This window comes from Bubalus bubalis, chromosome 2, assembly GCF_019923935.1.
Source record: "Bubalus bubalis isolate 160015118507 breed Murrah chromosome 2, NDDB_SH_1, whole genome shotgun sequence".
Taxonomy (NCBI): domain Eukaryota; kingdom Metazoa; phylum Chordata; class Mammalia; order Artiodactyla; family Bovidae; genus Bubalus; species Bubalus bubalis.
The window spans coordinates 23,162,682-23,444,366 of NC_059158.1; the positions used below are offsets into that span (position 1 = coordinate 23,162,682).

General features: G+C 40.7%; 19 protein-coding genes, 1 long non-coding RNA gene, 1 other non-coding gene and 11 pseudogenes across 21 annotated transcripts; 27 read left to right on the forward strand and 5 right to left on the reverse strand.

The window, feature by feature from the left end:
- The first annotated feature begins 2,877 nt into the window (after positions 1-2,877).
- On the forward strand, positions 2,878-3,804 carry LOC112578295 (olfactory receptor 12D2-like). The gene has a single exon (XM_025262485.3). It carries the CDS (start codon positions 2,878-2,880, stop codon positions 3,802-3,804), a length of 927 nt encoding a protein of 308 aa, XP_025118270.3.
- A 14,723-nt stretch (positions 3,805-18,527) lies between these two features.
- On the forward strand, positions 18,528-19,553 carry LOC102415443 (olfactory receptor 1361-like). Its single transcript, XM_025263484.3, has one exon. It carries the CDS (start codon positions 18,528-18,530, stop codon positions 19,551-19,553), a length of 1,026 nt encoding a protein of 341 aa, XP_025119269.3.
- A 5,475-nt stretch (positions 19,554-25,028) lies between these two features.
- Positions 25,029-25,973, forward strand: LOC102414109 (annotated as a pseudogene).
- A 6,542-nt stretch (positions 25,974-32,515) lies between these two features.
- Positions 32,516-33,571, forward strand: LOC102413781 (annotated as a pseudogene).
- A 4,359-nt stretch (positions 33,572-37,930) lies between these two features.
- LOC112578326 lies at positions 37,931-38,855 on the forward strand (annotated as a pseudogene).
- A 5,207-nt stretch (positions 38,856-44,062) lies between these two features.
- Positions 44,063-45,626, forward strand: LOC112578717 (olfactory receptor 12D2-like). Its single transcript, XM_025263494.3, has one exon. It carries the CDS (start codon positions 44,673-44,675, stop codon positions 45,624-45,626), a length of 954 nt encoding a protein of 317 aa, XP_025119279.3. The 5' UTR covers positions 44,063-44,672.
- A 7,131-nt stretch (positions 45,627-52,757) lies between these two features.
- LOC123328381 lies at positions 52,758-54,170 on the reverse strand. The gene is made up of 2 exons (XR_006543152.2): positions 54,044-54,170; positions 52,758-53,720 (listed from the first exon to the last, which is right to left on the reverse strand). It is a non-coding gene; the product is annotated as an uncharacterized LOC123328381 (long non-coding RNA).
- A 131-nt stretch (positions 54,171-54,301) lies between these two features.
- On the forward strand, positions 54,302-55,255 carry LOC102415118 (olfactory receptor 12D2-like). Its single transcript, XM_044925560.2, has one exon. It carries the CDS (start codon positions 54,302-54,304, stop codon positions 55,253-55,255), a length of 954 nt encoding a protein of 317 aa, XP_044781495.2.
- Positions 55,256-76,087: 20,832 nt separating this feature from the next.
- Positions 76,088-77,538, forward strand: LOC112578342 (olfactory receptor 12D2-like). Its single transcript, XM_025262486.3, has one exon. The coding sequence runs from the start codon at positions 76,612-76,614 to the stop codon at positions 77,536-77,538; it is 927 nt and encodes a 308-aa protein (XP_025118271.3). The 5' UTR covers positions 76,088-76,611.
- A 10,661-nt stretch (positions 77,539-88,199) lies between these two features.
- LOC102392621 lies at positions 88,200-89,087 on the forward strand (annotated as a pseudogene).
- Positions 89,088-94,244: 5,157 nt separating this feature from the next.
- On the forward strand, positions 94,245-95,198 carry LOC102401733 (olfactory receptor 12D2-like). The gene has a single exon (XM_025262487.3). The coding sequence runs from the start codon at positions 94,245-94,247 to the stop codon at positions 95,196-95,198; it is 954 nt and encodes a 317-aa protein (XP_025118272.3).
- An 8,056-nt stretch (positions 95,199-103,254) lies between these two features.
- On the forward strand, positions 103,255-104,180 carry LOC102413469 (annotated as a pseudogene).
- Positions 104,181-107,973: 3,793 nt separating this feature from the next.
- On the forward strand, positions 107,974-108,915 carry LOC102408179 (olfactory receptor 12D2-like). The gene has a single exon (XM_025262488.3). The coding sequence runs from the start codon at positions 107,974-107,976 to the stop codon at positions 108,913-108,915; it is 942 nt and encodes a 313-aa protein (XP_025118273.3).
- Positions 108,916-114,672: 5,757 nt separating this feature from the next.
- On the forward strand, positions 114,673-115,775 carry LOC112578721 (olfactory receptor 12D2-like). The gene has a single exon (XM_025263532.3). It carries the CDS (start codon positions 114,822-114,824, stop codon positions 115,773-115,775), a length of 954 nt encoding a protein of 317 aa, XP_025119317.3. The 5' UTR covers positions 114,673-114,821.
- A 131-nt stretch (positions 115,776-115,906) lies between these two features.
- Positions 115,907-120,421, forward strand: LOC123464669 (annotated as a pseudogene).
- Positions 120,422-122,351: 1,930 nt separating this feature from the next.
- LOC112578722 lies at positions 122,352-123,444 on the forward strand (annotated as a pseudogene).
- A 3,067-nt stretch (positions 123,445-126,511) lies between these two features.
- Positions 126,512-139,902, forward strand: LOC102416235 (annotated as a pseudogene).
- A 3,588-nt stretch (positions 139,903-143,490) lies between these two features.
- On the forward strand, positions 143,491-144,714 carry LOC112578377 (annotated as a pseudogene).
- A 7,304-nt stretch (positions 144,715-152,018) lies between these two features.
- Positions 152,019-152,972, forward strand: LOC102412143 (olfactory receptor 12D2-like). The gene has a single exon (XM_044925590.2). The coding sequence runs from the start codon at positions 152,019-152,021 to the stop codon at positions 152,970-152,972; it is 954 nt and encodes a 317-aa protein (XP_044781525.2).
- A 1,923-nt stretch (positions 152,973-154,895) lies between these two features.
- On the forward strand, positions 154,896-156,742 carry LOC123328030 (annotated as a pseudogene).
- A 2,635-nt stretch (positions 156,743-159,377) lies between these two features.
- On the forward strand, positions 159,378-160,331 carry LOC112578378 (olfactory receptor 12D2-like). Its single transcript, XM_025262511.3, has one exon. It carries the CDS (start codon positions 159,378-159,380, stop codon positions 160,329-160,331), a length of 954 nt encoding a protein of 317 aa, XP_025118296.3.
- A 9,759-nt stretch (positions 160,332-170,090) lies between these two features.
- Positions 170,091-171,647, forward strand: LOC102411825 (olfactory receptor 1361-like). Its single transcript, XM_044925636.2, has one exon. The coding sequence runs from the start codon at positions 170,294-170,296 to the stop codon at positions 171,221-171,223; it is 930 nt and encodes a 309-aa protein (XP_044781571.2). The 5' UTR covers positions 170,091-170,293; the 3' UTR covers positions 171,224-171,647.
- Positions 171,648-176,273: 4,626 nt separating this feature from the next.
- LOC102407851 (olfactory receptor 11A1-like) lies at positions 176,274-177,332 on the reverse strand. Its single transcript, XM_006056106.4, has one exon. The coding sequence runs from the start codon at positions 177,288-177,290 to the stop codon at positions 176,274-176,276; it is 1,017 nt and encodes a 338-aa protein (XP_006056168.4). The 5' UTR covers positions 177,291-177,332.
- Positions 177,333-188,644: 11,312 nt separating this feature from the next.
- LOC102411154 (olfactory receptor 6N2-like) lies at positions 188,645-189,604 on the forward strand. The gene has a single exon (XM_045162048.1). The coding sequence runs from the start codon at positions 188,645-188,647 to the stop codon at positions 189,602-189,604; it is 960 nt and encodes a 319-aa protein (XP_045017983.1).
- A 4,378-nt stretch (positions 189,605-193,982) lies between these two features.
- LOC102410815 (olfactory receptor 10C1) lies at positions 193,983-195,229 on the forward strand. Its single transcript, XM_025262563.3, has one exon. It carries the CDS (start codon positions 193,983-193,985, stop codon positions 194,919-194,921), a length of 939 nt encoding a protein of 312 aa, XP_025118348.3. The 3' UTR covers positions 194,922-195,229.
- Positions 195,230-217,215: 21,986 nt separating this feature from the next.
- Positions 217,216-221,528, forward strand: LOC112578731 (putative olfactory receptor 2I1). Its single transcript, XM_025263620.3, has 2 exons — positions 217,216-217,306; positions 220,481-221,528. The coding sequence occupies exons 1-2, from the start codon at positions 217,216-217,218 to the stop codon at positions 221,476-221,478; spliced, it is 1,089 nt and encodes a 362-aa protein (XP_025119405.3). The 3' UTR covers positions 221,479-221,528.
- A 1,105-nt stretch (positions 221,529-222,633) lies between these two features.
- On the reverse strand, positions 222,634-225,086 carry LOC102416563 (ubiquitin D). Its single transcript, XM_006061645.4, has 2 exons — positions 224,935-225,086; positions 222,634-223,656 (listed from the first exon to the last, which is right to left on the reverse strand). Exons 1-2 carry the CDS (start codon positions 224,950-224,952, stop codon positions 223,186-223,188), a joined length of 489 nt encoding a protein of 162 aa, XP_006061707.2. The 5' UTR covers positions 224,953-225,086; the 3' UTR covers positions 222,634-223,185.
- LOC102415818 (olfactory receptor 2H1) lies at positions 224,918-240,712 on the forward strand. The gene is given in 4 exon segments (XM_044928318.2): positions 224,918-225,051; positions 235,135-235,235; positions 238,722-239,100; positions 239,102-240,712. Coding segments are annotated over 2 exon segments (936 nt in total). The 5' UTR covers positions 224,918-225,051; positions 235,135-235,235; positions 238,722-238,993; the 3' UTR covers positions 239,931-240,712.
- Positions 240,713-249,503: 8,791 nt separating this feature from the next.
- LOC112583053 lies at positions 249,504-249,609 on the reverse strand. Its single transcript, XR_003107416.2, has one exon. It is a non-coding gene; the product is annotated as a U6 spliceosomal RNA (small nuclear RNA).
- Positions 249,610-250,060: 451 nt separating this feature from the next.
- Positions 250,061-254,556, forward strand: LOC102415474 (olfactory receptor 2H1-like). The gene is given in 1 exon segment (XM_044928322.2): positions 250,061-254,556. A coding segment is annotated over 1 exon segment (954 nt). The 5' UTR covers positions 250,061-252,686; the 3' UTR covers positions 253,641-254,556.
- A 9,472-nt stretch (positions 254,557-264,028) lies between these two features.
- LOC102391768 (ubiquitin D) lies at positions 264,029-267,294 on the forward strand. The gene is made up of 3 exons (XM_006061654.4): positions 264,029-264,059; positions 264,879-265,099; positions 266,365-267,294. Exons 1-3 carry the CDS (start codon positions 264,029-264,031, stop codon positions 266,833-266,835), a joined length of 723 nt encoding a protein of 240 aa, XP_006061716.4. The 3' UTR covers positions 266,836-267,294.
- A 1,381-nt stretch (positions 267,295-268,675) lies between these two features.
- Positions 268,676-278,552, reverse strand: LOC102392107 (annotated as a pseudogene).
- Positions 278,553-281,685: the final 3,133 nt, after the last annotated feature.

Consider the following 281,685-nt stretch of genomic DNA (forward strand, 5'->3'; position numbering starts at 1 on the left):
TCCTTTGACAACCACCCAGAAGCATCCAGCTATCCTGGGAGAGTCAAAGATAAAGAACTAGATCAAGGAACCAGCCATAGAAATAAATACTTCCTGCAGGAAGCCCTCTAGCATTTTTGGCATCACTTTAAAGATGTAGAGGGGAAAAAAAAAAGATGTGGAGATTGTCAAGGAAGGACAGAAATACAAATATATGGACTCAGAACAATAATTTACACAATGAGTATACAATAATTCTTATTGATTTGTATTCTATTCATAGCATATCCTAGAACAAGAAATTATTAATGTGATGAATATGTAATAAGTTTCGGCAAAGCAAGAAAAATAAACTGCAGTAGAAAGATACATAAAGTACATGGCATTCATAACTGTAATTAGAAAACTTTTATAGATGTTAGATCACATACAGGTATTCCTTCAATGAATCAGATTTTTTACCTAAAGGATATAGAAAGAAGTGAAGATACACATTGGAGAGACGAGCCTCATTCTCGCAGAGAGAAATATGAGCTCAGGGGGCCCAAAATTAAAGAAAATATTTTAGTGTTGATGCCAACAGTGAAGAATCTGATTTAGAAGAAACAAAAACAATACTACTTCTCCATATTCCTCTTTTTTGTTGTTGTTTTCCATAGAACCACAGTAATAAATGAGCAAAATATTTAAAAGGTATTGAAATACAGATATCTTTCTGTATGGATCAATGGGATATCACTGGCCCTCATTCTTTAACTGTCATTGCTCAATTTCCTTCCATTTCATAGTTTTTGAAGGAAAGTGCCCAAGATAAGAAAGTGCATCCATACCTCTGGTCCCAGGAAATAAAAGGTAATTTAAGAAAACACAAAGTCATTGTGAATTGTCTCAAACTGTTTGTGGTTCTAAAACTAAGAAAGAAACACAGTAAACAAAGAAAATAGGAACAACAACAAAAATGGAACTCAAGATATGAATTCCCCGAGGAGAATTCTCTTATATTGCAAGGAAAGAAAGGTAACATGTTAATTTTTATAATAATCTTCACCAGGGGACACCCTCTCTTAGGGGTGATATGTTTAAAGATCTGTGGATCATAAAAACAGGCAGAATTTCAGCAAGAAGAGGTTTAAGAAGATGAAGAGCTTATACTGTAATCCATCATGTCAAATATGTTTCTACTCTTTATTTTTCAAGTATTTTTATACCATTTACTTTTCAGGAGTGTCAACCTGATAAGCCTTCTTAACTGTGAATTTGAACACTCAACCAGGTAGGAAAATGAACTAGGAGACAAGCTGAAGAGTTGTCCATATTATCTGTCTTCTTGCCTGTAGTAAATTTACAAGCCAAGCATTTAGACCTGTTTCTTATCTTATAATGAACCTTGTGTTTGTAGATTATGAAGGTTCTTTACTGCCTACAATTTTATTGCCATATCTCTAGATATTCTCAAAAGTAGATATGTAATCTCTAAACATTTTTGATGCAGTGAAATAAATCATTTAGTACAGAAAGTTTCATTGCCACTTTTTTAATGTTAGGAAAAGGTTTTTTCTCCAAATGAATTTTTGATACAATTTTGTTTTGTGTAGAGAACCAAAACTAATATCTGGCATGACAATTATATCTTAAGCAGGAGTGACAGAGTTTAACAATTTACAAAATATACTTGGTTATTAAGGAAAATTAATAATAATTATTAATTTCCCTGATGCTGGGAAAGATTGAAGGTGGGAGGAGAAGGGGATGACAGAGGATGAGATAGTTGGATGGCATCACCAACTCAATGGACATGAGTTTGAGTAAACTTTGGGAGTTGGTGATGGACAGGGAGGCCTGGCATGCTGCAGTCCATGGGGTGGCAAAGAGTCAGACACGAATGAGTAACTGAACTGGACTGATTAAGGAAAATTACTCTGAATCCCTTGAAGCCAGTCTTTCATAAAGATGTAATAAAAGTTAGATAATTTCTCAAATATTTATCTAGTTATAAAGGCTAGAATCCCACAGGATCCCTAGAAATGTCCCCTAATTCACTTTTCTATTTCAGTCACTTAAAATCTTTTGTCTCTCCTCTCAGGTATTTTCCAAACTTCAGATGATTTCCTTTCTATAGGGAGCACTTTAATGTTTGCATCTCTATTCAGATTCTTATAGCTCTTATTACCCTTTCATTGTCTTTTTCCTGAAGTGAAACCCTTCAGGTGCTTTCCTACTAAGTCAAGAGACAGCAGGGGGGAGTGCTTAAAAGTTTCCCCTCTGTTAGAGCTGACTTGGGATGATAAAAGGGAAGTTGTATCAGAATGTAGAAGTTCACAGCCAGATAAGATGGTAGGCTGGCAACATGCTCTGAATCTCTGGGTGAAGGAAAAAATAATGGTAAACCTAATGAAGAAAAAAAGTGGTTAGGAAACAGTCCATTACCAACATGTAACCTTAAAATTTATGAAGTTAATGGTCCAAATATTGTACAATTTCTGGTGCTGTAAATGTTTAAAATAACAATGCTCTCCCTCAGAATATGGTGTCTAGGTAGGAAAATCCTCAGCAGGAGGCCTTTGGTTCTGATGAAAGTGAAAGTGGCTCAGTCATGTCCGGCTCTTTGAATTCTCCTGGCCAGAATACTGGAGTGGATAGCTGTTCTCTTCTCCAGGGAATCTTCCCAACCCAGGGATCAAACCCAGGTCTCCCACATTGCAGGTGGATTCCTTACAAACTGAGCCACCAGGGAAGCCCAAGAATACTGGAGTGGGTAGCCTATCCCTTCCCCAGGGAATCTTCCCAACCCAGGGATCAAACCCAGGTCTCCTGCATTGCAGGTGGATTCTTTACACACTGAGCCACCAGGGAGGCCCACAGGAGATAGCATTTCATTATTGTTTTGTCTTTTAAGTGATGCTGAATCAAACCTCCGTCACTGAATTTTTCCTCCTGGGAGTGACAGACATCCAAGTACTGCAGCTGGTTCTCTTCGTGGTTTTCCTTACAATTTACTTGCTCAGTTTGGCTGGAAATGGAGCCATCCTGATAGTTGTCATCTCTGATCCAAGACTCCATTCTCCTATGTATTTTTTCCTGGGCAACCTGTCATGTCTAGATATCTGCTACTCCACGGTGACTCTGCCAAAGATGCTGGAGAACTTCCTCTCTACACACAAAGCAATTTCTTTCTTGGGATGCATAAGCCAGCTTCATTTCTTCCACTTTCTGGGTAGTACAGAGGCCATGCTGGTGCCCATGATGGCCTTTGACTGCTTTGTGGCTATCTGCAAACCACTTCGTTACACTCTTATCATGAGTCATCAGGTCTGTACCCAGATGGCTGTCACTATCTGGATCATTGGGTTTTTCCATGCCTTGCTGCACTCAGTAATGACATCTCACTTAAACTTCTGTGATTCCAACCACATCCATCACTTCTTCTGTGTTGTTAAGCCATTGCTCAAGCTGGCTTGTGGGAACACTGAGCTCAACCAGTGGCTGCTCAATAATGTCACGGGGACTTTTGCCATAGGCTCATTCTTTCTAACCCTTCTCTCCTATTTCTACATTATTATTTATCTGTTCTTCAAGACCCACTCTTGCAGCATGCTCCATAAAGCACTGTCCACTTGTGCCTCTCACTTCATGGTGGTTGTTCTTTTATTTGGTCCTGTTTTTTTCATTTACATCCGTCCTGCCTCGGGTAGCTCTGTGGACCAGGAACGGATCATTGCCATTATGTACAGTGTGGTCACTCCCGTACTAAATCCACTGATCTATACTTTGAGGAACAAGGAAGTGAAGGAGGCATTGAGGAGGGTGATCAGAAGGAAACTCTGACTTGAAGAAGTCTATGATACCTTCTGAAGCATAAACAAGCAATGAGACAGTTGAGATGTGAAATTATATTGCTTATTAAATTGTTTATCAAATATATAAATACATATACATAGATAGATATAAATACATATGTATGTGTGTACATGCTAAATCACTTCTGTCAGGTCTGACTCTGTGACCCTTTGGACTGTAGACCTCCAGGCTCCTCTGTCCATGGGATCTTCCAGGCAAGAATACTGGAGTGGATTGCCATTTCCTCCTCCAGAGGATCTTCCAGACCCACAAACTTCCAGACCCACGTCTCTTACATCTCTTGCATTGCCAGGGGGATTCTTTACCACCAGCGTCACCTGGGAAGCCCATCTATACATGAGGACCTGGAAAAGGCTTGTTTAGTGTTCAACAATGCATTCTTAGGTAATAGAAATGAAATGTGAACAAATGAAGCATCAGCCATGGAACTCTAATGCTGAATTTGTTTTTGAGATACCAGTGATAAAATAGATTTGCTATATGTCTCAACAAACTCTTCTCTGGATTTAGTTATAGAAATTTGCCTCTATTGCCCATGTAACATGTACAGTTTTTTAGCCTGTCTAAATCACCCCTCCAGGTTAGCACATTTTAATGTGAGAAGTAAAATTATTATGCTTTCAGATTTTGAGAATTTTAATTTAGGACATAATTACTCAGAAAATTAAATGTTAACTCACCATTTAACATACTATTTAAGGCAAATTTTTAAGAGGTACATCATGATTTCTTGTTATCCAAGCAGGGAGGCAAAATAATAAATAAAATTATATTGTAATCATGAATGAACAGAAAATAACCAGTAATTTTTTTTCTTTTTTTTTTTTAATTTTTAAAATTTTACATAATTGTATTAGTTTTGCCAAATATCAAAATGAATCCACCACAGGTATACATGTGTTCCCCATCCTGAACCCTCCTCCCTCCTCCCTCCCCATACCAGCCCTCTGGGTCGTCCCAGTGCACCAACCCCAAGCATCCAGTATCGTGCATCGAACCTGGACTGGCAACTCGTTTCATACATGACATTTTACATGTTTCAATGCCATTCTCCCAAATCTTCCCACCCTCTCCCTCTCCCACAGAGTCCATAAGACTGTTCTTCAAACAATTTCAATGTTTTTAGAACTCAGTGGTCAAACTCTCAGTTACTATGAAGTGTTATTAAAAATGGAGGCAGCTTGAAAAGACATCTCAAGAATATCTTCTATCTTATTTGTGGTTTATTTATTTTTCTCAACTTCTGGTCATGGAAAATGTTGATTTATAGAATTTTTTCTAATCTTTTGTTTTTCTTTTATATTCTACCCTTATTTCAACAAACTGTAAAGCAGTGTGACATGATGTAATATAAGAGAAATATTAAGAATAAATAAATTATTACATTCTTTCACTTCTGTGTTCTTAGTCTTATACTTAGTGGCTTTAACTGGTAACATTTTCATTATCACTGCAACTTCCATGGATGGTAGTCTCTGTTTACCTGTATATTTCTTCCTGAAACATCTCTCCTTCTTGGAACTATGTTATATTTCTGTGACTGGACCAAGGTTCATCTGCAACTTGACTCTGCACAGTAGCAATATTCCCCTCTGGGAATTCATTTGCAGTGTTGTGCTTTCACTCTCTGTGGTTCTGCTGAGATGGCCATACTCACAGTGATGCCTTATGATCGCTGTGTGGCCATCTGTCTGTCTTCCTCTGCGCTCTGAAATCATCATGAACGTCAACATCTGTACTCAAGAAATTTTAGCCATTTGGATCAGTGGGGTCATCTTTGAAGTTATGCATACATCTGGTACTTTCTCCATCACTTCTATGGTCCCAATATCATTTACAAACTCTTCTGTGATAACTCCCAGCTTCTAAAACTCTCTTGTTCCAATGAGTATGTCAGTAAGCTTGGGGTTACTGGCTTTCTGTCCTTGATGGCATTTCTTTGCTTCATTTCCATTTGATTCACCCACTCTCTCTCTCTCACACACAGACACACACACACACACACACATTCTCTGCTGTGTTGAGGATCCCATCTGCTGAGGGCAGAGCAAAGGCCTTTTCCACCTGCCCCCTCCACCAGCTATCATCATATTGTTTGTCTCTACTGGTGTCTTTTGAGTTTCTTTTTTTTAATAAATTTATTTCTTTTAATTGGAGGTTAATTACTTTACAATATTGTATTGAGTTTCTAAAGCCACATATTGACTCTTCAACTGCATTAGACTTTACTTGAAAGTGAAAGTCGCTCAGTCATGTCTGACTCTTTGTGACCCCATGGACTAATGCAGTCATTGGAGTTCTCTAGGCCTGAAAACTGGAGTGAATAGGCTTTCCTTCTACAGGGGATCATCCCAATCCAACGATTGAACCCAGATCTCCCACATAGCAGGCAGATTCTTTGCCATCTGAGCCACAAGGGAAACCCAAGAATATTGGAGTGAGTAGCCTATCCCTTCTCCAGCGGATCGTCCTGACTCAGGAATTGAACCATTCTCCTTCATTGCAGGCAAATTCTTTACCAACTGAGCTATGAGAGAAGCCTACTATTTTTATATTGTTTTTTTATAATATTTTGCTTCCAACACTTAATCTGATGATCTAAAGCCTGAGAAACAAAGCCATGAAGGCACCTCTAATAAAGCTTTCAAGAAAAGAAAAGCCTAGCTCTTTTGCTGAGTCACATCTATTCATTCCTCACTGAGAAACAAATCAAAATATATTGGAAAAATATGGCAGAGTCAATCACGAACTTAAAGCTTAAGCATAACTCATTATAAGGAAAGTCATACCAATGGACTATCTCTGAGCAATAATAACATATACATAGAGTTATCTAAAAACTGTTCTTGTAAATGCAGTAAATTTAAATCTCACTGTACAATGCCAAGTATGGTAAAATATAAATTTTTTTAACTGTGAAGACTCGAACTTAATTATCCTTTCTGACTGTTTTCTTTTTTTTCTCTCTCTCTTTCTCTCTCTTTTGGTTTTTCTGTTTAATTTTTTTATTTTCACTTTGACTCATACTTTATCTCAGGTTATCATTATCTCCTGTGCTTTCTTTGCTTGGTACACATCTGTCTTTTCCTTCACTTTTAATTTTTCCAGGTCCATTTGCTTTAGTCAAGACTCTTATTAAATAATATATAGACAGACTTTGGTTCTGTTTCAGCTCAAGGGTCCCTCTTCAGTAATAAGGCAATGCCTTCAAAATTTCTGTACCACATTTTGTCTAATTTTTATTCCATTGTTTACCATGCTTCCAATCTCTTATGCTCTTATTGTTGTCTTTGTCATAAGACAAAGACATGCCAACCCCACGTCCAAGGAGCCATGGCTGTGCAGGCTCAGGAGGGCCTAAAGGAGCTATCCCACGTTGACGGTCAGGAAGGGCGGCAGTGAGGAGATACCCCTCGTCCAAGGTAAGGAGCAATGGCTGCACTTTGCTGGAGCAGCCGTTGAATAGATACCCCACGTCCAAGGTAAGAGAAACCCAAGTAAGACGATAGGTGTTGCAAGAGGGCATCAGAGGGCAAACACACTGAAACCATACTCACAGAAAACTAGTCAATCTAATCACACTAGGACCACAGCCTTGTCTAACTCAGTGAAACTAAGCCATGCCCGTGGGGCAACCCAAGATCGGTGGGTCATGGTGGAGAGATCTGACAGAATGTGGTCCACTGGAGAAGGGAATGGCAAACCACTTCAGTATTCTTGACTTGAGAACCCCATGAACAGTATGAAAAGGCAAAATGATAGGATACTGAAAGAGAAACTCCGCAGGTCAGTAGGTGCCCATTATGCTACTGGAGATCAGTGGAGAAATAACTCCAAAAAGAATGAAGAGATGGAGCCAAAGCAAAAAGAATACCCAGCTGTGGATGTGACTGGTGATAGAAGCAAGGTCCGATGCTGTAAAGAGCAATATTGCATAGGAACCTGAAATGTCAGGTCCATGAATCAAGGCAAATTGGAAGTGGTCAAATAAGAGATGGCAAGAATGAATGTCAACATTCTAGGAATCAATGAACTAAAATGGACTGGAATGGGTGAATTTAACTCAGATGACCATTATATCTACTACTGTGGGCAGGAATCCCTCAGAAGAAATGGAGTAGCCATCATGGTCAACAAAGGAGTCCGAAATGCAGTACTTGGATGCAATCTCAAAAATGACAGAATGATCTCTGTTTGTTTCCAAGGCAAACCATTCAATATCACAGTAATCCAAGTCTATGCCCCAACCAGTAATGCTGAAGAAGCTGAAGTTGAACGGTTCTGTGAAGACCTACAAGACCTTTTAGAACTAACACCCCAAAAAGATGTCCTTTTCATTATAGGGGACTGGACTGCAAAAGTAGGAAGTCAAGAAACACCTGGAGTAACAGGCAAATTTGGCCTTGGAATACGGAATGAAGCAGGGCAAAGACTAATAGAGTTTTGCCAAGAAAATGCACTTGTCATAACAAACACCCTCTTCCAACAACACAAGAGAAGACTCGACACATGGACATCACCAGATGGTCAACACCGAAATCAGACTGATTATATTCTTTGCAGCCAAAGATGGAGAAGCTCTATACAGTCAGCAAAAACAAGACTAGAAGCTGACTGTGGCTCAGACCATGAACTCCTTTTGCCAAATTCAGACTTAAATTGAAGAAAGTAGGGAAAACCACTAGACCATTCAGGTATGACCTAAATCAAATCTCTTATGATTATACAGTGGAAGTGAGAAATAGATTTAAGGGCCTAGATCTGATAGATAGAGTGCCTGATGAACTATGGACAAAGGTTCGTGACATTGTACAAAAGCAAAATGGCTGTCTGGGGAGGCCTTACAAATAGCTGTGAAAAGAAGAGAAGTGAACAGCAAAGGAGAAAAGGAAAGATATAAACATCTGAATGCAGAGTTCCAAAGAATACCAAGAAGAGATAAGAAAGACTTCTTCAGTGATCAATGCAAAGAAATAGAGGAAAACAACAGTATGGGAAAGACTAGAGATCTCTTCAAGTAAATCAGAGATACCAAAGGAACATTTCATGCAAAGATGGGCTCGATAAAGGACAGAAATGGTATGGACCTAACAGAAGCAGAAGATATGAAGAAGAGGTGGCAAGAATACACAGAAGAACTGTACAAAAAAGATCTTCACAACCCAGATAATCACGATGGTGTGATCACTGACCTAGAGCCAGACATCCTGGAATGTGAAGTCGAGTGGGCCTTAGAAAGCATCACTACAAACAAAGCTAGTGGAGGTGATGGAATTCCAGTTGAGCTATTCCAAATCCTGAAAGATGATGCTGTGAAAGTGCTGCACTCAATATGCCAGCAAATTTGGAAAACTCAGCAGTGGCCACAAGACTGGAAAAGGTCAGTTTTCATTCCAATCCCAAAGAAAGGCAATGCCAAAGAATGCTCAAACTACTGCACAATTGCACTCATCTCACACTCTAGTAAAGTAAAGCTCAAAATTCTCCAAGCCAGGCTTCAGCAATATGTGAACCGTGAACTTCCTGATGTTCAAGTTGGTTTTAGAAAAGGCAGAGGAACCAGAGATCAAATTGCCAACATCCTCTGGATCATGGAAAAAGCAAGCAAGTTCCAGAAAAACATCTATTTCTGCTTTGTTGACTATGCCAAAGCCTTTAACTATGTGGATCACAATAAACTGTGGAAAATTCTGAAAGAGATGGGAATACCAGACCACCTGATCTGCCTCTTGAGAAATTTGTATGCGGGTCAGGAAGCAACAGTTAAAACTGGACATGTAACAACAGACTGGTTTCAGATAGGAAAAGGAGTATGTCAAGGCTGTATATTGTCACCCTGCTTATTTAACTTATTATCAGAGTACATCATGAGAAACGCTGGACTGGAAGAAACACAAGCTGGAATCAAGATTTCCGGGAGAAATATCAATAAACTCAGATGTGCAGATGACACCACCCTTATGGCAGAAAGTGAAGAGGAACTAAAAAGCCTCTTGATGAAAGTTAAATAGGAGAGTGAAAAAGTTGGCTTAAAGTTCAGTATTCAGAAAACGAAGATCATGGCATCTGGTCCCATCACTTCATGGGAAATAGATGGGGAAACAGTGGAAACAGTGTCAGACTTTATTTTTCTGGGCTCCAAAATCACTACAGATGGTGACTGCAGCCATGAAATTAAAAGACTCTTACTCCTTTGAAGGAAAGTTATGACCAACCTAGATAGCATATTCAAAAGCAGAGACATTACTTTGCCAACAAAGGTTCATCTAGTCAAGGCTATGGTTTTTCCTGTGGTCATGTATGGATGTGAGAGTTGGACTGTGAAGAAGGCTGAGTGCCGAAGAATTGATGCTTTTGAACTGTGGTGTTGGAGATGACTCTTGACAGTCCCTTGGACTGCAAGGAGATGCAACCAGTCCATTCTGAAGGAGATCAGCCCTGGGCTTTCTTTGGAAGGAATGATGCTAAAGCTGAAACTCCAGTACTTTGGCCATCTCATGCAAAGAGCTGACTCATTGGAAAAGACTCTGATGCTGGGAGGGATTGGGGGCAAGAGGAGAAGGGGACGACAGAGGATGAAATGGCTGGATGGCATTACTGACTCGATGGACGTGAGTCGGGGTGAACTCCGGGATTTGGTGATGGACAGGGAGGCCTGGCATGCTGCGATTCATGAGGTTGCAAAGAGTTGGACACGACTGAGCGACTGATCTGATCTGATCTGATTGTCATATGTCATTCATCTTTGTCATATTTTATCTTTGTCATATGTTCTTTTTCTTTGAGGACAGTGATTGTAAGGGCATCTGTACATTGCTTTCTGGCTCATTTCTGTCAAAGAAAAGAACAACTCTTTCTTTTTTCTGAGTTACAATCAAGTCTGGGAATATTATATAGTACGTAAGCACTTAAGAGAACCACCTGGCCCTCAATGTTTTCTGCCTGTTTAAGGCTCCACCTAATGTTCTGTTCATCTGACAGGGCTTCGGTTGGTAGCACACATGGTCACCAGGGACAAGCCTGGTTTTGTCATTTGTGTTGCATCCTTGTCTTTCATGTGAGTGACAAGTTGAAAAAATACAAACAATACATGACTCATAAAATGCTTATAGGAATAAATACAAACACAATTAAACTAATATGTTTTTAAAAGGCACATTTGAAAAATAAGCAAAAAAAAAAATCATGTCAATATAATATACAGTGACCACAATGTAAAAGAATGGATGATATAAGCAGCAGATGAATGCAAGAAAGGGCAGAAGAAGCTAGCTGACAGATCCAAGAATTTCTTACAGAATGAGAAAAAAAAATTTTTTTAAGCATGAAAAAGAGCTTAGTTTTCATAAAAGATACAAAAAAATATTCAAATCTGTCTAATAATGGTTCCAGAAAGATCTACTTTCCATGCAACTGATGGAATGTGTGACAGCAATATTCAGAGAAATAACTTTAAAGGCTTTTTTCCCAGAATTCATAGAAATGTAGATTATCAGGTTTGAGAAGCACAACAAAAACTGGCAAGTATAAGTAAAATGAATATAAATGTAGTTATATCATTCTGAACCTACAAAATAATGAAAACAGAAAATTTAAAACTCTTAAAGCAGAAAAACTGTTTTAAAAATACCAATATTATATCCTAGAAGCTTTATTATTTTACCTTTTCTATTTAGTTCCATAATCCATTGGAAAACAATTTTTGTGATGGCATAAGGCGGATGTCATTGTTCACTTTTCTCATTGATATCCAATTAACTACTATAATTAATTGGAAACAAACTTTCTCCCCCAAAGAATTGCAGTTGGTGCCTTTGTAAAAAGTTTAGCTATTGTATACGTATGGGAGTCTCTCATCTGTTCAATTGATTTATGTATTTATGCTTATTCTATTAAGCTCTATTAGTTATTGCAGCTATACAGTTTTTTATATTAAGTCTGTAAGTTTTCTTACTCTGCTCCTTCAGATCTTATGGTCTGCTCCAAGTCTTTTGCTTATCCATATGTTTTAGAAACAAGCTTTTAATTAAAAAAAAAAAAAATATGTTGACTGAAGTACATTGAATCCATAGATCAAACTGAACAATCTTCTTTAAAAGTTCGCATCTTCTAATTTATATAAACAGGGTAATTTATGAACAGGGTATTTTTCCGCACTTCTTTAGGTTTTTAAAAATTCTGTCAGAAATGGTGTATAATTTTGAACATAGTAGTTTCAGACATCTTTTATTTGATTTATCTCTATGTATTTGATGATATTTTAAGTTGTGATTTTAAAATTTTAATTGTCTAATTTTTGTGATCATATATAGAAATACAGTAGATTTTTGTATATTAACCTTTTATTCATTGATCTTCCCGATATACATATACTTTCTAATAGATCTTTATGCTATGCTATGCTATGCTAAGTCACTTCAGTCGTGTCCGACTCTGTGTGACCCCATAGATGGCAGCCCACCAGGCTCCCCTGTCCCTGGGATTCTCCAGGCAAGAACACTGGAATGGGCTGCCATTTCCTTCTCCAATGCATGAAAGTGAAAAGTGAAAGTGAAGTCGCCTAGTTGTGTCTGACTTTTAACGACCCCATGGACTCAGCCTACCAGGCTCCTCTGTCCATGGGATTTTCCAGGCAAGAGTACTGGAGTGGGGTGCCATTGCCTTCTCCAAATAGATCTTTATAGATTCTTTTAAATTTCTATTATATATTGTTATCTGTGAATAAAGAGCTTTATTTCTTAATGTCCAAAATTTAAAACTTTCATTTCTTTTCCTTGCTATTGGGCAGGCTAGGGTCAGATTAGGATCTAATTCTGCTAAAACGCTTCAGTCGTGTTCGACTCTGTGCGACCCCATAGTCGGCAGCCCACCAGGCTCCACCGTCCCTGGGATTCTCCAGGCAAGAACACTGGAGTGGGTTGCCATTTCCTTCTCAAATGCATGAAAGTAAAAAGTGAAAGTGAAGTCGCTCAGTCATGTCTGACTCTTAGTGACCCCATGGACTGCAGCCTACCAGGCTCCTCTGTCCATGAGATTTTCCAGGCAAGAGTATTGGAGTGGGGTGCCATTGTCTTCTCCAAGGATCTAATTATGGTTCAGCTATTCCTAACAATGTAATCATGAGCAAATGGCTTATTTTTTCTGAAACTTTTGTTTTCTCTGTAACACATGGATGTGATACTTACCTTGAGAAACAATTGAAATGATGTTTGTGATGTGTTGCATGGATCTTTGCAAAGATCTACTATTTTGCCCCATAAATAGTAGATTCTAGTGGAAAAAATATAGTCAAATTCTGAATACTCTAATATTGTAATGGTTATTAAGTCACTTTAATACTAAAAGATAGAAGTATCTCAAATTACTATAGACCAGTGATGTCACCAAGATGGCAACATAGATTGTTCCCAACTTTGCTCCCTCTCACAAAAAGAACAACTAACAAGTATTCATGGATAAGACATCACTGAGAAAATTATGGACCACAGAATTGAGGCCAAAGCACCACAGAGACCAAGACAAACTGCATTAGAAGGGTAAGAGAAATGGCTACCTGCTGACTGCACTGACTTTCCCCCAGGTCAGGGGAGAATCACGCTGAGAGCCTAGGTTTGAGCAACCCTGAGAAAGAACAACAAAGCTGGACATATTACTCTCCCCGATTTCAAATATTACAAACCTACAGTAGTCAAAGCAATATGATAGTGGCATAAAAATGGATGCATAGATCAATGAAACCAAAGAGAGTATCCAGAAATTAGGGATTAAGTTCTAGACAATTAGATGTGGAAAATTTTCTCCAGGAAAATAGCATGATCACCAAAACTAATGCAGCTCCAACAGTTGACCTTGAGGATAAAAATCACATGCTAAGGACAGAGAGAGTTTTACTCTATAATGACCCACCACATCCTCACCAGACTACCTACCTGGACTTAATTTACATTAGAGAAAAATGAACTTCTACTTGTTTATAACTCCATATTAATAGTCTTTAATGGCTGAATGTGATTCCTTTATGAACTCAAGAAATGATATACCACAAACCTTGTTATTAAAATGGTAAATATCAGACTAGAAACAAGGAAAAGTTAAGAGGTTGGGATGTTCTCATTTAGGTAGATTTAAAATTGAGATGCTTGTCAGATATCCAAAGGTAGATGACATATGCACAGTCTTAATATTTCAGTCTATCAATCTATTTCTACAAAAGACAGAAAAAGGATTGCTCAAAATATATATATATATGCACATATATATATAAATATTAAGGGTTATGAAATGCTATGGTCATATGTTCACCTCTTCAAAACAATCTGACTTAAAGAAGCAGAGCAGTAACCAGAGAGAAACTGTGAGTTTTAGATAATCGTTCTGATTTTACTTCCAAGTTATTCTTAATAACAGATCTCTGTTAATTATTGACTTTATTCCTCAGCACCATTTATACCCAACTTTTTCTATGGAAAATTCAAGATTTGCCATTAATGAGTAACTCTGGGAACAGTCTCCAAGGACAAGAAAGATTCCTAATGCTAACCTACCTTTTCTAATCCCAAGAGACATGAATATTGTTAATACTCAGCTCCTGAGCTACATCTTTGCTAGCTATGAACATCACCTCACCAATGTAGGCAAAGGATTCTGGGATCTCTGGACTATCCCACTTGCTTAATAAAAGCACTGGATAGCATACATATTCAAATGATAGAATACATAGATCAGTCAACTCATGGGTTGAAGATTATGAACGCTGGTAGGTAAGTGTGGAAGGTAGCATTTGACAAATAGAGGAACAGGCTCAGACTTCAGAGTGGAACATAGTGGATGAAAGTTCTGTGCTTGAAGTCTACATGTGTATCTGTTTCTAAATCCGTATGTAAATCAGTTGAGCTGTAAGAAATGTCTTAGACAGTAAAACTTTTGACAGACATTCATAAGGACATATCTAATAGGAAGTTAAATATACAAGTCTAGAGTTTAGAAAAGAAGATGGATTTGAAGATATAATTGAAAAGTTATCTAGTTATGACAGAAATAGACTCACAAACTTAGAGAACAAACTTACGGTTGCTGGAGGGGAGGGATAGTTAGAGAGTTTGGGATGGACCTGTACACACTCCTGTATTTAAAATGGATAATTGACAAGGACCTATTGTATAGCACATAGAACTCTGCTCAATGTTATGTGGCAGCCTAGATGGGAGAGAAGTTTGGGAGAGAATGAATACATGTACATGTATGACCCTCTTCAGTCAGGCTATTGCTCTTAACATACCATTGAAATCACTCTCATCAATGTCAAAGTTCAATTTCGTCCTTAACTTACTTGATGTCTCAACAAGACTTATCCCAGCTGACTTCTCTTACTTCAGATACTCTTTTTTGCTGGCTTTCAGGACATCCTGACAGTCTCCTAGGTATGTAGTGATCTCACTGATGGCTCCTTAGTCTCCTTGTCTGACTCCGCCTTTCTCTTATTATTCATTTTTGGACCTCTTCTTTTATTTCTAGTTTCAGGCTTCAAATATCTATAAACAGATAACTTTTTAACTTTTAATTTTGTTTTAGGGTATAGCCAATTAACAATGTTTGTGATAGTTTCAGGTGAACAGCTTGACAGAAGACGGTTTATAAAAAGCATGGAAGGTAAAATAACAAATTTGGAGAGTAATGGACAATGCATGATGGAGACAAGTATCTTTTTGAAGGATCTGTCATAAAGAGTGGAGAAGTGGAGGAGTAGCTGAGGAAGGCTGAGGGGAAACAGGATATGAGGGTATTGTCCATCTGAGGCTGAGATTTTAGACAGTTAGGACTTCACAATTTTAGATAGTTAGGACCTCGTATATTTTCGATGCTGAAATATGATTCTGATAACCTCAGTTTTCAACCACTCCTGGTCTATCTGTGATCCAACACGAATGATTATTTTTCAAGTGAATTATCAGGAGGTGGATATAAAAGCAGAAAGGTTATTCAAGCAAAAGTATCAGGAAGATTCAACCTGGGAAAGGATGTAAAAATATGAGAGGTATGGTCAGAGACAACATGCACTCAACTTCTAGACTGTTGGTTTAAAGAAATTTTTTTAAAAATATATGATTCTACTCTCAGTGTATTTATAAATAATTGATACAAGCAAATCTGTATGTCATAAACATTAGAAAACATCTTAAGATAATATTCAATTAAGGACTAGATTGGAGAAGGCAATGGCACCCCACTCCAGTACTCTTGCCTGGAAAATCCCATGGACACAGGGGCCTGGTAGGCTGCAGTCCATGGGGTCACTAAGAGTCAGACATGACTGAGCGACTTCACTTTCCCTTTTCACTTTCATGCATTGGAGGAGGAAATGGCAACGCACTCCAGTGTTCTTGCCTGGAGAATCCCAGGGACAGTGGAGCCTGGTGGGCTGCCATCTGTGGGGTCGCACAGAGTTGGACACGACTGAAGCAACTTAGCAGCAGCAGCAGCAAGGACTACATTATCCTGTGTATATATCAGTGTGTGAAAGCATAAGTGAGAATATTCATGGAGTTATGACATGATCAGCTCAAGGAGAAAGGAGACTAAATAGTGATAAAAAGTAGAAATTCATGTTTATTGGAAAGTGGGTACAAGGATAGAAATTATCAATAACCAGACACAGATAGGTAGAAGTGACGCATTTTGTGTGCATGCTCGTTTGCTCAGTCTTGTCCTACTCTTTGTGACCCCATGGACTGTATAGCCTTCCAGGCTCCTCTATCCATGGAATTTTCCAGGCAAGAATACCAGAGCGAGTTGCCATTTCCTTCTCCAGGTGATCTTTCCAACCCAGCGATGGAACCAGCATCTCTTATGTCTCCTGCATTGGCAGGTGGGTTCTTTACCATTAGTACCACCTGAGAAGTGATGCATTAGAATATAAGATATTAGAGATATTTAAGCAAGGGAGTATCAGGCCAAAACCATAAAGCTGTACGTTTTCTGGAATCAATAAAGCCGGTAAAGCTGCTGATTAAGTAACTGGGAGCAAGTTGTTGAAGGTACAAAGATGGTAACTGTGGAAAAGATGAGAAAAAGACAAAAATGAGGATCATTTTGTAGTTTAAAAAAGAAGTGTTATACTACTAATATAGATTTTAGAGATGAAGTAAAAAGATGAATCAGTGATTCCAGTCTTATTAAGAGAATATTTGGAGGAAAAAACTTTTATTCATAAAATGTTGAAATGGAAGGAAGAACATTTCAGCACTTGGGAGGAAAGTTTATGATCCTCTCCTGTACTCACTATCAATTAATTAATTTATTATTCATCTTGTGACAAATATACTTTATGGATGCCTACACTGGGGACACAAGGGAGAAGAAAAACAGACACACTATTTGCCTTAATGCACTTTATGGCCCCCGTGAGGGAGTCCAACACTAACTGCTGCTAAACTGCTAAGTCGCTTCAGTCGTGTCCAACTCTGTGTGACCCCAGAGACGGCAGCCCACCAGGCACCCCCGTCCCTGAGATTCTTCAGGCAAGAACACTGGAATGGGTTGCCATTTCCTTCTCTAATGCATGAAAGTGAAAAGTGAAATTGAAGTTGCTTAGTCGTGTCCGACTCTTCGCGACCCCATGGACTGCAGCCTACCAGGCTCCTCCGTCCATGGGATTTTCCAGGCAAGAGTACTGGAGTGGGGTGCCATTGCCTTCTCCAAACAGTAACTAAATATCTTAAATAAATATTTTAACAAAATAAATATGAACAACATTGTTCGTATGACACCTATAGCAATTCTATGTAGGTGCTACGTGTGGTAGCATTTGAAAAGTAGGTTTGACTTAATCAAAGAGGCAAGGGAAATCTTTCCTAAGAAAGTCACTAATTGATCTGAGACTGTGAAAGGATGAACAGGAGTTGACTCAGAATGAAGCAAAGGGAAATAGTGCACAGGAAGAAATGCAAGGCAGCCAGAGTGGCTAGCAAGCAGAGAATGAGGGGACTGTAGTGTAAGATGAAGCTGCTGAGACATCATGAGGTCAAGACAGATTGAGCTTTGTTAGATAGGTGGGGATTTTTGTTCCTTCACAAGCCCAATGGTTCTCTGGACATCTGTTTTTAAGCAAATAACAGACATGATCAGAGTTTCTTTTTTGAAAAGATCACTCTGGTGGCAGTGTGGAGAATATATTGAATGAGGCAAGAGTGGGACTATTCAAGCAGCTCATAAGTTAGCAGGACTCTAGTCATTAACAATAACTTAAACTAGAGTAGTGACTGTGTAGATGGGTAGGAGCGTTCACCAAGCTCGCATGATGTGCCAAGCACTAAGCTAAGTACTGAGATGCAGTCTTTGCCTTAGTAGGCTCATGTTCTTGTAATAAAAACTGATTCATAAACAAGTACCTATGCCATCCAATAATAGGAAGACTAAGAGAACTCTTTCACCCTTAAAAAACTCCAGGAAGCTCCTGGTGTTCTTTTCATTCCGTCATCTTTGTGCCTCCTCATTTAGATTATCCTTCAGAAAGTGCAAATTCTGTCTCTCTCATTGCTGATTGAGTTTCATTTCTTCATTCCTCATATTTGTGGTATAAGGAAACCAACTGAAAAGAGAACTATCGAGGTTAGCTACAATACACTTCAGCAGCTAACTGTAGTGAATCCTCTTCATGCTGATTCTTTTCTTGTAGCCCATCAAGACCTGAAATGAACTGCAGTAAGAACACTGACTTTGTCCTCTCGGGACTGTCCAATGACCCAGACAAACCACAGCTCCTCTTTGGTCTCTTCCTGGCCCTCTACTTGCTGAGTCTCTTAGGAAACTTGCTACTGCTACTGGCTATTGGCGCTGACATCCACCTCCACACCCCCATGTACTTCATCCTCAGCCAGCTCTCCCTGGTCAACCTCTGCTTCACTACCACCACAGCCCCCAAAATGCTGGAGACTTTGTGGACCAGTAATGGACTGATCTCCTTCTCTGAGTGCCTGGCCCAGTTATATTTCTTCACAGATTTTGCTGATATGGACAACCTGCTTTTGACTGCCATGGCTATCAACCGCTTCGCTGCCATCCGCCATCCCCTGCACTATGCACTCCTAATGACTCCTTGCAGATGTGCACTACTGCTGGGTGGGTCATGGGGAGTCGCGCACTCTATCTCTCTTGTTCATGCCCTGTTGCTATCTCAGCTCTCATTCTATAGTAATCAAGAAATTCCCCACTTTTTCTGTGATTTTGGACCACTCTTAAGGTTTTCCTGCTCTGATACCCACCTCAAAGAGGACATGATGATGGTTCTGACAGGACTCTTAGGAATCAGCCCCCTCCTCTGCATCATAAGCTCCTATGCCCATATTTTCCTTGCTGTAGCTCGGATCCCATCAGCACAGGGCAAAAAGAAAGCCCTGGCCACATGCAGCTCCCACCTCTCCATGGTCATCCTCTTCTACAGCTTGGTCTTTGCCACCTACCTGAGGTCCCTGTCAGCTTCTCATGCCTCTGGGGAGCTGGGTGAGGCTATCACGTATGCCCTGGTCACCCCCACTCTCAATCCTTTCATTTATAGTCTAAGAAATAAGGAAGTGAAGAGATCCCTGAAAAGGATTCTGGGAATAGAGAGTTCATGGCAAGAAACAAGTGTTTTGGGGGGAAAAAAAATCACACTCTTCACCACTACACTGATAAAGCGAGCAGTTAACACCAAGGCTTTCACATGTCACACAGCATGATATGGTATATTGGATATAACACTACACAGAAATTTGGAGAACTAGCTTCTAGGTCCCACTCTAGGTGCAAGCTTGTATATGTATTCCAGCTATAGGTATATATATTATTTATTATCTATATTATTATCTCAAAACCTTATATCAGTAATATGTCAAAGGAGTATAATATACATTATAATATATAATTAAGTATATTAGCAATAGCAATATATATAATATTCTTAAGAGTTGATTGGATGAGCTGCTCTTTAAGTTGCCTTGTAAAGATAATATTATTGAGACGTGATCATCTATTCCCGTCATTACCAACATTTTGATCACTATTGCCATTTCTATCACCAGTTTAATAATGAAGATCATCACCATCAGCTTTAGTCAATATCATCCTTTTGTCATCAGAGTCACCTTACAAATTACCATCTTCAGTTCTCTCCCCATCAGTAACACCATCATAAGTAAGAGAATAGAAACTGGTCCTATGCACTTTTCCCCCCTTAATGCCTTATTTTTCAGAATGTTGTATTAATTTGTGTTTTTGTGCTATCTTGATAATTGTGGGGCATATCATCATGGCATGGTGAATAAAAATGTCTTTATAAATTTGAAAGCATAATAAATATTTGCCCTGGGAATACAAGACTACATCATTTATACAGCACAATATGGGCTCCCTAGGTGGTGCAGTAGTAAAGAATATGCCTGCACAGTATATACACAATGTCTAAGATTTTCCTTAAAATTTTCCAGGAAAAAAAAAAAAGGAATGGTAGATATAAGCACAATATTGGCAAAGCATTGATATCAAAGCTGGGTGATAGGTACATAGGGGTCTATTACACTACCAACTCTACTTCTCTGAATGTTTGACATTTTCTACAATAAAAAGTTAAAATGACAATCCCAAGCTCCCCATCTATTCCTTCCCCTTATTTCCCCCTCTGATAACCATAAATTCATTCTCTAAGTCTGTGAGTTTCTTTCTGTTTTGTAAATAAGTTCATTCACATCTTTTTTAGGCTGTATGAGATATTATGTGATATTTGTCTTTGCTGACTTACTTCACTCAGTTTGATAATCTCCAGATCCATCCATTTTGCTGCAAATGGCATTATTTCTTTATTTGGAATGGCTGGGTAATATTCCATTGAATGTATGTCCCACTTCACCTTTATCCATTCATCAGTCAATGGACAGATGGGATTGACATGTACACACCTCTATATTTAAAATAGATAACCAACAAAGACCTACAGTACAAAGATAAAAATAAAGCAAAAAGTTAAAATGAATACGTGAAGTGCATTCAGCTTTAAATATTTTTAAAATATCCATATACTTAGACATTGCAGTCAAACCACAAAAAACACATTAAAGTAAATTCTGGAAATAAACAATGCTTGTGAAAGAATCAGATCAGATCAGATCAGTCGCTCAGTCATGTCCGACACTTTGCGACCCCATGAATCACAGCACGCCAGGCCTCCCTGTCCATCACCAGCTCCCGGAGTTCACCCAGACTCACGTCCATCGAGTCAGTGATGCCATCCAACCATCTCATCCTCTGTCATCCCCTTCTCCTCCTGCCCCCAATCCCTCCCAGCATCAGAGTCTTTTCCAGTGTCAACTCTTTGCATGAGGTGGCCAAAGTACTGGAGTTTCAGCTTTAGCATCATTCCTTCCAAAGAAAGCCCAGGGCTGATCTCCTTCAGAAAGGACTGGTTGGATCTCCTTGCAGTCCAAGGGACTGTCAAGAGTCTTCTCCAACACCACAGTTCAAAAGCATCAATTCTTCGGCGCTCAGCCTTCTTCACAGTCCAACTCTCACATCCATACATGACCACAGGAAAAACCATAGCCTTGACTAGATGGACCTTTGTTGGCAAAGTAATGTCTCTGCTTGTGAATATGCTATCTAGGTTGGTCATAACTTTCCTTCCAAGGAGTAAGTGTATTTTAATTTCATGGCTGCAGTCACCATCTACAGTGATTTTGAAGCCCAGAAAAATAAAGTCTGACACTGTTTCCACTGTTTCCCCATCTATTTCCCATGAAGTGGTGGGACCAGATGCCATGATCTTCATTTTTTGAATATTGAGCTTTAAGCCAACTTTTTCACTCTCCACTTTAACTTTCATCAAGAGTCTTTTTAGTTCCTCTTCACTTTCTGCCATAAGGGTGGTGTCATCTGCATATCTGAGGAAGAATATTTCATATTCTGTGAAAGAATGGAATACAACTAATAGAATACAACAGTGAAAGAATGGAATACAACTAAAAATTCCCAAGAACAAAAGAATATTTAAGAGTGTCATGTTTAGCCATATTATAAAGTGCAAAAGAATAAAACATTGAATTGGCCACAAAGTTCATTCAGTTTTTTCCACCAAACCAGTATATATTTGTTGATCTTGAAAAAGAATTGTCCTAACAGTTTTCACTGGAAAATCTGATTATAAACTTAATGATCCAACTTCTGTTATTTTTACATATGCATAGAATGCAATTCTGATGTCATAAAACAATGCTATAAATAAACAGTATTTCTAGGTTTCTTTTAGGGATACTATTTGTGTTTGTTTTTTATATAAAATATTCATGACCTATTTGATAGAGAAATAATAGAATTTAAAATAAAAAAATTTAACCTAACACTTAAAAATTGCCATACTTGCCTCACTTTTAGAGGAACCATAGAAAGATTAGAGGGGAACAAGAGAATAGACAATGATATATTTTTCAAACATTCTTGGAAGACTTCTCAGTGGAGACATCTGCACTCCCAAAAGAAAATATCAACACCCTCCTTTGTAAGTCAAGTGTGTCAGTTTCCTTATGAGAGCTGCCTCCTCAGTGCTTAATGAGCCAACTTGCTCCCAAGAGGGTAGATCAGAGGATTGAAGATGGTGGTGACCATCAGATAGAGCAGGGTAATAACCTGAATGGGGATGAGCAGAGACTGTAATGTAAAAGACCATGAGAATTTCACAGCATGTGAACGCTATAGCTAGGTAGGAGGACCATGTGGGTGAGCCTTTCTCTTGCTGACCACAGCAAGAACTGCCAATACGATCACCACAATCCAGGCATAAGACATCAGAATCAGTCCAAGAGGAATAGTGAGATAACCACACAATGAATGAATGAATTTTGTCACCTAGACCACTCACTCTGGGATCTGAGCAGGCCAGTCTTAACAAAGGCATGAAGTCACAGTAAAATTGGCTAATGTGATTGGGCCACTGGACCTCTGCTGGGCCATCAGGGCCACAACCAATCCATCTACCATGAAGCCAAAGAGCCAGGCTATGCTCACCAGCCCCAAGTACCAACTGGGAGTGAGTGGCAGCGAGGGTAACAATTATTCAGTAGTGATTATATTCCTTGACCACCAATCAGGAGAATCCAGTTGTGCCTAGAGAGCCAAAGATAAAGAACTGGGTCAAGGAACCAGTCATAGAGATGAATGCCTTCTGCAGGAAGTCCTCCAGCACTTTTGGCATCACTTTAAACATATAGAAGAAAGGAAGAAAATACAAATACATAGACTCAGAAACATCACTTACACAATGAGCACATAATAATTGCTATTCACTTGTATTATATTCATAGCGAATACTAGAACAAGAAATTATTGTGATGAATATACAGTGAACTTCTGCATAGCAAAAAAAAACAACGATAGTGGTTTGCAATAGAAAGATGGACAAAGGACATGGCATTTGCAATTGGAATTAAAGCTTGGATAGATGTCAGAACACATATAGATATCCTTTGGATAAGGCAGATAAAATATTTTTACCTAAAGGGTATAGCAAGAAGTAAAGATACACAATGAGAGACCAGCTTCATTCTCCTAGAGGGAAATGTGAGCTTGGGAATTCCAAAATTAAAGGAAATAATTTAGTGTTAATACCAGATTGAAAAGAAACAAAGCATTACTATTTTCCCTATTCCTCTATTTTCCATAGAGCCACAGTAATAAATGAGGGGCATATTTAAAGATAATCATCTTTCTGTATGGATTAAAGAAATATGACTGATCCTCATGCCTTAAATGTCATAGCCCAATTTCCTTCCATTTTATAGTTTTTCCAAGGAAGTTCCCAAGATGAGAAAGTGTATCCATACCTCTGTCCCAGGAAATGAAAAATAATTTAAGAAAACTTGAGGCCACTGAGAATTGTACTGCCTGTGGTTCTGAAACTAACAAAGAAACAGGAAAGAAAAGAGGAAAAATGAAAAAAGAAATGGAACTCAAGATAAGAGTTACCCAAGGAGAATTCACTTATGTTGCAGGTATAGAAAGGTATCTTGTTTATTCTTACAATACTCCTCTCAAACCCAGGGGACACCCTCTCTCAGAGTTTATATATCTAAAGAACCATGGATCATAAACAAAAGGAAGAATTTCAGAAAGAAGAGGTTTTGGAATATGAAGAACTTATCCTATAATCCCAATATGAACTATCACTTGAAACATTTTTCTACTCTTTATTTTTCATAGTTTTCTACTGTATATTTTTCAGAAGTATAAACCTGATCAATTTTCTTAACTATAAATTTGAACACTGAATCAGGTAAGAGAATGAAACAGGCTTTAAGTTGCCCATATTCTCTGATTTCTTGTTAGTGTTAAATTTACATACTGAGGACTTAGAGTTGGTTTCCTGTTTAATGATGGACATTGTATTTGTGGATTATGAAGGCTCTCTACTGCCTTAATTTTAGTGCCATACCTCTAGACTTTCATCAAAGTAAATGAGTAATCTCTAAAGATGCAGTGAAATAAAGTATTTAGTACAGAAAGTCTGATTGCTGTTTTCTTTAAACCGTAGGAAAAGATTTTTTCCCCAAAATGAACTTTTGATACAATTTTGTTTTGTGGGTAGAGAACCAAAAATAACATTTGGCATATCATGTGTATCTTAAGCAGGAGTGATACGTTTAACAATATACAAAATACACATGGTTATTAAGGAAAGCTACTCTGAATTCCTTGGTGCCAGCCTTCAGTAAACGTGTAATAAAGGTTAGATAATTACTCCAAATATTCTCTAGCTATAAAGGTGAATGTCCCATGGGATCCCTGGAAATGTTGCCTAGTTAATTCACTTTTTTATTGAGGTCACATCAAATTTTTTTCTTCTCCACTCACGGGTTTCCCAAATTTTGTGTATGTGCTCAGTTATGTCCAACTTTTTGCAACCCCATAGACAGTAGCCCTCTAGACACCCCCTGTTCACAGAATTTTCCAGGCAAGAATACTGGAGAGAGTTGCCATTTCCTCCTCCAGGGGATCTTCCTGACCCAGGAGTTGAATCCATGTCTCTTGCATTTATAGGTTGCTTTCGTTACCACTGAGCCACCAGGTAAACCCTAAAACAACAATGCTCTCCCTCAAAATATTATTGTCTAGATGGGAAATCCTCAGCTGTAGGACTCTGGTTCCCATGAGAGATATCATTTCATATCTTATTTTGTCTTTTCTTTCAAGTGATGCTGAATCAAACCTCAGTCACTGAATTTCTCCCCCTAGGAGTGACAGACGTTCAAGTACTGCAGCCTGTTCTCTTCGTGATTTTCCTTGCAATTTACATTGTCAATGTGGCTGGGAATGGAGTCATCATGATGGTTGTCATCTCTGATCCAAGACTCCATTCTCCTATGTATTTTTTCCTTGGAAACCTGTCATGTCTAGATATCTGATACTCCATGGTGACTCTGCCAAAGATGCTGGAGAACTTCCTGTCTACCCACAAAACAATTTCTTTCTTGGGCTGCATAAGCCAGTTTCATTTCTTCCACTTCCTGGGCAGCACAGAGGCCATGTTGTTGGCTGTGATGGCCTTTGACCGCTTTGTGGCTATCTGCAAACCACTTCGTTACACTCTTATCATGAATCATCAGGTCTGTACCCAGATGGCTGTCACTATCTGGATCATTGGGTTTTTCCATGCCCTGCTGCACTCAGTAATGACCTCTCACTTAAACTTCTGTGGTTCCAACCATATCCATCACTTCTGTGATGTTAAGCCATTGCTGGAGTTGGCCTGTGGAAACACTGACCTCAATGAATGGCTACTTCATTCTGTGACAGGGACCATTGCCATGGGCCCATTCTCTCTAACCCTTCTTTCCTATTTCTATATTATTATCTATCTTTTTTTCAAGACCCGTTCTTGCAGCATGCTCCATAAAGCACTGTCCCCGTGTGCCTCCCACTTCATGGTAGTTGCTCTTTTCTATGCTCCTGTTGTTTTCACTTACATTCATCCTGCCTAGGGTAGCTCCGTGGACCAGGAACGGATCATTGCCATTATGTACAGTGTGATCACTCCTGTACTAAATCCACTGATCTATACTTTGAGGAACAAGGAAGTAGAGGGGGCTTTGAGGAGGGTGATCAGAAGGAGACTCTGACCCTAAGAAATCGAGAGAATTCTTCCAAGGCACCAGTAAAAAGCCTATGAGAATGTTGAGATGTGAAATTATACTGCTTTTCTAATTGTTTAACTCTTTGTGAAACAGAAGGCATTATATAAAGAAAAAATAAATAGGAAAGTCCAGTCTAGTTGTGTTAACAGTGTGTGACTAGGTTAATGTAACGGAAACCTGAACAAATAGGACATTATCCACAAAATCTTTTTTTTTTTTTGGCTGTGCTGAGTCTTCATTGCTGTGGCAGCCTTTTCTCTGGTTTCAGCGAGTGGGGGCTTCTCTCAGGTCACAGTGCTCACAGTGTTGTGTGTTCTTGAATAAAATCAGATACATAAATTTGCCTCAAATATGCATATGTTGTATAGATGGATAATACTAAGCCATGTTAATCTGCTGTTTTATTTTAAGAATTTGAGTGTAGGGCTATGGTTACTCAACTAGAAAAATAAATGTCAACTCATATATGAGTTAAGGGAAATTTTTAAGCAGTATATCATGATTTCTTTTTCTTCAAGCAAGGAAGAAAGTAAGTAATTAAAACAAATAATGCTTTGAGTACAAATTAACAGAGATAAATTGTGAACTCTGACTCCAAATATGCTTTATAATTCAAATGGAAAACCTGTCAAAGATTACCATAAAATATTGCTAAAAATGGAGGCAGTGTGAAAAAAAATCTCAGGAATATCTTTCTTGCTCACGGATATGTTATTTTCCCCTCAATTTCTCATCACAGAAAATTGAGCTTCAAAATTCTTCCATATTATTTGTTTTGTTTTTGATTTCTATACTTATTTTCTCAGATTGTAATGTGATAGAATATGATATAATACCAGTGAAATATGAAGACTTCATCAAGTTTATTTTCCTTACCTATCATCAAATTTATACTAAGTGAAAGCTATCAAATAGTAATTTAGTTCAGTTCAGAAACTCAGTCATATCCAACTCTTTGCGACCCCATGGACTGCAGCACGCTAGGCTTCCCTGTCCATCACCAACTCCCAAAGTTTGCTCAAACTCATGTCCATCGAGTCAGTGATGCCACCCAACAATCTAATCCTCTGTCATCCCCTTCTCCCCCTGCCCTCATTCTTTCTGAGCTTCAGGGTCTCTTCCAATGAGTCGGTTCTTTGCATCAGGTGGCCAAAGTATTGGACTTTCAGCTTCAGCATCAGTCCTTCCAATGAACATTCAGGACTGATTTCCTTTAGGACTGGTTGGATCTCCTTGCAGCCCAAGGGACTCTCAAGAGTCTTCTCCAACACCACAGTTCAAAAGCATCAATTCTTCAGTGCTCAGCTTTCTTTGCTGAAGTATTTTTGGAGCTAATAGACAAGAATTACTATGTTCCTCACTTTCTATGTTCCATGAAGTGTCACTGGACCTGAAACCATAATGGATACCCGCATTTACAACTATCTGAAGATATAGGGTTCCCTGGTGTCCAGTGGTTAGCATTCTGCACTTTTGCTGCCAAGGGCCTAGGTTCAACCCCTTGTTGAGGAACTAATATCCCACAAGCCAGACAGTACAACTAATAAATAAATAAATAAGACTGCTAAATAAATAATAGAGATACAGACTAAAAAGTTATAAAAGAATATTTTGAGTTCATAAACAGACTATTCAAATTGTTTACATCCACTTTTGTAAAGCAAAGAATTTGGTTCTAACCTAGCTCACATGGTTTTTCCATCTTCCTACTCTACCTTCTTTGGTCTCTTATTCCAGTTGTGTTTATAAAAGAATGTGTGAAGAGAAGGCATTTTATACCCTGAACTATCTCAGACTAGAATTTCTATTGATCAGAGTTTTTTATGTAATCCAACATACATGGATATTGTCACCCTGCTTATGCAACTTATTTGCAGAGTACATCATGTGAAATGCTGGGCTGGATGAAGCATAAGCTGGAATCAAGATTTCTGGGAGAAATATCAATAACCTCAGATGCGTATATGACACCACCCTTATAGCAGAAAGCAAAGAAGAACTAAAGAGCATCTTGATGAAAGTGAAAGAGGAGAGTGAGAAACTTGGCTTAAAACTCAACATTCATAAAACTAAGATTGTGGCATCCAGTCCCATTGCTTCATGGCAAATAGATGGCGAAACAATGGAAATAGTAAAAGATTTTATTTTGAGGGCCTCCAAAATCAGGGCAGATGGTGACTGCATCCATGAAATTAAAAGACATTAGCTTCTTGGAAGAAAAGCTGTTACCAACCTAGGCAGCACATTAAAAATCAGAGACATTACTTTGCCAACAAAGGTCCATCTAGTCAAAGCTATGGTTTTTCCACTAGTCATGTATGGATGTGAGAGTTGGACTATAAAGAAAGATCTTAGTTCCTCAACAAGGGGTTGAACCTAGGCCCTTGGCAGTGAAAGTGCAGAATGCTAACCACTGGACACCAGGGAATCATATATCTTTAAATAGTTGGAAATGCTGGTATCCACATGTTTTCAGGTCCAGAAAGTTGAGTGCAGAAGAACTGATGCTTTTAAACTGTGGTGTTGGAGAAGATCCTTGAGACTCCTGTGACTGCAGGAAGATCGAGCCTATTAATTCTAAAGGAAATCAGTCCTGAATATTCATTGGAAGGACTGATGCTGAAGCTGAGAGTCCAATACTTTGGCCACCTCATGCGAAGAACTCACTCATTGGAAAAGACCCTGATGCTGGGAAAGATTGAAGTCAGGAAGAGAAGGGGACAACAGAGGATGAAATGGTTGGATGGCATCACCGACTGGATGGACATGAATTTAAGTAAGCTTCAGGAGTTGGTGATGGACAGGGAAGATTGGCATGCTGCAGTGCATGGGGTTGCAAAGAGTCAGACATGATGGAGCAACTGAACTGACTGACTGAACATACACGGAGGCTGCAAATTATAGAAGAGCACACGGTTACCTATTGCTGCATGACACATTATAACACAGATGGTTAAACACTTATTTAATTAATTAAATTGCATTCTTCAGTGATTCAGAAATTGGTAAGAGCACAGCAGACAAGCACTCTCAACTGAGATGACTTTATCAACAGATGTATGAAACAATTTGTTAAATTTCAGTATATTTGTATGACAAAAGTTCTTAGAAAAATAAAAACAAAAAGACACATATAACATGTTATGGCTGTATGTTAGTCTTTTCTTTTATAAGGAGAGTCTATTCTTATATAAGGAGAGAGGGCAGTGACTAGACAAAATTGTGAGTTTTAAGTCATCTTTCTAATTCCACATCCAAATCAATGTTAGACTTCTGTTTAATTGCTGATTTCATTCCTCAACCCTATCTATAGGAAATTTTCTCAACAGAAAATTCCTCCAGGTTTTTTTCTAATGAGTAACTTTGGGAACTGTCTCTAAGGCCAAAATGATTTCTTCTGCTGCCAAAATCTTTCTGAACCCAAAAGAGGTAAATATTGATAATGCTCAGCTTCTAAACTACATTATCTTTGCCTGGTCTCATCAGTGTATGCCAAGGCCCTGGATTCTTTGTTCTTTCCCATCAACTCATCAATATCATTGGATAGAATGAATATTTCTAAGGTCACCATTTATAGAGATTAGGGAATCCAGAAGCAGGAGTTGAAGACGTCATTTGGCAAATGGAGTAATGGGATCAGCCTTCCAAGTGGACCATAGAGAGTTCAAGTTCTGCACTTGATGGACTGCATAATGTTTTGTGTATCTGTTTCCAATGCAGTACATAAATCAAGCCATCTGTAAGAAAGTATATTAAATCGTTAAATTACTACTGTAGAACCGTCTAGTTGGAAGTTAAATATGTAAGTCTAGAGTTAGTAAAATAAGTTGAAATTAAAGATATAATTGGAGAATTATTTGTTTATAGATATAAAAAGCCCAGAACTAGAAGACAGAGAAGAGGAGACAGCCAGAAGTGCATAATAAGGAAGAAGAGCAGTAACCAGCCAAGAAGACTGGAAAGGATCTACATGGTGGGTCTCCTGAATGCAGATTTGTTTTTAATTAGAATATAATTGCTTTACAGTGTGTTTTAATTAGAATATAATTGCTTTACAATGGACTTCCCTGGTGGCTCAGAGGGTAAAGCGTCTGCCTGCAATGCAGCAGACCCGGGTTCAATCCCTGGGTATGGAAGATTCCATGGAGAAGGAAATAGCAACCCACTCCAGTATTCTTGCCTGGAGAATCTGATGGATGGAGGAGCCTGGTAGGCTACAGTCCACGGGGTCACAGAGTCAGATATGACTAGGCAACTTCACTTTCACTTTCTTTCCCAATGTTGAGTTGGTTTATGCTGTACTGAAATGTGAATAAGCTATATGTATGCACATATCCCCTCAAAATTTGTTCAGATGCTGATGCTATGGATGCCAATGGCATCCATGGCATTTTAGTTACTAGAGATTAGTTTGGATATTAGTTACTAGAGAGTAGAAACAGTGAAGAATGTTAAGCTGCTGATGAAACATGAAACTAACTGGAAGTGAGTTGATTAGAGAAAGCTCAAAAAGGATAACAATTTAAAAAGTGAGAAAGGGTCTGAAATGAAGGGCATTTTATAGGAAATAAAATTTCCAGCCATTGGTCTAAAGTTGATGGATGAAAGAATTAGATGGATCAATGTTTCCAACCCATGTTGCTACGACTATATTTTGTTGGTAAAAAGTTTTATTCTTAAAATGGAAGAGGACTTTTGGAGGAATATAACGTATCGTCCTCTCCTGCCTTCACTTTTCATTAACCAATTTATTCATTTTTGGACAAATACTGTATTTAGCATTCCAAGCACTAGAGATACACAGGAGAGGAAAACTTTGTTAGGGAGACCAACATCAACTAAATAACTTAAATATTTAAACAAAATAAATGTGATTACATCCTCCATATTACAACTTCAACAATTGACCCAGAGCCTAGAAAGGAAAGGTTGTCTTTGTCAAAGAGGCCATGGAAGACTTTCCTAAGAAAGTCACCAATAGAGCCAAGGTTAGAAGGATGAGCAAGAGCTGACTCAGAGTGATGAGAAGGAACGTGGTCCATACAAGGCAATGCAGTGTAGAGAGTATTGCTGGGAGCAGATGATAATGGACTGTGGTGTGAGATGAAGCTGGTGACATGAAGCTCAAAAACCAAATGAGCTTTATCAGACATGGTAGGGTTTTTCATATATAAGTGATATTATATGATATTTATCTCTTTCGGATTTACATCACTTTTGTTGCTGTTTAGTCACTCAGTCGTGTCTGACTCTTTGCAACCCCATGAACTGCAGCATGCCAGGCTTCCCTGTCCTTCACTATCTCTCAAAGTCCACTCATACTTATGTCCATTGAGTCGGTGATGCCATCCAACCATCTCATCCTTACTTCACCTAGTATGATAATATATGTAAGTTTATATAACACATCTTCTTTATCCATTCATCTGTCCATGGACTTTTAGGTTGTGTCTATGTTTTGGCTATTGTAAATTGTGCTGCTGCTATGAACATAGGGGTGTATGTATCTTTTTGAATCATAGTTTTGTCTGAGTATATGCCCAGGAGTGGAAATGCTGAATCATATATGCTATAGCAGCTCTACTTTTAGTTTTTTGAGAGACCTTCATATGGTTTTTCATAGTGGTTATACCAGCTTACGTTCCCATCTACAATGTAGGACAATTCTCTTTTCCCCATACCCTCCTCAGAATTTGTTATTTGTAGACTTTTTAATGATGGTCATTCTGACCAGTGTGAGGTGATACCTCATTATAGTTTTGATTTGCATTCTTCTAATAATTATAGTAGTTTCAGGTGTATAGCATAATAATTCAGTATTTTTACAGATTATGCTTCATTAAAAGTTATTACAGGATAATGGCTGTAATTCTTTGTGCTACACAATATATCCTTGTTGCTTATCTATTTTATTTTCTTCATTTTCTTTTTTAAGCTTTTTATTTTATATTGGACTATAGCCAATTAACAATGTTGTAATAGTTTTAGGTGGACAGTAAACAGACTCACTTGTGTCCATTCTCCCCCAAACTCTCATCCCATCCAGGCTGCCACATATTATTGAGCAGAGTTCCACGGGTAGAGACCAATTTTAAAATAAAGAAGTGACATGATGAGATTTTTTTTTTAAGGATCCCACTGACCACAGTATGGAGAACATATTCGATGGGGCAAGATCCGTGTTAAAATAGTTAGGAGGATAACAGTTCTCCAGCCAGTCACAAACCTTGAACTAGAATAGTCACTGTGAGTGTGGGTGGGAGTATTTATTGAGCCCCTTCTATGTGCCAGACACTGAGCTAAGTACTGAAACATCACTTCTGCCTTGAAAGACTCATGATCTTGAGAAGAAAACAGATTCACAAGCAAGTAGTTAAACACCAATCACACAAAATTTTATTAAGAAAACTCGTTTATGCTTTCATAACTCCAGGACATCTCTGTGGTTTCTTTCATTCTCTTACCTTGATGTCTCCTTAATTTGACTATCTTTTGTGAGATACAACCCTTGTCCTCCCCATTGCTATTTTAGTTGTTTATCCATTCCTCACATTGGTGGTATAAGGAAAAACCATTGCCAAGAGGAAGGAACCAGGGTTCTAGCAAACTGTAGTGAACCCTCTTCATGCTGATTCTTTTCTTGTAGCCCATCAAGACCTGAAATGAACTGCAGTAAGAACACTGACTTTGTCCTCTCAGGACTATCCAGTGACCCAGACAAACCACAGCTTCTCTTTGGTCTCTTCCTGGCCCTCTACTTGCTGAGTCTCTTAGGAAACTCACTACTGCTGCTGGCTATTGGCGCTGACATCCACCTCCACACCCCCATGTACTTTCTCAGCCAGCTCTTCCTGGTCAACCTTTGCTTCACTACCACCACAGCCCCCAAAATGCTGGAGACTTTGTGAACCAGCAACGGATCGATCTTCTCTCAGTGTCTGGCCCAATTAAATTTCTTTGCAGTTTTTGCTGATATGGACAATCTGCTTTGGATGGCCACAGCTATCAGCTATTACACTGCCATCTGCCATCCCCTGCCCTATGCACTCCTAATGACTCCTTGCAGATGTGCACTGCTGCTGGGTGGGTCATGGGGAGTGGCCCACTCTATTTCTCTTGTCAATGCCCTGTTGCTATCCCAGTTCTCATTCTATAGTAATCAAGAAATTCCCCACTTTTTCTGTGATTTTGGACCACTGTTTAGACTTTCCTGCTCTAATACCCACCTCAATGACACCTGACGATGGTTCTGACAGGACTCTTAGGAATCAGCCCTCTCCTCTGCATCATAAGCTCCTATGCCCGTATTTTCCTTGCTGTAGCTTGGGTTCCATCAGCACAGGGGAAAAAGAAAGCCCTGGCTGCATGCAGCTCCCACCTCTCCATGGTCATCCTCTTCTACAACTCAGTCTTTGCCACCTACCTGAAGTCCCTGTCAGCTTCTCATGCCTCTGGGGAGCTGGGTGCTGCTGTCATGTATGCCCTGGTCACCCCACTCTCAATCCTTTCATTTATAGTCTAAGAAGTAGGAAGTGAAGAGATCCCTGAAAAGGGTTCTGGGCATAGAGAGTGCATGGCATTAGGAATAATTCCAAGAAACAAGTGTTTTGGGGGAAAAAAATTACACTTTTCACCACCACACTGATAAAGTGAGAGGGTATTGCACAGTATAGATATGCTATAGCATCAGATCAGATCAGATCAGTCGCTCAGTCGTGTCCGACTCTTTGTGACCCCATGAACCTCAGCACACCAGGCCTCCCTGTCCATCACCAACTCCCGGAGTTCACTGAGACTCACGTCCATCGAGTCAATGATGCCATCCAGCCAAAGAACACTAAATAGAAACTAGGAGAACTAGTTGTTAGAACCCACTTTAACTGCTACCTCTAGGTTTATATATTATATATTATCTATATTATTATATCAAAATATATCAGTACTATGTCAAAGTGAAATTGTTAGTCACTCAGTTGTGTCCAACTCTTTGTGACCCCATGGACTGTAGCCCATCAGGCTCCATTTGTCCATGGAATTCTCCAGGCAAGAATACTGGAGTGAGTTGTCATTCCCTTCTCCAGAGGATCTTCCTGACCCAAGGATCGAATCTGGGTCTCCTGCATATGCAGGCAGTCTGATCCACTAGGGAAGCCCACTTCAGGTTGTCATGGTTTAGCCACTAAGTCCTGCAGGACTGTTGTAACCCCATGGACTGTAGCCCTCTAGGATCCTATGTCTATGGTATCCTCCAGGAAAGAATAATAGAGTGGGTTGCCATTTCCTTCTCATATATATATATATATATATATGAATACCATAAATATTATATTATAATATATATAATGAGGTATATTAGCTAAAAATAATATCCTTAAGAGTGGATTGGATGAGCTGTTCTTTAAAGTTGACTTATAAAACTAATAGTATTGAAACTTAGTCATCTGTTCTCATCATTACCAGCATTTTGACCATCATTTCCACGGCTATCACTGGTTTAATAATGAAGATTCTCACCATCAGCTTTACTATAGTCAGTATCATTTTTTTGTCATTAGCATCACATTACAAATTACCATCTTCAGCTCTTTCCCCATCAATACTGCCAGTACCATCACCATGAATAAGAGACTGGAAACTGGTTCTGTGCATTTTTTCATTTTTAATGCCTCATTTTTCAGAATCTTCCACTTCTTTGTGTTTTTGTGCTATGCTGATAATTGTGGGAAGTATCGTAATGGCATGGTGGATATGTTTTATAAAAATGTCCTCATAAATTTGAGAGTATAATAAATATTTACATTGGAAATAAATGATTGCATAGTTTATATAACACAATACATACACAATGTCTAAAACTTTCTTTAAATTATTCCAGAAAAAAAGGAATGCTAGATATTTGGCACAGTATTGGCAAAATGTTGATGTCAAGGCAGGATGATAGCTACAGGAGGGTTTTTACACCACTGTCTGTATTTTTCTGAATGTTTAAAATTTTCTACATTAAACGTTAAAATGAAAAAGTAAAGTGTGTTCAATTTTAAATAATTTTTAAAATATCAATGTCTTTAGGCACAGCAATCAATCCATAAAGAATGTATCAAGGTAAATTCTGAATATAAATAATACTTTTATAGAAAAAAAATTGAATACAACTAAAAATTCCCAATGATAAATGTTTATTTATTTGTAATTCTCCAGACCAGACTGTTGGAATGGGTAGCCTTTCCCTTCTCCAGGGTATCTTCCCAACCCAAGGATCAAACCCAGGTCTCCCACATTGCAGGTGGATTCTTTACCAGCTGAAGACACTAATTTAAGAAAGCATTACAATATCAAACAACAATGCAAAAACCACAATTACTTTTGCACCAAAGATACAGCAGGGCCTCCCCAATGGCCCAGCAGGTAAGGAAACTGCCTGCAATGCAGGAAAGGCAGATTTGAGCCCTAGGTCGGGAAGACCCCTGGAGGAGGGCATGACAACCCCCCCAGTGTTCTTGCTGGGAAAATCCCATGGACAGAGGAGACTAATGAGTCCATTGGGGCCTAAAGGGCCAGACATGACTTGAGCAACTGAACACAAATGAAACAGCAAGAAGCGAAGATACTTTGGAGAGACAAGTCTCATTCTCCTAGAGAGAAATATGAATTTTGGGGATTCCAAAATTAAAGAAACTATTTTAACATTATTATTAACTGTGAAGAGTCAGATTTAGAAAGAACAAAAGCAATACTACTTCTTCCTCTTTCTTTTTTTTGTTTTCCATAGAATCACAGTAAAAAATTAGTGGAATATTTAAAAGATAATCATCTTTCTGTATGGATCCATGGGATATGACTGGCCCTCATTCCTTAACTGTCATTGCCCAATTTCCTAGCATTTTATACAAAGCTTTTCCAGGGAAGTCCCCAAGATGACAAAGTATATCCATCTCTCTGTCCCAGGAAAGGAAAGGTAATTTAAGAATTCCTGAGGCTCTTGAAACTGTACTGTCTATGGTTCTGAAACTGAGAAAGAAACATAATAAGGAAAAAAAATAGGACCAATGAAAAAAATGGGACTCAAGATAGGCATCCTCCAAGGAGAATTTTCTTGTATTGCAAGTATAGAAAGGTAACTTGTTTATTCTTTCAATAATCCTCCCAAACCCCAGGGACACTCTCTCACAGGGTTTGTGTATCTAAAGATCTGTGCATCATGAAAGACAGGCAAAATTTTAGAAAGAAGAGGTTTCGGCAGATGAAGATCTTATACTGTAATTCCAATATAAGCTATCATGTCAAATACTTTTCTACTCTATTCATTTAAAATTTTTTCTACTATTTACTTTTCAGGAATGTCAACCTGAGAAGCCTTCTTAACTGTGGATTTGAACAGTCAATCATGTAGGAGAATGAACCAGGAGACAGGCTGGAGAGTTGCCCATCTTCTCTGTCTTCCTGCCTGTATTAAATTTACATGCCAAGGATTTAGAGCTGAATTCCTATCTTATGATGGATATTGTGTTTGTGGATTATGAAGACTTTTTACCAGCTACATTTTTATTGCTATATCTCTAGATATTTTTCAAAGTAAATATATAGTTAATAAATATTCAGGATGCAGTGAAATAAATATTTAGTACAGAAAGTCTGATTGCTCTTTTCTGTAAATGTTAGGGAAAAGTTTTTTACCCCAAGTGAATTTTTGATACAATTTTGTTTTGTAAGTAGAGAACCAAAAGCAATGCTTGGCATATGTGTATCATAAGTAAGAATGATTAAGTTTGCTGTTGCTGCTAAGTCACTTCAGTCGTGTCCGACTCTGTGCGACCCCATAGACAGCCCACCAGGTTCCCCCATCCCTGGGATTCTCCAGGCAAGAACACTGGAGTGGGTTGCTATTTCCTTCTCCAAGGCATGAAAGTGAAAAGGGAAAGTGAAGTCTCTCAGTCTTGTCCGACTCTTAGCGACCCCATGGACCGCAGCCTACCAGGCCCCTCCATCCATGGGATTTTCCAGGCAAGAGTGCTGGAGTGGGGTGCAATCACCTTTTCCAATTAAGTTTAACCATATGCAATATATACATGGCTATCAAGGAAAGTTACTCTTAATTCCTTAATGTTAATGTATTAACATTAAATAATTTCTCAAAATTCTCACTACATTTAAAGGTGATAATCTCATGGGATATCTAGAAATGTTCCCTACTAAATTCACTTTTTTATTCTAGTCACCTCATATCTTTGTCTTCTCCTTTCATGAGTTTCCCAAATATTGAATGATTCCTTTTAATAGCAAGCACTCTAATGTTTACATCTCCATTCAGAGTGCTTTAAATCTCTTATTATTCCCTCACTGTCAATTTTTCTTAGGTTTAAAACCCTACAAATGATTTTGTACTAAGTCAAGAGACAGTAGTGTGGTGGAGAGCTTAATAATTTACCCTCTGTTAGATTTTAGGATGATAAAAGACAAGTCTTTATCAGAAAAGATGGTAGGCTGGCAATTTGCTCTAAATCCCTAGAAAAAAGAAAAGATTTTCACTTGAAAAGATTTATACATAAGACTGTTCTATACATCAGTGTCTCTTTTGCTGTCTCGTATACCTGTGGTGGATTCATTTTGATGTTTGGCAAAACTAATACAATTATGTAAAGTTTAAAAAATAAAATTAAATTAAAAATAAATAAATAAAATAAAAGATTTATACATATATATTTGAAAAGATATGTCAAATAAAAAACAAAAGTGCTTGAGTAACAGTCCATAAATGGCATATAATGTTAATATTTAATAATCTAGTGGTCCAAATATTCTATAATCTGTGCTGCTCAGACTATTTAAAACACCACTGCTCTACCTCAAAATACTATTGTCTAGATGGGAAATCCTCAGCTGGGGGACACTGGTTCCCATCAGAAAAAGCATGCCAGATGTTATTTTCTCTTTTCTTTCAAGTGATGCTGAATCAAACATCAGTCAATGAATTTCTCCTCCTGCCAGTGACAGACATCCAAGTACTGCAGCCTGTTCTCTTTGTGGTTTTCGTTGCAACTTACATTGTCAGCTTGGCTGGAAATGGAGCCATCCTGATGGTTGCTTCTCTGATTCAAGACTGCATTCTCCTATGTATTTTTTCCTGGGAAACCTGTCATGTCTGGATATCTGCTACTCCACAGTGACTCTGCCAAAGATGCTGGGAAACTTCCTGTTTACCCACAAAACAATTTCTTTCTTAGGATGCATTAGCCAGCTTCATTTCTTCCACTTCCTGGGCAGCACAGAGTCCATGTTGCTGGCCGTGATGGGCTTTGACTGCTTTGTGGCTATCTGCAAACCACTTCATTATACTCTTATCATGAATCATCAAGTCTGTATCCAGATGGCTGTCACTGTCTGGATCATTGGTTTTTTCCATGCCCTGCTGCACTCAGTATTGACCTCTCACTTAAACTTCTGTGGTTCCAACCATATCCATCACATCTTTTGTGATGTTAAGCCATTGCTGGAGTTGGCCTGTGGGACCATTGAGCTCAATGAGTGGCTGCTCAATACAGTCACAGGCACCATTGCTATGGGCTCATTCTTTCTAATATTCCTGTCCTATTTATATTTATTATATATCTTTTCTTCAAGACCCATTCTTGCAGCATGCTTCATAAAGCACTGTCTACTTGTACCTCCCACTTCTTGGTAGTTGTTCTTTTCTTTGTCCCTGTTGTTTTTGTTTACATTCGTCCTGCCTCAAGTAGCTCCATGGATCAGGATCAGATCATTGCCATTATGTACAGTGTGGTCACTCCTGTGCTCAATCCACTGATCTATACTTTGACGAACAAGGAAGTAAAAGGGGCCTTGAGGAGGGTGATGTGAAGGAGGCTCTGACTTGAAGATATCTGAAGAATTCTTCAGAGACATAAATAAATAGGTAATGAGAAACTGGAGATGGCGAGTTTATACTGCTTCTCAAATTGTTTACTCTTTGTAAAACAGAGTGCATGTGTGCTAAGTTGCTTCAGTTGTGTCTGACTCTTTGCGACCCTTGGACTGTAGCTTATCGGGCTCCTTTGTCAATGGGATTCTCCAGGCAAGAATACTGGAGTGGGTTGCCATTTCCTCCTCCACGGGGTCTTCCAGACTCAGGGATTGAACTCACATCTCTTATGTCTCCTGCATTAGCAGGTGGTTCTTACCACTAGTCCCACATGAGAAGCCTATGAAACAGAAGGAATAGTATAAAGAAAAAATAAATGAAAAAGCCCAGTAAGTTGCATTAAACAGTGCATTCCTAGGTAATAAAAGGGAAATTTGAACAAATGTACACTCTTCATGGAATTTGAAAGTTGAATTTGTTTGGGAGATATTGGTTGACACAACTGATCTGTCATGTTTGTGCTCTTAAATAAAATCCAGTACAGAAATTTGCCTCAGTTACTCATACACTGTATAGCTGGAAAGTGCTTAGGCCAGTTTATCTGTGTGTTTCCTGCAAGTTAAATATTATAATGTGAACAATAAAATTATTATGCCATTATACTTTACGGATTTGAATTTAGGATCATGGGCACAAACGGAAAAGTAAATATTAACTCACACATGAGTGAAAGGACATTTTTAATCAGTATGTCATGATTTCATTTTCTCTAAGTGGGGAGGCAAGTAATTAAAACAAATATTGCTGTCAGTTATAGTTAACAGAGGTAAAGTAACCAATGGTTTATCCAGAGTTTTGTGAACTCTGACTGCAAAGATGTATTAAAAGTCAACTGACAACCTGTCAAAGATTACTGTAAAATATTGGTAAAAGTATAGTCAGTTTGAAAAAAATCTCAGGAATACATTTTTAGCTTTTAGCATGTTATTTTCCCCTCAATTTTGGGTCATGAATATTGAGTTTCAAAACTTTCCCTATCATTTATTTTGTTCTTTGATTTCTATATGTATTTTCACAGATTGTAATGTGGTATACTATGATGTAATTCCAGTGAAATATAAAGAATTCATCAAAAATTTTGTCTTCTTTCCTTACCTGTCACTAAGCTATACTAAGTGAAAGTTATTAAATAGTCATTGCTGAAGTATGTTTGGAGGCTAATAGACAAGAATTACTATGTTCCTCACTTTCTAAGTTTCTAGGTGTGCCACTGAATCTGAAACCATGGTGGGTGCCAATGCTTACAACTATTTAGAGATGCAGAATCCCTGGTGTCCAGTGTTTAGGACTCCATATTTTCCCTGCCGAAGGCACAGTTTCAATTCCTGGTTGGGAAACTAAGATCCCACAAAATAGGTAACACAGTCAATAAATAAAAAATAGGAATAATAAATAAATAAAATAGAGATACAGACAGATAAGACAAGACTATAAAAGGATATTTTGAGGTCATGGATGGACTGCTCGCTTTTGTAAACCCAAGAAATTTGGTTCTAACCTTACTCACATGGTTCTTCCATCTTCCACCTCTACCTTCTTTGGTCTCTTGATTCCAATTTTGTTTATAAAGGAATGTGTGTGGGAGAAGGCATCTTACATCCTGCACTGTCTCAGACAGAATTTCTATTGAACAGAATTTTTGACATAATCCAAGCTTCGTAGAGGCTGGAAACTGTAGAGGAGCACATGGTTACCTATTGCTCTATGACACACTGTCACCCTAAACATAGATGGTTAAACACCTATTTAATTAAACTGCATTATTCGGTGATTCAGAAATTGGGGAAAGTGCAACAGAAAAGCACTGACTCTATTTAATGTTTCAGGACTCAACTGAGATGACTTTATCAACAGATGAATGAAATAATTTGTTAAACTTCAGTGTATTTGTATGACAAATGTTCTCAGAACAATAAAAATTAAAAGACACATATAATGTGTTATGACTGTATGGCAGTCTCTTCCAAATATTCTTATATAAGGAGGCACGGCAGTGACCAAACAGATATTGTGAGTTTTAAGTAATCTTTCTGATTTTATGTCCAAATCAGTGTTAGACTTCTGTTTATTGATTTTATTCCTCAGCCCTATCTATAGGAAATTTTCTCAAGAAAAAAATTCCTCCAGGTTTTTCTCTAATGAGTAACTCTGGGAACTGATCTCTAAGGCCAAAATGACTTCTTCCTCAAAATCCTTCTGGTCACAAGCGAGATAAAGCTTGATAATGCCCAGCTTCTAAACTACATTATTTTTACCTGGTCTCATCAGTGTATTCCAAGGCCCTGGCTCCTTTGCTCTTTCCATCTACTCACCAGTATCATTGGATAGAATGGAGAATTCCAAGGTCATTGTTTATAGAGATTGGAGTAGCAAGAGGCAAGCGTTGACGATGTCATTTGACAAATGGAGTAATAGGATCAGGTTTCAAAGTGGACTATAGAGTTCAAGTTCTGCACTTGGTGGACTGCATAAGGTTGACAGTCTATTTGATTTGTGTATCTGTTTCCAATGTAGTATGTAAATCAAGCCAGCTGAAAGAAAATATCTTAATGGTTAAGTCAGCTACTGTAGAACTGCCTAGTTGGAAGTTAAATATATAAGCCAGAGCTAGGAAAATAAGTTGAAATTAGAAGTATAACTTGAGAGTTATCTGTTTATAGATATATAAAGCACAGAACTAGAAGACAGAGAAGAGGAGATGCACAAAAGTGGATAATAAGGAGGAAGAGCAGTAACCAGCCAAGGAGACTGGAAAAGAGTCACCATGGTGGCTCTCCTGAATGCAGTTTTTTTTATTATTGGAGTATAATTGCTTTACAATGTTGTATTAGTTTCTGCTGTACAGCCACATGAATCAGCTATATGTATACACTTATCTTTTCAAAATGTGTTTCAAATGCTGATGGCATGGATGCTCATGGCATGGGCATTAAGAGAGGGTAGAGACAGTGAGCCTGTTAAGCCACTGATGAAATTAACAATTAAGAAATTATTAATGTGATGAATGTATTATGAACTTCTGCAAAAATGAAACACAATTGAAAGGTGGACAAAGTACATTGCATTTGTAATGGCAATTATAAAGCTTGGATAAATGTTGGATTGCATATAGATATTCCTTGGATAAAGCAGATGCAATACTACTACTAAAGCAGAGAGCAAGAAATGAAGAAGACACACATTGGCGATATCAGCCTCATTCTCCTAGGGAGAAGTGTGAGGTCTGGGATACCAAAATCAAAGAAAATTTTGAGTGTTAATACCAACAGTAGGAGAGTCCTGGTGTTCCAGTGCTTAAGAATCTGCCTGCCAATGCAGGGGACACAGGTTAGATTACTGGTCCGGGAAGATCTTATATGCTGCTAAGCAGCTAATCCCATGAGCCACAACTCTTGATCCCAAGCTGTAGAGCCTGCGAACCACAACTACTGAAGCCCGCATCCTCTAGAGTCCATGCTCTGCAACCCGAGAAGCCACCACAATGAGAAGCCCGTGCACCACAACGAGGGAGTAGCCTGGGCTCACCACAGCGGTTAAGACCGTGCACAGCAGTGAAGACTCAGTGCGGCCAAAAATAAACAAATCAAATTTTTTTAAAAAACACCAACAGTGACGTGTCAGACTCAGAAGGAACAAAAGCAATACTGCTTCTCCTCATTCCTCTCTTTTGTATTCCATAGAACCACAGTAATAATTGAGTAGAATACCTAAACGATAATCATCTTTCTGTGCAGATCAATAGGATGTGACTGGTGCTCATTCCTTAACTGTCATGGCCCAATTTCCTTCCATTTTATATAGAATTCTCCCAGAGCAGTCCCCAAGATGAGAAAGTGTATCCATACCTCTGTCCCAGGAAGTGAAAGATAATTTTAGAGAGTGCAATACTAAGTGAAGTAAGTCAGAGAAGGAGAAATATCATATGACATCCTTTGTATGTGGACTCGCAAAGAAATGATACAAATGAACTTACTTGTGGGACAGAAAAAGACTCACAAACTTAGAAAATGAACTTACGGGTGCCAGGGGAAGGGATAGTTAGGGACTTTGGTATGGTTGTGTACACACTGCTATATTTAAAATGTATAACCAACAAGAACCTATTGCATGGCACATGGAACTCTCTCAGTGTTATGTGCTGGCCAGGATGTGAGGGGAATTTGGAGAGAAGAATGGATACATGTATGTATCCATACATGTATGTATGACCTGTGTCCCTTCACTCTTCATGTGAAACTACCACAACATTGTTAATTGGCTATTCTCCAATTAAAAATAGAAAGTTTAAAGTTTGATGGAAAAAAAGAAAACGTAGGCCATTGAGACCTATACTGTCTGTGATTCTTAAACTCAGAAAGAAGTACAGTAAGGAAAGAAAGTAGGAATGATGGAAAAAAACAAAAATGGAACTTAAGATAAGAGTTCCCCAAGGAGAATTCTCTCATACTGCAGGTATAGAAAGATCCTCCCAAACCCCAGGGATATTCTCTCTCAGGGTTTGTCTGAAGATCTGTGGAACATAAAAGATAGGCAGAATTTCAGAAAGAAGAGGTTTTGGAAGATGAAGAGCTTATATACTTGGTCCCAATATAAGTTGTCACTTCAAATATATTTTTACTCTTTATTTTTCTTAATGTTTTTCTATTATTTACTTCACAGGAGTGTCAACCTGGTAAGCTCTCTTAGCGGTGAATTTGAACACTCAAACAGGTAGGAAAATGAGCCAGGAGACAGGCTGGGGAGTTGCACTTATTGCCTACCTTCTTGCTAGTATTAAAGTTGAATGCCCAGGATTTAGGGCTAGTTTCCTGTCTTATGATGAACTCCCCATTGTGTTTGTGGATTATGAAGGCTCTTTACTGCCTACATTTTTATTGCCTTTCTCTAAGTGTTTTCCAGAGTAAATATGTGATCTTTAAATATTCAGGATGCAGTGAAATAAATCATTTGGTACATAAAGTCTGATTACTATTATCTTTAGATGTTAAGAAATGGTTCTGTTACCCAAGGATTTTTGAAGCAATTTTGTTTTGAGGGTAGAGAACCAAAAATTATGTTTGGCATATCATGCATCTCTTAAGCAGGAGTGATAAATTTAATAATATAAAAACATACATGATTATCAAGGAAACCTGGAAGCCAGCCTTCAATAAAGGTGAAATAATGGTTAGATATTTACTCAAAACTTTTTCTAGCTATAAGGGTGAGAATCCCATGGGATTGCTAGAAATGTTCCCTACTGAATTCACTTTTTAATTCTAGTCACATCAACTCTTTTTCTTCTCCTTTCAAGGATTTCCCAAACTTAAAATGTTTCCTTTTTATAGAAAGCATTCCATGGTTTGCATCTCTATCTCAATTTCCTTAGAGCTCTTACTGTTCTCTCTTTGTTAATTTCTCTTAAGTAAATCAAATGAGTTCTTACTTTGTTAAGAAAAAGCAGCGTAGTGGACTATTTAAAAATTTACTCTCTGTTAGATCTTAGGGTGATAAAACACAAGTGTTATTAGAGAAGACGGTAGGCTGGCAACATGCTCTGAATCCCTGGAAGAAAGAAAAATATTGATAAATCTAATTTTTAAAAAGTGTTTGAGTAACAGTCCACAAACACCATGTAACTTCAATATTTAATAATCTAGTGGTCCAAACATTGTACAACCTGTGATGCTGGGACTATTTAAATAGCAATGCTCTCTCTCAAAATATTATTGTCTGGGTGAGAAAATTCTCAGCAGGAGGACTCCGGTTCCCATCAGAGATCACATTCCATGTTATTTTGTCTTTTCTTTCAAGTGATGCTGAATCAAACATCAGTCACTGAATTTCTCCTCCTGCCAGTGACAGACATCCAAGTACTACAGCCTGTTCTCTTTGTGGTTTTCCTTGCAATTTACATTGTCAATGTGGCTGGGAATGGAGCCATCCTGATGGTTGTCACCTCTGATCCAAGACTCCATTCTCCTATGTATTTTTTCCTGGGAAACCTGGCATGTATAGATATCTGCTTCTCCACAGTGAGTCTGCCAAAGATGCTGGAGAACTTCCTCTCTACACACAAAGCAATTTCTTTCTTGGGCTGCATAAGCCAGCTTCATTTCTTCCACTTCATGGGCAGCACAGAGGCCATGTTGCTGGCCGTGATGGGTTTTGACCGCTTTGTGGCTATCTGCAAACCACTTCATTATACTCTTATCATGAATCATCAAGTCTGTATCCAGAAGGCTGTCACTGTCTGGATCATTGGTTTTTTCCATGCCCTGCTGCACTCAGTAATGACCTCTCGCTTAAACTTCTGTGATTCCAACCAGATTAATCACTTCTTCTGTGATGTTAAGCCATTGCTCAAGTTGGCCTGTGGCAACACTGAGCTCAACTGGTGGCTGGTCAATAATGTCACAGGCACCATTGCCACGGGTGCATGCTTTCTAACATTCCTGTCCTATTTCTATATTATTATCTATCTTTTCTTCAAGACCCATTCTTGCAGAATGCTTCGTAAAGCACTGTCTACGTGTGCCTCCCACTTCGTGGTAGTTGTTCTTTTCCACGTCCCTGGTGTATTTGTTTACATTCATCCTGCCTCCAGTAGCTCCATGGACCAGGATCAGATCAGTGCCCTTATGTACAATGGGGTCACTCCTGTGCTAAATCCACTGATCTATACTTTGCGGAACAAGGAAGTAAAGAGGGCCTTGAGGAGGGTGATTTCAAGAAGTCAATGACTTGAAGAAGTCTAGAGAACTTTTCTCAGGCATAAATCAACAGGCAATGAGAAATGAGATATGGAATTATACTGCTTGCCAGAGTGTTTACTATCTGTGAAACAAAAGGAACTGTCTAAAAGAATAATAAATGGAAAAGTCCAGTAAGTCATGTTAAACAATGAATTCCTATATAATATAAGGAAAACTTGAATAAATGGGATACTGATCATTGAATTTGATTGTTGAATTTGTTTTGGAGATATCAGTTGATAAAAATGATTTGTTATCTATTTTTTGTGTTCTTGAATAAAATCAGAGACAGAAATTTGCCTCAATTACTCATACGTTGTATAGTTGGATAGTACTTAAGTATGTTTACCTATGTGTTCCCTGCAAGTTAACATATCATAATGTGAATAATACAATTATACTGTTTCAGGGACTTCTCTGGTGGCCCAGTGGTTAAGACTCCAAGCTTCCAGTGCAGAACATACAGGTTCAGTCCCTAGTCAGGAAACTAAGATCCCACATGTTGCATGGCACAGCCAAAAAATAAAATAATTTTTAAAAATTATTACACTTTAAACTGTTTTCTTAAACTGCTACACTTTAAGGATTTTAATTTAGGGCCATGGACTCCACAAGAAAGTAAATGTAAACTCACATATGAGTTAAAGGACATTTTTAAGCAGTAGGTCATGATGTCTTTTTCTCTAAGCAGAGAGGCAAGTAATTAAAATAAACAGTAGTCTGAGTTCTAATTAATACAGGTAGTGTAACTAGTGGTTTAGCTAAAGAGTTTTGTGAACTCTGACTCCAAAGATATTTCATAATTCAATTGAATAACCTGTTAAAGATTACTGTAAAATATTGTTCAAAGTGGAGTCAGCTTGAAAAAAATCTCAGGAATATATTTCTAGTTCATTATTATGATATTTTCCCCTCAATTTCTGGTCATGGAAAATTGAGTTTCAAAATTCTTCCTTTTTATTTAGCTTTTTGATTTCTATACTTATTTTCACAGACTGTAACATGAATATATCATGGTATAATATATCATTGGTAATAGCAATGAAATATGCTGCTGCTGCTGCTAAGTCCCTTCAGTTGTGTCCAACTCTGTGCGACCCCATAGACAGTAGCCCACCAGGCTCCCCCATCCCTAGGATTCTCCAGACAAGAACACTGGAGTGGGTTGCCATTTCCTTCTCCAGTGCATAAAAGTGAAAAGGGAAAGTGAAGTTGCTCAGTCGTGTCCAACTTTTAGCCACCCCAAGGACTGGAGCCTACCAGTCTCCGCCATCCATGGGATTTTCCAGGCAAGAGTACTGGAGTGGGTTGCCATTGCCTCCTCAGATGAAATATGTAGAATTCATAAAAATTTTTTGTCTTGTTTTTCTTATCTGTCACCAAACTTATACCAAGTAAAAACTATTAAATAGTCATTGCAGAAGTATTTTTGGAGCTAATTGACAAGAATTACTATGTTCCTCAGTTTCCAAGTTCCTAGAAATGCCACTGGACCTGAAAGCATGGTGGGGGCCAGCACTGAAAACTATTTAGAGATACAGAATGCTGAGGCAGTTCAGTGGTGGAGAGTCTGCACTTTCACTCTCGAGGGTCCGGGTTCAATCCCTGGTTAGGAACCTAAGATACCACAAAGCCAGGCAGCACAGCCAAAAATAAATACATTAAATAGAGATATAGACAAATAAGACTGTAAAAGAATATTTTGAGCTGATAGACTATTCAAATTGTTTACATTCACTTTTGTAAATCCAAAGAATTTGGTTCTGATCTTACTCACATGATTCTTCTATCTTCCAACTCTACCTTCTTTGGCCTCTTAATTTCAGTTTTGTTAATAAAAGACTGTATGTGGGGGCAAGATATCTTACACTCTGGACTGTCTCAGAAGTTCTGTTGAACAAAATTTTTGACATAATCCAACCTACATGGAGGCTGTAAACTATAGAGGAGCACATGATTACCTATAGCTGCATGATACACTGTCACCCTAAACACAGAAGGTTAAACACTTATTTAATTAAACCGCATTATTTTCTGATCCAGAAATTGGGAAGAGTACAGCAGGGAAGCACTGACTCTGTTTAATGACGTTACAGGTCTCAACTGAGATGACTTTATTTATAGATGTAGGAAAATAATTTGAGGAACTGTGATATATTTTCATGACAGAAATTCTCAGAACAATAAAAATAAAAGGACATGTACAGCAGTCTATGCCTGTATGTCAGTCTCTTCCAACTATTCTTACTTAAGGAGACAGGGCAGTAATGAGGCAAAAATTGTGAAGTTTTAAGTAATCTTTCTAATTTTATTTCCAAATCAATATCCAGCTTCTACTTAATTGTTGATTTTATTCCTCAACCCTATCTATAGGAAATTTTCTCAAGAAAAAAGTTGTCCAGGTTTTTCTCTAATGAGTAACTGTGGGAACAATTGAGATCTAGTTTCTTAGCAAGTTTAATTACTTTTATCTTTTTTAAATTGAATTATGGTTTATTTACAATATTATCCTACTATCAAGTGTACAGCATAGTCAATCATTATTTTTACAGATCATGCTCCATTAAAAGTTATTACAGGATAATCACTATTATTCTATCTGCTACACAATGTATCCTGGTTGCTTATCTCTTTTCTTTTTTAATGGATAAGCAACATGGTACATTGTGTAGCACAGAGAATTATATTATTATATTACCTTTCCTTTTTCTTTTTATTTATTTTCATTAGGCTTCCCTCATAGCTCAGTTTGTAAAGAATGCGCCTGCAGTGCAGGAGACCCTGGTTTTACCCCTGGGTTGGGAAGATGTGCTGGAGAAGGCATAGGCTACCCACTCCAATATTCTCAGGCTTCACTTGTGGCTCAGCTGGTAAACAATCTGCCCACAATGTGGGAGACCAGGGTTCAATCTCTGGGTTGGGGAAGATCCCTGGAGAAGGGAAAGGCTACCCACTCCAGTATTCTGGCCTGGAGAATTCCATGGACTATATAGTCCGTGACTGAGCAACTTTCACTTTTATTTTTTATTTTTTACATGTATACCTGTGGCCGATTAATGTTGATATATGGCAAAAATCTCAAATATTGTAAAGTAATATCCTCCAATTAAAATAAATTAATTTAAAACTAATATAAAATATTCTATAGTCAAAAAAATTAAAAAGGCCAAAAGTCCTGAGACTTCCCTGGACGTCCAGTAGTTAAGACTCCATGTTCCCAGTGCAGGGGTCACAAGTTTGATCCCTGGTCAGGGAACTAAGATCCTGCATGCCACTCAGCATAGCCACTAATAAATAAATAAACAGAAAAATTAAGTTTTTTTTTTTTAAAGAACAAAAGTCCTTTCTTTCTTTCTTTCTTTCTTTCTTTCTTTTTTTTTTTTTTTTTTTGACATTTGAATGCACCTTTTATTATTGTGGAGGTTGGCTAGCATTTTCATTAAATCAGGTTAATTTTCGTTTTGGAAGTCAGGAAAATTGATCTGTTCATTCTGAATTAAAGAATCTTGGAAATAATTTGACAGTCAACCATCATTTCATAAAACTGAAATAAAATGTCAAGAGGAAACTCTTTTTTTTTTTGGCACTTCCATTTTTAATCTTTTGAGAAATATTCATAATGTTTTCCATAGTGTCTATACCAATTCACATTCCCTAAGCTAGTGAACATAGATTCTCTTTTCTCCATATCCTTACCAACAGTCATTATCTCTAGTCTCTTTAGCCATTCTTTTTTTTTTTTTTTGATTGACCACATGTTTTAATTTTATTTTATTTTTTAACTTTACAATATTGTATTGGTTTGCCATATATCAAAATGAATCTACCACAGGTATACATGTGTTCCCCATCCTGAACCCTCCTCCCTCCTCCCTCCCCATACCATCCCTCTGGGTCATCCCAGTGCACCAGCCCCAAGCATCCAGTATCGTGCATCGAACCTGGACTGGCGACTCGTTTCGTATAGCATATTATACATGTTTCAATGCCATTCTCCCAAATCATCCCACCCTCTCCCTCTCCCACAGAGTCCAAAAGACTGTTCTATACAACTACAGCTCAACCAGAAAAATAAATGACCCAATCAAAAAATGGGCCAAAGAACTAAATAGACATTTCTCCAAAGAAGACATACAGATGGCTAACAAACATATGAAAAGATGCTCAACATCACTCATTATCAGAGAAATGCAAATCAAAACCACTATGAGGTACCATTTCACACCAGTCAGAATGGCTGCGATCCAAAAGTCTACAAGCAATAAATGCTGGAGAGGGTGTGGAGAAAAGGGAACCCTCTTACACTGTTGGTGGGAATGCAAACTAGTACAGCCATTATGGAGAATAGTATGGAGATTCCTTAAAAAACTGGAAATAGAACTGCCTTATGACCCAGCAATCCCACTGCTGGGCACACACTGAGGAAACCAGAATTGAAAAAGACACGTGTACCCCGATGTTTATCACAGCACTGTTTATAATAGCCAGGACATGGAAGCAACCTAGATGTCCATCAGCAGATGAATGGATAAGAAAGCTGTGGTACATATACACAATGGAGTATTACTCAGCCATTAAAAAGAATACATTTGAATCAGTTCTAATGAGGTGGATGAAACTGGAGCCTATTATACAGAGTGAAGTAAGCCAGAAAGAAAAACACCAATACAGTATACTAATGCATATATATGGAATTTAGAAAGATGGTAACAATAACCCTATGTACGAGACAGGAAAAGAGACACTGATGTATAGAACAGTCTTATGGACTCTGTGGGAGAGGGAGAGGGTGGGAAGATTTGGGAGAATGGCATTGAAACATGTAAAATATCATGTATGAAACGAGTTGCCAGTCCAGGTTCGATGCACGATACTGGATGCTTGGGGCTGGTGCACTGGGATGACCCAGAGGGCTGGTATGGGGAGGGAGGAGGGAGGAAGGTTCAGGATGGGGAACACGTGTATACCTGTGGCGGATTCATTTTGATATTTGGCAAAACTAATACAATTATGTAAAGTTTAAAAATAAAATAAAATTTAAAAAATAAAAAATAAATAAAACTTTCCATAATAAAAAAATAATAATAAAATAAAATTAAATTAAATTAAAAAAAAAAGAAAGCCATGCTACATATACACAATGGACTATTACTCAGCCATTAAAACGAATACATTTGAATCAGTTCTAATGAGGTGGATGAAATTGGAGCCTATTATACAGAGTGAAGTAAGCCAGAAAGAAAAACACCAATACAGTATACTAACGCATATATATGGAATTTAGAAAGATGGTAACAATAACCATGTATACGAGACAGCAAAAGAGACACTTTTATTTTTTTTAAGTTTTATTTTTATTGGAGTATAGCCGATTAACAATGTTACGTAGGTTTCAAGTAGACAGCAAAGGGACTCAGCCATACCTATATCTGTATTCATTCTTCCCCGAACTGTCCTCCCATTCAGGCTACCACGTAACACTGAGCAGCAATCCATGTGGTAGAGATCAATCTCTCTCTCTGTCTGGCCCAATTATATTTCTTTGCAGTTTGCTGATATGGACAACCTGCTTTTGACTGCCGTGGCTATCGACCACAATGCTGCCATCTGCCATCCTCTGCACTATACACTCCTAATGACTCCTTGCAGATGTGGGCTGCTGGTGGGTGGGTCATGGGGAGTGGCCCACTCCGACTCTTTGACCCAAACCTTGGTGCTAACCTATCATTCTATACTAATCTAGAGATGCCTCATTTTTTGTGTTATTTTAAACCTCTCTTAAGGCTTTTCTGCTCTGATGCCCACCTCAATGACAACCTAATGATGGTTCTGACAGGACTCTGAGGAATCAGCCCTCTCTTCTGCATCATAAGCTCTTATGCCCATATATTCCTTGCTGTAGCTTGGGTGCCATCAGCACAGGGGAAAAAGAAAGCCCTGGCCACATGCACCTCCCACCTCTCCATGGTCATCCTCTTCTATAGCTCGCTCTTTGTACCGACCTGAAGTCCCCATGCCACTGGGGAGAGGAAGAAATGAAGCTGGCTTATGCATCTGAAGAAGGAAATTGCTTTGCGAGTAGAGACGGAGTCTTCCAGCAATTTTGGCATCCCTTTAAAGATGTAGAGATTGTCAAGGAAGGACAGAAATACAAACATGTGAAATCAGAACAATAACTTAAACAATGAGCACACAATAATTATTTATCTGTATTATATTCATGGCATACTATAACAAGCAATTATTGTGATGAATATATAATGAACTGCAATGCAACATAAATGAACTGTGATAGATGGACAAAGTACATGGCATTTACAATAATTAGAATGCTTGGATCCATGTCACATTGCATATAGGTATTCCTTGGATGAAGCAGAAAGAATATTGTTACCTAAAGGGTACAGCAATAAGTGAAGATACACATTGGAGAGACCAGCCTCAGTCTCTTAGAGATAAATGTGAGCTTTGGGGATCCCAAAATTAAAGAAAATATTTAAATGTTACTACCAGCGGTGAATAGTCAGATTTAGAAGGCACAAAAGCAATACTACTTCTTCCTAGTCCTCTTTTTTGTTTTCCATAGAATCACTGGAATAAATGAGTATAATATTTTAATGATAATCAATTTTATGTATGGATCAATGGGATCTGACTGGCCCTCATTCCTTAACTGTCATTGCCTGATATCCTTCCATTTTTCCATGGAAGCCCTCAACATGAGAAAGTGTATCCAAATCTCTGTCCCAGGAAATGAAAGGTAATTAACAAAATCCTGAGGCCCTTGAGAACCGTACTGTCTGTGGTTATGAAGCTAAGAAACAAACAGAGTAAGGAAGGAAAATAAAGAAAAAAATGGAACTCAAGATCGAAATTCCCCAAGGAGAATTCCCTTATATTGCAGGTATAGAAAGGTAACTAGTTTATTCTTTCAATAATCCTCCCAAACCCCAGGGACACTCTCTCTCAGGCTTTGAATATCTCAAGATCTGTGGATCATAAAAGACAGGCAGAATTTCAGAAAGAAGAGATTTCAGAAGATGAAGAGCTTATGCTGTAATTCCAGTATAAACTATCACATCAAATATTTTTCTACTCTTTATTTTTCAAAAATTTTTCTACTATTTACTTTTCAGAAGTGTCAATCTGATAAGCCTTCTTAGCTATGAATTTGAACACTCAATCAGGTAGGAGAATGAACCTGGAGACAGGCTGGGGAGTTGCCCATATCCTCTGTCTTCTTGTCTGTATTAAATATACAAGTCAAGGATTTAGACCTGTTTCTTATCTTACCATGAACCTTGTCTTTGTGGATTATGAAGACTCTTTGTTGCCTACATTTTTATTGCCATATCTCTAGATAGTCTCCAAAGTAAATATGTAATTGATAAATATTCAAGATGCAGTGAAATAAATAATTGGTACAGAAAATCTCATTGTTATTTTCTTTAAATGTTAGGGAAAGATTTTGCCCCCAAGGGAATTTTTTTTATATAATTTTCTTTTGCAAGCAGAGAATCAAAAACGATGTTTGACATATGTGTATCTTGATCAGGAGTGATAAAGTTTAACAGTATACAAAATATACATGGCTATCTAGGAAGGCTACTCTGAATTCCTGAAGCCATCTTTACAAAAAAGATGTGCAGCGTCCAGCATAGCAGGTGAGAAAGACCTGAAACCCGGGGGTGGGGGGGGGTGCACATAATGAAAAAACAGATGCATATATTTGGCAAGCGGGGAGTCAGGGGGCCCTCCTGCTCTCCATGGCAGGAAGACAAGATGGCTCCTTTCAGCCCTCACTTTTATTGGCAGAAGTCACATGAGATCATTAGGAAATAGCTATACTGGGGAGTCTGATCAGCGCACCATCAAGAGGAAGTAAAATTAAGGCTCTGCTGTTATCAGGAACATCTTGCTTGGTTTCCATGAGGATGGACACAGGGGCAGCCAGTGAAGCCGAGCAGAGAGCACGGCCAGCTCCACATATGTCCGTCGGGCATGCTTACTAGGACAATCTCGGGGGCGCGGTTTGCCGCACCCTCCTGCCATGGGGCAGGTTCTGATCTCTGCCCTGCCAGGCTGCAACTAAGATGTAATAAAGGTTAGATAATTTCTCAAAATTTTCTCTAGCTACAAAAGTGATCATCCCTGGGGATCTCTGGAAATGTTCCCTAGTTGATTCACTTTTTTATTGTAGTCAAATCAAATCTTTCTCCTTTCATAGATTTCCCAAACTTTGAATGATTCCTTTTTATAGGAAGTGTTCCAATGTCTGCATCTCGATTCAGATTTCCTTATAGCTCTTATTATTCTCTCACTGTCTATTTTTCTTAAGTAAAACCTTCAGATGGTTTCTTCCTAGGTCAAGAGATAGCACTGTGGTGGAGTGCTTAAAATTTTACCTGCTTTTGGAGTTGATTTAGGATGATAAAAGGCAAGTTGTATCAGAGAAGATGATAGTCTGGCTAAAGAAAGTCTGGCATTTTTCTTTCCTGGAAGTAAGAAAAATATTAATGATAAATCTAATTCTTAAAATGTTTGAGTAACAGTCCATAACCAACACGTGACCTTATTTAAATAGCAATTCCTCAAAATATTATTGTCTAGATAGGAAAATCCTCAGCTGTGGGACTCTGTTCCCATCAGAGATTGCATTCCCTATGTTATTTTGTCTTTTATTTCAAGTGATGCTGAATCAAACCTCAGTCACTGAATTTCTCCTCCTGGGAGTGACAGACATCCAAGTACTGCAGCCTGTTCTCTTCGTGATTTTCCTTGCAACTTACATTGCCAATGTGGCTGGGAATGCAGCCATCCTCATGGTTGTCACCTCTGATCCAAGACTCCATTCTCCTATGTATTTTTTCCTGGGAAACCTGTCATGTCTAGATATCTGCTACTCCACGGTGACTCTGCCAAAGATGCTGGAGAACTTCCTCTCTACACACAAAGCAATTTCTTTCTTGGGATGCATAAGCCAGCTTCATTTCTTCCACTTCCTGGGCAGCACAGAGGTCATGTTGCTGGCTGTGATGGGTTTTGACCGCTTTGTGGCTATCTGCAAACCACTTCGTTACACTGTTATCATGAATCATCAGGTCTGTACCCAGATGGCTGTCACTGTCTGGATCATTGGGTTTTTCCATGCCCTACTGCACTCAGTAATGACATCTCGTTTAAACTTCTGTGGTTCCAACCACATCCATCACTTCTTCTGCGATGTTAAGCCATTGCTCAAGCTGGCCTGTGGGAACACTGAGCTCAATGAGTGGCTACTTCATACTGTCACAGAGACCATTGCCATGGGCTCATTCTTTCTAATTCTTCTCTCCTATTTCTACATTATTATCTATCTTTTCTTCAAGACTCATTCTTGCAGCATGCTTCGTAAAGCACTGTCTACTTGTGCCTCCCACTTCATGTTGGTTGTTCTTTTATTTGGTCCTGTTTTTTTCATTTACATTCGTCCTGCCTCGGGTAGCTCCATGGACCAGGACCGGACTGTTGCCATTATGTACAGTGTGGTCACTCCTGTACTAAACCCACTGATCTATACTCTGAGGAACAAGGAAGTAAAGGGGGCCTTGAAAAGGGTGATCAGAAGGAGGCCCTGACTTGAGGAAGTCTAGCGAACTCTTAGATGTATAAATAAACAAGCAATGAGACAGTTGAGATGTTAAATGATACTGCTACTCAAAATCTCTTGCCATATATATTACTTTGCCAGCAAAGGTCCGTCTAGTCAAAGCTATGGTTTTTCCAGTAGTCAAAAATGGATGTGAGAGTTGGACCATAAAGAAAGCTGAGCACTGAAGAACTGATGCTTTTGAACTGTGGTGTTGGAGAAGACTCTTGAGGGCCCCTTGGACTGCAAGGACATCAAACTAGTCAATCCTAAAGGAATATTCATTGAATATTTATTGTAAGGACCAATGCTGAAGCTGAAACTCCAATACTTTGGCCACTTGATGCGAAGAACTGTTGGAAAAGACCTTGATGCTGGGAAAGATTGAAGGCAGGAGGAAAAGGGGATGACAGAGAATGAGATGGTTGGATAGCATCACTGACTCGATGGACATGAGTTTGAGCAAGCCTTAGGAGTTGGTGATGGACAGGGAAGCCTGGCCTATTGCAGTCCATAGGGTCACAAAGAGTTGGATACTACTGAGCTACTGAACTGAACTGATACATGCATAAAACAGAGGGAATAATATAAAGGAAAAATAACTGGGAAAGTCTAGCCTAGGGCTCAACAATACATTCTTAGGTAATAGAAAGGAAATTTGAGCAAATGGCATACTAGCCATGGAAGTCTAATGCTGAATTTGTTTTTGAGATGTTAGTTGATAAAATTGATTTGTTATATATTGTAATAAGCTCTTCTCTGAATTTAGTTATAGAAATATGTCTCTATTGCCCATGTAGTGTGCAGATAGGCTGTTTTAAAGCCTATCTGCGTGATCCCTCCATATTGGCACATTTTAATGTGAGAAGTAAAATTATAACACTTTCAAACTTTGAAGATTTTAATTTAGGAGCATAATAACTCAGTTAGAAAATTAAATGTTAATTCACATGATTGATTGGGAATTTTAAGAGGTAGTCATGATTTCTTGTTATCCAAGCAAAGAAGCAAAATAGTAATGAAAGAAAATGACATTGTAATCATGAATTACAATGAAACTGAAATTCCAATACTTTGGCCACCTGATGCCAAGAGCTGACTCATTTGAAAAGACCCTGATCCTGGGAAAGATTGAAGGTGGGAGGAGAAGGGGATGACAGAGGATGAGATGGTTGGATGGCATCACCAACTCAATGGACATCAGTTTGGGTAAATTCCGGGAGTTGGTGGTGAACAGGGAGGCCTGGCATGCTGCAGTCCATGGGTTTGCAAAGAGTTGGACAGGACAGAGTGACTGAACTGAACTGAATCATGAATTAACATAAAACAAACAATGGTTCATCTAAGGAGTTTGGGAACCACTATTTTCAGAGATTTTGGGGAGTCATTGGCCAAACTGTCAAGGATTACTGTGAAATGTTCTTTAAAATGGAGGCAGGTTGAAAAAGCATCTCAAGAATATCTTTTCCTTATTTGTGGCTTATTTTTTCACTCAACTTCTTGTCATGGAAAATGTTGATTTATAGAATTTCCCCCCTTTTTTGTTTTGTTTTCCTACTCTATTTCAACAAACTGTAATGCAATGTAATATGATGTAATACAGGAGAAATAGTAAGAATAAATAAAATGAGTTTTCTTTCCCTTGTACTCATGTTCAGTCACAACTCTTTGCTACTCCACGGACTGTAGGCCACCAGGCTCCTCTGTCCATGGGATTTTCCAGGCAAGAACACTGGAGTGGGTTTCCATTCCTCCTCTTTCTTCCCCTTACTTGGCAACTTTATACTAAGTAAAAGCAATGAGGCCATAATTTCTGAGATGTTTCTGCAGCTAATAGTAAAGACGCAGTATGTTTCTTGGTGTCTCAGTATCTAGGAGTGGCTGTTGGCCCAAGGATAGGGTATCAGCGTTTATAACTATTCAGATACACACATGGGGCCTCCCAGGTGGTTCAGTGGGTAAACACCCTGCCTGCAATGCAGGAGATGCCAGAGACTTGGGATCAATTCCTGGGTCAGGAAGATGCCCCCAGAGGAGGGCACAGCAACCCACTCCAGAATTGTTGCCTGGAGAATCCCATGGACAGAGGAGCTTGGCAGGCTCTAGTCCATAGGTTGCAAAAAGTCATACATGACTGAAATGACTAAGCATAGATATACACATAGGAAAGAACTATGAAAGTTAATTTGAACTGTTGGATTGACCATTCAAAGCTCCTGCTTTTACTTTTGCATACCCAAATAACTTGGTTCTGATCTCGTGCTTGTACTACTTCTATCTTCCTGCTCAGTTTTCTTTAACCCATCAATTCAGGTCTTTAGATGAGAGAAGGCATTTGTGGATAAGGTATATTCCAACTTGAACTATCCCAGACTAGCTTTTCGGTCAGTTGTAATTTGTTCTATAATCCAATCTGAATGGACGTTATGAACTACAGAAGAACAATAGAGCTCTGATTTTAAATTGCTGCATAAAACACAAGGAACTAAAGAGCCTTTTGAAGAAAGTGAAAGAAGAGAGTGAAAAAGTTGGCTCAAAACTCAACATTCAAAAAACTAAGATCATGGCATCTAGTTCCCCCAGCATGGCAAATAGATGGGGAAACAATGGAAACAGTGAGACACTTTATTTTGGGGAACTCCAAAATCATTGCAGATGGTGACTGCACCCATGAAGTTAAAAGACCTTTGCTCCTTGGAAGATCAGCTATGACCAACCTAGATAGCATATGAAAAAGCAGAGACATTATTCTGCCAACAAAGGTCTGTCTAGTCAAAGCTATGGTTTTTCCAGTAGTCATGTATGGATGTGAGAGTTGGGCCATGAAGAAAGCTGGGGGCCAAAGAATTGATACTTTTGAACTGCGGTGTTGGAGAAGACTCTTGAGAGTCCCTTGGACTGCAAGGAGATTCAACCAGTCAGTCCTAAAGGAAATCAGTCCTGAATATTCACTGGAAGGACTGATGCTAAAGCTGAAGCTCCAATACTTTGGCCACCTGATGCAAAGAACTGACTCACTGGAAAAGACCCTGATGCTGGGAAAGATTGAAGGCAGGAGGAGAAGGGGCTAACAGAGGATGAGATGGTTGGATGACATCACTGATTCAATGGATATGAGTTTGAGTAGGCTCTGGGAGTTGGTGATGGACAGGGAAGCCTGGCATGTTGCAGTCCATGGGATAGCAAAGATTCAGACATGACCTAGCAACTGAACTGACTGATAACACAATAGTACTCAAAATTTTACTGATTTAAAACCACTATTTTCATTAAATTGCATTATTCCATGGGCCAGAAAACAGCACGAGTTGACTCTGCTAAAGAAAGTCTGGGTCCTCTTGGTTAAGTTAACTTGAACAGTTGTTCATGGAATAACTAGGACCTGATAAAATTTTTCGCTGTGTTTCTCTCTCCAGTTTCTCTTTGTAACAGTTGGACATAGAATGGCTGGGAACTGATGAAATCTTTCCCTTTTTATTCTCTCCTCCTCCACTTTCTCCTTGTGACTACCCTGTACTTCCTCAGCAGGGATAATGCAGGAACTCAGAGGGCCAACAGACTAGGCAAAAGCTGTTAGTCATAGAAAGAAAAACCCCATAACCAGAATTAACATCATTTCTATCATATTTAATTAGTTTAAGAAGTTACAGACCAACCTCATATTTCTTCATAGAGAGAGGAAATAAATCCTACCTTTCAAGGGAAAGAGTGTCAAAGAATTGTGGCCATCAGTCCCATCTCTAACTGTTGCAGAAACCAGTACTCAAGAAACCAAGCACCACACTTGGAGAGTTGGAGAACTCAGGTTTATTTCACCGGTGGGCCCAGAGGAGCTAACTCTCCAAGCTCTGAGCCCCAATCAAAGCGGTTACAGAGTTTTTTATACACGACAGGCATGATTAAGTGGGTTTGTGGGTTTGCAGGGGCTAAAGCAATTGCAAAGAGCAGGACAAGGGTGAGTGAGATAAACTCCTATTCCTAGTATTGTGAGTCCCACTTTCTGAGACCTAAGTGATCTAGACTGCAAGGAGCAAGCTGGGTTACAGAGGCAGAAGGAGAAGAAAGTTATGTAAATTTTAACTTTTCCTCTTCATAACTACAAATAGCTTTCATAGTCCTCATATACAAAGTACACTTACTCCCTCTCCTAGTTCTAAAATGTATAACATTACAACATCAGTTCAAAGTCTTTCCATCAAATCAAGGTACAAATGGGGCTTCTTGTGTAGATCCTTCAAGTATGATTTCTTGTAGTCTGAAGAATTTAGAATCTGCCCACCACAAACTCAACAAATAATGATACAATAGATATAGAATGACCAAAACAGAAAACTTTTATTGTAAAAGGGGAAAATGGGAGGCACATAACAGCAACAGGACTTCCCTGGGGGCTCAGACGATAAAGCATCTGTCTACACTGCGGGAGACCTGGGTTCGATCCCTGGGTCGGGAAGATTCCCTGGAGAAGGAAATGGCAACCCACTCCAGTACTCTTGCCTAGAAAATCCCATGGATGGAGGAGCTTGGTACAGGCTACTGTCCATGGGGTCGCAAAGAGTCGGGCATGACTGAGCGACTTCACTTTAACAGCAACATAGCAGTAGTAAACTCCAAGAGGGGGCATTTTTCTAAATTTGCCCCTAAAGCCCAATATGATGAAATTGAAAATGATGACACCGATGAAATTCTTTTTAAAAATATTTTATGGCCTTACAATTATTATTAAGGTATACTCAATTAGACAAATGCCATATTCACAAAGCTCTTTGATACAAGCTTTTCTCTGAGTTGGGCTGAGGGTCAGGGTACTTTGGAACAATATTGTTAAGATTTCTAGGAGCATTTTTGTCTGATTGAAAGTCTATAAGTCATGTCCTTAAGATTCTTAGAGATTTTCTTTTCTAGCATAGAGCGTCTTGGAGACCTGACCTTAAGTCTTTTAGAATCTAATCTAGGTTTCCTCTTTATTTTACTGAGGTCCCAAAAAAGGATCTTACAGCCACATCCTTGAGATCTCTAACCAAAGGCCACATTTTATTCCCAGCATCTTAGAATTTGATCTTTGCCTCAACATCATTTTTACTTTAATAACCTTCTACCATGTAGAGTATCTACGACTTACAGTTAAACTTTTGAGTCTGAACTGTCCTGGCTTCTTTAATTTTCCTCTAAATTCTGCTTGAAAGCTGAATGGTTTGGTTTTTAGCTCATCTCATTCCTTATGTATTTTATAATAGTCAACTAAAAGAAATTGTTTGGAACTTTCACAATTCTTCCTGGTAGTCTCCTCAGCAAGATATATGGGCTCAGGGTGACGTCAGCATCATGGCTGTATGGCTCCCTTTGCCACTCCCCTTCCATCTAAAACCAGTAAAACAGCCATAACTCAACAAAGTTGCTTCTGCCAATCACCCCACGATGCCAGAGAATTCCACATATCTGTGCATATAAGTGTTTGGACTAGAACGTATAGAAAAGGCACAACCAGGAGCAGAGGAGGAGCGGGGATTATAATTCCCAACCTCCAAGGACAGCAGCTGAACCTACGGTCCCAGAAAACAGAGTATCTTCAGGGGAGGCAGCACACGACTCCAGCCTCCGAGCCTCAGCAGTCCCCATGGCCACAGGCAACCAAGTGGCAGAGACAGTGAGGCCTGGGACCCCATCCCGCTAGTTGTGGAGACACTCCAACTCCAGGCAGCTTCCACCCACAGCAGCAATGCCCATGAACCCAACAACCCTGGGCAATATGGGGACCCTCCCAACCCTGGCTCTCCAGCCACCTCCACCCTTTTCCTGTGGTGGCTGGAGCCTGCAACACAGGAGGCCCTGGGTGCAGTGGATGTGCCGGCCATTCCAGTGCCCTAGGTGGCAATGCCAGTGACGCCAGATGGGCAAGGCACTAACAACCCCGGAGGCACAAGCAGTGACAGCAGGAGTACTGGATGACACCTTGACAGAGGTGCTAGAGGGAGCAAAGTGCCAATTCTCAAATGTAACCAGAGGTAGCTCGGGTAAGAGAAACCAAAAACTTATGCAGCAGTGCTACCACTAGGAACCAAAGATAAGACCTCTCCTTTCCAACTTTTGAGTCTTCAGAATCAAATTAAAAAATAAAAAGTTTTACCTACAGAAGAAAGTGAAAGTTGCACAGTCGTGTATGCAGTAGTGCCACCTACAAGGAACTGTCATGCGAGTGTACATTCTTCAGCTCTTTGTCTCGTCACAACAAAGATTTGGAGTGACGGACATTAAAGCTCCCTCTGCGTGTCACACCTCTCAGGTCTTGGATAGACCGTGTAATAGCTCTCAGGTCTCGAATGGACCATGTTATAGCTCTTAGACAAATCAGTGTTATAGCTTTATTTTATTTAGAAGATAGCAGGGAAATCCATCTTCAAGGCGTGAGGGCAAGTCGATCCAAAGACACGAGGAGAAGAGCACCCCAGCGCATGGGAGAGAGAGAGAGAGAGAGAGCTAGCTTTGTCTCCTCTATATGTTTATCTCTCCCTGGGCCTGTCCTATGTAAATTGGGCCAGGCAGGAGTGTTGTTTGTTTTACCTGAGGTCCTCACTCTGGTCCTCAGACCTTCTTTTGTTCTATTTTCGCAGGCTTTTCCCTTCCTTGTCTTTTAGCCACCGCCATTTTGGACCCCTTTTCCCTATTCTACCTACCTAACATTCCCCCCTCAAGAGATGGGAGGCCCAATTCTTGGAAATAGGGGCATCGAGGTCTTTCTGGCTACTTCCTGCTGAACTGGGATGGAGAGGGGTACTGGGCCTCCCCCTCTTGTTAGTCTCAAGCCTCAGAGTCCTTATAGCGGTGTCCAAGGGTGTGTGATATTTTTATATCTTTGTTGAACTGGCACTGCATGTTGTAGCTGGTTGACCTGGGCAGAGACAAAACAGGTTAGACAATTGACAGTATATGGAATAATCATAAGCATCATCAATATAGCATAACAAGGACTAATAGGGGCATTAGTCAATTTTAAATTCACACGGCCAGGATGGCTCAAGCCCCTCTTTGTTCAGGGATAAGAAAATCTATCTCCTGTCTGTTTTGGAGTACAGTCTCTGTCAAGCTGTGTTGGCTCTTTAGAGTTATCCTGAGAAATTTTATCCCCAGAAACCAGATTTTAGGGGTGTTCATTAGAATGGCACTCATTTGTAGTCTTGAATAGGTATCTGAGATCTCCCAGGGGCTCACAGGTATATTGAGTGTCCTCTTCTGTTTTTTTTCCACGGCTTGACGCATGAGTAGTGAATCCGGGAGTCATGTCTTGGTACCTTGACTGCTGTCGGGGTAGAAAGTATTACAGGGTGGGGGCCCTTCCATGTGGGCTGGAGTTGAGCCTTTGGGGACCCATCTTTCCAGACTTTAATTAGGACTCGAGTTCCTAGAGCATATAGTGGTGACTCTTTAGAATCTTTTGGGTCCTGGTTCATACCCCACAAATATATATCCTGTTGGAATTGCCCAATGGCCATGATTTAAGACTGGAGGGTCTGAACCTCTGGAGCTAGGAAGAGGTCATTGACTTAAACAAAAGGTCTCCCATATAGCATCTCATAAGGACTAAGACCAACATGTTCCTTAGGGGCAATGCAGGTGCAGAGGAGAGCTATTGGTAAAGCCTCCTTCCATCCCAGGGAGGTCTTCTGGGTTATCTTTTTTATCGCTGATTTTAAGAATTGATTGGCTCTTTTTACTTTTCCTGAAGATTGAGGCCTCCAGGAACAATGGAGATAATAAGTAATGCCCGATGCTTTTGAGACCCCTTGGGTGACCTTAGAAGTAAATGATGTCCCATTGTCACTTTGTAATGACCTGGGCAGACCAAATCTTGGAATGATTTCATGGAGCAGTTTTTTTTTTTAACCACCTCCTCAGCCTTCTCAGTCCAGGTGGGAAAGCCTTCAATCCATCCTGTGAATGTATCTATCATGACTAATAGGTATTTATACCCTTGAGAAACTGGCATCTGGGTGAAGTCCATCTGCCAGTTCTCTCGTGGGTAGGCCCCACATCGTTGGACGGGCTGGGCCAGCTGGGGTCTTCGAGCTCCTTGGGAGTTGTTTAATTGGCAAGTGGGACAAGAGGAGACCACCTGTCTTATAGTTGTTTGGAAGCCTGTTCCTCTGAAGGACCTTTCTAGTAATCTTTGGAGGGCTTTTCTCTTTGGAGTGATCTTTGGAGTAATCTTTTCTCCTAAATGAGTAGTGACATATAAGGAGCTAACCAACTTCCATTGGAGGTTCCCAGGCAGAAAAGGGAGTCCCTCCTTTTGGAACCACCCCATATGATCTTGAAAGCCCTCACTCTTAGCTTTAAGAGTCTCACCTTCAGTATATGAAGGAGTTTCTGGCAAATTAGTCTGTGGAACTAAAGTGGCAATCCCTATTAGGTCATGGTTATATAATGCTGCTCTCCTAGCTGCCTGATCAGCTGCTTGGTTCCCTCGTGCCACTTCCGTGTTCCCTTTTTGGTGTCTTTTACAGTGGAAGACTGAAACCTCAGTGGGCAGATGGACTGCCTCCAAGAGTCAAAGAATCTGATCACCATATTTGATTGGGGACCCTCGGGTGGTCAAGTGGCCCCTTTTTTTCCAAATAGCCACATGTGTATATAGCACCAGAAAGGCATACTTGGAATCAGTGTAAATGGCTATTCTTTTCCCTTTTCCCAGCTCTAAAGCTCGAGTCAGGGCTATGAGCTCAGCTAATTGGGCTGAAGTACCTGGTGGCAGAGGCTTAGCCTCTATGGTCTCAAAATTGGAGACTACTGCATACCCAGCTCTTCTTTTTCCATCCAAGACAAAGCTGCTTCCATCAGTATACCAGATTTCCTCAGGATTGGTCAGAGGATCTTGTGACAATCCCTCTCCAGGTTTTGTCCAAGGTTTCCAGGCAAGACTGAAAGGGGAGAGAGCCCTCGGAGGTAGGGAGGAGGGTGGCTGGGTTAAGAACCTCACAAGGGGATATAGTGAGGCCTGGATTTTCTATCAGCATTACTTGATACCTGAGGATTCTTTGAAGACATCCATAAATGGCCTCTCCCATTTAGGAGTTGTGATGGTGTGATCACTGACCTAGAGCCAGACATCCTGGAATGTGAAGTCAAGTGGGCCTTAGAAAGCATCACTACGAACAAAGCTAGTGGAGGTGTTGAATTCCAGTTGAGCTATTCCAAATACTGAAAGATGATGCTGTGAAAGTGCTGCACTCAATATACCAGCAAATTTGGAGAACTCAGCAGTGGCCACAGGACTGGGAAAGGTCAGTTTTCATTCCAATCCCAAAGAAAGGCAATGCCAAAGAATGCTCAAACTTCTGCATAATTGCATTCATCTCACACGCTAGTAAAGTAATGTTCAAATTTCTCCAAGCCAGGCTTCAGCAATATGTGAACCGTGAACTTCCTGATGTTCAAGCTGCTTTTAGAAAAGGCAGAGGAAACAGCGTTCAAATTGCCAACATCCGCTGGATCATGGAAAAAGCAAGAGAGTTCCAGAAAAACAACTATTTCTGCTTTATTGACTATGCCAAAGCCTTTGACTGTGTCGATCACAATAAACTGTGGAGAATTCTGAAAGAGATGGGAATACCAGACCACCTGACCTGCCTCTTGAGAAACCTGTATGCAGGTCAGGAAGCAACAGTTAGAACTGGACATGGAACAACAGGCTGGCTCCAAATAGGAAAAGGAGTTCGTCAAGGCTGTATATTGTCACCTTGTTTATTTAACTTCTATGCAGAGTTCATCATGAGAAACGCTGGACTGGAAGAAACACAAGCTGGAATCAAGACTGCCAGGAGAAATATCAATAACCTCAGATATGCAGATGACACCACCCTTATGGCAGAAAATGAAGAGGAACTCAAAAGCCTCTTGATGAAAGTGAAAGTGGAGAGTGAAAAAGTTGGCTTAAAGCTCAACATTCAGAAAACAATGATCATGGCATCAGGTCCCATCACTTCATAGGAAATAGATGGGGAAACAGTGGAAACAGTGGCAGACTTTGTTTTTCTGGGCTCCAAAATCACTGCAGATGGTGACCGCAGCCATGAAATTAAAAGACACTTACTCCTTGGAAGGAAAGTTATGACCAACCTAGATAGCATATTCAAAAGCAGAGACATTATTTTGCCAACAAAGGTTCGTCTAGTCAAGGCTATGGTTTTTCCTGTGGTTGTGTATGGATGTGAGAGTTGGACTGTGAAGAAGGCTGAGCACCGAAGAATTGATGCTTTTGAACTGTGTGTTGGAGAAGACTCTTGAGAGTCCCTTGGACTGCAAGGAGATCCAACCAGTCCATTCTGAAGGAGATCAGCCCTGGATTTCTTTGGAAGGAATAATGCTAAAGCTGAAACTCCAGTACTTTGGCCACCTCATGCGAAGAGTTGACTCATTGGAAAAGACTCTGATGCTGGGAGGGATTGGGGGCAGGAGGAGAAGGGGACGAGAGAGGATGAGATGGCTGGATGGCATCACTGACTCGATGGACATGAGTCTCAGTGAACTCCAGGAGTTGGTGATGGACAGGGAGGCCTGACGTGCTGCGATTCATGGGTCACAAAGAGTCGGACACGACTGAGTGACTGATCTGATCTGATCTGATCTTACTTGGTGGCTGGTAAAAATAGTGTGCCCCCAAAGGAGAGTTTTAAAGCGTCTTCTATCATGATTGCCATAGCTGCAAGATTTCGAAGGCGGGGGGCCAACCTCGGGTAGTTGGATCGAGCCTCTTGGATAAGTAAGCTATAGGCTAGGGCTCAGATCTCAACCTTTGAGTTAACACTCCCAAGGATATTTTCTCTTTCATGGCTTTTCCTGTAGCACCCAAAATGATACAGGTTTGAGAGAAGGCTCCAGAGTAGGAGATCAAGACAAAGTAGGTAGCCCCTGTGTCAACCAAGAAATTCTCGGACCTACCTGCCACATCCAGTTGCACCTTTGGCTCCAGCCCCATGATGGTTATCTGTGACAGGCGGGCTGACTGGAGCAGCCCGCTTCAATCCTCTTGAACCATCGTAAGGGTAGGCTTGGTGCTTGACCTTGAGGCTCTTGGGTCTCGAGGGCAGAGTGTCGCCCAGTGTCCCAGTTGATGGCATTTGTGGCAAGCCGTTCAAGGAGACTTGTCACGGTTTGGACACACTTTGGCCCAATGCCCCACCTGTCTACAGATCAGGCATTTGTCTTTTGCCTTGTCCTTCAAGGACTCGGGGTTTGCCATAGGGCTTTTTTGGAGGGCGGCCAGCATCTGGGCATGTCTTGTCTCTTTCTCTCCCTCTCCTGGGCCTTGGCCTCCTTCTCCTGTTCTCTGTTATAAAAGGTATTGGTGGCTGTCTGGACCATCTCATCTAAAGAGGCACCAGGGTCCTGCTGTTGTAGCTGTTGTAACTTAATTTTAATATCTGATGCACATTGGGACAGGAATTTGTCTTTTAAAATTACCTGTCTCTCGTAAGAGTCTAAGTCCAGATTGGTAAACTTTTGGAGTGCTTCTTTTAGCCTTTCCAGAAAGGCAATGGGGTTCTCATTGGGCTGCTGAGTTATTGCTGAGACTGGGCACAGTCTCACAGATAATAGGCTTTTTTGTTTTTATGGGTGGACTTCCTTAGGGGTGAGTCTTTCTGAACCTTATCTTACCCAGAACTGTTGCATCCTGAGCCAGGTGTCCCTGGGTCAGGGTGCAGATCCCCAGGCAGGCTGAGGCGTGACAGCCTCCTATAGATCGAATCCCCAGGCAGGTCGAGGCATGACGGCCTCCCGAGAACTGGGTCCCTGGGCAGGTTGAGGCATGTTGACCTCCTGGGACCCCTGGGGCTGGCGGATCCCCGAGCAGGTTGAGGTGTGACAACCTTTCAAGGACCAGATTCCTAGGCAGGTCAAGGCGTGATGACCTCCTGGGACTCCCGGACTGGAGTTTGGGCATCCTCAAGGTCTCCAGTGTGACCAGTGCTGGGTAGAATTAAGGGGTTTGTAACTCATTGCTAGTTTTCCCACCATGGACGGGAATATTGGGGGCAGAAGAAGGGGACGACAGAGGAAGAGATGGCTGGATGGCATCCCTGACTCGATGGACGTGAGTCTGAGTGAACTCTGGGAGTTGGTGATGGACAGGGAGGCCTGGCCTGCTGCGATTCATGGGGTCGCAAAGAGTCGGACATGACTGAGCGACTGAACTGAACTGAACTGAAGCTCATCTAACCTAGTACTGTTATAACCTGAAAGCCAGGTGTCCCCGGGTCAGGGTGCAGATCTCCAGGCAGGCTGAGGCGTGACAGCCTCCTAGAGATTGAATCCCTGGGCAGGTCGAGGCGTGAGAGCCTCCTGAGAATTGGGTCCCTGGGCAGGTCGAGGCATGACGACCTCCTGGGACCCCTGGGACTAGCGGATCCTCAAGCAGGTGAGGCGTGACAACCTTTTGAGGACCAGATCCCTAAGCAGGTCAAGGCGTGATGACCTCCTGGGACCCCCGGGCTGGAGTTGGGCATCCCCAAGGTCTCTAGTGTGACCAGTACTGGGTAGGATTAAGGGGTTTGATATTATAGGGTATTTCCCTCCCAAGGCCAGCTATTTTCTTGTTGTCTCTCCAGAAGATTGTAGAGGCAACCTTGTGGGTCTGGATGGGGCTCAGGAAAAGAGCATGAAACAGGAGGGAAGGGGGCAGAGCACAACCTTTCAAAGAATGACATAGCACAAGAGAATAAAGTAAACAAATTAAAATCAATTGGGTCCAAGATGACAAGTCAAATTCAAGTAAACCTTAATCCCCAATCTATAAGCCAACAGACACACCCAGAGGTGGCAGGACAGCTCCAAGACACTGTCAAAAGATGGAGGAGTGCGTGGTTCCCCAATGGCTGGGATGATCCTCTCACTCATTAGCATATGAATTCACCCCGCTTGCAAAACCTAGCCAGGCCACATTCCATGGCCAGTACCCTGTAGAGTGGGCACTTCTCTCTGAATCTTAACAAGTCAGCCTCTTATCTATCACTTTGACTCTCAATGAATTTTTGCAATAAGACCTCAGAGCCTGATCTTTATTACTGGGCATCCTGGGTTTTGGTCGGGCTCAAGTCCTGACCCAGAAAGAGAGCTGAAGAACAGGAGGAAAAAGCAATGGCAAAAACATGCCAAGGAATCCCCTTCATAGCTCGCTGGAAAATTTGCTAAATATCTGACCGGTACTCAGTTTCATTGGTCTGATCCTTGGCAGAGAGAAGAGAAAGGACAGAAGAACCCCCACACACTTGAGTAACAGCTACTGGGTAGGGCTCAGCGGATAGTGCCTTTGGGACCTGCTGAGGAGTAGGCTCTCCAGAGTCCCTCAGTTGTGCCCCCTGCCGCCCGCCTGTTTGCGGGAGGTTCGAGGAAACTAGAAATGAGAGATTGTAAAGGAATTAAGATTTCGTTAGGCATGTCCCTCCAGCCATAAGAGCGAGGACCTTACCTTAACTGGAGGTCTTCTGGAATCTGAGACTGGGCCACGTGAGCTTTCTGCTGAGTTCATTTTTCGCTGTCCCGGTTTCCAGCACGATGGGCCTTCCCCTGCCCTGGGTTTCTTTGCCTTCCTCTTCTAGCAGGGGAGCTTCGCTGAGTTGGGCTCCTGCTGTGCCTGGCCTCTTCCGCGTGGAGGTTGTTTCAGCCAGGTTAAACCTGAGTCACGGCACCATAGATGTCACGCGAGTGTATGTTCCTCAGCTCTTTGTCTCATCACAACAAAGATTTGGAGTGACGGCCATTAAAGCCCCCTCTGCGTGTCACAGCTCTCAGGTCTTGGATAGACCGTGTTATAGCTCTCAGGTCTCAAATGGACCATGTTATAGCTCTTAGACAAATCAGTGTTACAGCTCAGTGTTTCAGCTCTATTTTATTTAGAAGATAGCAGGAAAATACATCTTCAAGGCCAGAGGGCACGTCAATCTAAAGACACAAGGAGAAGAGCGTCCCAGCGCGTGGGACAGAGAGAGAGAGAGAAAGAGCCAGCTTTGGCTCCTCTATTTATATGTAAATAAAAGAGGGCCTGTCCTATGTAAATTGGGCCAACAGAAGCTGAAGAATTGATGTTTTTGAACTGTGGTGTTGGAGAAGACTCTTGACAGTCCCTTGGACTGCAAGGAGATCCAACCAGTCCATTCTGAAGGAGATCAGCCCTGGGATTTCTTTGGAAGGAATGATGCTAAAGCTGAAACTCCAGTACTTTGGCCACCTCATGTGAAGAGTTGACTCATTGGAAAAGACTCTGATGCTTGGAGGGATTGGGGGCAGGAGGAGAAGGGGACGACAGAGGATGAGATCGCTGGATGGCATCACGGACTCGATGGACGTGAGTCTGAGTGAACTCTGGGAGTTGGTGATGGACAGGGAGGCTTGGCGTGCTGCGATTCATGGGGTGGCAAAGAGTCGGACATGACTGAATGACTGAACTGAACTGAACTGAGCAGAACGAAAAGAAAGCCCTCTAATTTCTAACTTGTTGACTCTTCAGAATCAAGTTAAAAAATAAAAAGTCTTACCTACAGAAGAAAGTGAGGTTGCACAGTTGTGTCAGAATCTTTAAAGTTGCCCAGTCATGTCCAAGTCTTAGCAACCACCATGGACTATACAGTCGATGGAATTCTCTACGTTAGAATACTGAAATGGATAGCCTTTTCCTTCTCCAGAGGATCTTCCTGGCCCAGAAATCAACTCGGGGTCTCCTGCATTGCACGCAGATTCTTTACCAACTGAGCCATGAGGGAAGACCACCTATAGAAGAAAGCTGTTTGCAACTACACATGCACTAAAAGGAACAACTCATCGAACACCATTATGGACCACTGTAACACATTACCACAAAAGAAAATGACAGTTCTCCAGAAATCAGACTTAAAATATAATGTCCTCTAACAGATAAAGAATTTTAAATAGCTGCCATAAAAAAAAAAAAAAACTGCAGCCAAAGTCACATGCAGTGAAGAACTTTAGAAATATCCTTTTAATATATGAAAGAAAAATAAAGGTTTTCCACTACTGCATCCCTGCTACTGTAATAGATCTCAGCCAATGTAATTAAATAATAAAATAAATAGTAAATAGAAGAAGAGGAAGGGAAGAGACAAAAATCTTAAATAATGCAGAGTATATTATTTTTGACATTATAAAAACTATAAATTTATCCAAAATGAGTTGAAAACTTCCGTTCACACAAAAACCTGCGCATGGATGCTCATAGAAGCTTTATTTATAACTGCTGAAATTTAGACGTAAACAGGATGTTCTTCAACAGGTGAATAGATACTGGTGCATCCATACACATGCATGGACGCTCAGCCTCAGTTGTGTCCAACTCTTTGTGACCCTATGGACTGTAGCCCACCAGGCTCCTCTGTCCTTGGAATTTTCCAGGCAAGGAGACTGTAACAGGTTGCCATTTCTTCTTCCAGGGGAACGTCCCAACCCAGAGACTGAATCCACATCTCCTGCCTTTCTTGCACTGGCAGGCAGATTCTATACTAACTGTGCCACCTGGGAAGCCATATCCATACAATGGATAGGTTAAAAAAAAAAAAAAAAAAAGCACAGCTATCAAGCCACAAAAAGACATGAAGTCATCTTAAAGGCATATTAATAAGTGAAAGAAGATTCCAAGTACATGGCATTCTGGAAAAGGCAAAACTGAAGACAATAAAAAGATCAGTGGTTGCCAGGAGTCTGGGGAGGGAGAGATAAAGAGATCTAACTCGGGATTTTTAGGGCAGGAAAACCATTCTGTGTGACACTGTAACTGTGGATACCTGACATTATGCATTCGTCCAAACCCATAGAATGTACAACACAAAAAATGAAACACGATGTAAACGGTGGGCTAGAGAAGGAAATGGCAACCCACTCCAGTGTACTTGTCTGGGAAATTCTATGGACAAAGGAGCCTGGCCGGCTACGGTCCATGGGGTCGCAAGAGTCAGACACAACTTCACGAATAAACCACCACCACCACATGGGCTTAATCAGGAATGATGTGCCAGTGTTGATTCATTGATTGTAACAAAGGTATTACTCTGTAGAGATGTTGGTAGTGAGGAGGCTGTGTGGGAAACGAAGAGGGATTATGTAGGAACTATGTATTTTCTGCTCAATTCTTCTGTGAAACTAAAAGTGCTCTGAAAGTCTGTTAATTTAAAACAGCAACAATAAAATCGATGTAAATAAGAAGCAAATTTAAAATGAATTTGAAGCTTAAGTAATGCTGCCTAATACAAAACCAACATATACAAATCAAATATTCAGCTACAGCAACAATGATTATATAGAAAAGTTAGTAGGATATGAAATATAACTAAAAATAGAAATGAATTCACCTTTTAAAAATGAACAAAACTTACAAAAAAAATTTCTATCCAAAGATTTTAAATTAAAACGAATAAAAGTAGCAATATATCACATTTAAATATGAGATAATTAAATACTGTAACAGATCATTTGTACAAAAAAACACAAAAACAAATGAATCCAATATACTTTAAAGAAAATTCCACAATCAGTTCAAAGGGAGTAATGAAGGAGACCACACAATTAATGAATAATGTTGCCACCTAGACCACTCACTCTAGAGTCTGAGCAGGTCAGTTCACTTCAGTTCAGTTCAGTCGCTCAGTCATGTCAGACTCTTTGCAACCCCATGGACTGCAGCACGCCAGGCCTCCCTGTCCATCACCAACTCCTGGAGTTTACTCAAACTCATGTCCATGAGTCAGTGATGCCATCCAACCATCTCATCCTCTGTTGTCCCCTTCTCCTCCTGCCTTCAATCTTTCCCAGCATCAGGGTCTTTTCCAATGAGTCAGTTTTTCACATCAGGTGGCCAAAGTGTTGGAGCGTCAGCTTCAGCATCAGTCCTTACAATGAATATTCAGGTCTGATTTCCTTTAGGATGGACTGATTGGATCTCCTTGCAGTCCAAGGAACTCTCAAGAGTCTTCTCCAACACCACAGTTCAAAAGCATCAATTCTTCAGCACTCAGCTTTCTTTATAGTCCAATTCTCGCATCCATACATGGCTACTGGAAAAAATATAGCTCTGACTAGACAGACCTTTGTTGGCAAAGTAATGCCTCTGCTTTTTAATATGCTATCTAAGTTGGTCATAACTTTTCTTCCAAGGAGCAAGAGTATTTTAATTTCATGGCTGCAATCACCATCTGCAGTGATTTTGGAGCCCCCAAAATTAAATCTCTCACTGTTTCCATTGTTTCTCCAACTATTTACCATGAAGTGATGGGACCAGATGCCATGATCTTCGTTTTCTAAATGTTGAGCTTTAAGCCAACTTTTTCACTCTCCTCTTTCCCTTTCATCAAGAGGCACTTCAGCTCTTCTTCACTTTCTGCCATAAGGGTGGTGTCATCTGCATATCTGAGGTTATTGATATTTCTCCTGGAAATCTTGATTCCAGCTGGTGCTTCTTCCGGCGGCCCAGCATTTCTCATGATGTACTCTGAATATAAGTTAAATAAGCAGGGTGACAATATACAACCTTAACATATTATTTTCCCTATTTGGAACCAGTCTGTTGTTCCATGTTCAGTTCTAACTGTTGCTTCCTGATCTGCGTACAGATTTCTCAAAAGGCAGGTCAGGTAGTCTAGTATTCCCAACTCTTTCAGAATTTCCACAGTTTATTGTGGTTCACACAGTCAAAGGCTTTGGCATAGTCAATAAAGCAGAAATAGATGTTTTTCTGGAACTCTCTTGCCTTTTCCATGATCCAGCAGATGTTGGCAATTTGATCTCTGGTTCCTCTGCCTTTTGTAAAACCAGCTTGACTATCTGGAAATTCATGGTTCATGTACTGTTGAAGCCTGGCTTAAAGAATATTGAGTATTACTTTACTAGTGTGTGAGATGAGTACAATTCTGCAGTAGTTTGAGCATTCTTTGGCATTGCCTTTCTTTGGGATTGGAATGAAAACTGACCTTTTCCAGTCTTGTGGCCACTGCTGAGTTTTTCAAATTTGCTGGCATATTGAGTGCAGCATTTTTACAGCATCATCTTTTAGGATTTTAAATAGCTCAACTGGAATTCTATCACCTCCACTAGCTTTGTTCGTAGTGATGCTTCCTAAGGCCCACTTGACTTCACATTCCAGGATGTCTGGTTCTAGGTGAGTGATCATACCATCATGATTATCTGGGTCATGAAGATCTTTTTTTGTATAGTTCTTCTGTGTATTCTTGCCACCTCTTCTTAGCATCTTCTGCTTCTGTTAGGTCCATACCATTTCTGTCCTTTATTGTGCCCATCTTTGCATGAAATGTGCCCTTGGTACCTCTAATTCTCTTGAAGGGCTCTCTAGTCCTTCACATTCTATTGAATAGACATATTGAATGATAAGCAGGTCAAGCTTATCAAAGGCATGGAGTCACAGAGAAAGCGGCTATTTTGGTTGGGCCACAGAACTTCAACTGGGCCCATCAGGGCCACAACCAATCCATTCACCATTAAGCCAGATAGATGGGCTATGTCCACCAGCTCCAAGTACCATCTGGGAGTGGCAGACAGGGTAATAATTACTAGTAGTGATTATATCCTTTGACTACCACCCAGAAGCATCCAGCTATCCTGGGAGAGTCAAAGATAAAGAACTGGATCACGGACTCAGCCATAGAAATAAATACCTCTTGCAGGAAGCACTCTAGCATTTTTGGCATCACTTTAAAGATGTAGGGGGAAAAAAAAAAGATATGGAGATTTTCAAGGAAGGACAGAAATACAAATATATGGACTCAGAACAATAATTTACACAATGAGTATAAAATAATTCTTATTGATTTGTATTCTATTCATAGCATATCCTAGAACAAGAAATTATTAATGTGATGAATATGTAATAAGTTTCGGCAAACCAAGAAAAATAAACTGCAGTAGAAAGATACATAAAGTACATGGCATACATAACTGTTATTAGAAAACTTTGATAGATGTTAGATCACATACAGGTACTCCTTCAATGAATCAGATAAATTATTTTTACCTAAAGGATATAGGAAGAAGTGAAGATAAACTTTGGAAAGACCAGCCTCATTCTCCCAGAGAGAAATGTGAGCTCAGGGGGCCCAAAATTAAAGAAAATATTTTAGTGTTAATCCCAACAGTGAAGAATCTGATTTAGAAGAAACAAAAACAATACTACTTTTCCATATTCCTCTTTTTTGTTGTTGTTTTCCATAGAACCACAGTAATAAATGAGCAAAATATTTAAAAGGTATTGAAATACAGATATCTTTCTGTATGGATCAATGGAATATCACTGGCCCTCATTCTTTAACTGTCATTGCTCAATTTCCTTCCATTTCATACAGAGTTTTTGAAGGAAAGTGCCCAAGATAAGAAAATGCATCCATACCTCTGGTCCCAGGAAATAAAAGGTAATTTAAGAAAACACGAAGTCATTGTGAATTGTCTCAAACTGTTTGTGGTTCTAAAACTAAGAAAGAAACACAGTAAGCAAAGAAAATAGGAAAAACAACAAAAATGGAACTCAAGATATGAATTCCCCGAGGAGAATTCTCTTATATTGCAAGGAAAGAAAGGTAACATGTTAATTTTTATAATAATCTTCACCAGGGGACACCATCTCTTAGGGATGATATGTTTAAAGATCTGTGGATCATAAAAACAGGCAGAATTTCAGCAAGAAGAGGTTTTAGAAGATGAAGAGCTTATACTGTAATCCATCATGTCAAATATGTTTCTACTCTTTATTTTTCAAGTATTTTTATACCATTTACTTTTCAGGAGTGTCAACCTGATAAGCCTTCTTAACTGTGAGTTTGAACACTCAACCAGGTAGGAAAATGAACTAGGAGACTAGCTGGAGAGTTGTCCATATTATCTGTCTTCTTGCCTGTAGTAAATTTACAAGCCAAGCATTTAGACCTGTTTCTTATCTTATAATGAACCTTGTGTTTGTAGATTATGAAGGTTCTTTACTGCCTACAATTTTATTGCCATATCTCTAGATATTCTCAAAAGTAGATATGTAATCTCTAAACATTTAAAATGCAGTGAAATAAATCCTTTAGTACAGAAAGTTTCGTTGCTATTTTTTTAATGTTAGGAAAAGGTTTTTTCTCCAAATGAATTTTTGATACGATTTTGTTTTGTGTAGAGAACCAAAACTAATATCTGGCATGACAATTATATCTTAAGCAGGAGTGACAGAGTTTAACACTTTACAAAATATACTTGGCTATTAAGGAAAATTAATAATAATTATTAATTTCCCTGATGCTGGGAAAGATTGAAGGTGGGAGGAGAAGGGGATGACAGAGGATGAGATAGTTGGATGGCATCACCAACTCAGTGGACATGAGTTTGAGTAAACTTTGGGAGTTGGTGATGGACAGGGAGGCCTGGCGTGCTGCAGTCCATGGGGTCGCAAAGAGTTGGACACGACTGAGTGACTGAACTGGACATATTAAGGAAAATTACTCTGAATCCCTTGAAGCCAGTCTTTCATAAAGGTGTAATAAAAGTTAGATAATTTCTCAAATATTTATCTAGTTATAAAGCCTAGAATCCCACAGGATCCCTAGAAATGTCCCCTAATTCACTTTTCTATTTTAGTCACTTAAAATCTTTTGTCTCTCCTCTCAGGGATTTTCCAAACTTCAAATGATTTCCTTTCTATAGGGAACACTTTAATGTTTGCATCTCTATTCAGATTCTTACAGCTCTTATTATCCTTTAATTGTATTTTTTTCTGAAGTGAAACCCTTCAGGTGCTTTCCTACTAAGTCAAGAGACAGCAGTGGGGAGTGCCTAAAAGTTTCCCCTCTGTTAGAGCTGACTTGGGATGATAAAAGGGAAGTTGTATCAGAATGTAGAAGTTCACAGCCAGATAAGATGGTAGGCTGGCAACATGCTCTGAATCTCTGGGTGAAGGAAAAAATAATGATAAACCTAATGAAGAAAAAAAGTGGTTAGGAAACAGTCCATTACCAACATGTAACCTTAAAATTTATGAAGTTAATGGTCCAAATATTGTACAATTTCTGGTGCTGTAAATGTTTAAAATAACAATGCTCTCCCTCAGAATATGGTGTCTAGGTAGGAAAATCCTCAGCAGGAGGCCTTTGGTTCTGATGAAAGTGAAAGTGGCTCAGTCATGTCCGGCTCTTTGAATTCTCCTGGGCAGAATACTGGAGTGGGTAGCTGTTCTCTTCTCCAGGGAATCTTCCCAACCCAGGGATCAAACCCAGGTCTCCCGCATTGCAGGTGGATTCTAACACGCTGAGCCACCAGGGAAGCACACAGGAGATAGCATTTCATTATTGTTTTGTCTTTTAAGTGATGCTGAATCAAACCTCCATCACTGAATTTTTCCTCCTGGGAGTGACAGACATCCAAGTACTGCAGCCGGTTCTCTTCATGGTTTTCCTTACAATTTACTTGCTCAGTTTGGCTGGAAATGGAGCCATCCTGATAGTTGTCATCTCTGATCCAAGACTCCATTCTCCTATGTATTTTTTCCTGGGCAACCTGTCATGTCTAGATATCTGCTACTCCACGGTGACTCTGCCAAAGATGCTGGAGAACTTCCTCTCTACGCACAAAGCAATTTCTTTCTTGGGATGCATAAGCCAGCTTCATTTCTTCCACTTTCTGGGTAGTACAGAGGCCATGCTGGTGCCCGTGATGGCCTTTGACCGCTTTGTGGCTATCTGCAAACCACTTCGTTACACTCTTATCATGAGTCATCAGGTCTGTACCCAGATGGCTGTCACTATCTGGATCATTGGTTTTTTCCATGCCCTGCTGCACTCAGTAATGACATCTCACTTAAACTTCTGTGGTTCCAACCACATCCATCACTTCTTCTGTGATGTTAAGCCATTGCTCAAGCTGGCCTGTGGGAACACTGAGCTCAACCAGTGGCTGCTCAATAATGTCACGGGGACTTTTGCCATGGGCTCATTCTTTCTAACCCTTCTCTCCTATTTCTACATTATTTTTTATCTGTTCTTCAAGACCCATTCTTGTAGCACGCTTCATAAAGCACTGTCCACTTGTGCCTCTCACTTCATGGTGGTTGTTCTTTTATTTGGTCCTGTTTTTTTCATTTACATCCGTCCTGCCTTGGGTAGCTCTGTGGACCAGAAACGGATCATTGCCATTATGTACAGTGTGGTCACTCCCATACTAAATCCACTGATCTATACTTTGAGGAACAAGGAAGTGAAGGAGGCATTGAGGAGGGTGATCAGAAGGAAACTCTGACTTGAAGAAGTCTATGATATCTTCTGAAGCATAAACAAGCAATTAGACAGTTGAGACATGAAATTGTATTGCTTCTCAAATTGTTTATCAAATATATAAATACATATATATAGATAGATATAAATACATATATATGTGTGTACATGCTAAATCACTTCTGTCAGGTCTGACTCTGTGACCCTTTGGACTGTAGCCCTCCAGGCTCCTCTGTCCATGGGATTTTCCAGGCAAGAATACTGGAGTGGATTGCCATTTCCTCCTCCAGAGGATCTTCCAGACCCACAAACTTCCAGACCCACGTCTCTTACATCTCTTGCATTGCCAGGGGGGTTCTTTACCACCAGCGCCACCTGAGAAGTCCATCTATACATGTGGACCTGGAAAAGGCTTGTTTAGTGTTCAACAATGCATTCTTAGGTAATAGTAATGAAATGTGAACAAATGAAACATCAGCCATGGAAGTCTAATGCTGAATTTGTTTTTGAGATACCAGTGATAAAATAGATTTGCTATATATCTCAACAAACTCTTCTCTGGATTTAGTTATAGAAATTTGCCTCTATTGCCCATGTAACATGTACAGTTTTTTAGCCTGTCTAAATCACCCCTCCAGGTTAGCACATTTTAATGTGAGAAGTAAAATTATTATGCTTTCAGATTTTGAGAATTTTAATTTAGGACATAATTACTCAGAAAATTAAATGTTAACTCACCATTTAACATACTATTTAAGGGGAATTTTTTAAGAGGTACATCATGATTTCTTGTTATCCAAGCAGGGAGGCAAAATAATAAATAAAATTATATTGTAATCATGATTGAACAGAAAATAACCAGTAATTTAACTTCAAATAATTTCAATATTTTTAGAACTCAATGGTCAAACTCTCAATTACTATGAAGTGTTATTAAAAATGGAGGCAGCTTGAAAAGACATCTCAAGAATATCTTCTATCTTATTTGTGGCTTATTTATTTTTCTCAACTTCTGGTCATGGAAAATGTTGATTTACAGAATTTTTTCTAATCTTTTGTTTTTCTTTTACATTCTACCCTTATTTCAACAAACTGTAAAGCAGTGTGACATGATGTAATATAAGAGAAATATTAAGAATAAATAAATTATTGTATTCTTTCACTTCTCTGTTCTTAGTCTTACTTAGTGGCTTTAACTAGTAACATTTTCATTATCACTGCAACTTCCATGGATGGCAGTCTCTGTTTACCTGTATATTTCTTCCTGAAACATCTCTCCTTCTTGGACCTATATTATATTTCTGTGACTGGACCAAGGTTCATCTGCAACTTGACTCTGCACAGTAGCAATATTCCCCTCTGGGAATTCATTTGCAGTGTTGTGCTTTCACTCTCTGTAGTTCTGCTGAGATGGCCATGCTCACATTGATGCCTTATGATCACTGTGTGGCCATCTGTCCGCCTTCCTCTGCGCTCTGAAATCATCATGAATGTCAACATCTGTACTCATGAAATATTAGTCATTTGGATCAGTGGGGTCATCTCTGAAGTTATGCATACATCTGCTACTTTCTCCATCACTTCTATGGTGCCAATATCATTTACAAACTCTTCTGTAATATCTCCCAGCTCCTAAAACTCACTTGTTCCAATGAGTATTTTGGTGAGCTTGGGGTTACTGGCTTCCTGTCCTTGATGGCATTTCTTTGCTTCATTTCCATTTGATTCACCCAATCACACACGCACGCACACAAAGAGACACATATTCTCTACTGTGTGGAGGTTCCCATCTGCTGAGGGCAGAGCAAAGGCCTTTTCCACCTGCCCCCTCCACCAGCTATCATCATATTGTTTGTCTCTACTGGTGTCCTTTGAGTTTCTAAAGCCACATACTGACTCTCCAACTGCATTAGACTTTACTTGAAAGTGAAAGTCACTCAGTCGTGTCTGACTGTTTGTGACCCCATGGACTAATGCAGTCATTGGAGTTCTCTAGGCCCGAAAACTGGAGTGGATAGCCGTTCCCTTCTCCAGGGGATCTTCCCAATCCAAGGATTGAACCCAGATCTCCCACATTGCAGGCAGATTCTTTACCTGCTGAGCCACAAGGGAAGCCCAAGAATACTGGAGTGAGTAGCCTATCCCTTCTCCAGCAGATCTTTCTGTCTCAGGAATCGAACCATTCTCCTTCATTGCAGGCAAATTCTTTACCAACTGAGCTGTGAGGGAAGCTTACTATTTTTATATTGTTTTTTATAATATTTTGCTTCTGACACTTAATCTGATGATCTAAAGCCTGAGAAACAAAGCCATGAAGGCAGCTCTAATAAAGTTTTCAAGAAAAGAAAAGCCTACCTCTTTTGCTGAGTCACATCTATTCATTCCTCACTGAGAAACAAATCAAAATATATTGGAAAAATATGGCAGAGTCAATCAAGAACTTAAAGCTCAAGCATAACTCATTATAAGGAAAATAATACCAATGGACTGTCTCTGAGCAATAATAACACATACATGCTGCTGCTGCTTACACAGACTTATCTAAACACTATTCTTGTAAATGGAGTAGATTAAAATCTCACTATACAATGCCAAGTATGGCGAAAATATAAATTATTTTAACTGTGAAGACTCCAACTTAATTATCCTTTCTGACTGTTTTCTTTTTTTTTTTTTTCCTCTTTTGGTTTTCCTGTTTAATTTTTTTATTTTCACTTTGACTCATACTTTATCTCAGGTTATTATCTCCTGTGCTTTCTTTGCTTGGTACACATCTGTCTTTTCCTTCACTTTTAATTTTTCCAGGTCCCTTTGCTTTAGTCAAGACTCTTATTAAATAATGTATAGACAGACTTTGGTTCTGTTGCAGCTTAAAGGTCCCTCTTTAGTAATAAGGTAATTCCTTCAAAATTTCTGTACCACATTTTGTCTAATTTTTATTCCATTGTTTACTGTGCTTCTAATCTGTTATGTTCTTATTGTTGTCTTCATCATATGTCATTCATCTTTGTCATATGTTCTTTTTCTTTGAGGACAGTGATTGTAAGGGCATCTGTACATTGCTTTCTGGCTCATTTCTGTCAAAGAAAAGGACAACTCATTCTTTTTTCTGAGTTACAATCAAGTCTGGAATATTATACAGTACATAAGCACATAAGAGAACCACCTGGCCCTCAATGTTTTCTGCCTGTTTAAGGCTCCACCTAATGTTCTGTTAATGTGACAGGGCTTCGGTTGGTAGCACACATGGTCACCAGGGACAAGTCTGGTTTTGTCATTTGTGTTGCATCCTTGTCTTTCATGTGAGTGACAAGTTGAAAAAATACAAACAATACATGACTCATAAAATGCTTATAGGAATAAATACAAACACAATTAAACTAATATGTTTTTAAAAGGCACATTTGAAAAATAAGCAAAAAAAAAATCATGTCAATATAATATACAGTGACCAAAATGTAAAAGAATGGACGATATAAGCAGCAGATGAATGCAAGAAAGGGCAGAAGAAGCTAGCTGACAGATCCAAGAATTTCTTACAGAATGAGAAAAAACAATTTTTTTTAAGCATGAAAAAGAGCTTAGTTTTGATAAAAGATACAAAAAAATATTCAATATCTGTCTAATAATGGTTCCAGAAAGATCTACTTTCCATGCAGTTGATGGAATGTGTGGCAGCAATATTCAGAGAAATAACTTTAAAGGCTTTTTTCCCAGAATTCATAGAAATGTAGATCATCAGGTTTGAGAAGCACAACAAAAATTGGCAAGTATAAGTAAAATGAATATAAATGTAGTTATATCATTCTGAACCTATAAAATAATGCAAACAGAAATTTAAAAAATCTTAGAGGAGAAAAACTGTTTTAAAAATACCAATGCTATATCCTAGAAGCTTTATTATTTTACCTTTTCTATTTAGTTCCATAATCCATTGGAAAACAATTTTTCTGATGGCATAAGGTGGATGTCATTGTTCGCTTTACTCATTGATATCCAATTCACTACAAGAATTAATTGGAAACAAACTTTTCCCCCCAAAGAATTGCAGTTGGTGCCTTTGTAAAAAGTTTAGTAATTGTATATGTATGGGGGTCTCTTGTCTGTTCAATTGATTTATGTATTTATGCTTATTCTATTAAGCTCTATTAATTATTACAGCTATACAGGTTTTTATATTAAGTCTGTAAGTTTTCCTACTCTGCTCCTTCAGATCTTATGGTCTATTGCAAGTCTTTTGCTTATCCACATGTTTTAGAAACAAGCTTTTAATTAAAAAAAAAGATGTTGACTGAAGTACATTGAATCCATAGATCAAACTGAACAATCTTCTTTAAATGTTTGCATCTTCTAATTTATACAAATAGGGTAATTTATGAACAGAGGATTTTTCTGCACTTCTTTAGGTTTTTAAAAACTCTGTCAGAAATGTATAATTTTGAACATAGTAGTTTCAGACATCTTTTATTTGATTTATCTCTATGTATTTGATGATATTTTAAGTTGTAATTTTAAAAATTTAATTGTCTAATTTTTGTGTATATAGTATATAGAAATCCAATAGATTTTTGTACATTAACCTTATATTTATTGATCTTCCCTATAAACATATACTTTCTCATAGATCTTTATAGATTGGTATACACTGGTATCTGTGAATAAAGAGCTTTATTTCTTAATGTCCAAAATTTAAAACTTTCATTTCTTTTCCTTGCTATTGGGCTGGCTAGGGTCAGATTAGGATCTAATTATGGTTCAGTTATTCCTAACAATGTAATCATGAGCAAATGGCTTATTTTTTCTGAAACTTTTGTTTTCTCTGTAACACATGGATGTGATGCTTACCTTGAGAAACAATTGATGTTTGTGATGTGTTGCACAGATTTTTGCAAAGATCTAATATTTTGTCCCATAAATAGTAGATTCTAGTGGAAAAAATATAGTCAAATTCTGAATACTCTAATATTGTAATGGTGATTCAGTCACTTTAATACTAAAAGATAGAAGTATTTCAAATTACTATAGAAGAGTGATCTCACCAAGATGGCAACATAGATTGTTCCCAACTTTACTCCCTCTCGCAAAAAAAACAACTAACAAGTATTCATGGATAAGACATCACTGAGAAAATTATGGACCACAGAATTGAGGCCAAAGCACCACAGAGACCAAGACAAACTGCATTAGAAGGGTAAGAGAAATGGCTACCTGCTGACTGCACTGACTTTCCCCCAGGTCAGGGGAGAATCACGCTGAGAGCCTAGGTTTGAGCAACCCTGAGAAAGAACAACAAAGCTGGACATATTACTCTCCCCAATTTCAAATATTACAAACCTATAGTAGTCAAAGCAATATGATAGTGGCATAAAAATGGATGCATAGATCAATGAAACCAAAGAGAGTATCCAGAAATTAGGGATTAAGTTCTAGACAATTAGATGTGGAAAATTTTCTCCAGGAAAATAGCATGATCACCAAAACTAATGCAGCTCCAACAGTTGACCTTGAGGATAAAAATCACATGCTAAGGACAGAGAGAGTTTTACTCTATAATGACCCACCACATCCTCACCAGACTACCTACCTGGACTTAATTTACATTAGAGAAAAATGAACTTCTACTTGTTTATAACTCCATATTGATAGTCTTTAATGGCTGAATGTGATTCCTTTATGAACTCAAGAAATGATATACCACAAACCTTGTTATTAAAATGGTAAATATCAGACTAGAAAAAAGGAAAAGTTAAGAGGTTGGGACATTCTCATTTAGATAGAATTAAAATTGAGATGCTTGTCAGATATCCAAGGGTAGTTGACATATGCACAGTCTTAATATTTCAGTCTATCAATCTATTTATACAAAAGACAGAAAAAGGATTGCTCAATATATATATATATATATATATGCACATATATATATAGAAATATTAAGGGTTATGAAATGCTGTGGTCATATGTTCACCTTTTCAAAATAATCTGACTTAAGGAAGCAGAGCAGAAACCAGAGAGAAATTGTGAGTTTTAGATAATCTTTATGATTTTACTTCCAAGTTATTCTTAATAACAGACCTCTGTTAATTACTGACTTTATTCCTCAGCACCATTTATACCCAACTTTTTCTATAGAAAATTCCTCAAGATTTGCCATTAATGAGTAACTCTGGGAACAGTCTCCAAGGACAAGAAAGATTCCTAGTGCTAACCAACCCTTTCCAATCCCAAGACACATGAATATTGTTAATACTCAGCTCCTGAGCTACATCTTTGTTAGCTGTGAACATCACCTCACCAATGTAGGCAAAGGATTCTGGGATCTCTAGACTATCCCACTTGCTTAATAAGAGCACTGGATGGAATATATATATCAAATGATAGAATACATATATCAACTCATGGGTTGAAGATTATGAACGCCAGTCAGTAAGTATGGAAGGTAGCATTTGACAAATAGAGAAACAGGCTCAGACTTCAGAGTGGAACATAGTGGATGAAAGTTCTGTGCTTGAAGTCTACATGTGTATCTGTTTCTAAATCCGTATGTAAATCAGTTGAGCTGTAAGAAATGTCTTAGACAGTAAAACTTCTAACAGATATTCATAAGGACATATCTAATAGGAAGTTAAATATACAAGTCTAGAGTTTAGAAAAGAAGATGGATTGGAAGATATAATTGAAAAATTATCTAGTTATGACAGAAATAGACTCACAAACTTAGAGAACAAACTTACGGTTGCTGGAGGGGAGGGATAGTTAGAGAGTTTGGGATGGACATGTACACACTGCTGCATTTAAAATGGATAACAGTCTTATGGACTCTGTGAGAGAGGGAGAGGGTGGGAAGATTTGGGAGAATGGCATTGAAACATGTAAAATATCATGTATGAAATGAGTTGCCAGTCCAGGTTCGATGCACAATACTGGATGCTTGGGGCTGGTGCACTGGGACGACCCAGAGGGATGGAATGGGGAGGGAGGAGGGAGGAGGGTTCAGGATGGGGAACACATGTATACCTGTGGTGGATTCATTTTGATGTTTGGCAAAACTAATACAATTATGTAAAGTTTAAAAATAAAATAAAATTAAAAAAAATAAAAAAATAAAACCATTGTATACCTTTTAAAAAAATAAATAAATAAAATGGATAATTGACAAGGACCTACTGTATAGCACATAGAACTCTGCTCAATGTTATGTGGCAGCCTAGATGGGAGAGGAGTTTGGGGGAGAATGGATACATGTACATGTATGACCCTCTTCAGTCAGGCTATTGCTCTTAACATACCATTGAAATCACTCTCATCCATGTCAAAGTTCAATTTTCAGTCCTTAAGTTACTTGATGTCTCAACAAGACTTATCCCAACTAACTTCTCTTATTTCAAATACTCTTTCTTGCTGGCTTTCTTTTTTTTTTTTTTTTTTTCTGGACATCCTCACAGTCTCCTAGGTATGCCGTGATCTCACTGATGGCTCTTAGTCTCCTTGTCTGGCTCCTCCTCTTTCTTATTATTCATTTTTGGACCTCTTCTATTTCTAGTTTCAGACTTCAAATATCTATAAACAGATAACTTGTTAACTTTTAATTTTGTTTTAGGGTATAGCAAATTAACAATGTTTGTGATAGTTTCAGGTGAACAGCTTGACTGAAGATGGTTTATAAAAAGCATGGAAGGTAAAATAACAAATCTGGAGAGTAATGGACAATGCATGATGGAGACAAGTATCTTTTTGAAGGATCTGTCATAAAGAGTGGAGAAGTGGAGGAGTAGCTGAAGAAGGCTGAGGGGAAACAGTAGGATATGAGGGTATTGTCCATGTGAGGCTGAGATTTTAGACAGTTAGGACTTCACAATTTTAGATAGTTAGGACCTTGTATATTTTCCATGCTGAAATATGATTCTGATAACCTCAGTTTTCAAGCAGCATGGTCTATCTGAGATCCAACACGAATGATTATTTTTCAGGTGAATTATCAGGAGGTGGATATAAAAGCAGAAAGGTTATTCAAGCAAAAGTATCAGAACGATTCAACCTGGGAAAGGATGTAAAAATGAGAGAGGTATGGTCAGAGAGAACATGCACTCAACTTCTTGACTGTTGGTTTAAAGAAATTTTAAATATGTATATGATTCTACTCTCAGTGTATGTATAATATAATTGATACAAGAAAATCTGTATGTCGTAAACATTAGAAAACATCTTAAGATAATATTCAATTAAGGACTAGATTAAAGAAGGCAATGGCACCCCACTCCAGTACTCTTGCCTGGAAAATCCGTGTACAGAGGAGCCTGGTAGGCTGCAGTCCATGGGGTCAAGAAGCGTCGGACCTGACTGAGTGACTTCATTTTCACTTTCACTTTCATGCATTGGAGAAGGAAATGGCAACCCACTCCAGTGTTCTTGCCTGGAGAATCCCAGGGACGGTGGAGCCTGGTGGGCTGCCATCTGTGGGGTCGCACAGAGTTGGACACGACTGAAGCAACTTAGCAGCAGCAGCAGCAAGGACTACATTATCCTGTGTATATATCAGTGTGTGAAAGCTTAAGTAAGAATATTCATGGAGTTATGACATGATCAGCTCAAGGAGAAAGGAGACTAAATAGTGATAAAAAGTAGAAATTCATGTTTATTGGTAAGTGGGTACAAGGATAGAAATTATCAATAACCAGACACAGATAGGTATAAGTGACACATTTTGTGTGCATGCTCATTTGCTCCGTCTTGTCCTACTCTTTGTGACCCCATGGACTGTATGGCCTTCCAGGCTCCTCCATCCATGGAATTTTCCAGGCAAGCATACCAGAGCGAGTTGCCATTTCCTTCTCCAGGGGATCTTTCCAACCCAGCGATGGAACCAGCATCTGTTATGTCTCCTGCATTGGCAGGTGGGTTCTTTACCATTAGTACCACCTGGGAAGTGATGCATTAGAAAATAAGATATTAGAGATATTTGAGCAAGGGAGCGTCAGGCCAAAACCATGAAGCTGTACGTTTTCTGGAATCAATAAAGCTGGTAAAGCTGCTGATAAAGTAACTGGGAGTGAGTTGTTGAAGGTACAAAGATGGTAACTGTGAAAAAGTTGAGAAAAAGACAAAAATGAGGATCATTTTGTAGTTTAAAAAAAAGTGTTATACTACTAATATAGATTTTAGGGATGAAGTACAAAGATGAATCAGTGATTCCAGTCTTATTAAGAGAATATTTGGAGGAAAAAACTTTTATTCATAAAATGTTGAAATGGAAGGAAGAACATTTCAGCACTTGGGAGGAAAGCTTATGATCCTCTCCTGTCCTCACTATCAATTAATTAATTTATTATTCATCTTGTGACAAATATGCTTTATGGATGCCTACACTGGGGACACAAGAGAGAAGAAAAACAGACACACTATTTGCCTTAATGCACTTTATGGCCCCATGAGGGAGTCCAACACTAACTGCTGCTAAGCTGCTAAGTAGCTTCAGTCGTATCCAACTCTGTGTGACCCCATAGACGGCAGCCCACCAGGCGCCCCCGTCCCTGGGATTCTTCAGGCAAGAACACTGGAGTGGGCCGCCATTTCCTTCTCTAATGCATGAAAGTGAAAAGTGAAAGTGAAGTTGCTTAGTAGTGTCCGACTGTTCGCGACCCCATGGACTGCAGCCTACCAGGCTCCTCCGTCCATGGAATTTTCCAGGCAAGAGTACTGGAGTGGGGTGCCATTGCCTTCTCCAAACACTAACTAAATATCTTAAATAAATATTTTAACAAAATAAATATGAACAACATTGTTCGTATGACACCTATAGCAATTCTATGTAGGTGCTACGTGTGGTAGCATATGAAAAGTAGGTTTGACTTAATCAAAGAGGCAAGGGAAATCTTTCCTAAGAAAGTCACTAATTGATCTGAGACTGTGAAAGGATGAACAGGAGTTGACTCAGAATGAAGCAAAGGGAAATAGTGCACAGGAAGAAATGCAAGGCAGCCAGAGAGGCTAGCAAGCAGAGAATGAGGGGACTGTAGTGTAAGATGAAGCTGCTGAGACATCATGAGGTCAAGACAGATTGAGCTTTGTTAGATAGGTGGGGATTTTTGTTCCTTCACAAGCCCAATGGTTCTCTGGACATCTGTTTTTAAGCAAATAACAGACATGATCAGAGTTTCTTTTTTGAAAAGATCACTCTGGTGGCAGTGTGGAGAATATATTGAATGAGGCAAGAGTGGGACTATTCAAGCAGCTCATAAGTTAGCAGGACTCTAGTCATTAACAATAGCTTAAACTAGAGTAGTGACTGTGTAGATGGGTAGGAGCATTCACCAAGCTCCTATGATGTGCCAAGCACTAAGCTAAGTACTGAGATGCAGTCTTTGCCTTAGTAGGCTCATGTTCTTGTAATAAAAAGTGATTCACAAACAAGTACCTATGCCATCCAATAATATGAAGACTAAGAGAACTCTTTCACCCTTAAAAAACTCCAGGAAGCTCCTGGTGTTCTTTTCATTCCGTCATCTTTGTGCCTCCTCACTTATATCATCCTTCAGAAAGTGCGAATTCTGTCTCTCTCATTGCTCATTGAGTTTCTTTTCTTCATTCCTCATATTTGTGGTATAAGGAAACCAACTGAACACTTCAGTAGCTAACTGTGGTGAATCCTCTTCATGCTGATTCTTTTCTTGTAGCCCATCAAGACCTGAAATGAACTGCAGTAAGAACACTGACTTTGTCCTCTCAGGACTGTCCAATGACCCAAACAAACCACAGCTCCTCTTTGGTCTCTTCCTGGCCCTCTACTTGCTGAGTCTCTTAGGAAAGTCGCTACTGCTGCTGGCAATTGGCGCTGACATCCACCTCCACACCCCCATGTACTTCATCCTCAGCCAGCTCTCCCTGGTCGACCTCTGCTTCACAACCACCACAGCCCCCAAAATGCTGGAGACTTTGTGGACCAGTTATATTTCTTCACAGTTTTTGCTGATGTGGACAACCTGCTTTTGACTGCCATGGCTATCAACCGCTACGCTGCCATCCGCCATCCCCTGCACTATGCACGCCTAATGACTCCTTGCAGATGTGCACTGCTGCTGGGTGGGTCATGGGGAGTGGCCCACTCTATCTCTCTTGTCCATGTCCTGTTGCTATCCCAGCTCTCATTCTATAGTAATCAAGAAATTCCCCACTTTTTCTGTGATTTTGGACCACTCTTTAGACTGCTCCAATACCCACCTCAATGAGGACCTGATGATGGTTCTGACAGGACTCTTAGGAATCAGCCCTCTCCTCTGCATCACAATCTCCTATGTCCATATTTTCCTTGCTGTAGCTCGGGTCCCATCAGCACAAGGGAAAAAGAAAACCCTGGCCACATGCAGCTCCCACCTCTCCATGGTCATCCTCTTCTACAGCTCGGTCTTTGCCACCTACCTGAAGTCCCCGTCAGCTTCTCATGCCTCTGGGGAGCTGGGTGCTGCTGTCATGTATGCCCTGGTCACCCCCACTCTCAATCCTTTCATTGATAGTCTAAGAAATAAGGAAGTGAAGAGATCCCTGAAAAGGATTCTGGGCATAGAGAGTTCATGGCATTAGTAATAATTCCAAGAAACAAGTGTTTTGGGGGAAAAAAATCACACTCTTCACCACCACACTGACTAAGTGAGTCAGTTAACACCAAGGCTTTCACATGTCACACAGCATGATATGGTATATTGGATATAACACTACATAGAAATTTGGAGAACTAGCTTCTAGGTCCCACTCTAGGTGCAAGCTTGTATATGTATTCCAGCTATAGGTATATATATTATTATTATCTATGCTGCTGCTATTGCTGCTAAGTCGCTTCAGTATGTCCGACTCTGTGCAACCCTAAAAAAGGCAGCCCATCAGGCTTCCCTGTCCCTGGGATTTTCCAGGCAAGAACACTGGAGTGTGTTGCCATTGCCTTCTCCAATTATTATCTATATTATCTCAAAACATTATATCAGTAATATGTCAAAGTGAGAGTGAAAGTGAAGTCATGTCCAACTCTTTGGGACCCCATGGACTGTAGCCTACCAGGCTTCTCTGTCCATGGGATTTTCTAGGTAAGAATATTGGAGTGGGTTGCCATTTCCTTCTCCAGGAGAGCTTCCTGACCCAGGGATTGAAGCTGGGTCTCCCTAATTGTAGGCAGACGCTTTACCGTCTGAGCCACTAAGGAAGTCAAAGGAAGTATAATATACATTACATTATATTATAGAATTAAGTATATTATATATGTATATATATAATATTCTTAAGAGTTAATTGGATAAGCTGCTCTTTAAGTTGCCTTATAAAGATGATACTATTGAGACGTGATCATCTATTCCCATTATTACCAACATTTTGATCACTATTGCTATTTCTATCACCAGTTTAATAATGAAGATCATCACCACCAGCTTTAGTCAATACCATCTTTTTGTCATCAGAGTCACCTTACAAATTACCATCTTCAGTTCTCTCCCCATCAGTAACACCAGTATCATCATCATAAGTAAGAGAATAGAAACTAGTGCTATGCACTTTTTCCCCTTTTAATGCCTTATTTTTCTGAATGTTCTATTAATTTGTGTTTTTGTGCTATCTTGATAATTGTGGGACATATCATCATACATGGTGGATAAAAATGTCTTCATAAATTTGAAAGCATAATAAACATTTGCCCTGGGAATACAAGATTACATCATTTATACAGCACAATACGGGCTCCCTAGGTGGTGTAGTAGTAAAGAATCTGCCTGCACAATATATACACAATGTCTAAAATTTTCTTTAAAATTTTCCAGGAAAAAAAAAAAAAAGGAATGGTAGATATAAGCACAATATTGGCAAAGCATTGACGTCAAAGCTGGGTGATAGGTACATAGGGGTCTATTACACTACCAACTCTACTTCTCTGAATGTTTGACATTTTCTACAATAAAAAGTTAAAATGACAATCCCAAGCTCCCCATCTATTCCTTCCCCTTACTTCCCCCCTCTGATAACCATAAATTCATTCTCTAAGTCTGTGAGTTTCTTTCTGTTTTGTAAATAAGTTCATTCACATCTTTTTCTAGGCTGTATGAGATATTCTATGATATTTGTCTTTGCTGACTTACTTCACTCAGTATGATAATCTCCAGATACATCCATTTTGCTGCAAATGGCATTATTTCATTCTTTTGAATGGCTGGGTAATATTCCTTTGAATGTATGTTCCACTTCACCTTTATCCATTCATCAGTCAATGGACAGATGGGATTGACATGTACACACCGCTATATTTAAAATAGATAACCAACAAAGACCTACAGTAGAAAGATAAAAATAAAGCAAAAAGTTAAAATGAATAAGTGAAGTGCATTCAGCTTTAACTATTTTTAAAATATCCGTATACTTAGACATTGCAATCAAACCATGAAGAACACATTAAAGTAAAATCTGGAAATAAACAATGCTTGTGAAAGAAAGGAATACAACTAATGGAATACAACAGTGAAAGAATGGAATACAACTAAAAATTCCCAATGACAAAAGAATATTTAAGAACGTCATGTTTAGCCATATTATAAAGCCCAAAACAATAAAACATTGGATTGGCCACAAAGTTTATTCCGTTTTTTTCCTCCAAACCAGTATGTATTTGTTGATCTTGAAAAAGAATTGTCCTAACAGTTTTCACTGGAAAATCTGATTATAAACTTAATGATCCAACTTCTGCTATTTATACATAGGCATATAATGCAATTCTGATGTCATAAAACAATGCTATAAATAAACAGCATTTCTAGGTTTCTTTTAGTGATACTATTTGTGTTTGTTTTTTTATATAAAATATTCATGACCTATTTGATAGATAAATAATAGAATTTAAAACAAAGAATTTAATCTAACTCTTAAAAATCGCCATACTTGCCTCACTTTTAGAGGAACCATAGAAAGATTAGAGGGGAACAAGAGAATAGACAAAGATATGCTTTTTCAAACATTCTTGGAAGACTTCTCAGGGGAGACATCTGCACTCCCAAAAGAAAATATCAACACCCTCCTTTGTAAGTCAAGTGTGTCAGTTTCCTTATGAGAGCTGCCTCCTCAGTGCTTAATGAGCCAACTTGCTCCCAAGAGGGTAGATCAGAGGATTGAAGATGGTGGTGACCATCAGATAGAGCAGGGTAATAACCTGAATGGGGATGAGCAGCAGAGACTGTAATGTAAAAGACTATGAGAATTTCACAGCATGTGAATGTAATAGCTAGGTAGGAGGACCATGTGGGTGAGCCTTTCTCTTGCTGACCACAGCAAGAACTGCCAATACGATCACTACAATCCAGGCATAAGACATCAGAATCAGTCCAAGAGGAATAGTGAGATAACCACACAATGAAAGAATGAATTTTGTCACCTGGACCACTCACTCTAGGATCTGAGCAGGCCAGTGTTAACAAAGGCATGAAGTCACAGTAAAATTAGCTAATGTGATTGGGCCACTGGACCTCTGCTGGGACATCAGGGCCACAACCAATCCATCTACCATGAAGCCAAAGAGCCAGGCTATGCCCACCAGCCCCAAGTACTGTCTGGGAGTGAGTGGCAGAGAGGGTAACAATTATTCAGTAGTGATTATATTCTTTGACCACCAATCAGGAGCATCCAGTTGTCCCTAGAGAGCCAAATATAAAGAACTGGGTCAAGGAACCAGTCATAGAGATGAATGCCTTCTGCAGGAAGTCCTCCAGCACTTTTGGCATCACTTTAAACATATAGAAGAAAGGATGGAAATACAAATACATAGACTCAGAAACATCACTTACACAATGAGCACATAATAATTGCTATTCACTTGTATTATATTCATAGCATATACTAGAACAAGAAATTATTAATGTGATGAATATATAATGAACTTCTGCATAGCAAAAAAAAAAACACAACAATAGTGGTTTGCAATAGAAAGATGGACAAAGGACATGGCATTTACAATTGGAATTAAAGCTTGGATAGATGTCAGAACACATATAGATCCTTTGGATAAGGTAGATAGAATATTTTTACCTAAAGGGTATAGCAAGAAGTAAAGATACACAATGAGAGACCAGCTTCATTCTCCTAGAGGGAAATATGAGCTTGGGAATTCCAAAATTAAAGGAAATAATTGAGTGTTAATACCAACAGTGAAAAGTCAGGTTGAAAAGAAACAAAGCACTACTATTTTTCCCTGTTCCTCTATTTTCCATAGAGCCACAGTAATAAATGAGGGGCATATTTAAAGATAATCATTTTTGTGTATGGATTAAAGAAATATGACTGATCCTCATGCCTTAAATGTCATAGCCCAATTTCCTTCCATTTTATAGTTTTTCCAAGGAAGTTCCCAAGATGAGAAAGTGTATCCATACCTTTGTCCCAGGAAATGAAAAATAATTTAAGAAAACTTGAGGCCACTGAGAATTGTACTGCCTGTGGTTCTGAAACTAAGAAAGAAACAGGAAAGAAAAGAGGAAAAATTAAAAAAGTGGAACTCAAGATAGGAATTCCCCAAGGAGAATTCTTTTATATTGCAGGTATACAAAGGTATCTTATTTATTCTTACAATACTCCTCTCAAACACAGGGGACACCCTCTCTCAGGTGCCACCCTCTTTATATATCTAAAGAACCATGGATCATAAACAAAAGGAAGAATTTCAGAAAGAAGAGCTTTTGGAATATGAAGAGCTTATACTATAATCCCAATATAAACGATCACTTCAAACATTTTTCTACTTTTTATTTTTCATAGTTTTCTACTGTTTGTTTTTCAGAAGTGTAAACCTGGTCAACTTTCTTAACTATAAATTTGAACACTGAATCAGGTAGGAGAATGAAACAGGCTCAAAGTTGCCCATAGTCTCTGATTTCTCGTTAGTGTTAAATTTACATACCAAGGACTTAGAGTTGGTTTCCTATTTAATGATGGACATTGTATTGGTGGATTATGAAGGCTCTCTACTGCCTACATTTTAGTGCCATACCTCTAAATATTCATCAAAGTAAATGAGTAATCTCTAAAGATGCAGTGAAATAAATTTAGTACAGAAACTCTGACTGCTGTTTTCTTTAAACTTTAGAAAAGGTTTTTTCCCCCAAATGAATTTTTGATACAATTTTGTTTTGTGGGTAGAGAACCAAAAATAACATTTGGCATATCATGTGTATCTTAAGCAGGAGTGATAAAGTTTAACAATATACAAAATACACATGGTTATTAAGGAAAACTACTCTGAATTCCTTGGTGCCAGCCTTCAGTAAAGGTGTAATAAAGGTTAGATGATTTCTCAAAATATTCTCTAGCTATAAAGGTGAATGTCCCATGGGATCCCTAGAAATGTTGCCTAGTTAATTCACTTTTTTATTGAGGTCACATCAAATCTTTTTGTTCTCCACTCACAGGTTTCCCAAACTTTGTGTATGTGCTCAGTTATGTCCAACTCTTTGAAACCCCATAGACAATAGCCCTCTAGACTCCCCTGTTCACAGAATTTTCCAGGCAAGAATACTGGAGAGAGTTGCCATTTCCTCCTCCAGGGGATCTTCCTGACCCAGGAGCTGAATCCATGTCTCTTGCATTTATAGGTTGCTTCTTTACCACTGAGCCACTAGGTAAGCCCTAAAATAACAATGCTCTCCCTCAAAATATTATTGTCTAGATGGGAAATCCTCAGTTGCAGGACTCTGGTTCCCATGAGAGATATCATTCCATATGTTATTTTCTCTTTTCTTTCAAGTGATGCTGAATCAAACCTCAGTCACTGAATTTCTCCTCCTGGGAGTGACAGACATCCAAGAACTGCAGCCTGTTCTCTTTGCGGTTTTCCTTGCAATTTACATTGTCAATGTGGCTGGGAATGGAGTCATCATGATGGTTGTCATCTCTGATCCAAGACTCCATTCTCCTATGTATTTTTTCCTGGGAAACCTGGCATGTCTGGATATCTGCTACTCCACAGTGACTCTGCCAAAGATGCTGGAGAACTTCCTGTCTACCCACAAAACAATTTCTTTCTTGGGCTGCATAAGCCAGCTTCATTGCTTCCACTTCCTGGGCAGCACAGAGGCCATGTTGTTGGCTGTGATGGCCTTTGACCGCTTTGTGGCTATCTGCAAACCACTTCGTTACACTCTTATCATGAATCATCAGGTCTATACCCAGATGGCTGTCACTATCTGGATCATTGGGTTTTTCCATGCCCTGCTGCACTCAGTAATGACCTCTCGCTTAAACTTCTGTGGTTCCAACCATATCCATCACTTCTTCTGTGATGTTAAGCCATTGCTGGAGTTGGCCTGTGGAAACACCGACCTCAATGAATGGCTACTTCATTCTGTGACAGGGACCATTGCCATGGGTCCATTCTCTCTAACCCTTCTCTCCTATTTCTATATTATTATCTATCTTTTCTTCAAGACCTGTTCTTGCAGCATGCTCCATAAAGCACTGTCCACGTGTGCCTCCCACTTCATGGTAGTTGTTCTCTTCTATGCCCCTGTTGTTTTCACTTACATTCGTCCTGCCTCAGGTAGCTCCATGGACCAGGAACGGATCATTGCCATTATGTACAGTGTGATCACTCCTGTACTAAATCCACTGATCTATACTTTGAGGAACAAGGAAGTAGAGGGGGCTTTGAGGAGGGTGATCAGAAGGAGACTCTGACCCTAAGAAATCGAGAGAATTCTTCCAAGGCATCAGTAAAAAGGCTATGAGAAAGTTGAGATGTGAAATTAGACTGCTTTTCTAATTGTATACTGTTTGTGAAACAGAAGGCATTATATAAAGAAAAATAAATGGGAAAGTCCAGTCTAGTTGTGTTAACAGTGTGTGACTAGGTAATGTAAGGGAAACTTGAACAAATAGGACACTATCCACAAAATCTTTTTTTTTTTTTTTTGGCTGTGCTGAGTCTTCATTGCTGTGGCAGCCTTTTCTCTGGTTTCGGCGAGTGGGGGCTTCTCTCAGGTCACGGTGCTCAGGTGTCTCAGTGCAGTGGCTTCTCCTATTGTCACAAGTGGGCTTAATTGCTCCATTGAATGTGGGATCGTCCCGGATCAGGGATCAAATCAGTGTCTCCTGCATTGGCAGGCAGATTCTTTACCACTGAGCCACTAGGGAAGCCCCCTTGGAATCTTAATGTTGAATTTGTGTGGGGGATATAAATTGATAAAACTATTTGTTTACATATTCTTATGTGTTCTTGAATAAAATCAGATACAGAAATTTGCCTCAAATATGCATATATTGTACAGTTGGATAATACTAAGGCTTGTTAACCTGCATGTTTCCTGTAAATTAACATATTATAAAGTGAGCAATAAAGTTATTATGCTGTTTTATTTTAAGAATTTGAGTGTAGGGCTATGGTTACTCAACTAGAAAAATAAATGTTAACTCATATATGAGTTAAGGGAAATTTTTAGGGAATATATCATGATTTCTTTTTCTCCAAGCAAGGAAGCAAGTAAGTAATTAAAACAAATAATGCTTTGAGTACTAATTAACAGAAATAAATTGTGAACTCTGACTCCAAAGATGCTTTATAATTCAAATGGACAACCTGTCAAAGATTACTGAAAAATATTGCTAAGAATGGAGGCAGCATGAAAAAAATCACAGGAATATCTTTCTTGCTCACTGATATGTTATTTTCTCTCCAATTTCTGGTCATAGAAAACTGAGCTTCAAAATTCTTCCTTATTATTTATCTTGTTTTTGATTTCTATACTCATTTTCACAGATTGTAATGTGATAGAATATGATATAATACCAGTGAAACATGAAGAATTCATCAAATTTGTTTTCCTTACCTATCACCAAATTTATACTAAGTGAAAGCTATCAAATAGTAATTCAGTTCAGTTCAGTCATTCAGTCGTATCCGACTCTTTGCAACCACATGGACTGCAGCACGCTAGGTTCCCTGTCCATCACCAACTCCTGTAGCTTGCTCAAACTCATGTACATGGATTCAGTGATGCCATCCAACCATCTCATCCTCTGTCGTCCCATTCTCCTGCCTTCAATCTTTCCCAGCATCAGGATCTTTTCCAAGAAGTCAGTTCTTTGCATCAGGTGGCCAAAGTATCGGACTTTCAGATTTAGCATCATCCCTTCCCATGAATATTCAAAACTGATTTCTTTTAGGATTGACTGGTCGGATCTTCTTGCATTCCTAGGGACCCTCAAGGGTCTTCTCCAACACCACAGTTCAAAAGCATCAATTCTTTGGCACTCAGCTTTCTTTGCTGAAGTATTTTTGGAGCTAATAGACAAGAATTACTATGTTCCTCACTTTCTATGTTCCATGAAGTGTCACTGGACCTGAAACTATAGTGGATACCAGCATTCCCAACTATTTAGATATATAGGATTCCCTGGTGTCCAGTGGTTAGCATTCTGCACTTTCTCTGCCAAGGGCCTAGGTTCAACGCCTGATTAGAGAACTAAGATCCCACAAGCCAGGCCATGCAACCAATAAATACATAAATAAGACTAGTAAATAAATAATAGAGATACAGACTGAAAAGTTATAAAAGGATATTTTGAGTTCATGAACAGACTATCCAAATTGTTTACATCCACTTTTGTAAAGCAAAGAATTTGGTTCTAACCTAGCTCACATAGTTCTTCCATCTTCCTACTCTATCTTCTTTGGTCTCTTAATTCCTGTTTTGTTTATAAAAGAATGTATGGGGAGAAGGCATTTTATACCCTGAACTATTTCAGACTAGAATTTCTATTGATCAAAATTTTTTATGTAATCCAATATACATGGATACTGTCACCCTGCTTATTCAACTTATATGCAGAGTATGTCATGTGAAATGCTGGGCTGGGTGAAGCACAAGCTGGAATCAAGATTTCTGGGAGAAATATCAATAACCTCAGATGCATATATGACACCACCGTTATAGCAGAAAGTAAAGAAGAACTAAAGAGCCTCTTGATGAAAGTAAAAGCGGAGAGTGAGAAACTTGGCTTAAAACTCAACATTCATAAAACTAAGATCATGGCACCAGGTCCAGTCGCTTCATGGCAAATAGATAGAGAAACAATGGAAACAGTAAAAGATTGTATTTTGAGGGCCTCCAAAATCACTGCAAATGGTGACTGCAGCCATGAAATTAAAAGACACTTGCTTCTTGGAAGAAAAGCTATTACCAACCTAGGCAGCATATTAAAAATCAGAGACATTACTTTGACAACAAAGGTCCATCTAGTCAAAGCTATGGTTTTTCCAGTAGTCATGTATGAATGTGAGAGTTGGACTATAAAGAAAGCTGAGCACCAAAGAATTGATGCTTTTAAACTGTGGTGTTGAAGAAGACCCTTGAGAGTCCCTGTGACTGCAGGGAGATCAAGCCTGTCAATCCTAAAGGAAATCAGTCCTAAATATTCATTGGAAGGACTGATACTGAAGCTGAAACTCCAATACTTTGGCCACCTGATGCGAAGAACTGAGTCATTGAAAAAGCCCCTGATGGTGGGAAAGATTGAAGGCAGGAGGAGAAGGGGATGACAGAGGATGAAATGGTTAGATGGCATCACCGACTGGATGTGCATGAGTTTGAGTAAGCTCTGGGAGTTGGTGATGGACAGGGAAGCCTGGCATGCTGCAGTGCATGGGGTTGCAAAGAGTTGGACATGATGGAGAAACTGAACTGACTGACTGAACATATACGGAGGCTGTAAATTATAGAAGAGCACACGGTTACCTATTGCTGCATGACACACTATAACACAGATGGTTAAACACTTATTTAATTAAATTGCATTCTTCAGTGATTCAGAAATTGGTAAGAGTATAGCAGAGAATCACTGATTCTATTTAATGTTTCAAGTCTCAACTGAGATGACTTTATCAACAGATGTATGAAACAATTTGTTAAATTTCAGTATATTTGTATGACAAAAGTTCTCAGAAAAATAAAAAAAAAAGGACACATATAACATGTTAGGGCTGTATGGTAGTCTTTTCAAACTATTCTTATATATAGAGAGAGGGCAGTCACTAGACAAAATTGTGAGTTTTAAGTCATCTTTCTAATTTCATGTCCAAATCAATATTAGACTTCTGTTTAATTGTTGATTTCATTCCTCAACCCTATCTATAGGAAATTTTCTCAACAGAAAATTCCTCCAGGTTTTTTTCTAATGAGTAACTTTGGGAACTGTCTCTAAGGCCAAAATGATTTCTTCTGCTGCCAAAATCTTTCTGATCCCAAAAGAGATAAATATTGATAATGCTCAGCTTCTAAACTACATTACCTTTGCCTGGTCTCATCAGTGTATGCCAAGGCCCTGGATTCTTTGTTCTTTCCCATCCACTCACCAATATCATTGGATAGAATGAATATTTCTAAGGTCACCGTTTAATAGAGATTAGGGAAGCCAGAGGCAGGAGTTGAAGACATCATTTGGCAAATGGAGTAATGGGATCAGCCTTCCAAGAGGATCACAGAGAATTCAAGTTCTGCACTTGACGGACTACATAATGTTTTGTGTATCTGTTTCCAATGCAGTACATAAATCAAGCCATCTGTAAGAAAATATATTAAAGCATTAAATTGCTACTGTAGAACTATCTAGTTGGAAGTTACATACGTAAGTCTAGCATTAGGAAAATAAGTTGAAATTTAAGGTATAATTGGAGAATTATATGTTTATAGCTATATAAAGCCCAGAACTAGAAGACAGAGAAGAGGAGATGGCCAGAAGTACATAATAAGGAAGAAGAGCAGTAACCAGCCAAGAAGACTGGAAAGGAGTCTACATGGTGGGTCTCCTGAATGCAGAATTTTTTAAATTAGAATATAATTGCTTTACAATGGACTTCCCTGGTGGCTCAGAGGGTAAAGTGTCTGCCTGCAATGCAGCAGACCCAGGTTCAATCCCTGGGTCGGGAAGATTCCATGGAGAAGGAAATGGCAACCCACTCCAGTACTCTTGCCTGGAGAATCTGATGGATAGAGGAGTCTGGTAGGCTACAGTCCATGGGTCACAAAGAGTCAGACATGACTAGGCAACTTCACTTTCACTTTCTTTCACAATGTTGTTTCTGCTGTACACAAATGTGAATAAGCTATATGTATACACATATCCCTTCAAAATTTGTTTCAGATGCTGATGGCATGGATGCCAATGGCATGGATTTTAGTTACTAGAGAGTAGAAACAGTGAAGTATGTTAAGCTGCTGATGAAACATGAAACTCACTGGAAGTGAGTTGATTAGAGAAAGCTCAAAAAGGATAACAATTTAAAAGGTGAGAAAGGGTCTGAAATTAAGGGCATTTTATAGGAAATAAAATTTCTAGCCGTTGGTCTAAAGTTGATGGATGAAGGAATTAGATGGATCAATGTTTCCAAACCATGTTCCTACGACAATACTTTGTTGGTAAAAAGTTTTATTCTTAAAATGGAAGAGGACTTTTGGAAGAAGATAATGTATCGCCCTCTCCTGCCTTCACTTTTCATTAACCAATTTATTCATTTTCTGACAAATACCATATTTAGCATTCCAAGCGCTAGAGATACACAAGAGAGGAAAACCTTGTTAGGGAGACCAACATTAACTAAATAACTTAAATATTTAAACAAAATAAATGTGATTACATCCTCCATATTACAACTTCAACAATTGACCAAGAGCCTAGAAAGGAAGGGTTGTCTTTGTCAAAGAGGCCACAGAAGACTTTCCTAAGAAAGTCACCAATAGAGCCAAGGTTAGACGGATGAGCAAGAGCCGACTCAGAGTGATGAGAAGGAACATGGTCCATACAAGACAATGCAGTGTAGACAGTGTTGCTGGGAGCACATGATAATCGACTGTGGTGTGAGTTGAAGCTGGTGACATGAAGCTCAAAACCAAATGAGCTTTGTCAGACATGGTAGGGTTTTTCATATATAAGTGGTATCATATGATATTTATCCCGTTCTGATTTACTTCACTTTTTTTGCTGTTTAGTCACTCAGTCGTGTCTGACTGTTTGCAACCCCATGAACTGCAGCATGCCAGGCTTCCCTGTCCTTCACTATCTCCAAGAGTCCACTCATACTTATGTCCATTGAGTCGGTGATACCATCCAACCATCTCATCCTTACTTCACCTAGTATGATAATATATATATATAAGTTTATATAACACATCTTCTTTATCCATTCATCTGTCCATGGAATTTTAGGTTGTGTTTGTGTTTCAGCTATCGTAAATAGTGCTTCTCCTATGAACATAAGGGAGCATGCACCTTTTTGAATCATAGTTTTGTCTGAGTATATGTCCAGGAGTGGAAATGCTGAATCATACATGCTATAGCAGCTCTATTTTTAGTTTTTTGAGAAAAACTTTGTATGGTTTTTCATAGTGGTTATACCAGCTTATGTTCCCATCTACAATGTAGGACAATTCTCTTTTCCCCATACCCTCTTCAGAATTTGTTATTTGTAGACTTTTTAATGATGGCCATTCTCACCAGTGTGAGGTGATACCTCATTATAGTTTTGATTTGCATTCCTCTAAAGCCAGGCTTCAGCAATACATGAACCATGAACTTCCAGATGTTCAAGCTGGTTTTAGAAAAGGCAGAGGAACCAGAGATCAAATTGCCAACATCCTCTGGATCATGGAAAAGGCAAGAGAGTTCCAGAAAAACATCTATTTCTGCTTTATTGACTATACCAAAGCCTTTGACTGTGTGGATCACAATAAACCATGGAAAATTCTGAAAGAGATGGGAATACCAGACCACGTGACCTGCCTCTTGAGAAATTTGTATGCAGTTCAGGAAGCAACAGTTAGAACTGGACATGGAACAACAGACTGGTTCCAAATAGGAAAAGTAGTACATCAAGGCTGTATATTGTCACCCTGCTTATTTAACTTATTATCAGAGCACACCATGAGAAACACTGGACTGGAAGAAGCACAAGCTGGAATCAAGATTGCCAGGAGAAATGTCAATAACCTCAGATATGCAGATGGCACCACCCTTATGGCAGAAAGTGAAGAGGAACTAAAAAGCCTGTTGATGAAAGTGAAAGAGGAGAGTGAAAAAGTTGGCTTAAAACTCAACATTCAGAAAACAAAGATCATGGTATCTGGTCCCATCACTTTATGGGAAATAGATGAGGAAACAGTGGAAACAGTGTCAGACTTTATTTTTTGGGGCTCCAAAATTGCTGCAGATGGTGACTGCAGCCATGAAATTAAAAGACGCTTACTCCTTGGAAGGAAAGTTATGACCAACCTAGATAGCATATTCAAAACCAGAGACATTCTTTGCCAACAAAGGTCGGTCAAGTCAAGGCTATGGTTTTTCCAGTGGTCATGTATGGATGTGAGAGTTGGCCTGTGAGGAAGGCTGAGCACTGAAGAACTAATGCTTTTGAACTGTGTTATTTGAGAAGACTCTTGAGAGTCCCTTGGACTGCAAGGAGATCCAACCAGTCCATCCTAAAGGAGATCAGTCCAGGCTGTTCTCTGGAAGGACTGATGCTAAAGCTGAAACTCCAATACTTTGGTCACCCCATGCAAAGAGTTGACTCATTGGAAAAGACTCTGATGCTGGGAGGGATTGGGGGCAGGAGGAGAAGGGGACAACAGAGGATGAGATGGCTGAATGGCACGACTGACTTGATGGACGAGACTCTGAGTGAACTCTGGGAGTTGGTGATGGACAGGGAGGCTTGGCGTGCTGCAATTCATGGGGTCGCAAAGAGTCGGACACGACTGATCGACTGAACTGAACTGAATAATTATAGTAGTTTCAGGTGTATAGCCTAGTAATTCAGTATTTTTTACAGATTATGCTTCATTAAAAGTTATTACAGGAAAATGCCTGTAATTCTTTGTCCTATACAATATATCCTTGTTGCTTATCTATTTTATTTTCTTCATTTTCTTTTTTAAACTTTTTATTTTATACTGGACTATAGCCAATTAACAATGCTGTAATAGTTTTAAGTGGATAGTAAACAGACTCAGCCATACATACATTGTGTGAATTCTCCCCCAAACTCTCATCCCATCCAGGCTGCCACATATTATTGAGCAGAGTTCCATGGGTAGAGACCAATTTTTAAATAAAGAAGTGACATGATGAGATTTTTTTTTTTAAGGATCACACTGACCACAGTATGGAGAACATATTCGATGGGGCAAGATCCATGTTAAAATAGTTAGGAGGATAACAGTTCTCCAGCCAGTCACAAATTTTGAACTAGAATAGTAACTGTGAGTGTGGGCGGGAGTATTTATTGAGCCCCTTCTATGTGCCAGACACTGAGCTAAGTACTGAAACATCACTTCTGCCTTGAAAGACTCGTGATCTTGAGAAGAAAACAGATTCACAAGCAAGTAGTTAAATACCAATCACACAAAATTTTATTAAGAAAACTCGTTACGCGTTAGTAACTCCAGGACGTCTTTGTGGTTTCTTTCATTCTCTTACCTTGATGTCTCCTTAATTTGACCATCTTTTGTGAGGTACAACCCTTGTCCTCCCCATTGCTATTTTAGTTGTTTATCCATTCTTCACATTGGTGGTATAAGGAAAACCCATTGCTTGTCCTCCCCATTGCTATTTTAGTTGTTTATCCATTCTTCACATTGGTGGTATAAGGAAAACCCATTGCCAAGAGAAAGGATCCAAGATTCTAGCTAACTGTAGTGAATCCTCTTCATACTGATTCTTTTCTTGTAACCCATCAAGACCTGAAATGAACTGCAGTAAGAACACTGACTTTGTCCTCTCAGGACGGTCCAATGATCCAGACAAACCACAGCTCCTCTTTGGTCTCTTCCTGGCCCTCTACTTGCTGAGTCTCAGAGGAAACTCACTACTGCTGCTGACTATTGGCACTGACATCCACCTCCACACCCCCATGTACTTCCTCAGCCAGCTCTCCCTGGTCGACCTCTGCTTCACAACCACCACAGCCCGCTAAATGCTGGAGACTTTGTGGACCAGCAGCAGATTGATCTCCTTCTCTGAGTGTCTGGCCCAGTTAAATTTCTTTGCAGTTTTTGCTGATATGGACAACCTGCTTTTGATGGCCACAGCTATCAGCTATTACACTGCCATCTGCCATCCCCTGCACTATGCACTCCTAATGACTCCTTGCAGATGTGCACTGCTGCTGGGTGGGTCATGGGGAGTGGCCCACTCTCTCTCTCTTGCCCATGCCCTGTTGCTCTCTCAGCTCTCATTCTATACTAATCAAGAAATTCCCCACTTTTTCTGTGATTTCAGACCACTTTTTAGACTTTCCTGCTCTGATACCCACCTCAATGAGGACCTGATGATGGTTTTGACAGGACTCTTAGGAATCAGCCCTCTCCTCTGCATCATAAGCTCCTATGCCCATATTTTCCTTGCTGTAGCTCGGGTCCCATCAGCACAGGGGAAAAAGAAAGCCCTGGCCACATGCAGCTCCCACCTCTCCATGGTCATCCTCTTCTACAGCTCGGTCTTTGCCACCTACCTGAAGTCCCCGTCAGATCTCATGCCTCTGGGGAGCTGGGTGCTGCTGTCATGTATGCCCTGGTCACCCCCACTCTCAATCCTTTCATTGATAGCCTAAGAAATAAGGATGAGGAGAGTTGGCTGAAAAGCGTTCTGGGCATAGAGAGCTCATGGCATTAGGAATAATTCCAAGAAACAAGTGTTTTGGGGGAAAAAAATCACACTCTTCACCACCACACTGATAAAGTGAGGCTAATGCACAGTATAGATATGCTATAGCATAAAGAACACTAAATAGAAATTAGGAAAACTAGTTGTTAGAACCCACTTTAACTGCTAGCTCTAGGTTTATATATTATATATTATCTATATTATTATATCAAAATATATCAGTAATATGTCAAAGTGAAATTGTTAGTCACTCAGTTGTGTCCAACTCTTTGTGACCCCATGGACTGTAGCCCATCAGGCTCCTCTTGTCCATGGAATTCTCCAGGCAAGAATACTGGAGTGAGTTGTCATTCCCTTCTCCAGAGGATCTTCCTGACCCAAGGATCGAATCTGGGTCTCCTGCATTTGCAGGCTGTCTGATCCACTATGGAAGCCCACTTCAGGTTGTCATGGTTTAGTCACTAAGTCGTGCAGGACTGTTGTAACCCCATGGACTGTAGCCCTCTAGGATCCTATGTCTGTGGTATTCTCCAGGCAAGAATACTGGAGTGGGTTGCCATTTCCTTCTCATATATATATATATACACATATATATATATGAATACCATAAATATTATATTATAATATATATAATGAGGTATATTAGCTAAAAATAATATCCTTAAGAGTGGATTGGATGAGCTGTTCTTTAAAGTTGACTTATAAAACTAATAGTATTGAAACTTGGTCATCTGTTCTCATCATTACCAGCATTTTGACCATCATTTCCATAGCTATCACTGGTTTAATAATGAAGATTCTCACCATCAGCTTTACTATAGTCAGTATCATTTTTTTGTCATTAGCATCACATTACAAATTACCATCTTCAGCTCTTTCCCCATCACTACTGCCAGTACCATCACCATGAATAAGAGATTGGAAACTGGTTCTATGCATTTTTTCATTTTTAATGCCTCATTTTTCAGAATCTTCTATTTCTTTGTGTTTTTGTGCTATGTTGATAATTGTGGGAAGTATCATAATGGCATGGTGGATATGTTTTATAAAAATGTCTTCATAAATTTGAGAGTATAATAAATATTTACATTTGAAATAAATGATTGCATAGTTTATATAACACAATACATACACAATGTCTAAAACTTTCTTTAAATTATTCCAGAAAAAAAGGAATGCTAGATATTTGGCACAGTATTGACAAAATGTTGATGTCAAAGCAGGATGATAGCTACAGGAGGGTTTTACACCACTTTCTGCATTTTTCTGAATGTTTAAAATTTTCTACATTAAATGTTAAAATGAAAAAGTAAAGTGCATTCAGCTTTAAATACTTTTTAAAATATCAATGTCTTTAAGCACAGCAATCAATCCATAAAGAATGTATCAAGGTAAATTCTGAATATAAATAATACTTTTATAGAAAAAAAATTGAATACAACTAAAAATTCCCAATGATAAATGTTTATTTATTTGTAATTCTCCAGACCAGACTGTTGGAATGGGTAGCCTTTCCCTTCTCCAGGGTATCTTCCCAACCCAAGGATCAAACCCAGGTCTCCCACATTGCAGGTGGATTCTTTACCAGCTGAAGACACTAATTTAAGAAAGCATTACAATATCAAACAACAATGCAAAAACCGCAATTACTTTTGCACCAAAGATACAGCAGGGCTTCCCCAATGGCCCAGCAGGTAAGGAAACTGCCTGCAATGCAGGAAAGGCAGGTTTGAGCCCTAGGTCAGGAAGACCCCTGGAGGAGGGCATGACAACCCACTCCAGTGTTCTTCCTGGGAAAATCCCATGCACAGAGGAGACTGCTGGGTCCATCGGGGCCTAAAGGGCCAGACATGACTTGAGCAACTGAACACAAATGATACAGCAAGAAGCGAAGATACTTTGGAGAGACAAGTCTCATTCTCCTAGAGAGAAATATGAATTTTGGGGATTCCAAAATTAAAGAAACTATTTTAACATTATTACTAACTGTGAAGAGTCAGATTTAGAAAGAACAAAAGCAATACTACTTCTCCCTCTTTCTTTTTTTTTTTTTTTTTGTTTTCCATAGAACCACAGTAAAAAATTAGTGGAATATTTAAAAGATAATCATCTTTCTGTATGGATCCATGGGATATGACTGGCCCTCATTCCTTAACTGTCATTGCCCAATTTCCTAGCATTTTATACAAAGCTTTTCCAGGGAAGTCCCCAGGATGACAAAGTATATCCATCTCTCTGTCCCAGGAAAGGAAAGGTAATTTAAGAATTCCTGAGGCTCTTGAAACTGTACTGTCTATGGTTCTGAAACTGAGAAAGAAACATAATAAGGAAAGAAAATAGGACCAATGAAAAAAAATGGGACTCAAGATAGGCATCCTCCAAGGAGAATTTTCTTATATTGCAAATATAGAAAGGTAACTTGTTTATTCTTTCAATAATCCTCCCAAACCCCAGGGACACTCTCTCACAGGGTTTGTGTATCTAAATATCTGTGGATCATGAAAGACAGGCAAAATTTTAGAAAGAAGAGGTTTCAGCAGATGAAGATCTTATACTGTAATTCCAATATAAGTTATCATGTCAAATACTTTTCTACTCTATTCATTTAAAATTTTTTCTACTATTTACTTTTAAGGAATGTCAACCTGAGAAGCCTTCTTAACTTTGGATTTGAACAGTCAATCAGGTAGGAGAATGAACCAGGAGACAGGCTGGAGAGTTGCCCATATTTTCTGTCTTCCTGCCTGTATTAAACTTACATGCCAAGGATTTAGAGCTGAATTCCTATCTTATGATGGATATTGTGTTTATGGATTATGAAGACTTTTTACTAGCTACATTTTTATTGCCATATCTCTAGATATTTTTCAAAGTAAATATATAGTTGGTAAATATTCAGGATGCAGTGAAATAAGTATTTAGTACAGAAAGTCTGATTGCTCTTTTCTTTAAACGTTAGGAAAAAGTTTTTTACCCCAAGAGAATTTTTGATACAATTTTGTTTTGTAAGTAGAGAACCAAAAGCAATGCTTGGCATATGTGTATCATAAGCAAGAATGATTAAGTTTAACCATATACAATATATACATGGCTATCAAGGAAAGTTACTCTTAATTCCTTAAAGCCAGCCTTCGATAAACGTGTATTAACATCAAATAATTTCTCAAAATTCTCATGACATTTAAAGGTGATAATCTCATGGGATTTCTAGAAATGTTCCCTACTAAATTCACTTTTTTATTCTAGTCACATCATGTCTTTGTCTTCTCCTTTCATGAGTTTCCCAAATATTGAACGATTCCTTTTAATAGCAAGCACTCTAATGTTTACATCTCCATTCAGAGTTCTTTATAGCTCTTATTATTCCTTCACTGTCAATTTTTCTTAGGTTAACAACCCTTCAAATGATTTTGTACTAAGTCAAGCGACAGTAGTGTGGTGGAGAGCTTAACAATTTACCCTCTGTTAGATCTTAGGATGATAAAAGACAAGTCTTTATCAGAAAAGATGGTAGGCTGGCAATTGGCTCTGAATCCCTGGAAAAAAGAAAAGATTTTCTCTTGAAAAGATGTATATATATATATATTTGAAAAGATATGTCAAATAAAAAACAAAAGTGTTTGAGTAACAGTCCATAAATGGCATATAATGTTAATAATTAATAATCTAGTGGTCCAAATATTGTATAATCTGTGCTGCTTAGACTATTTAAAACACCACCGCTCTACCTCAAAATATTATTGTCTAGATGGGAAAACCCTCAGCTGCGGGACACTGGTTCCCATCAGAGATAGCATCCCATATGTTATTTTCTCTTTTCTTTCAAGTGATGCTGAATCAAACCTCAGTCACTGAACTTCTCCTCCTGGGAGTGACAGACATCCAAGTACTGCAGCCTGTTCTCTTTGTGATTTTCCTTGCAACTTACATTGTCAGCTTGGCTGGAAATGGAGCTATCCTGATGGTTGTCATCTCTGATTCAAGACTCCATTCTCCTCTGTATTTTTTCCTGGGAAACCTGTCATGTCTGGATATCTGCTACTCCACAGTGAGTCTGCCAAAGATGCTGGGGAACTTCCTGTCTACCCACAAAACAATTTCTTTCTTGGGATGCATAAGCCAGCTTCATTTCTTCCACTTCCTGGGCAGCACAGAGTCCATGTTGCTGGCCGTGATGGGCTTTGATCATTTTGTGGCTATCTGCAAACCACTTCATTATACTCTTATCATGAATCATCAAGTCTGTATCCAGATAGCTGTCACTGTCTGGATCATTGGTTTTTTCCATGCCCTGCTGCACTCAGTAATGACCTCTCACTTAAACTTCTGTGGTTCCAACCATATCCATCACTTCTTCTGTGATGTTAAGCCATTGCTGGAGTTGGCCTGTGGAAACATTGAGCTCAATGAGTGGCTGCTCAATACTGTCACAGGCACCATTGCCATGGGCTCATTCTTTCTAACATTCCTGTCCTATTTCTATATTATTATCTATCTTTTCTTCAAGATCCATTCTTGCAGCATGCTTCATAAAGCACTGTCTACGTGTGCCTCCCATTTCTTGGTAGTCGTTCTTTTCTTCGTCCCTGTTGTTTTTGTTTACATTCATCCTGCCTCAAGTAGCTCCATGGATCAGGATCAGATCATTGCCATTATGTACAGTGTGGTCACTCCTGTGCTAAATCCACTGATCTATACTTTGAGAAACAAGGAAGTAAAAGGGGCCTTGAGGAGGGTGATGTGAAGGACGCTCTGATATGAAGATATCTGAAGAACTCTTCGGAGGCATAAATAAATAGGTAATGAGAAACTGGAGAGCCTACTAGGTTCCTCCATCCATGGGCTTTTCCAGGCAAAAGTACTGGAGTGGGGTGCCATTGCCTTCTCCATAGCAAGTTTATACTGCTTCTCAAATTGTTTACTCTTTGTAAAACAGAGTGCATGTGTGCTAAGTTTCTTCAGTTGTGTCTGACTCTTTGTGACCCTTGGACTGTACCTTATTGGGCTCCTTTGTCCATGGGATTCTCCAAGCAAGAATACTGGAGTAGGTTGCTGTTTCCTCCTCCATGGGGTCTTCCAGACTCAGGGATTGAACTCACATCTCTTATGTCTCCTGCATTAGCAGGTGGTTCTTTACCACTAGTCCTACCTGAGAAGCCTATGAAACAGAAGGAATAGTATAAAGAAAAAATAAATGAAAAAGCCCAGTAAGTTGTGTTAAACAGTGCATTTCTAGGTAATATAAGGGAAATTTGAACATATGTGCACTATTCATGGAATCTTAAAGTTGTATTTGTTTGGGAGATATTGGTTGATACAAATGATCTGTCATGTTTGTGCTCTTAAATAAAATCAGGTACAGAAAGTTGCCTCAGTTACTCATTCATTGTATAGCTGGAAAGTACTTAGGCCAGTTTATCTGTGTGTTTCCTACAAGTTAACATATTATAATGTAAACAATAAAATTATTATGCCATTATACCTTAAGGATTTGAATTTAGGATCATGGGCAAAAATGGAAAAGTAAATATTAACTCACACATGAGTGAAAGGACATTTTTAATCAGTATGTCATGATTTCTTTTTTTCTAATCAGGGAGGCAAGTAATTAAAACAAATATTGCTGTTAGTTCTAGTTAACAGAGGTAAAGTAACCAATGATTTATCTAGAGTTTTGTGAACTCTGACTGCAAAGATGCATTATAAGTCAACTGACAACCTGTCAAAGATTACTGTAAAATATTGGTAAAAGTATAGTCAGTTTGAAAAAAATCTCAGGAATACATTTTTAGCTTTTAGCATGTTATCTTCCCCTCAATTTTTGGTCATGAATATTGAGTTTCAAAACTTTCCCTATCATTTATTTTGTTCTTTGATTTCTATACTTATTTTCACAGGTTGTAATGTGATATAATATGATGTAATTCCAGTGAAATATAAAGAATTCATCAAAAATTTGTCTTGCTTTCCTTACCTGTCACCAAGCTATACTAAGTGAAAGTTATTAAATAGTCATTGCTGAAGTATGTTTGGAGGCTAATAGACAAGAATTACTATGTTTCTCACTTTCTACCTTTCTAGATGTGCCGCTGAATCTGAAACCATGGTGGGTGCTAATACTTCCAACTATTTAGAGATACAGAATTCCCTGGTGTCCAGTGTTTAGGACTCCCTGCCGAAGGCACAAGCTCAATTCCTGGTTGGGGAACTAAGCTCTCACAAAACAGGTAACAGTCAATAAATAAAAAATAGGAAATATAAATAAATAAAATAGAGATACAGACAGATAAGACTATAAAAGGATATTTTGAGGTCACAGACAGACTGCTCAAATTTTTACATTCACTTTTGTAAACCCAAGAAATTTGGTTCTAACCTTACTCACATGGTTCTGACATCTTCCAACTCTACCTTCTTTGGTCTCTTGATTACAATTTTGTTTAGAAAAGAATATGTGTGGGAGAAGGCATCTTACATCCTGCACTATCTCAGACAGAATTTCTATTGAACAGAATTTTTGACATAATCCAAGCTTTGTAGAGGCTGTAAACTGTAGAGGAGCACATGGTTACCTATTGCTCTATGACACGCTGTCACCCTAAACACAGATGGTTAAACACCTATTTAATTAAACTGCATTATTCGGTGATTCAGAAATTGGGGAAAGTACAACAGAAAAGCACTGACTCTATTTAATGTTTCAGGACTCAACTGAGATGACTTTATCAACAGATGAATGAAATAATTTGTTAAACTTCAGTGTATTTGTATGACAAATGTTCTCAGAACAATAAAAATTAAAAGACACATATAATGTGTTATGACCGTATGACAGTCTCTTTGAGCTATTCTTATATAAGGAGGCACAGCAGTGACTAAACAGAAATTGTGAGTTTTAAGTAATCTTTCTGATTTTATGTCCAAATCAGTGTTAGACTTCTGTTTATTGATTTTATTCCTCAGCCCTATCTATAGGAAATTTTCTCAAGAAAAAATTCCTCCAGATTTTTCTCTAATGAGTAACTCTGGGAACTGATCTCTAAGGCCAAAATGATTTCTTCCTCAAAATCCTTCTGGTTCAAGAGAGATAAAGCTTGATAATGCCCAGCTTCTAAACTACATTATTTTTACCTGGTCTCATCAGTGTATTCCAAGGCCCTGGCTCCTTTGCTATTTCCATCTACTCACCAGTATCATTGGATAGAATGGAGAATTCCAAAGTCATTGTTTATAGAGATTGGGGTAGCCAGAGGCAAGTGTTGAAGCTGTCATTTGGCAAATGGAGTAAGAGGATCAGCTTTCAAAGTGGACTACAGAGAATTCAAGTTCTGCACTTGGTGGACTGCATAAGGTTGACAGTCTATTTGATTTGTGTATCTGTTTCCAATGTAGAGTGTAAATCAAGCCAGCTGGAAGAAAATATCTTAATGGTTAAGACAGCTACTGTAGAACTGCCTAGTTGGAAGTTAAATATATAAGCCAGAGTTAGGAAAATAAGTTGAAATTAGAAGTATAACTTGAGAGTTATCTGTTTATAGATATATAAAGCACAGAACTAGAAGACAGAGAAGAGGAGATGCACAAAAGTGGATAATAAGGAGGAAGAGCAGTAACCAGCCAAGGAGACTGGAAAGGAGTCACCATGGTGGCTCTCCTGAATGCAGTTTTTTTTATTATTGGAGTATAATTGCTTTACAATGTTGTATTACTTTCTGCTGTACAGCCACATGAATCAGCTATATGTATACATTTATCTTTTCAAAATGTGTTTCAGATGCCGATGGCATGGATGCTGATGGCATGGGCATTAGTAATAGAGTAAGAGAGACAGTGAGCCTGTTAAGCTGCTGATGAAATTAATAATTAAGAAATTATTAATTTGATGAATATATTATGAACTTCGGCAAAAATGAAACACAACTGAAAGGTGGACAAAGTACATTGCATTTGTAATGGCAATTAGAAAGCTTGGATAGATGTTGGATTGCATATAGATATTCCTTGGATGAAGCAGATACAATACTACTACTAAAGCAGAGAGCAAGAAGTGAAGAAGACACACATTGGCGATATCAGCCTCATTCTCCTAGGGAGAAGTGTGAGGTCTGGGACACCAAAATAAAAGAAAATATTTGAGTGTTAATACCAACAGTAGGAGAGTCCTGGTGTTCCAGTGGTTAAGAATCTGCCTGCCAATGCAGGGGACACAGGTTAGATTACTGGTCCGGGAAGATCTTATATGCTGCTGAGCAGCTAATCCCTTGTGCCACAACTCTTGATCCCAAGCTGTAGAGCCTGCGAACCACAACTACTGAAGCCCGCATCCTCTAGAGTCCATGCTCTGCAACCTGAGAAGCCACCACAATGAGTAGCCCGTGCACCACAACGAGGGAGTAGCCTGGGCTCACCACAGCTGGAGAAAGGCCGTGCACAGCAGTGAAGACTCAGTGCGCCAAAAATAAACAAATCAAATTTTTTTAAAAAACACCAACAGTGACGTGTCAGACTCAGAAGGAACAAAAGCATTACCGCTTCTCCTCATTCCCCTCTTTTATATTCCATAGAACCACAGTAATAAATGAGTAGAATACCTAAATGATAATCATCTTTCTGTGCAGATCAATAGGATGTGACTGGCGCTCATTCCTTAACTGTCATGGCCCAATTTTCTTCCATTTTATATAGAATTCTCCCAGAGCAGTCCCCAAGATGAGAAAGTGTATCCATACCTCTGTCCCAGGAAGTGAAAGATAATTTTAGAGAGAGCGATACTAAGTGAAGTAAGTCAGAGAATGAGAAGTATCATATGACATCCCTTGTATGTGGACTCTCAAAGAAATGATACAAATGAAGCTACTTCTGGAACAGAAAGAGACTCACAAACTTAGAAAATGAACTTACAGGTGCCAGGGGAAGGGATAGTTAGGGACTTTGGTATGGTTGTGTACACACTGCTATATTTAAAATGTATAACCAACAAGAACCTATTGCATGGCACATGGAACTCTCTCAGTGTTATGTGCTGGCCAGGATGCGAGGGGAATTTGGAAGAGAAGAATGGATACATTTATTTGTATGACCTGAGTCCCTTCACTCTTCATGTGAAACTACCACAACATTGTTAATTGGCTATACTCCAATTAAAAATAGAAAGTTTAAAGTTTGGGGGAAAAAAAAGAAAACGTAGGCCATTGAGACCTATACTGTCTGTGATTCTTAAAATAAGAAAGAAGTACAGTAAGGAAAGAAAGTAGGAATGATGTAAAAAAACAAAAATGGAACTCAAGATAGGAGATCCCCAAGGAGAATTCTCTCATACTGCAGGTATAGAAAGAGCCTCCCAAACCCCAGGGATATTCTCTCTCAGGGTTTGTCTGAAGATCTGTGGAACATAAAAGACAGGCACAATTTCAGAAAGAAGAGGTTTTGGAAGATGAAGAGCTTATATACTTGGTCCCAATATAAGTTGTCACTTCAAATATATTTTTACTCTTTATTTTTCTTAATGTTTTTCTATTATTTACTTTACAGGAGTGTCAACCTGGTAAGCTTTCTTAGTGGTGAAACTGAACACTCAAACAGGTAGGAGAATGAGCCAGGAGACAGGCTGGGGAGTTGCACTTATTGTCTATCTTCTTGCTAGTATTAAAGTTGAATACCCAGGATTTAGGGCTAGTTTCCTATCCTATGATGGACTCCCCATTGTGTTTGTGGATTATGAAGGCTCTTTACTGCCTACATTTTTATTGCCTTTCTCTAAGTGTTCTCCAGAGTAAATATGTGATCTTTAAATATTCAGGATGCAGTGAAATAAATCATTTGGTACATAAAGTCTGATACTATTATCTTTAGATGTTAGGAAACGGTTCTCTTCCCCAAAGATTTTTGAAACAATTTTGTTTTGAGGGTAGAGAAACAAAAATGGTATTTGGCATATCATGCTTCTCTTAAGCAGGAGTGATAAAGTTTAATAATATACAAAAATATATGGTTATCAAGGAAAGCTACTCTGAATACCTGGAAGCCAGCCTTCAATAAAGGTGAAATAATGGTTAGATATTTACTCAAAATTTTTTCTAGCTATAAGGGTGAGAATCCCATGGGATTGCTAGAAATGTTCCCTACTGAATTCACTTTTTAATTCTAGTCACATCAAATCTGTTTCTTCTCCTTTCAAGGATTTCCCAAATTTAAAATGTTTCCTTTTTACAGAAAGCATTCCATGGTTTGCATTTCTATTTCAATTTCCTTAGAGCTCTTACTGTTCTCTCTTTGTTGATTTCTCTTAAGTACATCAAATGAGTTCTTACTTTGTTAAGAAAAAGCAGCGTAGAGGACTATTTAAAAACTGACTCTGTTAGACCTTAGGGTGATAAAACACAAGTGTTATTAGAGAAGACGGTAGGCTGGCAACATGCTCTGAATCCCTGGAAGAAAGAAAAATATTGATAAATCTAATTTTTAAAAGTGTTTGAGTAACGGTCCACAAACACCATGTAACTTCAATATTTAATAATCTAGTGGTCCAAACATTGTACAACCTGTGATGCTGGGACTATTTAAATAGCAATGCTCTCTCTCAAAATATTATTGTCTGGGTGAGAAAATTCTCAGCAGGAGGACTCCGGTTCCCATCAGAGATCGCATTCCATGTTATTCTGTCTTTTCTTTCAAGTGATGCTGAATCGAACATCAGTCACTGAATTTCTCCTCCTGCCAGTGACAGACATCCAAGTACTGCAGCCTGTTCTCTTTGTGCTTTTCCTTGCAATTTACATTGTCAATGTGGCTGGGAATGGAGCCATCCTGATGGTTGTCATCTCTGATCCAAGACTCCATTCTCCTATGTATTTTTTCCTGGGAAACCTGGCATGTATAGATATCTGCTTCTCCACAGTGAGTCTGCCAAAGATGCTGGAGAACTTCCTCTCTACACACAAAGCAATTTCTTTCTTGGGCTGCATAAGCCAGCTTCATTTCTTCCACTTCATGGGCAGCACAGAGGCCATGTTGCTGGCTGTGATGGGCTTTGACCGCTTTGTGGCTATCTGCAAACCACTTCATTATACTCTTATCATGAATCATCAAGTCTGTATCCAGATGGCTGTCGCTGTTTGGATCATTGGTTTTTTCCATGCCCTGCTGCACTCAGTAATGACCTCTCGCTTAAACTTCTGTGATTCCAACCAGATTAATCACTTCTTCTGTGATGTTAAGCCATTGCTCAAGTTGGCCTGTGGCAACACTGAGCTCAACTGGTGGCTGGTCAATAATGTCACAGGCACCATTGCCACGGGTGCATGCTTTCTAACATTCCTGTCCTATTTCTATATTATTGTCTATCTTTTCTTCAAGACCCATTCTTGCAGAATGCTTCGTAAAGCACTGTCTACGTGTGCCTCCCACTTCGTGGTAGTTGTTCTTTTCCACGTCCCTGGTGTTTTTGTTTACATTCATCCTGCCTCCAGTAGCTCCATGGACCAGGATCAGATCAGTGTCCTTATGTTCAATGGGGTCACTCCTGTGCTAAATCCACTGATCTATACTTTGCGGAACAAGGAAGTAAAGAGGGCCTTGAGGAGGGTGATTTCAAGGAGTCAATGACTTGAAGAAATCTAGAGAATTTTCTCAGGCATAAATCAACAGGCAATGAGAAACTGGAGATATGGAATTATACTGCTTGGTGGAGTGTTTACTATCTGTGAAACTAAAGGAACTGTCTAAAAGAATAATAAATGGAAAAGTCCAGTAAGTCATGTTAAACAATGCATGCCTATATAATATAAGGAAAACTTGAATAAATGGGATACTGAACATTGAATTTGATTGTTGAATTTGTTTTGGAGATATCAGTTGACAAAAATGATTTGTTATCTATTTCTTGTGTTCTTGAATAAAATCAGAGACAGAAATTTGCCTCATTTACTCATACGTCATATAGTTGGATAGGACTTAAGTATGTTTACCTATGTGTTCCCTGCAAGTTAACATATCATAATGTGAATAATACAATTATACTGTTTCAGGGACTTCTCTGGTGGCCCAGTGGTTAAGACTCCAATCTCCCAGTGCAGAAGATATAGGTTTAGTCCCTAATCAGGAAATTAAGATCCCACATGTTGCATGGCACAGCCAAAAAAATAAAATAATTTTTAAAAATTATTACACTTTAAATTAAACTGTTTTCTTAAACTGCTACACTTTAAGGATTTTAATTTAGGGCCATGGACTCCACAAGAAAGTAAATGTAAACTCACATATGAGTTAAAGGACATTTTTAAGCAGCATGTCATGATTTCTTTTTCTCTAAGCAGAGAGGCAAGTAATTAAAATAAACAGTAGTCTGAGTTCTAATTAATATAGACAGTGTAACTAATGGTTTATCTAAAGAGTTTTGTGAACTCTGACTCCAAAGATATTTCATAATTCAATTGAATAACCTGTCAAAGATGACTGTAAAATATTGTTCAAGGTGAAGTCAGCTTGAAAAAAATTTCAGGAATATCTTTCTAGTTCATTATTATGTTATTTTCCCCTCAATTTCTGGTCATGGAAAATTGAGTTTCAAAATTCTTCCTTTTTTAGTTTTTTGATTTCTATACTTATTTTCACAGACTGTAACATGATATATTATGATGTAATACCAATGAAATACGCTGCTGCTGCTGCTAAGTCGCTTCAGTCGTGTCTGACTCTGTGTGACCCCATAGACAGCAGCCAACTAGGCTCCCCTATCCCTGGGATTCTCCAGGCAAGAACGCTGAAGTGGGTTGCCATTTCCTTCTCCAGGGCATGAAAGTGAAAAGGGAAAATGAAGCCGCTCCGTCGTGTCCAACTCTTAGTGACCCCAAAGACTGCAGCCTACCAGGCTCTACCATCCATGGGATTTTCCAGGCAAGAGTACTGGAGTGGGTTGCCATTGCCTCCTCCAATGAAATATGAAGAATTCATAAAAAGTTTTTTTCTTGTTTTTCTTATCTGTCACCAAACTTATACCAAGTGAAAACTATTAAATAGTAATTGCAGAAGTATTTTTGGAGCTAATTGACAAGAATTACTATGTTCCTCACTTTCCAAGTTCCTAGAAATGCCACTGGACCTGAAACCATGGTGGGGGCCAGCACTGAAAACTATTTAGAGATACAGAATGCTGAGGCAGTTCAGTGGTGAAGAGTCTGCACTTTCACTCTCGAGGGTCTGGGTTCAATCCCTGGTTAGGAAACTAAGATACCACAGAGCCAGGCAGCACAGCCAAAAATAAATATATTAAATAGAGATACAGACAAGTGAGACTGTAAAAGAATATTTTGAGCTGATAGACTATTCAAATTGTTTACATTCACTTTTGTAAATCCAAAGAATTTGGTTCTGATCGTACTCACATGTTTCTTCTATCTTCCAACTCTACCTTCTTTGGCCTCTTAATTTCAGTTTTGTTAATAAAAGACTGTATGTGGGGGCAAGATATCTTACACTCTGGACTGTCTCAGAAGTTCTGTTGAACAAAATCTTTGACATAATCCAACCTACATGGAGGCTGTAAACTATAGAGGAGCACATGATTACCTATAGCTGCATGATACACTGTCACCCTAAACACAGAAGGTTAAACACTTATTTAATTCAACCTCATTATTCTGTGATCCAGAAATTGGGAAGAGTACAGCAGGGAAGCACTGACTCTGTTTAATGACGTTACAGGTCTCAACTGAGATGACTTTATTAATAGATGTAGGAAAATAATTTGATCAACTGTGATATATTTTCATGACAGAAATTCTCAGAACAATAAAAATAAAAGGACATATATAACAGTTTATGCCTGTATGTCAGTCTCTTCCAACTATTCTTACTTAAGGAGACAGGGCAGTAATGAGGCAGAAATTGTCAAGTTTTAAGTAATCTTTCTAATTTTATTTCCAAATCAATATTTGGCTTCTACTTAATTGTTGATTTTATTCCTCAATCCTGTCTATAGGAAATTTTCTCAAGAAAAAATGTCTCCAGGTTTTTCTCTAATGAGTAACTGTGGGAACAATTGAGATCTAGTTTCTTAGCAAGTTTAATTACTTTTATCTTTTTAAAATTGAATTATGGTTTATTTACAATATTATCCTGCTATCAAGTGTACAGCATAGTCATTCATTATTTTTACAGATCATGCTCCATTAAAAGTTATTACAGGATAATCACTATTATTCTATCTGCTGCACAATGTATCCTGGTTGCTTATCTCTTTTCTTTTTTAATGGATAAGCAACAAGGATACCTTGTGTAGCACAGAGAATTATATTATTATATTACCTTTCCTTTTTCTTTTTATTTATTTCTATTTATTTTTTATTATTTTTTTTAGGCTTCCCTCATAGCTCAGTAGGTAAACAATGCGCCTGCAATGCAGGAGACCCCGGTTTTACCCCTGCGTTGGGAAGATGTGCTGGAGAAGGGATAGGCTACCCACTCCAATATTCTCAGGCTTCGCTTCTGGCTCAGCTGGTTAACAACCTGCCCACAATGCGGGAGACCAGGGTTCAATCTCTGGGTTGGAGAAGATCCCCTGGAGAAGGGAAAGGCTACCCACTCCAGTATTCTGACCTGGAGAATTCCATGGACTATATAGTCCATGGGATCGCAAAGAGTAGGACACGACTGAACAACTTTCACTTTTTTTTTAAAGTTTTATTTTTATTGGGAGTATAGCCGATTAACAATGTTATGTAGGTTTCAGGTAGACAGCAAGGGACTCAGCCATACATATATCTGTATTCATTCTTCCCCAAACTCTCCTCCCATTCAGGCTACCACGTAACACTGAGAAGCGATCCATGTGGTAGAGATCAATCTCTCTCTCTCTCTGGCCCAATTATATTTCATTGCAGTTTATTGATATGGACAACCTGCTTTTGACTGCAGTGGCTATCAACCACTACGCTGCCATCTGCCATCCTCTGCACTATGCACTCCTTTTTTTTTTTTTTTTTTTTTTTTTTTAAATTTTATTTTATTTTTAAACTTTACATAACTGTATTAGATTTGCCAAATATCAAAATGAATCCGCCACAGGTTTACATGTGTTCCCCATCCTGAACCCTCCTCCCTCCTCCCTCCCCATTCCATCCCTCTGGGTCGTCCCAGTGCACCAGCCCCAAGCATCCAGTATCGTGCATCGAACCTGGACTGGCAACTCATTTCATACATGATATTTTACATGTTTCAATGCCATTCTCCCAGATCTTCCCACCCTCTCCCTCTCCCACAGAGTCCATAAGACTGTTCTATACATCAGTGTCTCTTCCTAATGACTCCTTGCAGATGTGGGCTGCTGGTGGGTGGGTCATGGGGAGTGGCCCACTCCGACTCTTTGACCCAAATCTTGATGCTAACCTATCATTCTATACTAATCTAGAGATGCTTCATTTTCTGTGTGATTTTAAACCTCTTTTAAGGCTTTCCTGCTCTGATGCCCACCTCAATGAGGACCTGATGATGGTTCTGACAGGGCTCTGAGGTATCAGCCCTCTCTTCTGCATCATAAGCTCTTATGCCCATATATTCCTTGCTGTAGCTTGGGTTCCATCAGCACAGGGGAAAAAGAAAGCCCTGGCCACATGCACCTCCCACCTCTCCATGGTCATCCTCTTCTATAGCTCGCTCTTTGCCACCTACCTGAAGTCCCCATGTCACTGGGGAGTGGAAGAAATGAAGCTGGCTTACCCATCTGAAGAAGGAAATTGCTTTGTGAGCAGTGATGGAGTCTTCCAGCAATTTTGGCATCCCTTTAAATATGTAGAGATTGTCAAGGAAGGACAGAAATACAAACAAGTGAAATCAGAACAATAACTTAAACAATGAGCACACAATAATTATTTATTTGTATTATATTCATGGCATACTATAACAAGCAATTATTGTAATGAATATATAATGAGATGCAAGGTAACAAAAATGAACTGTGATAGATGGACAAAGTACATGGCATTTACAACAATAATTAGAATGCTTGGATCCATGTCACATTGCATATAGGTATTCCTTGGATGAAGCAGAAAGAATATTGTTACCTAAAGGGTACAGCAATAAGTGAAGATACACATTGGAGAGACCAGCCTCAGTCTCTTAGAGATAAATGTGAGCTTTGGGGATCCCAAAATTAAAGAAAATATTTAAATGTTACTACCAGCGGTGAATACTCAGATTTAGAAGGCACAAAAGCAATACTACTTCTTCCTAGTCCTCTTTTTTGTTTTCCATAGAATCACAGGAATAAATGAGTAAAATATTTTAATGATAATCAATTTTCTGTATGGATCAATGGGATCTGACTGGCCCTCATTCCTTAACTGTCATTGCCCGATTTCCTTCCATTTTTCCATGGAAGTCCTCAACATGAGAAAGTGTATCCAAATCTCTGTCCCAGGAAATGAAAGGTAATTAAAGAAATCCTGAGGCCCTTGAGAACTCTATTGTCTGTGGTTATGAAACTAAGAAAGAAACAGAGGAAGGAAGGAAAATAAAGAAAAAAATGGAACTCAAAATCGGAATTCCCCAAGGAGAATTCTCTTATATTGCAGGTATAGAAAGGTAATTTGTTTATTCTTTCAATAATCCTCCCAAACCCCAGGGACACTCTCTCTCAGGCTTTGAATATCTCAAGATCTGTGGATCATAAAAGACAGGCAGAATTTCAGAAAGAAGAGATTTCAGAAGATGAAGAGCTTATGCTGTAATTCCAGTATAAACTATCACATTAAATATTTTTCTACTCTTTATTTTTCAAAAATTTTTCTACTATTTACTTTTCCGAAGTGTCAATCTGATAAGCCTTCTTAGCTATGAATTTGAACAGTCAATCAGGTAGGAGAATGAACCAGAAGACAGGCTAGGGAGTTGCCCATATCCTCTGTCTTCTTGCCTGTATTAAATGTACAAGTCAAGGATTTAGACCTGTTTCCTATCTTACCATGAAACTTGTCTTTGTGGATTATGAAGACTCTTTGTTGCCTACATTTTTATTGCCATATCTCTAGATAGTCTCCAAAGTAAATATGTAATCGATAAATATTCAAGATGCAGTGAAATAAATAATTGGTACAGAAAAATCTCATTGTTATTTTCTTTAAATCTTAGGGGAAGATTTTGCCCGCAAGTGAATTTTTTTTATATAATTTTGTTTTGCAAGTAGAGAATCAAAAACGACGTTTGACATATGTGTATCTTGATCAGGAGTGATAAAGTTTAACAGTATACAAAATATACATGGCTATCAAGGAAGGCTACTCTGAATTCCCGAAGCCATCTTTACAAAAAAGATGTGCAGCGTCCAGCACAGCAGGTGAGAAAGACCTGAAACCCGGGAGTGGGGGGGCATGTAATGAAAACACAGATATATATAATTTGGCAAGCGGGGAGTTAGGAGGCCCTCCTGCTCTCCATGGCAGGAAGACAAAATGGCTCCTTTCAGCCCTCACTTTTATAGGCAGAAGTCACATGAGATCATTAGGAAATAGCTATACTGGGGAGTCTGATCAGCGCACCATCAAGAGGAAGTAAAATTAAGGCTCTGCTGTTAATCAGGAACATCTTGCTTGGTTTCCATGAGGACGGACACAGGGGCAGCCAGTGAAACGGAGCAGACAGCACGGCCAGCTCCACATATGTCTGTCGGGCATGCTTACTAGGACAATCTCAGGGGCGCAGTTTGCCGCACCCTCCTGTCATGGGGCAGGTTCTGATCTCTGCCCTGCCAGGCTGCAACAAAGATGTAATAAAAGTTAGATAATTTCTCAAAATTTTCTCTAGCGCCAAAAGTGATAATCCCAGGGGATCTCTGGAAATGTTCCCTAGTTGATTCACTTTTTTATTGTAGTCAAATCAAATCTTTCTCCTTTCATAGATTTCCCAAACTTTGAATGATTCCTTTTTATAGGAAGTGTTCCAATGTCTGCATCTCGATTCAGATTTCCTTATAGCTCTTATTATTCTCTCATTGTCTATTTTTCTTAAGCAAAAACTTCAGATGGTTTCTTCCTAGGTCAAAAGATAGCACTGTGGTGGAGTGCTTAAAAATTTTATGTGTTTTGGAGTTGATTTAGGATGATAAAAGCAAGTTGTATCAGAGAAGATGATAAAGAAAGTCTGGCATTTTTCTTTCCTGGAAGTAAGAAAAATATTAATGATAAATCTAATTCTTAAACTGTTTGAGTAACAGTGCATAACCAACACGTGACCTTATTTAAATAGCAATGTTCCTCAAAAACTTTATTGTCTAGATGGGAAAATCCTCAGCTGTGGGACTCTGTTCCCATCAGAGATCGCATTCCATATGTTATTTTGTCTTTTCTTTCAAGTGATGCTGAATCAGACCTCAGTCACTGAATTTCTCCTCCTGGGTGTGACAGACATCCAAGTACTGCAGCCTGTTCTCTTTGTGACTTTCCTTGAAACTTACATTGTCAATGTGGCCGGGAATGCAGCCATCCTGATGGTTGTCACCTCTGATCCAAGACTCCATTCTCCTATGTATTTTTTCCTGGGAAACCTGTCATGTCTAGATATCTGCTACTCCACAGTGACTCTGCCAAAGATGCTGGAGAACTTCCTCTCTACACACAAAACAATTTCTTTCTTAGGATGCATAAGCCAGCTTCATTTCTTCCACTTCCTGGGCAGCACTGAGTCCATGTTGCTGGCCATGATGGGTTTTGACTGCTTTGTGGCTATCTGCAAACCACTTCGTTACCCTCTTAGCATGAGTCATCAGGTCTGTGTCCAGATGGCTATCACTGTCTGGATTATTGGGTTTTTCCATGTCCTGCTGCACTCAGTAATGACTCTCGCTTAAACTTCTGTGGTTCCAACCATATCCATCACTTCTTCTGTGATGTTAAGCCATTGTTGGAGTTGGCCTGCAGGAACACTGAGCTCAATGAGTGGCTGCTCAATACTGTCATGGGGACCTTTGCCATTGGCCCATTTTTTCTAACACTTCTATCCTATTCCTACTATTATCTATCTTTTTTTCAAGAGCCATTCTTGCAGCATGCTCCATAAAGCACTGTCTACTTGTGTCTCCCACTTCATGGTATTTGTTCTTTTCTTTGCTCCTGTAGTTTTCACTTATATTCGTCCTGCCACAGGTAGCTCTGTGGAGCAGGAACAGATCATTGCCATTATGTACAGCGTGGTCACTCCTGTACTAAATCCACTGATCTATACTTTGAGGAACAAGGAAGTGAAGGGGGCCTTAAGGAAAGCGATCAGTAGAAGATTCTGACCTGAAGTCTAGAGAATTCTTCTGAGGCATAAATATAAAGGGGCAATGAGAAAATTGACATGTGAAGTTCTACCACTTTTCTAATTGTTTACCATTTGTAAAAACAGAAGGAAGAATATAAAGGAAATGTAAATTAGTAAGTCCAGTATATTTTGTTAAATAATGCATTTCTAGATAATATAATGGAAACTTAAACAAACAGACATGGAATCTTAATGCTGATTCTGTTTGGGGGATATCAATTGATGAAACTGATTTGTTATGTATTCTTTTGTGTTCTTGAATAAAATTAGATACAGAAATTTGTCTTAGTTACCCATGTGCTCTGTAGTTGAATAGTATTTAGGTCTGTTTACCTGTGTGTTCCCTGTAAGTTTATCTATCAAAATGTGAAAAATAAAAGTCTTATGCTGTAATATTTTAAGGTATTGAATTAATGGCCCTGATTACTCAACCGGAAAAATAAATGGTAACTCACATATGAGCCAAAGGATATTTTTAAGTGATAAATCATATATGTCATGATTTCTTTTTCTCCAATCCAGAAGCAAGTAAGTACTTAAAGTAAAACATATTTTGAGTATTCATTAACAGAGATAAAATAACCAATGGTTTATCTAAAGAATTTTGTGAACTCTGACTCCAAATATGCTTTATAAGTCAATTGGACCACCTGTCAAAAATAATTGTAAAATATTGTTATAAGTGGAGGCAGCTTAAAAAAAATGTCTTGGGAATACCTTTCTTGCCCATTGGTATATTTTCCCCTCAGTTTTTGGTCTCTTGAAAATGAGTTTCAAGACTTTTCCTTTTAATATATTTTCTTTTTTATGTCTATATTTACTTTCACAGATTACAGTGTGATATAATATGATGTAATATCAGTGAAATATGAAGAACTCATCCAAAATTTCTCTTGGTTTCCTGACCTGTCATTAACCTTATACCAAATGAAAACTATTAAATAGTAATTGCTGAAGTATTTTTGGAGTTAATAGACAAGAATTACTGTGTTCCTCACTTTCTTAGAAGTTCTTAGAAGAGTCAGTGGACCTGAAACCATGGGGAGTGCCAGCACTTACAACTATTAGAGATACAGGATTTCCTGGTGTCCCTGGAGTGGTTAGGGCTATGCACTTCCACTGCCAAGTGCTGGGGTTCAATCCCTGGTTAGGGAACTAAGATTCCACAAGCTGGGCAGCACAACCACAGATTAAAAATTATAATAATAAATAAGTAAAATAGAGATAAATACAGGTAAGAATATAGGAGGATATTTTGAGGTTACGGACTGATCGTTCACAATGTTTACATTCACTTTTGTAGATCCAAAGAATTTGGTTCTAATCTTACTCACATGGTTCTCCAACTCTACCTTCTTTGGTCCAGTTTTGTTTCAGTGACAAAACAGTGACAATTCCAGTTTTGTTTATAAAAGAAAGTGTTTGGGGAGAAGGCATCTTAACCCTGAACTATCTCAGACCAGAATTTCTATGGATCAGAATTTTTTACATAATCTAACCTTCATAGAGACTAAACTATAGAGGAGCACATGGTTACCTACGGCTGCATGACACACTGTTACCCAAAATACAGACGTTTAAACACATTTAATTAAGCTGCATTATTCTGTGGTCCAGAAATTGGGAAGAGTATAGCAGGGAGGCACTAAATCCATTTAATATATTTCAGGTCTCAACTGAGATGACTTTATCAATAGATCTATGGAAATAATTTTATAAACTTCAATATATTTTACGACAAAAGTTCCGACCACTACAAATAAAAGAACACATATGATATATTGTAGCTGTATATCAGTCTCTTCAAGTTATTCTTACATAAGGAGACAGAGCAGTGAATAGTAGAAGTTTTGCATTTTAAGTAATTTTTCTAAGTTACTTCCAAATCAATGTTAGGCTTCTGTTTAATTGTTAATTTTCATCCTCAACCCTATCTATAGGAAACTTTCTCAACAGAAAATTCCTCTAGGTTTTTCACTAATGAGTAACTTTGGGAACTGAGTCTCTAAGGCCAGAAAGATTTCTTTTGAGGCCAAACTCTTTCTGGTCCCAAGAGAAATGAAGATTGATAATGCTCAGCTCCTAAATGCATTGCCTTTAGCTGGTACATCAGAGTATTCCGAGGCCCTAAAATTCTTTGTTATTTCCCATCCACCTACCAATAACATTGGATAGAATGAATATTTCTTTTTTTTTATTTTTTTTTTAATTTTATTTTTAATCCTCAAACACTGTATTAGTTTTGCCAAACATCAAAACGAATCCGCCACAGGTATACATGTGCTCCACATCCTGAACCCTCCTCCCTCCTCCCTCCCTACACCATCCAACTGGGTCATCCCAGTGCACCAGCCCCAAACATCCAGAATGAATATTTCTAAGGGCATCACTTACAGAGTAAAGGTTAGAGAAACCAGAGGCAAGGGTTGAAGATGTAATGTGGCAAATGAAGTAATGGGATCAGCTTTCAAAGTGGACCATAGAGAGTTCAAGTACTGTACTTGGTGGGCTACATAACATAGAAAGTCTCTTTTGATTTGTGTATCTGTTTCCAAGGCAGTATATAAATCAAACCAACTGAAAGAACATATCTTAAATGGTAAAAGTGCTATTGTAGAAATGTTTAGTTGGAAATTAAAATATATGTCTAGAATTGGAAAAATAAGTTGAAATTAAAGGTATAATTAGAGAGCTATGTGTTTATAGATATATGAAGCACAAAAGACAGAAAAGAGGAGAGGTACAAAAGTGAATAAGAAGAAGGAAGAGCAGCAGGCAACCAAGGAGACTGAAAACAAGTCTGCACTGGAAAGTAAGAGCTTGGTGGGTATTCTGAAAGCAAGGTTTTTTTGTTTTTGTTTTAAGTGTTCGAGGTAAGAAAAAAAGGATCAAGTCTGTTAAGTGTTACTGAGAGGTCAAGTAATTTAAAGGCTGAGAATGGAACTTTGATATTGACAAGAGTGAATTCAGTGGAATGGTAAAGGCAAAAGTTTGAAGTCAGTTCAAGAGAAGATTAAAGGTAAACAGTTTGAAAGTAATTGGCAATGAGTAGTGGAGACACTGAGATTTTTGAAGACTTTGCTCTAAAATCAGAGAAGTGGGCCATCATCTGGAGAAGGCTATGGGAACTCACCAGGTTTAGGGTATGCTCTATCTGAGGCCAAAATTTTAAAGATGGATAGAAAACCCTCATTACTTTGAGGTGTTGAAACAGTACTTAGGTAATTTCAGTATTGAGCCACACTTGTCTTGAGACCTAAGGTAAACCATATATTCTGTAGAGTTTTAAATATATATACATATATATAATAGTATAATCCTCTCATTTATACTATAATTGAGAGATGGATATAATATAAACCTAGAGTTGGATATAATAACAGTGAGACTATTCAGTAACAGTCAAGAAGACACAACCTGAGAGATTTGAAATGTGAGAATTACGGCCCTGTCTGAGCTGAAGAAGTAATATTCTAAAACAATAAGTAGAGAAGGAAATGGCAACCCATTCCAGTATTCTTGCCTGGAAAATCCCATGAACAGAGGAGCCTGGCATGCTACAGTCCATGGGGTCCCAAAGAGTGGGACACAATTGAGTGACTGAACTGAAAGAAATAAAGGAGTATAGGAAGACTTAATCTTGTAAAAGTGGGAAATCTTTCAGTTCTCAGTGAAAAAGGATAGAGAAAATGAAAGCAAAAGAAGAGTAATACAGATTATAAAAGAATGTATTTTGCTATATTTGAATTCTACACAGCACATTAATGACATCCACATCATGTGATGTTGGAGAATGATAGAAAAGCAAATTTTCATGTTCCGCCTCAGACCTCTTAAATCAGAACCTCTGGGTGGATCCCAGGAATCTGGGACTTCACTGACTCAGCAAATGATCCTTAAGCATGCTAAGATTTCAGAATCTCTGTTCTCACATATTTTTAAATGCTTGGCTTGAAGAAGGAAAGCGTTACGTCCTTTATCCTGAGTCAGTTAACATTGGAACATTTAAAGTTTGTTAGAAACAAGGGAGAAATGATACTATCAGTGGAAAAGAAAATGTAACTGTGCCTATCACAAGATTCCTTATAAGACTTTGATTATAGATGCCACAGACTGCAAAAAATGTTGAAGATCATCTACCTTACACAACTCATTATTAACAGACACAAATAAAACTTTTATTCAGGTGTAATTGACTATTTCCAAGAAGCAGAGTTATAGCTCATCTCTTCACTGTAGTTGACACAAAGGGCATTTTCTCCTCTACTCACACATGAGAAATACATAGATGTCCTCATGTTTTGAGAGCAACTACTGAACAATATGGAGAAGGCAATGGCACCCCACTCCAGTACTCTTGCCTGGAAAATGCCATGGACGGAGGAGCCTGGTAGGCTGCAGACCATGGGGTCGCAAAGAGTCGGACACGACTGAGCGACTTCACTTTCACTTTTCCCTTTCATGCATTGGAGAAGAAAATGGCAACCCACTCCAGTGTTCTTGCCTGGAGAATCCCAGGGACGGGGGAGCCTGGTTGGCCACCGTCTACAGGGTCCCACAGAGTTGGACACGACTGAAGCGACTTAGCAGCAGCAGCAACTGAACAATAATCTTTGGAAACAACCATATACTCATGTCTTAGGTAGTGCTTAAAATATTTTAAAGAACCATCATCTCTACTGGGCTTCCCAGGGGGCACTAGTAAAGAACCTGCCTGCAAATGCAGAAGATATACTGTATCTTCAATCTCTAGGTCAGGAGACCTCCTGGAAGAGGGCATGGCAACCCACTACATTCTTGCCTGGAGAATCCCAAGGACAGAGGAGGCTGGCAGGCTACAATCCTAATACAAAGAGTAATCCTATACAAAGAGTCAGACACAACCGAGCAACTTAGCATGCATGCACTCATGCATGGTCCCTACTCCCAGGAATTTATACTATAATTGAGAAAAGGAGAATGAATACTGCTGAGTAATGGAAAATCTTATCTCATTGATTTGAGGATGCAGATGCAGAAGTTCTTGGTAAAGAGCCACCAGTAGATATGTGATGCAACACAAAACAAGATATTAGAAAAATATAAACCAGGGAGAACCAGGCCCAAAGAAGAAAGCCCTAAAATTTATGGCAGATGCTGACAGCTTGGATCTTAGCAACTAGAGGTAGAGACAGTGAAGCCTGTTAGCTGCTGATGAAACTAACTGACAATGAGTTGACTAGAGAAAGCTCAAAAAGGATAACAATTAAAAAAGTGAGAGAGTCTGAAGTGAAGGACATTTCATAGGAAATAAAACTTATCATACTTGGTCTCAACTTGATGAAGGAATTAGATGAATCAATGTTTCCAATGCATGTTACTAGGACAGTTTGTGTAGGAAAGAAATTTTATTCTTGAAATGGAGAAATACTTTTGTGGGAAGACAACCCATCATCCTCTCCCACCTTCACTTATCATTTATTTCATTTTCTGACATATACTATACTTTGTATTCCAAGCACTGGAGAGGAAAATCTAATTCAGTCTCAGCCATAATGATCTTATCATTTTGTTAGGGAGACCAACATTAACTAAATAACTTAAATATTTAAATAAATGTGATTACATCCTCCATATTACAATTGCAGTAAACTACCAAGGTGCCATGAGAACACAGAAAAGGAAGCATTGGAGGACTTAGACAAAGAAGCAATGGAGGAATTTCCTAAGAAAGTTAGAGGTTAGAAGGATGAACAAGAACTGACTTGAAGCAGAGAATGAACGTGGTGTATGTAAGGTGATGCAGTGCAACCAATGTTGCTGGGGAACAGACGATGAGTGGACAGTGAGACACCTCGAGGTCAAAACCAAATGAGCTTTTTAAGACGTGACAGGGTATTTTTCATAAGAGAAATGGTTCTCATGAGATTCAATTTTTTAAATTTAAGTATGGTTGATTTACAATACTGTTTTATTTTTTTTCCTTTTAATAGCTTTTATTTTTATGTATTTATTTTTTAATATAAATTAATTTATTTTAATTGGAGGCTAATTATTTTACAATATTGCTTTGGTTTTGCCATACATCAACATGAATCTGCCACGGGTGTACACGTGTTCCCCATCCTGAATCCCACTCCCACCTCCCTCCCTGTACCATCTATCTGGGTCATCCCAGTGCACCAGCCCCAAGCATCCAGTATCGTGCATCGAACCTGGACTGGCGACTCATTTCATATATGATATTATACATGTTTCAATGCCATTCTCCCAAATCATCCCACCCTCTCCCTCTCCCACAGAGTGCAAAAGACTATTCTATACATCAGTGTCTCTTTTGCTGTCTCGTATAAAGGGTTATTGTTACCATCTTTCTAAATTCCATATACATGCGTTACTATACTGTTTTTGTGTTTTTTCTTTCTGGCTTACTTCACTCTGTATAATAGGCTCCAGTTTCATCCACCTCATTAGAACTGATTCAAATGTATTCTTTTTAATGGCTGAGTAATACTCCATTGTGTATATGTACCATGGCTTTCTTATCCATTCATCTGCTGATGGACATCTAGGATGCTTCTGGCTATTATAAACAGTGCTGTGATGAACACTGGGTTACACATGTTTCTTTCAATTCTGGTTTCCTCGGTGTGTATGCCCAGCAGTGGGATTGCTGGATCATAAGGAAGTTCTATTTCCAGTTTTGCAAGGAATCTCCACACTGTTCTCCATAGTGGCTGTACTAGTTTGCATTCCCACCAACAGTGTAAGAGGGTTCCCTTTTCTCCACACCCTCTCCAGCATTTATTGCTTGTAGACTTTTGGATCGCAGCCATTCTGACTGGTGTGAAATGGTACCTCATAGTGGTTTTGATTTGCATTTCTCTGATAATGAGTGATATTGAGCATCTTTTCCTGTGTTTGTCAGCCATCTGAATGTCTTCTTTGGAGAAATGTCTATTTAGTTCTTTGGCCCATTTTTTGATTGGGTCATTTATTTTTCTGGAATTGAGCTGTAGGAGTTGCTTCTATATTTTTGAGATTAGTTGTTTGTCAGTTGCTTCATTTGCTATTATTTTCTCCCATTCTGAAGGCTGTCTTTTCATCTTGCTTATAGTTTCCTTTGTTATGCAGAAGCTTTTAATTTAAATTAGGTCCCCTTTGTTTATTTTTGCTTTTATTTCCAATATTCTGGGAGGTGGGTCATAGAGGATCCTGCTGTGATGTATGTCGGAGAGTGTTTTGCCTATGTTCTCCTCTAGGAGTTTTATACCTTCTGGTCTTACGTTGAGATCTTTAATCCATTTTGAGTTTATTTTTGTGTATGGTGTTAGAGACTGTTCTAGTTTCGTTCTTTTACAAGTGGTTGACCAGTTTTCCCAGACCACTTGTTAAAGAGATTATCTTTAATCCATTGTATGTTCTTGCCTATTTGTCAAGGATAAGGTGTCCATAGGTGCATGGATTTATCTCTGGGCTTTCTATTTTGTTCCATTGATCTATATTTCTGTCTTTGTGCCAGTACCATACTGTCTTGATGACTGTGGCTTTGTAGTAGAGCCTGAAGTCAGGTAGGTAGATTCCTCCAGTTCCATTCTTCTTTCTCAAGATCGCTTTGACTATTCAAGGTTTTTTGTGTTTCCATACAAATTGTGAAATTATTTGTTCTAGCTCTGTGAAGAATACCGTTGGTAGCTTGATAGGGATTGCATTGAATCTATAAATTGCTTTGGGTAGTATACTCATTTTCACTATATTGATTCTTCCAATCCATGAACATGGTATATTTCTCCATCTGTTAGTGTCCTCTTTGATTTCTTTCACCCGTGTTTTATAGTTTTCTATATATAGGTCTTTAGTTTCTTTAGGTAGATATATTCCTAAGTATTTTATTCTTTCCGTTGCAATGGTGAATGGAATTGTTTCCTTAATTTCTCTTTCTGTTTTCTCATTATTAGTGTATAGGAATGCAAGGGATTTAAGGGTGTTGATTTTATATCCTGCAACTTTACTATAGTCATTGATTAGTTCTAGTAATTTTCTGGTGGAGTCTTTAGGGTTTTCTATGTAGAGGATCATGTCATCTGCAAATAGTGAGAGTTTTACTTCTTCTTTTCCAATTTGGATTCCTTTTATTTCTTTTTTTGCTCTGTTTGCTGTGGCCAAAACTTCCAAAACTATGTTGAATAGTAATGGTGAAAGTGCGCACCCTTGTCTTGTTCCTGACTTTAGAGGAAATGCTTTCAGTTTTTCACCATTGAGGATAATGTTTGCTGTGGGTTTGTCATATATAGCTTTTATTATGTTGAGGTATGTTCCTTCTATTCCTGCTTTCTGGAGAGTTTTTATCATAAATGGATGTTGAATTTTGTCAAAGGCTTTCTCTGCATCTATTGAGATAATCATATGGTTTTTATTTTTCAATTTGTTAATGTGGTGTATTACATTGATTGATTTGCGGATATTGAAGAATCCTTGCATCCCTGGGATAAAGCCCACTTGGTCATGGTGTATGATCTTTTTAATGTGTTGTTGGATTCTGATAGCTAGAATTTTGTTAAGGATTTTTGCATCTATGTTCATCAGTGATATTGGCCTGTAGTTTTCTTTTTTTTGTGGGATCTTTGTCAGATTTTGGTATTAGGGTGATGGTGGCCTCATAGAATGAGTTTGGAAGTTTACCATCCTCTGCAATTTTCTGGAAGAGTTTGAGTAGGATAGGTGTTAGCTCTTCTCTAAATTTTTGGTAGAATTCAGCTGTGAAGCCGTCTGGACCTGGGCTTTTGTTTGCTGGAAGATTTTTGATTACAGTTTCAATTTCCATGCTTGTGATGGGTCTACTAAGATTTTCTATTTCTTCCTGGTCCAGTTTTGGAAAGTTGTACTTTTCTAAGAATTTGTCCTTTTCTTCCACGTTGTCCATTTTATTGGCATATAATTGTTGATAGTAGTCTCTTATGATCCTTTGTATTTCTGTGTTGTCTGTTGTGATCTCTCCATTTTCATTTCTAATTTTATTGATTTGATTTTTCTCCCTTTGTTTCTTGATGAGTCTGGTTAATGGTTTGTCAATTTTATTTATCCTTTCAAAGAACCAGCTTTTGGCTTTGTTGATTTTTGCTATGGTCTCTTTTGTTTCTTTTGCATTTATTTCTGCCCTAATTTTTAAGATTTCTTTCCTTCTGCTAACCCTGGGGTTCTTCATTTCTTCCTTTCTAGTTGCTTTAGGTGTAGAGTTAGGTTATTTATTTGACTTTTTTCTTGTTTCTTGAGGTGTGCCTGTATTGCTATGAACTTTCCCTTAGGACTGCTTTTACCATGTCCCACAGGTTTTAGGTTGTTGTGTTTTCATTTTCATTCGTTTCTTTGCAAATTTTGATTTCTTTTTGATTTCTTCAGTGATTTGTTGGTTATTCAGCAGCGTGTTGTTCAGCCTCAATATGTTGGATTTTTTAATAGTTTTTCATCTGTAATTGAGATCTAATCTTACTGCATTGTGGTCAGAAAAGATGCTTGGAATGATTTCTATTTTTTTGAATTTACCAAGGCTAGCTTTATGGCCCGGGATGTGATCTATCCTGGAGAAGGTTCCATGTGCGCTTGAGCAAAAGGTGAAATTCATTGTTTGGGGATGAAATGTCCTATAGATATCAATTAGGTCTAACTGGTCTATTGTATCATTTAAAGTTTGTGTTTCCTTGTTAATTTTCTGTTTAGTTGATCTATCCATAGGTGTGAGTGGGGTATTAAAGTCTCCCACTATTATTGTGTTATTGTTAATTTCTCCTTTCATACTTGTTAGCATTTGTCTTGCATATTGCGGTGCTCCCATGTTGGGTGCATATATATTTATAATTGTTATATCTTCTTCTTGGATTGACCCTTTGATCATTATGTAGTGACCTTCTTTGTCTCTTTTCACCGCCTTTGTTTTAAAGTCTATTTTATCTGATATGAGTATTGCTACTCCTGCTTTCTTTTGGTCCCTATTTGCATGGAAACTCTTTTTCCAGCCCTTCACTTTCAGTCTGTATGTGTCCCCTGTTTTGAGGTGGGTGTCTTGTAGACAGCATATGTAGGGGTCTTGTTTTTGTATCCATTCAGCCAGTCTTTGTCTTTTGGTTGGGGCATTCAACCCATTTATGTTTAAGGTAATTATTGATAAGTATGATCCCATTGCCATTTACTTTATTGTTTTGGGTTCGAATTTATACACCGTTATTGTGTTTCCTGTCTAGAGAATATCCTTTAGTATTTGTTGGAGAGCTGGTTTGGTGGTGCTGAATTCTCTCAGCTTTTGCTTGTCTGTAAAGCTTTTGATTTCTCCTTCATACTTGAATGAGATCCTTGCTGGGTACAATAATCTGGGCTGTAGGTTATTTTCTTTCCTCACTTTAAGTATGTCTTGCCATTCCCTCCTGGCTTGAAGAGTTTCTATTGAAAGATCAGCTGTTATCCTTGTGGGAATTCCCTTGTGTGTTATTTGTTGTTTTTCCCTTGCTGCTTTTAATATTTGTTCTTTGTGTTTGATCTTTGTTAATTGGATTAATATGTGTCTTGGGGTGTTTCGCCTTGGGTTTATCCTGTTTGGGACTCTCTGGGTTTCTTGGACTTGGGTGATTATTTCCTTCCCCATTTTAGGGAAGTTTTCAACTATTATCTCCTCAAGTATTTTCTCATGGTCTTTCTTTTTGTCTTCTTCTTCTGGGACCCCTATGATTCGAATGTTGTAGCATTTAATATTGTCCTGGAGGTCTCTGAGATTGTCCTCATTTCTTTTAATTCGTTTTTCTTTTACCCTCCCTGATTCATTTATTTCTACCATTCTATCTTCTAATTCACTAATCCTATCTTCTGCCTCTGTTATTCTACTATTTGTTGCCTCCAGAGTGTTTTTAATTTCATTTATTGCATTATTCATTATATATTGACTCTTTTTTATATCTTCTAGGTCCTTGTTAAACCTTTCTTGCATCTTCTCAATCCTTGTCTCCAGGCTATTTATCTGTGATTCCATTTTGATTTCAAGATTTTGGATCAGTTTCACTATCATTATTCGGAATTCTTTATCAGGTAGATTCCCTATCTCTTCCTCTTTTGTTTGGTTTGGTGGGCATTTATCCTGTTCCTTTATCTGCTGGGTATTCCTCTGTCTCTTCATCTTGTTTAAATTGCTGAGTTTGGGGTGTCCTTTCTGTATTCTGGCAGTTTGTGGAGTTCTCTTTATTGTGGCATTTCCTCGCCCTGTGTGGGTTTGTACAGGTGGCTTGTCAAGGTTTCCTGGTTAGGGAAGCTTGTGTCGGTGTTCTGGTGGGTGGAGCTGTATTTCTTCTCTCTGGAGTGCAATGAAGTGTCCAGTAATGAGTTATGAGATGTCTATGGTTTTGGGGTGACTTTGGGCAGCCTGTATCTTGAAGCTCAGGGCTGTGTTCCTTTGTTGCTGGAGAATTTGCTTGGTATGTCTTGCCCTGGAACTTGTTGGCCCTTGTGTGGTGCTTGGTTTCAGTGCAGGTATGGAGGTGTTTGATGAGCTCCTGTCAATTAATGTTCCCTGGAGTCAGGAGTTCTCTGGAGTCAGGGTTTGGACTTAAGCCTCCTGCTTCCAGTTATCGGTCTTATTTTTACAGTAGTTTCAAAACTTCTCCTTCTATACAGCACCATTGATAAAACATCTACGTTAAAGATGAAAAGTTTCTCTACTGTGAGGGTCACTCAGAGAGGTTCACAGCGTTACATGGAGAAGAGAAGAGGGAAGAGGGAGTTAGAGGTGACCCAAATGAGATGAGGTGGAATCAGTAGTGGAGAGAGTGGGCTAGCCAGTAGTCACTTCCTTATGTGCACTCCACAACTGGACCGCTCAGAGATGTTCACGGAGTTATACAGAGAAGAGAAGGAGGAAGGAGACAGAGGTAGCCAGAAGGATAAAAGGGGGGAATGAAAAGGAGGGAGACAGATCCAGCCAGTAATCAGTTCCCTAAGTGTTCTCCACCGTCTGGAACACACAGAAATTCACAGAGAGGTAGAGTAGAGAGGGGTTAGGGAGGAGACACAGGCGACCTGGTGGAGAAAAAGGAGAGTCCAAAGGGAGAGAGAGCAGCCAAGCCAGTAATCTCGCTCCCTAGTGAAAAATGGGTCCTGAAGATTGGGTTCTTAAAGGTACAAAATTGGTAACAAATACATAAAAGCAAAAATTAAAAATCTAGAGTAGAGTTTGGAATTTCAAGAAAACGATGTTAAAGAAAAGAAGAAGGAAAAGAAAGAGAGAAAAAAAGAACAAAGAAAAACAAGCAAGGTCACGAAAATTATAAAGAAAATACATGTACAAAATTGATAACTAATACCAAACAGCAAAAATTAAAAATCTAGAGTATAGTTTGGAATTTCAAAAATACAATGTTAAAAAAAAAAAAGAAGAAGAAGAAGAAAAATAAAGAGAGAAAACAAACAAACAAACAAAAACAAACAATGTCACAAAAATTATAAAGAAAATACAGGTACAAAATTGATATCAAATACCAAAAAGCATAAATTAAAAATCTAGAGTAGAGTTTGGAATTTCAGATATACAATTTTATATAAAAGAAGAAGAGAAAGAAACAGAGGGAAAAAAATGTCACAGAAATTATAAAAAAAACTATAGGTACAAAATTGATAACATATACCAAAAAGCTAAAATTAAAAATCTAGAGTAGAGTTTGGAATTTCAAAAGTACAATGTTAAAGAAAAGAAGAAAAAAAAAAAAAACAAGGTCAAAAAATTATTAAATATATATATATATATGAAGTTTGCTGAAGAAGAAAAAAATAGGGTCTTTTTTTTTTTGCAAAGTAATAGGCTATAAAAGTGAAAGTTAAAGGAACAATAGAGGACTTAAAATTTTTTTTAAAAAATTAAAAAAAGAAAGAAAGAATGATCGTAAAAATAGTAAAAATATATCTAGGACTTTCTCTGGTTTTGTTGTGAGTATTGTGGGTTCAGTTCATTTTTGGCTAGTTCCTTGGTCCGACTTATATTTCTCAAGATCTATAGGCCCCTTCCTATGTAGTCCGTAGTAACCACAGGGTTTTAATCTATTGCCTGTAGCTTTCAAGGCGTTTCCCTCTGTTATAGCTTCTTCTGTTTGCTGGTCTCTTCAGTGTCTGGTTTCCATCCTGACACAAAGGGGATGGTGGAGGACACTTTTTTTTATTTTTTATTTTTTTTTTTTTTTTTAGGTTCACTTGTTCAGTCGCGCTGTGGGGAGGGAGGGAGGGATGCTGAAAACAAATAACATTGGCGTGCGCTCGCAGTGCCTCAGCCACACTGGGTCTGCCCCCGCTCACAGCACGTGTAGCCTCCCTGCCCACACTGCTCGGGCTCTAGGTTGTTCCACCGGGAACAATCCGAGGATGGCCCTGGGCAGCATGCACCTCCCAGGTCCAAGCCGCTCAGGTTCAGGCACTCGGGTAGTCCTCAGAGGCGCAGACTCAGTTGGGCCTGCATTTTGTGCTCTTTCCAGGCCCGAGCAGCTCAGGTGATGACGTGTTAGGCGAGCACCAATGCTGCGACTTACCGCCTCCCGCCACTCGGTTATCTGGGTGTAAAACCGGCTCACCTTCTCAGGCAGATGTTGACCGTCCAGACCCCCAAGAAGTTTTAGTTAGCACAGAAGCCTGCTTACAGTTTTATAGATAATGTCTCTCTGGGGCTGCAATCGCCCCCTTCCAGCTCTGGCTGCCTGTCACCGGAGGAAGAAGGTCTGCAGCCAGCTATCTCTGTTCAGTCCTTTGTTCCGTGCACAAGCCTGGCAGTGTCTTAGGTTAGGGCTGGCTTTTCGCGTGGTAGATATCCCACAGTCTGGTTTCCTATCCCAAATTATTTCGCTTAGATAGCGCTCAGGGTATTTAGGCCAGATTCTTACTCTAAGCAATACAGCCCGCGCCGCGCCTCCCTGCCCAGCCCCCGCTTGCAAATGGCGTGTGCAGGCGTCTGCGCTGCTTCTCCACTGGGGGAGTTACCGTAGGGCTTGCAATCTGCGAGTTTTAATTGTTTATTTATTTTTTCTCCATGTTATGTTGCCCTCTGTGCTTCCAAAGCTCGGCACAGATTCGGCAGTGAGAAGGTTTCCTGGTGTTTGGAAACTTCTCTCTTTTTAAGACTCCCTTCCTGGGACGGAACTCCGTCCCTCCCTCTTTTGTCTCTTTTTTTGTCTTTTATATTTTTTCCTACCTCCTTTCGAAGAGTTGGGTTGCTTTTCTGGGTGCCTGATGTCCTCTGCCAGCATTCAGAAGTTGTTTTGTGGAATTTACTCAATGTTTAAATGCTCTTTTGATGAATTTGTGCGGGAGAAAGTGTTCTCCCCGTCCTACTCCTCCGCCATCTTGGCTCCTCCCTGGAAAGTTCTCTCTTTTTAAGACTCCCTTCCAGGGACAGAGCTCTATCCCTCCCTCTTTTGTCTCTTTTCTTGTCTTTTATATTTTTTCCTACCAGCAGACAATGGGCTGCTTTTCTGGGTGCCTGATGGCCTCTGCTGGCTTTCAGAAGTTGTTTTGTGGAATTTACTCGGCGTTTGAAAGTTCTTTTGATGAATTTGTGGGGGAGAAAGTGGTCTCCCCGTCCTATTCCTCTGCCATCTTAGCTCCTCCCTTGTAGACTTTTTAATGGTGGGCATTCTTACTCAAGTAAGGTGGTACCTCATTGTAGTTTTGATTTGCATTTCTTTAATAATTAGCAATACTGAGCATCTTTTCATGCACCTATTTCCCATTTGTATGTAGAGACTCACTTTTTAAACAATGAAGTGACATGATGAGATCTTCTTTTTTGAAAAGACCATAGTATGGAGAATGTATTGGATGGGGCTTGAGCCTTGTGAAAACAGTTAGGAGGATACTGAATGTGTAGGTGGGTAGGTATTTATTGAGCCCCTTCTATGTATCAGGCATTAAGCTAGATACTGAAACACAGCCTCTGCCTTAAAAGATTCATGATCCTGTGAAGAAAACAGATTAACAAGCAAGTAGTTAAATCACCAATTATACAAAGTATCATTAGAAAACTCTTTACACTTTAATACCTCCAGGGAATCTCTGTTGTTTCTCTCATTCTCTTACCTTGCTGTCTCCTTAATTTGACCATCTTTTGTGAGGTACACTTCTTGTCTTCCCCCACTGTTATTTTGTTTATCCATTCTTCCCATTGGTAGTATAAGTAAAACCTATTGCCAAGAGAAAGGATCCAAGGTTTTATCCATCTGCAGCTAACTGAGTGGGAGAAGGCAATGGCACCCCACTCCAGTACTCTTGCCTGGAAAATCCTATGGACAGAGGAGCCTGGTAGGCTGCAGTCCATGGGGTCGCTAAGAGTCGGACACGGTTGAGCAGCTTCACTTTCACTTTTTACTTTCATGCACTGGAGAAGGAAATGGCAACCCACTCCAGTGTTCTTGTCGGAGAATCCCAGGGACGGGGGAGCCTGGTGGGCTGCCGTCTATGGGGTCGCACAGAGTCGGACACGACTGAAGTGCTTAGCAGCAGCAGCAGCAGCTAACTGAGTGAATCCTCTTTATGCTGATTCTTTTCTTGTAGCCCAAGACCAGAAATGAACCGCAGCAAGAACCCTTTGTCCTCTCAGGACTGTCCAGTGACCCAGAGAAACCACAACTCCTCTTTGGTCTCTTCCTGGCCCTCTACTTGCTGAGTCTCTTAGGAAACTCACCACCGCTGCTGGCTATTGTTGTTGACATCCACTTCCACACTCCCATGTACTTCCTCAGCCAGCACTCCCTGGTCGACCTCTGCTTCACTACCACCACAGCCCCCAAAACGCTAGAGGCACTGTGGACCAGCAGCGGATTGATCTTCTTTGAGTGTCTGGCCCAATTTTTTTGCACTTTTTGCTAATGGACAGTCTGTTTTTGACGGCCACAGCGATCAGCCACTAAGCTGCCATCTGCCATCCTCTGCGCTACCCATGCCTAATGACTCCTTACAGATGTGGGCTGCTGGTGGGTGGGTCATGGGGAGTGGCCCATTCTGACTTTTTGATCCAAACCTTGATGCTAACCCAACTATCATTCTATACTAATCTCAAAATTCCCCACTTTGGGGAGATTTCAGCCCACTCTAAAGGTTTTCCTGCTCTGATACCCACCTCAATGAGGACCTGATGATGGTTCTGACAGGACTCTTAGGAATCAGCCCTCTCCTCTGCATCGTAAGCTCCTATGCCCATATTTTCCTTGTTGTAGCTTAGGTCCCCTCAGCACAGGGCAAAAAGAAAGCCCTGGCCACATGCAGCTCCCACCTCTCCATGGTCATCCTTTCATATAGCTCATTCTTTGCCACCTACCTGAAGTCCCTGTCAGCTTCTCATGCCTCTGGGGAGCTGGGTGCTGCTATCATGTATGCCCTGGTAACCCCCACTCTCAGTCCTTTCATTTATAGTCTAAGAAATAAGGATGTAAAGAGTTCCTGAAAAGTGTTCATGGCATTAGGAATAATCCCATAAACAAGTGTTTTGGGGGAAAAAAAAACCACACTCGCCACCACCACACTGATAAACACCAAGTCAGTTAACACCAAGGCCATTGCACAGTATGTTATGCTATAGTGTAAAGAGCACTAAATAGAAATTAGAACTAGTTTCTAGAACCCTCTTTAACTGCTAGATTTCAGTTTATATATTATCTATATTATTATATCAATATATATCAGTAATATGTCAAAGTGAAATTGTTAGTCACTCAGTTGTGTCTGATTCTTTGTGACCCCATGGACTGTAGCTCATCAGGCTCCTCTTGTCCATGGAATTCTCCAGGCAAGAATACTGGAGTGAGTTGCCATTCCCTTCTCCAGAGGATCTTTCTGACCCAAGGATTGAATCTGGGTTTCCTGCATTTGTAGGCAGATTCTTTGCAGTCTGAGCCATTAGGGAAGCCCATTTCAGGTTGTGGTGGTTTAGTCACTAAGTCATGCCGGACTGTTGCAACCCCATGGGCTGTAGCCCTCCAGGCTCCTCTGTCTATGGTATTCTCCAGGCAAGAATACTGGAGGTGGTTGTCATTTCCTTCTCATGTATATATGAATACCATATATATTATATTATAATGTAAATAATTAGGTATATTAGCTAAAAATAGTATACTTAAGAGTGGATTGGATGAGCTGTTCTTTAAAGTTGACGTATAACACTAATAGTATTGAAACTTAGTCATCTGTTCTCATCATTACCACCATTTTGACCATCATTTCCACGGCTATCACTGGTTTAATAATGAAGATTCTCACCATCAGTTTTACTATAGTCAGTATCATCTTTTTGTCATTAGCATCATCTTACAAATTACCATCTTCAGTTCTTTCCCCATCAATACTGCCAGTACCATCACCGTGGATAAGAGGGTGGAAACTGGTTCTATGCATTTTTTTTATTTTTAATGCCTCATTTTTCAGAATCTTCTATTTCTTTGTGTTTTCATGCTATGTTGATAATTGTGGGAAGTATCATAATGGCATGATGGATATCTTTTATTAAAATGTCTTCATAAATTTGAGAATATAATAAATATTTACATTTGGAATACATGATTCAATTGTTCATATAACATAATACATACACAATGTCTAAAACTTTCTTTAAATTTTTCCAGAAAATAAGGAATGCTAGATATTTGGCACAATATTGGCAAAATGTTGATGTCAAAGCAAGATGATAGCTACAGGAAAGTTTTTACACCACTGTCTGTATTTTTCTGAATGTTTTAAATTTTATACATTAAACATTAAAATGAAAAAGTAAAGTGCATTCAGCTTTAAATATTTTTTAAAATATCAATGTCTTTAGATACAGCAATCAATCCATAAAGAATGTATCAAGGTAAATTCTGAATATAAATAATACTTTTATAGGAAAAAAATTGACTACACTAAAACTTCCCAGTGATAAATGTTTATTTATTTGGAATTCTCCAGACCAGAATACTGGAGTGGGTAGCCTTTCCCTTCTCCAGGGTATCTTCCCAATCCAGGGATCAAACCCAGGTGTCCTGCATTGCAGGCAGATTCTTTACCAGCTGAGGACACTAATTTAAGAAAGCATTACAATATCAAACAACAATGCAAAAACCACGATTACTTTTGCACCAAAGATACAGCAGGGCTTCCCCCAGTGGCCCAGCAGGTAAAGAACCTGCCTGCAATGCAGGAAACACAGCTTTGAGCCCTAGGTCAGGAAGACCCCTGGAGAAGGGCATGACAACCCGCTCCAGTATTCTTGCTGGGAAAATCCCATGGACAGAGGAGACTGCTGGGTCCAATGGGGCCTGAAGGGTCAGATGTGACTTAAGAAACTGAACCCAAAGGATACAGCAAGAAGTGAAGGTACTTTGGAGAGACCAGCCTCATTCTCTTAGAGAGAAATATGAGTTTTGGTAATCCCAAAATTAAAGAAAATATTTTAATGTTATCACTAACACTGAAGAGTCAGATTTAGAAAGAACAAAAGCAATACTACTTCTCCCTCTTCCTTTTTTTTTTTTTCATAGAATCACAGTAATAAATTAGTAGAATATTTAAAAGATAATCATCTTTCTGTATGGATCCATGGGATATGACTGGCCCTCATTCCTTAACTGTCATTGCCCAATTTCCTAGTATTTTATACAAAGTTTTTCCAGGGAAGTCCCCAAGACAAGAAAGAATATCCCTGTCCCAGGAAATGAAAGGTAATTTAAGAATTCCTGAAGCTCTTGAAACTGTACTGTCTATGGTTCTGAAACTGAGAGAGAAAGATAATAAGGAAAGAAAACAGGACCAATGAAAAAAATAGAACTCAAGATAGGAATCCTCCAAGGAGAATTTTCTTATATTGCAAGTATAGAAAGGTAACTTGTTTATTCTTTCATCAATCCTCCCTCACCCCAGGGACACTCTCTCACAAAGTTTGTATATCTAAAGATCTGTGGATCATAAAATTTTTAGAAAAAAGAGGTTTCGGATGATGAAGATCTTATACTGTAATTCCAAAATAAATGATCACATCAAATACATTTCTACTCTATTTTTTCATAATTTTTTCTACTATTTACTTTTCAGGAATGTCAACCTGAGACGCCTTCTTAACTGTGGATTTGAACAGTCAATCAGGTAGGAGAATGAACCAGGAGACATGCTGGAGAGTTGCCCATATTCTCTGTCTTCCTGCCTGTATTAAATTTACATGCCAAGGATTTAGAGCTGAATTCCTATCTTATGATGGATATTGTGTTTGTGGATTTTGAAGACTTTTTACTAGCTACATTTTTATTGCCATATTTCTAGACATTTTTCAAAGTAAGTATATAGTTGATAAATATTCAGGATGTAGTGGAATAAGTATTTAGTACAGAAAGTCTGATTGCTCTTTTCTTTAAATGTTAGGAAAAAGTTTTTCACCCCAAGTGAATTTTTGATACAATTTTGTTTTGTGAGTAGAGAACCAAAAACAATGCTTGGCATGTTTGTTTCATAAGCAGGAATGATAAAGTTCAACCATATACAATATATAGATGGCTACTGAGGAAAGTTACTCTTAATTCCTTAAAGCCAGCCTTCAACAAACGTGTATTAACATTAAATAATTTCTCAAAATTCTCACTACATTTAACGTGATAATCTCATGGGATTTTTAGAAATGTTCCCTCCTAAATTCACTTTTTTATTCTAGTCATATCATATCTTTGTCTTCTCCTTTCATGGGTTTCCCAAATATTGAATGATTCTTTTTAATAGAAAGCACTCTAATATTTACATCTCTATTCAGAGTTCTTTATAGCTCTTATTATTCCCTCACTGTCAATTTTTCTTAGGTTAAAAACCCTTCAAATCATTTTGTACTAAGTCAAGAGACAATAGCGTGGTGGAGAGCTTAATTTCCCCTCTGTTAAAACTTAGGATGATGAAAGACAAGTCTTTATCAGAAAAGATGGTAGGCTGGCAATTGGCTCTGAATTCTTAGAAAAGAGAAAAGATTTTCTCTTGAAAAGATGTATGTGTGTGTATATGTGTGTGTATATATATATATATATTTATTTTAAAAGATATGTCAAATAAAAAACAAATGTGTTTGAGTAACAGTCCATAAACAGCATATAATGTTAATATTTAATAATCTAGTGATCCAAATATTGTAGAATCTGTGATGCTGAGATTATTTAAAACATCACTACTCTCCCTCAAAATATTATTGTCTAAATAGGAAAATCCTCAGCTGCGGGACACTGGTTCCCATCAGAGATAGCATTCCATATGTTATTTTCTCTTTTCTTTCAAGTGATGCTAAATCAAACCTCAGTCACTGAATTTCTCCTCCTGCCAGTGACAGACATCCAAGAACTGCAGCCTGTTCTCTTTGTGGTTTTCCTTGCAATTTACATTGTCAGCTTGGCTGGAAATGGAGCCATCCTGATGGTTGTCATCTCTGATCCAAGACTCCATTCTCCTATGTAATTTTTCCTGGGAAACCTGTCATGTCTGGATATCTGCTACTCTACAGTGACTCTGCCAAAGATGCTGGAGAACTTCCTCTCTACACACAAAGCAATTTCTTTCTTGGGATGCATAAGCCAGCTTCATTTTTTCCATTTCCTGGGCAGCACTGAGTCCATGTTGCTGGCCGTGATGGGTTTTGACCGCTTTGTGGCTATCTGCAAACCACTTCATTATACTCTTATCATGAATCATCAAGTCTGTACCCAGATGGCTGTCACTGTCTGGATCATTGGTTTTTTTCTATGCCCTGCTGCACTCAGCAATGACCTCTCACTTAAACTTCTGTGGTTCCAACCATATCCATCACTTCTTCTGTGATGTTAAGCCATTGCTGGAGTTGGCCTGTGGGAACATTGAGCTCAATGAGTGGCTGCTCAATACTGTCACAGGCACCATTGCCATGAGCTCATTCTTTCTAACATTCCTGTCCTATTTCTATATTATTATCTATCTTTTCTTCAAGACCCATTCTTGCAGCATGCTTCATAAAGCACTGTCTACGTGTGCCTCCCACTTCTTGGTAGTCGTTCTTTTCTTCGTCCCTGTTGTTTTTATTTACATTCATCCTGCCTCAAGTAGCTCCATGGACCAGGATCAGATCATTGCCATTATGTACAGTGTGGTCACTCCTGTTCTAAATTCACTGATCTATACTTTGAGGAACAAGGAAGTAAAAGGGGCCTTAAGGAGGGTGATGTGAAGGAGGCTCTGACTTGGAGATATCTGAAGAACTCTTCAGAGGCATAAATAAACAGGTAATGAGAAACTAGAGATAGCGAGTTTATACTGCTTCTCAAATTGTTTACTCTTTGTAAAACAGAGTGCATGTGTGCTAAGTTGCTTCAGTTGTGTCTGACTCTTTGCGACCCTTGGACTGTAGCTTATCGGGCTCCTTTGTCCATGGGATTCTCCAGGCAACAATACTGGAGTGGGTAGCCATTTCCTCCTCTGGGGGTCTTCCTGACTCAGGGATTGAACCCATGTCTCTTATGTCTCCTACATTAGCAAGTGGGTTCTTTACCACTAGTCCCACCTGAGAAGCCTATAAAACAGATGGAATAGTATAAAGAAAAAATAAATGAAAAAGCCCAGTAATTTGTGTTAAACAGTGCATTCCTAGGGAATATAAGGGAAATTTGAATAAATGTACACTATTCATGGAATCTGAAAGTTGAATTTGTTTGGGAGATATTGGTTGATACAATTGATCTGTCATGTTTGTGCTCTTAAATAAAATCCGGTACAGAAATTTGCCTCAGATACTCATACATTGTATAGCTGGAAAGCGCTTAGGCCAATTTATCTGTGTGTTTCCTGCAAGTAAACATATTATAATGTGACCAATAAAATTATTATGCCATTATATTTTAAGGATTTGAATTTAGGATCATGGGCTCAAATGGAAAAGTAAATATTAACTCACACATAAGTGAAAGGACATTTTTAATCAGTATGTCGTGATTTCTTTTTCTCTAAGTGGGGAGGCAAGTACTTAAAACAAATTTTGCTGTTACTTCTACTTAACAGAGATAAAGTAACCAATGGTTTATCTAAAGAGTTTTGTGAACTCTGACTGCAAAGATGTATTATAAGTCAAGTGACAACCTGTCAAAGATTACTGTAAAATATTGGTAAAAGTATAGTCAGTTTGAAAAAAATCTCAGGAATACATTTCTAGCTTTTAGCATGTTATTTTCCCCTCAATTTTTGGTTATGAATATTGAGTTTCAGAACTTTCCCTATCATTTATTTTCTTCTTTGATTTTTATACTTTTTTTCACAGATTGTAATGTGATATCAGTTCAGTTCAGTTCAGTCGCTCAGTCATGTCCGACTCTTTGTGACCCCAAGAATTGTAGCACACCAGGCCTCCCTGTCCGTCACCAACTGCTGGAGTTCACTCAAACTCATGTCCATCAAGTCGATGATGCCACCCAGCCATCTTATCCTCTGTCGTCCCCTTCTCCTCCTGCCCCCAATCCCTCCCAGCATCAGAGTCTTTTCCAATGAGTTAGTTCTTCACATCAGGTGGCCAAAGTACTGGAGTTTCAACTTCAGCATCATTCCTTCCAAAGAACACCCAGGACTGATCTCCTTTAGAATGGACTGGTTGTCAATGCACGATACTGGATGCTTGGGGCTGGTGCACTGGGACGACCCAGAGGGATGGTATGGGGAGGGAGGTGGGAGGAGGGTTCAGGATGGGGAACACATGTATACCTGTGGCAGATTTATTTCGATATTTGGCAAAACTAATACAATATTGTAAAGTTTAAAAATAAAAAAATAAAAAAGAATGGACTGGTTGTATCTCCTTGCAGTCCAAGGGACTCTCAAGAGTCTTCTCCAACACCACAGTTCAAAAGCATCAATTCTTTGGCACTCAGCTTCTTCACAGTCCAACTCTCACATCCATACATGACCACAGGAAAAACCATAGCCTTGATTAGACGGACCTTTGTTGGCAAAGTAATGTCTCTGCTTTTGAATATGCTATCTAGGTTGGTCATAACTTTCCTTCCAAGGAGTAAGCCTCTTTTAATTTCATGGCTGCAATCACCATCTACAGTGATTTTGGAGCCCCAAAAAATAAAGTCTGCCACTGTTTCCACTGTTTCCCCATCTATTTCCAATGAAGTGGTGGGACCAGATGCCATGATCTTACTTTTCTGAATGTTGAGCTTTAAGCCAACTTTTTCACTCTCCTCTTTCGCTTTCATCAAGAGGCTTTTGAGTTCCTCTTCACTTTCTGCCATAAGAGTGATGTCATCTTCGTATCTGAGGTTATTGATATTTCTCCCAGCAATCTTGATTCCAGCTTGTGCTTCTTCCAGCCCAGAAATATAAAGAATTCATCAAAAATTTGTCTTACTTTCCTTACCTGTCACCAAGCTATACTAAGTGAAAGTTATTAAATAATAATTGCTGAAGTATGTTTGGAGGCTAATAGACAAGAATTACTATGTTCCTCACTTTCTAAGTTCCTAGACGTGCCACTGAATCTGAAACCATGGTGGGTGCCAATACTTACAACTATTTAGAGATACAGAATTCCCTGGTGTCCGGTGTTTAGGACTCCATATTTTTCCTGCTGAAAGCACAAGTTCAATTCCTGGTTGGGAAGCTAAGATCCCACAAAACAAGTAACACAGTCAATAAATTAAAAGTAGGAATAATAAATAAATAAAATAGAGATACAGACAGATAAGACTATAAAAGAATATTTTGAGGTCACAGACGGACTGCTCAAATTTTTTACATTCACTTTGTAAACCCAAGAAATTTGGTTCTAACCTTACTCACATGGTTCTTCCATCTTCCAACCCTATCTTCTTTGGTCTCTTGATTCCAATTTTGTTTATAAAGGAATGTGTGTGGGAGAAGGCATCTTACCTCCTGCACTATCTCAGACAGGATTTCTATTGAACAGAATTATTTTTTCTTTTTTTTTCTTTTATTTTATTTTTAAACCTGAAACACTGTATTAGTTTTGCCAAACATCAAAACAAATCCACCACAGATTTGGGAGAATGGCATTGAAACATGTGTAATATCATGTATGAAACGAGTTGCCAGCCCGGGTTCAATGCACGATACTGGATGCTTGGGGCTGGTGCACTGGGACGACCCAGAGGGATGGTGTGGGGAGGGAGGAGGGAGGAGGGTTCAGGATGGGAAGCACATGTATACCTGTGAAAAGAATTTTTGACATAATCCAAGCTTCATAGAGACTGTAAACTGTAGAGGAGCACATGGTTACCTATTGCTTTATGACACGCTGTCACCCTAAACACAGATGATTAAACACCTATTTAATTAAACTGCATTATTTGGTGATTCAGAAATTGGGGAAAGTACAACAGAAAAGCACTGACTCTATTTAATGTTTCAGGACTCAACTGAGATGACTTTATCAACAGATGAATGAAATAATTTGTTAAACTTCAGTGTATTTGTATGACAAATGTTCTCAGAACAATAAAAATAAAAAGACATGAATAATGTGTTATGACCGTATGGCAGTCTCTTCGAGCTATTCTTATATAAGGAGACAAGGCAGTGACTAAACAGAAATTGTGAGTTTTAAGTAATCTTTCTGCTTTTATGTCCAGATCAGTGTTAGACTTCTGTTTATTGATTTTATTCCTCAGCCCTATCTATAGGAAATTTTCTCAAGAAAAATTTCATCCAGATTTTTCTCTAATGAGTAACTCTGGGAATTGATCTCTAAGGCCAAAATGATTTCTTCCTCAAAATCCTTCTGGTCACAAGAGAGATAAAGATTGATAATGCCCAGCTTCTAAACTACATTATTTTTACCTGGTCTCATCAGTGTATTCCAAGGCCCTGGCTTCCTTGTTCTTTCCCATCTACTCACCAATATCATTGGATAGAATGGTTAATTCCAAGGTCATTGTTTATAGAGATTGGAGTAGCAAGAGGCAAGCGTTGAAGATGTCATTTGACAAATGGAGTAATGTGATGAGCTTTCAAAGCAGACTATAGACAGTTCAAGTTCTGCACTTGGTGGATTGCATAAGATTGACAGTCTATTTGATTTGTGTATCTGTTTCCAATGCAGTATGTAAATCAAGCCAGCTGAAAGAAAATATCTCAATGGTTAAGACAGCTACTGTAGAACTGCCTAGTTAGAAGTTAAATATATAAGCCAGAGTTAGGAAAATAAGTTGAAATTAGAAGTATAACTTGAGAGTTGTCTGTTTATTGATATATAAAGCACAGAACTAGAAGACAGAGAAGAGGAGATGCACAAAAGTGGATAATAAGGAGGAAGAGCAGTAACCAGCCAAGGAGACTGGAAAGGAGTCATCATGGTGGCTCTCCTGAATGCAGTTTGTTTTTTTTTTTTTCATTGCAGTATAATTGCTTTACAATGCTGTGTTAGTTTCTGCTGTACAGCCACATAAGTCAGCTGTATGTATACACTTATCTTTTCAAAATATGTTTCATATGCCTATGGCATGGATGCTGATGACATGGACATTAGTAATAGAGGGTAGAGACAGTGAGCCTGTTAAGCTGCTGATGAAATTAATAATTAAGAAATTATTAATGTGATGAGTATATTATGAACTTTGGCAAAAACGAAACACATTTGAAAAGTGGACAGAGTATATTGCATTTGTAATGGTAATTAGAAAGCTTGGACAGATGTTGGATTGCATATAGATATTCCTTGGATGAAGCAGATAGAAAGCTACTACTAAAGGAAGCAAGAAGTAAAGAAACACTCTAAAGATATCAGCCTCATTCTCCTAGGGAGAAGTGTGAGGTCTGGGACACCAAAATAAAAGAAAATATTTGAGTGTTAATACCAACAGTAGGAGAGTCCTGGTGTTCCAGTGGTTAAGAATCTGCCTGCTCGATGCACGATACTGGATGCTTAGGGCCGGTGCACTGGGACGACCCAGAGGGATGGAATGGGGAGGGAGGAGGGAGGAGGGTTCAGGATGGGGAACACATGTATACCTGTGGTGGATTCATTTTGATATTTGGCAAAACTAATACAATTATGTAAAGTTTAAAAATAAAATTAAATTAAATTAAAAAAAAAAAAAAAAGAATCTGCCTGCAAATGCAGGGGACACAGGTTTGATTACTGGTCTGGGAAGATCTTATATGCTGCTGAGCAGCTAGTCCCATGCGCCACAACTCTTGATCCCAAGCTAGAGCCTGCGAACCACAACTACTAGAGCCCGCGTCCTCTAGAGTCCATGCTCTGCAACCCGAGATGCCACCACAATGAGAAGCCCGTGCACCACAATGAGGGAGTAGCCTGGGCTCACCACAGCTGGAGAAAGGCCATGCACAGCAGTGAAGACTCAGTGCTGCCAAAAATAAACAAATCAAAGTTTTTGTTTTTATTTTTTTTTAATAAACACCAACAGTGAAGTGTCAGACTCAGAAGGAACAAAAGTAATACCACTTCTCCTCATTCCCCTCTTTTGTATTCCATAGAACCACAGTAATAAATGAATAGAATACCTAAACGATAATCATCTTTCTGTGCAGATCAATAGGATGTGACTGACTCATTCCTTAAGTGTCATGGCCCAATTTCCTTCCATTTTATATAGAATTCTCCCAGAGCAGTCCCCAAGATGAGAAAGTGTATCCATACCTCTGTCCCAGGAAGTGAAAGATAATTTTAGAGAGTGCAATACTAAGTGAAGTAAGTCAGAGAAGGAGAAATATATGACATGCTTTGTATGTGGACTCTCAAAGGAAATGATACAAATGAACTTATTTGTGGGACAGAAAAAGACTCACAAACTTAGAAAATGAATTTATGGGTGCCAGGGGAAGGGATAGTTAGGGACTTTGGTATGGTTGTGTACACACTGCTATATTTAAAATGTATAACCAACAAGAACCTATTGCATGGCACATGGAACTCTCTCAGTGTTATGTGCTGGCCAGAATGCAAGGGGAATTTACAAGGGAAGACTGGATACAATTACATGTATGACCTGAGTCCCTTCACTCTTCATGTGAAACTACCACAACATTGTTAATTGGCTATACTCCAATTAAAAATAGAAAGTTTAAAGTTTGGGGGAAAAAAAAGAAAACGTAGGCCATTGAGACCTATACTGTCTGTGATTCTTAAAATAAGAAAGAAGTACAGTAAGGAAAGAAAGTAGGAATGATGTAAAAAAACAAAAATGGAACTCAAGATAGGAGATCCCCAAGGAGAATTCTCTCATACTGCAGGTATAGAAAAAGCCTTCCAAACCCCAGGGATATTCTCACTCAGGGTTTGTCTGAGGATCTGTAGAACATTAAAGACAGGCAGAATTTCAGAAAGAAGAGGTTTTGGAAGATGAAGAGCTTATATACTTGGTCCCAATATAAGTTGTCACTTCAAATATATTTTTACTCTTTATTTTTCTCAATGTTTTTCTATTATTTACTTTACAGGAGTGTCAACCTGGTAAGCTTTCTTAGCGGTGAATTTGAACACTCAAACAGGTAGGAGAATGAGCTAGGAGACAGGCTGGGGAGTTGCACTTTTGTCTACCTTCTTGCTAGTATTAAAGTTGAATACTCAGGATTTAGGGCTAGTTTCCTATCCTATGATGGACTCCCCATTGTGTTTGTGGATTATGAAGGCTCTTTACTGCCTACATTTTTATTGCCCTACTCTAAGTGTTCTCCAGAGTAAATATGTGATCTTTAAATATTCAGGATGCAGTGAAATAAATCATTTGGTACATAAAGTCTGATTACTATTATCTTTAGATGTTAGGAAACGGTTCTCTTCCCCAAGGATTTTTGAAACAATTTTGTTTTGAGGGTAGAGAACCAAAAATGATATTTGGCATATCATGCTTCTCTTAAGCAGGAGTGATAAAGTTTAATAATATACAAAACATACATGGTTATCAAGGAAAGCTACTCTGAATACCTGGAAGCCAGCCTTCAATAAAGGTGAAATAATGGTTAGATATTTACTCATAGTTTTTCTAGCTATAAGGATGAGAATCCCATGGGATTGCTAGAAATGTTCCCTACTGAATTCACTTTTTAATTCTAGTCACATCAAATCTGTTTCTTCTCCTTTCAAGGATTTCCCAAACTTAAAATGTTTCCTTTTTATAGAAAGCATTCCATGGTTTGCATCTCTATTTCAATTTCCTTAGAGCTCTTACTGTTCTCTCTTTGTTGATTTCTCTTAAGTACGTCAAATGAGTTCTTACTTTGTTAAGAAAAAGCAGCGTAGAGGACTATTTAAAAACTGACTCTCTGTTACATCTTAGGATGATAAAACACAAGTGTTATTAGAGAAGATGGCAGGCTGGCAACACGCTCTGAATCCCTGGAAGAAAGAAAAATATTGATAAATCTAATTTTTAAAAAGTGTTTGAGTAACAGTCCACAAACACCATGTAACTTCAATATTTAATAATCTAGTGGTCCAAACATTGTACAACCTGTGATGCTGGGACTATTTAAATAGCAATGCTCTCTCTAAAAATATTATTGTCTGGGTGAGAAAATTCTCAGCAGGAGGACTCCGGTTCCCATCAGAGATCGCATTCCATGTTATTCTGTCTTTTCTTTCAAGAGATGCTGAATCGAACATCAGTCACTGAATTTCTCCTCCTGCCAGTGACAGACATCCAAGTACTGCAGCCTGTTCTCTTTGTGCTTTTCCTTGCAATTTACATTGTCAATGTGGCTGGGAATGGAGCCATCCTGATGGTTGTCACCTCTGATCCAAGACTCCATTCTCCTATGTATTTTTTCCTGGGAAACCTGTCATGTCTAGATATCTGCTTCTCCACAGTGAGTCTGCCAAAGATGCTGGAGAACCTCCTCTCTACACACAAAGCAATTTCTTTCTTGGGCTGCATAAGCCAGCTTCATTTCTTCCACTTTATGGGCAGCACTGAGTCCATGTTGCTGGCCGTGATGGGCTTTGACCACTTTGTGGCTATCTGCAAACCATTTCATTATACTCTTATCATGAATCATCAAGTCTGTATCCAGATGGCTGTCACTGTTTGGATCATTGGTTTTTTCCATGCCCTGCTGCACTCAGTAATGACCTCTCGCTTAAACTTCTGTGGTTCCAACCAGATTAATCACTTCTTCTGTGATGTTAAGCCATTGCTGGAGTCGGCCTGTGGGAACACTGAGCTCAACCAGTGGCTGGTCAATAATGTCACAGGCACCATTGCCACGGGTTCATGCTTTCTAACATTCCTGTCCTATTTCTATATTATTGTCTATCTTTTCTTCAAGACCCACTCTTGCAGCATGCTTCATAAAGCACTGTCTACATGTGCCTCCCACCTCTTGGTAGTTGTTCTTTTCTACATCCCTGGTGTTTTTGTTTACATTCATCCTGCCTCAAGTAGCCCCATGGACCAGGATCAGATCAGTGCCCTTATGTACAATGTGGTCACTCCTGTGCTAAATCCACTGATCTATACTTTGAGGAACAAGGAAGTAAAGAGGGCCTTGAGGAGGGTGATTTCAAGGTGTCAGTGACTTGAAGAAGACTAGAAAACTCTTCTCAGGCATAAATCAACAGGCAATGAGAAACTGGAGATATGGAATTATACTGCTTGGTGGAGTGTTTACTATCTGTGAAACTAAAGGAACTGTCTAAAAGAATAATAAATGGAAAAGTCCAGTAAGTCATGTTAAACAATGCATTCCTACATAATATAAGGAAAACTTGAATAAATGGGATACTGAACATTGAATTTTATTGTTGAATTTGTTTTTGAGATATCAGTTGATAAAAATGATTTGTTATCTATTTTTTGTGTTCTTGAATAAAATCAGAGACAGAAATTTGCCTCAATTACTCATACATCATATAGTTGGATAGTACTTAAGTATGTTTACCTATGTGTTCCCTGCAAGTTAACATATCATAATGTGAATAATAAAATTATACTGTTTCAGGGACTTCTCCGGTGGCCCAATGGTTAAGAGTCCAAGCTTCCAGTGCAGAAGATACAGGTTCAGTCCCTAGACATGAAACTAAGATCCCACATGTTGCACGGCATAGCCAAAAAATAAAATAATTTTTAAAAATTATTACACTTTAAATTAAACTGTTTTTTTAAAATGCTACACTTTAAGGATTTTAATTTAGGGCCATGGACTCCACAAGAGAGCAAATATAAGCTCACATATGAGTAAAGGACGTTTTTAAGCAGTATGTCATGATTTCTTTTTCTCTAAGCAGAGAGGCAAGTAATTAAAATAAATAGTAGTCTGAGTTCTAATTAATAGTGTAACTAATGATTTATCTAAAGATATTTGTGAACTCTGACTCCAAAGATATTTAATAATTCAATTGAATAACCTGTCAAAAGTTACTGTAAAATATTGTTCAAAGTGGAGTCAGCATGAAAAAATCTCAGGAATATCTTTCTAGTTCATTATGATGTTATTTTCCCCTCAATTTCTAGTAATGGAAAATTGAGTTTTAAAATTCTTCCTTTTTATTTAGCTTCTTAATTTCTATACTTATTTTCACAGACTGTAACATGATATATTATGATGTAATACCAATGAAATATGGTGCTGCTGCTGCTCCGTCACTTCAGTCGTGTCCAACTCTGTGCAACCCCATAGACAGTAGCCCACCAGGCTCCCCTGTCCCTGGGATTCTCCAGGCAAGAACGCTGTAGTAGGTTGCCATTTCCTTCTCCAATGCATGAAAGTGAAAAGGGAAAGTGAAACCGCTCAGTCGCGTCCAACTTTTAACCACCCCAAAGACTGCAGCCTACAGGCTCCGACATCCATGGGATTTTCCAGGCAAGAGTACTGGGTGGGTAGCCATTGCCTCCTCCGATGAAATGTGCGGAATTCATAAAAATTTTTTGTCTTGTTTTTCTTATCTGTCACCAAACTTATACCAAGTAAAAACTATTAAATAGTCATTGCAGAAGTATTTTTGGAGCTAATTGACAAGAATTACTATGTTCCTCACTTTCTAAGTTCCTAGAAATGCCACTGGACCTGAAACCATGGTGGGGGCCAGCACTGAAAACTAGTTAGAGATACAGAATGCTGAGGCAGTTCAGTGGTGAAGAGTCTGCACTTCCACTCTCGAGGGTCTGGGTTCAATCCCTGGTTAGGAAACAAGATACCACAGAGCCAGGCAGCACAGCCAATAAATAAATACATTAAATAGAGATACAGACAAATAAGACTGTAAAAGAATATTTTGAGCTGATAGACAGACTATTCAAATTGTTTACATTCACTTTTGTAAATCCAAAGGATTTGGTTCTGATCGTACTCACATGTTTCTTCTATATTCCAACTCTACCTTCTTTGGCCTCTTAATTTCAGTTTTGTTAATAAAAGAATGTATGTGGGGGAAAGATATCTTACACTCTGGACTATCTCAGAATTTCTGTTGAACAAAATCTTTGACATAATCCAACCTACATGGAGGCTGTAAACTATAGAGGAGCACATGATTACCTATAGCTGCATGATACACTGTCACCCTAAACACAGAAGGTTAAACACTTATTTAATTCAACCGCATTATTCTGTGATCCAGAAATTGGGAAGAGTACAGCAGGGAAGCACTGACTCTGTTTAATGACGTTACAGGTCTCAACTGAGATGACTTTATTAATAGATGTAGGAAAATAATTTGATCAACTGCGATATATTTTCATGACAGAAATTCTCAGAACAATAAAAATAAAAGGACATGTACAGCAGTCTATGCCTGTATGTCAGTCTCTTCCAACTATTCTTACTTAAGGAGACAGGGCAGTAATGAGGCATAAATTGTGAAGTTTTAAGTAATCTTTCTTATTTTATTTCCAAATCAATATCCAGCTTCTGCTTAATTGTTGATTTGATTCCTCAACCCTATCCACAGGAAATTTTCTCAAGAAAAAATGTCTCCAGGTTTTTCTCTTATGAGTAACTGTGGGAACAATTGAGATCTAGTTTCTTAGCAAGTTTAATTACTTTTATCTTTTTTAAATTGAATTATGGTTTATTTACAATATTATCCTACTATCAAGTGTACAGCATAGTCATTCATTATTTTTACAGATCATGCTCCATTAAAAGTTATTACAAAATAATTACTATTATTCTATCTGCTACACAATGTATCCTGGTTGCTTATCTCTTTTCTTTTTTAATGGATAAGCAACAAGGACACTTTGTGTAGCACAGAGAATTATATTATTATATTACCTTTCCTTTTTCTTTTTATTTATTTCTATTTATTTTATTATTATTATTATTATTATTTAGGCTTCCCTCATAGCTCAGTTTGTAAAGAATGCGCCTGCAATGCAGGAGACCCTGGTTTTACCCCTGGTTTGGGAAGATGTGCTGGAGAAGGGATAGGCTACCCATTCCAATATTCTCAGGCTTCGCTTGTGACTCAGCTGGTAAACAACCTGCCCACAATGCGGGAGACCAGGGTTCAATCTCTGGGTTGGGGAAGATCCCCTGGAAAAGGGAAAGGCTACCCATTCCAGTATTCTGGCCTGGAGAAATCCATGGACTGTATAGTCCATGGGATTGCAAAGAGTAGGACATGACTGAGCAACTTTCACTTTTTTTCCTTAAGTTTTATTTTTATTGGAGTATAGCCGATTAACAATGTTATGTAGGTTTCAGGTAGACAGCAAAGGGACTCAGCCATACATATATCTGTATTCATTCTTCCCCAAACTCTCCTCCCATTCAGGCTACCATGTAACACTGAGCAGCGATCCACATGGTAGAGATCAATCTTTCTCTCTCTGGCCCAATTATATTTCTTTGCAGTTTGCTGATAAGGACAACCTGCTTTTGACTGCAGTGGCTATCAAGCGCTACGCTGCCATCTGCCATCCTCTACACTATACACTCCTAATGACTCCTTGCAGATGTGGGCTGCTGGTGGGTAGGTCATGGGGAGTGGCCCATTCTGACTCTTTGACCCAAACCTTGATGCTAACCTATCATTCTATACTAATCTAGAGATGCCTCATTTTTTGTGTGATTTTAAACCTCTCTTAAGGCTTTCCTGCTCTGATGCCCACCTCAATGACAACCTGATGATGGTCCTGACAGGACTCTGAGGAATCAGCCCTCTTTTCTGAATCATAAGCTCTTATGCCCATATATTCCTTGCTGTAGCTTGGATTCCATCAGCACAGGGGAAAAAGAAAGCCCTGGCCACATGCACCTCCCACCTCTCCATGGTCATCCTCTTCTATAGCTCGCTCTTTGCCACCTACCTAAAGCCCCATGCCACTGGGGAGTGGAAGAAATGAAGCTGGCTTATGCATGTGAAGAAAGAAATTGCTTTGTAAGTAGAGAGGGAGTCTACCAGCAATTTTGGCATCCCTTAAAGATGTAGAGTTTGTCAAGGAAGGACAGAAATACAAACGTGAAATCAGAACAATAACTTAAACAATGAGCACACAATAATTATTTATTTATATTATATTCATGGCATACTATGACAAGCAATTATTGTGATGAATATATAATGAATGAAATGCAACAAAAATGAACTGTGATAGATGGACAAAGTACATGGCATTTACAACAATAATTAGAATGCTTGGATCCATGTCACACTGCATATAGGTATTCCTTGGATGAAGCAGAAAGAATATTGTTACCTAAAGGGTATAGCAATAAGTGAAGATACACATTGGAAAGACCAGCCTCAGTCTCCTGGAGATAAATGTGAGCTTTGGGGATCCCAAAATTAAAGAAAATATTTAAATGTTACTACCAGCAGTGAATAGTCAGATTTGGAAGACACAAAAGCAATACTACTTCTTCCTAGTCCTCTTTTTTGTTTTCCATAGAATCACAGGAATAAATGAGTATAATATTTTCATGATAATCAATTTTCTGTATGGACCAATGGGATCTGACGGGCCCTCATTCCTTAACTGTCATTGCCCGATTTCCTTCCATTTTTCCATGGAAGTCCTCAACATGAGAAAGTGTATCCAAATCTCTGTCCCAGGAAATGAAAGGTAATTAAGGAAATCCTGAGGCCCTTGAGAACTCTACTGTCTGTGGTTATGAAACTAAGAAAGAAACAGAGGAAGGAAGGAAAATAAAGAAAAAAATGGAACTCAAAATCGGAATTCCCCAAGGAGAATTCTCTTATATTGCAGGTATAGAAAGGTAATTTGTTTATTCTTTCAATAATCCTCCCAAACCCCAGGGACACTCTCTCTCAGGCTTTGAATATCTCAAGATCTGTGGATCATAAAAGACAGGCAGAATTTCAGAAAGAAGAGATTTCAGAAGATGAAGAGCTTATGCTGTAATTCCAGTATAAACTATCACATTAAATATTTTTCTACTCTTTATTTTTCAAAAATTTTTCTACTATTTACTTTTCCGAAGTGTCAATCTGATAAGCCTTCTTAGCTATGAATTTGAACAGTCAATCAGGTAGGAGAATGAACCAGGAGACAGGCTAGGGAGTTGCCCATATCCTCTGTCTTCTTGCCTGTATTAAATGTACAAGTCAAGGATTTAGACCTGTTTCCTATCTTACCATGAAACTTTTCTTTGTGGATTATGAAGACTCTTCGTTGCCTACATTTTTATTGCCATATCTCTAGATAGTCTCCAAAGTAAATATGTAATCGATAAATATTCAAGATGCAGTGAAATAAATATTTGGTACAGAAAATCTCATTGTTATTTTCTTTAAATGTTAGGGAAAGATTTTGCTCCCAAGGGAATTTTTTTAATATAATTTTCTTTTGCAAGTAAAGAATCAAAAACGATGTTTGACATATGTGTATCTTGATCAGGAGTGATAAAGTTTAACAGTATACAAAATATACATGGCTATCAAGGAAGGCTACTCTGAATTCCTGAAGCCATCTTTACAAAAAAGATGTGCAGCGTCCAGCACAGCAGGTGAGAAAGACCTGAAACCCGGGGGGGTGGGGGGGGGGGGGGGCGGCGGGCGTAATGAAAAAACAGATACATATAATTTGGCAAGCAGGGAGTCAGGGGGCCCTCCTGCTCTCCATGGCAGGAAGACAAGATGGCTCCTTTCAGCCCTCACTTTTATTGGCAGAAGTCACATGAGATCATTAGGAAATATCTATACTGGGGAGTTTGATCAGCGCACCATCAAGAGGGAGTAAAATTAAGGCTCTGCTGTTAATCAGGAACATCTTGCTTCGTTTCCATGAAGACGGACACAGGGGCAGCCAGTGAAGCGGAGCAGAGAGCACGGCCAGCTCCACATATGTTCGTCGGGCGTGCTTCCTAGGACAATCTCAGGGGCGCGGTTTGCCCCACCCTCCTGTCATGGGGCAGGTTCTGATCTCTGCCCTGCCAGGCTGCAACAAAGATGTAATAAAGGTTAGATAATTTCTCAAAATTTTCTCTAGCTACAAAAGTGATGATCCCTGGGGATCTCTGGAAATCTTCCCTAGTTGATTCACTTTTTTATTCTAGTCAAATCAAATCTTTCTCCTTTCATAGATTTCCCAAGCTTTGAATGATTCCTTTTTATAGGAAGTGTTCCAATGTCTGCATCTGGATTCAGATCTCCTTATAGCTCTTATTATTCTCTCATTGTCTATTTTTCTTAAGCAAAAACTTCAGATGGTTTCTTCCTAGGTCAAGAGATAGCACTGTGGTGGAGTGCTTAAAATTTACCTGCTTTTGGAGTTGATTTAGGATGATAAAAGGCAAGTTGTATCAGAGAAGATGATAGTCTGGCTAAAGAAAGTCTGGCATTTTTCTTTCCTGGAAGTAAGAAAAATATTAATGATAAATCTAATTCTTAAAATGTTTGAGCAACAGTCCATAACCAACACGTGACCTTATTTAAATAGCAATTCCTCAAAATATTATTGTCTAGATAGGAAAATCCTCAGCTGTGGGACTCTGTTCCCATCAGAGATTGCATTCCATATGTTATTTTGTCTTTTCTTTCAAGTGATGCTGAATCAGACCTCAGTCACTGAATTTCTCCTCCTGGGAGTGACAGACATCCAAGTACTGCAGCCTGTTCTTTTCCTGATTTTCCTTGCAACTTACATTGTCAATGTGGCTGGGAATGAGGCCATCCTGATGGTTGTCATCTCTGATCCAAGACTCCATTCTCCTATGTATTTTTTCCTGGGAAACCTGTCATGTCTAGATATCTGCTACTCCACGGTGACTCTGCCAAAGATGCTGGAGAACTTCCTCTCTACACACAAAGCAATTTCTTTCTTGGGATGCATAAGCCAGCTTCATTTCTTCCACTTCTTGGGCAGCACAGAGTCCATGTTGCTGGCCGTGATGGGTTTTGACCGCTTTGTGGCTATCTGCAAACCACTTCGTTACCCCCTTATCATGAGTCATCAGGTCTGTGTCCAGATGGCTGTCACTGTCTGGATTATTGGGTTTTTCCATGCCCTGCTGCACTCAGTAATGACCTCTCACTTAAACTTCTGTGGTTCCAACCATATCCATCACTTCTTTTGTGATGTTAAGCCATTGTTGGAGTTGGCCTGCGGGAACACTGAGCTCAATGAGTGGCTGCTAAATACTGTCACGGGGACCTTTGCCATTGGCCCATTTTTTCTAACACTTCTATCCTATTCCTACATTATTATCTATCTTTTTTTCAAGACCCATTCTTGCAGCATGCTCCATAAAGCACTGTCTACTTGTGTCTCCCACGTCGTGGTAGTTGTTCTTTTCTATGCTCCCGTAGTTTTCACTTATATTCGTCCTGCCACAGGTAGCTCTGTGGAGCAGGAACAGATCATTGCCATTATGTACACCGTGGTCACTCCTGTACTAAATCCACTGATCTATACTTTGAGGAACAAGGAAGTGAAGGGGGCCTTGAGGAGAGCAATCAGTAGAAGATTCTGACCTGAAGTCTAGAGAATTCTTCTGAGGCATAAATATAAAGGGGCAATGAGAAAATTGACATTGAAGTTATACTGCTTTTCTAATTGTTTGCCATTTGTAAAAACAGAAGGAAGTGTATAAACGAAATGTAAATGGGTAAATCCAGTATATTTTGTTAAATAATGCATTTCTAGATAATATAATGGAAACTTAAACAAACAGACATGGAATCTTAATGCTGAATCTGTTTGGGAGATATCTATTGATGAAACTGATTTGCTACGTATTCTTTTGTGTTCTTGAATAAAATTAGATACAGAAATTTGCCTTAGTTCCCCATGCACTCTGTAGTTGAATAGTATTTAGGTCTGTTTACCTGTGTGTTCCCTGTAAGTTTATCTATCAAAATGTGAACAATAAAAGTCTTATGCTGTAATATTTTAAGGTATTGAATTAATGGCCCTGATTACTCAACCTGAAAAATAAATGGTAACTCAATATGAGCCAAAGGATATTTTTAAGTGATGAATCATATATGTCATGATTTGTTTTTCTCCAATCCGGAAGCAAGTTAAGTACTTCAAGCAAAACATATTTTGAGTATTAATTAACAGAGATAAAATAACCAATGGTTTATCTAAAGAATTTTGTGAACTCTGACTCCAAATATGTTTTATAAGTCAATTGGACCACCTGTCAAAGATAATTGCAAAATATTGTTATAAGTGGAGGCAGCTTAAAAAAAATGTCTTGGGAATACCTTTCTTGCCAATTGGTATATTTTCCCCTCAATTTTTGGTCTCTTGAAAATTGAGTTTCGAGACTTTGAAATATCACTGATTATGATATTACCTTATATCATATATAATTATGATTATAATTATGATATTACATCATATTATATCACACTGTAATCTGTGAAAGTAAATATAGAAATCAAAAAGAAAATATATTAAAAGGAAAAGTCTTGAAACTGAATTTTCAAGAGAACAAAAATTGAGGGGAAAATATACCAATGGGCAAGAAAGGTATTTCCGACACTTTCTTTTAAGCTGCCTCCATTTATAACAATATTTTACAACTATCTTTGACAGGTGGTCCAATTGATTTATCATTCAGGTATGATCTAAATCAAATCCCTTATGATTATACAGTGGAAGTGAGAAATAGATTTAGGGCCTAGATCTGATAGATAGAGTGCCTGATGAACTATGGAATGAGGTTCGTGACATTGTACAGGAGACAGGGATCAAGACCATCCCCATGGAAAAGAAATGCAAAAAAGCAAAATGGCTGTCTGGGGAGGCCTTACAAATAGCTGTGAAAAGAAGAGAAGCAAAAAGCAAAGGAGAAAAGGAAAGTTATAAGCATCTGAATGCAGAGTTCCAAAGAATAGCAAGGAGAGATAAGGAAGCCTTCCTCAATGATAAATGCAAAGAAATAGAGGAAAACAACAGAATGGAAAAGACTAGAGATCTCTTCAAGAAAATCAGAGATACCAAGGGAACATTTCAAGCAAAGATGGGCTCGATAAAAACAGAAATGGTATGGACCTAACAGAAGCAGAAGATATTAAGAAGAGGTGGCAGAATACGCAGAAGAACTGTACAAAAAAGATCTTTATGACCCAGATAATCATGATGGTTTGATCCCTGACCTAGAGCCAGACATCCTAGAATGTGAAGTCAAGTGGGACTTAGAAAGCATCACTACAAACAAAGCTAGTGGAGGTGATGGAATTCCAGTTGAGCTATTCCAAATCCTGAAAGATGATGCTGTGAAAGTGCTGCACTCAATATGCCAGCACATTTGGAAAACTCAGCAGTGGCTACAGGACTAGAAAAGGTCCGTTTTCATTCCAATCCCAAAGAAAGGCAATGCCAAAGAATGCTCAAACTACCGCACAATTGCACTCATCTCACATGCTAGTAAAGTAATGCTCAAAATTCTCCAAGCCAGGCTTCAGCAATATGTGAACCATGAACTTCCTGATGTTCAAGCTGGTTTTAGAAAAGGCAGAGGAACCAGAGATCAAGTTGCCAACATCCACTGGATCATGGAAAAAGAAAGAGAGTTCCAGAAAAACATCTATTTCTGCTTTATTGATTATGCCAAATCCTTTGACTGTGTGGATCACAATAAACTGTGGAAAATTCTGAAAGAGATGGGAATACCAGACCACCTGAGCTGCCTCTTGAGAAACCTGTATGCAGGTCAGGAAGCAACAGTTAGAACTGGACATGGAACAACAGACTGGTTCCAAATAGGAAAAGGAGTATGTCAAGGCTGTATATTGTCACCCTGCCTATTTAACTTCTATGCAGAGTACATCATGAGAAATGCTGGACTGGAAGAACTGCAAGCTGGAATCAAGATTGCCGGGAGAAATATCAATGACCTCAGATATGCAGATGACACCACCCTTATGGCAGAAAGTGAAGAGGAACTAAAAGGCCTCTTGATGAAAGTGAAAGAGGAGAGTGAAAAAGTGGGCTTAAAGCTCAACATTCAGAAAACGAAGATCATGGCATCTGGTCCCATCACTTCATGGGAACTAGATGGGGAAACAGTGGAAACAGTGTCAGACTTTATTTTGGGGGGCTCCAAAATCACTGTAGATGGTGATTGCAGCCATGAAATTAAAAAACGCTTACTCCTTGGAAGGAAAGTTACGACCAACATAGATAGCATATTGAAAAGCAGAGACATTACTTTGCCAACAAAGGTTCGTCTAGTCAAGGCTATGGTTTTTCCAGTAGTCATGCATGGATGTGAGAGTTGGACTGTGAAGAAGGCTGTGTGCTGAAGAATTGATGCTTTTGAACTGTGGTGTTGGAGAAGACTCTTGAGAGTCCCTTGGACTGCAAGGAGATCCAACCAGTCCATTCTGAAGGAGATCAGCCCTGGGATTTCTTTGGAAGGAATGATGCTAAAGCTGAAACTCCAGTACTTTGGCCACCTCATGCGAAGAGTTGACTCATTGGAAAAGACTCTGATGCTGGGAGGGATTGGGGGTAGGAGGAGAAGGGGACGACGGAGGATGAGATGGCTGGATGGCATCACTGACTTGATGGACGTGAGTCTGAGTGAACTCCAGGAGTTGATGATGGACAGGGAGGCCTGAGGTGCTGCGATTCATGGCATCTCAAAGAGTTGGACATGACTGAGCGACTGAACTGAACTGAACTGAACTTAATATCAGTGAAATATGAAGAACTCATCCAAAATTTCTCTTATTTTCCTTACCTGTCATCAAGCTTATAATACGTGAAAACTATTAAATAGTAATATCTGAAGTATTTTTGGAGTTAATAGACAAGAATTACTATGTTCCTCACTTTCTATCACATCCAGGGTGATCCAGACCGCCGTGCACTTGCTGCTCTCTGGGAAGCTGGCCAAGCATGCCATGTCCGAGGGCACTAAGGCTGTCACCAAGTATACCAGCTCCAAGTAAATATAATATGCCTTGCCACTGTTAACGGAGAAGGTAATGGCACCCCACTCCAGTACTCTTGCCTGCAAAATCCCATGGACAGAGGAGCCTGGTGGGCTGTAATTCCATGGGGTCCATGGGGTCCATGGGGTCGGTAAGAGTCGGACACGACTGAGCGACTTCACTTTCACCCTCTACGTTCTTAGAAGAGTCACTGGACCTGAAACCATGGGGAGTGCCAGCACTTACAACTATTAGAGATACAGAATTTCCTGGTGTCCCTGCAGTGGTTAGGGCTATGCACTTCCACTGCCAAGGGCTGGGGTTCAATCCCTGGTTAGGGAACTAAGATTCCACAAGCTGGGCAGCACAACCACAGATTAAAAAAATAATAATAAGTAAGTAAAATAGAGATAAATACAGGTAAGAATATAGGAGGATATTTTGAGATTATGGACTGATCGTTCACATTGTTTACATTCACTTTTGTAGATCCAAAGAATTTGGTTCTAATCTTACTCACATGGTTCTCCAACTTTACCTTCTTTGGTCCAGTTTTGTTTCAGTGACAAAACAGTGACGATTCCAGTTTTGTTTATAAAAGAAAGTGTTTGGGGAGAAGGCGTCTTAACCCTGAACTATCTCAGACCAGAATTTCTATGGATCAGAATTTTTTACATAATCTAACCTTCATAGAGACTAAACTATAGAGGAGCACATGGCTACCTACGGCTGCATGATACACTGTTACCCAAAATACAGACGTTTAAACACATTTAATTAAGCTGCATTATTCTGTGGTCCAGAAATTGGGAAGAGTACAGCAGGGAAGCACTAGCTCCATTTAATATATTTCAGGTCTCAACTGAGATGACTTTATCAATAGATGTATGAAAATAATTTTATAAACTTCAATATATTTTATGACAAAAGTTCAAAGCACTAAAAATAAAAGGACACATATGATAGATTGTAGCTGTATATCAGTCTCTTCAAGTTATTCTTACATAAGGAGACAGAGCAGTGAATAGTAGAAGTTTTGTGTTTTAAGTAATTTTTCTAAGGGACCTCCAAATCAATGTTAGGCTTCTGTTTAATTGTTAAGTTTCATCCTCAACCCTATCTGTAGGAAACTTTCTCAACAGAAAATTCCTCTAGGTTTTTCACTAATGAGTAACTTTGGGAACTGAGTCTCTAAGGCCAGAAAGATTTCTTTTGCAGCCAAACTCTTTCAGATCCCAAGAGAAACCAGAGGCAAGGGTTGAAGATGTCATGTGGCAAATGGAGTAATGGGATCAGCTTTCAAAATGGACCATAGAGAGTTCAAGTTCCATACTTGATGGGCTACATAACATAGAAAGTCTCTTTTGATTTGTGTATCTGTTTCCAAGGCAGTATATAAATCAAACCAACTGAAAGAACATATCTTAAATGGTAAAAATGCTATTGTAGAAATGTTTAGTTGGAAATTAAATATATATGTCTAGAGTTAGAAAAATAAGTTGAAATTAAAGGTATAATTTGAAAGCTATGTGTTTATAGATATATGAAACACAAAAGACAGAAAAGAGGAGAGGTACAAAAGTGAATAAGAAGAAGGAAGAGCAGCAAGCAGCCAAGGAGACTGAAAACAAGTCTGCACTGGAAAGTGAGAGCTTGGTGGGTATTCTGAAAGCAAGGATTTTTTGTTTTTGTTTTTGTTTTAAGTTTTTGAGATAAGAAAAAAACGATCAAGTCTGTTAAGTGTTACTGAGCGGTCAAGTAATTTAAAGACTGAGAACTGAACTTTGACGTAGACAAGAGTGAATTCAGTGGAATGGTAAGAGCAAAAGTTTGAAGTCAGTTCAAGAGAAGATTAAAGGCAAACAGTTTGAAAGTAATTGGCAATGAGTAGTGGAGACACTGAGCTTTTTGAAGACTTTGCTCTAAAATCAGAGAAGTGGGCCATCATCTGGAGAAGGCTATGGGAACTCACCAGGTTTAGGGTATGCTGTATCTGAGGCCAAAACTTTAAAGATGGATAGAAAACCCTCATTACTTTGAGATATTAAAACAGTATTTAGGTAATTTCAGTATTGAGCCACACTTGTCTTGAGACCTAAGGTAAACCATATATTCTCTAGAGTTTTAAATATATATACATATATATAATAGTATAATTCTCTCATTTATATTATAATTGAGAGATGGATATAATATAAACCTAGAGGTGGGTATAACAGTGAGACTATTCGGTAATAGTCAAGAAGACACAACCTGAGAGATTTGAAATGTGAGAATTACGGCCCTGTCTGAGCTGAAGAAGTAATATTCTAAAGTGATAAGTGGAGAAGGAAATGGCAACCCATTCCAGTATTCTTGCCTGGAAAATCCCATGGACAGAGGAACCTGACCGGCTAGAGTCCATGGGGTCCCAAGAGTGGGACACAACTGAGTGACTGAATTGAAAGAAATAAAGGAGTACAGGAAGAATTAATCTTGTAAAAGTGGGAAATCTTTCAGTTCTCAGTAAAAAAGGATAGAGAAAATGAAAGCAAAAAAGACCAATACAGACAATAAAAGAATGTATTTTGCTATATTTGAATTCTACACAGCACATTAATGACATCCACATCATCTGATGTTGGAGAATGATAGAAAAGCAAAGTCTCATGTCCCACCTCAGACCTCTTAAATCAGAACCTCTGGGTGGATCCCAGGAATCTGGGACTTCACTGACTCAGCATATGATCCTTAAGCATGCTAAGGTTTCAGAATCTCTGTTCTCACATATTTAAAAATGCTTGGCTTGAAGAAGGAAAGTGTTAAGTATCTTTATCCTGAGTCAGTTAACATTGGAACATTTAAAGTTTCTTAGAAACAAGGGAGAGATGACACTATCAGTGGAAAAGAAAATGCAGCTGTGCCTATCACAAGATTCCTTATAAGACTTTGATTATAGATTCCACAGACTGCAAAAATGTTGACAATCATCTACCTTACACAACTCATTATTAGCAGACAGAAATAAAACTTTTATTCAGGTGTAATTGATTATTTTTAAGAAGCAGAGTATTGTTCATCTCTTCACGATAGTTGACACAAAGGGCATTTTCTCCTCTACCCACACATGAGAAATACATAGATGTCCTCATGTTTTGAGAGCAACTAAAGAACAATAATCCACGGAAACAACCATATACTCATGACCTAGGTGGTGCTTAAAATATTTTAAAGAACCATCATCCCTACTCGGCTTCCCAGGGGACACTAGTAGTAAAGAACCTGCCTGCAAAGGCAGAAGATATAATGTATCTTCAATCCCTAGGTCAGGAAGACCTCCTGGAGGAGGGCATGACAACACACTCTGGTATTCTTGCCTGGAGAATCCCATGGACAGAGGAGGCTGGCAGGCTACACTCCATAGGATTGCAAAGACTCAGATACGACTGAGAGACTTAGCACGCATGCACTCATGCATGGTCCTTACTCCTAGGAATTTATACTATAATTGAGAAAAGGAGAATGAATGCTGCTGAGTAATGGAAAATCCTATCTTATTGATAGGAGGATGCAGATGCAGAAGTTCTTGATAAAGAGGCACCAGTGGATATGTGATGCAACATGAAAGAAGATATTAGAAAAATGTAAACCAGGGAGAATCAGGCCCAAAGAAGAAAGCCCTAAAATTTATGGCAGATGCTGACAGCTTGGTTCTTAGCACCTAGAGGTAGAGACAGTGAAGCCTGTTAGCTTCTGGTGAAACTAACTGGGAATGAGTTGACTAGAGAAAGCTCAAAAAGGATAACAATTAAAAAAGTGAGAAAGAGTCTGAAGTGAAGGACATTTCATAGGAAATAAAACTTATCATACTTGGTCGCAACTTGATGAAGGAATTAGATGAAGCAATGTTTCCAACCCATGTTACCAGGACAGTTTTTGTAGGAAAGAAATTTTATTCTTGAAGTGGAGAAATACTTTTGGGGGAAGACAACCCATCGTCCTCTCCTACCTTCACTTATCATTGATTTCATTTTCTAACATATACCATACTTGGTATTCCAAGCACTGGAGAGGAAAATCTGATTCAATCTCAGCCATAATGATCCTATCATTTTGTTAGGGAGACCAACATTAACTAAATAACTTAAATATTTAAATAAATGTGATTACATCCTCCATATTACAATTGCAGTAACTACCATGACACCACCCTTATGGCAGACAGTGAAGAGGAACTAAAGAGCCTCTTGATGAAAGTGAAAGAGGAGTGAAAAAGTTGGCTTAAAGCTCAACATTCAGAAAACAAAGATCATGGCATCTGGTCCCATCACTTCCTGGGAAATAGATGGGGAAACAGTGGAAACAGTGGCAGACTTTATTTTGGGGGGCTCCAAAATCGCTGCAGATGGTGATTGAAGCCATGAAATTAAAAGACGCTTACTCCTTGGAAGGAAAGTTATGACCAACCTAGATAGCATATTCAAAACCAGAGACATTACTTGGCCAACAAAGGTCCGTCTAGTCAAGGCTATGGTTTTTCCAGTGGTCATGGATGGATGTGAGAGTTGGACTGTGAAGAAAGCTGAGCACTGAAGAATTGATGCTTTTGAACTGTGGTGTTGGAGAAGACTCTTGAGAGTCCCTTGGACTGCAGGGAGATCCAACCAGTCCATTTTAAAGGAGATCAGTCCTGGGTGTTATTTGGAAGGACTGATGCTAAAGCTGAAACTCCAATACTTTGATCACCCCATGCGAAGAGTTGACCCATTGGAAAAGACTCTGATGCTGGGAGGGGTTGGGGGCAGGAGGAGAAGGGGACTACAGAGGATGAGATGGCTGGAGGGCATCACTGACTTGATGCACACGCATTTGGGTGAACTCCGGGAGTTTGTGATGGACAAGGAGGCCTGGCGTGCTGCAATTCATGGGGTCGCAAAGAGTCAGACATGACTGAGCGACTGAACTGAACTGAACCAAGGTGCCATGAGAACACAGAAAAGGAAGCATTGTCTTAGACAAAGAGGCAATGGAGCATTTTCCTAAGAAAGTTAGAGGTTAGAAGGATGAGCAAGAACTGACTTAAAGCAGAGAATGAACATGGTGTATTAAGGTGATGCAGTGAAGCCAGTGTTGCTGGGGAACAGACGATGAGTGGACAGTGAGACACCTCGAGGTCAAAACCAAATGAGCTTTTTAAGACGTGACAGGGTATTTTTCATAAGAGAAATGGTTCTCATGAGATTCAATTTTTTAAATTTAAGTATGGTTGATTTACAATATTGGTTTAATTTCTGCTGTACAGCATAGTGACTCAGTTATACATATTTTATTTTTCATGTTCTTTTCCATTATGGTTTATCAGAGAATATTGAATATGTTCCATGTGCCATATAGTAGGATCTTTATCCATCCTGTACATAATACTTTGCTTTGCTAATCCTACTCTTTGCTAATCACCTACTCGATGGACATGAGTTTGAGTAAATTCCGAGAGTTGGTGATGGACCGGGAGGCCTGGCGTGCTACGATTCATGTGGTCGCAAAGAGTCAGACACGACTGAGCAACTGAACTGAATTGAACTGAATATTCCATTGTGTTCTATGTTTACAACATCTTCTTTATCCATTCATCTGTAAATAGGTATTTAGGTTTTTCCATGTCTTTGTTATTGTAAATAGTGTTTCTATGGACATAGGAGTACATGTGACTTTTTTAGTCATAGTTTTGTCTGGGTATATGCCCAGAAATGAAACTTCTGGGTCATATGGCAACTCTACTTTTAGTTTATGGAGGGACCTCCATACTGTTTTCCACAATGGATGCAACAATTTACATTCCCACCAACAGTGTAAGAGGGTTGCTTTTGCTCCATGCTCTCCCCAGCATTTATTATTTTGTAGACTTTTTAATGGTGGGCATTCTTACTCATGTAAGGTGGTAACTCATTGCAGTTTTGATTTGCATTTCTCTAATAATTAGCAATGATGAGCATCTTTTCATGCACCTACTGGCCATTTGTATGTAGAGACCCATTTTTTTAAACAATGGAGTGACATGATGAGATCTTCTTTTTTGAAAAGACCATAGTATGGGGCATGATCCTTGTGAAAACAGTTAGGAGGATACTGATGTGTAGATGGGTAAGTATTTATTGAGCCCCTTCTATGTGGGCTAGATACTGAAACACAGGCACTAAGCTAGATACCAAAACAAAGCCTGTGCCTTGAAAGACTCATGGTCTTGTGAAGAAAACAAATTAACAAGCAAGTAGTTAAATCACCAGTTATACAAAGTATCATTAGAAAACTCTTTACACTTTAATACCTCCAGGAAATCTCTGTTGTTTCTCTCATTCTCTTACCTTGATGTTGCCTTAATTTGGCCATCTTTGGTGAGGCACACCTCTTGTCTTCTCCACTGTTATTTTGCTTATCCATTCTTCCCATTGGTGGTATAAGTAAAACCCATTGCCAAGAGAAAGGATCCAAGGCTTTATCCATCTGTAGCTAACTGAGTGAATCCTCTTTATGCTGATTCTTTTCCTGTAGCCCATCAAGACCTGAAATGAACTGCAGTAAGAACCCTGACTTTGTCCTCTCAGGACTGTCCAGTGACCCAGACAAACCACAGCTCCTCTTTGGTCTCTTCCTGGCCCTCTACTTGCTGAGTCTCTTAGGAAACTCACTACTGCTGCTGGCTATTGGTGCTGACATCCACCTCCACACCCCCATGTACTTCTTCCTCAGCCAGCTCTCCCTGGTCGACCTCTGCTTCACTACCACCACAGTCCCCAAAATGCTGGAGACTTTGTGGACCATCAACGGATCGATCTCCTTCTCTGAGTGTCTGGCCCAATTATATTTCTTCGCAGTTTTTGCTAATATGGACAACCTGCTTTTGACTGCCATGGCTATCGACCGCTATGCTGCCATCTGCCGTCCCCTGCACTATGCACTCCTAATGACTCCTTGCAGATGTGCACTGCTGGTGGGTGGGTCATGGGGAGTGGCCCACTCTGACTCTTTGATCCAAACCTTGCTGCTAACTCGACTATCATTCTATACTAATCTAGAGATTCCTCACTTTTTTTGTGATTTCAAACCACTCTTAAGGTTTTCCTGCTCTGATACCCACCTCAATGAGGACCTGATGATGGTTCTGACAGGACTCTTAGGAATCAGCCCTCTCCTCTGCATCATAAGCTCCTATGCCCATATTTTCATTGCTGTAGCTCGGGTTCCATCAGCACAGGGCAAAAAGAAAGCCCTGGCCACATGCAGCTCCCATCTCTCCATGGTCATCCTCTTCTACAGCTCGGTCTTTGCCACCTACCTGAAGTCCCCGTCAGCTTCTCATGCCTCTGGGGAGCTGGGTGCTGCTGTCATGTATGCCCTGGTCACCCCCACTCTCAATCCTTTCATTTATAGTCTAAGAAATAAGGATGTGAAGAGTTCCCTGAAAAGGATTCTGAGTGTGAAAAGTTCTTGGGATTAAGGATAATCTCCATAAAAAAGCATTTGGAAAAAATCTCTCCCCACTTCACCACCACATTTACAAAGTGCATCAGTTAACATCAAGATTCTTACAGAGCATTACATAGACAACTGGAAATTAAACTGATATAGAAACCAGGACAACTTCCATATTTAGGGAATATTTCACCCAGGGAATTCCCAAGGTTGTGAATCAACACATGAGCAATCCCACTCACCAAGAAAGCAGAGATCAGAGTTTGAAACATGGGGCACCTCAAGCAACTGAAAGTTATAGAATAAGGCACAAGAGAAGAGGGATCTTTGCAGAAGATATCCAAAAATAGTTTGGGGGAAACAGATGCTGTGGCTGTGGCTGACTCCAAGGTATGAATGGAAAGACCATTTTAGAAGCTGCTATAGGATTGAAATAAAACACACTAGAAGTGGAGCAGGGCTTGGAGAAGAGCAGTACCAGGAAAGTGGGTTGCTCTGCACACCTTATTAATACTCTTGTTATCAAACTATCACTCTTAAACTCCAAGTCTTAAGAGTAAAAATCACATCCTTGAGTAAGCCCTACACTAGACCCAACTGAACACAGGCTAAATCCAAACCCCTGACCATGACACCAGGAAGAGAGAATTTGGAGGCTGAGTCATATCACAAAAGAGAGTGACACCTTGGGCTTTCCACAAATCCATACTCCCAGAGCATAAAACCAAGCCTACTTGATTCAAGATGATCTTCAAGGTCAAGATGACCTTCCATGACTTGAAATGTCTGCTAGAACAAAAACCAATCTTCTTCTAAAGAAAGTAAGAGAATCCAGAGTTTCCTCAACAACCTATATTCAATCAAAAAATTATTAGTCATACAAATAATTGGTAAAATCTGTTCAATATTCAAGAGAAAAGGAAACGAATAAAAACTAAATTTGATGTGGCCCAGATATAGGAATCCACAGACAAACGTTTTACAACATCTACAAATACATTCAAAACATTAAAAGAAAATATATGTTCAAATAATTAAATCCTTTTGGCATTAATCAGCAATTTCTATCAACTTTTATCACCTAAAGATATTAGGTGAAAATCTGATTGAAAACTGAATACACAGATCAGACAGATGCCGCCTGAACCCTCTGGTCAATAATATAAATAGCATCACTAAAAATGGGACAACCAATCATTGTGCACCTCATCATATGGTGCAGTATAAATCACAGGAGCTCTATGATATTCTGCTAAAAAGCTAACCCAGATCCAATCAATATTCTATCTTAATATTAGTTTTGTAGTTTAAGTGCCTGATAGTTACCCTTTTTATTGTAATGTAAATGTTTGACATTAAGGTTCTGATTGCCAGGCATTTATTTCAAACACATTTATCTCAAATAAATGTATAGTCAACTACACATCTAGATAAAGAGCTGGGCCACCCCACCCATGAAGTTCTTCTTTTAGAAAACCCTGGATGACCTCCATTAACTGACCACTTGGGTTACTCTGCTTTTCCCGCCCATGCTTTAATTCCTGCTCTCATGTTTTATACTCACCTATAAAGAGTGAACCTATGAAACCCTAGGAACCCCCCACGCTTGACCCTAATAATAGCAGAATCTCTGTCTCTCTTTCTTTCTCCCTAAATTCTCTTTGTGTGGCCCCAGGTGTGCCATGTAACCTCCAAGACCTATGAATAACAAACCTTATTTTTTCAGGGCTTTCCTGGTGGCTCAGATAGTAAAGAATCTGCCTACAATGCAGGAGACCTTGGTTTGATCCCTGGATTGGGAAGATCCCCTGGAGAAGGGAACAGCTACCTACTCCATTATTCTGGCCTGGAGAATTCCATGGACAGAGGAGCCTGGCAGTCTACATGAACCTGGCAGTCTACAGAACTTTGAAAAAGCAAGGTTTGTTTTTTCAAAGTTCTATCATGATTGTTGCTGAGGTGCATCCTGCAATCATAATAAGAACCACAAGGGTCAGCCCAGCCACATCATTGGCCTTGATCAGAGAAATGTCTGTGGGGTCAGCCCAGGTGAGTGCCTGAAACTGAAACTCCAGTACTTTCGCCACCTCACGCGAAGAGTTGACTCACTGGAAAAGACTTTGATGTTGGGAGGGATTGGGGGCAAGAGGAGAAGGGGACGACAGAGGATGAGATGGCTGGATGGCATCACTGACTTGATGGACGTGAGTCTGAGTGAACTCCGGGAGTTGGTGATGGACAGGAAGGTCTGGCGTGCTGCAATTCATGGGGTCCTCAATGAGTCGGACATGACTGAGCGACTGATCTGATCTGATAACAAGAAAAGAATTAACTCAAGGGTCTAAGGTTACAAACATTAAAGCTACTACTTACATTTCTATACACCAACTATATTAATCAATACACTCCCAGGGACACAGTAGGTAAGGGATGTGGAAACTTGGCAGCAAGCATTAGCTCAACAAAGAAATCCTCTACTAGTTCTATTTAACAACTTGAACTCTCTGAGAAGCTCTGCATTGTTAGAATATCTTAAGCTTCCTGTGCCTCTCGTGGTTGGGAGGCTGTGAATCTGAACAAACCTGTCAGGCAAGCTAGAAAGTCATCAGAGAGGTTTGAATTGAAACATTCCTATTATGTCCAGGAGACTTATTAACTAGAGTTTCAAGTTGATTTTCTTACAGAGAAAGGTGGTCAGGGATAGCCCCTGTAAATGTCAGAAGAGTTGGTGAAAGTCGTGAAATAGTAAAACAGACAGATTTTGGTTTGGGGGTAGATGCTCAGGCAGGCCCGGAGGGGCACCCCTCGAGTTCTGGCTCACCTTGCCCACCAGAACTCTCCCACATGGCCTTGTCATGGGGTGGGGACTCCCATGCTGGCTCCCGGCACTTTAGCACTAAGCCACCTGGGAAACCCATGTCCAACAGGAAGAGAGAATTTGGAGTCTGAGTCATGTCACACAAGAGAGTGACACCTTAGTCTTTCCACAAATGCATACTACCAAAGCATAAAATCAAGCCCCCTTGATTCAAGATAATCATCTATTTCAAGATGATCCTCCCTGACTTGAAACATCTCCTAGAACAAAAACCAATCTTCTTCTTCCAGATCCAATTAAGCTTCTATCTTAATATTAGTTTGTAGTGTTAAGTGCCTGATAATTACCTTTTTTATTGTAATGCAAGTGCCTAACATTAAGCTTTTGATTGACAGGCATTTATTTCAAACACATTTACCTCAAATAAACATATAGTCAACTACACATTTAAATAAAGAGCTGGGCCACCCCACCCATGAATTCCCCTTTTAGAAAACCTTGGATGACCTCCATTAACTGAGCACTTGAGTGACCCTGCTTTTCCCTCCCATGCTTTAATTTCTCCTCTTGTGTTTTATTTTCATTGATAAAGAGTGAACCCATGACACCCTAGACATCCCACCCTTGATCCCAATAATGGCAGAGTCCCAGATCCATGCTCTCTCTCCCTAAATTCTCTTTGTGTGGCCCCAGGTGTTCATGTAACCTCTAGGACCTATAAGTAATAAACCTTATTTTTTTCAAATTTCCATAATGATTGCTGCTGAGATGCATCCTGCAATCATAATAGGAACCACAAGGGTCAGCCCAGCCACAGCATTAGCCTTGGTCAGAGAAATGTCTGTAGGGAGAGCCCAAGAGAGCCTCAGGCACTCTTAGCTGATGGCATCACGACACTATCAATAGACTGAGACTGACATAAAACAAGTTTATATAAAATACAAGATATAGGGGTAGACACCAAACAAAACCATAAGTCAGCAGAAAGTCTAATGTAAAATATAAACCATTCTACAGTGAGCTTAATTTCCCCAAAAGTCAAAAGTATGAAAAAAAAAGAGAGGAGAAGGACCGCTATGAAATAAAGGACTTAAAAACACATCAAGATACAGTGTGAACCTTGTTTACATCCAAATTTTAAGAATTTACTTAAAGGTAAGTGGAGAAATTTGAACATAGTCTGGGTATTAGATGCCATTGGGGAAGTATTTTTAAATATCATAACATCGGGGTTGGCATGTTTTTTTCTTTAAATGCCTTCATCGATAAAACATACTGAGTACACTTGATCCTTGAACAATACCAAGGTCGGGGTGACAACCCACTGAGAAATTGAAAATCCACCTATAACTTTGAGTTGGCTCTCTGTACACATGGTTCCCTGTACATATGAGGTTCCCTATCTACGGATTCAACCATCCATAAATCCCGTACTTCTGTATTAACTACTAAAAAAAAAATGTCAGCCTTTAAGTGAAACTGTGCAGTTCAAATCCATGTTGTTCAAGGATCAAATGTATTTGCACATGGAAAACATCGCTACACTACTCACATAACACAATACTTACACATCTGAAATTTGCTCTACAATGTTCCAGAAAAAAAGGAGCTATAGGCAGTAGAGATAGGATCGGCAAATGTTGATATTGATGCTAGATGATGGCTGTATGGAATTCATTATAGTGTTCTATCTACTTTTGTGTGTATTTGAAATTTTCTACAATAAAGTAGTTAAACAATTAAATGCATTCAGCTTTAATTTTTTAATATGCTTTCCCTTTAACCTGACAATTCAACTCTTAAGAATTTATTGTAGGAAAATCTAAATGTGAACTATATTTGCATGGTGAGAAAATTAAAAATGACTATGAGCTTTCACAAACAGAGATCACCTAAATCATGTTTAGCTATGCTGAGAATCTCTGAAGAATAAATACATACATATTGGTTAAAATAAAAAGCGATTCAAGACATAGTCATCAATGAAAAACCACATTACAAACTTCCATGATTCAACTTATCTCTAGGTTTGTTTTGCATTGCTGTTTTCATATATTTGTTTCCTATAGGAAATATTCAAAGCCTATTTGGTAAAGAAATTATAAAATATTAAAGTAAAAAATTTAAAGCACTTTAAAATTATTCAATATTCATTTTTAGTATGAGTACAGTAACTATAAAACTTTTCACAGAGAGAAATGTCAAAACAGGACAAAGTTATTTCTACCCAACCAATCCCAAAGTCCAATTAACATCTTTACCACCATCCTCCTTCATTCGTTTCAGCTTGCTTAACATACAGAAGCATCCACAGTGCCTGCTGAACTTCCTTATTCCTCAGGGTATAAATCACAGGATTGAAGAAAGGGGTGATCACAGTGTAGAGCAGGGCAAAGACCTTAGTGAGGAGCTGGGAGTGGACAGCAGAGGGTGCAATGTATAAGACCATGAGAGTACCATAGTATGTGGACACTACAGCTAGGTGGGAGGAGCACGTGGAGAAAGCCTTCCTTCTGCTGACCCCAGCAGGAACTCTCAGCACAGCCACCACGATCCGGCCATAAGATGTCAGAATCAGTCCAAAGGGAACAGTGAGGCAGACCACAGAGAGAATGAATGTTGTCATCTGGGCTACACTGGGATCTGAGCAGGCCAGGCTCATCAAAGGCATGAAGTCACAGTAAAAGTGGTCAATGTGGTTGTGGCCACAGAATCTCAGTTGGGCCATGAGGGCTATAATCACTACACCTACCATAAAGCCAGAGAGCCATGCTATGACCACCAGCCCCAAACACCATCTGGGTCCCATCAGGAGAGGGTAGCGGAGTGGGTAGCAGATGGCCAGGTAGCGATCATATGCCATGACAGCCAGTAGGAAGCACTCAGCAGTGGCTAAAGAACCAAAGATAAAGAACTGGAGCAAGCAACCAGCTACAGAGATGGCTGCCTCCTGCAAGAAGCCCTCCAACATTTTGGGCACCACTGAGGAAGTATAGAGGATCTCCAGGAAGGACAGATTAGCCAGGAAGAAATACATGGGTGTGTGGAGCCTCTGAGAGCTAACCACCGCCACAATGATTAGCAGGTTCCCTAGGATGATGGAAACATAGATGACAGTGAACACAATAAAGAGAAGGAGATGCAGCTCAGCTCTGACACAGAAACCAAGAAGGACAAATTCAGTAATAGTTTGGTTTCCTATGGAGACCATTTCCATGAAGATCATCCAAGTTTCTGCAGTGATTAAGTGACAGATTCTAGTGCATCTTTGCATCTTCTACACCAAGCCCGAGATAAGTAGAGCTGAAATGAAAAAGATAAAGGTGAGTCTCAAAAACAAGAATCATTTACACACTTCCTAGTCTGTCCCCTTTTTAGTTGCTTTTCCAACTCCTGTCCTCTGCTGTATTCCTTAATTGTGCACATATTCAAGACTCAAGAAGTTTGATCAATGATTCAAACTCACAATTTCCATTCTTCAGAGACCTTAACCTATTAGTGCAATCTAATATTTTTATTAGAGAAGGAAATGGCAACCCACTCCAGTATACTTGTCTGGAGAATTCCATGGACAGAGAAACCTCTCAGGCTACAATCCATGGGGTCATAAGAGTCGAATACGATTTAGCGACTAAACCACCACCAATGTTTTTATGATTTACTAAATTCTACCTTCCCAATCTCTATAACCAGTCATAGAGCCTTCCTTGTGAGCAACAGTATAATGCCATTCAAATGTCTGCTTTGTGTCCTATCACAGCTTGCAATCAGCTTGTTTAGGAAAAAGAAAAAAAAAAAAAAAAAAAAAAAACTGTTTTAACTTCCTTGATCACAACCAGCTTCACTGTGAATGGTTTGGAAATTCTGCCTGATACCCAAGCTTACTATATTGCAGTCATCTTTATCTTAACACTGTTTCTTCATTCCTCAAGCACCTTATCAATTGTTACTTGGAAAATTCCTATGCATTCTCTCTTCATTAGTCTTACAACCTCTTTATCTTAGCACAATTATAACCTTATAGTCTCTAGATTGCCCTCCCCCTTAAAAATAATGTTCTTTAAATTCTAATTTCATACAAGATTTTATAATACAAATGTAATAAATAATATGATTGATGAAAGTATAGGTGCTGTGTGAATAGAGAGAAAACCAACTCAGACTAGGAACTGAGAGAGTGTGAGAATCAAGGTCAGAGAGGCTCCCTGAGGAAGTAATTGTAGGTAAAAAGTCTTGAAGAACAAGTGTCAGCCAGGCAAAGGATAGGAGAGTGAGAATAGCATTCTAGGCACGAGAGACATAATGGAAAGCAAGGATGTATAATTGAGTGAAGAGCTGAAAATGCCCCTGAGTACCTGCAAGGAAGATCTCATATAGCTATCCAAAGGGATGTGTGTGTGTTTATTAAAAATGAGAATACATCAAATGATTGAAAGCAGAGGGAAATGGTACAGCAAAAATGCAGATATTTGTTCATGCATGTGTGTGTGTTTGTGTGTGTGTGTGTGTCACAGAATCTGCTAGCAGAAGGTATGAAAAATATGCTTGTCAACTCCACAATAAGACTGTTCTTGGGAGTGTTTTAAAAGTTCAGTCAGGATCTTCCCTAGTGGTCCAGTGATTAAGACTCCAAGCTTCCACTGTTTGGAGGACAGTGGACACTGGGGACACAGGTTGAATCCCTGGCTGGAGAACTAAGATCCCATATGCTGTGCGGGAAAAACAATAATAATAAAATTAAGTTTAAAAAAAATTCACCCACATGAAAACTATTTTCAAGTCATAGCATAATCCTGGCTTTTCAGATCACCACGTTCCCACTCTATTTTTTAAGGGGTTGGGGAAGTGGGGAGAAAGAAGAAGGAAAAGAAAAGATAGAAGGATGTGAGGATTATAGACAAATGGGAAGGTTTTAGTGGAAGACATTGCAACACTAGGATTCCAGAGGAAGACTGTGTGATTTCTTCAAATGACTTTGAAAAACTGACTTTTTGACTCTCTGGGTTAAATGAAATGTGCTACTGATCAGAGGAAACAACTCCATAAATACCAATTCTTTGCCTTTTTATAAAAAGTCTGTGAACTAAGCTGTGAATAATTATACAAAAATAGGAAACTCACCTGCAATAGCCCTTCTAAAGATAAAAATTGCGAAAAGAAGAATATGTGCTAAGATCTTCCGAAGAGTTCAGATTATTGAAGTTTCCCAATTTCAACTCCTTCCTTGAACTCAACCTGAAATAATGCAAGACATTGATTAGAAATGTCACACTTTTCACCCTCCACTCCCCAGAGTCATTCTCTCTTCCAGTCTCCATCTCCTTTTCTAGTTTCCCAATTCCTTTGGCTTTTCCTTGTTGTAGGTCCTTCCCTTTATCACAAAAGAGGGCTGACAATTGCCAAGAGGAGAGGGGCCCCTGAGAACCAATTACAAACTGACTGGAGAACAACCTTAAATGAAAAGGAAATATCAGCCCCCTGAGATTCCTGTCTTTCTCCAGAGGAGGCTCCTGAACTGTTGGCTTGACCAAAAGTAGAGCAGAAACCAAGGGTTATATGGGAACCCTTCTTTCCATCTACTTGGGGGCTAATGCACTCTACTAACCATCCCATTCCCCATTCCCAGGCTCTTTCCCCAGAATTTATCACAAAACTCTCCTAAGTTCTCTACACCATCCCTAAACCACCATGCCCAAGAGTGGTCCTCCCAGAAGACTGCTCTCAACCCTTCCATCCCACACCCAGCTTTCAGACCTTTCACCATCCCAGAAAAGTATTTCAATTGAAACAGCCCTGAGGAGTATTTCATGTGGATTTTCAAAGCCTTGCCAATGTTGGGCTGATTTAAGGGGAAGGAAGCTGGCATATTATTACAAAGTAACATCTACATGACTAAAAGGCCCTTCAGTGTCCTCCATGCCCAAATGCCTACCTGAAAGCTCCTCTCCCATTGTTCCCTTCTGTGAATTCTCCACAGACACCAGGCTGATCTATTGACTTCTCATCCCCAGCAGTGTGTTCAGTCACTTCACTGTCATTCATCTGAGTCAAACCCTTACTTCATTCCCATTTGTTTCCTAACAGACCAACAGAGAAAGCCCCTTTCTCTGAACTACTTTAAGGTCCACTATCTACAACCAACAGTAAATACCACTACTTTGTTTTTAATTCAATGGCTTAAATCATAGATATGGTGCACCCTAACTATAACAATTCAAATAAAATAGCAATCTCTACAGAAAATGAATAGTCTCTCTTTCTTCCCCCTGAACACTCCACCTACCTTGAGGAAACCATTGTTTAAATATTGGCATCTGTCTTTACATACTTTTCCCTTTACTTATAAAAACATTTGCAAACATAATGTCTCAGCAGGCAGATTCTTTACCATTGCATCACCTGGGAAGCCCTAATATCCCATGATTATTTCCAATGGTGCCAAAGAGCTCTACGATATTTGTTAAACAGAAAAAAATCAAGTACAAAATAGTATGCTTAGTGTGTTCCATTCTCATTTGTATAAAAAAGTAAAATAAACTACTCACATCTGTTTCTGTGGACATAATCAAGAAACTGAGACAACGCTGAGACCTGGGATCCTTTGCTGCAATACTGCAAAGCTTATACCTGGACACACCTCTCTTCCAGCTACAAAATATAAAAAAACTATATGGGACTAAAAATAACTGTGTGCATGTGCAGTTGGGGCAAATTCTAGACCAAAAGGTACAAAAGTCCCAACTGCCATTTCTGAAGAGCTGGAAGCAAAAATTAGGTATTGGGAGCAAAAACAGGATACTGCGCATGCCCTCCTGCACTCAACACCACAAAAGGGTGGGCAAACCACCTAAGCCACACCTCCAACCCAAGCCCTGGACACACTCCTTGTTGTCAGTCACTACATAGTGTCCAACTCTTTGTGGCCCCATGCACTGTAGCACACCAGGCTCCTCTGTCCTACACTATCTTCTAAAGTTTTCTCAAATTCATGTCCATTGAGTTGATCTATTAGTTAATTAGCATCAACTAACTAAGATGATTAGATGAGACCTAACCATCTCATCCTCTGCTGCTCCTTCTTCTTTTGCCTTCAATCTTTCCCAGCATCAGGATCTTTTCCAATGAGTCAGCTCTTTGCATCAGGTGGCCAAAGTACTGGAGCTTCAGCTTCAGCAACAGTCCTTCCAATGAATAATCAGGGCTAATTTCCTTTAGGATTGACTGGTTTGATCTCCTGGCAGTACAAGGGACTCTCAAGAGTTTCTCCAGCAACACTATTTGAAAGCCTCAGTTCTTCGGTGCTCAACCTTCCTTATGGACCAACTCTCACATCCGTACATGACTATTGGGAAAACACTCCTACCTTCACCCTTGTAGGGAATGAGCTCGCCCCTCCACTGGAACAAGCAAGGTAACATGTTACTTGCTTTCTCTCCCTCCTGCAGTTGGCACAGGAGCCCCAATAAAGCCTTGCCTGAATTTCTTGTCCGGTCTGTAGTCAGTTTCTATTGACTGTGGAAGGCCAAGAACCTGGTTAGCATCAAAACTACTAATTCTTGCTACTGGGGATTTGGGGTGATAGACATGATTTTCATTTTCATACATTTTTTGTTTTTTCCCATATAAAAACTTTAGCATGTTTAAATTTTTTATGTGTTTGCCAATTACCATACAAATTGCTCTTTAAATTTATTTTCTATTTATTACCTTCAACAACCAAGATCAAAACCCTGGCCCGTTCATTGCTGTCTCTGCTATATGCTTACTTCTTAGAACACAATAAGAAAAGAAAAAACACACAAGGGAAATGAGGAGGAGGACAAGGCATCAGACAAGCTTTGGGGGATTTTCCAATACCAAAAATGTTGACCTTAATGCAGCAATGAATTGAAAACGTTATAGAATGAAAAAAACAGCATATTAATTGTAATGATTATTCAAACTTGATGGGACTTTTCCTGTCCCATCACAAACTGTACTTGGGAGAATTTCCTCAAGCCCTCATTAGTGAATTCAGGCAAGTTGCTGTTACCTTTCCCTTCTTTAACTCTCTTTACTCCCACAGAGAAAGGTCTTCCCTAAAGCCTGAAAAGAAATGTTTGTGTTCAACAAAAGCATAAGAAGTGGGCACTGGGGACTTCCTTGGTGATCCAATGATTAAGACTCCACGCTCCCAGTGCAGAGTGTCCTGGATCTATTCCTGGTCAGGGAACAAGACCCCACATGCTGCAACTAAGACCTGGTGCAGCCAAATAAATATATCATTGCTGTTGTTTGGTCTCTCAGTTGTGTCTGACTCTTTGAGGCCCCATAGACTGTGGCTCACCAGGCTCCTCTGTCCATGAGATTTCCCAGTCAAGAATACTGGAGTGGGTTGCCTTCTCCAGGGGATCTTCCTGACCCAGAGCTCGAACCTGTAAATCCTGCATTGCAGAAAGGTTCTTTAGTTGAGCCACCAGGGAAGCCCAAATAAACAAACAAACATAAAAAAATTATAACCTTAACAAAAAGAGGTGGGCATTGGACACACTCTTATTATTACTAACTGTCATTACTGACTGTACAGGACTCTGTGTGGGGAGTGATCTTCTTCAGTGGCTCTAGATCGAACAATATGACATCAAGAAATTCTGGAACCAACAGCCTCAGAGCTAACATTCCAGACAGCAGAAGAGGAAACCTGGTCCCCATCAGCCTGCTCCATACACAGAGAGGCAGATGTGGTCCTTCTACAGGGAATTGTCTGCACTGGCAGGGCTTTCTGACTCTAAGGGAACAGTGTGACCGCTGGGCTCCTGATACCAATCATCTCTGTGAGTCACCTTAGGGTGTGTGGGTCTCAGGGAGTACAGTTCCCCTGAGGAAAAGAGACACACCAACAACACTTCCCTTCACAGGGCAGTCACCTCAGAGCATGGAGGCTCAAATCTGGAAAATAAACTATACATGCTTCTAAAGATTCTGTGGTTTTCCAGAGACCCTGACCCCCTAAGGAAGACATGCTTCTGAAAAGGGAGCTGGGAGAAGAGGACACGGGGAGCTCGTCTCCAACACCACATCTCTCAATTGGACTTTGTTACTATTTTTCCTAAGACAGAGGCTGCACCCTACCTCTTTGTCCCACAGAACCAACTGATGCATCTTTCCGGTCCTCTTTCCCATCATTGGTGAGTGCTATCTTCTCCTGCCCTGATGCCCAAGATAATGAGGGTCAGTGTCTTTGGTCATGTAAAAAGTATTAGGAATGGAAAGTTAGAGTGTAATTAATGATAGTGAGCCAGATCTTCTCTCTTAGTCAGAATTCAGTTGCATTATCCCTATTTTAAAGGCTTCCGCAGTGGCTGACAGAATCTGCCTGCAATGCAGAAGCTTCAGGAGACTCAAATTCGATACCTGGATGGGGAAGACCCCCTGGAGGAGGACATGGCAACCCACTCCAATATTCTTGCCTGGAGAATCCCATGGACAGAAGAGCCTGGAGGGCTACAGTCCATAGAATAAGTGACTTGGCATGCATCCCTATTTTAAAAAGAAAGAAAAGGGGTAGGGGAAGGAAGGGAGGAAAACCTAAATTCAAAATAGCCGGGATAGGACACTCCAAAAGTAACCTGGAGCTTCACTGAATAGCAGAACAGTGTAGAGTATTTCTCCCTCTCTTTAGAAACAGAGAATAAATGTCCAGAGTGATGGATGAGAGAAAAGTATTCTTTATCAGCTGCTGAAGTAGGGAGAGAGCTGGAGAAGGCAGAGCACCCAGAGTTGTTCATTTCTGAATCATACTCAGCTTCTCAGAGACAGCTGAACACCAATTTGCTGTTTGACCTCTACCTGATATTTTTAAAGACTGACCATTTTCATATATATCCCTCTGACTCAACTTTGTCCATAACTTCACAAAGGGCAGTGACACAGTCAATGGCTCTAACTCAATAATATTTGAAATTTTATTTTCAATAAAATTTTATGTTTGCCTGTTTTTGAAATTAAATAATAAATTAGGGTAAGAAAAGGAAAATATTTATATTGGTTTGACATTTTTCAAGAGTCTTTATAGTTAGGATTAGAGACAATTTGTCCAAAGTTTCAGAAGAAACCCTGACTCAAAAAATTAAATGAATTCTTTAAGATGACCAAATGAGAGATGATAGATGCCATTTCTTAATTCCTGGCCCAAATTCTAGGCAAAAATATTGTGATACCAGCAACTACAAGCACAGCCTCTTGGTGGTGGGAGGAAGGGGACCACTACTTATTTGACCACTAAGTTTATGGAAGCATAGAGTCTGTTTTACTCCCCCTATACATTATCACTCATTCCCATTCTGGAAAATAAAATACAGTAAGGAATATCATAGATTTATACAGGGAAAAACAATAGTATTGTGAACACTGGTTCCAGGGTACAAAGATAAAATATAAATATGCTGCCATCAGTTCTGTTGTTCAGAATCCAGCATGGATGAAAAGAGATGAGATTGTTCCAAGCCCCTTCCTCTCTGGGCTGCGGAACACTTATTATAGGTGAAGTTTATTGCATCAGAATTTCCAGGTCCAGTTGCCATTCTTCTGAACTGTATAGCTCTCTGAACAGTAAGAATTCAGGATTATTTCACTAGTCCCTGGACTAGAACATTTGGCTGAGACTTCATAAATGAATCAAAAAGAATGGTTGCTGTTCTACAAAACACAGGGGAGGATGCCAAGCATGAGCAAAGGCACTGAGGCAGAAAGGTATCTAGGGTTTGGGGCAAAACAAGGAAAGCTGCCTAAAATGGCCCCCAACCTTTAGATTCTCTAAATGTTAAATGTGCATCAGTGGTTGCTGATATATGTATATAGTATACTAAGAAGACTCAATGTATGGACTGCAACTGTACAGCAGTTGTATTTTTATGGTTACTGCCATACACGTGCTCTGCTTACTGCCTCCCTTTCCACTGGGTCACCAACTGCCTAATGACCCTGAGTCAGATTCCCTAATTTGTCGGTCATGTTTATGTTTCAAAGTGTTCTCTGGCTATTAAGACATTCACTTTTCCTTTGCTTCTATTAGGGTGAAACTTTGCACACAAATCCCTGTTAGTTTTTGTTCCAATCACAGTTTCATATCAATGTTCCTTTTTAATAACCCCAGTGAACAGCCAGTCCTAGATCTGCTCTACTAGCTCTGCTAGCAGTAAAAGGGAGAGAGCCCGGTCTGTTCACATGACCCCCACTCTCCCCCAATATCTACTTTTCCTGGTGGGGCAGATAAGGAAGAAGAGGATCAATATGCTGGTAAGGTTGCATCCTCTTCTTGGTTGGAACTTTGGCTCAAGCCAAAGTTAATTTAAATAGAAGTTGAGCAGCTCCCTTAAGCCTTGGCCATCCACTCAGTTTCATCTTGCCAGTTGACTCCCAACTGAGAGCCTCATACGAAATTCCTGATGCCTCAAACTCTTTGCCCGATGATCCAGTATGAGCCCAAATGCATCAGCTCTCTATAACCCTGACTCTGGAGCCTGTACCTACACATGGATTTGTCTTCATTCCACTGGGAAATCAATAATTCAAGGAAGCAAGTTCTGTTTCTTCTCTGCCCGGAGGTCTCACCGCATCACCTCTCCCAAAGCTCCTCCCCTAGCCCCATCAGTATCTGCTGGTGGGTGATCAACCAGTGAGGAAATCAGAAGTCAGTGTCTTTTCTCTGCAGGTCTCACTTTTCCTTCAGGGAAAGAAGGGAGTTGACTTAGGGAAGAAGACTGTTGGAAGGTCAGAGATGAAGATAGCCTGTCCATGCAAGCAAGCCCTGCCTTCTCCACAAAAATGACCCACCCCTTCCTTCCAGCCCTCACCTTGAGCAAAGTGAAAGTGAAGTCGCTCAGTTGTATCCGACTCTTTGCAACCCATGGACTGTAGCCTATCAGGCTCCTCAGTCCATGGAATTTCCCAGGCAAGAGTTCTGGAGTGGGTTGCCATTTTCCTTCTCCATGGGATCAAACCTGGGTCTCCCGCATTGAGGGCAGACACTTTACAGTCTGAGCCACTAGGGAAGCTCCACCTTAAGCAAAGCCCTAGGGAACTGCTCAGTGTTCAGTTCATGCCTCCGTGCATTTGCTCTTTGATACCTAAAAACTCCTTTGTATTCATACAGACTGATGTTGAATTTGACCTTCTCTGTGAAACCTTTCTCTGCTTCTAAAAAGTCAGATCCTTCAACTGCGGTGGTTTCCTTAAGGTCCTTTGACTAGCTCATGTTTATAACACTTACCAAAATACGTCATGAAACATCTGTTTATATCTAGATTTCTACTATTAGACATGAGCTCCTTGAAGTCAGAAGCTCAATGGTATTCATAGATAAGTAAAAATTTGGGGCTGGAAAGAGTGGAGAGGAGAGGAAGAGTTCTTTCTTCTGACATAAATCTCTCAGCAGTTCTTACTGGGAGAAAACAGACACAGAAAGTATGTATTCAGAATGAGCTCTGGGAAATAGGAAAAATCCCACCGGCAAACTTAAAACCACACTTTCTTAGACAGGTGGTATAGAACACATTTTGCAGGGTCTGCAAAAGAATACCAAGCAAAGGAATTGGAACCTGATATAATGTATTATAGGAATCACTGTGCCATAGGCAAAAGATTGATGGAATGAAAACTGTGTACAGGAAAATCCATCTGGCAGGGAATTCTGGACACTTTGGAAGAGAAAGAATCTGGGTAACAATTAGCAAGCATCTTTGATGGTGTATCTATTGATTCCTCCACCTGACACTTAGTTTTCACTGCTCTGTCTCCCATGCTGTATCCTAGGTTTTGAGAACAAAACCGTGAATAATGTAGAGCTCCCAACTTCAAGGAGCTGAAGTTTAATAGTAGAAAGATAGACATAAACAGATATATCACAAAGCACTTTAGTAAATATTGACATGGGGGCAGAGAAAGAGAGAAGGGAAAAAGGGAGTCATTGAACATTAATCCATATTTGCAGCATGGGAAAGCTGATGGGTGGTAGCGTCATGAACAAAGGACATGGTACTAAGCCTGAATCAGGATGGCAGTGGAAGAATGGAAGGTAAAGGATGAACAGTTCAGAAATTTCTTTTTATGGTTTCAAGTGTGCATTTGTCTTTGCATGTGTGTGTGTATATGTGTGTATAAATACATAAATGAAAATAAAATATTTCAAAAGTTAATATTCCAATATAAATAATGTTTCTCACACTGAGTGGAAAATATTCAGATGATTCTTAATTTCTGTTTAATACTTGTAAATTTTTTCTAGTTTTTCTTAACTAACTCAATGCATTTTTTTTAATATTTGTTTATTTATTCAGCTATGCCAGGACTTGTTTGCAGCCTGAAGGATCTTTATCAACTAACTTAATTTATTTCTGACATCAAAATAAAATAAATATTTTAATAGCAAAATAAAATGTCCCTCTTGATATTGAAATTGTATTTATTATAAAGTGGTGACAAAAATTTACATTTAAGAAGTCACTGGTAATCTGGTATCTTGGGCATCTATACCAGATCATATTGAATATTAGATTTTGCATCATACCTTTACATTGTGTCAAAACAATTTCTCATGTATTTTATTTATTTCATGTATTTTAATGTATAGCATAATTAATCTTACTCCTGATATTGAACATATTTGATATTTCCATTTTTAGAGCACTTCAAATGAAGAAACCTGCAAGATGTGGGAAATATGTAAAACTCATGTCTCAATAATGTCAATGCTATCACCTTCATCCATTCCAATGAACTTCAGCTATGCAAACCTGAGTATCCTCTGAGCCTTGCTTTTGTGATTAGTTTGGATTTAAGCACATATCTACAATAGTTGTTTCCTTTCAAGGATCTTAACCCATCCTCAAATTCCCATCTGGGAATCCAAGCCTACATTTACTCTTCACATTAAACTATATTCCACTCCGTACCCTCCACTAAGCAAGAAGAGCTCTCCTACTCTGCCTTTGATTCTCAGAATCAGAGTCTCCATGAAGGGCCTCTATCCAGTCTTGTGCTGGAATCTGTACAAAGGGAAACACACTCACTACTCCCCACCTTCTGAGATCTGATGGCAAAAGACAGAGCTACTGTCCAGAGCAGGAAGATAGAAGATCCGTAAAATCCCATATCTTCTGCAAGCCTGAAGGTTAAAGATTCTTGGGATCAGAGAGCTCAAGGATACACACTAACCAATCCTTGGAAATATTAAGTTAAATAATATAAACTTCCTGGTCTGACGTCCAAAAAAGTTGATATCTACAATAATATGCAATTCAACCTATGCTTAGGGACAGCGTGGCTCCATGTTCACTCTAGTTAGAGCCACAGCTGAGTCCTCTCCTCTAATCATTCTAAAGAGAATTCCTGTGAAATGTGGCATTTTAGGACCTATTTCAATGAGGAGAAAGAGAGAGCGTCTTGAATATTTAGCAACCCTACTTTTGAAGAAGTAGAGTTCTCTCTGCTTTGGAGAAGCTCTGAGGCAGTCAAAGAGTGAATTAAAAGGAATACTGGGAGTGTGTGGAGTCCAGATGGTGGAATAAAGCTGGAGAGGAAACCATGTAACTTAAGACATCTCAAGATCTTCATATGTCTTCTCCATGCCCAGTTGACCCACCAGGCTGAATGGAAAGAGCCAACCACACCTTGGTCACTCAATTTATCTTCATGAGATTTTCCAACTCTCCACATCTGCAGCTGCTCTTCTTCTCCCTCTTTCTCCTGGTCTACCTCTTATCCCTGGTGGGCAATGGGCTCATTGTGCTCATTGTGGCCCTGGACGGACACCTCCACACTCCCATGTACTTCTTTATCTGCAACCTCTCCTTGGTAGAGCTCTGGTACACCACAGTCACCATGCCCAAAATGCTGGCCAACTTTCTCAGTTCCCAAGGGGTCATCTCAGTTCCCAGCTGCATCACCCAGTACTACTTCTTCTTCTCTTTGGCTGCCACAGAACTCTTCTTTCTCACTACCATGGCCTATGACCGCTATGCAGCCATCTGCCGACCACTCCACTACCCACTTCTGCTCAGCCCTCAAACGTGTGGTACCCTGGCTGGCATGTGCTGGTGTGTGGGATTCCTCTGCCCCATGTTCCCTTCATTCCTCCTTACACAGATCTCCTTCTGCACCCCCAACCAGATCAACCACTTCTTCTGTGACGCTGACCAGATTTTTCGCCTTTCTTGCACAGACACATACGCCATCCAAGCCGTGGGCTATGCTTTTAGCACTGTCATTATCCTAGGGGCCCTGGTCTTTACCATGGCTTCCTATGCCCACATCCTGGCCACAATTCTAGCCATGGCCTCAACTGCTGCTCGGCGCAAGGCCTTTTCCACATGCACAGCGCATCTTTCCGTGGTCACCATCTACTTTGGCACTCTCATATTCATGTATGTCTGCCCCGCGGTTAAGTATGAGTCAAGTATCAACAAGATTGTGGCTATTTTCTACTCAGTCATCACTCCCCTTCTCAATCCTCTCATCTATACACTCCATAACAAGGATGTCAAGGAAGCTCTGAAAATCTTGTTGTCCCAGATGAAAAAGGTCTACCACTCAAGTGGGGAGACAAAGTGATGGAGCCACAGGAGAAGCAGAGAAAGCAAAGCTGGTGGGATATCCAGCAGAAAATAACTCCTAGTCATTGAATTTTACCTGTGCAAGGTAACTTTTTTAATCATTAAGCTTAGCTTTTTTTTTTTTAATTTTTAGTTGCACTGTTTTCATTGCTTTGTGCAGCCTTTCTCTAGTTGCAACAAGTAGGGCTTGCTCTTGCCAGGGCACTGGCTTCTCATGGCAGTGGCTTCTCTTGTTCTGGAGCACAGGCTCTAGGCGCAGGAGCTTCAGTGGTTGCAGTGCATGGGCTCAGTAGTTGCTCGCAGGCTCTAGAGCTCAGGCTCAGTAGTTCTGCCACACCCACTTTAGTTGCCCCAAGCATGAGGAATCTTCCCAGAACAGGGATTGAACAAATGTCCCTGCATTGGTAGGCAGACTCCCACCCACTGTATGACCAGGGAAGTCCAGTCATTAAGTCTATATATTTGCTCTGGGGAGTTGTCTGTGGCACATTTTAAGTGAAACAGTTGCTCCTCCTGCCACCCAGCATGTCCATTTTTGCCTGTTCCTTCCATTGCTCAGCTTCTCCAGAGGAGTGAATACTCTCATGTTCATATAAGTGCTGGGAAATCACACGTGGTTTGTAGTCTGTACATCTGGGTTGGACATCCAGTTCCCCCACTTGCTATCAGGCAGGTAACCAAAGAACATCAAAGTCCTTTTTAGTTCTCTCAGAGAGAAGTTCTGATGTTCAGTAGACTTAATAACATGCAAAGCAGCGAATGAAGAAATGATGCAAAGCCGAAGAATTGATGCTTTTGAACTGTGGTGTTGGAGAAGACTCTTGAGAGTCCCTTGGACTGCAAAGAGATCCAACCAGTCCATCCTAAAGGAAATCGGTCCTGAATATTCATTGGAAGTACTGATGTTGAAGCTGAAACTCCAATACTTTGGCCACCTGATGTGAAGAACCGACTCATTGGAAAAGACCCTAATTCTGGGAAAGATTGAAGGTGGGAGGAAAAGGGGACAACAGAGGATGAGATGGTTGGATGGCATCACTGACACGATGGACATGAGTTTGAGTATGCTTCAGGAGTTGGTGATGGACAGGGAAGCCTGGCGTGCTGCAGTCCATGGGGTCTCAAAAGAGTCAGACATGGCTGAGTGACTGAACTGAAAGCAGTGAACAAGTGCTGGTTTATTAGATTAGATTGGCGTGTAGTTTTCTTTCCTTGTAGTGCTGTTATGCGCTGGACTGTGTGTGACCACCTCTCTCACCCCCAGAAAAATTCATATGTTGAAACCCTAATGACCAATGCCTCAGAATGAGGCTGTATCTGGAGACAGCATCTTTAAAGAGATGATTAAGGATAAATGAGGTACCTGGAATGGGGCCTGATCCAATATGACTACTAATATCCTTTTAAGAAAAGGCAACCAGGACACAGATACACAGAGGGAAAACCAGTGTCTTAATACATAGGAGAAGACAGCCTTCTATAAGCAATGAGAGTAGACTCAAGAAACTAACCTTGCCAACACTTGGATCTCCAGACTCCAGAACTGTGAGATAATGAATCTCTTTATTTAATCCATCCCATCTGTGATACTTTGTTATGGTACCCCAAATAAACTTTGCCTGTTATTTTCTTTTTTATTGAAGTTTAATTGATTTAAAATGTTATGTTAGTTTCAGGTGCACAGTAAAACGATTCATATATATATATATATATATATATATATATATATACTCTTTTTCAGATTCTTTTCCCTTAAAGGTTATTACAAAATAGTGAGTACAGTTCCTTGTGCTATACAATAGATTATTTGTAGGTTATCTATTTTACATACAATAGTGTGTATATGTTAATAGCAAACTCCTAATTTTCCCTCCCCTCCTTTCCCCTTTGGTAGCCATAAGTCTGTTTTCTATGTCTGTGGGTGTATTTCTGTTTTGCATAGATGTTCATTTGTATCATTTTTTGAATTCCACATATAAGCAATATTATATAATGTTTGTCTTTGTCTGGCTTACTTAGTATGATAATCTCTAGGGTCCATCCATGTTGCTGCAAATGGCATTATTTCATCCCTTTTTTGGCTGAGTAATATTCCTCTGTGTGTGTGTGTGTGTGTGTGTGTGTACTACATCTCCTATATCCATTTATCTGTTGATGGACACTTAGGTTTCCTCCATTTCTTGACAATTGTAAATAATGCTATGATCATGGATGCATGTATCTTTTTAGTGTTTTGATTCAGTTTGGTTTAGTTTGGTTTGGATACATACCCAGGAGTGGAACTGCTGGGTCATAGTTCTATTTGTAGTTTTTTGAGAAACCTCTGTACTGTTTTCCATAGTGGCTGCACCAGTTACATTCTCACCTCAGTGTACAAGGGTTCTCTTTCTCCATATCCTCACCAACATTTGCTGTTTGTATTCTTTTTGATTACAGCCATTCCAATAGATGTGAGGTGATAGGTCATTCTGTTTCAGGTTTCCATTTCCCTGATAATTAGCAATATTAAGCATCTTTTCATGTGCCTGATGGCCATCTGCATTTCCTCTTTGGAAAAAATGTCTCTTCAATTCATCTGCCCATTTTTTAATTGGGTTAGTTTTTTGATATTATGGGAGAGCTAAGAAAAACAATAGCCCTGGACATTTTCTCTGATATGCTTTTAACAGGTCACCCTACAATTTCTGCAACCTAAGAAACAGACTTTAAAATAACACATTAATTGGTTGTGTGAAGAGCACTTCCCTTTGGAAAGTCAAATATGCTTGGAGACTCAAGTCCTCAGAGACATGAAAGAGACACCAAATTGAACAGTACCTTCCTCGGGAGGGATCCACTGCATAGAGAAAGGAGAAAATAAGCAAGTCATCAAAGACCATCTGCCTTTATCACTGGCTGTTTCTTCAAATAAAAAGAAAGAATTCTGATAGCATCTCCTGAAAAACACTGAAAGAGCCACTAAGGTGGAATGAACCAAGGACTCTCGAACCGCAAAAGGACACCAGTGTGTGAGCTTGTATTTTTAATAGATGTTCTTGAATATGGTTTTACGTTTGCAAAGAATTTAGATGTGTGCTTCTATTATGTATCTGGCTGTATTTATATTTCTAGGTTAAATGTATTTTCACATTCATTGTTATTTGTAGTGATATTTGTGTGTATATACAATACATGATTTATTTGTGACCTTAGCTGACTCTAGCATCTGAGGATATTGGGCTATTTTTCTGTGCTTGTGTTTAGAAATGTAATATGTTAGTGTGTGGATCTGTGAAGTTTACACATGTGGTTTGGGTTTTTGCATACATATTAAGATAAATAGAGATGAGGTTTGAGGGCTGTAAAATGCAAAAATAAGCAACCAGGAAGGACCTTGTCATCTCCTTCCTGAGTATCTTTATAAAAACTAGAGCGATTCTCACTCCTTTGGATAATTAACAGTTTAACTGCCTATAGGAGAGAGAATCTTTCTAATTTCTTCTCTCCCCTTTGAAAACCATGAAATTTATCTCATCGCCATTAGATAGGAAACTGACAGGAAAAAAAATAGAGAGAGGTTGAGTGGATCTGGTAACTGAAGAAAGAGTTGAAGTCGGGGAGGGGGGGCAGGTGGGGAACTATGTGAAAATTATGTGAGAGGGGAGACAAATTGAGAGGCATGGAAAAAGGAAACATGTGAAAGAAGGAAAGTAAAAGACAAATATAGAAGGACTCAAAAAGGAAAAAACACAGAGAAAATTCCGACTAAAATGGGATTTTTCATGCCCTCCCTGAACATGGAACACATCTAACTTTGAGGAGGGAAATATCTGCTGGGAGGGAAAATTCTGTCCCCAGCACTGTGGGAAGGATGAGCAAGGGAGAAAAGAGTAAAAAGGAGACTAGAATGATCCAGCCCTCATCCCTGGAGTAACCGAAAACAGAATTCAGTGTGTTGTTATGAAAGGCGGGCACCACCAGGGAGAAGTCAGGTGAGGGAATTAGGCACAGAGCCGCACTATTCACCCAGGGTTCCAAGAGCCAGCAAGAGTCTAATATGGACTCAAGGCTGTGCTGCCTCAAAGGCCATGAAAGTCTAAAAGACAGAAGTTCCAATGCTTTGCTCAGATACAAGAAGAGGTCATCTTTTTTAAAATTTCAAATTTTGAAACAAGGTTTATTTCTTTTTAATTGTTGGCCAGACCCTGTGTCACGTGAGATCTTAGTTCCCTTACCAGGCGTGGAACCCTCATTCCCTGCACTGGAAGGAGCAGTCTTAACCACCTCACCGACAGAGAAGTCCCAACAAGATGCCATCTTTGCCCACCTCACGATTCCATAATTGCAACTTTCCCTCGCCATTTCTTTCATCCTTCATCAGAAGGGATTTGAGCAGGATGCCTACAAACACCTCTGTGGTGACCGAATTCATTCTTGTCGGTTTCTCCCGCCTGGCCGACCTCCAGGGCTTACTCTTCTCCTTCTTTCTCACCGTCTACCTGCTCACCGTGGCTGGCAACCTCCTCATCGTGGTGCTGGTCTCTGCTGACGCTGCCCTCCGAACCCCCATGTACTTCTTCCTTCGAAACCTCTCAACCCTGGAGATCGGCTACACGTCTGTCACGGTCCCCCTGCTGCTTCACCACCTCCTCACCGGTCAGCGCCGCATCCCTCGCTCTGGTTGTGCTCTCCAGATGTTCTTCTTTCTCCTTTTTGGTGCCACAGAGTGTTGCCTCCTGGCAGCCATGGCCTATGACCGCTACGCCGCCATATGCCAACCCCTTCGCTACCCACTGCTGCTGAGCCAACGGACGTGCCTGTGTCTAGCTGGGTCAGGGTGGGCCTGTGGGGCACTGGTGGGCCTGGGCCACACCTCCTTTGTCTTCTCCTTGCCCTTCTGTGGACCCAAGGCCATCCCACACTTCCTCTGTGAGATCCAGGCTGTCCTGCAGCTGGTATGCGGGAACACCTCTCTCAATGAACTGCAGATTATCCTGGCCGCTGCTCTCCTCATCCTCTGTCCCTTTGGCCTCATCCTGGGTTCCTATGGGCATATCCTGGCTACTATCTTCCGGATCCCATCTGCTGCTGGCCGCCTCAAAGCCTTCTCCACCTGCTCCTCCCACCTGGTGGTGGTGTCCCTTTTCTATGGCACCGCCATCTTTATCTACATCCGGCCTAAGGCCAGCTATGATCCCACCAGTGACCCTCTTGTCTCCCTCTTCTATGCTGTAGTCACCCCCATCCTCAATCCCATCATCTACAGCCTCCGGAACGCTGATGTCAAGGCTGCCCTAAAGAGAACCATCCAGAAAATGGGGCCAGCAGGGATTTGACAAAGGGTCGCTGATGATGACCCCCATTCCCAGTCAGCCCCAAATCACCGAAGATCAAAGGGAGAAGAGGCGTGGTTCTTGGGAGAGGGCAGCTTGTCAAGAAGAAAGTGTTACCTTAAAGAACTACTGGAATCAAACGCCTCCTCCAACTTCAGCAACCCACGCACGCACAAGCACACAAACACTATTCTGCCTTCTCCTAAGAAACAGGAAATATTTAGGATGGAGGATTAACTCTACAAGCAGAGCAAGTTGACAATTGGGAAAATGTTACAAATTGTCATCCTCACCAATCATCCTCACCAATGAAGGTAATAAAATTTCCAACCAGAGTAATGATCCTTGAAGTTATTTGACATTTGTACATTCTAAGGTAAGGCATTTATTCTGAGTGGTCCTGCTCCTTAGTACTTAGCACACATAATTATACCTAAGTAAATCTATCACCAGGTAGAAAGAAAAGCCCTTAAGAAGTGAGAGCAATGAAAAAAGTTTCAATAAAGGTAAGTTCTTATGAGAATCGGACTTCCCTGGGGGCTCAGCTGATAAAGAATCCATCTGAAATGCAGAAGACCTGGGTTCCATTCCTGGGTTGGGAAGATCACCTGGAGAAGGAAATAGCTACCCACTCCGGGAGTGGTTAAGAGAATAGATTATAATGTCTGTAATTCAAGATCATAATTTTTCCAAGTGATTACCTGTGTGATAACAGGAGAACTATATCATCACTCTGAGCCTTAATCTATTTATCCATAAAATTTGCATAATAATAGAGTATTTCTTTGGGTTTGTTGAGGATTTATAGACTTGTTAAATAGCCAAGTTCAATGTCTCACACAAAATAGTGTCTCCATAAATGGTTTTATTAGAGAGCCAGACAGATCTGTACAGAGGATAATATCCATTGCACATTGGGCACCTTTGCTGGGAGAGAGAAGGATCTTCTTGGAGTGTCAGTGACCTCCTGCACCAAGATTCAAAGGAGTGGAGGAAAAGACTCCACACCCATCACAGACATAAAGACAACCAGGCCACTATAGAGCAGATATGATGGCAAAGTACAGAAGAGTCAGAGACACACAGAACAAAAAAAATGAGATGAGCTGAGACCATCAGAAACCATGTCTCGGGGACAAATATTCAGTCATTATTAAAAATCCAATCCATACTCATTTTCTTATAGGCAATACTTTATTCAGTTTTACAAGCATTTACTGAAGGCCTTCCATATGCCCACTGCTCTGCTTGGCACTGTGGTGAATACCAGAGAAATATAGGGTGGTGATTTTGCCCAGATGGTGCTTGCTAGCTGGTTGAGGAAATAATGCTCACTCCCATGAATCTGGGCTTCCCTGGTGGCTCAGTTGATAAAGAATCCACCTGCAATGTGGGAGACCTGGGTTCAATCCCTGGGTTGGGAAGATCTCTTGGAAAAGGGAAAGGCTACCCACTCCAGTATTGAAGCCTGGAGAATTTCATAGTGTAGTCCATGGGGTTGCAAAGAGTTGGACATGACTGAGCACACACACACACACACACACACACACTTGTGAAACCATTCCCACATGCATGACATGAAAGAATTCAAGCCCTTCAAAAGTTTTCTCATGTCCTGTTTCAATTTCTCCCTTCTACCCCTCCACACATTGCTCATTCCCAAACCTCTGATCAGCTTTCTGTGGCTATAGATTATTTTGCCTTTTCTAGAGTTTTATATAAATGGAATCACAAAGTATGTACTCTTTTATGACTTCTTTCATTCAGCACAATTAATTTGAAAGTCATCAATGTTGTGTGAATCAACAGCTCATTTCTTTTTATTGCTGTGTTATTCCATTATACAAACATATGACAAAATATTTATCCATTAGACTATTGGTGGAAATTTGGGTTGTTTTCAGTTTCTGGTTATTACAAATAAAGCTGCTCTGAACACTATGTACAAGTCTTTGTCTGCTTTTATTTCTCTTCAGTTAGTATTTAGGTGTGGAATAGCTGGATCATACAGAAAGTGTTTAACTTTTTAAGAAACTAATTAATCACTTTGCCCTGCTTGCATGACAACCAGTAAACTTAAAGCCAAATTTGTAAGCCATCTCCAGGAAATGTACATTCCCTCACCTTAGTTTTTCTATTCTGCCATTTTCTTGGTTCACTCTACCTCATCCTTACTTTGTGGATAATATGTAAGGCTTATTAAAGTTTTTCTAGAACAAGATCTAGGGTCATAAGCATAGAAAAGACAGCAGAGAGGAGGGCTGAAAGGAAAAGGGCTGACTCAAATGAGCTCTATGTCAGGTTCAAGCTCCACTATTTCATGTCAATTTCCCTGAGGACTTTCTGCTTCTTGTGGCTGATTCTTGGATAAAGAACCAAAAAGAAGATCTGGTCAGTTCTCCCTCCCCACCATTGCTACCAAGGGATCTTGAACTACATTGTGTATGTATGTTAGTCACTCAGTTGTGTCCAACTCTTTGTAACTCCATGGCTCCTCACCAGGCTCCTCTGTCCATGGTTCTTCAGGCAAGAATACTGGAGTGGGTAGTCATTACCTTCTCTGGGGGATTTTCTGACCCAGGGATCGAATCTGGGTCTCCTGAATTGCAGGCAGACTCTTTAACCATCTGAGCCACCAGGGAAGCTTGAATCTTGGCCAATACAAGCTGTTCCCTTGGTCGCCATGGCAAATACCACTCAAAATAGACAGCAAGTTTCTAAATTCTGAACTATGACCCCAGATATAAGAGAATTCACATTTCTGTTTATTCACGTGGAGATTTCTAGCAGAGAGCAGACAAGCATATGTTCATCAGGAAAGAAGGAAAAGATACAGGAAGGAGCCAGTTATCAGAGAGATCTCGGGGTGGCTGATGTACACCCTCACCCAAAGTTAAGGAATCTACTGACAAATCCGAACCTGCTCCCCAAATCCAATGTGGCTTCTGCCCCATCTTTCTGATGGATGCTCATCATATCTGGGAGCTGTATCTAGGCAGCCAGGATCTCACCAAGAAAATGTCATCTGAGGTTACTGTCTCACACAGGCCATAGCCCTGTGTCTGGATGAGATCTCCCAAAGAGGGGAAGTCTCATCAGCATCTACGGTATTATTAGGAGGCCGTCCCAACATCGTGGTGGATTTGCACACCAGACACAGGCACTAAAAACAGTGACACAACTGCCTGACAAGGTGCCTGAAGCGCACTTTTAAAGACTCATAAAAGCCCTTCCCTTTGAATCACAGGCAATTTTTACTTCAGGAATGTCTGAAAACGTGATCATTTTTCACTCACAGGTTAATGTCGAGTTCTAAGAGCAAGACACTTCAGAACATGAAACCTAGACATATAGAGAGGCCAAACAAAAACAAAGGATCGGGGAACTTCCCTGGTGGTCCAGTGGTTAAGACTCTGTACATCCACTGCAAGGGGGTACGGATTCCATTCCTGGTCAGGGAACTAAGATTCCGCATGTCCCCCAGCCAAAATGTTAAGTAAATAAAATAAAAGGAAGAGTCTGAAAAGGTGGCCAAGTTCGATTTTGTCCATGTCCCAGTGTGCCCTGGTCAATAGTAGGGCTTCTCCTGGGTAAGCCAGACTTCATCCGGGCTCTCTCATTTCCTTGCACTTCTCTGAGCGTTTCCTGATGAACTAATGAGACAACAGACAATTTTATAACGCGCCCCCTTGTGGTCAGGGACTGGTACAGATTACAATCTCCATCTCTTCAATACAGACTGTACAGACGGGAACACCCTGATTACCTTTGGTTTGGATTTGGGTGGGAACGTGCAGTGATGGAGTTGAAGGCTCTATACTACTGGCTTTTCACTAAACTAGGACAGAGATTCTTAAAAAGCAGTCTCCTAACCAGAAGGAACGACATCTTTCAGGAACATAGAAATGTAAAAATCTCAGGGGCCTCCCCAGACCTACTGAATCAGGAATTCTGTGAGTAAAATCCATCTTAAAGACTAAAATTAGTATCCTAGACCATAGCTCAAGGGATACTTGCTACAGTATTTCAGGATCGGGTCTTGCTCTCCAGAATTCTGGAGATGATGCAGTTCTCTATTATGACCACAGGGTGGCATACCAATCCTGACATCCTGAAGTTCAGTCGCTCAGTCCGACTCTGCCAACAGGCAGAGTCCCCATGGAGGGCAGCACAACAGGCTTCTGTCTTCCACTATTTGCCGGAGTTTGTTCAACTCATGTCCATCCAACCATCTCACCCTCTGTCATCCCTTTCTCTTGCCTTCAGTCTTTCCCAGCATCAGGGTCTTTTCCAATGAGTTGGCCCTTCGCATCAGGTGGCCAAAGTATTGGGAGTTTCAGCTTCAGCATCAGTCCTTCCAATGAATATTCAGGATTGATTTCCTTTAGGATTCGCTGGTTTGATCCCCTTCCAGTCTAAGGGACTCTCAAGAATCTTCTCCAGAACCACAGTTCAAAGGCATCAATTCTTCAGTGCTCAGTATTTTTTATTGTCCAGTTTTCATATCTGTACATAACTACTAAAAAACTATAGCTTTGACTATATGGACCATTGTTGGCAAAGTACTCTCTCTGATTTTTAACATGCTGTCTAGATCGGTCATAGCTTTTCTTCCAAGGAGCAAGTGTCTTTTAATTTCATGACTACAGCCACTGTCTGTAGTGATTTGAAGCCCAAGAAAATAGTCTGTCACTGTTTCCATTGTTTCCCCATCTATTTGCCATGAAGTGATGGGACCGGATGTCATGATCTTCTTTTTTTGAATGTTGAGTTTTAAGCCAGCTTTTTCACTCTCCTCTTTCACCTTCATCAAAAGGCTCTTTAATTACTCTTCCCTTTCTGCCCTTAGGGTGGTGTCATCTGCATATCTGAGGTTATTGATATTTCTCCCAGCAATATTGATTCCAGCTTGTGCTTCATCCAGTCCGGCATTTCCCATGATGTGCTTTGCATAAGTTAAATAAGCAGGGTGACAATATACACCCTTGACGTACCCCTTTCCCAATTTTGAACCAGTCCTTGTTCCATGTGCAGTTCTAACAGTTGCTTCTTGACCTGCATACAGGTTTCAAATGAGGCAGGTAAGGTGGTCTAGTGTTCCCATCTCTTTAAGAATTTTCCACAGTTTGTTGTGATCCATACAGCCAAAGGTTTTGTCATAGTCAATGAAGCAGAGGCAGATTTTTCCGGAATTCTTTTGCTTTTTCTATGATCCAGTGGATGTTGACAATTTGATCTCTGGTTCCTCTGCCTTTTCTAAATCCATCTTGTACTTCTGAAAGTTCTTGCTTCACATACTGTTGAAGTCTAGCTTGAAAGATTTTGAGCCTGACCTGCCTAGGATGTGAAATGAGTGCAATTGTGTGGTAGTTAGAATATTCTTCAGCATTGCCTTTCTTTGGGATTGGAATGAAAACACCTTTTCCAGTCCTGTGGCCACTACAGAGTTTTCTAAATTTGCTGGCATATTGAGTGCAGCACTTTCATAGCATCATCTTTTAGGATTTGAAATAGCTCAGCTGGAATTCCATCACCTCAACTAGCTTTATTCACACCGATGCTTCCTAAGGCCCATTTGACTTTGCACTCCAGGATGTGTGGCTCTAGGTGAGTGACCACACCATCGTAGTTATCTGGGTCATGAAGATCTTTTTTATATAGTTCTTCTATGTATTGTTGCCACCTCTTCTTAAAATCTTCTGCATCTGTTGGGTCCATACCATATCTGACCTTTATTGTGCCTAGCAGGAGGGCCGAGAGGAGCTACCCCACATTCAAGGTCAGGAGAGGTGGCCGTGAGGAGATACCCCTCGTCCAAGGTAAGGAGCAGCAGCTGTGATTTGCTGGAGCAGCCATGAAAAGATAGCCCACGTCCAAGGTAAGGGAAACCCAAGTAAGACGGTAGGTGTTGTGAGGGGGCATCAGAGGGCAGACACACTGAAACCATAATCACAGAAAACTAACCAATCTGATCACACGGACCACAGCCTTGTCTAACCCAATGAAACTAAGCCATGCCGTGTGAGGCCACCCAAGATGGGCAGGTCATGGTGGAGAGATCTGACAGAATGTGGTCCACTGGAGAAGGGAATGGCAAACCACTTCAGTATTCTTACTTGAGAACCCCAATAACAGTATGAAAAGGCAAAATGATAGGATACTGAAAGAGGAACTCCCCAGGTCAGTAGGTGCCCAATATGCTACTGGAGATCAGTGGAGAAATAACTCCAGAAAGAATGAAGGGATGGAGCCAAAGCAAAAACAATACCCAGTTGTGGATGTGACTGGTGATAGAAGCAAGGTCTGATGCTGTAAAGAGCAATATTGCATAGGAACCTGGAATGTCAGGTCCATGAATCAAGGCAAATTGGAAGTGGTCAAACAGGAGATGGCAAGAGTGAACATCAACATTCTAGGAATCAGCGAACTAAAATGGACTGGAATGGGTGAATTTAACTCAGATGACCATTATATCCACTACTGTGGGCAGGAATCCCTTAGGAGAAATGGAGTAGCCATCATGGTCAACAAACGAGTCCAAAATGCAGTACTTGGATGCAATCTCAAAAACGACAGAATGAACTCTGTTCATTTCCAAGGCAAACCATTCAATATCACAGTAATCCAAGCCTATGCCCCAACCAGTAATGCTGAAGAAGCTGAAGTTGAATGGCTCTATGAAGACCTACAAGATCTTTTAGAACTAACACCCAAAAAAGATGCCCTTTTCATTATAGGGGACTGGAATGCAAAAGTAGGAAGTCAAGGAACACCTGGAGTAACAGGCAAATTTGGCCTTGGAGTATGGAATGAAGCAGGGAAAAGACTAATAGAGTTTTGCCAAGAGAACGCACTGGTCGTAGCAAACACCCTCTTCCAACAACACAAGAGAAGATTCTACACATGGATATCACCAGATGGTCAACACCAAAATCATATTGATTATATTCTCTGCAGCCAAAGATGGAGAAGCTCTATACAGTCAGCAAAAACAAGACCAGGAGCTGACTGTGGCTCAGATCATGAACTCCTTATTGCCAAATTCAGACTGAAATTGAAGAAAGTAGGGAAAACCACTAGACCATTCAGGTATGATCTAAATCAAATCCCTTATGATTATACAGTGGAAGTGAGAAATAGATTTAAGGGACTAGATCTCATAGATAAAGTGCCCGATGAACTATGGACTGAGGTTCATGACATTGTACAGGAGACAGGGATCAAGACCATCCCCATGGAAAAGAAATGCAAAAAAGTAAAATGGCTGTCTGAGAAGGCCTTACAAATAGCTGTGAAAAAAAGAGTAGTGAAAAGCAAAGGAAAAAAGGAAAGATATAAGCATCTAAATGCAGAGTTCCAAAGAACAGCAAGGAGCGATAAGAAAGCCTTCCTCAGCAATCAATGCAAAGAAATAGAGGAAAACAACAGAATGGGAAAGACTAGAGACCTCATCAAGAAAATTAGAGATACCAAGGGAACATTTCATGGGCTTGATGAAGGACAGAAATGGTATGGACCTAACAGAAGCAGAAGATATTAAGAAGAGGTGGCAAGAATACACAGAAGAACTGTACAGAAAAGATCTTCATGACCAAGATAATCACGATGGTGTGATCACTCACCTAGAGCTAGACATCCTGAAATGTGAAGTCAAGTGGGCCTTAGAAAGCATCACTACGAACAAAGCTAGTACAGATGATGGAATTCCAGTTGAGCTATTTCAAATCCTGAAAGATGATGCTGTGAAAGTGTTGCACTCAATATGCCAGAAAATTTAGAAAACTCAGCAGTGGCCACAGGACTGGAAAAGGTCAGTTTTCATTCCAATCCCAAAGAAAGGCAATGCCAAAGAATGCTCAAACTACCGCACAATTGCACTCATCTCACACACTAGTAGGGAGAAGGCAATGGCACCCCACTCCAGTACTGTTGCCCGGAAAATCCCATGGATGGAGGAGCCTGGTAGGCTGCAGTTCATGGGGTCCTTAAGAGTCAGACACGACTGAGCAACTTCACTTTCACTTTCCACTTTCATGCATTGGAGAAGGAAATGGCAACGCACTCCAGTGTTCTTGCCTGGAGAATCCCATGGACGGAGAAGCCTGGTAGGCTGCAGTCCATGGGGTCGCACAGAGTCAGACACGACTGAAGCGACTTAGCAGCAACAGCAGCAGCACACACTAGTAAAGTAATGCTCAAAATTCTCCAAGCCAGGCTTCAGCAATATGTGAACCGTGAACTTCCAGATGTACAAGCTGGTTTTAGAAAAGGCAGTGGAACCAGAGATCAAATTGCCAACATCTGCTGGATCATGGAAAAAGCAGGACAGTTCCAGAAAAACATCTATTTCTACTTTATTGACTATGCCAAAGCCTTTGACTGTGTGGATCACAGCAAACTGTGGAAAATTCTGAAAGAGATGGGAATACCAGACCACCTGACCTGCCTCTTGAGAAACCTATATGCAGGTCAGGAAGCAACAGTAAGAATTGGACATGGAACAACAGACTGGTTCCAAATAGGAAAAGGAGTATGTCAAGGCTGTATATTGTCACCCTGCTTATTTAACTTATATGCAGAGTACATCATGAGAAATGCTGGGCTGGAAGAAGCACAAGCTGGAATCAAGATTGCTGGGAGAAATATCAAGAACCTCAGATATGCAGATGACACCACCCTTATGGCAGAAAGTGAAGAGGAACTCAAAAGCCTCTTGATGAAAGTGAAAGAGGACAGTGCAAAAGTTGGCTTAAAGCTCAACATTCAGAAAACGAAGATCATGGCATCTGGTCCCATCACTTCATGGGAAATAGATGGGGAAACAGTGGAAACAGTGTCAGACTTTATTTTTTTGGGCTCCAAAATCACTGCAGATGGTGACTACAGGCATGAAATTAAAGACGCTTACTCCTTGGAAGGAAAGTTATGACCAACCTAGATAGCATATTAAAAGGCAGAGACATTACTTTGCCAACAAAGGTCCGTCTAGTCAAGGCTATGATTTTTCCAGTAGTCGTGTATGGATGTGAGATTTGGACTGTGAAGAAAGCTGAGCACCGAAGAATTGATGCTTTTGAACTGTGGTATTGGAGAAGACTCTTGAAAGTCCCTTGGACTAAAAGGAGATCCAACCAGTCCATTGTAAAGGAGATCAGTCCTGGGTGTTCATTGGAAGGACTGATGCTAAAGCTGAAACTCCAGTACTTTGGCCACCTAATGTGAAGAGTTGACTCATTGGAAAAGGCTCTGATGCTAGGAGAGATTGGCAGGAGGAGAAGGGGATGACAGAGGATGAGATGGCTGGATGGCATCACCGACTCGATGGACATGAGTTTGAGTGAACTCCAGGAGTTGGTGATGGATGGGGAGGCCTGGCGTGCTGCGATTCATGGGGTCCCAAAGAGTTGGCCACGACTGAGTGACTGAACTGAACTTGCATGAAATGTCCCTTGGTATCTCTAATTTTTTTGAAGAGAGCTCTAGTCTTTACTATTCTATTGTTTTCCTCTATTTCTTTGTATCTCTCCTTGCTATTCTTTGGAACTCCTGATACTTTGACCTAAAATGTATAGTATGCAACGACATAGAGAAAGTCCTCTGCCCAGAACTCGATAGGCTCCAGGAACGTTGAGGAAAATTAGAAAGTCATAATGAAAGTATTTTTAAACCAGTTGCCAAGACTGCACAGAAAAGTGTGGTTAGTCAAATAATTCATCTAGAAAGAGAAGTGATGGCTTCCACCAACCACAAGCTTAAAAATAATTTTCTTCCAGCAAAAAGACAGCTGTTTGAAGGGAAAAGTTGGTGCACAAGTCGGTGCACATATAGGAAGTACCAACCTCCAGGAAGTGCATCCAGTGGAATTTGGTGATAATTTTCAGCTCCATAAAGTCTGATTTTCAGTTAGAGGACTGAGCAAAGAATGGTATTGCTACCCTCACCGTATCACCTCTGACACCTCTTCAACCAGAAAACATCAAGTGCTGAGAGGAAACCAGGCCGCTAACTCTCCCCCACCATGTCCCCTGTGTTTGACTTCTACCCCCTGTTTTGAGTTCTGTGGAAACACAAAAAAATGTTGCTTGTTTGGCTTTTTTAATTGCTAGTCACACAGACTCCCACCACATCCTGCCCTAATGCAACACAGGGAGGAAGTTGCACCAGTGAAGCAGAGTACAATTTTTAAGAAAACAACACAACCCTGTAACACCAAAATTCAGAACTCTGAAATCCAAAGATTTGGGTGAGGGAGGAGGAGCAAGGTGACCATGGGGTGGTACAAATGAGGACACTTGGGCTGCAGGGCTCAGGTCATTTAGGAGGTGAAAATATTTCAGGGGACCTCTTCAAAAGGGGGCCACCTGCTCCTCCCTCTTTATCTTCTCCCATGAGATAGACTAGGGGCTCCAACAAGCGAGAATAAAAACCTTAGAAAATAAGATGATGTAAGTTAGATAAGAAAACTCTACAAACAGATTTAACCTGAGCACCTACCACCTGCCCTGTACCTTCTGCTCCAAAATCATTCCCTGAGGACCCAGGGATTAGCTGTCTGATGCTCTCTAGCATTTCTTACACTTCTGGATAGGGGCATGGAAGACACTGAAGAGGCAGGAAGGACCGAGGCCTCCTTAGAAACCCTACTTAGTAACCATCAACCCCAGAGATTTGCCTGAAGGCCACTCAGTTCAGTTTATAGTTACTCAGTCATGTCTGACTCTTTGCAACCCCATGGACTGCAGCACGCCAGTCTTCCCTGTCCATCACCAACTCCCAGAGCCTACTCAAATTCATGTCCATCAAGTCAGTGATGCCATCCAACCATCTCATCCTCTGTCATTCCCTTCTCCTCCCGCCTTCAATCTTTCCCAGCGTCAGAGTCTTTTCCAATGAGTCAGTTCTTCACAACAGGTGGCCAAAGTATTATAGCTTCGGCTTCAGCATCAGGTTTTCCAATGAATATTCAGAACTGATTTCCTTTAGGATGGACTAGTTGGATCTCCTTCAGTCTAAGGGACTCTCAAGAATCTTCTCCAACACCACAGTTCAAAAGCATCAGTTCTTTGGTGCTCAGCTTTCTTTATAGTTCAACTCTCACATCCATACATGACTACTGGAAAAACCATAGCTTTGACTAGATGGACCTTTGTTGGCAAAGTAATGTCTCTGCTTTTTAATATGCTGTCTAGGTTGGTCATAGCTTTTCTTCCAAGGAGCAAGCGTCTTTTAATTTCATGGCTGCAGTCACCATCTGCAGTGATTTTGGAGCCCCCCAAAAAATAAACTCTCTCACTGTTTCCATTGTTTTCCCACCTATTTGCCATGAAGTTGAAGGAGGAAACAGAACAGGCTCTATCTTGAAAGCAGGACTCCATCTTGGGCCGGACTGTGGACTTTGAGCTATATGCCCAGTATCTATGGAAACGACACACCAACTGGAAAACCAGGCCCCCGGAAGAAAGGACCCCAGGGCTCTCTGTAGCCTAAAAGAATACCCTAATTATTATATGGGTAACCAAATAGAATCATACATTCTATTATGTTTATTGGGGTATGACCACAGGCCTATTGATAATTGTCCACTGTTAACTACCTAGCCTTCAGTTCAGTTCAGTCTCAGTCGTGTCCGACTCTTTGCGACCCCATGAATTGCAGCACGACAGGCCTCCCTGTCCATCACCAACTCCCGGAGTTCACTCAAACTCATGTCCGTCGAGTTGGTGATGCCATCCAGTCATCTCATCCTCTGTTGGCCCCTTCTCCTCCTGCCCCCAATCCCTCCCAGCATCAGAGTCTTTTCCAATGAGTCAACTCTTCTCATGAGGTGGCCAAAGTATTGGAGTTTCAGCTTTAGCATCAGTCCTTCCAATGAACACCCAGGACTGAACTCCCTTAGAATGGACTGATTGGATCTCCTTTCAGTCCAAGGGACTCTCAAGAGTCTTCTCCAGTACCACAGTTCAAAAGCATCAATTCTTCTGCACTCAGCTTTCTTCACAGTCCAACTCTCACATCCATACATGACCACAGGAAAAACCATAGCCTTGACTAGACGGACCTTTGTTGGCAAAGTAATGTCTCTGCTTTTGAATATGCTGTCTAGATTGGTCATAACTTTCCTTCCAAGGAGTAAGCATCTTTTAATTTCATGGCTGCAATCACCATCTGCAGTGATTTTGGAGCCCCCAAAAATAAAGTCTGACACTGTTTCCACTGTTTCCCCATCTATTTCCCATGAAGTGATGGGACCAGATGCCATGATCTTCATTTTCTGAATTTTGAGCTTTAAGCCAACTTTTTCACTCTCCTCTTTCACTTTCATCAAGAGGCTTTTGAGTTCCTCTTCACTTTCTGCCATAAGGGTGGTGTCATCTACATACCTGAGGTTCTTGATATTTCTCCCAGCAATCTTGATTCCAGCTTGTGCTTCTTCCAGCCCAGCGTTTCTCATGATGTACTCTGCATATAAGTTAAATAAGCAGGGTGACAATATACAGCCTTGACGTACTCCTTTTCCTATTTGGAACCAGTCTGTTGTTCCATGCCCAGTTCTAACTGTTGCTTCCTGACCTGCATACAGGTTTCTCAAGAGGCAGGTCAGGTGGTCTGGTATTCCCATCTCTTTCAGAATTTTCCACAGTTTATTGTGATCCACACAGTCAAAGGCTTTGGCATAGTCAATAAAGTAGAAATAGATGTTTTTCTGGAACTCTCTTGCTTTTTCCATGATCCAGCAGATGTTGGCAATTTGATCTCTGGCTCCTCTGCTTTTTCTAAAACCAGCTTGAACATCTGGAAGTTCACGGTTCACGTATTGCTGAAGCTTGGCTTGGAGAATTTTGAGCATTACTTTACTAGCGTGTGAGATGAGTGCAATTGTGCAATAGTTTGAGCATTCTTTGGCATTGCCTTTCTTTGGGATTGGAATGAAAACTGACCTTTTCCAGTCCTGTGGCCACTGCTGAGTTTTCCAAATTTGCTGGCATATTGAGTGCACTTTCACAGCACTACCTAGCCTTAAGGCATATGAATCATGGGTTAATTTTTATTGTATCTTTCTTTTTCCTTTGTTCAGACTAGTTTCAGGGAATTTGGGGGGGTGGGTTTGTGCATGTACACTTAGGGTATATAAGGTTTTCACAAAAACTGGTCAGGGTCCTTGGCTAAGAGGAGACTCTGCCTTGGGCCTGCCGGTGTAATAATCTGCACTCCACTATCTGCATTGTCCTTCTGAGTGAGTTTGTTTCCCAGAACTCCTGGCTACAACAAAGTGATGGGACCAGATGCCATGATTTTAGCTTTCTGAATGTTGAGTTTTAAGCCAACGTTTTCACTGTCTTCTTTCACTTTCCTCAAGAGGCTTTTACTTCTTAGCTCTGAGAAAAGGCAAAACCCTGGTTGTTGCTATTCAGTAGTTCATACGTGTCTGACTCCTTGAGACCCCATCACTGCAGCACGCCAGGCTCCCCTGTCCTTCAAAATCTCCCAGAGCTTGCTCAAACTCATGTCTGTTGAGTCGGTGCTGCCATCCAACCATCACATCCTCTATCATCCCTTCTCCTCCTGCCTTCAATCTTTCCCCAGCATCAGGGTCTTTTCCAGTGTGTCGATTGTTCGCATCAGGAGGCCAAAGGCTTGCAGCTTCTGGATATGATGAGGTTGGTTTTAGGACTGAAGCTCCTACCGCCCCCACCCCGCCGCCCGCCCCCAGCCTCCCCGCACCCTGGTTGGTCGCGCAGCCTTAGGGCTTCTCGCGCATATGGACCCTGTGGTGCGCGACCATCTGCTGAAGCCCTGGTCGTAGCCATCCCCAGCCACAGATGCGGGATGAGGTGCGAGCTCTGTGCCACCCCGCCACTTGTCTTGCCGGGCTTCCCGCCGGTGGGGACCCGCCTGTGCTGAATGAGGTTGGCGCGGTGGCTGAAACACTTAGTACAATCCGCGCACTTGTGGGGTCTCTTGCCACCGTGGATGCGCCGGTGCCGGGTCTTGGCCAAGATGGAAGCACTTGTAGAAACTCACTGCAGCGGTAGGGCTGCTGGCCCCTGTGGATTCGCTGGTGCGCAAGCATGATGAGATGCGGCAAAGCTGCGGGTGCACTGCGGGCAGGGCAGCTCAGCGGCGTGCGTGCCCTGCTGGTGTCCCGTGTCCTCAGCAACTCTAGAGATTTGAGGCCAAAGCGCTCCGCGGACGGAGCTCAGCCTAAAGGAGCCTCCCCGCGGTGCCTGCAGCAGTGGCACGTCGAATCTGAGCTCCAGCTCAGGCTCTGATTGAGCTGTGGACCCTGGAAAAGCTTCTCCTCGCTGGGGCTGCGCTGTTGGCGGTTCCTTTTGGAGGGGTGGCTGACGCCCTTGCCCCGCCGCGGGCACTGGTAAGGCTTGCGTGGGTCTGGAGCAGAAAAGGGTCATCAGGGAGAGTCGATGGCAGTGCAAAGGGTCAGTTCCTTGCCCTCGAGGGGCATCAGTAGAGCACCTTTTCAGAAGGCTCCTCGGAGACCTCATCCCTACTGGGCAGCGCTGGGGAAAGGAGTCCCTGCCTCACAGACCTCCTGGGTTCGGTAGGGATTTCATGATGTCGCCTGCAGGGGAAAGCAGAAGCCAGGGTTTGAGATGGGTGGAAATGAAGTGCTGTGCAAATTGGCAGATTCGAGCCTTAGTATTGAGGCTAATATTGACCTGTGGAGCAAATCACTCAGGATCTCTAAGCCTTCTTCCTCATCTGTAAAATGGGGGAAATAAGACATACTTAACAGGTCTGTATGGTTATAAAGCTGTTTAATAAATATGTGCTGAATGGAGCACTTGGAAAGGGAAAGGGAAAGGTGTCAAGGATTACTTCAGACTCCATGGTCTCCATCCTCGCAAGAAACTCAGAGATTTCAAAAAGAAAGCAAATAAAAGGTTGTTTCTACTTGGTCTTAGTAGATTTAATTTCCTGATTCTACTTGACTTACAATTATTTAGGGGTTAAGGAGGTTAAGGTGGAGGCGAACTTTTAAAATATCTGAGTGAGGCAGGCACTCAGCAAATACTTTCACCACCACAAATAAAAACAAAATAACTGTACAGATTTGTCAAAACCGATAATGGGAGGGCTCTAGAAATTGACCAAAGGCATCTATCGACTTAAAAAATATCGACTTTAAACAACCTAAAACTTGAGCTTTGTTTGACTCAGTGGGAATTTTTAGGACTTAAGCCCAGGAGAGAGCATCTCAAGTGAATCTAAGAGAACCGCTCTGAGGAGCTGATGGGAAGAAGCGAGGTTTTATAGAAGTCTTACAACAAAGAGCAAATAGTCTAAATATCAAAAGATTCAGTTCAGTTCAGTCGCTCAGTCGTGTCCGACTCTTTGTGACCCCATGAATTGCAGCACGCCAGGCCTCCCTGTCCATCACCAACTCCCAGAGTTCACCCAAACTCACGTCCATCAAGTCGGTGATGCCATCCAGTCACCTCATCCTCTGTCATCCCCTTTTCCTCCTGCCCCCAATCCCTCCCAGCATCAGTCTTTTCCAATGAGTCAACTCTTCGCATGAAGTGGCCAGAGTATTGGAGTTTCAGCTTTAGCATCAGTCCTTCCAATGAACACCCAGGACTGATCTCCTTTAGAATGGACTGGTTGGACCTCCTTGCAGTCCAAGGGACTCTCAAGAGTCTTCTCCAACACCACAGTTCAAAAGCATCAATTCTTCGGTGCTCAGGTTTCTTCACAGTCCAACTCTCACATCTATACATGACCACTGGAAAAACCATAACCTTGACTAGACGGAACTTTGTTGGTAAAGTAATGTCTCTGCTTTTGAATATGTATCTAGGTTGGTCATAACTTTCCTTCCAAGGAGTAAGCGTCTTTTAATTTCATGGCTGCAGTCACCATCTGCAGTGATTTTGGAGACCTAAAAAATAAAGTCTGACACTGTTTCCACTGTTTCCCCATCTAGTTCCCATGAAGTGATGGGACCAGATGCCATGATCTTCGTTTTCTGAATGTTGAGCTTTAAGCCAACTTTTTCACTCTCCACTTTCACTTTCATCAAGGGGCTTTTTAGTTCCTCTTCACTTTCTGCCATAAGGGTGGTGTCATCTGCATATCTGAGGTTATTGATATTTCTCCCAGCAATCTTGATTCAAGCTTGTGTTTCTTCCAGTCCAGCATTTCTTGTGATGTACTCTGCATATAAGTTAAATAAGCAGGGTGACAATACACAGCCTTGACATACTCCTTTTCCTATTTGGACCCAGTCTGTTGTTCCATGTTGCGTTCTAACTGTTGCTCTCTGAACTGCATACAGATTTCTCAAGAGGCAGGTCAGGTGGTCTGGTATTCCCATCTCTTTCAGAATTTTCCACAGTTTATTGTGATCCACACAGTCAAAGGCTTTGGCATAGTCAATAAAGCAGAAATAGATGTTTTTCTGGAACTCTCCTGCTTTTCTGATGATCCAGTGGATGTTGGCAATTTGATCTCTGGTTCCTCTGCCTTTTCTAAAACCAGCTTGAACATCTGGAAGTTCACGATTCATGTATTGCTGAAGCCTGGCTTGGAGAATTTTGAGCATTATTTTACTAGTGTGTGAGATGAGTGCAATTGTGCGGTAGTTTGAGCATTCTTTGGCATTGCCTTTCTTTGGGATTGGAATGAAAACTGACCTTTTCCAGTCCTGTGGCCACTGCTGAGTTTTCTAAATTTGCTGGCATATTGAGTGCAGCACGTTCACAGCATCATCTTTCAGGATTTGAAATCGCTCAACTGAAATGCCATCACCTCCACTAGCTTTGTTTTTAGTGATGCTTCCTAAGGCCCACTTGACTTCACATTCCAGGATGTCTGGCTCTAGGTGAGTGATCACACCATCGTGATTATCTTGGTCATGAAGATCTTTTTTGTACAGTTCTTCTGTGTATGCTTGCCACCTCTTCTTAATATCTTCTGCTTCTGTTAGGTCCATACCATTTCTGTCCTTTATCGAGCCCATCTTTTCATGAAATATTCCCTTGTTATCTCTAATTTTCTTGAAGAGATCTCTAGTCTTTCCCATTCTGTTGTTTTCCTCTATTTCTTTGCATTGATCGCTGAGGAAGGCTTTCTTATCTCTTCTTGCTATTCTTTGGAACTCTGCATTCAGATGCTTATATCTTTCTTTTCTCCTTTGCTTTTTGCTTCTCTTCTTTCAACAGCTATTTGTAAGGCCTCCTCAGACAGCCGTTTTGCTTTTTGTATTTCTTTTCCATGGGGATGGTCTTGATCTCTGTCTCCTGTACAAGGTCATGAATCTCCATCCATAGCTCATCAGGCACTCTATCTATCAGATCTAGTCCCTTAAACCTATTTCTCACTTCCACTGTATAATCATAAGAGATTTGATTTAGGTCATACCTGAATGGTCAAGTGGTTTTCCCTACTTTCTTCAATTTCAGTCTGAATTTGGCAATAAGGAGTTCATGATCTGAGCCACAGTCAGCTCCTGGTCTTGTTTTTGCTGACTGTATAGAGCTTCTCCATCTTTGGCTGCAAAGAATATAATCAATCTGATTTCGGTGTTGACCATCTGGTGGTGTCCATGTGTAGAGTTTTCCCTTGTGTAAGTCCAAGGAGCGGTGGCTGCACCGGTGCAGGAGGGCTGAGAGAAGCTACTCCATGTTCAAGGTCAAGAGGGGCGGCCATGAGGAGATACCCCTCGTCCAAGGTAAGGAGCAGCGGCTGCACTTGCTGGAGCAGCCATGAAGAGATACCCCATGCCCAAGATAATGAAACCCAAGTAAGACGGTAGGTGTTGTGAGAGGGCATCAGAGGTCAGACACACTGAAACCATAATCACAGAAAACTAGCCAATCTGATCACACGGACCACAGCCTTGTCTAACCTAAGGAAATTAAACCATGTCGTGTGGGGCCACCCAAGACGGGCAGGTCATGGTGGAGAGGTCTGACAGAATGTGGTTCACTGGAGAAGGGAATGGCAAACCACTTCAGTATTCTTGACTTGAGAACCCCGTGAACAGTATGAAAAGGCAAAATGATAGGATACTGAAAGAGGAACTCCCCACTTTGGTAGGTGCACAATATACTACTGGAGATCAGTGGAGAAATAACTCCAGAAAGAATGAAGGGATGGAGCCAAAGCAAAAACAATACCCAGTTGTGGATGTGACTGGTGATAGAAGCAAGGTCCGATGCTGTAAAGAGCAATATTGCATAGGAACCTGGAATGTCAGGTCCATGAATCAAGGCAAATTGGAAGTGGTCAAACAGGAGATGGCAAGAGTGAACATCAACATTCTAGGAATCAGCGAACTAAAATGGACTGGAATGGGTGAATTTAACTCAGATGACCATTATATCTACTACTGCAGGCAGGAATCCCTCAGGAGAAATGGAGTAGCCATCATGGTCAACAAACGAGTCCAAAATGCAGTACTTGGATGCAATCTCAAAAACAACAGAATGATCTCTGTTCGTTTTCAAGGCAAACCATTCAATATCATGGTAATCCAAGTCTATGCCCCAACCAGTAATGCTGAAGAAGCTGAAGTTGAATGTTTCTATGAAGACCTACAAGACCTTTTAGAACTAACACCCAAAAAAGATGTCCTTTTCATTATAGGGGACTGGAATGCAAAAGTAGGAAGTCAAGAAACACCTGAATTAACAGGCAATTTTGGCCTTGGAGTATGGAATGAAGCAGGGCAAAGGCTAATAGAGTTTTGCCAAGAGAACACACTGGTCATAGCAAACACCCTCTACCAACAACACAAGAGAAGACTCTATACATGGACATCACCAGATGGTCAACACCGAAATCAGATTGATCAAAAGATTATTGTTAATTAAAGAAAATCAGATATCTCAAGTTAAGGAATTTAGCACTTTTCTATGTATGGGAGGATGCAAGAAAGAATCTGGGCTAACTGAAATCATTCCTTTCATATCCGTCTCAGCTATCCGGGGCCAGCATCTTATGTTTTTCACATCCTGAGCTCCCTTGGGCTCACTGTACGGAGTGGCTGCAACCTGATGGCTATTAGATCTCAGATATTCTTCTACTTCCTGAGTGCCTTTATGCTCAGATTGGAGGTCTGGAATTGCTGACAACTGTGGACTGTGACATCATTATTCACTAATATGGCAGGAAATATTCCATTTCTCACATCCAACAATTTGAGAAGTGTTTATTCAAGAATACTTACCTAAACTTTAGCAAGAACCCTCTTAGGCTGGAGTTTCTCCTTTCACCCACCCAATTGAACAAAGCAAGGATTAAAATACAACGAGATCTGGGTGTTAGGACTGTGAAGTACTGACAAATGAAACTCTCTTAAAAGTTGGGGGGTCTGGGGGAGAAATGCAGAATGACAATTCCAGGATGAGAAGGTCTACAAGGAAAACAGAGTCCAGATACCCTCACTCTTCCCAGAAGAAACTCACAGCCACCTCCTCAAATATCAGCAACCCTGGAATAGCATGTGAGCCCAATAGCATGTGAGCCCAAGGATGAACTCCTAACCTCCATAAGGGCTGATGGACAAGAAAGGACATTCAAATATGAAAAGGAAGCAAGATTCAAAGACACAGAGAAGAGATGGCATAAGGAGCAGATAAAGGCAGAGTGACCTGAACCAATGGGACCGAATGAATTAGGTGGCCAGCACTGCTTAATAAACATAACTCCAGCATCAAGGAGTCAATAGGGCATCTGAGCAGAAAAATGGGCTTATCTGGTCTAATCCCATCATTTGGAAGATGAGAAAACAAAGGCATAGACAGACTTAAATGTGTCCATGGTCACAAAGCTACCTAGTGCAGAACCAGAATCCTAGGTTTCCTTTGGCCCAACCAAGTTCTCTGGCCATTGTGATCTTGCCTCTACGTATATGCTGAATGAACAAATGAATGAATCCTGCCCACTTGGTTTCATCATAAGACAAGTCAGAGCTTTCGGTTCAGAGAAAACTGAAACAGTCAGGCTTGTGAGATGGAGTAAAAGGAAAGAGATGGCTGAGTACTAGCCCAAAGAGCAAAAAGGAAAAGAAACACAGAGTCACCACAAAAGTAGGAAAGAGGAAGAGGTAGAAGAAAAGACAAGGGGGAAGTCAAGAGGCCACATTCTCTCCTGAACCCCAGTTGCAAAGTGCACGGATGTCACAGTTAGTCTGTGGAGGAGGATGAAGATAGGGGAAAGTTAAGCTGGGGAGACCATTGAGAGATTCCATTCTTGAGGGTATCACCCCCCACTCCATTCTGCCTCCCTGAACCTGACACCTAGAAGCTATCACCCCTATTCACATCCTGCTCTATTCTCGGATCCTGCCCTTGCCCACAACAACCACTGGCCCTCCTCTTCACCTCCCACTGCCCTTTCTGTCAGGCTTCCTCTTCCCCACCTCTCTCCCCAGACTTTCCCATAACTTTCCCATCCACAGAGGACCCACCCTCTAAAGTGTGCCCCACCCCTAGGCGTCCCCTCAGGAAGTGGCCTCCTCCCCTCACTCTGCAGAATTGGAGTGGGAGGTGACTGGGATGGGAATAGGAGGGGTGCAGGCAGGGTGACCCACTGGTGGAGAAAAAGAAGGACCACCACAAAAACCCAGAGGAAAACTCACTAGCTCACAGGGAAATTGGTGTCTGGGCTCCCTGGGCCAGCAGCCTCTTTTAGGAGCTAAGGAGCAGCACACTCACCCATGGATCTCACCTCCCCAGCCTGCACTCCCGGATCCCCCTGCTTCACCTCCTCCCCAGGCTCTCTCAGATTCACAGATCAGGGTCCCAGGGAGGAACTGGAGAGCCTGGCAGGAGAGGATCTCCCTTGGGAGCCAGAAAAGAGATGTAGGAAGCAAGAGTGGCTGAGGAATAGAGACAAAGGCTTCAGCTCAGTCCAGAAAACATGAGTGGGTGCTCACTCTGTTCGCTGGCACCCTCTTTGTCTCTCTAGGGTATGTACTATCACTGTCAGGGTCAACTAGGGAAGAGGCAAGGAAAGTGGGAGAAACTCAGGTGCCATGGGGCTGAGAAACAGAAGTGCTGGTGCTCCAGAGATGTTGGACCAGGGATTGAACCCAAGTCCCCTGAATTGGCAGGCAGATTCTGACCCATTGGACTACCAGGGAAGCCCTATAATGAAATGAAAAGCAGAAGGTGAAAAAAGATTGTTTGTTTTGCAAATTCTAAAGGCTGTAGGAAGTGAGAAGAGGCTTGGAAAGGCTTCCTGGAGGAGGTAATGCTTGCTTTGAAGCTGGAGGGGTAGGGAGGAATGAGGTTGGTGTAAAGGGACAAGGAGGGCATTCCTTCAAGCGAAGATACAGAGATGGGGATGCACAAAGAGTCACCCAACCCTACCAGGGCAACAAGTTTATGTGAGAAAAAGCAGAACACGTGCCAGGCCTGGAAACTTGTGACTGGATTCTTAGAAGCCTTGAATGCCAGACCTCAGACTACTGGCTCTATCTGGGGAGAGGGGGCACTGGAGGAAGTCACATACTTCTGCAACCTTCCAGCACTCTTATTGAGGCAGGAATCATTTAAGTTAATTTCAAGATGAATACAAGGACTCTGAAAGATCCTGAGAGACATGGAAAGAAGATCAAAGGGACCATGGTGAAGGTTTCTGGGTTCAAGTGTCTTCACTTGGCCCCTGAAAGAGGCAGCTTACAGAATGGGAGGAAATATTTGTAAACCATATTATCTGATAAGGGGTTAATATTCCAAACAAAAACATATACAACTCACTAGCAAAATAAATTCAATTAAATAATTGTCAAAGGACTTGAACAGATATTTTTCAGGAAAAAAAAAATCTGATTAAAAAGTGGACAAAGGATCTGAATAGATGTTTTTTCCAAAGTCATAAAAAAAGGCTACCAGGAACATGAAAAGGTGCTTGACATCACTAGCCATCAGGGAAATGCAACTCAGAACCACAATGAGAGGGGGCTGGACTTCCCTGGTGGTCCAGTGTTTAAGAATCTGCCTTTCAATGCAGGAAACACGGTTCAATCCCTGGTCTGGAAACTAAGATCCCACATGCCTCGGAGAAACTAACCTCGAGTGCCACAAATAGAGAACCAGCACACCACAACTAAGACCCATCACAGACCTCCCCCGTCCCCCAAAAAAAAGCAAAATGAGACACCACCTTACACTTTTTACAACAGCTATCATCAAAAAGACAAGAGAGATAAGTGTCAGTGAGGATGTGGGGAAGAGAACCCTGGTGTGCGGTTGGTAGGGATGTAAAGTGATACATACATATGTGTGTGTTTCAAAGAAAAGCAAAGTGGGTGAGGTGGGAAATGACAGCAATGAGGAGTGTCGAGGGTAAAGCTGAAGTGAGAGCCGAAGCTGCTTTCAAAACTGAAGATGACCTCATTGAATCTATAACATCTCCCACAGGTCAGGGTTGCTACCTACATTTTACAGATGGTGATACCAAGAATCACTAGGTTGAACAGCTGGCTGAAGGTCACCCTACAGAGAATGAAATCCTAAACCAGTTAAAAATTAAGAGTAGCAACAATGTGAGAAGGAATCGTGCTGCCTCTGGCTTCCACACGCTGCCAGGGACAGTCTACCTAAAAGGACCGTTCCCTCTAGTATTTTCCCTTGCCTACCCTGGGAGAGCTCTCTCTCCGGACACCTCCATACGAAGGACTAATTATGGGAGAGGGTCAAAGAGTCCCCAGAGCTCCACCCTCTCTCTAAATAACAGGAATTGGTTAATTCCCGGGCTCCTTCCTCATTCTCTACAACTGCTCTGCCCTTAAGAATCAGGAAGTACATTTTTTTTCTATTTTTTTTTAAATATTTTTATGCTTTTTGTTGGCTTGTTTTAAATACATAAAGAATCAAATCTAGTAAAATGGGATATGGACTTTTTCTATTTTTTAAAAAACATTTTTATGCTTCTTTTTTTTTGTTTTGAACACATAAGAATCAAATCTAATAAAATGAGATGTGGGCTTTTTTTCATTTTTTAAAAAACATTTTAAGGAAAGACATCTTTGCTGCCACTACCAACTAGTACTGATTTGCCATCACCACAAGGGTCAGGTCCTCGCCTTGTCTAAAGCTCATTACAGGGTTCTCCGGGAACCCGCATCACCACCTCTACCTGGATCTCAGTGTATCCCAGGACTTAGGGGGCTTCTTGCCCCAGGGCATTCTATTCATTCCTCTGCTGACCAGCAAGAAGCACCCACCCTAAGTCTTCTTCCCTAAGGTAACTGCTCTGATCTCAGGCACCCATTCCAGAAATAACAGTCATGTGACTTGGCCTTTCTTTCATCCCTCCCCTGGCCACTTCAAACCCAGAGAATCCAGAGCAGGAGCACGAGACCAGCCTCTCATCTGTTAACTGAAGGCCTAAACATCAGTGCCAAAGAATAAGACATGAAGGTAGGCTTATTACCACATCCCACTTTTTTTAAATGGTCTTATGGATGAGGGGTGCATTCTAGAACACCAAATGATGTGTGAGGACACATTAGAATATTTTTTACAACATATTTTGTGTTCTGGATGCTTGAGGGGGATTATGGGGTGTTTGTATGTGTGTACAAACGTGTCTGAGCTACTTGTTTGGGAATTTGTGTGTACCTGCAGTAAAAATGTCTGTGCAATTTTACCACTGTGTGCCTGTTTTCAGAGTTTGGTGGGTTTGCAGAAGACTGTCTTAAGGCTTGCCTGGCTGAACTGTTGTATATCTATGTAGCCACAGAATTAGAAAATTTGACTTTTTTTTAACTCAACATCCCTAACGTCATTGTCAGCTTTCATACTTTTTTCATCTTTGATATGACTATAATATTATCCAGAAATAAAGGTAAATCTTTGTATGGAATTTTATCCATCACAGTCCTTAACATATTAGAGCCTGGTTCCTTTAATAAAAGCAAGGGTCCCCGAATTAATCAGATTTGGGTTGAAATCCTGAGAGGCATTTACATACTATGTGACTTTGAGCATGTTATTTAACCTCATTTGCCCTCCTCTCTTATTATATAAAGTAAGGATATTATCTAATTTTTCACATAAGGTCAGAGTAAATATATGAAAAGCGATATAAATTCACACACCAGTTTTGTCCTTACCTAGTGTAAGAACCCTCTAGAAGCCTATTTCCTGATATGAAATAGGGTTTGATAGTTAACATTTATTCACCATCTACTACATTGTCAGAAACTGATCTAAGAGCTTGACATGTTTGACCTACTTAACCAATTCTACTTTCACATCAGGAAACTGAGGCACAGAGAGGTTAAACAACAGTGGCCAAGGTTGCTCGGGTAAGAAATGAGAGAAGCAAGAATGGAACAGGGGCAGTCTGACTCCCAGATCCTTGTGTTTTTTTTTTAATTATATTTATTTATTTATCAGTATTTGGCTGTGCCGGGTCTTGGTTGCAGCATAAAGCATCTTCACTGCGGCATGCAGGACTCTTTCGTTGTGTCCTGTGAACTGTTAGGTGTGGCACGTGGGATCTGGTTCCCTGACAAGGGATTGAACAAAGCGTCTCTACATTAGGAGTGCTGAGTCTTAGCCCCTGGACCACCAGGGAAGTCCCCCAAACCCTTATTGTTAATCAAAACATTAATACTTGTTCTGCTTAATGAAGATAAATGAGAGAACCATAGAAATACAATGTTGTATTAGGGGGAAGAAGGTTCTTTTCTAAACAATAAAAAATACAGGATTATAATTTAAGAACAGCAAATATGATTTTTAAAATAAGTTATCCTTACAATGATACCTGTCAGAGACCATGCAGTAGGAAGATTTCTATGTGACTTTTATCCATCACATCAACCATGACGGTTTCTGTACTGTTAGAAATTTGATTCAGCATTACCTCAAGGATTAAGACTTTTGCATCCACTTTTACTTTGCTTGAAAAATAGTTATTAAAGTGAAAAAAATATTTATTAAAATGAGAGCCAGGAAGGTATTACAGGAACCTCAGATATCATTTAGTTCTTAATGGTTCACACATGAAAAAATTGAGGTGGAAAGAAATGAAATGACGTCCCCATATCAAATCATTAACCAAAGGGAGTTCTACTAGGTGAAACCCAGGTCTCCTGGCTAGTGGTCTTTCTCTACCCAGATGACTCTGGATTTAAAGGCTGCTACATATGTGTCCATCTGTGTTGTTTACGCTCATCACAGTAGCTGGTAAGCAGGAGTGGCATGGACATTGGACACAGCCTAGAAGAGAGATTCACCACAAATTAAAGTTTCTCCTTCTGGCAGGAAAGCCACTGATAAAACACTGATTTTGGAAATCAAACAGTCCTGAGTACACATCCACAAGGCCACTCACTTATCTATGACCTTGGGATGCTTTACCTTACTGAGCCCAAGTCTGTTCATCTCTAGGAGGGAGATTCTATTTCCTCATAGAATTTTCTGGTAAATATATAACTAGAGCATACTAATATATGGCTGCCTTCCTAAACTAAAGGTTCAGACCTGTAAATGAGCTCCAATGGACACCTAAGCATGTGTGTGCTGCCTGCCATCTGTTCCCCCTCCCCACTCCCATGGTCCGGGTTTTCCTTTGCTTGTAAGGGACACATCGCCCTGTGTGTCGTCCTTCCAAACCTGCGAGTTTCCCTCTTCAGGGCAACCACAGCACAGAGGAGCGCTTCCTCCTGCTGGGCTTCTCCGACTTGCCCTCCCTGCAGCCTGTCCTCTTCGTCCTCGCCCTCCTCTGCTACCTCCTGACTCTGATGGGCAACTCGGCGCTGGTGCTGCTGGCGGTGCGCGAGCCGCGACTACACACGCCCATGTACTACTTCCTCTGCCACCTGGCCCTGGTGGATACGGGCTTCACCACAAGCGTGGTGCCACCCCTGCTGGCCAACCTGCGCGGCCGGGCCCTGAGGCTGGAGCGCGGCGGCTGCCTGGCGCAGCTGTGCGCATCGCTGGCGCTGGGCTCGGCCGAGTGCGTCCTCCTGGCGGTGATGGCTCTGGACCGCGCAGCCGCCGTATGTCGTCCGCTGCGCTACGCCGGCCTCGCCTCCCCCCGCCTCTGCCACACTCTGGCCGCTGCCGCCTGGCTCGGTGGCCTCACCAACTCTGCCGCGCAAACCGCGCTGCTGGCCGCTCGGCCGCTGTGCGCGCCCGGTCGGATGGACCACTTCATCTGCGAGCTGCCCGCGCTGCTCCAGCTGGCCTGCGACGGCGGCGGCCAGGACTCCACCGAGCGCCAGATGTTTGCTGCCCGCGTGTTCATCCTTCTGGTGCCGTCCGCCGTCATCCTGGCCTCTTATGGCGGCGTGGCCCGTGCTGTATGGGGCATGAGGACCAGAGGCAGCCGCAGGAAAGCGGTGGGCACCTGTGGGTCTCACCTGACAGCCGTCTGCCTGTTCTATGGCTCAGCCATCTACACCTACCTGCAACCCACGCACAACTACAACCAACGGCGGGGCAAGTTCATTTCTCTTTTCTACACTGTAGTCACACCCGCCCTCAACCCACTCATCTACACCCTCAGGAATAAGGAAGTGAAGGGGGCAGCGAGGAGGCTCCTGGGGGGTGTGGGGAGAGGACAAGATGCACAGTGAGTCAATCGGGGAGGGAAGGAGGGGAGTGTTACCCCAGGGCCCAAGGATGGGAATGCCCAGTGGAAAGAAAGGGTTTAGCCTTCAGGCTGTTCATTTCTCTACAAGAATCCGTAAGACTTGTCCTTAAGAAGCCCATGATTAATGGGGAGGTCCCTTCCTCCCATCAGGAAAGGTTCTTGTGCTGTAGGGAAAACCCCCCATGTCCTTTAACTGTGCAGGTTTAGTGAGGGGAAAATGGCCCTTGGGCTTTCTCCTAAGCTGATGAAAATAAGAAAGTGAGATTTGGGGAGGACCTTTCCCATCTTCAGGCTTACCATATCCCCAAGTCAAGAGTCTGTATGCTGGTAAGAAGATGTATGAAGATCCCAGTCTAGTGGAAGAGGCCATGGAAGACCCCATGGTGTCTGTCATCAGACATATCCCTAAGTGACAATAAAATCATAGACTCAGCCCTGTGGGAGATTCCATCCAAAAAAAGAAGACACGGTCTCTCATTGCAGGGAATCAGTGCAAATGCCCTCCTACCCAGTTAAATAGTGCCCACCCCAGAGAACTTGACCCATAATTATACTGAGCAACACCTGTAAGTGCGGTTTGTGTTGAGTGCATTAAGTTCAGAAAGGCTTCTGCAGGAAGTGGTTCTTGAGACAGTTATATACAAGAGAAGAGACTAGTGAGGAAGAGGGTGGACATGTTTCAGGCTGCAAGAAAAACATATAGGTGATTGGGAAGGAGACCTAAGGTTGTGAGACATAGGAGTAAAGGAAGGGAGAGAGATGGAGGAAGCAGAGAGGGGAACACTCCACTAGCCAGAATGTGGGCAGAATGTTGGGGTCAACCCAGAAACCAATCCTCAGCCCCCATCCAACCCAGAGAAGACCTGCTAGAGCCCTAGGCAGTCAGGACAGAGACTGCTCCACAATCACTCAATTTTCTGAAAATCTGTTCCCACCTAAAGTACATCTACTCCCAAGGAGCCCCCACTAGAAGCATAAAATCTCTAGATCCCACCATGAATATCTTGCCATGACCACCATCATCCCCAGAAATAAGAATGGTTTAATAAGAGTGTGAGAAACAGAGTAGAAAGGGGCATGGTGCCAAGTTTCACTTCATAACAAATAGCTTTAAATAAGGCAAGGGGAAGTCGTTTGATTGAATTTCTAAATTATTTATTAATAAGATTGGAATCATCACAGTAAATAGTTCATTAATAAAGCATTTCACTATTCTCTATAAGTAGAAAGTAAATGTAGCTCAACAATTTTTGAGTGATATGACAGAAGAAGCACTGCACTAAAAATAGATGCAAACAGTAATTAGAAGAACATGAATCACAACCTAAAATGTACTTTTGTTGATTGGAAAAGGAAATAGGAGTTTTTCTATGAGTCAGAACCAATTCAGGATTAAACTGCAAGCTGGCTTCGAATGTTACCTCTAAGAGGTGTTCAAATTCCAATATATTCTAACATATCAACATATAATGTATTATATGCAATTTTGCAATTATTCAATCATGTGAGAATGAAAGAATCAATGAATTAGAAATGTTCTACAACATTCTTCACCAGCCCAACCTAAATCTTCTCTTTCTATTTATCTTTCACATTAATTTTGGGAGATTTTCAGAGGGTGTGATTAGTGAGTAAGAAGTAAAAGGAAATGAGCTCTTTAGTTTCTGCTATCACTCCATCTGCAGGGTTATCACCCGCCAATGCAGGGATATGTCAGGAAGAGTAAATGGCCCTTTTTGATGCCATAATCTCCCATGATCTTCCCATCTTCCAGTTTCTTTCCATTGCAGTTCACAATCTGCTTCTTAGGGGGTATAGCGGTCTTCATCTTGATCATCTCCTTCACCTGGGTCACTAAGCTGGACCTTCGCACCTGGAGCTCATGCCTCTGCCCCCCATCACCAGGCTCCACCAAAACCAAGGGCAACTCCTCATCACTGGGCTTTACCACCTTCAGGGTGAGGTGGATGGTCGTCTCCTTGTCGATGCCATACGATGACAGAGTTCTCTGCGGCTTTAGGATCTTCGAGCCCAGCTGGAGGACCTGGTCCTGCACGGGAACCCTGGTCTTAGAGCGCACATGTTCCTTAATCTTATTCACTCTGTCTCCCGGATGGGCAGGGAAGGTCATCGGTCTCCATTTCTCAGAATGGACAGTCACCTGGACAAAAGTGGCCAAGAGAGAGTTGCCTATGCCTGCACTCATCTATACCCTTTGTACCCCCTCCTCCATCGCTCCCACCCCTCTCTGCCTATCTGGTCCTCCAGATCCTTTACAGCAAGCTGTGTCCCTTGCTTGTTTGAAACTTGTTTTTGAAATTTCCAGGTTATAATGCAAGAAAACCAGTTTTATCCCTTTGTCCTCTTATCCATTGCAAAATGTTATTGATAATTTCCTATCTTTTTTAACCTGTCTCCTCTCCAGATAAATGTTGTCAAATGTCAAAAACTAAATACACCTAGAAAGCATCCAAAGATGTACACCAGATTTGAAAAACAGCTCTCAAACAGAATTCCCAAAACTTGACAGCCTAATGGAATACTCATATGGCTGTCCTCTGTGACTATGACTTCTTTAGAAGGAAATTCTGTTTATGACACATCTTTTCTGTATTGTTAGTTTCTTTCTTAATGCTTTAAATAATAACTCACACATTGTAGTGAAGCTATGTTCAATATCACCTGTTCATCTGTTTCCTGTGTTCTTATATCCACCTGTTGTAGAATATGATCCCTCCTTTCATTGAATCAGGGTCCCACTCACAGATAACCCTGATAACCCTCACAGAAAGTAGAGACTACATCTGAGTCTTATTTCAATAATATGAACACAGGGAATCTCACTCCTGTGCTATCACCTGAAAGTCTTGGAGGACCTCTTTCAGGCTTCATTCAAAATATCTTCCCAAACTAGATGCCACAGACATTTCTTCACTGAATTCACACGCTTCTATGCTAAGCATTAGCCTCATTCCAAGTTCCTTTTGTAGAGCATATAGTCTTACACAGGCATTAACAACTTAGAATAAATGAATTCTGTAGACCTCTCTTTTGGTAAAAGAAGAAAGCTCAAGTTTAAGAGCCCTGGAGGCCTAAACAGGATAAGAGAGAAAAGGATCGAGAAAATATTCCCATAGTTTCAAGCCTTGCCAGCCCTGCTGAGCACAAAGCCCACTCCCACTTCCTACCACGTACCCCTAAGTGTGACCAGGGCAAGGTCTCAATGCAAGAGAACTCAGGAGCCAAGCGACCTGGTTCTCTTCATGGAAACTTTCTTCACATTCAGTAAGTAACAATGCCTATCTCCTCCCCTTCCAGATGCCTTTCCAGCAGCACCCCCCTTCACCTCCCAGCACTGTCCCTCATCCATTCCCGATTCTCTCCCATGACTCAGAGGTCCTCTCCCTTTCTCCACCCTCAGTATCAAATCCCAACTCACATCGACGACAGTGGCCATGTCTGCAATCAGAGGAGCAGAATCAGAAGACAGAGCAAAGGACCTCGCCTCCAGTTTATATGAGCAGCTAAATTGGAAATCCCCTGCCTGGTTTTCAAGGTGCTGTGGTTTTCAAGTTTTTCTCTACCCTTTGTTATCAAACCTTCTCAAGTTACTTTCACTTTTGCTACTGGGGAGTCAGTAAACAAAAGTACCTTATGATTAGGCACTTGGCCCCACAGTCAATCCATTTGTCCTCCCTGTTCCAAACATGGGATGGTCTCTCTCTGTTGAGAATTTTCCCCTGATTTACAACCCACTACTCCCAATCCTGACTTTTGACTTCCTAGCCCGCAGCTCTGACCTTCACTAGCTTAAAGACCTTTAACACTTGTGGTCCTCCCCTTAGCTTTTAAGAGCCCCCCTGCCATTAGTCAGAGAACTTCCTGAGAACAGAGGTGCCCGGGAGAGGACCATGAGAGTTGCCATGGATGATGTGACCAGAAGCAGCCTGATAACCCTAGCCTAGCAGAATGTGTGAAGCTGACCTGGAGAAAACACATAAATAATCCTGGACTGAGAAGAGCCATGAGTTTCAGTCCCAGGGCTGACACTCAATTAACCTGGGCAAGTCTCTTTGGCTTTCTGGTCTACAAAATGATGATTGGAGAGAATTCCTAAGTGTCTTCCAGACTCAGAAAACTTTGTTTATAAATGTCCTTTACAAAGAACTTTAGATTCCTGGGTCTTGAGTTTTCTAGCATTCTTCTCATGCTCAGGTCTGAGAACCTGGAAACCAAATCCACTACTTGAGAACAATCTGAACCCAACAATCAAACACTGACTCCCACCTTCCACATGCAAAACAACCACATATTCTTGTCACACCACAGTGCCTCTATTTTCTCACCCTTACCCCTGGACCCTCACTAACATGACCTCAGAAATGCCTAAGGAGCTGTTTACCCGCTGGATCTTCAAATTTCGATTGGGGACAAAAAGAGAGGGGACTTTCCTGGTGGTCCAGTGACTAGGACTCCAAGCTCCCAATCCAGGGGACCTGGATTCAACCTGGTCAGGGAAATGTATCCCACATGCCTCCACTAAGGATTCCCATGCCATCCCACCTGCTGCAGCTATGACCTGGCACAGCCAAGTAAATGAACAATTTTTTTAAAAAAGAGAGAGAGAACATAAACTGTGCATGCTCAGAGGATTTTCTTGATCACTCTGATCTCCTAACATTTCAAGTTAATCCCTGCTCTCTCTGAAAGTCTCAGGACATCTCCATAAAACCCATTTTTTTTCTAATAAAACATGTATTTAAAGTGCTCCAAATAATTTCAAAGTAAAAAGTCTGTAAAAAAAAAAAAAAAAAAGCCAAGTTAATTTCTTTACTGTGTTTTCAGTGAAAATTTACTGTCCCTTCATTCACTGATAAATTTCACATGATCCCATTTTATTTCAGGAGTTTCCAACCTAGAGAACTTTGCTTTGCAGAAGTGTCTACACAAGTAATGGGACCCAGGAACTCATTCCAATATTTCAACAAGCTTAACATAAATAATGTTCTTTTAACTGAAGATCTTAATAGATAGTTAATAAAGTTGGTAAAACTAATTATTATTTAAATATACTTTGTGGGGTGGACAAACTTTTTTATAAACAGAATGAATATGAAGAGGGAAGAATGCAACCTGATGGAACAGACTGAAAGCCCTGACCTGCTTGTCTCCCTTTAGATATTTCTGCAGGTTCCAAGAATCTCTCTGTTTAGAAAACATGATTGTGACCTCTGGCTACCCCCACAGTAGAAAAGGAGTACCCTGCACCCACTGTCCAATAAGATTTGAGAACTCTGAAACAACATCAGTGGCTAGGCAAAAAACATCAGATCAGGTTGAGAGTGATAGAAAAAGTGAAACTCCTCTAGCAGGACAAGGATGGATGTTGGGCCTGGAGAGAGAAAGAAAAAGCTGTACAAAGCAGACTTGAGGAAACAGCTTTCAATTTTCACATTTTATTTGCACCCCTCAATTTCTTAGGTCTCCACATCATTATTGGAAAGAGAAGTGGGAGAATAGATGGTTAAAGCTGCTTTAAATTAAATCATTCTTTTTTCATACCCTTTCTGCTTTGCCTTTCTGCCCTGGGAGTGTAAATATTGGCACCTATACCACCTTGGTGCCAATGTTTACATTCTCAGGGCGGGGGAGGATCCCAGGAATATTTCCCAGGGGTGATATTTGTCTGCTGACACCCTTCACATCTGTATCCACAGCCCCACCCTGAGCTGCAGATCTGTAGGTCTAGCCACTTCTTTCCATGCACGGGGTCCTGAATTCCCTGTGTATTTTTGAACATGCCAGGCTTTCCACCACCAGATCATTGAACATGGCTTTCCCTTTAACTCTACCCCCAACACCATGGATTTATAAGAATATACAACAGAAGCAGCGTCCCCTCCAGGAAGACCTACCTGACTCTCTTCCATCCTATACTGGGTTACATGCCCATTTTCTGTCCTTCTGTACTCCTTCAGCAAACTTCCCAGAGCATGTTTCTCTAGAAATAATGTCATTGGTGTACTTGTCCTTCCCCCTCAGTAAACAATGAGACTCTTAAGGGTCATGGCTAAGTCTTAACTTGTATCTTCAACACTTCCCAGGCTGTCTGACACTCTATTCTTACTAAGTATTTGCCAAATGTATGAGTAAATCAATAAATGAATGAATAAGTAAGTGAATATTAATAGGAAAATAACACTTAGTGAGTACCAATTACATTACAGGAACTGCACAAGGTTTTATTAAATGGTACCTCATTAAGTAATTTAGGATTCTGACAAGTAAGTATTAGTACCTTTATGGATAAACAGGATGCTAACTTACCCACAGTCATATTAGTGCTAGCTGGTAAGCAAGGGTTCCACAGGCTTCCCTGGTGGCTCAGCAGTAAAGAATTCACCTGCCAATAAAGGAGAAATGGGTTCGATCCATGGATCCACAAGATCCCCTGGAGAAGGGAATGGCAACCCACTCCAGTATTCTTGCCTGAGAAATCCCATGGACAGAGGAGCCTGGCGGGTACCATCCATAGGGTCGCAAAGAGTAGAACACAATTGAGATACTAAACAACAACAAGTAAGGGTTCAAATGCAAACCTCTATTTCTACAGTCCTCATCTTCTCACGTTGTGCTTCAGTGGAAAGAAGGGCGGGGAGTATATGCCCTTGCATACCTTTTTATTACAGGAAAAGTACGAGTTGAGGGACTAAATAGAAAAAGGAAAGCAGAGGATGCAAGGAGCCTTTGGATGCAGGTGGCAGCCCCTGCCTGGGCAGAGGTAAACAAAGAGCAGTGGCGAGTGCAGGACTCAGAGCCTGGAGGAATACTGCACCGTGGGAGAGAGCTGCCCTCCCAGGACTGTGAGTAATAAAAGAGCACTGCGAGGCAATTCCCCAGAGTGGTAGAAAAGCTGCCTGCTGGAGCTGGGGATTTTACAGCCTTGAGTTACTCTAGGGCAAGCCACAGATTTTCCCAGGAAAAACTAGTTCAAGTGATTTCCTCCCCAGATAGGATCCGGATTCCGAGAAATTCAGTCCTTTCGAAGAACGAGACTAACAAATCTGGACTCTGATCTCTCTTTGCCCTCCTCCCTTCTTACATGAAATTCCCTCCTAGCCTAAATCTGGGGGAGGGGCTGTCCCAAACACCCTGGTGTCCCTTGCTGTCTATAGGTTCTTCTTGGGAACTGACTCCTCCTTGCTTCTCACCACAGTGTCCATCTGACTTGTTTTTTTCCCTCTGTGTCACAATACACTTTTTCAGAGGCAAAAAGATCTTTTTTCCTTTGCCCCTCTAACAAGTTCAGAAAACTAGCAAAGTTCAAAGATCATGCTGTGGAAACTTTGGCAGGTTTTAAAACAAATGTCTCTGACATCCATAGCCTCCCAGCTTGGCCCTAGCTGACCAGGTGGTCTATTGCATGTCACTGTCCCTACTGGGACTCCTTGGAGCAGAAGCCTCTTTCCCATCTCTTTCAAAACACTCATGAAACAGTTTGTAAAACTGCCTTGAGATCAGGAATATTGCTTCAGAAATTCCAATCAGAAGGCTTCTCTGGTGACTCAGTGATGAAGAATGTGCCTGCCAATGCAGGAGACATGGTTCAATCCCTGGTCCGAGAAGATTCCACATGCTGCGGAGCAGCTAAGACCGTTCGCCACAACTATTGAACCTGTGCTCTAGAGCCCGGGAGACACAGGTACTGGGCCTATATGCCACAACTACCAAAGCCTGCTGGCCCTATAGCCTCTGTTCTGCAACAAGAGAAGCCACTGCAATGAGAAGCCCGTGTACTGCAACCAAGAGAGAAGTCCCCACTCGCAGAAACTAGAGATAAGTCCATGCAGCAAGGAAGACTCAGATAGCCATAAATAAATAAAAAGAAATGCCAACCAAACTCAATCAAAATGCATATGTGAATTCTTAGTTAATAATGGCTGTAGGGCAAGTCTGTCTAATCTCAAAGAATGACCATTTGGAAAATATTTGTCAAAATGAAAAATGGACATGCCAAACTAAAACAACCCAAATACCTTTCAGTAATAGGGACATAGATAACTAAACTGTAGACCAGCATCAGCAATACACATGGTTGAATTATACCTGCAAGCAACAATATGGATGGACATGCCACATACCAGCTGAGCGAAAGAAAACAAGGCCAAGGAGACTACAGAGGGTATGCTACTCTTCATAACTCTTCAAAACAAGCAGAAGTACACAGAGAGGCAGAGAAAGAGATAAGCTACTTTGAAATTCAGAGTATATTTGTTTTCTAAATAAATGAAGCCCAATCTACATGTTGAAAGGGGTCACTTCAAGATTTTCAACAGCGAATAAGACATTTGAGAACCCTCTGATAGCTCATCCTGTCATATGCTGTACTGTGCTGTCATGTCTGACTCTTGGTGACCCCATAGACAATAGCCCGCCAGGCTCCTCTGTCCATGGGGATTCTGCAGGCAAGAATACTGGAGTGGGTTGCCATTTCCTTCTCCAGGGGATCTTCCCAACCCAGGGATCCAACCCAGGTCTCCTGCATTGCAGGCAGATTCTTTACCAGCTAAGCTACTAGGGAAGCCCCATCCTGTCATATTTAGAGTTTAAAGTTTAACTTTGGGAGCTTAATGTTTGGTGAAGCAATGTATTGAATATAACTAATGTATGTTGCCTTATTAATTAAGAGAAAACACATATTCAGTCAATTAAAAATAAAATAATGTTATAACCTAAAGCATAAATGTTCTAAAGGAAAATAAATACAAGCAAAACAACAATTAGTGTTTAAGACCATATATAATGTGTCATCAAGCTGTCATAAAAATGTAGAAACCATAAGTGTTGATTATGATACAATTACATTTTAGAGCTTATATATGTTACATAATTCTTTTGTGGTACCAAAGCTATAACCAATTCTTTTTTTTCATCTATCTATCCTAAACCCAGCAATTTCACTTTAGGAATTTATTCTATCAGTATACTCATATATGCATGAAATAAGATATGTATCAATACAAGCATATTCATGTGGTATTACTTGTCATCCAAAAAATGGAAACAACATTTATCAACAAGGAATTAAATAAATGAAAGTGTATAGAGAGGAATTAACTGAAAGAATCAAGTTACAAAATGTATAATTTTCTGATATTTAAAAAAGAAAAATCTATACACACATATGCTGAAATATGCATACATGCAATATCTCTGAGAGGAAACAAACTGTATTGCCTAAAGAACTAGAATGGGAGGGAGATTTACTTATTATTTGCCTTGTACTGTTACTGTTTTTAGTTTTGTATTGTCGACTAAAAAAATATATTCACCACCTAAAAGTTCAGTTCAGTTCAGTCGCTCAGTCGTGTCCGATTCTTTGCAACCCCATGTATCGCAGCATGCCAGGCCTCTCTGTCCATCACCAACTCCCGGAGCTTACCCAAACCCATGTCCATTGAGTTGGTGATACCATCCAACCACCTTATCCTCTGTTGTCCCCTTCTCCTCCTGCCCTCAATCTTTCCCAGCATCAGGGTCTTTTCCAATGAGTCAGCTCTTCGCATGAGGTGGCCAAAGTATTGGAGTTTCAGTTTCAACATCAGTCTTTCCAATGAACACCCAGAACTGATCTCCTTTAGGATGGACTGGTTGGATCTCCTTGCAGTCCAAGGGACTCTCAAGAGTCTTCTCCAACACCACAGTTCAAAAGCATCAATTCTTCGGTGCTCAGCCTTCTTCACAGTCCAACTCTCACATCCATACATGACCACGGGAAAAACCATAGCCTTGACTAGACGGACCTTTGTTGGTAAAGTAATGCCTCTGCTTTTTAATATGCTATCTAGGTTGGTCATAACTTTCCTTCCAAGGAGTAAGCGTCTTTTAATTTCATGGCTGCAATCACCATCTGCAGTGATTTTGGAGCCCAAAAAAATAAAATCTGACTCTGTTTCCACTGTTTCCCCATCTATTTGCCATGAAGTGGTGGGACCGGATGCCATGATCTTAACCTAAAAGTTAAGAGTTGTGTTTTCTTCAGAGGACAGGCCAACAAATTTGAGCTCCAGAGCAGCATCTCAAGTAACACTGAGAAAACTGCTTCAAGAAGGTGAAGTGGAAGCTAGGATATATAGGAGTTTTGCAACAAAAGGCAGGTACTAGAAATAATTAGTAAAAGAAAACTAGGTGTCTTAAGGAATTTAGTGCTTTTCTACCAATGGGAAGATGTAAGAGTCTGGGCTCTTTGAAATCCTCCCTTTGATATGCGTCTCAGTTTTCTCATCCTGAGTTCCCTCAGGGCTCACCAGCTCACCTGTGCTGCAATCGCTGATGACTGTGACTGTTTTCTGATACCGCCAGCAATACTCCATTTCTCGGCCTCCAGTGTATGTATTACCTATTCAATAGCAAAAGAGAGGAGGGAACAGAGAAAGGGGTGTAGGAAGGGGTATGTATCTTTTTTATGCCGTCACTGGCTCAAGCTAGAACTGACTACAAGCTATGGACCATGCACTGATGGGGACCAGTTTCTGTGCTCAATCACTTGCTCCTGAGCAGATGGCCATGAAAAGCTAGCACTATAGTAAGTCATCCCACACGCTGATAAAGTAATGCTCAAAATTCTCCAAGCCAGGCTTCAGCAATACACGAACCATGAACTTCCAGATTTCAAGCTGGTTTTAGAAAAGGCAGAGGTACCAGAGACCAAATTGCCAACATCTGCTGGATCTTCAAAAAAGCAAGAGAGTTCCAGAAAAACATCTATTTCTGCTTTATTGACAATGCCAAAGCCTTTGACTGTGTGGATCACAATAAACTGTGGAAAATTCTGAAAGAGATGGGAATAGCAGACCACCTGACCTGCCTCTTGAGAAATCTGTATGCAGGTCAGGGAGCAACAGTTAGAACTGGACATGGAACAACAGACTGGTTCCAAATCGGAAAAGGAGTCTGTCAAGGCTGCATATTGTCACTCTGCTTATTTAACTTATATGCAGAATACATCATTCGAAATGCTGGGCTGGAAGAAACACAAGCTGGAATCAAGATTGCAGGGAGAAATATCAAGAACCTCAGATATGCACCACCCTTATGGCAGAAAGTGAAGAGGAACTAAAAAGCCTCTTGATGAAAGTGAAAGAGGAGAGTGAAAAAGTTGGCTTAAAGCTCAACATTCAGAAAACAAAGATCATGACATCCAGTCCCATCACTTTATGGCAAACAGATGGGGAAACAGTGGAAACGGCAGCTGACTTTCTTTTCTTGGGCTCCAAAATCACTGCAGATGGTGACTGCAGCCATGAAATTAAAAGACACTTACCCCTTGGAAGGAAAGTTATAACCAACCTAGACAGCATATTAAAAAGCAGAGACATTACTTTGCCAACAAAGGTCCATCTACTCAAAGCTATGGTTTTTCCAGTAGTCATGTATGGATGTGAGGGTTGGACTATAAAGAAAGCTGAGTGCTGAAAATTTGATGCTTTTGAACTGTGGTGCTGGAGAAGACTCTTGAGAGTCCCTCAGACTGTGAGGAGATCCAACCAGTCCATCCTAAAGGAGATCAGTCCTGAGTGTTCATTGGAAGGACTGATGTTGAAACTGAAACTCCAATACTTTGGCCACCTCATGCGAAGAGCTGACTCATTGGAAAAGACCCTGATGCTGGGAAAGACTGAGGGCAGGAGGAAAAGGGAAAGACAGAGGATGAAATGGTTGGATGGCATCACCGACTCAATGGACATGGGTTTGCGTAAGCTCCAGGAGTTGGTGATGGACAGGGAGGCCTGGCGTGCTGCGGTTCATGGCGTCGCAAAGAGTTGGACAGGACTAAGTGACTGAACTGAACTGATAGTAGGTTAATTGTCATGATCCTGTGCCTTCCCTACTCCCAAACATGCAACATCCACTAATATTTTACATAATCCCAAACTTGGAAAAATCAATAATATACTCTATAATATTATCTGAAATCAAGAGAATTTAATATTAGCTAAAATCAGAGGTCAAATCTAATCTTTGGTTAGATTTTTGGTCAAATCTAATCAAATAAACCAAATATATGTAATGTATATATATATATATATATACAACTCAAAACTATCACTGAGCCACGATCTTAGTCTGATGGCAACGTGTGAAAATTGACTAAATGGACAAAATACCCGGAGTAGTTAATACACTAGGAGGTGTGGGATGGCCTGTGGGCCAGTGGCCCACATCCACTTTGCAGCTCTCAGGCCTTCCTAGAATAAATTCAGACTCTGCTTCCTACTTTTATGCAAGCTCTTTCACTATCCTCAAGCTTACTACTTTCTTCTGTCAGCTGGAGATTTCACTTAGGATTAAGCTCTGTTATTATTAACAGATACCTAAAAATATTTGGCTTCGTAAAGATATAAGTGGCTTCAAAATTCAGAAGTAGAAGATTCAGAGCCAATGTGGTAGTTCTGTTCAAAAAAAAGCAACTCAGGACCCCCTTCCTTTGAGCTCTGCTATTTTTAGGACACGGTCCACATTGTTGTGGTCCAAAATGGTATCTAGTGCTCCATCCATTACATCATTATTCCAGGAACAGAGAGCTTCAGTGGTATTTTTTAAAAGGCTCCATGAAATGGCCAGAAGAGATTTCTCCTACATCCTATTGCCTAGCATCTTACAACCACATGAAATTGAAAGGGAGGCTGTGAAATAGTCTTTAAGTAGGCATGTTGTTGTTCCCCTTGTTCTTGTTGCTGTTTGGTTGCTAAGTCGTGTCCAACTCTTTTATCACCCCATGGCCTGTGTCCCACCAGGCTCCTCCGTCCATGGGATTTTCCAGGCAAGAATACTGGAGCAGGTTGTCATTTCCTTCTCCAGGGGATTTTCCCGACCCAGAGATTTAACCCGCATCCCCTGCAGCTCTTGCACTGGCAGGCAGACTCTTTACCACTGAGGGAAGCCCATGACACTCAGGAGGTGGTAGTAAAAAGAAAACAATACCCTTGTACCCCCCTGTGACACAGGGGAGCAGAGGGAGACCTTTCTATTTACCAAAGGGAGCAATGTTTCTGGCACATTTACTCTAGATCCTCCTGTCTTTTCTTAACCATGATTAGTGGCAGTCGCTAATTAGCTGTGAATTGCGAGGCCCCCAGTCTTGGCAGAATTGAGGAGGTGTTTCTCTCCACGGGATAAGAGTCCTGGGATCACTCCCTTCATCACCTCACCACTCTTCCCTTTCTACCTCCAGTACCACTAAAAGAGAAGTTAACTTCCTGGATTGAGGAGGAGAACTTGTTATCAAAAAGCTCCACAGTAAAAGGCTGCCTCTGGCCTCACATGCTCAGCAAAGTGATGGTGGGATGTGGTTATTACATGACCTCCTCAGCCACCACCCTGGGTTCAAATCTCAGCGGTGGTGCTTGCTAGCTACACTTTCAGAACAAGTGGTTCATCCTCTGTTCGTTCTCATTTCTGTGTCCAAAAAAGAAGATAATAATTGTGCCCATCTCTTGAAGTTGTCATAAAGAGCAATCTACTGTGATGTGCTTTGCAAAGTGACTGGGGAAGGAACCCATAGCAATCATTACCCTTACCTAAAATCTGAGCTTTAATCAATTTCAAGGATATAGTATTTCTCATAATTTGCTTTTAGTTTTCAGCATGAGGATCAAGTGAAGGCTCGAACCAGTCCAAAGCTCCATATCCTGGGGATGCTCTGGCAGCAAGGCAATGAGGAGACTGACTTGATTGTGGGTAAGTCACATATTTATTCTTCTCCTATAGCCCATCCATTACTATATATCGTCATTAATATTATGAATGAAACAGGGTCTAGAAATCTGGCCCTGGCACTTACTAGCTGGAAAATCTTGGGTGACTTACTCATCCTTTCTGAGGCTGTTTCTTCTATAAATGAGGGATAGTATCAACAAGTTTTTTCATGGTTTTTGTGAAATACAGATATTGAGAATTTTTTTTAACATAGTGCCTGGTGCTTAGGAAACACTCAAGAGATGATAACTATGAAAATAATATGAGATTATCATTACTGGATGTGGAATTTGCATCTCATGACCTTGTAGCTTTTAGAAATGATTGACTCTTCGGTGACCGATAAAAGATTAAACATGCACATGAATATTGGAATCAATGGGAACTAGAAGTAGTGTTTGCCTTTCTTGGTGTAAGAGAAAAGAAGAACCTAGAGAAAGAGGATGAGGAAAAGACCTGTTATGAAAGACAGACAAAAAGAAGGAACGGAGAGTCAAAGGAAGATAGAACCTGAAGATATCCAGAAATAACATAGAAAGTAAGGAAACACATTGCCAAGAAAATAAGAATATGGGAAATTCTACAGCTGATGGATAAATAAAACTTGGTGGGTAATTGCTGAGATACAAGCAATAGGATCACTATAAAGTTCAAAAGAAATTTAAAATAAGCCGAATACTGATTATTTCCTAAAGGGCAAAGAGAAGATGTCTCTTTGTGATCAGATGTGATCAGAGAGGTACCCAGAGCTACGGGTAACATTTGTTCTGCTCTTAAATTGGAGTCGGGGGCAGGTATGCCATGTGTTCATTTTATTATCCTGTAAAACCTATAGACATATTTTATACACTCTTTATTACTCAAATTGTTGGGAATTCCCTGGTGGTGCAGTGGTTAGGGCTCCACATTTTCACTGCATGGATTCAATGCCTGGTCAGGGAACTAATATCCCACAAGCTACAAAAAAAAAAAAAAGTTATTAAAGGGAACAAATCTTATCCTCAAAGGGAAAGTAATGATGGAAGAAGAACTGGAGAAGAAGACAAAAAGGAGTCCTAACAAAAAGGGGATGAAATGCAGCTTCTAACACAAAATGGCGACTTTGTGATGAAGAGATGCTTTGTTGTTGTTTAGTAGCAAAGCTGTGTTGACTCTTTGGTGACCCCATGGACTGTAGCCTGCCAGGCTCCTCTGGAATCTTCCAGGCAAGAATACTGCAGTGGGCTGCCATTTCCTCCTCCAGGGGATCTTCCCAACGCAAGGGTCAGACACACATCTCCTGCATCCCCTGCACTGGCAGACAGATTCTTTACCACTGAGCCAACACGGAAGCCTATCCCATTCCAAAAGCTTCTGGGACATTTTCTGCCATCAAAGCACATGCTTGCCACCACATCCCCTGAATGGCTTCCTACGATTGTCTCTTCTCAGAAGACCCCCAATTCTGCCCCTTGACTGCCAGAGTGGTTCCACATCTCGCAACCATCTGTGGGCTCAGTTCAGTCCAGTCACTCAGTCATGTCCAACTCTTTGAAACCCCATTGACTGCAGCACGCCAGGCTTCCCTGTCCATCACCAACTCCTAGAGCTTACTCAAACTCAGGTCCATCCAGTCGGTGATACCATCCAACCATCTCATCTTCTGTCATCCCCTTCTCCTCCTGCCTTCAATCTTTCCTGGCATCAGGGTCTTTTCCAATGTGTCAGTTCTTCACATCAGGTGGCTAAAGTATTGGAGTTTCAGCTTCAGCATCAGTCCTTCCAATGAATATTCAGGACTGATTTCCTTTAGGATTGTTTGTGAGCTCACCTGTGACCCAAACTGTCTTTCACAGCAAAGATTTGGGTCACCTTCTCCAGGATGTTTTCTTGACTTACTTGCCCAGAATCCTCCTTACTGTTCAGACTTCCTTCTCCCACACACCCATCATCTTTGCTTTATTTGCCTTCAATTTCTTGGCGATCTCAACATTTTCTATGCCTTTCCTCCCTTTGGAACTACTGCATGAGGCCAGCTGTACACCAACCTCTACTTCTTCTGGTGAGACTTGAACCCATCACCTTATACCTGAAGACTTTTTCATTTCAGTAGCTAAGGAAAGGCTACTATACGACCAAGGTCACACATAAGTGATAGGCACCAGATCTTTTATGGGGAAATTTGCTATAAAAAACATTATTAGCAAAATTATGAGTATGAGCTATAGTCAATGCTTTGCCAATGGTGGATTTTCTATATTGAGTAGCTGTACTGTGTTTACATAAAAGAATTTCCTTTTGATTAGAAACTACATGTTAACATATAAAGGTGTGAAGAATCATTATGTATGCAACGTACTCACCAATAGCTCTGAATAAATATAACTGTGTATATAAAGAAAAGATAGAATGATTTAAAAGTGGCAAATACTAACAATTCATTGATCAAGAATAAACAAGAATTTTTAGACTTGGAAATTTTCTGCAAGTTTCAGAGTTGGATATAGAAAGTTTTAAAATCTCAAATACTGAGTAGAATTAAGAAAGCATTCAACAAATTCTATGTTCTACTTAAATATCTCAATAGCAACTCAACATATTTTGCTTTTGATGTAATCTTATCTGAAAGGGAAAGTATTTTTTTAATTACATCATCTTCCTTATTTCAAGGTCCAATTAGTATAGATGTTTCTACTTCCAAAGGAAGACAACTGGCAGCCTGTTTGGTCTTATTTTGTGACATGCATGTAATGTTAAGTTGAGCTTAGGGCTTTATAAAAAAAAAAATTTATTTATTTGGATGCATGAGGTCTTAGTGTGGCACGTGGGATCTTTAGTTGTGACATGTGGAATCTAATTTCCTGACCAGAGATCGAACCTGGGCCTCCTGCATTAGGAGCTCGAAATCTTAGCCACTGACCACCAGGGAAGTCCTCAGGTTTTTTAGTTATAGAAAACACTCTTGTACTTAGTTTAATAAATCACAGTTTTTTTAAATATTTATTTGTCTGTGCCAAGTCTGATATGTATGTGGGATCTTGTTCCCTGATCAGGGATCGAACCCTAGCCCCCTGTATTGGGAGCTCGGAGTCGTAGCCACTGGACCACCAGGGAAGTCCCAATCACAATTTTTTCATGGGACAAGATAACCTAGTTAATATCTCTGTAGTGGGGTCACTTCACACAGAGAAGAAATGTCCTTAATTCATACATTCTGCCTCTGGTGGCTCTCCTACAAATGAAAGTAAAGTGGATAAAACATGAGTGATCCAGAAAATTTATCATCCAAAGTAGGAAGTACTGCATAGATACTCTCAGGAAGGAAACTCAGTAAAAATGATTCCTTTGGTAATGATTTCTGACATAAGGGAATACCGAAAACTACCACAGTCCTCAGAACAAAATAGACATTCAATAAATGATTGGTGAATTAAGGAAAACTAATTAATTATTCCATATTTCACATCAGTTTCTTTTGCCTTCACTCAGTAAGTCTGAGATACCAGTGTAAGTCTCCATCTGTCTTCTGCACATTCACAGCTTCCTCACTCTCACTGGACCACATTTGACCAGGAGGAGCAGGAGAAGAGAAGGAGCTGCTGGATGGTGATGTGCTGGGAAAGACGCTGAGTGAGTGACGACAGAAGAGAAACGCCCGCCTGGTATGACCTGACAAGCACCCAGGGTGAGTTATTATAAGACAGGTGGGAACACACAGCTCAGACAGCCCTCATCCCTCTAGGTCTGGACAAGAACAGGCCATGGTCAACCACAGCTTCCCAGTGGACTTCCTCCTTCTGGGCTTCTCTGAACACCCAGGGCTTGAAAGAATCCTCTTCGTGGTTGTCTCGATCTCTTACCTCCTGACTGGTGGGCAACACACTCATCATCCTGCTGTCCATGCTGGACCCCAGGCTCCACTCCCCAAGGTACTTCTTCCTCTCCAACCTCTCCTTCCTGGACCTCTGCTTCACCACAAGCTGTGTCCCACAGATGCTGGTCCACCTCTGGGGCCCAAGGAAGACCATCAGCTTCCTTGGCTGCTCTGTCCAGCTCTTCATCTTCCTGTTCCTGGGGACCACAGAGTGTGTCCTCCTGACCGTGATGGCCTTTGACCGCTATGTGGCTGTCTGCCAGCCCCTCCACTATGCCACCATCATCCACCCCCGCCTGTGCTGGCAGCTGGCGGCCATGGCCTGGATAATGGGTCTGGTCCAATCCGTAGTCCAGACACCACCAACCCTCTGCCTGCCCTTCTGCCCACATCGGCAGATAGATGACTTTGTGTGTGAGGTCCCTTCTCTAATTCAACTGTCCTGTGGAGACACCACCTACAATGAAATCCAGTTAGCTGTGTCCAGTTTCATCTTCCTGGTCATGCCACTTACCCTCATCCTTATCTCTTACGGTGCCGTTGCCCGGGCAGTGCTGAGGATTAACTCGGCCGTAGCATGGAGGAAGGCTCTGGGGACCTGCTCTTCCCATCTCATTGTGATCACCCTCTTCTACAGTTTAGTCATTGCTGTCTACTTCCAGCCCAAAAATCCCTATGCCCAGAAGAGAGGCAAGTTCTTTGGTCTCTTCTATGCAGTGGGCACTCCTTTACTTAATCCCCTCATATACAGCCTGAGGAACAAGGAGGTAAAGGGGGCACTCAGGAGGTTGCTGGGGAAAGACAAGGACTCCAGGGAGAACTAAAGGTAAGCTGCTTGATGTGCTTTCATTGAGAGGATATTCTTTATTCTTTTTTTGGACAAGTTTGACTTCTCTAGTCTACAGCCTTCCCTATACCTATCCAAGCCGCTATGGTGGGTCACAGTGTATGTGTGTGTGTGTGCGCATGTGTGTGTGTGTCTGTGTGTGTGTGTGTGTTACAGGAGACATGTATGTTGGAAAGGGAAACAGAGTTTTTAAAAAAAAAAGAATAGAGAGAACTTCAAAGAGCTTTGGTATGAGTGAAAACAAGGAGAGGTTTGGGGTCTACATGTAGGCAGGAGTAAGCATCATGATGCTTAGGCCTTCCCTGATGGCAGGCCTTCCCTGGGACCGCGCCCCCCCCCTCTCCCCCGGCCATGCACTTTTCCCATACTTTCCAGAACGAAGAGAACAGCCCCTGAATGCAGGGGACAGGGCCTGGAGGAAGCATGCAGCCTGGAGGACAGGTAGACAAGAGCTGTTCTCCCAGGACTCTAAGTGTTCAGGGCCCCACCAGCCTGTCCTCCAGACGACACTTGCACCCATCAGCTGATGCCACTTGGCCTGCAGGCTTCTGCAGGGTTGCCAGGGTCTCAACAGTTGAGCAAAGCAAAGACTAAACCCCTGAGGTCTCAACTCCCAGGCAGAATATATTAATCATGTCTTTCATTTGTTATATCCTGATGCTTTGACAGAAAACATCTGTTTCTGCTTTATTGACTATGACAAAGCCTTTGATCACAATAAAGTGTGGAATATTCTGAAAGAGATGGAAATACCAGACCACCTGATCTGCCTCTTGAGAAACCTGTATGCAGGTCAGGAAGCAACAGTTAGAACTGGACATGGAACAACAGACTGGGTCCAAATAGGAAAAGGAGTACGTCAAGGCTGTATATTGTCACCCTGCTTATTTAACTTATATGCAGAGTACATCATGAGAAACACTGGGCTGGAAGAAGGACAAGCTGGCATCAAGATTGCCGGGAGAAATATCAATAACCTCAGATATGCAGATGACACCACCCTTATGGCAGAAAGTGAAGAGGAACTAAGTGGAGAGTGAAAAAGTTGGCCTAAAACTCAACATTCATAAAACGAAGATCATGGCATCCGGTCCCATCACTTCTTGGGAACTAGATGGGGAAACAGTGGAAACAGTGTCAGACTTTATTTTTTTGGGCTCCAAAATCACTGCAGATGGTGACTGCAGCCATGAAATTAAAAGACGCTTACTCCTTGGAAGGAAAGTTATGACCAACCTAGATAGCATATTCAAAAGCAGAGACATTACTTAGCCAACAAAGGTCCATCTAGTCAAGGCTATGGTTTTTCCAGTGGTCATGTATGGATATGAGAGTTGGACTGTGAAGAAGGCTGAGCACCGAAGAATTGATGCTTTTGAACTGTGGTGTTGGAGAAGACTCTTGAGAGTCCCTTGGACTGCAAGGAGATCCAAACAGTCCATTCTAAAGGAGATCAGTCCTGGGATTTCTTTAGAAGATCAGATCAGATCAGTCGCTCAGTCGTGTCTGACTCTTTGTGACCCCATGAATCACAGCACGCCAGGCCTCCCTGTCCATCACCAACTCCCGGAGTTCACTCAGACTCACGTCCATCGAGTCAGCAATGCCATCCAGCCATCTCATCCTCTGTCGTCCCCTTCTCCTCTTGCCCTCAATCCCTCCCAGCATCAGAGCCTTTTCCAATGAGTCAACTCTTCGCATGAGGTGGCCAAAGGACTGGAGTTTCAGCTTTAGCATCATTCCTTCCAAAGAAATCCCAGGGCTGATCTCCTTCAGAATGGACTGGTTGGATCTCCTTGCAGTCCAAGGCACTCTCAAGAGTCTTCTCCAACACCACAGTTCAAAAGCATCAATTCTTCGGTGCTCAGCCTTCTTCACAGTCCAACTCTCACATCCATACATGACCACTGGAAAAACCATAGCCTTGACTAGACGGACCTTTGTTGGCTAAGTAATGTCTCTGCTTTTGAATATGCTATCTAGGTAGGTCATAACTTTCCTTCCAAGGAGTAAGCGTCTTTTAATTTCATGGCTGCAGTCACCATCTGCAGTGATTTTGGAGCCCAAAAAAATAAAGTCTGACACTGTTTCCCCTGTTTCCCCATCTATTTCCCAAGAAGTGATGGGACCAGATGCCATGATCTTCGTTTTATGAATGTTGAGTTTTAGGCCAACTTTTTCACTCTCCACTTTCACTTTCATCAAGGGGCTTTTTAGTTCCTCTTCACTTTCTGCCATAAGGGTGGTGTCATCTGCATATCTGAGGTTATTGATATTTCTCCCGGCAATCTTGATGCCAGCTTGTCCTTCTTCCAGCCCAGTGTTTCTCATGATGTACTCTGCATATAAGTTAAATAAACAGGGTGACAATATACAGCCCTGACGTACTCCTTTTCCTATTTGGACCCAGTCTGTTCTTCCATGTCCAGTTCTAACTGTTGCTTCCTGACCTGCATACAGGTTTCTCAAGAGGCAGATCAGGTGGTCTGGTATTCCCATCTCTTTCAGAATTTTCCAGTTTATTGTGATCCACACAGTCAAAGGCTTTGGCATAGTCAAGAAAGCAGAAATAGATGGTTTTCTGGAACTCTCTTGCTTTCTCCGTGATCCAGAGGATGTTGGCAATTTGATCTCTGGTTCCTCTACCTTTTCGAAAACCAGCTTGAACATCAGGAAGTTCACGGTTCACGTATTGCTGAAGCCTGGCTTGGAGAATTTTGAGCATTACTTTACTAGCGTGTGAGATGAGTGCAATTGTGCAGTAGTTTGAGCATTCTTTGGCATTGCCTTTCTTTGGGATTGGAATGAAAACTGACCTTTTCCAGTCCTGTGGCCACTGCTGAGTTTTCCAAATGTGCTGGCATATTGAGTGCAGCACTTTCACAGCATCATCTTTCAGGATTTGGAATAGCTCAAACTGGAATTCCATCATCTGTACTAGCTTTGTTGGTAGTGATGCTTTCTAAGGCCCACTTGACTTCACATTCCAGGATGTCTGGCTCTAGGTCAGTGATCACACCATCGTGATTATCTTGGTCATGAGGATCTTTTTTGTACAGTTTTTCTGTGCATTCTTGCCACCTCTTCTTAATATCTTCTGCTTCTGTTAGGTCCATACCATTTCTGTCCTTTATGGAGCCCATGAAATGTTCCCTTGGTATCTCTAATTTTCTTGATGAGGTCTCTAGTCTCTCCTATTCTGTTGTTTTCCTCTATTTGTTTGCATTGATCGCTGAGGAAGGCTTTCTTATGGCTCCTTGCTATTCTTTGGAACTCTGCATTCAGATGTTTGTATCTTTCCTTTTCTCTTTTGCTTTTCACTTCTCTTCTTTTCACAGCTATTTGTAAGGCCTCTTCAGACAGCCATTTTGCTTGTTTGCATTTCTTTTCCATGGGGATGGTCTTGATCCCTGTCTCCTGTACAATGTCACGAACCTCATTCCATAGTTCATCAGGCACTCTATCTATCAGATCTAGGCCCTTAAATCTATTTCTCACTTCCACTGTATAATCATAAGGGATTTGATTTAGGTCCTACCTGAATGGTCTAGTGGTTTTCCCTACTTTCTTCAATTTAAGTCTGAATTTGGCAATAAGGGGTTCATGGTCTGAGCCACAGTCAGCTCCTCGTCTTGTTTTTGCTGACTGTATAGAGCTTCTCCATATTTGGCTGCAAAGAATATAATCAATCTGATTTTGGTGTTGACCATCTGGTGATGTCCATGTATAGAGTCTTCTCTTGTGTTGTTGAAAGAGGGTGTTTGCTATGACCAGTGCATTTTCTTGGCAAAACTCTATTAGTCTTTGCCCTGCTTCATTCTGTACTCCAAGGCCAAAATTGCCTGTTACTCCAGGTGTTTCTTGACTTCCTACTTTTGCATCCAGTCCCCTATAATGAAAAGGATTTCTTTTTTGGGTGTTAGTTCTAAAAGGTCTTGTAGGTCTTCATAGAGCCATTCAACTTCAGCTTCTTCAGCATTACTGGTTGGGGCATAGACTTGGATTACTGTGATATTGAATGGTTTGCCTTGGAAACGAACAGAGATCATTCTGTCATTTTTGAGATTGCATCCAAGCACTGCATTTTGGACTCTTTTGTTGACCATGATGGCTAGTCCATTTCTTCTGAGGGATTCCTGCCTGCAGTAGTAGATATAATGGTCATCTGAGTTAAATTCACCCATTCCAGTCCATTTTAGTTCGCTGATTCCTAGAGTGTTGACATTCACTCTTGCCATCTCTTGTTTGACCACTTCCAATTTGCCTTGATTCATGGACCTGACATTCCAGGTTCCTATGCAATATTGCTCTTCACAGCATCGGACCTTGCTTCTATCACCAGACACATCCACAGCTGGGTATTCTTTTTGCTTTGGCTCCATCCCTTCATTCTTTCTGGAGTTATTTCTCTACTGATCTCCAGTAGCATATTTGGCACCTACTGACCTGGGGAGTTTCTCTTTCAGTATCCTATCATTTTGCCTTTGCATACTGTTCATGGGGTTCTCAAGGCAAGAACATGAAGTGGTTTGCCATTCCCTTCTCCAGTGGACCACATTCTGTCAGATCTCTCCACCCTGACCCTCCCATCTTGGGTTTCCCCATGGGCATGGCTTAGTTTCATTGAGTTAGACAAGGCTGTGGTCCTAGTGTGATTAGATTGACTAGTTTTCTGTGAGTATAGTTTCAGTGTGTCTGCCCTCTGATGCCCTCTTGCAACACCTACCGTCTTATTGGGCTTCTCTTACCATGGGCGTGGGGTATCTCTTCACGGCTGCTCCAGCAAAGCGCAGCCATTGCTCCTTATGCTAACGCTGAAACTCCAGTACTTTGATCACCTCATGCAAAGAGTTGACTCATTGGAAAAGACTCTGATGCTGGGAGGGATTGGGGGCAAGAGGAGAAGGGGACGACAGAGGATGAGATGGCTGGATGGCATCACTGACTCAAGTGAACTCGAGTGAGTTTGAGTGAACTCTGGGAGATGGTGATAGACAGGGAGGCCTGGTGTGCTGCGATTCATGGGGTCACAAAGAGTCAGACACGACTGAGAAACTGAACTGAACTGAACTGATGCTTTGACATCTGGGGTTTTGTTGACCCTGGAGGGACTTGCGCCAAGACTAGCTCATTCCTGGACCTCCCTGGTGGCACAGTGGATAAGGATTCGCCTGCCAGTGCAGGGGACACAGATTCAACCCCTGGTCCTGGAAGATTCTGCATGCCTCGGAGCAATGGTGCCACAACTAGCAAGCCCCTGCTCTAGAGCCTGAGAATCGCAACTAATGAAGCCTGCCGGCTCTAGAGTCCTTGAGCCAAAACTAGTGAACCCCAGTGCTGCAGCTTCGGAAACCTGCGTGCCCTTGAGCCAGCAAGCCACAATTTCTGACCCTGAGTGCTGCAACTACTGAAGCCCATGCACCTAGAGCCTGTGCTCTGCAATAAGAGAAGCCACCACATGTGAAGCCTGTGCTCTGGAACTAGAGAGCAGCCCCCGCCACAACTAGAGAAAGCCCTGGCACAACAGTTGAATGGCTTTTCAAATGCAAATCAACCAACTCAGAGCTCAGTCCCCAACCACCTCCTTCATCAAGCCTTCACACTCCAGGCCACCATCCACCCGCCCAAATCTCACCAGGGCGGGGTTCCAGACAACTAGAAATAGCCCCTTTGTCAGAGTCCACTGACTTTATACAAACTAGCTAGTTCTCAACCTCCTTCTTCTGTCTTGTCCATTCCTTTCTGCCGAAACCACATGAAAGCCTCCTATCCACAGTTCTCTGCTCCTCTCTCTTCCTGTGACCAACTTTGCTGCTCTCTAACATGGCCCTGCATGGCCGCCTCCTCTTGAAATCTATGAGTAATAAACCATCTCTTCAGAGGCCATCATTTTTGAAACTGTTGACATAACCAAGTTTCATATCTGTATCTATTAATGCACTATACTTTAAGACACAGAGTTTTAGAGGTGTGTCAATTACCTCTTCCTGTCAGTTATAGTAATTTCCCCTCCCCTTACAGATTTCACAAATAGAAATCCTCACCTCCAACCTCACTGAGTGTCATGTGGCTCCTGACTGGCCAGACCCTAGTGACAACAGAGAACCTGCCCACTGGAGCTGGGGATTTACAGCCTGCAGCTGTTACAGGGGGAAACACGGGATCCTTCCGAGAAAGACTAACCCAGGGGATTTCCTACCCAGTGAGGGCCAGAGTTCAGGGAAATGCTTCCTTTTCAAGAAATGTGAAAAAAACCTAGGATCCTGGTCATCCCCCTTTGCTCCTCCCTTCCTGGGTGATATGACCTCCCTCCCAGAGACAGAACAGACCCAGACTCCCCAGCTGCCTTCATTCCTGATCAAAAACATTTTTTTTCCCTCAGGAATTTTCACACGTGCTTGGCTACGAATGCAGCATCAGAATGGATTCTCTTGCTCTGTGTCCTAAAAAAGTAAAATTCTCTTCAAGACAGAATATTCTCAGCTTATGTATTCTCTGTAGTTTTTGTTGCTTAGTTGCTAAGTCATGCCCAACTCTTTTTTGACCCCATGGACTGTAGCCTGCCAGGCTCCTCTGTCCATGGGATTTCCCAGGCAAGAATACTGGAGTGGGTTGTCATTTCCTTCTCCAGGGGATCTTCCCTACCCAGGGATCGAACCCACATCTCCTGCATTAGCAGGTAGGTTCTTTACTACTGAGCCACCTGAGAAGACCCTGTTTATTCTCTAGCAATATAAAAATAAATCAGACAAGGAGTAGAATTAGACTGTAGGAATTCTGACAGGTTAAGGAGATGGAGTAAGTAGCACATCAGCCCATGAACCTCCCATCTTGCCCCAGGATGATGGAGTGGCCTTGACCAAATCAATCCACCCATCGAGTCCTCCCTGGGGAAGATGCTTCCTTTCCTTCTAGAAGTAAAGTCTCATGAGAGAATGTGAGAAAGTGCTTTGAAAACACACTATTAATAGAATAGAAAAAATAATGCTTTAGAAATGCAAACCAAACCCAAACCCAAACCTACTTTGGATTTTTATTTACTGATGGTTAGAGTAGAAATTCAGTGGAGGCAGAATGCCTAGGTGAGAGGTTCTAGCAAATCTTTTTCTCAAAACTAATTAATAAATTTGGACAAAATAGAAACAACCATTGCAGAACCTCTAGGAGTTAACCAAAGGCCACACAAGAAATTAAGAAGATCATCTAGCAAATGAACAAAATGAGGTGTGCAATGTATAAATAATGTGCTGGCAGTACCCTTTAAAAACATATTGATTGGTGTCTTTTTTCTTGTTTGTTTTTAAGGCTTTTATTGAATTTGTTACAATATTGCTTCTGATTGATGTTTTCAACTCACACCCCTTGCATTGGAAGGCAAAGTCTGGACCACCAAGGAGGTCCCTATGCTGGCAGTATTTTTAAAAGGAAGGACAGTAGGGAATTCCCTGGTGGCCCAGTAGTTAGGACTCTGTGCTTTCACTGCTGAGGATGCAGGGTCAATCCCTGTTCTGGGAAGTAAGATCCCACAAGCCACACAGCCCAGTCAAAAGTATAAAAATATCAAATTTTTTTAAAAGTAAGGACATTGCACACTTATATTTATTTTATTTGTAGATGCATACCAGTTACCAATATATTGACTCAGCTCCTAATTCAGCTTCAGTAACTGTTATGCATTAATGGACAGAATTCCTTTCCAGATTTCTCCTTTACAGTGAGGAGGACATTAAGCTTTTTCAGAGGATTCGGGAGGAACTGCAGGAGAAAGGGCTTCTCTCTCTGGGTCCAGTGGTTGCACTGGTCCAGGGAGGAGGTATGAGGACATCCGGTGTTGCCCTGCCCCAGCTGTGTGCCCAGAAGACACGAGCCCTCAGCACTCTCACAGCCCTAACCCAGCCTGATGGTCGCCTTCTCACAGCCCTTCCAACGTGGGTGCCCCACACTCCACATCTCCCACCCACTCCTACCTCTCTTACTCCAAAGACCAAAGGGCAGTTGTAGAGATTCTACCAAGTACATACATTCCAGTTATATATTCAGGGTCTTCAATGATGACTACTGGGTAGGTCCATGCACCTAACAGATCCATTGAGATCTGGACTGGGCCAGGATGCCATTTATTAGAGAACTCCATAAGCCCTGCTCTGATGGGGAAGGGGCGTGATAATGATGTAGCTACATCATATGAGGGTTAGACTGAATGCTTAGTGCTCTTCCAACCCTAGGCTTTTATAATTCTGTGTCACTACAGTGTGCTCTGACTCAAGAAGACTGAAATGGAAAAGGAAGAAGTAGAGAACTTTAAAAAGCAGGCAAGGACTTCCCTCATAGTTCAGTGGTTAAGAAACCACGTGCCAATGCAGGAGACAGGGGTCTGATCCCTGGTCCTGGAAGATTCCACATGCCCAAGCACCACAACCAGAGAGTAACTCCCACTGGCTGCAACCGGATAAAGCCCTAGCATAGCCACCCAAAAATAAAATTAACCGATTAATTTTTAAAAATAAAATAAACATGGCATCCTGGGACTTCCTTGATGGTCCCGAGGTTGAGAATCCACCTTCCAATGCAGGGGATGCTGGTTCAATCCCTGTTCAGGGAATTAAGAACCCACATGCTATGAAACCCTGGCATCACAACTAGAGAAAAGCCTGCCCACAGCAACTAAGACCTCAGGTAGAGCCAAAAAAATAAAAATGGGATCCTGAATTGATGAATTAGAGGCTTGAAAGGACTATCTGGAAGCCTGGGGGAACTCTCTGGAGGTGGAGAAAAGGAGAGATCACTTAGTTCTCCCTATTGACAGAATCGGTTGGTGACCTTTTTATCTCCCACAGGGATGACTATTGCTGAAGCATCTCCTCTAGATATTCCCCCAGGGGAATATCTAGCTAATTGCCTGTAAACTGTGAGGCCCCAGGGTCTTAGCAGAGTAATGAGTGCTACCTCTCCATGGGATGGGAGTCCTGGGACTCCTCCCTCCACCACCACACCAGTGTCAATCCTTAACCTGCCTTCCCACAAAAACAGGCTAACAGCTCCTGCAGACAGAGGGAGAAGATTCTTTTGCCATTTCACTCCCAAGGAGCTCCACAGCATAGGTAACTCTGACCTCCACTCCATTGACCTCACCTTCCCTCCAGAGATGCTCGGGGCTATGGTTGGGACGCAGTCTCTGCAACCCACTGCATGAGTGTGTGCTAAGTCACTTCAGTCTTGTCTGACTTTTTGTGACCCTATGGACTGTAGCCTGCCAGACTCCTCTGTCCATGGGATTCTCCAGGCAAAAATACTGGAGTGGGTTGCCATCCCCTCCTCCAGGGGATCTTCCCAACCCAAGAATCGAGCCCTCATCTGGTTCTCTACCACTAGCGCCAGCAGGGGAGCCCCTACAACCCACTGTGCTGTGCTTAGTCGCTCAGTCATGTTCAACTTTTTACTACCCCATGGACGGTAGCCCCCTAGTCTGATCTATCCATGGGGATTCTCCAGACAAGAATACTGGAGTGGGTTCTACAACCCACTACTTAGTTTCAAATATCAGCTTACTAACTACATTGTCTGGGTAAAGTTATTTAAACATTCTTGAGCAGGGGCCATGCTAATCTTCTCTGTATCATTTTAATTTTAGTATATATGCTGCCCAGAGGGAGCACAAGCTATTTAAATATTCTTAGTTTCAATTTTCTCATCTTACTTAGTGACTAAACCACCACCACCACCACCAAAAGGAAGATAACACACAGAACTGTGGTAAGGACAATCAGAGATGTGCTGCAAAGGTTTAACAACCAGCTTGGCTGTGGGGAGACAGAGCCCTAAATTGAAGTGTTGCCAGTTTCCATTATGTAAATATGGCTGCCATGGCTGACTCAAGCTACCAATAGTTTAGCATGTGTCTCACAAAATTCCTGAAAATTTAACAATCAAGAGCTGCTGCTGCTGCTAAGTCGCTTCAGTCGCGTCTGATTCTGTGCGACCCCATAGACGGCAGCCCACCAGGCTCTGCCATCCCTGGGATTCTTCAGGCAAGAACACTGGAGTAGGTTGCCATTTCCTTCTCCAATGCCTGAAAGTGAAAAGTGAAAGTGAAGTCGCTCAGTCGTGTCCAACTCTTAGCGACCCCATGGACTGCAGCCTACCAGGCTCCTCCATCCATGGGATTTTCCAGGCAAGAATACTGGAGTGGGGTGCCATCTCCCTCTCCGAACAATCAAGAGCTAGTATGAGTCAACTGCAACATATCACATGTGCATATGCTTAGAAAAGTGCCTAGCAGTAAGTATTAACAATCTGTATTGTGATCAGACACCTACTGCCCATTCAAGGATGTCCATTCCTCTTTACTTTAAGTTTTCCCCTTGATGTCCAAAAGAAGGCTAGGCACCAGTTAAGAGTTTTGTCATCACTGGCAGCAAAAGAGATGTTTATCTAACTGAAGGTAAGTGAAAAGTTTGTTCTCCTTTGAGGCAGGAGTTTTCACATTTCACATGTCCTCAACAGCTTCAAACTAAAACAGGGACTAGAATCCCAGCCCAGAAACTAACTGGCTGGTTGACCTTAGCCAAGTTACTTAACCTCTCCGAAACTGTTCCCTTCTTGGTAAATGTGGGATAATAACATAATATTGCAGCATTACTATGAGAACCAGGTGTTCAAAGAGTTGGTTGGCACCAAGCTTGACTCATAGGGAGCATTTAACAAATGTTATGGCTAATAGCAAGAGCAGGTACTGATCACTGGATTATGTAAAATTCCTTTTAGTGGACCCGCCAACCCCTGCCCTGGCTCCTAGCACAAGGCTGGTACTTTGGGGGCGCAAAAACTGAATCAATGTATAAGCTGAAGAATGAATGTGTCAGAGGGAAAAGGACTAGGAGAAAGATGCTAAATGAAAATAAAAGTTGAAAAGACAGATCAAAGGAGAGAAAAAGGAGAGACTCACTAAGAAAGATCTCATTTAAAGAGACTCAGGAATAAAGCAGAGGAAGAAAGGGAGTGAAATGACAAAAGAATGAGAAAGTTAAAAATGAAAAAAAAAGATTAGGATGATAGTTGGTGAATTAATCTTAAAAAATAGTTGGTTTTTGATTAAGGGTACAAGGACTTTTATAGTAAAGAAAATAAAGGAGGTGATGACTGCTAAGAGGCCTGGGATTTCTTTTTCTGGAGATGAAACATTCTGGAATTGATAATGCTGGTTGCACAATTTATGAATATACTAAAAACCATTAGGTTATACCCTTTAAAAGGGTGAATTTATGGTGTGTAAAATATATCTTCAAAAAAGAAAACAAAGTCACAATTTAAAATTCAAAATGTTAAAAACAAATTCAAAACGGTGGTTACACTTTCAGGAATGGGCAATTGAGCAGTCAGGGAGGGGCCCCTAGGAGCTTCTAAGATACTTGAGACATTGATTCGGTCCAGGTTGGCACATATACCAGGGTTGACTTTATTACTCATTAGACTATAGAGATATGCTTTGCTTACACTTTCATTTGAGTATAACAATCCGAAAGTACTTTAAAATATATCCTATAAAGGAGAAAAGAACTACAGGAGAAAAAGAAAGAACAAACCAAGAAAGATACAAAAGCAGAACTTTCTGCCAAGAAGGGGATGCAATAGAGCTTAAACACGGATGGATGGAGACCTTGTGATGGGAGATGTTCAGGCCACCCTAGAGCTGCAGGGCACTTTTGCCACCTGCCACCATCCCCCAGCGGCCTTCTGAAGGTCTTGTAAGACCAGAGAACCCTGAGTCCTTGTCTTTCAACTGCCAGAGTGGCTGCAGCCTCCACCCCATTCCTGAGCTGACCTTCTATACCCCAGTACTTCCCTATTTATTTTTTTTAATCCAGTTACCTCCTCTAGGAAGCTTTCCCTGATACACCTACCCAAGTTGGTCCTTCATCTTTATGACTTTTTCTCTAATTCACTCAGTATGTTGGTATTCCTGACCTTTATCTTGGAGTCTTTGACAGTGTTCCCGAGATCCCCTCCATGATTTTAGTGTGCACGGGACCACCTCACCTCCTGCCTGTAGGCTTCCCAAGGCAGAGACTGAGCACGTGGACCAGCTTGCCAAGCAGGAATGTTGGTTCTGTGACTCAGGCAAGCAAACTGATCTGTCATTAGACACAAAGGGAAAACCTGTCTCATAGATAAACATTCCATCTCTGATAAGCTGCTTTGCAAATAAACAAGCATAAAATCCATGGAGTATAAATAAGTAGCTCTAAAAATTCATCAGAACAATAGAGAAATGATCAAATCTACAGACTTCATTTACAATCAGAAAATGTATTCAAAGTATATACCTTGCTATTTCTTCCAACAAATACATAAGGAAAAAGACCACACTTAGAATAGTGCTCTGAAAATAGCAGCACTCCATAAATGCATGTTGGGTGAACTAATTAATCCATGCTTTACACCAGCCCCCTTTAAACTGAACCAGTGAATCTGAGACCAGTGTGAAGCTCCATCTGTCTTCTGCACATTCACGGCTTCCTCACTCTCACTGGACCACATTTGACCAGGAGAAGCAGGGGAAGAGAAGGAGGTGCTGGATGGTGATGTGCTGGGAAAGAGGCTGAGTGAGTGACGACAGAAGAGAAACGCCCACCCGGTATGACCTGACAAGCGCCCAGGGTGAGTTATTATAAGACAGGTGGGAACACACAGCTCAGACAGCCCTCATCCCTCTAGGTCTGGACAAGAACAGGCCATGGTCAACCACAGCTTCCCAGTGGACTTCCTCCTTCTGGGCTTCTCTGAACACCCAGGGCTTGAAAGAATCCTCTTCGTGGTTGTCTCAATCTCTTACCTCCTGACTCTGGTGGGCAACACACTCATCATCCTGCTGTCCATGCTGAACCCCAGGCTCCACTCCCCGAGGTACTTCTTCCTCTCCAACCTCTCCTTCCTGGACCTCTGCTTCACCACAAGCTGTGTCCCACAGATGCTGGTCCACCTCTGGGGCCCAAGGAAGACCATCAGCTTCCTTGGCTGCTCTGTCCAGCTCTTCATCTTCCTGTTCCTGGGGACCACAGAGTGTGTCCTCCTGACCGTGATGGCCTTTGACCGCTATGTGGCTGTCTGCCAGCCCCTCCACTAGGCCACCATCATCCACCCCCATCTGTGCCAGCAGCTGGCGGCCGTGGCCTGGGTCACTGGGCTGGTGGAGTCAGTGGTCCAGACACCACCGACCCTCCGTCTGCCTTTCTGCAGTCACCGGCGAGTGGATGATTTTGTGTGTGAGGTCCCAGCTCTAATTCGCCTCTCCTGTGGAGACACCACCTACAATGAGATCCAGATGGCTGTGGCCAGTGTCTTCATCTTGGTTGTGCCGCTCAGCCTCATCCTGGTTTCTTACGGTGCCATTGCCCGGGCAGTGCTGAGGATTAACTCGGCCATAGCATGGAGGAAGTCTCTGGGGACTTGCTCCTCCCACCTCATTGTGGTCACTCTTTTCTACAGCTCGGTCATTGCTGTCTACCTCCAGCCCAAAAATCCCTACGCCCAGAAGAGGAGCAAGTTCTTTGGTCTCTTCTATGCAGTGGGCACTCCTTTACTTAATCTTCTCATATACACCCTGAGGAACAAGGAGGTAAAGAGCGCACTCAGGAGGTTGCTGGGAAAGGATGTGGACTCCAGAGAGAGCCGAGGGAATGCTGCCTGATGTGCTGGAAAAACAAGAACAGCTTCTCTGTGGTTTTGCCAGGAAGTCTGTGTCCACACAACTCTGCTCTCCTCACACCCATCATACCACAGAAATGGATGGCAGCCCCCTCTGTGTGTGTGCAAGTGTGAGTGTGGGTGTGTGACACAGAGAGATGCCTCAGAAATGGGTTACAGCCCCTATGTATGTGTGCATGCAAGTGTGACTGTGTATGTGTGACACAGAGAGAGACACACAAAGAGAGAGAAACAAAAACTGAAAATGTGTCAAGTGGAGTTATGTAGCCCTATATGAAACATATGAATCAAATTTAATATTTTCCCTATTTTGTGCTTCACACAAAATGTTGATCTCCCCAACTTTATCATTTCTATTTCTAGCTCACCTCCTTATCACATTGTCACTATTTCTTCACCTCCACTTATAATTTCTACTGTAGTTTCTTTAGTTCTCCCTTACAGTTTTTCCACTTCCCTATGTGTCTATTTTGCTATCTCATTCTATTTTACCCCCACATGACATCAAGGAGTTAGGAAGGTGAAGCCCAGGGGGTTCCGAGACTCACCCAAGGACACACAGTGTTAGGACTAAATCCCAGGCCCTATGAATTCCATCTGGCAGCTTCACAATTACAGGCAGTTGTTTTCCATATACTTGGGCTGGAAGTCAGAACAGAGGCTTAGGAGAAACTTTAATTTCTTCAGTTCTACTGCTTCCTCTTCTCTGGCACCCACAGATGACAGACCAACCTCTAAGACAGAGAGGGAGACATCAAAATGTTTATGCTGGTGAACAGTTTTGACAAGGAGGGATTGGTGCCATCTAATGGATCTTCCCTGTAGCTCAGATGATAAAGAATCTGCCTACAATGCAGGAGACCTGGGTTCTATCCTTAGGTCGGGAAGATTCTCTTGAGAAGGGAATGGCAAACCACTCCAGTATTCTTGCCTGGAGAATCCTATGGAAAGACGAGCCTGGAGGGCTACAACTCATGGAATCACAAAAAGTCGGACACGACTAAGTGACTAACACTGCTAATGGCAATATGTGGTATTACATCTGGCATCTCAGACTCCTGACCTAAGACCTGTCCAGGGTCATCAGTCCTGTACTCTTGCTCAGAAAGATGATAATTATCATATTGTTATTATTAGGTATTTAAATAGTGAGTATGATATCCCAGGTACCATTTAAAGTAGTTCACACACATTGGCTCTTTTAATCACTATTACAATACTATGAAAAATGTAATATCCTTTATCAGATGCAGAAACTAAGACCCAGAATTTAGTAGTAGCTTAACAATGTCAGAGCTTTGGACCCGAGAGGACTGGGTTAAGTTTTCATGATCTTCATCCTGCAGTTGGATACAAATAGTGTCTCCCTAGCCCAGGTGAGAATTCTCAAGCTCTCAGTAAACTTTGAAGAAATTGGGGACTTCTCTGACCATGCTTCCATGCCTGGGTTCCATCCCCGATTAGAGAACTAGACCCCACATGCCCTAAGTGTTCGCATGCTATAACTAAAAGATCTTGTATGCTGCAACTGAGACCCAGTGCAACCAAATAAGTTTTTTTTTTTTTTTTTTAACTTTGAGGAAATCATCCCAGTCTAAAAAAAGTGTGTAGTTGGTTTGCTCCCCTGGAATAAGAGTTTATAATATGCTCCAAAGCATCCCATGGAAACAAGAAGCAATAGCTGCCTGGAGGAAGTTTTGGTACATGGTGTATGCTCCTCAGTTCCTGCACTGGACTTCAGAGTCCTAGAAGCAAGGACCAGGAAGTTGTAGAAAGTTGGCCCCCAATTAGTTCTATAAAAGAATGAGCGAGTGAATGTCTCCAAAGAATATGTAAAGGGTTCTGGGGTCCTAATCTCACAGATACCATCTCCCAGCTTTCCCATGGCAATGGCAACAATACCAAATTCTCTCAGGTATGTGCTGATAAAATAAGAAAAAGGAAAAGCCTAGGTTTAGTGGCTCAGATGGTAAAGAACCCACCTGCAATGTGGATCCCAGGTTCAATCCCTGGGTCAGGAAGATCCCCTGGAGAAGGGAATGGCACTCCAGTATTCTTGCCTGGAGAATTTCATGGACAGAGAAGCCTGGCAGGCTACAGTCCATGGGGTCACAAAGAGTCGGATACGACTTAGTGACTAACACTTCCACCTCCATTCCAGTCCCAACATAAAATGGCTTGGATTCAACATTTACTCTGGCATCAGCAAAGAACAGCAGCATTAACTCTATTTTAATCCTAATCTTCATTTCAGCCATCTATTAGTCCAATCTTCTTGTCTTATTGGCCTCCTTACTGGCCTTATCATAATTTCAATGTAGATCTTCCATTTTGTTTAATAATTCTAATCTTGCCCTACAATGAATGCTAAGTCTAATTCCACTTTTCAAACATTTGTAATACATGTCTTTCATGATTACCTATTAGGCTACACCATGAAGTTTCTCAAGCCCTGTAATCACCCAGCCTTAAGTCTGAAGAAAGAGCCCAGAACAGTGACAGAGACATCAATGATTTACTGAATATCAGTTTATTGGCTAGAGAAAGGTCCTGGAGTGACCCCCACACAGCATAAGGCAGAGAGCAGACATTAGCTGTGGGGGTAGGAATGAGGGAAGGTTACCAGTTATAGGGGGAATTGACTTCTGGTTGGCCCATCTGTTACCAGGGAAACAAGCAGAAGAGCACACCTCTCATCACGTCAGTTTAGTTCAGTCGCTCAGTCATGTCCAGCTCTTTGTGACCCCATGGACTGCAGCACGCAGACCTCCCTGTCCATCACCAACTCCTGGAGTTTACTCAAACTCATGTCCATTGAGTTGGTGATGCCATCCAACCATCTCATCTTCTGTCATCCCCTTCTCCTCCCGTCTTCGATCTTTCTCAGCATCAGGGTCTTTTCCAATAAGTCAGTTCTTTCCTTCCATCAGTCCTTCCAATGAATATTCAAGGCTGATTTCCTTTAGGATGGACTGGTTGGATCTCCTTGCTGTTCAAGAGACTCTCAAGAGTCTTCTCCAACACCACAGTTCGAAAGTATCAATTCTTTGGCTCTCAGCTTGCTTATAGTCCAACTTTCACATCCATACATGACTACTGGAAAAACCATAACTTTGACTAGATGGACCTTTGTTGGCAAAGTAATGTCTCTGTTTTTTAATATGCTGTCTAGGTTGGTCATAACTTTTCTTCCAAGGAGCAAGCGTCTTTTAATTTCATGGCTGCAGTTACCATCTGCACTGAGTTTGGAGCCCCCCAAAATAAAGGCTGTCACTGTTTCCACTGTTTCCCCATCTATTTGCCATGAAGTGATGGGACCAGATGCTGTGTGATTAGTTTTCTAAATGTTGAGTTTTAAGCCAACTTTTTCACTCTCCTCTTTCACTTTCATCAAGAGGCTTTTTAGTTCCTCTTCACTTTCTGCCATAAGGGTGGTGTCATCTGCATATCTGAGGTTATTGATATTTTTCCTGACAATCTTGATTCCAGCTTGTGCTTCTTCCAGCCCAGTGTTTCTCATGCATATAAGTTAAATAAACAGGGTGACAATATACAACCTTGACATATTCCTTTCCCTGTTTGGAACCATTCTGTTATTCCATGTCCAGTTCTAACTGTTGCTTCTTGACCTGCATACAAATTTCTCAGGAGGCACGTTAACCCCTCCATTAAGCCAGTCAAGGATCAGATGTTTTTCTCTGATAAACTATCATAGTGAAACTGTTTTGACCTGACCCAAAGATAAGAACAATGACTGCTGGAGCATGGGGCCAGCATGGAGATAGTTACTGATTAAGCTCTATGACTAAGAGGAGGAAGGTCAGTCCTGTGAGCAGGATGAGGTAAGGCAGGAACTGGTCAGCAGGAGTGAACAGATAGAACAAGAGAGCATCCATCTTGAGTGGCCTAACCATACACCACCTTCATCTTCTTTCTCTTAGTGGAACCAAAAAACCTCTACTCTTCTTGCCTGTTTATCAACTCCCTCTGCTCAGAGGCCCTAATATTCCCATATAAGAAAATCCTTTCTAGACAGACTGTAGGGGAAATACAATAGAGAATTAAATGAAGCTGTGTAAACAATATGTTTTCATGAAACCTGATTTGTTGAATAAATGGTTTAACAGAGACTTTAGGACTAAAGCCTCTTCTCCCTGGAGAAGGAAATGGCAACCCACTCCAGTACTCTTGCCTAGAAAATCCCATGGATGGAGAAGCCTGGTGCAGGCTACTGTCCATGGGGACGCAAAGAATCGGACACAACTGAGCGATTTCACTTTCACTTCACTTAAGACTAACATTCCGAATGCACTCAGTTTGTGTGGACAGTTATCTATTAGATACTCGAGGACAAACTCCAGCATGAGATCACTCAATCACAACCTCAAAGTGTCTGAAGCAGATCAAAATGGTCAGAGACACAATTTCAACATAAGTAGCCACTGCACAACTGAGTTTGGGGCAAGTACGAGGCCAAAGGCATAGAGAATGAAAGAATAAAGTGTACAAGTGTGTGGGTGGTGTGGGTATCAGAGAATTCTTCCAAGAGGTTTGAAACACGCCAGAGAGAACAATATTAATATGAAATATTTGCCGATTCACTATGTGGAAATGAGCTAATGTATGTTGTGCATTAAGATAGGAAGAGTTACACCAGGGAACCAAATGATTAAAGAGAAAAATATAGGTTATTTTAGAAACATATAGAGGGGCTTCCCTGATGGTTCAGCAGGTAAAGAATCTGCGTGCAATGAAGGAAATACAGGTTCAATCCCTGGGTTGGGAAGATCCCCTGGAGGAGGAAATGCCAACACACTCCAGTACTCTTGCCTAGAAAATCCCATGGACAGAGGAGCTTAGAGTCCACAGGGTCACAAAGAGTTGGACACCACTTAGCAGAGCAGACAGAAACATATAGAAGCTACTGAATTGGATACAAATGGAAACATTTGTACAGATAATTAAAAATCAGAAGATCTACAGCCTATGAGTGTATCCAATAAGACACATAAGTTGGCAGCACTTAAGGGACATGATTCAAACATCTCAGGATATGATCACCAGTTCACTTCTGAAAGGCTCACTGGACCATGAATAGGTCCTGACTTCTTTGAAGCCCTGGGTGTTCAGAGGAACCCAGAAGGAGGAAGTTCACCGGGGAGCTGTGGTAACTACAGCCTATTCCTGTCCAGACCTAGAGGGCTGTCTGAACATGTGTTCTCACCTGTTTTATAATAACTCACCCTGGGTGCTTGTCAGGTCATACCAGGTGGATGATTCGCCACTCACTCAGCCCCTTTCCCAGCACATCACCACCCAGCAGCTCCTTCTCTTCCCCTGGTCAAATGTGGTCCAGTGGGAGGGGGGAAGGCGTGAATGTGCAGAAGACAGATGGAGACTCACACTGGAATCTCAGACTTACCAAGTGAAGACAAAATAAACTAATGTGAAATATGGATTAATTAATTAGTTTTCATTAATTCAGCAATCAATTATTGAGCACCTATTTTGTTTGGAATATTGCAGTATTTCTCAATATTCTGTTATGTATCCAGAAAGTATTAGCAAAGGAATACTTTTGACTGAATTTCTGTTTCATAAGTATGTAGTTTGGGGATGGGGGGGGGGGGGTGTCCTTTTGCAGTTTCCTCTTTCCTGGGATTGCTCCTTAATTTCCTGCAGAATAACTCTCTCTTTTCAAGGGTCAAATGTCCTCTAGTTTCTCCTTGCTTTTGATCACTCCCTCTGACTTTATGTGTTGTTTTTTTAATATTTTTTATTTTCAGAGAATTTATAATTATTATTGACAAGAGCGGTAATCTAGTGCAGACTATTCTCTTTGTTGTAAATTTTCAGATTATTTTATTTTGATCTGTGTTGGACTACAGGGTAAGAAGGACAAATTCTAGAATCTGAAGTTTTGAAGAGCCATTTAGGACATTGTTTAATCTTCATCTGATGCACCAAAATCCCCTTATAACTCATCATTTTTTGAATCATCTGAGGTCATTTTTTTCCCATTTCTTTTTTTTTTTTTTTAGTTCCTTATTGATAAATGTTGTTTCTATTTTTAATTACAAATAATACCACATGACTATATACTTGCATTGATATATATCTTATTTAATACATATATGAGTATATTAATAGAATAAATTCCTGAAGTGGAATTGTTGGATTTAGGATATGTATATGAGTTTTTTTATTTATATTTTTGTCACCAACTTTGGTACCACAAATGAATATATGTAATATATGTAAGCTCTAAAGCATAATTTTGTCATTATCAACACTCATGGTTTTCAAATTTTTATGACAGCTTACATGCACACATATATGGTCCTAAACATTGATTGTTCAGTTTTGTTTATATTTATTTCCTTTTAGAACCATTTATGTTTTAAGTCATAACACTGAGTGAGTGAGTAAGTGAAAGTCACTCAATAGTGTCCGACTCTTTGCAATCCCATGGACTATACACTCAACGGAATTCTCCAGGTGAATACTGGAGAGGGTAGCCTTTCCCTTCTCCAGGGGATCTTCCCAACCCCGGGATCAAACCCAGGTCTCCTATATTGCTGGCAGATTTCTTTACCAGCTGAGCCACCAGGGGAGCCCAGGTCATAACATTATTGTACCTTTGAGAGACTGAATATATGTTAATCTCTTAATTAATTAATAAGGGAACACACATTATGCAGAAGGAAATGGCAGCCCACTCCAGTATTCATGCCTGGAGAATCTCATGAACAGAGGAGTCTGGCAGGCTACAGTCCATGGGGTCACAAAGAGTTGAATACAACTGAGCGACTAACACAAAACATACATTAGTTATATTCAATACATTGTGTCACCAAACATTAACTTCCCAAAGTTAAACTTTAGACTCTAAATATAACAGGATAAGCTATCAGAGGGTTCTTAAATGCCTTATTCCCTGTTGAAAATCTTTAAGTAACTCCTATCAACATTTAGATTGGGCTTTATTTATTTAAAAAACAAATATACTCTGAATTTCAAAGTAGCTTATCTCTTTCTCTGTCTTTCTGTGTAGTTTTGCTTAGTTTGAAGAGTTATGAATAGTATCATAGTTTCTGTAGTCTCCTTGGCCTTGTTTTCTTTCATTCAATTGGTATGTGGCATGTCCATCCATATCGTTGCTTGCAGGTATCATCCATCCATGTTTATTGCTGATGCTGTTCTACAGTTCAGTTATCTATTTCCCCATTACTGAAAAATATTTGGGTTGTTTTAGTTTGGCATGTTCATTTTGGAGTTTGGCAGATATTTTCCAAATGGTCCTTCTTGAGAGTGGACAGACTTTCCCCCTAACCATCATTATATAAGAACTCACAGGTGCATTTTTGTTGAGTTTGCTTGGCATTTCTGAAGCAATATTCCTGATCCCAGTTTTACAACTTCTTTCATGGGCATTTATGAAAGAGATGGGAAAGAGGCATCTTCTCCAGGGGGTCCCAGTGGGGACAGTGACAAGCTCTAGATCACCCGGCCAGCTAGGACCAAGCTGGGAGGCTCTGGATATCTGAGACATTTGTTTTAAAACCTGCCAAAATCTCCACAGCATGATCTTTGACCTTGACTGGTTTTCCGGATTTGTTAGAGGAGCAAAAGAAAAGAGATTTTTATTTGCCTCTGAAAAAGTTTATTGTGACAGATGGGAAAATGTCAGATGGACGCTGCAGTAAAAAGCAAAGAGGAGTCAGTTCCTAAGAAAAACCTGTGGTCAGCAAAAGGACACTGGGGCATTTAGGAGAGCCCTCCCCCTGGACTTGGGCTGGGAGGAAATTTCACATAAGAAGGGAAGAGGGAAAAGAGAGATCCAAGTCCAGATTTGTTATTTTCCTTCCTTGAAAGGACACTTTCTCAGAATCCAGATCCTGTCTAAGCAGGAAATCCCCATCTCCAGCGGGCAGTTTCTTTACTGCTCTGTGGAATTGCCTTGCAGTGTTGTCTTTTTGCACTCATAGTCCTGAGACAGCAATTCTCCTCTAACTTTGCACCAGGGTGCAGTCTTCCTCCAGGCTCTGAGTCCTGCACTCATGGACTCTTTGGTCCCTTCTGCCCAGTGGAGGCACATATGTTGTTCCAGGTAGGGCACACCACCCAGGGATGCTCCTGCCTACATATAGACGCCCCCTCCACCAACCCTTCTTGCTCTCATTCATCCTAAGGCTCCTTGCATCCTTGGCTTTCCTTTATCTCTCTATTCCTTCCCTCAACTTGTATCTTTGCTATAATAAAAAAGCACACACGTGTACACACACCTCACTTTTCTTTCCACTGAAAGAGGAAACAGGAGAAGACAAGGAGTATAGAAATAGAGGTTTGTATTTGAACCCTTGCTTACCAGCTACTACTAATAGAACTCTTGCTTATCAACAAAATGACTAATATTTACCTCACTAGAATGCTAAAATTTTAATGAGGTACCATTTAATAATACTTTGTGCAGTTTCTGAAATATAATAATACTCAATATTATTTAGTGAGTATTATTCACTTATTTATTCATTTTTTATTCACTTATTTATTCATTTAATAATTCATTCATGCACTTACTAAATATTTATTATTTAGTGTGCCAGACAGCATGCCTGAGGAGTGCTAAAAATACAAGACAATTAAGACACAATTATGAAGGACTTCCCTGGTGGTCCAGATGTTAAAATGCGCCACTTCCAATGCAGGGGGCACAGGTTCAATCCCTGGTCAGGGAACTATGATCTCATAAGCTGTATGGCACAGCCAAAATTGAGACACAATTATGACCTCCTAGACTCCTACTGTTGAGTGAGGGTAAAGCACAAATAAGCAGATGAACTTATGGCTGGAGAAATGTCCTCTGAGAGGTTTGCAGAGGAAGTATAAAAGAACAGAAGATGGGCATGTAACCCAGAACAGGATAGAAGAGAGTCAAGGAGGTTTTCCTGGAAGAGATGCTGCTTACCTTGCATATTATTGTAAATCCACAGTGTTGGGAATACAGTGGACGGAAAGTCATGCTCAGTGACCCGGTGACAGAGAGACCTTGGCATGTTCAAAACATGCAGGGAGTCCAGGGAACCATGCATGGAAGCAGCTAGACCTACAGATCTGCAGCTCAGGGCCAGCTGTGGGCACAGATCCGAGGGGTATCAACAAACAAATATCATCCTTGGGAAATGTCATTCCTGGGCTCTCCCACCAGGAGATTCTGACTAAGGTTCCCTGCTTCCCCAGAGAATGCAGATGTTGGCACCAAGATGGTGTAGGCTAGACTTCCCTGGAGGTCCAATGGCTAAGACTCCACTCTCCCACTGCAGGGGGCATGGGTTCAATCCCTGGTCCAGAGAACTAAGATCCTGTATGCCTCAGGGTGAGAGAAAGGTTATGAGAAGAGAGAGATTTAATTATGAGAAGTTTTAACCATCTACTCTCCCTGTTCTCTTTCCAGAAATGACATGAAGACCTAAGGTACAAATAAAATTTGAAAACTGAAAACACTTCCCTCAAGTCTGCTTTGTGCAGCTTTCCCTTTCTCTCTCCAGACCCATCCTCCACCCTTTTCCTACTGCAGGGGTTTCACTTTCTCTATCACTCGCAACTTGATCAGACATTTTCTGCCTGGCCACTGGTGATGTTTCAGAGTCCCCATATCCTATTGGACAGTGGAGGAGTTAGAGGTCATAATGATGTTTTCTAAATAGAAAACATAGTGAGATATCTGAAGGGAGAATAGAAGATCAAGGTCTCCAAGTTATCCCATCAGGCATTCTTTCCCCTTCAAACACTCCCTATGAGTTTAAAAAAGTATGTCTATCCCACAAAATAATTTAAATAGCGATTAGTTTTTCCAATTTTATTAACTGTCTGATAAAAGCTTCAAATAGGAGAACATAATTTGTGTTAAACTTATTGATATGTTGGAATGAGCTCTTGGATCCCATTACTCTGTGTAGGCACTTGTGTAAAGCCAAGTTCTCCAGGATGGAAATCCCTGGAATAAATGGGATCATTTGATATTTCTCAGTGAGTGAAGGTATGGTAAACGATCACTGAAAGCACAGTAAACAAAGATGACAACTTGGCCTTTTTATAGATCTTTCATTCTGAAAACATTTAAAACACTTTCAATAAATGTTTTTCTTAAAGTGGGTTTGGGGGATTCCCAGGAGGCGCTAGTGGTAAAGAACCCGCCTGCCAATGCAGGAGACACAAGAGATGCGGGTTCAATGCCTGGTCAGGAAGATCTCTTGGAGAAGGGCACAGCAAACCACTCCAATATTCTTGCCTGGAGAATGCCATGGACAGAGCAGCCTGTAGTCCATGAAGTCGCAATGAGTCAGATACAACTGAAGTGACTTAGCAGGCATGGACCTGAGACTTTGCAAAAAGACAGCAAGTAATTTGGAATGTTAGGAGGAGATATCAAGAAAATTCCCTGAGCACACACAGTTATGTATTCCCTTTTTGTCCTAATCCAAATCTGAAGAGCCGGGAAGCAAATAGCTCCTAGTGAGTATCCAGGAGTAAAGGTGAGGAAATGGAGGCACTGTGTGTGAAAGGGAGGTGTGATTGTTTTCCCTGTGGAAGGCAGTAGTCAGCTTTTGACTGCTGGATTTGGGTTGCTCTCAAGTAGTAGGTTTGGTTTGCAGACACCATAGGAAGTGCTAGAAAGCTCAAGACCCAGCAATCTAAAGTTCTTTGTAAAGGATATTTATAAAAAAAATTTTCTGAGCCTGGAATACACTTAGAAATTCTCTCCAATCATCTCATTTTATAGACCAGAAAGCCAGCATCCAGGGAGGTGAACAGATTTGCCCAGGTTAATTGAGTGTCAGCCCTGGGACTGGAACTCATGGCTCTTCTCAGTCCAGGGTTATTTATCCCATGTTTTCTCTAGGCCAGCTTCTCACATTCTGCTAAGCTAGGGTTAACAGGCTGCTCCTGGTCACGTCACACATGGCAACTCTCACTGTTCTCTCCCGGGTACCCCTGTTCTAAGGAAGTTCTCTGACTAATGGCAAGGGGGCTCTTAAAAGCTAAGGGGAGGATCACCAGTGTTAAAGATCTTCAAGCCAGTGAGGGTCAGAGCTGCAGGCTGGAAGTCACAAGTCAGGATTGGGAGTGGTGGGTGATTAATCAGGGGAAAATTCTCAACAGAGAAAGACCATCCCATGTTTGGAACAAGGAGGGCAAATGGATTGGCTGACCTGAGAAGTGCTTGGTTGGGAGGTATTTTTGTTCATTGACTCCCCAGTAGCAAAAGTGAAAGTAAATTCATCATACCATGCAAGAGCAAAGGGTACGGGGAAGCTTAATAAACACAGCAGTCAGGCAGGGTATTTCCCGTTCGGCTGCTTATTTAAACTGGAGGCCCGGTCCTTTGCTCTCTCTCCTGATTCTGCACCTCTGATTGAAGACATGGCTGCCACCCTCCTTGTGAGTTGAGATTTGATACCAGGGGTGGGGGAAGGGAGAAGACCTCTGAATCATGGGAGAGACTCAGGAATAGATGAGGGACAGTTCTGGGAGATGAAGAGGGGGATGAATGTTGCTGGGAAGACATCTGGAAGGGGAGGAGATGGGCATCAATACCTACTGAATGCGAAGAAAGTTTCTATAAGAGTTTTTGGGCTCCTGAGTTCTCTTACATCGAGACCTTGTACTGCTCACACTTAGGGATACTTGGTAGGAAGCAGGAGTGGGCTTTGTGCTCAGCAGGGCTGGCAAGCTTGAAACTATGAAAATATTGTCTTGATCCCTTTCTCTTTTACCCTGTTTAGGCCTCCAGGGCAATTAAACTTAAGCTTTCTTCTTTTCTTAAAAGAGAGGTTGACAGAATTCACTTATTTTAAGTTGTTAACGCCCTGTTTCATCACCTTATGTGAGACTATATTCTCTACAAAGAGGACCTGGAATGAGGGCAATGCTTAGCACAGAAGAGTGAGAGTTCAGAGAAGAAATCTCTGTGGCATCTGGACTGGGAAGATATTTTTGAATGAAGCCTGAAAGAAGTCCTCTGAGACTTTCCAGAAAGAGCACAGGAATGAGATTCCCTTTGTTGAGATTACTGAAGTAAGACTCAGATGTAGTCCCTACTTTCTGTGAGTGGAGCCCCGATTTGATAAAAGGAAGAGATCATATTCTATAATGGATGGATAGGAAAACATAGGAAATACATATGGCCAAGTGATACTGAAAATAGGGACACTATAAAAAATGAATTATTGTTACCAAAAAAAAAGTACAAATAGTACAGAGAAGATGTTTCCTAAACAGGGTTTTCATCTAAAATAGTCACGTCATGGAGGACAGCCCTATGAGTATTCCATGAGACTGTGAAGTCTGCGAAATTCTCTTTGAAAGGTGTTTATAAACTCTGGCGTACATTTTTAGATGTTTTGTTTTTGACATCTGACAACTTTTATCTGGATAGGAGACAGGTAAATTAGGTGGGAAATCATTGATAACATTTTGGGGAAGGATAAGAAGTGTGGTTACAAAAGAATCAGACTGGTTTTCTTGCATTAGAACCTGATAATTTCAAAAGAGAAGTTTGAAACAAGGGAAGGACACAGCTTGTTGTAAAGGATCTGGAGCACCAGACTGGCAGTGAAGGGTGGGAGCAATAAAGGAGGGGGAACAAGGGGTGTAAAAGAGGGCAGAAAATCTAGGCAACTGTCTCTTGGCCTTTTTTTGTCCAGGTGACTGTCCATTCTGAGGAATGGAAACCAATGACCTTCACTGCCCATCCGGGAGACAGAGTGAATAAGATCAATGAACATGTCCGCTCTAGGACCAAGGTTCCTGTGCCGGATCAGGTCCTGCAGCTGGGCTCGAAGACCCTAAAGCCGAAAAGAACTCTGTCATCGTATGGCATCGACAAGGAGACGACCATCCACCTCACCCTGAAGGTGGTGAAGCCCAGTGATGAGAAGCTGCCCTTGGTTTTGGTGGAGCCTGGTGAAGAGGGGCAGAGGCACGAGCTCCAGGTGCAAAGGTCCACCTCAGTGACCCAGATGAAGGAGATGATCAGGATGAAGACCGCTATACCCCCTAAGAATCAGATTGTGAACTGCAATGGAAAGAAACTGGAAGATGGGAAGATCATGGGAGATTATGGCATCAAAAAGGGCCATTTACTCTTCCTGACATACCCCTGCATTGGTGGGTGACCATCCTGCAGATGGAGTGATAGGAGAAGCAAAAGATTTGGGGTGAATTGAGGTGGAAGACTAGAATATTTATAACCAATTGATTCTTTCATTCTAGTGTGATTGAATAATTGGCAAAATTGCATATATTTGATATGTTAGAACATATTAGAATTTGAAGGCCTATTAGAGATAACATTAAAAGACAGTTGCAGCTGCATCCTGTCTTGGTTCTGTCCGATTCATAGAAAAACTCCTATTTCCTTTCCCAGTCAACAAGATAGAAAACTATAGATTGTGATCGATGTTCTTCTAATTACTGTGTTGCATCTATATTTAGCTCAGTGTTTCTTCTCTCATATGACTCAATAATCGTTGAGTCAAACTGACACTCTGCCTGTAGACAAAAGTGAAATGACTTATTATGAAGTGATTTATTTACTGTGACATAATGCTAATAAATAATTTAGAAAAATTAAATTACTTCCCCTCTCCTTATTTAAAGCTGTTTGTTATGAAGTGAAACTTGGCATCATGCCCCTTCTTACTCTGTTTCCCACACCATTTTAACCAATATTATTTCTGGGGATGATGGTGGTCATGGCAAGATATTCACCTTGGGGATCTAGAAATTTTATGCCTCTAGTGGGGGCTTCTTGGGAATAGATATACTTTAGGTGGGAACAAACTTTCAGAAAAGTGAGTGAGTGAGAGCAATCTCTGGCCTGCCTGCCTGAGGCTCTGTCAGGACTTCTCTGCTGGGGGTGGGGGTTGATTTCTGGGTTGACCCCGACACTCTGCCCACAGTCTGGCTAATGGAGCTTGTCCCTCTCCGTGTCCTCCATCACTTCCCTTCCTTTCTTCCTCCATCTCATTTCTCCCCCGTGATCACCTGTATGTTTTCTCACAGCCTGAAACATGCCCACCCTCTTTCCCACTAGTCTCCTCTTCTTTATAACTGTCTCAAGAACCACCTCGGTAGAAGCGTTTATGAACGTAACCCCACTCAGCACAAAGCACACTTATACATGTTGCTCATTACAATGATGAGTCAAGCGCTCTGGGGTGGGCACTATTTAACTTGGTAGGAGGGCGTTTGGTTGTACTGATGCCCTGCGATGAGAGACTAGAGCTTTTCTTTTTTTTGGATGGAATCTCCTACAGGGCTGAGTGTGGTTTGATTGTCACTTAGGGATGTCCGATGTCAGACACCATGGGGTCTTCCATGGTCTCTTCCACTAGACTGGGATATTCAACATCTCTTACCAGCAAATGAGCTATTAACTGGGAGATATAATACCCCTGAAGATGGGAAAGATCCTCCCAAAATCACAGTTTTTTTCCATCAGATTAGGAGAAAGCTCAACGGCCAATGCTCCCTCACTAAACTTGCACAGATAAAGGACATGGGGGTTTTACCTACAGCACGTGACCCTTTCCTGATGGGAGGAAGGGACCTCCCCATTAACTGTGGGCTCCTTAGGGACAAATCTTGCAGATCCTCATAGAGAAATGAACAGCCTGAAGGCTAAAGTCTTTACACCGGACATTCCCATCCTTGGGCCCTGGGTAACATTCCCCTCCTTCCCTCCCTGACTGACTCACAGTGCTCTTGCCCTCTCCCCAAGTCCCTCAGGAACCTCCTCGCTGCCTCCTTCACTTCCTTATTCCTGAGGGTGGAGAGGAGTGGGATGAGGGCGGGTGTGTGACAGTGTAGAAAAGAGAAATGAACTTGCCTGCCACTGGTTGTAGCTGTGCATGGGTTGCAGGTAGCTGTAGAGGAGGGATCCACAGAACAGTCAGATGGCTTTCAGGTGGGACCCACAGGTGCCCACCACTTCCCTGAGGCTGCCTCTGGCCCTCATGCCACAACAGCATGGGCCGTGCTGCCAGGTAGGCCAGGATCACGGCAGAGGGCACGAGCAGCCACATGATCCAGAGCCATCACCACCTGCGGGACGCACTCAGCCAAGCCCAGAGCCAGCAATGAGCACAGCTGCACCAGGCACCCACCAGCTCCAGACTCAGCACCAGATTGTGCAGGATGGCCAGCAGGGGAGGCACCACGCTCGTGGTGAAGCCCACATCCACCAGGGCCAGGGGGCAGAGGAAGCAGTACATGGTCACACACTGCCAGCAGCACCAGCGCCAAGTTGCCCCTTAGAGTCAGGAGGTAGCAGAGGAGGATGAGGGCAAAGAGGACAGGCTGCAGGGAGGGCCCGTCGGAACAGCCCAGCAGAAGGAAACGCTTCTCTGTGCTGTGGTTGCCCTAAAGGGCAAACTCGCAGAAGGTTTGGAAGGTTGACACACAAGGGTGATGTATCCCTTACAAGCAAAGGGATGGGGAGTGCAGAGGGGAAATGGATGGCAGCATATGCATGCTTAGGTGTCCATGGGAGCTCATTTACAGATCTGAATCCTTAGTTTAGGAAACAGCCATGTATAAGGATACCCTAGTTGATGTATTTACCAGAAAATTCTATGAGGAAGATAGAATCTCCCTCCTAAAGATGAACATACTTGAGCTCTATAAGATAAAGCATCCAAAGGTCATAGCCACTGAGTGGTCCTTTGGACATGTACTCAGACCTGTTTGATTTCTGAACCAATACACTTGTGCTGCTTCCCTGTTTCTGGTGTATTCCTAGGAGCCAAAGTAGAAAGTAGAAACCTAAACTTCCTCTCACATGATAGCCCTTCAGATATTTGAAGACAAATTTCTTTTTTGAGCCTCCCAACCCTCTTCTTTGGAAGCATGTAAAAAAGTGCCTAAAAATAGATGCAATGCTCCAGGTTAGTATAACTAAAAATGGGTAGATCAGAACTGTCACCTTTTTGTTTCATGTGCTCTACCTCCATTAATACAGCCAATATACTGCTGAATGCTGAATTTTAATCTGTGGTGAGTCTCTCTTCCAGGCTGTGTCCAATGTCCACGGCACTCCTGTTTACCATCTAATGTGACGATCATGAGCAACACAGATGGGCACATGTGTAACAGGAAAAAACATAAGTCAGCAGACCTGGGTTGCACCTAACAGAACCACCTTGGTCCAGTGATTTGATGATTTTATAGTCATAGTGGAGATGAATAAATGCAAGAGATGACATTCAGGCTTATAGACCCATGGTTCTACAGATGTAGAGTTATAAAAAGTCAAATCACCTAATTCTGTGATTACACAGACACACACTAGTTCAGACAGATAAACTTTAAATCTCTCCGGGCCCATCCCTAGTCCCTGTCCTGCTGCAGGACTTTCTCTTTCCAGATCACCCTCAACCTGATCTGAGCTTTTCTGCATGGACACCAGTGAGGATTCAGAATTCCCTGATCCTGTTAGACAGTGAACTCAGGGAGGGTCGGGGGAAGCCCTTTGCTGCTGTGCTTCAGCCCAAGGTCATAATCTTGTCTTCTAAACTCAGGGACAATAGGAACCTGGAGAACTATCTGAAGGGAGGAAAGGCAGGTAAGGTTTCCACTCGATTCCATCAGATATTCTTCCCCCTTCATACTTATTCTGTGTGTTTCAGAATGTATGTCTTTCCACACACACACGAAATACGCTTAAATAAGTATTAGGTTTTCAAACTTGATTCTCTCTCTCGTGAGAGCTTCAAAGAGGAGAACATGTTTATGTTAAGGTTTTTAAAGTACTCGAATGAGTTCTCGGCTCCCAGTACTTTGTTGTTGTTGTTGTTTTGTAGTGGTTTTTGCCGTACATTCCCATGAATCAGCCATGGGTGTACATGTGTTCCCCATCCTGAACCCCCCTCCCACTTCCCTCCCCATCTCATCCCTCTGGGTCATCCCAGTACACCAGCCCTGAGCACTCTGTCTCATGCATCGAACCTGGTATGGCGATCTGATTTCACATCTGATAATATACATGTTTCAATGCTATTCTGCCAAATCATCCCACCCTCACCTTCTCCTGCTAAGTCCAAAAGACTGTTCTTTACATCTGTGTCTCTTTGCTGTCTCACATATAGGGTTATCGTTACCATCTTTCTAAATTCCATATACATGCGTTAGTATACTGTATTGGTGTATTTTTTTCTGGCTTACTTCACTCTGTATAATAGGCTCCAGTTTCATCCACCTCATTAGAACTGATTCAAATGTATTCTTTTTAATGGCTGAGTAATATTCCATTGTGTATATGTACCACTGCTTTCTTATGCATTCATCTGCTGATGGATATCCAGGTTGGTTCCATGTCCTGGCTATTATAAACAGTGCTGCGATGAACATTGCGGTACATGTGTCTGTTTCAATTCTGGTTTTCTCGGTGTGTATGCCCAGCAGTGGGATTGCTGGGTCATACGGCAGTTCTATTTCCAGTTTTTTAAGGAATCTCCACACTGTTCTCCATAGTGGCTGTACTAGTTTGCATTCCCACCAACAGTGTAAGTAGGTTCCCTTTTCTCCACACCCTCTCCAGCATTTATTGTTTGTAGACTTTTGGATAGCAGCCATTCTGGCCAGTGTGAGATGGTACCTCACTGTGGTTTTGATTTGTATTTCTCTGATATTGAGTGATGTTGAGCATCTTTTCATGTGTTTGTTAGCCATCTGTATGTCTTCTTTGGAGAAATGCCTGTTTAGTTCTTCGGCCCATTTTTTGATTGGGTCATTTATTTTTCTGGAATTGAGCTACAGGAGTTGCTTGTATATTTTTGAGATTAATTCTTTGTCAGTTGCTTCGGTTGCTATTTTTTTCTCCCATTCTGAAGGATGTCTTTTCACCTTGCTTATGGTTTCCTTCGTTGTGCAAAAACTTTTAAGTTTAATTAGGTCTCATTTGTTTATTTTTTATTTTATTTCCATTACTCTGGGAGGTGGGTTATAGAGGATCCTGCCATGACCTATGTTGGAGAGTGTTTTGCCTATGTTTTCCTCTAGAAGTTTTATAGTTTCTGGTCTTACATTTATATCTATAATCCATTTTGATTTTATTTTTGTGTATGGTGTTAAAAAGTGTTCTAGTTTCATTCTTTTACAAGTGGTTGACCAGTTTTCCCAGCACCACTTGTTAAAGACATTGTCTTTTCTCCATTGTATATTCTTGCCTTATTTGGCAAAGATAAGGTGTCCATAGGTGTGTGGATTTATCTCTGGGCTTTCTATTTTGTTCCATTGATCTATGTTTCTGTCTTTGTGCCAGTACCATACTGTCTTGATGACTGTAGCTTTGTAGTACAGCCTGAAGTCAGGCAGGTTGATTCCTCCAGTTCCATTCTTCTTTCTCAAGATTGCTTTGGCTATTTGAGGTGTTTTGTACTTCCATACAAATTGTGAAATTATTTGGTCTAGTTCTCTGAAAAATACCATTGGTAGCTTGATAGGGATTGCATTGAATCTAAGGATTAGTGGGTAGTATACTCATTTTCACTATATTGGTATTTCCAATCCATGAACATGGTATATTTCTCCATCTATTTGTGTCCTCTTTGATTTCTTTCATCAGTGTTTTATAGTTTTATATATATGTTTTTTATTTCTTTAGGTAGATATATTCATATATATTTTATTCTTTTCATTGCAATGGTGAATGGTATTGTTTCCTTAATTTCTCTGTTTTCTCATTGTTAGTGTATAGGAATGCAAGGGATTTCTGTGTGTTAATTTTATATCCTGCAACTTTAACCCTGCACTTGATTCCATCAGGCATTCTTCCCCCTTCATACTTATTCTGTGTATTTCAGAATATATGTTTTTCCCCACACATGCATGAAATATGCTTAAATATGTATTAGGTTTTCCAACTTGATTCTCTCTCTAGTGAGAGCTTCAAAGAGGAGAACATGATTTATGTTAAGGTTTTTAAAGTATTGGAATGAGTTCTCAGCTCCCATTACTTTCATTACATGGACACTTCTGTAAAATCATATTCTCCAGGATGGAAAGAGCTAGAAGTAAAATGGGATCTTTCGAAACCTGTCAGGGAGTGAAGGTACACTAAAGGGTCACTGAAACACAGCAAACAAAGATGAATACCTGGCATTTCTGAAGACTTTTTACATTGAACTTTAGGAGGAACTTTTAGTAATCACTCTCAGAAAATGGGAGAGGAGGGTGTAGAAATATCCTGAGCCTTAGGAAAAGGGCAGAGATTAATCTGGGAAGTTAGGAGATCGGGGTAAGGAAAAAAATTCCAGGAGAACACACAGCTTATGTACTCCCTTGTCATCCCGATCCAAATCCAAAGAGGCACGGAGTAAGAAGCACCTTAGGAACGTGTGAGATGACGCGAGTGAGTCTCCAGGAGGAAAGGCCAGGAACTGAGGAACTATGGTGTGAGAGTGGATGTGTGATTGTTTTTACATCTAGGTGAGAGTCAGCGTTTGACTGGTAGTTCTGGATAGTTCTCAGGTAGTGGATTTGGTTTGCAGGTTCTCACACAGGAGAGGAAGAGTGCTAGGAAACTCAAGAATCGGGAATCTAAAATTCTTTGTAAGGGACAGTATATAAAGAAAGTTTCTTGAGCCTGAAGACCCTTAGGACTTCTCTCCAATCATGTCATTTATAGACCAGAAAACCAACATCTCGGGAGATGAACAGATTTGCCCAAGTTAATTCAGCAAGTGGCATCCCTGGACTGGAATCATGTCTCTTCTCAGTGCAGGTTTATGTGTCTTATGTCTGCTTCTCCCAGTGTATTTTACACATTCTGTCAGGCTGGTGTGAACATGCTGCTCCTGGTCACATCACCCACAGCAACTCTCACTGTCATGTCCAGGGCACTCTTCCTCTCAGAAAGACCCCTAAATACTGGCAGGAGGAGGAGGGGTCATGGTCCAGTCAGATCAGATCAGTCGCTCAGTTGTGTCCGACTCTTTGCGACCCCATGAATTGCAGCACGCCAGGCCTCCCTGTCCATCACCAACTCCCGGAGTTCACTCAGACTCACGTCCATCGAGTCAGTGATGCCATCCAGCCATCTCATCCTCTGTTGTCCCCTTCTCCTCCTGCCCCCAATCCCTCCCAGCATCAGAGTCTTTTCCAATGAGTCAACTCTTCGCATGACGTGGCCAAAGTACTGGAGTTTCAGCTTTAGCATCATTCCTTCCAAAGAAATCCCAGGGCTGATCTCCTTCAGAATGGACTGGTTGGATCTCCTTGCAGTCCAAGGGACTCTCAAGAGTCTTCTCCAACACCACAGTTCAAAAGCATCAATTCTTCAGCACTCAGCCTTCTTCACAGTCCAACTCTCACATCCATACATGACCACAGGAAAAACCATAGCCTTGACTAGCCGAAACTTTGTTGGCAAAGTAATGTCTCTGCTCTTGAATATGCTATCTAGGGTTCTTAAAAGCACTGGAGAGGATCACCAAGTGTTCAAATTCTTCCAGCCACTGAGGGTCCAGGGCTACATAGAAGTCAGGATTGGGAGTGGTGGGTGGTTAAGCACACAACAATTTCCAACACAAAAGGGTCATGTCACATTAAGAACAAGAAGGGCAATGGATTGGCTGAGAGGAGACACGCTTGATTAGGTGACATTTCTGCTTGCAGAATGCTCTGTAGAGGAAGTGAAAGCACTTGCAAGAACAAAGGGTCCAGGAAAGCCTGACACAAACAGCAGGCAGGCAGGGGATTTCCAACTTAGCTGCTTCTATAAATGGGAGGCCAGCTCCTTTGCTCTCTCTCCTGTTTCTACTATCTTGAGTACAGAGATGGCTGCTATCAGTTTCATAAGTTAAGATTCGATACTGCAGAGGGGAAAGAGAGAATCTCTGAGACATGGCGGAACTCTCAGGGGTACATGAGGGACAGTGCTGGGGAGATGGGGTGGCAAGGAAGACATCTGGAAGGGAAGGAGATGGGCATAGATACCTACCCAATGTGAAGAAAGTTTCTGTGAAGAGGACCTGGTCATTGGGCTCCTGAGTCCTCTTGCATTGAGACCTTGCAGGGTCCACTGGTAGGGTATGTGGTACTGTTGTAGCCACGCGTTCTGGGAAACAAACTCACTCAGAAGGACAATGCAGATAGTGGAGTGCAGTTTATTATACCAACAGGCCCAAGCAGAGTCTCCTCTTAGCCAAGGACCCCAACCACTTTTTATGAAAACCTTATATACCCTAAGTGTACTTGCTGAAACCCACCTCCCCACATTCCTTGAAACTACTCTGGACAAGCTAAAAGAGAGATACGATCAAAGTTAACCCATGATTCATGTGTCACAAGACTAGATAAACAGTGGACATTTATCAATAGGACTGTGGTCATATCCGGATAAACATAGTGGAATTTACAACTTTGTTCTGTTACAGAGATAATTAGCACATTCTTTTAGGCAACAGAGAGTCCAAGCACAAGTCCTGGCTCTTGCATGGTCTCCTGAATTTACTTTCACTTTTGCTATTGGAGAGTCAATAAAAATAACATTGACCAAGCATTTCTTAGGTCACATCCACGTAAATGATTCCTATTTCTGGGGATGATGGCAGTCATGGCAAGATACTCACCTTAGGGATCTAGAGATTTTATGCCTCTCATGGGGGTTCTTTGGGAATAGATGTGCTATAGGTGGGAACACTTTCAGAAAAGTGGGGTATTGGGGAGCAGTCTCTGTCCTGCCTGCCTTAGGCTCTAGCAGGTCTTCTCTGGGTTGAGTTAAGGGGGTGGGGATTGGTTTCTGGATTGACCCCAACACTCTGTCCAAAGTCTGCCTAGTGGAACTTTTTCCTCTCAGCCTCCTCCGTCTCATTCCCTTCCTTTCCTCCTCCATGTCACCACCTCATGTCTCCCTCCTGATAACATTGTTTTTCTCTCAGCCTGAAATATGTCCACCCTCTCCCACACTAGTCTCTTCCCTTCTTTATAACTGTCTCAAGAACCACCTCCTACAGAAGTGTTTCTGAACTTAACCCACTCAGCACAAGGCACACTCATAGGTATTGCTCATTACAGTTATGAGTGACGTGCTCTGGGGTGGTTACTATTTAACTGGGAAGGTAGACATTCAGTTGCACTGATTTTTTTTTTTTTTTTTGAATGGAGTCTCCTTCAGGGTAGAGTCTATTTTATTGTCACATGGGATTTTTCTGATAGCAGACACCATGGCATCTTCCATGGTGTTTTCCATCACACTGGGATCGTCATACATCTCTTACCAGCATTTGGTCTCTTGACTGGGGGATATGTTATCCCCCCGAAAGTCCTCCAAAAATCTTTTTTTTTTTCATCAGCTTAGGAGAAAGCCCAAGGGCCAATTCCCCCTCACTAAACCTGCACAGAAAAAGGATGTGGGGTTTTTTACTTATAGCACATGACCCTTTCCTGATGGGAGGAAAGGACCTCCCCATTAACCATGGGCTCTTTAAGGACAGATCCTGCAGATTCTCATAGAGAAATGAACAGCCTGAAGGCTAAACTGACTGACTTTACAAAGGACATTCCCATCCTTGGGCTCTGGGGTAACACTCCCCTCCTTCCCTCCCTGATTTACTCACTGTGCATCTTGCCCTCTAGCCTGACCCCTCAGGAATTCCTCACTGCCCCCCTTCACTTCCTTATTCCTTAGGGTGGAGAGGAGTGGGTTGAGAGCAGGTGTGACTACAGTGTAGAAAAGAGAAATGAACTTGCCCAGTGTTGGTTGTAGCTGTGAGTGGGTTGCAGGTAGGGGTAGATGGTGGATGAATGGAACATGCAGACGACTCTCGGGTGAGACCCACAGGTGCCCACCGCTTTCCTGAGACAGCCTCCGGTCCTCATGCCCAATACAGAGTGGGACACGGTGCCATAGGAGATCAGGATGATGGCGGATGGAAGTAACAGGATGAACACACAGTCCAGAGCCATCACCACTAGGAGGACCCACTCAGCAGAGCCCAGCGCCAGCAATGCACACAGCTGTTCCAGGCAGCCACTGCACTCCAACCCCAGCGTCCAGCTGCACAGGTTGGCCAGCAGGGGTGGCACCATACTTGTGGTGAAGCCCATGTCCATCAGAGTCAGATGGCAGAGGAAGCAGTACATGGGTGTGTGCAGGCGCATGTGAAGGCTAGCACCGCCAGCAGCCAGTGCTAAGTTGCCCATCAGAGTGAGGAGGTAGCATAGGAGGACGAGGACAAAGAGGACAGACTGCAGGGAAGGCCAGTTGAAGAAACCCAGCAGGAGGAAGTGCTTCTCTGTGCTGTGGTTGCCCTAAAAGGGGAAAGTTGCAGAAGGTTGGGAAGGACGACCCACAGAGGTGATGTATCCCTTACAAGCAAAGAAAAATCAGGACCATGGTTGGTGGTGGGTGAGGGAATGGATGGCAGCACACACATGCTTAATGTCCATTGGAGCTCATTTACACTTCCGAACCTTTAGTTTAGGAAAGCAGCCATGTTTAAGTATACCCTAATGATGTATTTCCACAAAATTCTATGAAAGAGAAATCTCTATCCTAGAGATGAACACATCTGGACTTAATGGAGTAAGTCATCCCAAGGCCATAGCTAGTGAGTGGCCCTGTGGACGTGTACTCAGGCCTGTTTGATTTCCAAACAAGTGCCCTTTTGTGGCTTCCCTGCTTCTGGTTAAACTTATAGAAGCCAAAGTAGAGATCTAACCTTCCTCTCATATGATAGTCCTTCAGATATTTGAAGACCGATCTCTCTTTGAGCCTCCCAATTCCCTTCTTTGAAAATATGTAGTGTCTAAAAATAGGTGCTACCAAACCACCTGACCTGCCTCCTAAGAAACCTGTATGCAGGTCAAGAAGCAACAGTTGGAACCGGACATGGAACAACAGACTGGATCCAAATAGGAAAAGGAGTACACCAAGGCTATATATTGTCACCTTGCTTATTTAACTTATATGCAGAGTACATCATGAGAAATGCTGGATTGCATGAAGCACAAGCTGGAATCAAGATTGCCAGGAGAAATATCAATAACCTCAGATATCCAGATGATACCACCCTTATGGCAGAAAGTGAAGAAGAACTAAAGAGCCTCTTGATGAAAGTGAAAGAGGAGAGTGAGAATGTTGGCTTAAAGCTCAATATTCAGATAACTAAGATCATGGCATCTGGTCCTATCACTTCATGGCAAATAGATGGGGAAACACTGGCAGACTTTATTTTGGGGGGCTCCAAAATCACTGCAGATGGTGACTGCTGCCATGAAATTAAAAGACACTCCTTGGAAGGAAAGTTATGACCAACCTAGACAGCATATTAAAAAGCAGAGATATTACTTTGTCAACAAAGGTCCATCTAGTCAAGGCTATGGTTTTTCCAGTAGTCATATCCGGATGGGGGAGTTGGACTATAAAGAAAGCTGAGCACTGAACTGTGGTGTTGGAGGAGACTCTTGAGAGTCCCCTGGACTGCAAGGAGATCCAACCAGTCCATCCTAAAGGAAATCATCCCTGAATATTCATTGGAAGAACTGATGCTGAAGCTGAAACTCCAACACTTTGGCCACCTGATGTGAAAAGCTGACTCATTTGAAAAGATCCTGATGCTGGGAAAGGTTGAGGGCAGGAGGAGAAGGGGATGACAGAGGATGAGATGGTTGGATGTCTTCACCGACTCAATGGACATGAGTTTGAGTAGGCTCCGGCAGTTAGTGATGGACAGGGCGGCCTGGCGTGCTGTGGTTCATGGGGTCACAAAGAGTCAGACATGACTGAGCGACTGAAATGAACTGAAAATAGGTGCAGTAGGCCAGGTTAGTATAACTAACACTGGGTAGATCAGAACTATCACCTTTGTTTCAGGTGCTCTACCTCCATTAATACAGCCAATATACTGCTGAATGCTGAATTTTAATCTGTGGTGAATCTCTTTTCTAGGCTCTGTCCAATGTCCATGCCACTCCTGCTTACCATCTAGTGTGATGATCATGAGCAACACAGATGGGCACATGTAACAGCCTTTAAATGCAGAGTCTTCTGGGTAGAGGAAAACTCATTAGTCAGGAGACCTGGGTTCCACCTAACAGAACCCTTTTGGTCCAGCGATTTGATATGAGGGGGTCACCTCATTTCCCTTCATCTCAATATTTTCATGTATAAATGGTTATCTAGATGCCTAGATGACTGCTGAGATTCCTGTACTACTTTTCTGGATCTCAGATTCATCAGTATTTTTCAAACAAATGAATGTGGATTCAAAGTCTTTAACTCTTGACTGTGATGCTGAATCAATGGTATGGAAACTTGATGGATAAAGTTAATGGAATCTTTCTACTGCAATTTTGCCAATGGGTATCTTTTATAGATAACCTATTTTCAACATCATTTTTACTGTTCTTCATTTGAAATAATAATCCTGCAATTTTTTATTAATTTTTCAGTAAGGAACTCTTTTCATCCCTGTATGTATACATGGTTCTCTAGTCCCAATAGGTAGACCAAATATTAACATTGTGATTAAGAATACATGTTTGGAAGTCAGCCTTCAGAGATTCAGTGTTGCTCTGCCAATTCCTAGATGAGCATCCTTGGGCAATGTTGCTTAACCTTCCACGCCCATTTCTTGACTTGAAAATAATATTTGTTAACTAGTCAAACATTCAGAGCTCTTAAAATTGTGCCTGACAACATTTGTGTGTGTGTGTGTGTGTTAGTCTCTCAGACAAGTCCAACCCTTTGTGACCCCATGGACTGTGTGTAGCTTTCCAGGCTCTCCTATATGTGGTATTTCCCAGGAAAGAACCACAAAATCATGCTTGGAAGCAGCTAGATCCACAGATCTGCAGCTCAGGGCGGGGCTGTGGATAGATATCTCAGGGATATTGGCACACAGATATCATTGCTGGCAAATGACATTTCTGGGCTCAGCATCCTGGAGATTCTGACCAAGGTTCCCTGCTTCCCCTGAGAATGCAAACTTAGGCACCAACATGGCATAGGTCCCTGGAGCCAGAAGGGCAAGACAGAAAAGCTCTGAGAAGACGTGATTTAATTTTGAGGTGTTTTAACCATCCACACTTCCTCTTCTCTTTCCAGAACTGGCGTGAAGATTTAAGAAATTAAATGAGTGCCAGTAAAGTTTGGAAATTGAAAACAGTTTACTCCAGGCTGCCTTGTCCAGTCTTCCTTACTCTTTCCAGGCCCCTCCCCCATCCCTGTCCTGCTGCAGGACTTTCTCTTTCCAGATCACCCTCAAGCTAATCTGAGCTTTTCTGTCTGCCCACTGGTGAAGTTTCAGAATCCCCGGATCCTACTGGACAGTGGACTTGGGATAGCCCTTTATGGCTGTGCCTCAGTCAAAGCTCACAATCGTGTTTTCTAAACACAGGGGCAGTAAGACCCTGGAGAGCTGTCTGAAGGGAGAAAAGGCAGGTCAAGGTTTCCACTCTATCCCATCAGGCATTCTTCCCCCTTCACACTCATTCTATGTGTTTCAGAATGTATGTCTCCCTACACAAAATACACTCAAACAAGTATTAGGTTTTCCAACATGATTCACTCTCTGGTGAGAGCTTCAAAGAGGAGAACATGACATCTGATTAAGGTTTCAAAAATATTCAAATGAGTTCTCTGCTCCCATTCCTTTCATTACACGGACACTTCTGTAAAACCATGTTCTCCAGGATGGAAAGACCTGGAAAGGACCACCAAGTGTTCAAAGTCAAGCCACTGAGGGTCCAGGGCTACATAGAAGTCAGGATTGGGATTGGTGCGTGGTTAAGCACAGAACAATTTCCTACACAAAAGGGTCTCTCACGTTAGGAACAAGGAGGACAATGGATTGGCTGAGAGGAGACATGCTTGATTGGATGACATTTCTGTTTAGGGAATCCACTGTAGAGAAAGTGACAGAAAATTCTCTAGCACTTGCAAGAACAAAGGGTCCAGGAAATCCTGACACACACAGCAGGCAGATAGGAGATTTCCAACTTAGCTGCTTCTGTAAACGGGAAGCCAGCTCCTTTGCTCTCTCTACTGTTTCTACTCCCTTGAACGCAGAGATGGCTGCCGCCCCTGGTGTAAGTTGGGATCTGATACTGTGGAGGGGAAAGAGAGAGGATCTCCAAGACTTGACGGAGCTCTCGGGGTGTATGAGGGACAGTGCTGAGATGGGGCCGCCAGGAAGACATCTGGAAGTGGAGGAGACAGGCATGGATACCTACACAATGTGGAGTAAGCTTCTGTAAAGAGGACCCGGTTATCGGGCCCCTAAGTTCTCTGGTATTGAGACCTTGCCATGGCCTCTGATAGGGTACGTGGTATGAAGTGGGAGTGGCCTTTGTGCTCAGCACGGCTGTCAAAACTTCAAACTATGGAAATACTGTTTTGATTCCCTTTTCCTTTATCTTGTTTAGGGATCCAGGGCTCTTAAACCTCCTTCTAGTCCCCAGAGAGAGGTTCACATAACTCTGTTATCCTATATTCTTTATGACCTGAGCTGTTAACTGACGTAAGAATATAAACACTCGGAAGGAACTTGGCATGAGGGCAATGCTTAGCACAGAAGAGTGAGACTTCAGGAAAGAAATGTCTGTTGCATCTAGATTAGGAAGATATTTTTGAATGAAGACTGAAAGAGGTCCTCTGAGGTATTCCAGTGACAAGATAGGGATTAGTTGAGTTCAGTTCAGTCGCTCAGTCCTGTCCAACTCTTTGCAACCCCATGGACTGCACCACACCAGGCCTCCCTGTCCATCACCAACTGCTTGAGCCTACTCAAACTCATGTCCATTGAGTTGGTGGTGCCGTTCAACCATCTCATCCTCTGTGGTCCCCTTCTCCTCCTGCCTCAATCTCTCCCAGCATCAGGGTATTTTCCAATGAGTCACCTCGTCGCATCAGGTGGCCAAAATATTGGAGTTTCAGCTTCAACATCAGTCCTTCCAATGAATATTCAGGGATGATTTCCTTTAGGATGGACTGGTTGGATCTCTTTGCAGTCCAAGGGACT

What these genes read in the sequence shown, in the direction of transcription:
- LOC112578295 (XM_025262485.3), top strand. Translation starts at nt 2,878, where the DNA reads ATGCTGAATCAAACCTCCGTCACTGAATTTTTCCTCCTGGGAGTGACA.
- LOC102415443 (XM_025263484.3), top strand. Translation starts at nt 18,528, where the DNA reads ATGAACTGCAGTAAGAACACTGACTTTGTCCTCTCGGGACTGTCCAAT.
- LOC112578717 (XM_025263494.3), top strand. Translation starts at nt 44,673, where the DNA reads ATGTTATTTTGTCTTTTCTTTCAAGTGATGCTGAATCAAACATCAGTC.
- LOC102415118 (XM_044925560.2), top strand. Translation starts at nt 54,302, where the DNA reads ATGTTATTTTGTCTTTTATTTCAAGTGATGCTGAATCAAACCTCAGTC.
- LOC112578342 (XM_025262486.3), top strand. Translation starts at nt 76,612, where the DNA reads ATGCTGAATCAAACCTCCATCACTGAATTTTTCCTCCTGGGAGTGACA.
- LOC102401733 (XM_025262487.3), top strand. Translation starts at nt 94,245, where the DNA reads ATGTTATTTTCTCTTTTCTTTCAAGTGATGCTGAATCAAACCTCAGTC.
- LOC102408179 (XM_025262488.3), top strand. Translation starts at nt 107,974, where the DNA reads ATGTTATTTTCTCTTTTCTTTCAAGTGATGCTGAATCAAACCTCAGTC.
- LOC112578721 (XM_025263532.3), top strand. Translation starts at nt 114,822, where the DNA reads ATGTTATTCTGTCTTTTCTTTCAAGTGATGCTGAATCGAACATCAGTC.
- LOC102412143 (XM_044925590.2), top strand. Translation starts at nt 152,019, where the DNA reads ATGTTATTCTGTCTTTTCTTTCAAGAGATGCTGAATCGAACATCAGTC.
- LOC112578378 (XM_025262511.3), top strand. Translation starts at nt 159,378, where the DNA reads ATGTTATTTTGTCTTTTCTTTCAAGTGATGCTGAATCAGACCTCAGTC.
- LOC102411825 (XM_044925636.2), top strand. Translation starts at nt 170,294, where the DNA reads ATGAACTGCAGTAAGAACCCTGACTTTGTCCTCTCAGGACTGTCCAGT.
- LOC102407851 (XM_006056106.4), bottom strand. Translation starts at nt 177,290, where the DNA reads ATGCAAAGATGCACTAGAATCTGTCACTTAATCACTGCAGAAACTTGG.
- LOC102411154 (XM_045162048.1), top strand. Translation starts at nt 188,645, where the DNA reads ATGGAAAGAGCCAACCACACCTTGGTCACTCAATTTATCTTCATGAGA.
- LOC102410815 (XM_025262563.3), top strand. Translation starts at nt 193,983, where the DNA reads ATGCCTACAAACACCTCTGTGGTGACCGAATTCATTCTTGTCGGTTTC.
- LOC112578731 (XM_025263620.3), top strand. Translation starts at nt 217,216, where the DNA reads ATGAGGAGTGTCGAGGGTAAAGCTGAAGTGAGAGCCGAAGCTGCTTTC. An exon ending in ATCTATAACATCTCCCACAG is followed by an intron (nt 217,307 to 220,480) that starts GTCAGGGTTGCT and finishes TTTGCTTGTAAG; the next exon opens with GGACACATCGCCCTGTGTGT.
- LOC102391768 (XM_006061654.4), top strand. Translation starts at nt 264,029, where the DNA reads ATGGACCTGAGACTTTGCAAAAAGACAGCAA. An exon ending in ACTTTGCAAAAAGACAGCAA is followed by an intron (nt 264,060 to 264,878) that starts GTAATTTGGAAT and finishes TGACCTGAGAAG; the next exon opens with TGCTTGGTTGGGAGGTATTT. An exon ending in ACATGGCTGCCACCCTCCTT is followed by an intron (nt 265,100 to 266,364) that starts GTGAGTTGAGAT and finishes TTTTTTGTCCAG; the next exon opens with GTGACTGTCCATTCTGAGGA.